General features: G+C 45.3%; 6 protein-coding genes across 8 annotated transcripts in view; 2 read left to right on the top strand and 4 right to left on the bottom strand.

Annotated features, from left to right (window-relative positions):
• The window catches only part of map4k5 (mitogen-activated protein kinase kinase kinase kinase 5), a gene marked incomplete at its 3' end in the record, with an annotated part of 98,060 nt that extends 41,757 nt beyond the window's left edge, over positions 1-56,303 (bottom strand). The window contains exons 1-14 of the mRNA XM_084181522.1: positions 55,953-56,303; positions 54,575-54,870; positions 48,866-48,923; positions 32,213-32,303; positions 20,167-20,231; positions 18,477-18,532; positions 18,048-18,095; positions 14,953-14,995; positions 14,770-14,842; positions 13,324-13,455; positions 12,536-12,598; positions 12,353-12,434; positions 11,368-11,484; positions 8,079-8,142 (exon numbers count right to left, since the gene is read on the bottom strand). Coding sequence (XP_084037648.1) covers positions 8,079-8,142; positions 11,368-11,484; positions 12,353-12,434; positions 12,536-12,598; positions 13,324-13,455; positions 14,770-14,842; positions 14,953-14,995; positions 18,048-18,095; positions 18,477-18,532; positions 20,167-20,231; positions 32,213-32,303; positions 48,866-48,923; positions 54,575-54,682 — 1,000 coding nt within the window. The 5' untranslated portion in view covers positions 54,683-54,870; positions 55,953-56,303. The remainder of the gene's footprint in view (positions 1-8,078; positions 8,143-11,367; positions 11,485-12,352; positions 12,435-12,535; positions 12,599-13,323; positions 13,456-14,769; positions 14,843-14,952; positions 14,996-18,047; positions 18,096-18,476; positions 18,533-20,166; positions 20,232-32,212; positions 32,304-48,865; positions 48,924-54,574; positions 54,871-55,952) is intronic.
• Positions 56,304-56,636: 333 nt separating this feature from the next.
• Positions 56,637-79,704, top strand: atl1 (atlastin GTPase 1; the record flags this gene model as incomplete). The annotated part of the gene is made up of 15 exons (XM_084181698.1): positions 56,637-56,670; positions 59,514-59,764; positions 60,302-60,436; positions 62,483-62,587; positions 62,873-62,923; positions 63,119-63,175; positions 68,797-68,889; positions 69,224-69,362; positions 69,797-69,924; positions 70,307-70,363; positions 72,410-72,481; positions 73,612-73,764; positions 74,815-75,093; positions 79,088-79,102; positions 79,579-79,704. The coding sequence occupies 15 exons, from the start codon at positions 56,637-56,639 to the stop codon at positions 79,702-79,704; spliced, it is 1,695 nt and encodes a 564-aa protein (XP_084037824.1).
• Positions 79,705-92,310: 12,606 nt separating this feature from the next.
• sav1 (salvador family WW domain containing protein 1) lies at positions 92,311-109,637 on the bottom strand (the record flags this gene model as incomplete). The annotated part of the gene is made up of 5 exons (XM_084181521.1): positions 109,155-109,637; positions 106,739-107,248; positions 95,552-95,822; positions 93,044-93,199; positions 92,311-92,539 (listed from the first exon to the last, which is right to left on the bottom strand). The coding sequence occupies exons 1-5, from the start codon at positions 109,246-109,248 to the stop codon at positions 92,311-92,313; spliced, it is 1,260 nt and encodes a 419-aa protein (XP_084037647.1). The 5' UTR covers positions 109,249-109,637.
• A 7,929-nt stretch (positions 109,638-117,566) lies between these two features.
• nin (ninein (GSK3B interacting protein)) lies at positions 117,567-181,678 on the bottom strand. The gene is made up of 31 exons (XM_084181845.1): positions 181,382-181,678; positions 170,938-171,147; positions 160,061-160,166; positions 157,887-158,038; positions 153,711-153,756; positions 152,700-152,875; positions 151,958-152,104; positions 151,468-151,626; positions 151,113-151,249; positions 148,289-148,429; positions 147,324-147,498; positions 142,991-143,101; positions 142,616-142,705; positions 140,151-140,289; positions 138,290-138,414; positions 137,529-137,621; positions 137,238-137,381; positions 135,804-136,951; positions 132,953-135,586; positions 131,902-132,000; positions 131,658-131,727; positions 127,815-128,003; positions 127,460-127,579; positions 126,968-127,081; positions 126,499-126,645; positions 125,344-125,523; positions 124,916-125,065; positions 123,927-124,019; positions 123,250-123,357; positions 118,952-119,071; positions 117,567-118,686 (listed from the first exon to the last, which is right to left on the bottom strand). Exons 2-31 carry the CDS (start codon positions 171,124-171,126, stop codon positions 118,471-118,473), a joined length of 7,518 nt encoding a protein of 2,505 aa, XP_084037971.1. The 5' UTR covers positions 171,127-171,147; positions 181,382-181,678; the 3' UTR covers positions 117,567-118,470.
• A 54-nt stretch (positions 181,679-181,732) lies between these two features.
• On the top strand, positions 181,733-206,604 carry LOC311145576 (lysophosphatidylserine lipase ABHD12-like). Of its 3 annotated transcripts, XM_084181847.1 has the most exons (14): positions 181,733-181,810; positions 182,275-182,421; positions 182,763-182,884; positions 183,116-183,221; positions 186,108-186,227; positions 186,696-186,726; positions 186,820-186,865; positions 188,810-188,939; positions 189,425-189,462; positions 192,966-193,111; positions 193,515-193,597; positions 199,772-199,850; positions 200,390-200,523; positions 206,131-206,598. In XM_084181847.1, the coding sequence occupies exons 2-14, from the start codon at positions 182,309-182,311 to the stop codon at positions 206,192-206,194; spliced, it is 1,212 nt and encodes a 403-aa protein (XP_084037973.1). In that variant the 5' UTR covers positions 181,733-181,810; positions 182,275-182,308; the 3' UTR covers positions 206,195-206,598. The 3 variants fall into 3 exon arrangements, with proteins under 3 accessions (XP_084037973.1, XP_084037972.1, XP_084037974.1); XM_084181846.1 differs by lacking the exon at positions 181,733-181,810 and having other exon boundaries at positions 182,239-182,421; positions 206,131-206,597; XM_084181848.1 differs by lacking the exons at positions 181,733-181,810; positions 199,772-199,850; positions 200,390-200,523 and having other exon boundaries at positions 182,239-182,421; positions 206,131-206,604.
• Positions 206,605-251,513: 44,909 nt separating this feature from the next.
• LOC311145286 (E3 ubiquitin-protein ligase TRIM9-like) overlaps positions 251,514-262,500 on the bottom strand; it is a gene marked incomplete at both ends in the record, with an annotated part of 46,978 nt that continues 35,991 nt past the window's right edge. Inside the window, 4 exons of the mRNA XM_084181520.1 lie at positions 251,514-251,591; positions 252,684-252,846; positions 254,691-254,994; positions 262,421-262,459. Of these exons, the coding sequence (XP_084037646.1) occupies positions 251,514-251,591; positions 252,684-252,846; positions 254,691-254,994; positions 262,421-262,459 (584 nt within the window). The remainder of the gene's footprint in view (positions 251,592-252,683; positions 252,847-254,690; positions 254,995-262,420; positions 262,460-262,500) is intronic.

Here is a 262,500-nt window from a genome sequence, read left to right as displayed (position 1 = left end):
AGGGTGGTTAGGGTAGCCAGGGTGGTTAGGGTAGCCAGGGTGGTTAGGGTAGCCAGGGTGGTTAGGGTAGCCAGGGTGGTTAGGGTAGCCAGGGTGGTTAGGGTAGCCAGGGTGGTTAGGGTAGCCAGGGTGGTTAGGGTAGCCAGGGTGGTTAGGGTAGCCAGGGCGGTTAGGGTAGCCAGGGTGGTTAGGGTAGCCAGGGCGGTTAGGGTAGCCAGGGTGGTTAGGGTAGCCAGGGCGGTTAGGGTAGCCAGGGTGGTTAGGGTAGCCAGGGCGGTTAGGGTAGCCAGGGTGGTTAGGGTAGCCAGGGTGGTTAGGGTAGCCAGGGTGGTTAGGGTGGCCAGGGTGGTTAGGGTAGCCAGGGTGGTTAGGGTAGCCAGGGTGGTTAGGGTGGTTAGGGTGGTTAGGGTAGCCAGGGTGGTTAGGGTAGCCAGGGTGGTTAGGGTGGCCAGGGTAGCCAGGGTGGTTAGGGTAGCCAGGGTAGCCAGGGTAGCCAGGGTGGTTAGGGTAGCCAGGGTGGTGGTTAGGGTGGCCAGGGTGGTTAGGGTAGCCAGGGTGGTTAGGGTAGCCAGGGCTCGAACACAGCCTTCCTGGAGATCCATCATTGTCATTGTCTGCTGCTTCATGGTGGAGTAGAAAGGTCAGATACAGCCGCCAGACAACGTCAACAACAACAGACAACGTCAACAACAGCAGACAACGTCAACAACAGCAGACAACGTCAACAACAGCAGACAACGTCAACAACAGCAGACAACGTCAACAACAGCAGACAACGTCAACAACAGCAGACAACGTCAACAACAGCAGACAACGTCAACAACAGCAGACAACGTCAACAACAGCAGAGTCAACAACAGCAGACAACGTCAACAGCAGACAACGTCAACAACAGCAGACAACGTCAACAACAGCAGACAACGTCAACAACAGCAGACAACGTCAACAACAACGTCAACAACAGCAGACAACGTCAACAACAGCAGACAACGTCAACAACAGCAGACAACGTCAACAACAGGTCAAACGCCATGCTCTACCAACTGAGCTACATCCCTGCCGGCCATTCCCTCCCCTACCCTGAACGACACTGGGCCAATTGTGCGCCGCGCCATGGGGTCTCCCGGTCACGGCCGGCTACGACAGAGCCTGGATACCTAGTCAGTTGAATGCATTCGACTGAAATGTGTCTTCCGCATTTAGCCCAACCCCTCTGAATCAGAAAGGTGCAGGGGGCTGACTTAAATCGACATCCACGTCATCGGCACCCAGGGAACAGTGGGTTAATTGCCTTGCTCAGGGGCAGAACTACAGATTTTTACCTTGTCAGCTAAATTAATAGTCTGAAGCATTGGCCATCTGCATGAACCCCATTGGACACAACATCTTGATTTAAATTGTTATTAATAACAATTTGAAAGTATTAATAATAGATTATTATTCACTCAAATTTAATTTAGGGTGTTTCTATTACAAAGTACACTACCGTTCAAAAGTTTGGGGTCACTGATCAGAAATACAGTGTAGACATTGTTAATGTTGTAAATGGCTATTGTAGCTGGAAACGGCTGATTTTTTATGGAATATCTACAGAGGCCCATTATCAGTCCTGTGTTCCAATGGCACGTTGTGTTTGCTAATCCAAGTTTATCATTTTAAAAGGCTAATTGATCAATAGAAAACCCTTTTGCAATGATGTTAGCACAGCTGAAAACTGTTGTGCTGATTAAAGAAGCAATAAAACTGGACTTCTAGTTGAGTATCTGGAGCATCAGCAATTGGGGGTTCGATTACAGAATCAAAGTGGCCAGAAACAAATAACTTTCTTCTGAAACTCGTCAGTCTTTTCTTGTTCTGAGAAATGAAGGCTATTCCATGGGAGAAATTGCCAAGAAACTGAAGATCTCGTACAATGCTGTGATCTCGTACAACGCTGGGCGGCAGGTAGCTTAGTGGTTAAGAGCGTTGTGCCAGTAACCGAAAGGTCGCTGGTTCTAATCCCCGAGCCGACTAGGTGAAAAATCTGTCGATGTGCCCTTGAGCAAGGCACTTAACCCTAATTGCTCCTGTAAGTCGCTCTGGATAAGAGCGTCTGCTAAATGACTTATTTATTTATTTATTTATTTTACTACTCCCTTCACAGAACAGCGCAAACTGGCTCTGACCAGAATAGAAAGAGGAGTGGGAGGCCCCGGTGCACAACTGAGCAAGAGGACAAATACATTAGAGTGTCTAGTTTGAGAAACAGACGCCTCACAGGTCCTCAACTGGCAGCTTCATTAAATAGTACCCGCAAAACACCAGTCTCAACGTCAACAGTGAAGAGGCGACTCTGGGATGCTGACCTTCTAGGCAGAGTTGCAAAGAAAAAGCCATATCTCAGACTGGCCAATAAATATAAAAGATTAAGATGGGCAAAAGAACACAGACACTGGACAGAGTAAGATTGGAAAAAAGTGTTATGGACAGACGAATCTAAGTTTGAGGTGTTCGGATCACAAAGAAGAACATTTGTGAGACGCAGACCAAATGAAAAGATGCTGGAGGAGTGCTTGATGCCATCTGTCAAGCATGGTGGAGGCAATGTGATGGTCTGGAGGTGCTTTGGTGGTGGTAAAGTGGGAGATTTGTACAGGGTAAAAGGGATCTTGAAGAAGGAAGGCTATCACTCCATTTTGCAACGCCATGCCATACCTGTGGATGGCGCTTGATTGGAGCCAATTTCCTCCTACAACAGGACAATGACCCAAAGCACAGCTCCAAACTATGCAATAACTATTTAGGGAAGAAGCAGTCAGCTGGTATTCTTTCTATAATGGAGTGGCCAGCACAGTCACCGGATCTCAACCCTATTGAGCTGTTGTGGGAGCAGCTTGACCGTATGGTACGTAAAAAGTGCCCATCAAGCCAATCCAACTTGTGGGAGGTGCTTCAGGAAGCATGGGGTGAAATCTCTTCAGATAACCTCAACAAATTGACAACTAGAATGCCAAAGGTCTGCAAGGCTGTAATTACTGCAAATGGAGGATTATTTGGCGAAAGCAAAGTTTGAAGGACACAATCATTATTTCTAACCTTGTCAATGACTACATTTCCTATGCATTTTGCTATATTTCCTATTCAAACTCATTTCATGTATGTTTTCATGGAAAACAAGGACATTTCTAAGTGACCCCAAACTTTTGAACGGTAGTGTATGTCATTGTCCCTTTAAGACGCCATTGCCCCTTTAAGAGCTCAATTGCACCTAAACCAAGCTTGAAACTGGTTTGTAATACAATTTTAGGAGTAGAGAAATACTGTAAACGTGGTAGCACTGGAAATTTGGGATCCCACTCTTTTTTAACAAAGGACAAAACTGCTTTCAAAAGTGTTTTTACCACGATTGCATTAAGTATTGTTGTGCATTGACTGCTTGTCAGAATACGTTTCCCTCCCTATGGCTCTCGCAACTTGAATGCGCCTCAATAGGAATATTTATCTCACATAGAACACACAACAACAAGCCGAATAGGTAAATAGGTCAACTATTCTACTATGGGGTTGTCTGGTTTAGTTGAATAACACCATTACATGACTAGGTAAATAGGTCAACTATTCTACTATGGGGTTGTCTGGTTTAGTTGAATAACACCATTACATGACTAGGTAAATAGGTCAACTATTCTACTATGGGGTTGTCTGGTTTAGTTTTAATAACACCATTACATGACTAGGTAAATAGGTCAACTATTCTACTATGGGGTTGTCTGGTTTAGTTTAATAACACCATTACATTACTAGGTAAATAGGTCAACTATTCTACTATGGGGTTGTCTGGTTTAGTTGAATAACACCATTACATGACTAGGTAAATAGGTCAACTATTCTACTATGGGGTTGTCTGGGTTAGTTTAATAACAACATTACATTGTAAAAATAGTAGCATCCATCCCTGAGTGAGTAGAGGCTTTGAATGACCTTGACAGCAGCTATAGTACATTTACATTTTAACATTTTAGTCATTTAGCAGACGCTCTTATCCAGAGCGACTTACAGCTAGTGAGTGCATACATTATTTTTATTTTATTTTTCATACTGGCCCCCAGTGGGAATCGAACCCACAACCCTGGCGTTGCAAACGCCATGCTCTACCAACTGAGCTACATCCCTGCCGGCCATTCCCCTCCCCTACCCTGGACGACGCTGGGCCAATTGTGCGCCGCCCAATGGGTCTCCCGGTCACGGCCGGCTACGACAGAGCCTGGATTCGAACCAGGATCTCTAGTGGCACAGCTAGCACTGCGATGAAGTGCCTTAGACCACTGCGCCACTCGGGAGGTTGGCTACACACTGCTGTCTGAGTTGAGCGATGCGGTGGTGCGCATTATAGACTGTTTAAGGAAGCTTTCACTGTTTAAGGAAGCTTTCACTGTTTAAGGGGGCTTTCATTGTTTAAGGGGGCTTTCACTGTTTAAGGGGGCTTTCACTGTTTAAGGGGGCTTTCACTGTTTAAGGAAGCTTTCACTGTTTAAGGGGGCTTTCACTGTTTAAGGGGGCTTTCACTGTTTAAGGGGGCTTTCACTGTTTAAGGGGGCTTTTTTGTGTGTGTGTTCTTTTCCCAAACTCTGGTGCGTTTACCCCCTTAGTTTGGTTCTTTTGGACGGGTGTGAACACTATCCACACTCGGGAAGCGCACTAACCAACGCACAGCGTTTACTAACCAACGCACAGCGGTTACTAACCAACGCACAGCGGTTACTAACCAACGCACAGCGTTTACTAACCAACGCACAGCGTTTACTAACCAACGCACAGCGTTTACTAACCAACGCACAGCGTTTACTAACCAACGCACAGCGTTTACTAACCAACGCACAGCGGTTACTAACCAACGCACAGCGGTTACTAACCAACGCACAGCGGTTACTAACCAACGCACAGCGGTTACTAACCAACGCACAGCGGTTACTAACCAACGCACAGCGGTTACTAACCAACGCACAGCGTTTACTAACCAACGCACAGCGGTTACTAACCAACGCACAGCGGTTACTAACCAACGCACAGCGTTTACTAACCAACGCACAGCGTTTACTAACCAACGCACAGCGGTCACTAACCAACGCACAGCGGTCACTAACCAACGCACAGCGTTCACTAACCAACGCACAGCGGTTACTAACCAACGCACAGCGGTTACTAACCAACGCACAGCGTTTACTAACCAACGCACAGCGTTTACTAACCAACGCACAGCGGTTACTAACCAACGCACAGCGGTTACTAACCAACGCACAGCGTTCACTAACCAACGCACAGCGTTCACTAACCAACGCACAGCGTTTACTAACCAACGCACAGCGGTTACTAACCAACGCACAGCGGTTACTAACCAACGCACAGCGTTTACTAACCAACGCACAGCGTTTACTAACCAACGCACAGCGTTTACTAACCAACGCACAGCGTTTACTAACCAACGCACAGCGGTTACTAACCAACGCACAGCGGTTACTAACCAACGCACAGCGGTTACTAACCAACGCACAGCGTTTACTAACCAACGCACAGCGTTTACTAACCAACGCACAGCGTTTACTAACCAACGCACAGCGTTTACTAACCAACGCACAGCGTTTACTAACCAACGCACAGCGTTTACTAACCAACGCACAGCGGTTACTAACCAACGCACAGCGGTTACTAACCAACGCACAGCGGTTACTAACCAACGCACAGCGGTTACTAACCAACGCACAGCGGTTACTAACCAACGCACAGCGGTTACTAACCAACGCACAGCGTTTACTAACCAACGCACAGCGTTTACTAACCAACGCACAGCGGTTACTAACCAACGCACAGCGTTTACTAACCAACGCACAGCGTTTACTAACCAACGCACAGCGGTTACTAACCAACGCACAGCGGTTACTAACCAACGCACAGCGGTTACTAACCAACGCACAGCGGTTACTAACCAACGCACAGCGTTTACTAACCAACGCACAGCGGTTACTAACCAACGCACAGCGGTTACTAACCAACGCACAGCGTTTACTAACCAACGCACAGCGGTTACTAACCAACGCACAGCGCTTACTAACCAACGCACAGCGGTTACTAACCAACGCACAGCGGTTACTAACCAACGCACAGCGGTTACTAACCAACGCACAGCGGTTACTAACCAACGCACAGCGGTTACTAACCAACGCACAGCGTTTACTAACCAACGCACAGCGGTTACTAACCAACGCACAGCGGTTACTAACCAACGCACAGCGTTTACTAACCAACGCACAGCGGTTACTAACCAACGCACAGCGGTTACTAACCAACGCACAGCGGTTACTAACCAACGCACAGCGGTTACTAACCAACGCACAGCGGTTACTAACCAACGCACAGCGGTTTTCAATTTGTTCCGTGGTGCAGTTGGCTGGAGGTGAGAACACAGTCCGGACCAAACACAGGAAGTGAGTTCCTCATCATTATTGGTCCGGACCAAACACAGGAAGAGAGTTCCTCATCATTATTGGTTGTTTTGACTGCGAGAAGCATCATAACTTCACATCTCTGAAACATTCTGTGTGTAGCAGTGCATTTATGAGCGCATTCGATGCAGATCATGGGAGACTGGGTTATAGTCCCACATGGCATATAGGCTACAGAATATAGACAGTCACATCTCAGAGCGGCTATTGCGCTGTTTGCTCCCACATGTTGTTGGAAGACCAAAGCGAAAGTACTATGACGATTCATGACGATCATAGATGAGCATTTTTGTCCAATAAATAAATGACTTGCATGGACACGTGGTTTTGTTCGGGAATTTTTGTTCGTTTGACATTTGGCAATGTGAAACTAACTGAACCAAATTTTTAAAAAATACAATGTAACAAATAATCAAACTTTGACTTCAACTATTGCTCAAAACCATGTGTGAAATTCAATTTATCTGAACATCGGAGTGTCGCAAACAATCATGCATGTCAGTTCAGCGCAACAAGAGAAAATAAAATATTTGAGAACACATTTATTTGGGAATATATTTCGTAGAACAGACATGCTTCTGAATTAGGCTTTGCCATCTCCAAACCTGCCCCCGCCCCAACAGATTTTTATGACGGAAATCCGTTGCAGTGTGTCTGGTGCAAAGGAACCCCACTCATCTGGCACGCCAGGCAGGTTCAAGCAAATGCTCAACACTATTTGAAAGATTTTGAATACTATTTGAACCCAGCATGTCCGCTGCTCTCAAACGGGTCCTGGCAGGATCAACACTATGGCCCGCCCTGCAGGAGAGACTGACCTGCTACTGGAGCACACAACCTCTGACAGGAAGACTGACAGACAGACCAGCCAATGGGAGAGCAGATTCAGAGCTCTGACTAATCCCACTGGTCGGCTAGGGACAAGAGGGTGGGTGTTCCTAGAAGGTGTCTAGCTACTGTGGGATGTTGACAGATAATCATTGGAGGAGGGGAGGAGAAAGGAGAGGAGGAGAGAGGAGGACAGAGGAGAGAGGAGAACAGAGGAGAGGAGGAGAGAGGAGGACAGAGGAGAGGAGAGAGGAGGACAGAGGAGAGGAGGCCAGAGGACAGAGGAGAGGAGGCCAGAGGAGAGGACAGAGTGGAGGGGAGGACAGAGTGGAGGGGAGGACAGAGTGGAGGGGAGGACAGAGTGGAGGGGAGGACAGAGTGGAGGGGAGGACAGAGGAGGGGAGGACAGAGGAGAGGAGGACAGAGGAGGGGGGGACAGAGGAGAGGAGGACAGAGTGGAGGGGAGGACAGAGTAGAGTGGAGGGGAGGACAGAGTGGAGGGGAGGACAGAGTGGAGGGGAGGACAGAGTGGAGGGGAGGACAGAGTGGAGGGGAGGACAGAGTGGAGGGGAGGACAGAGTGGAGGGGAGGACAGAGGAGGGGAGGACAGAGGAGGGGAGGACAGAGGAGGGGAGGACAGAGGAGAGGAGGACAGAGGAGGGGGGGACAGAGGAGAGGAGGACAGAGGGGAGGAGGACAGAGGGGAGGAGAGAAGAGAGCAGAGGGGAAGAAAGGAGGAGAGAGGAGAGGAGGAGGGCTGCTGTTACTTACAGCTGATCTCTGCTCTGGAGTGTTTGTTGGTGGAACGGATGGTGTGTCTCACTACTGAGAGAGGCTGAGGAGGGAGGGAGAGAGAGAGGGAAAGAAAGAGGGGGGGAGAAAGATAGAGCGCGAGCGATAGGAGAGAGAGGTGAAGAGAGAGGGGAAGAAGAGATAGGGGAGAGGGGGAGAAGAGAGAGGGGAGAGAGAGGGGGAGAAGAGAGAGTAGACAGACATCAAAATTAGATAAGTCTCAAAAGTCAAAAGTTTTAGAACACTTATTATAACCGGATAAGTGGGGTTTAATCTGTTTATTTAAATGCACAATAAATGGTATAATCATGTATACAAACCACTTTGTAAATTAAATGAACTATGTATGTTTTGTTACAGTTGTTTGTTGTTAGTGTTACCAGTTTATGTAACAGGCTGAAATTGAAATATTGTGTCCGAAGCTGTGTACTTAATTGTATATGAAGGACAACACATGCTACCTATGTGAATGGAATGAAGGGTATTTAAACTGCTGCAATAACAGAGTCTTGGCTAAAAAAGGCTCGATCCCAGATAAGGATATTGACATTGCTGATTACAACATCATCATTACAACGTACAGTAACAGTCAAACGTTTGGACAAACCTACTCATTCAAGGGTTTTTCTTAATTTTTTACTATTTTCTACATTGTAGAATAATAGTGAAGACATCAAAACTATGAAATAACACATATGGAATCATGTAGTAACCCAAAAAGTGTTAAACAAATGAAAATATATTTGATCCTGACTAGTCTCCCAGTCCCTGCCGCTGAAAAACATCCCCACAGCATGATGCTGCCACCACCATGCTTCACTGTAGGGATGGTGCCAGGTTTCCTCCAGGCGTGACGCTTGGCATTCAGGCCAGAAAGTTCAACCTTGGTTTCATCAGACCAGAGAATCTTGTTTCTCATGGTCAGAGTCCTTTAGGTGCCTTTTGGCAAACTCCAAGCAGGCTGTCATGTGCCTTTTACTGAGGAGTAGCTTCCGTCTGGCCACTCTACCATAAAGGCCTGATTGGGGGAGTGCTGTAGAGATGGTTGTCCTTCTGGAAGGTTCTCCTATCTCCACAGAGGAACTCTGGAGCTCTGTCAGAGTGACCATCGGGTTCTTGGTCACCTCCCTGACTAAGGCCCTTCTCCCCTGATTGCTCAGTTTGGCCAGCTCTAGGAAGAGTCTTGGTGGTTCCAAACTTCTTCCATTTAAGAATGATGGAGGCCACTGTGTTCTTGGGGACCTTCAATGCTGCAGAAATGTTTTGGTACCCTTCCCCAGATCTGTGCCTCGACACAATCCTGTCTCGGAGCTCTACGGACAATTCCTTCGACCTCATGGCTTGGTTTCTGCTCTGACATGCTCTACCAACTGAGCTACATGCACTGTCAACTGTGGGACCTTATATAGACAGGTGTGTGCCTTTCCAAATCATGTCCAATCAATTGAATTTACCACAGGTGGACTTCAATCAAGTTGTAGAAACATCAAGGATGATCAATGGAAACAAGATGCACCTGAGCTCAATTTCAAGTCTCATAGCAAAGGGTCTGAATACTTATGTAAATAAGGTATTTCTGTTTTTTATTTTTAATCAATTTGCAAACATTTCTAAAAAACTGTTTTTGCTTTTTCATTATGGGATGTTGTGTGTAGATTAAAAAGGAATTAAATAAAATATTTATGTTCTTTGTTTTTTTATAAATGTGCAAAACGTTTTTAAAAAAACTGTTTTTCGCTTTGTCATTATACATTTACATTTTCGTCATTTAGCAGACGCTCTTATCCAGAGCGACTTACAAAATTATGGGCTAGATTGTGTGTAGATTGATGAGGACAATTTTGTATTTTATCCATTTAAGATGAAGGCTGTAAACATAACAAAATGTGGAAAAAGTGAAGGGGTCTGAATACTTTCTGAATGCACTGGTAAATACATAACATGACACCACAGGTGTAAACAATTTCATAAAGGTGAGGACAGCAGTGCAGCAATGTGAAATGTGTTATTAGTTAAGGAGCCATGTTTCCCCTGACATGCACGGTCACATGATTACGTGCGCCCCAGTAGCTGGCTGTGTACCAAATTGCACCCTACTCCCCATCCACACGGCTCCCAGCCAGACGCCACGCACACTAGCATTTCTTCTCCAACATGAGTCTGGATTTGCTTTCCTCCCTGACGTCTTCTAGAATGAGAACACATTCTGATTGTTCCGATTGGTCCCAGAAACCGATGGGATGGGGCCAGAGCCGGCCTACAAGATTATGTTATAAACTTTGATACTCTGATTGGTTAAGAGACAATCCAATCGCCTGATGAATTTGTTTTGAACAACGCCCCTCATTTTGACGTCAGGACAAACGACTTCTAGGATAAGCAGTTTCATGTATGGAGTGATCGATAGAGCAGCGGAATTAAATTCAGGCAAATATAGTGGCCTAGGCCAAAAGTATTGAACAGGGGCCATTTGGGACACATCCGTTGTGTGTATATAAAAACTAGCACCGTCAAAATGAGAGAGAGCATGCTGGGTTATTCCAAGACAAGAAAGTGGGTTCTGCTGCCTTCCTCCATCAGTGAACAGAACAGTAGTGTTCTAATGAGGCCTGTAGTGGTGCGACCACCTCTCTCTCTCTCTGGCTGGATAACAAACAGATCTCACACATGTTGATACCAGTTAAAACACATGATAATGCAGAGAGGGAGAGGTAAGACAGGATGAAGAGAGAAGGGGCAGGAGGGAGAGGGAGGGAGGAGGGAGGAGGGGAGGAGCGGAGAGTGAGAGAAAGGAGAGGGATAGAGAGAAAGTTATAGGGATGCACTGTATATAGGGGAATAGGGAGACAGACAGGGCTGTGGTTAGTTTTAGCCCCAGCCAGACAGACAGTGCTGTGGTTAGTTTTAGCCCCAGCCAGACAGACAGGACTGTGGTTAGTTTTAGCCCCAGCCAGACAGACAGGGCTGTGGTTAGTTTAGCCCCAGCCAGACAGACAGGGCTGTGGTTAGTTTTAGCCCCAGCCAGACAGACAGGGATGTGGTTAGTTTTAGCCCCAGCCAGACAGACAGGACTGTGGTTAGTTTTAGCCCCAGCCAGACAGACAGGGCTGTGGTTAGTTTAGCCCCAGCCAGACAGACAGGGCTGTGGTTAGTTTTAGCCCCAGGCAGACAGACAGTGCTGTGGTTAGTTTTAGCCCCAGCCAGACAGACAGGGCTGTGGTTAGTTTTAGCCCCAGCCAGACAGACAGGGCTGTGATTAGTTATATACCTCCAGGTCATCGTCGTCCACCTCAGAGAAGTGTTGGTGGTTGTCTGGGTTGTTCATCTTGTCCAGCAGCTCCACAGCTACCCTCCTGGTCAACCCTGTCTGGCCTATAAACACATGCTGTAACACGGAGGGAGGGAGGGAGGGAGGGAGGGACGGACAGACAGAGACAGACGGACAGGAGGATAAACAGACGGACAGAGGGACAGACGGACAGAGGGACAGAGGGAGACAGACAGACAGAGGGAGACAGACAGACAGAGGGAGACAGACAGACAGAGGGAGACAGACAGACAGAGGGAGACAGACAGACAGAGGGAGACAGACAGACAGAGGGAGACAGACAGACAGAGGGAGACAGACAGACAGAGGGAGACAGACAGACAGAGGGAGACAGACAGACAGAGGGAGACAGACAGACAGAGGGAGACAGACAGAGGGACAGACAGACAGACAGACAGCGGGACGGACAGACAGACAGACAGCGGGACAGACAGACAGGGGGACAGACAGACAGAGGGACAGACAGACAGAGGGACAGACAGACAGGGGGACAGACAGACAGGGGGACAGACAGACAGGGGGACAGACAGGCTTTATTAGTGATCTAGTGACATCAAGAACACCAGATGGTCTGCACACTAATACTCCTAATAACAGATATTAACTAGTGACAACTATTAACAAACTGACATATTTTACCATGGAGTCCAGAAAAAAAAAGAGATGAAGAATTTCATTTTCACTATAATTAACACCTTGTACATCTCAGAGGAAGAGTCTTGTCAACCCTAATGATCCAGAACATTTGTAATTATTAACTCTAGAAAATGTATGCACTCACTAACTGTAAGTCGCTCTGGATAAGAGCGTCTGCTAAATGACTAAAAATGTAAAATGTAGATTAATTAGACTGTATAAGCTGGTTTCCCTGACACTATTCCTCGACCAAGAAGCACTTTCAAATGAGTACGTGTCAGTTAGTTACCGAAAGGAGCTTCTCTGCTGTCGGTCTCTTCTTCGGGTTCTTGGTCAGACAGACTTTAACGAAGTTATGGAAGGCTGTGGACCTGGAAGGGAAACTACCGTTACGGACTGCAGCAGTAAAACAGCAAACAGAAACAACGGGGTATAACCGCTCCGGGTCACAGGTGTCCTGTACTGTACTCACCATTTAGTTTTGTCTTTTAGCTTGGGAGGCTGAAAGCTGCTCTTTGACATGAAAAACAAGGCCCTGGAATAGAACACAACTGATATTAAATCATGTCATATAACATTCTCTTATTTTACCACTAGTGTGGTGAGACTTTCACACAATGTACTGGGGTGAGTTTCACAAAACCTTCCTACGCACTAAGACCATCTTAAGGCCAGTGGAAGGCATTAAGGCAATGGACTAACAATAATCTTAGTGCTACAAACATTTTGGGAAACTCGCCCCTGTCATTTTAATTGCATCAGATCAGAGAACAGCTTTAGTGATGAAAAGATCAGAGGCAACATTATCAGAATACAAAAAGCAGGAAGTAGATCAATCCAGCAGATTGTTAGATAAGTGGGGCAGAAACAGCAGTTGATTGGTGGATGACGTGTGTAAGGAAGTGGAGGGCAGGAGCAGCACTCATTGGCTGATATATGAGGAAGTGACCTAACGTAGCAGGCGTAAAGAGACGCCTGAGCGGAATCCCCTCTTCCGGAATCCCCTCTTCCGGATGTTGCCGTTTTGAAAACCGGCAACATCCGCTTTCTGCCAACACCTCAAAAGGGAGATGAGGAAGTGGAGCAGAAACATCCCTGATTGGTTGATATATACGAGGAAGTGGAGCAGAAACAGCCCTGATTGGCTGAGATACGAGGAAGTGGAGCAGAAACAGCACTGATTAATAGATGAGTGAGGAAGTGGATGGCAGAGACAGCCCAGATTGGCTGATAAGTGAGGAAGTGGATCAGGAGCAGTACCTCATTGGGTGCAGGTCAAACATAGGGGGCTGCAGCTCAGCCAGTTCTATTGCGGTGATGCCCACGGCCCAGATGTCACACAGCTGGTTGTATCCTCCGTTCTTCTCCACCGCTGCTACCTCCGGGGCCATCCTGGACAGAATAAAGACATATTACACATAGAAATAGAATTAATTCTAGTTTGGGGATATTACACATCTAGTCTTCCCGTTCCACGTCATCTCAATCCGCTACCTCAGGGGCCATACATCGGGTTAGGGCCGGGTAGGGCCTGTTTTCTCATCAATAACTAAAGGTTCGGGCAGGGCTTCACTAAATTGATCAGTAACATTTTGAAGCTCAGCCATTTCCTCGTGCTCTGCTGCACAGTACAGTCATATCTGACTAAGACCATAACATGGTGTCAGAAGCGCTTCAACCTCGTCCAATATAAAAACAGGAGAGATTACTTCACAGAAAATAATGATGTTCCTTGAGTTTTGTCAGAGTTTAGAGTGACTGAAAGTAGCTAACAGCTAACGGCTCTCTCATGTCTCTTCATTGAGCAGAGCAGCCCAAGTGGAGCCGTTGCTATGGATACTCACAGACTCAGAGCGCCACGAGCTCAGGCTCGGGTTTAAAATTCATACGGCTCTAGGGTTAGTTAATGTATTACACTGCTGCCCCCTGTGGGTTAGTTAATGTATTACACTGCTGCCCCCTGTGGGTTAGTTAATGTATTACACTGCTGCCCCCTGTGGGTTAGTTAACGTATTACACTGCTGCCCCCTGTGGGTTAGTTAACGTATTCCACTGCTGCCCCCTGTGGGTTAGTTAACGTATTACACTGCTGCCCCCTGTGGGTTAGTTAACGTATTACACTGCTGCCCCCTGTGGGTTAGTTAACGTATTCCACTGCTGCCCCCTGTGGGGTAGTTAACGTATTACACTGCTGCCCCCTGTGGGGTAGTTAACGTATTCCACTGCTGCCCCCTGTGGGGTAGTTAACGTATTCCATTGCTGCCCCCTGTGGGGTAGTTAACGTATTACACTGCTGCCCCCTGTGGGGTATTTAACGTATTCCACTGCTGCCCCCTGTGGGGTATTTAACGTATTCCACTGCTGCCCCCTATGGGTTATTTAACGTATTCCAATGCTGCCCCCTGTGGGGTATTTAACGTATTCCACTGCTGCCCCCTGTGGGGTATTTAACGTATTCCACTGCTGCCCCCTGTGGGGTAGTTAAAGTACTACAATGCTGCCCCCTGTGGGTTGGGGGGGGGTGATCCTCTAGTGAGGCATGGCCCTGAAGAGAAAGTTGCCTGAACAACAGCAATCTTTGAATAAACACTTTCAGGGGCTCTTTATGGAGAGAAAGTGTCGTCCCAAATGGCACCCTATAAAAGTAGTGAACTATAAAGGGAACAGGGTGCCATTCGGGACAAACGGTCTCAGAGGAGGACTCACCAGTAAGGGGTCCCGATGAAGGACTTCCTCTTGGCAATGGTGGCTGTTATTTTGGCTGCTACTCCAAAATCGGCTGGAATGAGAAGTGACAGGTCCTTTTCAGATGATATAAACAGACACACAGCTGAGGGTCACGAGGTTAGCCCTTTTATAGGCCGTCTTCATAGAGATCGAATAGCTCACCTAGTTTCACGTCCCCGCTGTCTGTCAGGAGGATATTAGCACCCTGGAGAAAAGAACCCAAACGTCGAGCCGTTAGTCTCTCAGCCGCACAGCAATGTGTTGATACTGCTTTACTCATCTCATATCTACATTACTGTATTCTATTCTACTGTATTTTAGTCAATTCTACTCCAACATTGCTCATCCTAATATTTATTTATTTCTTAATTCCATTCTTTCACTTTTAGATGTGTGTATTTTTGTGAATTGTTAGATACTACTGCATTGTTGGAGCTAGGAACGCAAGCGTTTCGCTACACCCGCAATAACATCTGCTAAACGTGTGTATGTGACAAATTAGATTTGATTTGATTTGAGGATATATAAAGTTCCATCACTCTTCAGAACTTAACAGCTGATCAAACATTTCCCCTTTCCACAAAATGATTATCATGAGTGTGTTATTTCATCTTCGACTGGTTGTGATAAAGTGATTGTAATTGTGTAGCTAGCAGGTATTGTATTTTCACTGTGGGGCAACACTATAGTGAGGGAGTTTGTATTGTGGTAGCGGGGTTGGCAGTTTATTGACAGCTGTGTCTGGTGGCATTCTGCAGTGAGAGAAAGAGGAGAGAGAGGAGGAGAGAGCGAGAGAGAGAGAGAGAGGGGGGGGAGGAGAGAGAGAAGAGAGACCAGAGAGAGAAGACGAGAGAGGAGGAGAGAGAAGAGAGAGAAGAGAGAGGAGGAGAGAGAGCAACAGAGCGCGAGAGAGAGAGAGAGGGAGGGAGGGAGGGAGGGAGAAAGAGATGGGTAGAGGAGAGCAGAGATGGTTTACTTGCTTTGGCAATGTAAAAAAATGTTTCCCATGATAATAAAGCCCTTTGAATTGAGAGAGCCAGAGAGAGAGAGAGACAGAGAGAGAGAGGGAGAGAGAGAGCCAGAGAGAGAGAGAGAGAGCCAGAGAGAGAGAGAGAGAGAGAGAGAGAGAGGAGAGAGAGGGAGAGGGAGAGAGAGAGCCAGAGAGAGAGAGAGCCAGAGAGAGAGGGGGGGGGGGGGGGGGGGGGGGTGACAGCAACACAATTAGACCCAACCAAATCATGACAAAACAAAAAGATAATTACTTGAAACATTGGAAAGAATTTACAAAAAAACTGAGCAAACTAGAATGCTATTTGGCCCTAAACAGAGAGTACACAGTGGCAGAATACCTGACCACTGTGACTGACCCAAAAATTAAGGACATCTTTGACTATGTACAGACTCAGTGAGCATAGCCTTGCTATTGAGAATGGCAGCCGTAGGCAGACCTGGCTCTCAAGAGAAGACAGGCTATGTGCACACTGCCCACAAAATGAGGTGGAAACTGAGCTGCACTTCCTAACCTCCTGCCAAATGTATGACCATATTAGAGACACATATTTCCCTCAGATTACACAGACCCACAAAGAATTCAAAAACAAACCCAATTTTGATAAACTCCCATATCTATTGGGTGAAATACCAGTGTGCCGTCACAGCTGCAAGATTTGTGACCTGTTGCCACAAGAAAAGGGCAACCAGTGAAGAACAAACACTATTGTAAATACAACCCATATTTATGTTTATTTATTTTCCCATTTGTACTTTAACTATTTGCACATTGTTACAACACTGTATATAGACATAATATGACATTTGAAATGTCTTTATTCTTTTGGAACTTCTGAGTAATGTTTACTGTTAATATTTATTTCACTTTTGTTTACTATCTACTTCACTTGCTTTGGCAACGTTAACATACGTTTCCCATGCCAATAAAGCCCTTAAATTGAATTGAGAGAGAGAGAGAGAGAGAGAGAGAGAGAGAGAGAGAGAGAGAGAGAGAGAGAGAGAGAGGACAGCAGAAACAGGAAACGACTCTCTGGGTATGGTGGTAAAGCTGAGATATGCTCTGCACCCAACCCTGACCCACTGATAACAACACAAGAGAACAGAACCTCTGCACCCAACCCTGACCCACTGATAACAACACAAGAGAACAGAACCTCTGGACTCAACCCTGACCCACTGATAACAACACAAGAGAACAGAACCTCTGGACTCAACCCTGACCCACTGATAACAACACAAGAGAACAGAACCTCTGCACCCAACCCTGACCCACTGATAACAACACAAGAGAACAGAACCTCTGGACTCAACCCTGACCCACTGATAACAACACAAGAGAACAGAACCTCTGCACCCAACCCTGACCCACTGATAACAACACAAGAGAACAGAACCTCTGCACCCAACCCTGACCCACTGATAACAACACAAGAGAACAGAACCTCTGCACCCAACCCTGACCCACTGATAACAACACAAGAGAACAGAACCATTACACTAGGGCTAGAGGCATGAACTGGGTCGTTGTCTGTAGGCCACAGAAACAGAAACAGTGTGTTTCTTATTGGACAAGTCCAGTTAATCCCTCCCTGTTTCAGTCTGTTTTCTTCCGTTTGGTGTCTAATAGTGCTGAGTGATTAGTGCGTTTTGAGTCCGGTTTGGTTTCTGTTCGATTCTTAAAAAATAATCTGTTTCTTTTGATTTCAGTTTTGAATGCTGTTAACACAGAATAAAACGATTAATATAAAAGTCCCATGATGGTAGTGACCATCATTTATTAACGTGACTTGAATAAAATATTTCAGTTGTTGTGTATATTACATTTGTTGACTTTATTATTTCATTCCAAGTCATCATCTCATCTCTATAGAGCTGCTGCCTACGCTGACTGACTAAAATCAGTCACATGCAACCGCAGTACACCACTACATACCCCCAAGCCAGCCAGCCAGCCAGCCAGCCAGCCAGCTAGCCAGCCAGCCAGCCAACCACTCTCTTCCTGTGGCTTTTACTCACTCTGCAGAGATGAAATACCACCATACTTCTCTGGTGCAGCGTCGACACAAGGGGGTAATATTGCAGACGACGTGTTTTTAACAATGTAATTCACACCTCAGTCTGCAGCGAAGAGGAAGGTGTGAGAGCGGTACTGCCAGACAAGGACTTCTTCCCCTTCATGATGAACTGGCAGAGACATTTAGTGGGCCAGTGTAAAGAAGAGAGAGGGAATATGTACGGTGCCATACCTTGATATCACGGTGCATCTTTCCCTTGCTGTGTAGGTATCCCAAACCCTGTGAATGAAAAGAGCCATGTGAGACTGGGTGGAATTGCTAACGTTGGCGACACCCAGAAGAGTAAAGTGAGAAGTTAGACACCAACTAGGGCTGGTTTCCTGGATCTAGATTAAATCTAGGCCTATTTCCGGCCTAAACAGCCCTTTAAATGGAGATACCATTGAGTACAGTTTTGTAGTCTTGGGGGCTTTATGTATCAAGCGTCGAGTAGGATCTAGGATCGGGTCCTCCCTGTCCATATAACCTCCTTCACTGTGATCTAAAAAGGCAAAACTCTGATCCTAAAAATCAGCACAGCTGCTCTGAGACGGCCGCAGAAGTAGGCCGAGTCGAGGTCCAGGAAACTGGCACCAAGAGGGTTGAACCATGTCTAATTACCTGTATGGTCTCTCTGCAGACGTAGGCGATCTGTATCTCTGACAAGGGACCCGTCACTGGGAAATGAAAACATGGTTATTCTGCTGCTGTCCTTTCTATAGTTAATTACACACTGTAAATACAAAAGTATGTGGACGACCCTTCAAATGAGTGGATTCGGATATTGTAGCCACACCCGTTGCTGACAGGTGTATAAAATCGAGCACACAGCCGTGCAATCTCCATAGACAAACATTGGCAGTAGAATGGCCTTACTGAAGAGCTCAGTGACTTTCAACGTGACACCGTCATAGGATGACACCTTTACAACAAGTCAGTTCGTAAAATGTCTGCCCTGCTAGAGCTGCCCCGGTCAACTGTAAGTGCTGTTATTGTGAAGTGGAAACGTCTAGGAGCAACAACGGCTCAGCCGCGAAGTGGTAGGCCACACAAGCTCACAGAACGGGACCGCCGAGTGCTGAAGAGCATAGCGTGTAAAAATAGTATGTCCGAGGTTGCAACACTCACTACCGAGTTCAAAAATGCCTCTGGAAGCAACGTCAGCACAATAACTGTTTGTCAGATGCTTCATGAAATGGGTTTAAATGGCTGAGCAGCCGCACACAAGCCTAAGATCCCCATGCGCAATGCCAAGCGTCGGCTGGAGAGGTGTAAAGCTCGCCGCCATTGGACTCTGGGGCAGTAGAAACGCGTTCTGTGGAGTGATGAATCACGCTTCACCATCTGGCAGTCTGACGGACAAATCTGGGTTTGGCGGATGCCAGGAGAACGCTACCTGCCCCAACTGTAAAGTTTGGTAGAGGAGGAATAATGGTCTGGGGCTGTTTTTCATGGTTCGGGCTAGGCCCCTTAGTTCCAGTGAAGGGAAATCTTAACGCTACAGCATACAATGACATTCTAGACAATTCTGTGCTTCCAACTTTGTGGCAACAGTTTGGGGAAAGGCCCTTTCCTGTTTCAGCATGACAATGCCCCCGTGCACAAAGCAAGGTCCATACAGAAATGGTTTGTCGAGATCAGTGTGGAGGAACTTGACTGGCCTGCAGAGAGCCCTGACCTCAACCCCAACGAACACCTTTGGGATGAATTGGAACGCCGACTGCGAGCCAGGCCTAATCGCCCAACATCAGTGCATGACCTCACTAATGCTCTTGTGGCTGAATGGAAGCAAGTCCCCGCAGCAATGTTCCAACATCTAGTGGAAAGCCTTCCCAGAAGAGTGGAGGCTGTTATAGCAGCAAAGGGGGGACCAACTCCATATTAATGCCCATAATTTTGAGATGTTCGACGAGCAGGTGTCCACATACTTTTGGTCATGTAGTGTATGTTTATTATAAGGGTCAGATTGATTACAGTTTACAGACAGAATCCTAGGCAACGGTGTGGTCATACAACAGGGGGAGGGATGAAACATGTCAACAATAAGAAGCCATAAGTTATGATGGCAATAACTCTGATGATGATATGAGAGAGAGAGAGAGAGAGAGAGAGACATCGGTTAAGAGCGTTGGGCCAGTAACCGAATACTTCCTGGTTCAGATCCCCGAGCCGACTTGGTGAAAAATCTGCAGATGTGCCCTTGAGCAAGGCACTTAACCCTAATCGCTCCTGTAAGTCGCTCTGAATAAGAGCGTCTGCTAAATTACTAAAAATGTTTTTAAAAATGAGAGATGTGAGCAGAACAACGCACCATGATATACGTCTTGTAGAGATCCTCCACCACAGTACTCCATACAGATCCACAGCTTCGCCCGGCTGATACAGGGAGGGAGAGGAGACAGTTAGGGAAGTGTTTACAATGACCTCAGCATAATAGTCTGTAGAACACAGAAACAAAGAACAGTGCATGCCTCTGATGATGCTAACCACATTGCTGCTAGCGCTAGTCATCTTTTACTATTCACTGAGCTGACTGTACATGTTGGCTACATTATAAATCCCTGCTGGCTGCCTGCTGTGATAAAGCATACGTCTCTCCTGACTAATCGACATATAAACCAGATCAGAAGCTCTTTAGTCCTGTTAAACCTGCTGGAGGTTCCAGTTCCTGGAAGTACAGGCCTGGGTCTATATATAAGTCTATGAGCAGGCCTGGGCCTATTTAAGTCTATGAGCAGGGCTGGGTCTATATAAGTCTATGAGCAGGGCTGGGTCTATATATAAGTCTATGAGCAGGCCTGGGCCTATATAAGTCTATGAGCAGGGCTGGGCCTATATAAGTCTATGAGCAGGGCTGGGTCTATATACAAGTCTATGAGCAGGCCTGGGCCTATATAAGTCTATGAGCAGGGCTGGGTCTATAAAAGTCTATGAGCAGGGCTGGGTCTATAAAAGTCTATGAGCAGGGCTGGGTCTATATAAGTCTATGAGCAGGGCTGGGTCTATATAAGTCTATGAGCAGGGCTGGGTCTATAAAAGTCTATGAGCAGGGCTGGGTCTATATAAGTCTATGAGCAGGGCTGGGTCTATATAAGTCTATGAGCAGGGCTGGGTATATATAAGTCTATGAGCAGGGCTGGGTCTATATAAGTCTATGAGCAGGGCTGGGTCTATATAAGTCTATGAGCAGGGCTGGGTCTATATAAGTCTATGAGCAGGGCTGGGTCTATATAAAAGTCTATGAGCAGGGCTGGGTCTATATAAGTCTATGAGCAGGGCTGGGTCTATATAAGTCTATGAGCAGGGCTGGGTCTATATAAGTCTATAAGCAGGGCTGGGTCTATATAAAAGTCTATGAGCAGGGCTGGGTCTATATATAAGTCTATGAGCAGGGCTGGGCCTATATAAGTCTATGAGCAGGGCTGGGTCTATATATAAGTATATGAGCAGGGCTGGGTCTATATAAGTCTATGAGCAGGGCTGGGTCTATATAAGTCTATGAGCAGGGCTGGGTCTATATAAGTCTATGAGCAGGGCTGGGTCTATATATAAGTCTATGAGCAGGGCTGGGTCTATATAAGTATATGAGCAGGGCAGGGCCTATAAGTCTATGAGCAGGGCTGGGTCTATATAAGTCTATGAGCAGGACTGGGTCTATATAAGTCTATGAGCAGGGCTGGGTCTATATAAGTCTATGAGCAGGGCTGGGTCTATATAAGTCTATGAGCAGGGCTGGGTCTATATAAGTCTATGAGCAGGGCTGGGTCTATATAAGTCTATGAGCAGGGCTGGGTCTATATAAGTCTATGAGCAGGGCTGGGTCTATATAAGTCTATGAGCAGGGCTGGGTCTATATAAGTCTATGAGCAGGGCTGGGTCTATATAAGTCTAAGTTAAATTAAACATAACGATGGTCATTATGGCCAAACAGTTCTATTTTTGTTTCATCAGACCAGAGGACATTTCTCCAAAAAGTACGATCTTTGTCCCCATGTGCAGTTGCAAACCGTAGTCTGGCTTTTTTATGGCGGTTTTGGAGCAGTGGCTTCTTCCTTGCTGAGCGGCCTTTCGATATAAGACTCGTTTTACTGTGGATATAGATACTTTTGTACCTGTTCCCTCCAGCATCTTCACAAGGTCCTTTGCTGTTGTTCTGGGATTGATTTGCACTTTTCGCACCAAAGTACGTTCATCTCTAGGAGACAGAACGCATCTCCTTCCTGACCGCTATGACGGCTGCGTGGTCCCATGGTGTTCATACTTGCGTACTATTGTTTGTACAGATGAACGTGGTACCTTCAGGCGTTTGGAAATTGCTCCCAAGGATGAACCAGACTTGTGGAGGTCTACAATTTATTTTCTGAGGTCTTGGCTGATTTCTTTTGATTTCCCCATGATGTCAAGCAAAGAGGAACTGAGTTTGAAGGTAGGCCTTGAAATACATCCACAGGTACACCCCCAATTGACTCAAATGATGTCAATTGGCCTATCAGAAGCTTCTAAAGCCATGACATCATTTTCTGGAATTTTCCAAGCTGTTTAAAGGCACAGTCAACTTAGTGTATGTAAACTTCTGACCCACTGGAATTGTGATACAGTGAATTATAAGTGAAATAATCTGTCTGTAAACAATTGTTGGAAAAATTACTTGCGTCATGCACAAAGTAGATGTCCTAACCGACTTACCAAAACTATAGTTTGTTAACAAGACATTTGTGGAGTGGTTGAAAAACTAGTTTTAATGACTCCAACTGGTTGAAAAACGAGTTTTAATGACTCCAACCTAAATATATGTAAACTTCAGACTTCAACTGTATATGTATATGAGCAGGGCTGGGCCTATATAAGTTTATGAGCAGGGCTGGGTCTATATAAGTCTATGAGCAGGGCTGGGTCTATATAAGTCTATGAGCAGGGCTGGGTCTATATATAAGTCTATGAGCAGGGCTGGGTCTATATAAGTCTATGAGCAGGGCTGGGTCTATATAAGTATATGAGCAGGGCTGGGCCTATATATAAGTCTATGAGCAAGGCTGGGTCTATATAAGTCTATGAGCAGGGCTGGGTCTATATAAGTCTATGAGCAGGGCTGGGTCTATATATAAGTCTATGAGCAGGGCTGGGTCTATATAAGTCTATGAGCAGGGCTGGGTCTATATATAAGTCTATGAGCAGGGCTGGGCCTATATAAGTCTATGAGCAGGGCTGGGCCTATATATAAGTCTATGAGCAGGGCTGGGTCTATATATAAGTCTATGAGCAGGGCTGGGTCTATATATAAGTCTATGAGCAGGGCTGGGTCTATATATAAGTCTATGAGCAGGGCTGGGTCTATATAAGTCTATGAGCAGGGCTGGGTCTATATAAGTCTATGAGCAGGGCTGGGTCTATATAAGTCTATGAGCAGGGCTGGGCCTATATAAGTCTATGAGCAGGGCTGGGTCTATATAAGTCTATGAGCAGGGCTGGGTCTATATAAGTCTATGAGCAGGGCTGGGTCTATATAAGTCTATGAGCAGGGCTGGGTCTATATAAGTCTATGAGCAGGGCTGGGTCTATATAAGTATATGAGCAGGGCTGGGCCTATATAAGTCTATGAGCAGGGCTGGGTCTATATAAGTCTATGAGCAGGGCTGGGTCTATATAAGTCTATGAGCAGGGCTGGGTCTATATAAGTCTATGAACAGGGCTGGGTCTATATAAGTCTATGAGCAGGGCTGGGCCTATATAAGTCTATGAGCAGGGCTGGGTCTATATATAAGTCTATGAGCAGGGCTGGGTCTATATAAGTCTACGAGCAGGGCTGGGTCTATATAAGTCTATGAGCAGGGCTGGGTCTATATAAGTCTATGAACAGGGCTGGGTCTATATAAGTCTATGAGCAGGGCTGGGTCTATATAAGTCTATGAGCAGGGCTGGGTCTATATAAGTCTATGAGCAGGGCTGGGTCTATATAAGTCTATGAGCAGGGCTGGGTCTATATAAGTCTATGAGCAGGGCTGGGTCTATATAAGTCTATGAGCAGGGCTGGGTCTATATAAGTCTATGAGCAGGGCTGGGTCTATATAAGTCTATGAACAGGGCCTATATACAGTGCATTCAGAAAGTATTCAGACCCCTTGACTTTTTGAACATTGTTAAGTTACAGCCTTATTCTAAAATGGATTGAATTGTTTTCTTCCCCTCATCAATCTACACACAATACCCCACAATAACAAAGCAACAATTTTTTTTAGGACATTTTGAAAATGTATAAAAAATGTATTAGAAAAATATCACATTTACATGAGTATTCAGACCCTTTACTCAGTACTTTGTTGAAGCACCTTTGGCAACGATTACAGCCTCAAGGCTTCTTGGGTATGACGCTACAAGCTTGGCACACCTATATTTGGGGAGTTTCTTCTCTGCAGGTCCTTTCAAGCTCTGTCAGGTTGGATAGGGAGCGTCGCTGCGCAGCTATTTTCAGGTCTCCAGATGTTTGATCGGGTTCAAGTCCGGGCTCTGGCTGGGCCACTCAAGGACATTCAGAGAATTGTCCCGAAGCCACTCATGCGTTGTCTTGGCTGTGTGCTTAGGGTCGTTGTCCTGTTGGAAGGTGAACCTTCGCCCCAGTCTGAGGTCCTGAGCTCTCTGGAGCAGGTTTTCATAAAGGACCTCTCAGTACTTTGCTCCGTTCATCTTTCCCTTGAGCCTGACTAGTCTCTCAGTCCCTGCCGCTGAAAAACATCCCCACAGCATGATGCTGCCACCACCATGCTACACCGTAGGGATGGTGCCAGGATTCCTCCAGACCGGACGCTTGGCAGTCAGGCCAAAGAGTTCAATCTTGGTTTCATCAGACCAGAGAATCTTGTTTGTCATGGTCTGAGAGTCCTTTAAGTGCCTTTTGACAAACTCCAAGCAGGCTGTCATGTACCTTTTACTAAGGAGTGGCTTCCGTCTGGCCACTCTACCATAAAGGCCTGATTGGTGAATTTCTACAGAGATGGTTGTCCTTCTGGAAGGTTCTCCCATCTCCACAGAGGAACTCTGGAGCTCTGTCAGAGTGACCATCGGGTTCTTGGTCACCTCCCTGACCAAGGCCCTTCTCCCCCGATTTCTCAGTTTGGCCGGGTGGCCAGCTCTAGGAAGAGTCTTGGTGGTTCCAAACTTCTTCCATTTAAGAGTGATGGAGGCCACTGTGTTCTTGGGGACCTTCAATGCTGCAGACATTGTTTGGTACCCTTCCACAGATCTGTGCCTCGACACAATCCTGTCTCGGAGCTCTACGGACAATTCCTTCGACCTCATGGCTTGGTTTCTGCTCTTTTTTAAAATGTATTTGTATTATTATTATTTTTTTAGTCATTTAGCAGATGCTCTTATCCAGAGCGACTTACAGTTAGTGAGTGCATACATTTTTCATACTGGCCCCCCGTGAGAAACGAACCCACAACCCTGGCGTTGCAAGCGCCATGCTTGTAGCCAACTGAGCTACATGCACTGTCAACTGTGGGACCTTATATAGACAGGTGTGTGTCTTTCCAAAATCATGTCCAATAAATTGAATTTACCACAGGTGGACTCCAATCAAGTTGTAGAAACATCTAAAGGATGATCAGTGGAAACATGATGCACCTGATCTCTATTTAGAGTCTCACAGCAAATGGTCTGAATACTTATGTAAATAAGGTATATCTGTTAAATATTTTTAACACATTTGCAACATTTCTAAAAACTATTTTTTTTGTTTTGTCATTATGGGGTATTGTGTGTAGATTTGTATTTAATCAATTTTAGAATAAGGCTGTAACGTAACAAAATGTGGAAAAAGGTAAGGGGTCTGAATACTTTCCGAAGGCAAGTCTATCATCAGGGATGGGCCTATATACGTTTATGAGCAGGACTGGCACTACTTGGCAGGGCTGGCAATACTTGGCAGGGCTGTGCTAAGGCCATTCAGAGGATAGTCTCCATTATATTGTAAACCACACATCCTGATATTTAGAACCTTGGGTGATCTGACCTTTACACTCTTTCATTACTCTGGTCTGGAAATATCAAGTACTCCCTCCTGACCCCACTCAGCTACAGACTATCCCCACTCAGCTACAGACTATCCCCTCCTGACCCCACTCAGCTACAGACTATCCCCTCCTGACCCCGCTCAGCTACAGACTATCCCCTCCTGACCCCACTCAGCTACAGACTATCCCCTCCTGACCCCACTCAGCTACAGACTATCCCCTCCTGACCCCACTCAGCTACAAACTATCCCCACTCAGCTACAGACTATCCCCACTCAGCTACAGACTATCCCCACTCAGCTACAGACTATCCCCTCCTGACCCCACTCAGCTACAAACTATCCCCTCCTGACCCCACTCAGCTACAGACTATCCCCACTCAGCTACAGACTATCCCCTCCTGACCCCACTCAGCTACAGACTATCCCCTCCTGACCCCACTCAGCTACAGACTATCCCCTCCTGACCCCACTCAGCTACAGACTATCCCCTCCTGACCCCACTCAGCTACAGACTATCCCCTCCTGACCCCACTCAGCTACAGACTATCCCCACTCAGCTACAGACTATCCCCTCCTGACCCCACTCAGCTACAAACTATCCCCTCCTGACCCCGCTCAGCTACAGACTATCCCCACTCAGCTACAGACTATCCCCTCCTGACCCCACTCAGCTACAGACTATCCCCTCCTGACCCCACTCAGCTACAGACTATCCCCTCCTGACCCCACTCAGCTACAGACTATCCCCTCCTGACCCCACTCAGCTACAGGACTATCCACTCCTGACCCCACTCAGCTACAGACTATCCCCTCCTGACCCCGCTCAGCTACAGACTATCCCCTCCTGACCCCACTCAGCTACAGACTATCCCCACTCAGCTAGACTATCCCCTCCTGACCCCACTCAGCTACAGACTATCCCCTCCTGACCCCACTCAGCTACAGTCTATCCCCACTCAGCTACAGACTATCCCCTCCTGACCCCACTCAGCTACAGACTATCCCCACTCAGCTACAGACTATCCCCTCCTGACCCCACTCAGCTACAGACTATCCCCTCCTGACCCCACTCAGCTACAGACTAACCCCTCCTGACCCCACTCAGCTACAGACTATCCACTCCTGACCCCACTCACCTACAGACTATCCCCACTCAGCTACAGACTATCCCCTCCTGACCCCACTCAGCTACAGACTATCCCCACTCAGCTAGAGACTATCCCCACTCAGCTACAGACTATCCCCTCCTGACCCCACTCAGCTACAGACTATCCCCTCCTGACCCCACTCAGCTACAGACTATCCCCACTCAGCTACAGACTATCCCCTCCTGACCCCACTCAGCTACAGACTATCCCCACTCAGCTACAGACTATCCCCACTCAGCTACAGACTATCCCCTCCTGACCCCGCTCAGCTACAGACTATCCCCTCCTGACCCCACTCAGCTACAGACTATCCCCTCCTGACCCCACTCAGCTAAAGACTATCCCCTCCTGACCCCACTCAGCTACAGACTATCCCCACTCAGCTACAGACTATCCCCTCCTGACCCCACTCAGCTACAGACTATCCCCACTCAGCTACAGACTATCCCCTCCTGACCCCACTCAGCTACAGACTATCCCCACTCAGCTACAGACTATCCCCTCCTGACCCCACTCAGCTACAGACTATCCCCTCCTGACCCCACTCAGCTACAGTCTATCCCCACTCAGCTACAGACTATCCCCACTGAGCTACAGACTATCCCCACTCAGCTACAGACTATCCCCACTCAGCTACAGACTATCCCCTCCTGACCCCACTCAGCTACAGACTATCCCCACTCAGCTACAGACTATCCCCTCCTGACCCCACTCAGCTACAGACTATCCCCACTCAGCTACAGACTATCCCCTCCTGACCCCACTCAGCTACAGACTATCCCCACTCAGCTACAGACTATCCCCTCCTGACCCCGCTCAGCTACAGACTATCCCCTCCTGACCCCACTCAGCTACAGACTATCCCCTCCTGACCCCACTCAGCTACAGACTATACCCACTCAGCTACAGACTATCCCCACTCAGCTACAGGACTATCCACTCCTGACCCCATTTAGCTACAGACTATCCCCTCCTGACCCCGCTCAGCTACAGACTATCCACTCCTGACCCCGCTCAGCTACAGACTATCCACTCCTGACCCCACTCAGCTACAGACTATCCCCTCCTGACCCCACTCAGCTACAGACTATCCCCACTCAGCTACAGACTATCCCCACTCAGCTACAGACTATCCCCTCCTGACCCCGCTCAGCTACAGACTATCCCCTCCTGACCCCACTCAGCTACAGACTATCCCCTCCTGACCCCACTCGGCTACAGACTATCCCCTCCTGACCCCACTCAGCTACAGACTATCCCCACTCAGCTACAGACTACCCCCTCCTGACCCCACTCAGCTACAGACTATCCCCTCCTGACCCCGCTCAGCTACAGACTATCCCCTCCTGACCCCACTCAGCTACAGACTATCCCCACTCAGCTACAGACTATCCCCTCCTGACCCCACTCAGCTACAGACTATCCCCTCCTGACCCCACTCAGCTACAGACTAACCCCACTCAGCTACAGACTATCCCCACTCAGCTACAGACTATCCCCAATCAGCTACAGACTATCCCCTCCTGACCCCACTCAGCTACAGACTATCCCCTCCTGACCCCACTCAGCTACAGACTATCCCCTCCTGACCCCACTCAGCTACAGGACTATCCCCTCCTGACCCCACTCAGCTACAGACTATCCCCTCCTGACCCCACTCAGCTACAGTCTATCCCCACTCAGCTACAGACTATCCCCTCCTGACCCCACTCAGCTACAGACTATCCCCTCCTGACCCCACTCAGCTACAGACTATCCCCTCCTGACCCCACTCAGCTACAGACTATCCCCTCCTGACCCCACTCAGCTACAGGACTATCCCCTCCTGACCCCACTCAGCTACAGGAGTATCCCCTCCTGACCCCACTCAGCTACAGACTATCCCCACTCAGCTACAGACTATCCCCTCCTGACCCCACTCAGCTACAGACTATCCCCACTCAGCTACAGACTATCCCCTCCTGACCCCACTCAGCTACAGACTATCCCCTCCTGACCCCACTCAGCTACAGACTATCCCCACTCAGCTACAGACTATCCCCACTCAGCTACAGACTATCCCCACTCAGCTACAGACTATCCCCACTCAGCTACAGACTATCCCCACTCAGCTACAGACTATCCCCACTCAGCTACAGACTATCCCCACTCAGCTACAGACTATCCCCACTCAGCTACAGACTATCCCCTCCTGACCCCACTCAGCTACAGGACTATCCCCTCCTGACCCCACTCAGCTACAGACTATCCCCTCCTGACCCCACTCAGCTACAGACTATCCCCACTCAGCTACAGACTATCCCCTCCTGACCCCACTCAGCTACAGACTATCCCCACTCAGCTACAGACTATCCCCTCCTGACCCCACTCAGCTACAGACTATCCCCACTCAGCTACAGACTATCCCCACTCAGCTACAGACTATCCCCACTCAGCTACAGACTATCCCCTCCTGACCCCACTCAGCTACAGACTATCCCCTCCTGACCCCACTCAGCTACAGACTATCCACTCCTGACCCCACTCAGCTACAGACTATCCCCTCCTGACCCCACTCAGCTACAGACTATCCCCTCCTGACCCCACTCAGCTACAGACTATCCCCTCCTGACCCCACTCAGCTACAGACTATCCCCTCCTGACCCCACTCAGCTACAGACTATCCCCTCCTGACCCCACTCAGCTACAGACTATCCCCACTCAGCTACAGACTATCCCCTCCTGACCCCACTCAGCTACAGACTATCCCCACTCAGCTACAGACTATCCCCTCCTGACCCCGCTCAGCTACAGACTATCCCCTCCTGACCCCACTCAGCTACAGACTATCCCCTCCTGACCCCACTCAGCTACAGACTATCCCCACTCAGCTACAGAATATCCCCTCCTGACCCCACTCAGCTACAGACTATCCCCTCCTGACCCCACTCAGCTACAGACTATCCCCACTCAGCTACAGACTATCCCCTCCTGACCCCACTCAGCTACAGACTATCCCCTCCTGACCCCACTCAGCTACAGGACTATCCCCTCCTGACCCCACTCAGCTACAGGACTATCCCCTCCTGACCCCACTCAGCTACAGGACTATCCCCTCCTGACCCCACTCAGCTACAGACTATCCCCACTCAGCTACAGACTATCCCCACTCAGCTACAGACTATCCCCTCCTGACCCCACTCAGCTACAGACTATCCCCTCCTGACCCCGCTCAGCTACAGACTATCCCCTCCTGACCCCACTCAGCTACAGACTATCCCCATTCAGCTACAGACTATCCCCTCCTGACCCCACTCAGCTACAGACTATCCCCTCCTGACCCCACTCACCTACAGACTATCCCCACTCAGCTACAGACTATCCCCACTCAGCTACAGACTATCCCCACTCAGCTACAGACTATCCCCACTCAGCTACAGACTATCCCCTCCTGACCCCACTCAGCTACAGACTATCCCCTCCTGACCCCACTCAGCTACAGACTATCCCCTCCTGACCCCACTCAGCTACAGGACTATCCCCACTCAGCTACAGACTATCCCCTCCTGACCCCACTCAGCTACAGACTATCCCCACTCAGCTACAGACTATCCCCTCCTGACCCCACTCAGCTACAGACTATCCCCTCCTGACCCCACTCAGCTACAGACTATCCCCACTCAGCTACAGACTATCCCCTCCTGACCCCACTCAGCTACAGACTATCCCCACTCAGCTACAGACTATCCCCTCCTGACCCCACTCAGCTACAGACTATCCCCTCCTGACCCCACTCAGCTACAGACTATCCCCTCCTGACCCCACTCAGCTACAGACTATCCCCACTCAGCTACAGACTATCCCCTCCTGACCCCACTCAGCTACAGACTATCCCCTCCTGACCCCACTCAGCTACAGACTATCCCCACTCAGCTACAGACTATCCCCACTCAGCTACAGACTATCCCCACTCAGCTACAGACTATCCCCTCCTGACCCCACTCAGCTACAGACTATCCCCACTCAGCTACAGACTATCCCCTCCTGACCCCACTCAGCTACAGACCAGCCCCTCCTCCCGCGGCTAGACTATCACCTCCTCCCGCGGCTAGACTATCACCTCCTCCCGCGGCTAGACTATCACCTCCTCCCGCGGCTAGACTATCACCTCCTCACGCGGCTAGACTATCACCTCCTCCCGCGGCTAGACTATCACCTCCTCCCGCGGCTAGACTATCACCTCCTCCCGCGGCTAGACTATCACCTCCTCCCGCGGCTAGACTATCACCTCCTCCCGCGGCTAGACTATCACCACCTCCCGCGGCTAGACTATCCCCTCCTCCCGCGGCTAGACTATCCCCTCCTCCCGCGGCTAGACTATCCCCTCCTCCCGCGGCTAGACTATCACCTCCTCCCGCGGCTAGACTATCCCCTCCTCCCACGGCTAGACTATCACCTCCTCCCGCGGCTAGACTATCCCCTCCTCCCACGGCTAGACTATCACCACCTCCCGCGGCTAGACTATCACCACCTCCCGCGGCTAGACTATCCCCTCCTCACGCGGCTAGACTATCACCTCCTCCCGCGGCTAGACTATCACCACCTCCCGCGGCTAGACTATCCCCTCCTCCCGCGGCTAGACTATCACCTCCTCCCGCGGCTAGACTATCACCTCCTCCCGCGGCTAGACTATCACCACCTCCCGCGGCTAGACTATCACCACCTCCCGCGGCTAGACTATCACCTCCTCCCGCGGCTAGACTATCCCCTCCTCCCGCGGCTAGACTATCACCACCTCCCGCGGCTAGACTATCACCACCTCACGCGGCTAGACTATCACCACCTCACGCGGCTAGACTATCACCACCTCCCGCGGCTAGACTATCACCTCCTCCCGCGGCTAGACTATCACCTCCTCCCGCGGCTAGACTATCACCACCTCCCGCGGCTAGACTATCACCACCTCCCGCGGCTAGACTATCACCTCCTCCCGCGGCTAGACTATCACCTCCTCCCGCGGCTAGACTATCACCACCTCACTCAGATACAGAGTGCTGGTAGGTATTGAGTGTGGTCTTGGCTCTTACCAGAGGTAGCACTGGGCCCTAGGGATCATTTGTAACATCCCGGGTATTGAGTGTTGTCTTGGCTCTTACCAGAGGTAGCACTGGGCCCTAGGGAATAGGGTGCCTGGTATTCAGTGTTGTCTTGGCTCTTACCAGAGGTAACTCCCGAAGTAGGCCACTATGTTGTGGTGCATGCATTCCTTCACCATGAAGATCTCCTGCTGGATGATGGAGAAGTCGTCCCCTGGAAGCAGAGAGACAGAAACACAGCCAAATCAGATGTAGAAACACAGCCAAATCAGATGTAGAAACACAGCCAAATCAGATGTAGAAACACAGCCAAATCAGATGTAGAAACACAGCCAAATCAGATGTGGTCCTCTGTAGCTCAATTGGTAGAGCATGGCGCTTGTAACGCCAGGGTAGTGGGTTGGATCCCCGGGACCACCCATACGTAAACATGTATGCGCACATGACTAAGTCGCTTTGGATAAAAGCGTCTGCTAAATGGCATATTATTATTATTTTATGTAGAAACACAGCCAAATCAGATGTAGAAACACACACAGAGACGAGAGAAAGAGAGACAGACACACACACAGAGAGTCACACACAGAGAGTCACACGCACACACACACACACACACACAACAATATTCCCCTTTGAGTAACGATAGGACTTGACAGAACTACAGCAACTACTATCAGACCATCACGGTATCCTTCTAGACTTCATATTGCAACAGTGACTACTATCAGACCATCACGGTATCCTTCTAGACTTCATATTGCAACAGTGACTACTATCAGACCATCACGGTATCCTTCTAGACTTCATATTGCAACAGTGACTACTATCAGACCATCACGGTATCCTTCTAGACTTCATATTGCAACAGTGACTACTATCAGACCAACACGGTATCCTTCTAGACTTCATATTGCAACAGTGACTACTATCAGACCATCACGGTATACTTCTAGACTTCATATTGCAACAGTGACTACTATCAGACCATCACGGTATCCTTCTAGACTTCATATTGCAACAGTGACTACTATCAGACCATCACGGTATACTTCTAGACTTCATATTGCAACAGTGACTACTATCAGACCATCACGGTATACTTCTAGACTTCATATTGCAACAGTGACTACTATCAGACCATGACGGTATACTTCTAGACTTCATATTGCAACAGTGACTACTATCAGACCATCACGGTATACTTCTAGACTTCATATTGCAACAGTGACTACTATCAGACCATCACGGTACACTTCTAGACTTCATATTGCAACAGTGACTACTATCAGACCATCACGGTATCCTTCTAGACTTCATATTGCAACAGTGACTACTATCAGACCATCACGGTATCCTTCTAGACTTCATATTGCAACAGTGACTACTATCAGACCATCACGGTATACTTCTAGACTTCATATTGCAACAGTGACTACTATCAGACCAACACGGTATCCTTCTAGACTTCATATTGCAACAGTGACTACTATCAGACCATCACGGTATACTTCTAGACTTCATATTGCAACAGTGACTACTATCAGACCATCACGGTACACTTCTAGACTTCATATTGCAACAGTGACTACTATCAGACCATCACGGTACACTTCTAGACTTCATATTGCAACAGTGACTACTATCAGACCATCACGGTATACTTCTAGACTTCATATTGCAACAGTGACTACTATCAGACCATCACGGTATACTTCTAGACTTCATATTGCAACAGTGACTACTATCAGACCAACACGGTATCCTTCTAGACTTCATATTGCAACAGTGACTACTATCAGACCATCACGGTATCCTTCTAGACTTCATATTGCAACAGTGACTACTATCAGACCATCACGGTACACTTCTAGACTTCATATTGCAACAGCAACTACTATCAGACCATCACGGTATCCTTCTAGACTTCATATTGCAACAGTGACTACTATCAGACCATCACGGTATCCTTCTAGACTTCATATTGCAACAGTGACTACTATCAGACCATCACGGTATACTTCTAGACTTCATATTGCAACAGTGACTACTATCACACCATCACGGTATACTTCTAGACTTCATATTTAGTGCAGGAAAAGTTAAACACGTTGGACTGGACAATCACAATATTTTACTTATCACTAAATCTTTCCGCTTGCTTTGCCATGCTCCAAACCACGGAGGATTTTACTCCACCATTTCAATATGGCCGGATGAATTAATACTTCTACAGTTTATATCATACCACAGCCACGCTGCATATGAACAAAATGAACTAAACGGTGTCCTATAAACTATTACGTCGTACGGGGTTCAGGTAGGTGGTATCTAGTGTAGACGGTCTGTGATTCGCTTGAATTCCTATTAAAGTACACACGCAGAGTGTTCAGCTAGCTACTAGCCGCTGTCGCTACCATAGCACCACCACTACCACCACTGTAACATCTAGACCAGGGTTGCCCAACCCTGTTCCTGGAGAGCTGCCCTCCTGTAGGTTTTTCGCCTCCAACCCCAGGTGTTACTAACCTGATTCATTTTATCAACCTGCTAAATTATTAGAATCAGGTGTGCTAGATTAGGGTTGGAGCAAAAACCTACAGGAGGGTAGCTCTCCAGGAACAGGGTTGGGCAGTCCTGGCTTAGATTGTTGACAACATGTAACCTATATTTAGTCTCCAATGTTTATTGAAAACAGAAATAAATGTGCAGAATGAGCACTCTAATACATCGCTACAGTTGTTGGTTAGCTAGCTAGCGAGTTTCAGCCATATTAGCATTGACGTGACATCAGTCAAAACACCTCAAAACAAGACATGGGATCAAGAACACAGGATAAAACTAGCTGAAACGAGCCGCCTGCGATTCCTCACATGGCAGCTTCTTGCTATTGTTGCTAGCTATCTGGCGTGTGCCTCGTTTTCGTAAAATGAATCAGGTTAGTAACACCTAGGGTTGGAGCAAAAACCTACAGGACGGTAGCTCTCCAGGAACAGGGTTGGGCAACCCTGGTCTAGACTGTGTATCGGTTGAGTTCTGTTGGACTTCATGCATCCCTTTCGGTATGAGGATGTAGGAGTCTAAAACTATGCACTGCAGCGACGCCATCTGCTCTCAATTCAGCAGCCAGTGAGACAGAGAGTGAGACAGATGTTGCATCTCAACTGGCACCCTATTCCCTATGTAGTGCACTACTTTTGGCCAGGTCCCATCGAGCTCTGGTCAAAAGTAGTGCACCATATAGGGAATAGGGTGGCATTTGTGACATAGCCAGAGACAGACCCAGGAAGGAGACAAAGAGAACGGGCCCTGGAACACATGACACAGGAGTCCGCTGGATATCAAATCAGGAGCTAGCTGCTTCCTCCTCACACTGCTAGGAGAGGAGCGTCAGCTGCAGCTCAAAAGCCATAGCATCTCATGCTCTCCATCTGTGTGTGTTTACTCTGCTAGGAGAGGACCGCCAGAGCTCTGGCTTCTAGACTAGAGAGCTGGGAGCACATCATCATGTACCAGGATTGGTTTTTTAAACATGGTGATGCTGCTGATTGAAGCTACCTGTACCTGCCATCTGCTGCAATCTAGAGCAAAACATTTAGAAAAAAATATCATAAGGTGGCAAAACGCATCTCACATACTTTATATATATATATATATATTATTTAGTATTTTTTCTTTACGTATATAGATTTATTTTTTTGTCATTTAGCAGACGCTCTTATCCAGAGCGACTTACAGGAGCAATTAGGGTTAAGTGCCTTGCTCAAGGGCATATCGACAGATTTTTCACCTAGTCGGCTCGGGGATTAGAACCAGCGACCGTTCGGTTACTAGCACAATACTCTTAACCACTAAGCTCCCTGCTAACAATGCAATGTAAGATGGAATAAAATTACGGAATTAAACGTTAGTGAAATGGAGAAGGAGTAGGCTACAAGGAGCAATGAACAGGTAGGCTGTTTTTATCTGAATGGGGTTGGGAAGAAAACGCTAAATGTGGCCTCAAATTAGCCTAGCTAGCTATAGCTGTCTAGGTTCTCTAGGTTCCTCCAGTCAAGACAGGCACTGTTCTATGGGATGATAAATACACTGAACAAAAATATAAATGCAACAATTTCAAAACTGTTACTGAGTTACAGTTCATATAAGGAAATCTGTCAATTGAAATAAATTGATTAGGGCCTCCCGTGTGGCGCAACGTTCTAAGGCACTGCATCGCAGCGCTTGAGGCGTCACTACAGACCCGGGTTCGATCCCAGGCTGTGTCACAACCGGCCGTGACCGGGAGTCCCATAGGGCGGCGCACAATTGGCCCAGCGTCGTCTGGGTTAGGGGAGGGTTTGGCCGGGGTGGCTTTACTTGGCTGATCGCGCTCTAGCGACTCCTTGTGGCGGGCCTTGTGGCGGGCCTGCAGGCTGACTTCGGTCGTCCGTTGAACGGTGTTTCCTCCGACACATTGGTGCAGCTGGCTTCGGGGTTAAGCAGGCGGGTGTTATGAAGCGCGGTTTGGCGGGTCATGTTTCACCTTCGCCTCTACCGAGCCCAGTGGGGAGTAGCAGCGATGAGACAAGATCGAAATTGGGGAGAAAAAGGGGGTAAAATTCCCCCCAAAATAATAAAAAATATATATATACAAAAAATAAAATCTATGGATTTTACGACTGTGAATACAGAAACTGATATTTTGGTCACCCAAAAAAGTTAGGGGCGTGGATCAGAAAACCAGTCAGCATCTGGTGAGACCACCATTTGCCTCATGCAGCGCGACACATCTCCTTCGCAAAGAGTTGATCAGGCTGTTGATTGTGGCCCTCTTCAATGGCTTCAAGTTTGTGGATATCGTTGAGAACTGGGAACACGCTCTAATACACGTCAATCCAGAGTAGGGCTGTCCCCGGCAAAAAAAAAAATCTTGGTCGACCAAGAGTCCTCTGTTCTTTCGACCAATCGATTGGTTGACATTTTATAAAACATTGTATTGTTCCATATATTGACACATCCTATGTATTTTTAAATCAAATCAACTATATTCACTGAGCTTCTCTGATGCTTTAAGCACACTGTTTGATTAAATAATTAAGACAAGAAACAAATGACTAGAGGGAGTCCGACCAGCAATTGAATTGATTGTGCCTGTCTCAGACTTGCTTCGCTTAGTAGAAAATAAATAAAAAGACAGCGAGTGACTGTGACTAGCACCCATTGTCTCTTTCTCTCTCCTCCCTGCTGCAGCGACCACCACAGAACATCAACAGTGTTTATCACGCTGTCTGTGTTGCTAAAGCTGCAACATACAGTGCCTTCGGAAAGTATTCAGACCGCTTGACTTTTTCCACATTTTGGTACGTTACAGCCTTATTCTAAAATGGATTAAATTACACATTTTTCTCAGCGATCTACACACAATACCCCATAATGAGAAAGCGAAAACATGTTTTTAGATTTTTTTTTCAAATGTGTTAAAAATACAAAACAGAAATATCTTATTTACGTAAGTATTCAGCCCCTGTGCTATGAGACTCGAAATTGAGCTCAGGTAAATCCTGTTTCCATTGATCATCCTTGAGATGTTTCTACAACTTGATTGGAGTCCACCTGTGGTAAATTCAATTGATTGGACATGATTTTGGAAAGACACACACCTGTCTATATAAGGTCCCACAGTTGACAGTGCATGTAGCTCAGTTGGCTACAAGCATGGTGCTTGCAACGCCAGGGTTGTGGGTTCGTTTCTCACGGGGGGCCAGTATGAAAAATGTATGCTTGTGGAAGGCTATCCAAAACGTTTGACCCAAGTTAAACAATTTAAAGGCAATGCTACCAAATACTAATTGAGTGTATGTAAACTTCTGATCCACTGGGAATGTGATGAAAGAAATAAAAGCTGAAATAAATCACTCTCTACTATTATTCGGACATTTCACATTCTTAAAATAAAGTGGTGATCCCCTAACTGATCTAAGACAGATCATTTTTACAAGGATTAAATGTCAGGAATTGTGAAACACTGAGTTGAAATGTATTTGGCTAAGGTGTATGTAAACTTCCGACTTCAACTGTACATTACCCGACCTCCCCCAGTAAAACTAATCCCGTCCCAATAGGGCACAATAAGGCCTGTCATATAGCATCATAATCACATCAATAAATTGGTTATAACAAACTCTGAACACCGTAACACGTGACAGCAAAATGGATGCAGAGGACGTGACAAATAAACTCGAAACGGGGGAATATTTACTGGTTGCTCAGGAGGTAAAGGGGAATGTTTACTGGTTGCTCAGGAGGTAAAGGGGAATGTTTACTGGTTGCTCAGGAGGTAAAGGGGAAGTCAGATGTGTGGAATAAATGTGACTTTGGTTCAGCAGAGACTAAGTCTACTAATGCTAGACCAAGCCTACTATTACTACTACTATATACTATCTCTGGCAATAGCACTGGTGGACATTCCTGCAGTCAGCATGCCAATTGCACACTTCCTCAAAATTTGAGACCTCTGTGGCAATGTCTTGTGTGACAAAACTGCCACTCTAAAATGTGCAGTATTGTCACACAAGACATTGCCACAGACGTCTCAAATTTTGAGGTGCACAAGGTGCACCTGTGTAATGATCATGCTGTTTAATCAGCTTCTTGATATGCCACACCTGTCAGGTGGATGGATTATCTTGGCAAATGAAAAATGCTCACTAACAGGGATTTAAACAAATTTGTGCACAACATTTCAGAGAAATAAGCTTTTTGTGCATATGGAACATTTATGGGATATTTTATTTTAGCTCGTGAAACATGGGACCAACACTTTACATGTTGCGTTTTTTTATTTTTGTTCAGTATAAGATTGTGGCTGCTACAAGTTAGCTAGTCTTGTCTGTAGCTTAGTAGAGTCTCTCTCTCTTTGCCTCCGCCTGCTCGCTCCCATCTCACCGGCACCTCAGCAGCTGCAGCAAATAGAGGGCCAGCCTCTCGCTCGCGCAGCAGTGCTCAAGTTAAAAACGTACAGGGTTAAAAAAAAATTACATATAAATTACACACAAAAACTGCCCTCAATAACATATTTCCACTATCCGGATATCCAACAAAAATTCATTATACTATTCTAATAGTAAAATGATTTCAAACCCCAATCCCTACTTTGGATATACAGTGGGGGAAAAAAAAGTATTTAGTCAGCCACCAATAGTGCATGTTCTCCCACTTAAAAAGATGAGAGAGGCCTGTAATTTTCATCATAGGTACACGTCAACTATGACAGACAAATTGAGAAAAAAAATCCTGAAAATTACATTGTAGGATTTTTAATGAATTTATTTGCAAATTATGGTGGAAAATAAGTATTTGGTCACCTACAAACAAGCAAGATTTCTGGGCCTATACTTTCAGTCTACCGTGTGAGCCTATCCTTTTAGTCTACCGTGTGGGCCTATCCTTTTAGTCTACCGTGTGAGCCTATCCTTTTAGTCTACCGTGTGAGCCTATCCTTTTAGTCTACCGTGTGAGCCTATCCTTTTAGTCTACCGTGTTAGCCTATCCTTTTAGTCTACCGTGTGAGCCTATCCTTTTAGTCTACCGTGTGAGCCTATCCTTTCAGTCTACCGTGTGAGCCTATCCTTTCAGTCTACCGTGTGAGCCTATCCTTTTAGTCTACCGTGTGAGCCTATCCTTTTAGTCTAGCGTGTGAGCCTATCCTTTTAGTCTAGCGTGTGAGCCTATCCTTTTAGTCTAGCGTGTGAGCCTATCCTTTTAGTCTACCGTGTGAGCCTATCCTTTTAGTCTACCGTGTGAGCCTATCCTTTTAGTCTAGCGTGTGAGCCTATCCTTTTAGTCTACCGTGTGAGCCTATCCTTTTAGTCTACCGTGTGAGCCTATCCTTTTAGTCTACCGTGTGAGCCTATCCTTATAGTCTACCGTGTTGGCCTATCCTTTTAGTCTACCGTGTGAGCCTATCCTTTTAGTCTACCGTGTGAGCCTATCCTTTTAGTCTACCGTGTGAGCCTATCCTTTCAGTCTACCGTGTGAGCCTATCCTTTTAGTCTAGCGTGTGTCTACCGTGTGAGCCTATCCTTTTAGTCTACCGTGTGAGCCTATCCTTTTAGTCTACCGTGTGAGCCTATCCTTTTAGTCTACCGTGTGAGCCTATCCTTTTAGTCTACCGTGTGAGCCTATCCTTTTAGTCTACCGTGTGAGCCTATCCTTTTAGTCTACCGTGTGAGCCTATCCTTTTAGTCTACCGTGTGAGCCTATCCTTTTAGTCTACCGTGTGAGCCTATCCTTTTAGTCTACCGTGTTGGCCTATCCTTTTAGTCTACCGTGTTGGCCTATCCTTTTAGTCTACCGTGTGAGCCTATCCTTTTAGTCTACCGTGTGAGCCTATCCTTTTAGTCTACCGTGTGAGCCTATCCTTTTAGTCTACCGTGTGAGCCTATCCTTTTAGTCTACCGTGTGAGCCTATCCTTTTAGTCTACCGTGTGAGCCTATCCTTTTAGTCTACCGTGTGAGCCTATCCTTTTAGTCTACCGTGTGAGCCTATCCTTTTAGTCTACCGTGTGAGCCTATCCTTTTAGTCTACCGTGTGAGCCTATCCTTTTAGTCTACCGTGTGAGCCTATCCTTTTAGTCTACCGTGTGAGCCTATCCTTTTAGTCTACCGTGTGAGCCTATCCTTTTAGTCTACCGTGTGAGCCTATCCTTTTAGTCTACCGTGTGAGCCTATCCTTTTAGTCTACCGTGTGAGCCTATCCTTTTAGTCTACCGTGTGAGCCTATCCTTTTAGTCTACCGTGTGAGCCTATCCTTTTAGTCTACCGTGTGAGCCTATCCTTTTAGTCTACCGTGTGAGCCTATCCTTTTAGTCTACCGTGTGAGCCTATCCTTTTAGTCTACCGTGTGAGCCTATCCTTTTAGTCTACCGTGTGAGCCTATCCTTTTAGTCTACCGTGTGAGCCTATCCTTTTAGTCTACCGTGTGAGCCTATCCTTTTAGTCTACCGTGTGAGCCTATCCTTTTAGTCTACCGTGTGAGCCTATCCTTTTAGTCTACCGTGTGAGCCTATCCTTTTAGTCTACCGTGTGAGCCTATCCTTTTAGTCTACCGTGTGAGCCTATCCTTTTAGTCTACCGTGTGAGCCTATCCTTTTAGTCTACCGTGTGAGCCTATCCTTTTAGTCTACCGTGTGAGCCTATCCTTTTAGTCTACCGTGTGAGCCTATCCTTTTAGTCTACCGTGTGAGCCTATCCTTTTAGTCTACCGTGTGAGCCTATCCTTTTAGTCTACCGTGTGAGCCTATCCTTTTAGTCTACCGTGTGAGCCTATCCTTTTAGTCTACCGTGTGAGCCTATCCTTTTAGTCTACCGTGTGAGCCTATCTCCGATCTACTACTGCAGAAGTGACACTTGGCCTTCATTCTCTATTCTGTCAGGGGAGAGGACAGGTCTAGCCTGGTCTGTTAGTGCTCTCTTGCCAACTCCATTTGCTGCTCATTGTCAAGCAAATGACAAGGAGTTGGCATGTTAGCACAAACAGACTGGAACTCAGGCTAGAAGAGGACAGGTCCACAGACAGGGTGGGACTCAGGCTAGAAGAGGACAGGTCCACAGACAGGGTGGGACTCAGGCTAGAAGAGGACAGGTCCAAAGACAGGGTGGGACTCAGGCTAGAAGAGGACAGGTCCACAGACAGGGTGGGACTCAGGCTAGAAGAGGACAGGTCCACAGACAGGGTGGCTTTGAAGGTGGCGAAGCTGAAGGGCTGGGGCCTGTATTAAAGTGTCTCAGAGAAGAAGTTCTGATCTTGGACCAGATCCCGGCTGTCCACATAAATCGTATTCATAATGATGTAAAAAGGCTGTACTGATCCTAGATCAGTACTCCTATGCTTTATGGATACAGCCCTGACGTTACAGTTGGGAATACAAGTAAAAAGGGGGCATTTTGAATATAAAAGGACGACTAGTGTGTATCATTAAAGAGAGTCTACTGAAGTGAAGACATCCTCCTGTGTGCTCTGTTGCCACGGCCTGCCTCACAAATGGCACCCTATTCCCTATTCAGAGCCCTTGGCAAAAGTAGTGCAGTATAAAAAGGGAATAAGGTAACACAGACCCGACCGACCAACCAGTGCTACTTCTCATATAGCCTACGGACCAGAGCACAAGACTGAAGCAACAGGAGCCAGGTGGCACTGGCCTGGCCACATAACCAACCACTAGCAATATTGTCCTTTAGCGTCAATAATACAAACCATTTAGATTAGGAGCATCGATCTCAGAGCCGTGAGAGAAGGGTAAAGCTGTGTATCGTTCTCAGAGCTGTGCGAGAAGGGTAAATCTGTGTGTGGCGTGAATGGCCCATCAGTGTTAGCTAGCTAGAGAAGAAAAACAAGCTTTAAATAGCTCTCTCTCTGAGAATTACCTGGCGTGGCGAAGCTCAATTTAACTCTAGCTTTAAATCCTCTTAGCGGTACTGTACTTCACGTCTCCACTGACACTAGACAGACAGACCAATCTCTTCCTACTTGTCTCTACTACTAGACAAACAGACAGACAGACAGACAGATCTGTACTACACTGCTCCATCCTCAAGACAAGAGGGGCTTCACAGTTCAGTGTTTTTACTGGCAGTAACTGAGGAATTCTAAAGAAACCAGTAACCTCATACATAACTGCTAGAAATAGGATACTGTAATAGCGCCGTTCATATAAAGCACTTCTGAGAATGCTTAATTTATAGAGGCGAGTCCATGGGCCTACAGAGATGTGAGAGCCTTATGTCAATACAAGAGCCTTTCTTATTGCCCAGAAGACAAGGGGTCAAGCTGACATAGTTAGACCAACTGTAAAATGTCTTGTTTTAACAGTGCAGAGACGACCTGTTGACGCTGCCATTTCAGATATGCAGCAAACAACAGGCCAGGGAACCACAAACGTTTCAGCAAGAGGACCATTTCAGCGAGTTATTGAGGCGCCGAAGAGTCCACCAAGGACAGCATTCCATATGGCACCCTACTCCCTAATATAGCAACTATTACCCATAAGGCACTGGTCAAAAGTAGTGCACTATAGAGAATAGGGGGGCAGTGAGACGCAGACACAAAGAGCGATCCACACAGAGAGCGACCCACAATGTTCTCATGTTGCTGGAAGCCTCAAATCTAGGCCACTTCCTGTCAGAATGAGCGCTTCCCTCGGAGATTGAGAAACCAGTGGTGCGTCTCAAACAGCACCTTATTCCCCATGGGCGCTCTGGTCAAAAGTAGTGTGCTATATTAGGGTAGGACTCAGACACCAGCTCCACACCAACCACAGGGCTTATAGGGACGCAGACACCAGTTCCACACCAACCACAGGGCTTATAGGGACGCAGACACCAGTTCCACACCAACCACAGGGCTTATAGGGACGCAGACACCAGTTCCACACCAACCACAGGGCTTATAGGGACACAAACACCAGCTCCACACCAACCACAGGGCTTATAGGGACGCAGACACCAGTTCCACACCAACCACAGGGCTTATAGGGACACAGACACCAGTTCCACCTCCGCACCAACCACAGGGCTTATAGGGACGCAGACACCAGTTCCACACCAACCACAGGGCTTATAGGGACACAGACACCAGTTCCACCTCCGCACCAACCACAGGGCTTATAGGGACGCAGTCACCAGTTCCACACCAACCACAGGGCTTATAGGGACACAGACACCAGTTCCACCTCCGCACCAACCACAGGGTTTATAGGGACGCAGACACCAGTTCCACACCAACCACAGGGCTTATAGGGACGCAGTCACCAGTTCCACACCAACCACAGGGCTTATAGGGACACAGACACCAGTTCCACCTCCGCACCAACCACAGGGTTTATAGGGACGCAGACACCAGTTCCGCCTCCACACCAACCACAGGGCTTATAGGGACACAAACACCAGTTCCACACCAACCACAGGGCTTATAGGGACGCAGACACCAGTTCCACACCAACCACAGGGCTTATAGGGACATAAACACCACCTCCACACCAACCACAGGGCTTATAGGGACACAAACACCACCTCCACACCAACCACAGGGCTTATAGGGACACAGACACCAGTTCCACACCAACCACAGGGCTTATAGGGACACAAACACCACCTCCACACCAACCACAGGGCTTATAGGGACGCAGACACCAGTTCCACACCAACCACAGGGCTTATAGGGACGCAGACACCAGCTCCACCTCCACACCAACCACAGGGCTTATAGGGACACAGACACCAGTTCCACCTCCGTACCAACCACAGGGCTTATAGGGACACAGACACCAGTTCCACCTCCGCACCAACCACAGGGCTTATAGGGACGCAGACACCAGTTCCACCTCCGCACCAACCACAGGGCTTATAGGGACGCAGACACCAGTTCCACACCAACCACAGGGCTTATAGGGACGCAGACACCAGTTCCACCTCCGCACCAACCACAGGGCTTATAGGGACGCAGACACCAGTTCCACCTCCGCACCAACCACAGGGCTTATAGGGACGCAGACACCAGTTCCACCTCCACACCAACCACAGGGCGTTTTAAGAGTATGAGACATGTTGTTCACACTTCTAGTCAGCGTAGCAAAAGACGTGAAATTGAGGAACACTAATAATAATAACTCATTTAACTTTTATAGCGCTTTTCAAAGAATCTCCAAGCACATTAAAAAGTAAAACAAACAAACCATTGAAATGATGGGAGATTGAAAGTCTCTAGTCGGCTTCAGATGAAGTTGAAGCAGTTTGGTCTGGAAAGGCAGTGTAGGTTGACTGACATCAGACAGTGATATCAAACATGGTCGTAATTCCAAGATGTTATCACAATAAAAAGGTCACCAGTCAAATCTAGAGCCCAACTGATTTATCGGTTCACCGTTATCGTCGGCCATTCCACCGATAAAAAGGATGAAGAAAGGGAATCTCATTCTGATCTGAACATAAGATCCCCTCAGTTACTGACATTCTCGTGATGTGTCATTATGGTCACAATGTAAGAAAACATTCTAAGCATATTTCTTGGACAATTGCGCTTTTGGATGGCAATTTTATGAGAAATTACACTTTTTAATTTCCCCACTGTGAAACAGTATAAAATCGGTAAGTTTTGTCCCTCCCAAAAAATCTGAATCGGACCCCCCAAAAAATAAATACATATTGGTTGGGCTCTAGTCAACTCACTCTCTACAAACATTCCAATGCCCACGGTGGTATTAAAGTAAATGGGCATTGAGACATTGAATATCATTCTGGTAATACTGAGTCATTACAAAAGGGACCCCAAGGGAGAGATTTATTTGGTCCTGGTACACACTACATGCCACATCTACATTACAGGGTGACTGTTCGCAAAGCCTTTGAGAAGGGTCTGTGTGTGTGTGTGTGTGTGTGTGTATGTCTGAGAGCCAGTCCACTCCCAAGCAGCTCCCACTCCCTCCCTCCCTCCCTCCATGCCTGCCTCCCTCCCTCCCGGTTTCTCCTTCCCTCTCTTTCCCTGTCCCTGCCTGTCCTGTCTTACCAGCACCGTCACTCCACCTAGACAAACCTGTTCCATCGCACCTGGTCACAGGTGTACAGGTGTTTACCCGACTGACTGACTGACTGACGCTCTGACTGACAAGATGGAGGACAGGAATAAGACAACTGAATCATGTTAAAACAAGATGTCTTGGCCTGTGTTGACACGTTTCTTAGCCTTTACCATTACCCCATGCCCCAAAGTGCAACTGATTAGACATTAGGTTCATGTTCTGATGAGTGTTCCAAAGTATCCCCTGGGAATATAGGCAATGTGGTGGGGGTGTTACTAGTACCCTAGGTTGAGAACCTCTCTTGGTCTCCTAATGGACCACGTAAAAGCTTCCACTTTTAGGTCTATGTTCGTATGAGTCTTCCAAGGCATCACATGAGATACAGTAAACTGAAGTGATACTAGCAAGAGCACTGTGCAAGGTTTTTTTTATTTTTTATTTTTAAAGATAGCAAATTATACCCACCCGCAACAAACCGACTCAGATATGCGAGTGCGTCTTCTACTTTGAACGAGGAACCACGTAAAAGCTTCCGCTACTGTGCAGCTGCTTCTTCACGTGACTTCTAGTAAACCTGATGTTTCCACACCACAAGACAACACACTGGAATGCCCTCGTTGTACTACACTATATCCTATGGCCAGGGCCCTGGTCAAAAGTAGTATACTATTTAAGGAATAGGCTGCCATTTGGGACGCATCCTCTCTAAGGATCTCTGTGACATTTAGTCACGGAAGGGTACAGAAGAGGCCCCCCTGTGTAGCTCAGTTGGTAGAGCGTGGCGCTTTCAACGCCAGGGTTGTGGGTTCGATTCCCACTGGGGGCCAGTATGAAAAATGTATGCACTCACTTAACTGTAAGTCGCTCTGGATAAGAGCTAAATGACTAAAATGTAAAATGTAAGAGTAAAGGATTTATGTTTCAGTTATTAAAAGACAGATCAACTCTATGGTTTTGAGCAACAGGGATTTTTTACTATGTGTTCAACCACTAAGCCTGAGTTAACATGTATTTAACATCTCACAAGATGCAGAGAAGCCATCCCCACAACACAAGTGCCTCATTTAAATGCAACCTTTATCTATATAGGTTGGTCTAAGGAAAGACTCTTCTTCAAGAGAGACCTGTCATCAACAGTTGTATGATGATGGGGGGAAAAACACTTAGCCTGGTCCCAGATCAGTTTGTGCTGTCTTGCCAACTCCTATGGTCAATGTCACACCAAGGCACACCAAGACGGCACAAACAGATGTGGGACCAGGCTCGGGGGAACCACCCAGTATGAACCTGCTTGTCTTCAATGACAGTAGGTTAATTAATCAGCTGGTGTTTGTCTGGGTGGCAGGCTGGAGGCACAAAGCCCCTCTGGTGGTAATCCTCCTAATCTGGATCACATAAGCATCACTGAGTCCCAAATGGCACCCTATTCCCTACCTTTGACTAGAGCCCCATGTGGCCTGGTCAAAAGTAGTGGACTATAGAAGGGAAAAGGGTTGCCATTTGGGACACAGACAGTGCATTCGGAAATGTCCACATTTTGTTATGTTACAGCCTTAATCTAAAATGGATTAAATAAATAAAAATCTTCCTCAATCTACAGAATACCCCATAATGACAAAGTGAAAACAGGTTTTTACAAATGTTTCTAAATAAAAAAAAAATACATAAAACAAACTGAAATAGCTTATTTACATTAGCATTCAAACCTGTTGCAATGAAACTCGAAATTGAGCTCAGGTGCATCCTGTTTCTATTGATCATCCTTGAGATCTTAACCTGTGCCCTGAACCCTCCCGATAAATACATATTTGGCAAGTGGCAAAACCCAGCTAGCACATAACGTTCTGAGAACCATATTTTTCTTTGAGTTTGGTGAGAGCCTGGTTGTCCTATGGATATTTTGCATACAACCTTCCCACAAGGTTCTGGGAATGGTGCAGGATACCCAGTTTCCTTGACTTTTTCCACATTTTGTTACGTTACAGCCTTATTCTAAAATGGATTAAATAAAACATTTCCTCAGCAATCTACACACAATACCCCATAATGACAAAGCGAAAAATTGTTTTTAGAAATTTTGGCAAATAAAAACCAGAAATACCTTATTTACATAAGTATTCAGACCCTTTGCTATGAGACTCGAAATTGAGCTCAGGTGCATCCTGTTTCCATTGATCATCCTTGAGATGTTTCTACAACTTGATAGGATTCCACCTGTGGTAAATTCAATTGATTGGACATGATTTGGAAAGACACACACCTGTCTATATAAAGGTCCCTCAGTTGACAGTGCATGTCAGAGCAAAAACCAAGCCATGAGGTCGAAGGAATTGTCCGTAGAGCTCCGATTCAGGATTGTGTCGAGGTACAGATCTGGGGAAGGGTACCAAACAAATGTATTCAGCATTGAAGGTCCCCAAGAACACAGTGGCCTCCATCATTCTTAAATGGAAGAAGTTTGGAACCACCAAGACTCTTCCTAGAGCTGGCCGCCCGGCCAAACTGAGCAATCGGGGGAGAAGGGCCTTGGAGGTGACCAAGAACCTAATGGTCCCTCTGACAGAGCTCCAAAGTTCCTCTGTGGAGATGGGAGAACCTTCCAGAAGGACAACCATCTCTGCAGCACTCCACCAATCAGGCCTTTATGGTAGAGTGGCCAGACGGAAGCCACTCCTCAGTAAAAGGCACATGACAGCTCGCTTGGAGTTTTCCAAAAGGCACCTAAAGGACTCTCGGACCATGAGAAACAAGATTCTCTGGTCTGATGAAACCAAGATTGAACTCTTTGGCCTGAATGCCAAGCGTCCGGTCTGGAGGAAGCCTGGCACCATCCCTTCGGTGAAGCATGGTGGTGGCAGCATCATGCTGTGGGGATGTTTTTCAGCGGCAGGGACTGGGAAACTTGTCAGGATCGAGGGAAAGATGTTTTTGCTTTGTCATTATGGGGTATTGTGTGTAGATTGATGAGGGGGGGGGGGGAACAATTTAATAAATTTTAGAATAAGGCTGTAACGTAACAAATGTGGAAAAAGTCAAGGGGTCTGAATTCTTTCCGAATGCACTGTAGTTTTTTGGTGGATATCCTGTAAACCACAAATAAATGTTCTTAAATAATTTTTATATTTGAGTATCTTTTAATCCTTTAGAGTTAATTACCACTCAAATTGAGTCATTTTCATGCACACAGTAAGTAGAGAGGTATTGTATAGTTAGATTAACTCACCTGGTTCCAGTTTAATAATCTTGACAGCGGCAAGCTCTCCCGTTTGGATGTTTCGAGCCTGAAAGAGAATAAAAGAGTGGGGACCGGGGAGCCAGTCATTGTTGGGGAGTGTAAAATAATTGCATAATATCATGAAACCCCTGTTATCAGATAGGCCTATATTGGGGGGCAGAATTCAAATTCAAACTGATTAAATGGTGTTACTGTTTATCCCTATCCATTAGTCACTAGTTAGTTCAGTTCATTGGGGCTGAGGTTCTTCATACTGGCCAAACCAGAGAGAGACACCACCAGACAGTCCAGCATTAGGTCATGATTCAGTGTTTCCATCTGGGCCGGAGGAAGTAGGTTGCCACCAGCCTCAAATCCATCTCAAGACGCTAGGCTAGGGTCTGTCTCCTAAGACGCTAGGCTAGGGTCTGTCTCCTAAGACGCTAGGCTAGGGTCTGTCTCCTAAGACGCTAGGCCTGGGTCAGTCTCCTAAGACGCTAGGCTAGGGTCTGTCTCCTAAGACGCTAGGCTAGGGTCTGTCTCCTAAGACGCTAGGCTAGGGTCTTAAGACGCTAGGCTAGGGTCTGTCTCCTAAGACGCTAGGCCTGGGTCTGTCTCCTAAGACGCTAGGCCTGGGTCTGTCTCCTAAGACGCTAGGCTAGGGTCTGTCTCCTAAGACGCTAGGCTAGGGTCTGTCTCCTAAGACGCTAGGCTAGGGTCTGTCTCCTAAGACGCTAGGCTAGGGTCTGTCTCCTAAGACGCTAGGCTAGGGTCTGTCTCCTAAGACGCTAGGCTAGGGTCTGTCTCCTAAGACGCTAGGCTAGGGTCTGTCTCCTAAGACGCTAGGCTAGGGTCTGTCTCCTAAGACGCTAGGCTAGGGTCTGTCTCCTAAGACGCTAGGCTAGGGTCTGTCTCCTAAGACGCTAGGCTAGGGTCTGTCTCCTAAGACGCTAGGCTAGGGTCTGACTCCTAAGACGCTAGGCTAGGGTCTGTCTCCTAAGACGCTAGGCTAGGGTCTGTCTCCTAAGACGCTAGGCTAGGGTCAGTCTCCTAAGACGCTAGGCCTGGGTCAGTCTCCTAAGACGCTAGGCCTGGGTCAGTCTCCTAAGACGCTAGGCTAGGGTCTGTCTCCTAAGACGCTAGGCTAGGGTCTGTCTCCTAAGACGCTAGGCTAGGGTCTGTCTCCTAAGACGCTAGGCTAGGGTCTGTCTCCTAAGACGCTAGGCCTGGGTCAGTCTCCTAAGACGCTAGGCTAGGGTCAGTCTCCTAAGACGCTAGGCTAGGGTCTGTCTCCTAAGACGCTAGGCTAGGGTCTGTCTCCTAAGACGCTAGGCTAGGGTCTGTCTCCTAAGACGCTAGGCTAGGGTCTGTCTCCTAAGACGCTAGGCTAGGGTCTGTCTCCTAAGACGCTAGGCTAGGGTCTGTCTCCTAAGACGCTAGGCTAGGGTCTGTCTCCTAAGACGCTAGGCTAGGGTCTGTCTCCTAAGACGCTAGGCTAGGGTATGTCTCCTAATGGCGTCCGCGTACATAGGTTCGGTTTGCTCCTAGAAGAACTCGGCTAGGCGAAGCGAACATCTGGGCTCGTACACTCCCTAAAAGACCTTCGCTTGAAAAACTTGAAGTAAAAGAAGCAATTTTATTGTCGTTTGTCCCTCGAGACACCGTAGCAACTTCATAGCTACTATTAGCCAGTAACACTTCCTCAAAATATTGATAATTAATTGAAGATAAAAAATAAAAAATCATTGACGTTTTATGCAGAATAGGTCTTAGTTGCGCAATCTAGCTAAGTTGTTTGGTGTAGAAACTTAAAGTGAAAGAATGTGCATGAAAACTAGTAGTGCACTGCATCCAGAAGGGGCTAGCTGAAAACTAGTAGTGCACTGCATCCAGAAGGGGCTAGCTGAAAACGAGTAGTGCACTGCATTCAGAAGGGGCTAGCTGAAAACTAGTAGTGCACTGCATCCAGAAGGGGCTAGCTGAAAACGAGTAGTGCACTGCATTCAGAAGGGGCTAGCTGAAAACTAGTAGTGCACTGCATTCAGAAGGGGCTAGCTGAAAACTAGTAGTGCACTGCATTCAGAAGGGGCTAGCTGAAAACTAGTAGTGCACTGCATTCAGAAGGGGCTAGCTGAAAACTAGTAGTGCACTGCATCCAGAAGGGGCTAGCTGAAAACTAGTAGTGCACTGCATTCAGAGGGGGCTAGCTGCTGCATACACTCTCCCTCGTGGATGGCAGAAAACACTTCGTTGAAGAATCCCGTCCATAGTTCCCACCCCTACAGTTGACCAATCACCGACGAAGGGGCGTAGACGTCAGCTACCGAATTTCGACTTGATTCAAGAAAAAGAATGTGCGCACGAACGGCCGGGAAAAAAAAAAAAACTTGCCGAACACCAAAACGAACTATAACGTCACTAGATTTCGGCATTAATACATGTGAACTGTTTCAAGGGGTTCATGCTAGCAGATACCCATAGACTTCCAGTCATTGCGCTAATGCTAGTTAGCATTGGCTCGCGAAACTACCTCTAACTAATCTGGCGGGCTAGTTGGGTACATTTTCTACAAACCTGGTCTGATATGGGCTAGCTTAATTTCCATCCCTGGATGAAACACGTCAAAACTGTTCATCAAAAGAGACAGACGAGCCGAGTAACAAAACAACCAATCAAACTCAACCCCCATGGGTTTACTTCCTGCTCCTCTCAGTTGCACAAATATCTCCAACCCATCTGTGCACTACAGCAGACCAAAGTCATTGTTTAGGGGAGGACTTTTAAAATCTGATGTATTTCCGCTGTCAGTGAGGCAAAGAACACTCCCATTCTTGGCACGTTTAGACAAGGACCTGATCGTATTTCACTCTGCCTGCCGTAGTCCTGGGCTGCATATCAAAAAATGGCACACTATTCCCTATTTAGGGCACTACTTTAGACCAGGGCACAGCACTAAATAGGGAATAGTGTGCCAGTCGGGACTCAACCGTGGGCATTGCATGTTCATGGCTCTCTCCCGGGGAAAATACCAGGCACTGCATTCCACCAGCGGCCTGCCTCGGCTGTCCGGCTGGGGTGGCCCTGTGTCTGGGGTGGGACTGGCCTGCCTCGGCTGTCCGGCTGGGGTGGCCCTGTGTCTGGGCTGGGACTGGCCTGCCTCGGCTGTCCGGCTGGGGTGGCCCTGTGTCTGGGCTGGGACTGGCCTGCCTCGGCTGTCCCTGTGTCTGGGCTGGGACTGGCCTGCCTCGGCTGTCCGGCTGGGGTGGCCCTGTGTCTGGGCTGGGACTGGCCTGCCTCGGCTGTCCGGCTGGGGTGGCCCTGTGTCTGGGCTGGGACTGGCCTGCCTCGGCTGTCCGGCTGGGGTGGCCCTGTGTCTGGGCTGGGACTGGCCTGCCACGGCTGTCCGGCTGGGGTGGCCCTGTGTCTGGGCTGGGACTGGCCTGCCTCGGCTGTCCGGCTGGGGTGGACCTGTGTCTGGGCTGGGACTGGCCTGCCACGGCTGTCCGGCTGGGGTGGCCCTGTGGCTGGGCTGGGACTGGCCTGCCTCGGCTGTCCGGCTGGGGTGGCCCTGTGTCTGGGCTGGGACTGGCCTGCCACGGATTGCTTTGTGAGGCGAAGGCTTGACAGACTGGCTGCTTCAACTATCACACACTGGAGCTAATTGGTAGTCTAGTCGTCCATTACAAATAGGTAAACAGAAACGTATGCAACTGTCTGCACAAACCTGATTTTCAACATGGGAACAGACAGGGAAATGTCTAGTTTGTTAGGCTCAAATCCAAATGAATTCAAACAAATTGTCCCTTTGTTGAGTAAATACACACTCCTCTCTCTCTCTCTCTCTCTCTCCTCATAACTCTGCCAGGAAAATGGGAAACTGGAGTTGGATCGTTCCTAGCTTTCCCTACCAATCCATCTAACTTCTACTTTAACCACATGTTCCATCAAAGAATAACAGAGGTGGGGGGGGGGTTGCAGTACAATGCTTTATTACATGGGGTATTTCCCAAATGGCACCCTATTCCCTATATAGTGCACTACTTTAGACCAGGGCACATAGGGCTCTGGTCAAAAATAGTGCACTATATAGGGAATATGGTGCCATTTGGGAGATAACCATGGGTTACTACAGGGTTACAGATGCATCCTATAATAAATAGTCTGGTGGTCCATACTGGGGAACTAAATACAACACAGGGTTACTATGAAAAATGACCTGACAAAGATCTGTTTTTTTGGCAGCGAATAACATCAGAAAGCCATTTCATTCCTCCTTCCCAGTTATAAGCAGGGTACTGTGTATCATCGCTATCGTAGAAGGATTCTGGTTCTGACTGTACATGAAGTACGTGGAACTGCTTGGCAATGTTCTGACAACCTCTGTAGCTCAGCTGGTAGAGCACGGCGCTTGTAACGCCAGGGTAGTGGGTTCGATCCCCGGGACCACCCATACACAAAAATGTATGCACGCATGACTGTCAGTCGCTTTGGATAAAAGCGTCTGCTAAATGGCATATTATTATTATTATTATTATTCAAAACATATGAAAGGATATTGGCTCAATCCATCTGTGTAGCTACTTGATGATATAAAAACAGGTGTAGACCTAGAATTTTTATCCACAATGTCGTCGCTACATCATTATGACTGAATCTGAAGCCGACCAGGGTTCCTCAACTGGTTTTATTTGGCCCCCCAAGTATTCTAAATAAAAAAGTTGGAGACAATTTTTGTGTGGAATTTTCATTGTTGGACATAAAAGACTTAAAAAAAAAAAAAAAAAAAAAAGGAAATCAGCTCCAAGTGATTTTAATTTAAGAAATCTGTTCCCAAGTATTCCCACGCATAATAGAGAGACACGTGATCATATACAAATGTAAGCAAGGTTTGAAATTACTATGTTTTAATCAAACATTATTTCTGTTTGGGCTTCTTGCGGTCAATTTGCAGTATACAAATTATTTATTATAATTATGTTCCGGCACCTCGACTATTCGCTCAAGAAAAAAATTGGCCCGTGGCTGAAACTAGTTGATGATCCCTGTGGTAACCTACTGCATACTACTGTATGTGGAACCCAAGGCAGTGGAGTGATATGGTGGGCAGATGCTAGACTCAGCACGAGTAAATGAAATCCTTTGTGGTAGGTGACTCACCACTCTAAATAAAGCCTCAACAAAACTTCACAAGACAGCTCCCTTCAAAACAGGCAAAAGTGAATTTACGAAAATGGATAACTAAGAGCTTGATAACGTATATAGGTATACGTTTCCTATTGACTTCAGGCTGCATTAACATGCCATGTAGATGAGCATTCACTTCAGTTTCCATTCAAAAACTCAAAATGCCCCTGTAACACCGCTGGCACACCGACAACAGCAAAGGTTCTGTGCTTTGCATCAAGGTGCTCAGTAGGCTATACAACATACACCATCGCAGAACTTCACTAACAATCTTGGATATAAAAGCGAAACACATTGAGAGAGAATTGAACTACGGGCCTAGGGGAGTGAAATCCAACCTTGACAACTTTCACGTCAGTAACTCTGGCCAGATTTCAATAGGAATTAGCTAGGGGATAGAATCACTCAAGCACAGGGATCTAGTGCTTCTCAACAGGTGTGTGTGCTTGTTTTGGTTAGATAAAGATCTAAATTCAGAACACCCAAATCTGATTCAGACTGTTTATTCAGTTTGATGGTAGCTTAAAAAAATACCTTGTATACGTCTCCATATGTGCCGCTCCCAACTCGTTGAATAAGCTCGAAATCCTGCTGTGGGTTTTTTCTTTGAATTTCTCCACTAGGTCTTGGAAAGATATCCATAGCAGCTAGGTAATTGGCTGGATAGCTTGTCAACACCTAGCTACTCCACTTTACATTTAGCTAGCTAGCTAGTTAGCTTGTGCAAATACACGTCACTATCATTCAGTGAGGAGTACTTCAAGTTGTGATAACTCGCTTCTCTAAAGCTGCAGAAGTGCTGCTTCCAAATCTGCCCTCCGGTCCATTTCCTGAAAGTGAGACAAAGAAGAAAATAAAAGTTAATGAGGAAACCTCTAGCTAATAGCCTGGTGCCTTGAACTGGACTGACCACCTGCACTGACTCTCTGCACCTTAGCACACATGCATGTGGTCCTATGTAGCTCAATTGGTAGAGCATGGCGCTTGTAATGCCAGGGTAGTGGGTTCGATCCCCGGGACCACCCATACGTAAAAATGTATGCACATGACTGTAAGTCGCTTTGGATAAAAGCGTCTGCTAAATGGCATATTATATTATATGCACTCACTCTCACACCTGCTGCTACCAGACTCTTATTTATTATTGCTAAATATTGCACAGTTTAAACTCTTACCCCCCAATCCCCCCCTTCCCCAAAACACGTGTAAATATTGGACTATAAATTGTGCCTTCCATTACTATACTTCTGCTATAATGTTAATTATACTCTGACATTTACTTTATGTTCGTATTCTTATATTTTACAATTTCTTATTGTTGTTGCATTGTCGAGAAGGTACATTTCGTTGGACGGTGTATAGTAAGTTATACCATGTGTATCCTGTACATACTACTAATAAAACTTGAAACGTTAAGGTAGCTAGACACCACAGATATAATTTCTGAACACAGACAGTCAAGAATCAACCTATTTGCTGGCCAGCCGGTTAGGTTGAGGCTAGCAAGCAAGCTAACGGTAACTAACTACGAAAAAGTCAGCAGATAAACAATATATTGATCATTGAATTTATATAACGTTATAGTTCAACAAAATTGCTAACCCTCTGTAACGCTAGAGTAAACCAAATTACCCGAGCGATATTAATCTGTTTTTCAGAACGTAACGTTAGCTAACTTTTGTTTTTCATCCTCTCCTTCTAATAAGGGACTAATTCAGACCTGGGACACCAGGTGAATGCAATTAACTACCAGGTACAAACAAACAAAAGTGTTTCTTCCTTCCACTCCAGGATCAGGAATTGGCAGCCCTGCTTAGAGCTACCGTTAGCTATCTAGTTAGCATCCCAAACTAACATTAGCTAGCTAACATTAAGCTAACCGTTAGATAATCCCAACGTCTGCTCCACTTACCATTTACTCCATATACGTTTGACATACGAAAGTGATATGTTCAATGTGGCAATAGTATGGTGTCAATTCCTTTTCATCCAAAAAGTAATGATTTGTTCCTCGGAGAAAGTGTAAACTTCTGCTTGCTGCTCACTCTACCTCAACAACGGCAAACGTAGCTTGGCTGGAACTCCAACCTCCCGTTCTCGACGTTTCCATGTCATTTCCTCCTGTTGACACACGAGCAGCTACTAACTACTGAACATGTACTTTATGTCACCCATGCGTTCAACTGTAAAGGCTAACTAGATTGCAAGAAAACCATAACAACTAGCATAATTGAATCGATCATAAAAAGCTATTGAAAGCATTGTTTTTATCAAGACGTAGTGACTGTCCCTCTGAGAACTGATGTGCAACTACCGCCACCTAGCGATGCAAACAAGCAAGCAACTGTAACGGAGAAGAAGAGTTAGTTAGCAGTATCCTTTATCTGAAACGTCCGTAAAAAACAAAACGAATAACATTGAAACAGCATCCCCTGGCGGCTGATACAAATACTGCACACCCAACTCCCGTCAGCTTCAGCATCCTCCCTTTTATGAGCATCCTCCTCCGTGACGGATTGAAGAGGTGCTCCCGTTGCTCCGGTGTCTACATGACAGCCGTTTAGGATTGCACGTACATTCAACAGAAAGGAACACCATGGCGAGAAACCGTAAAGACAGAGACAGCTGGGGTGAGTGGTTAATAATTATGAATATGACTAAATTGGTCATCTGTAGAAACACATACATAAGGGGTTCACTAGGCTATGGAGAGTCTCAGAAATGCAGCTGACGGGATGTTTGTGCATGAATCGTGATGTAGCAGTCGTTGTTGTCAGAACAAATCGTTATTATATATCTATTTCATTCTCAACCACCGCAGAAACGCTGGCCCCGCTGATAAACTAATGTAAACCCAAGCCAAGCGTCTCCTATATTCACTCTACAGGCCAGTGCGGCGTCTGTCTTGGCATCCCCATCCACGCACCCTTGGAATTATTCTGGCATAGAATAACGAAAGACAGCAGTACAAACACAGATCTAGAATTAACCAGTACTGGATCATTAAATACCTGTCAAGGCAATGCTACAGGCTATAGGGGGTATGGGTGGACCTGAAGCAAACAGATGGCATCGTCCTTACCATTACATTTCACTCACAGCTATCGACATGTATCTCTTTGTTTTTCTATTGGTGTTTTTCCTCATATCTGTTTGATAAACACCAACTGTGCCATGTATCATTTGGGGCCGTTATCACATAGTACAAATTAGCTTGTTACAACCATCATCATTAGACAGACTAAAAGCTGTCAGGTATTCAACATAATGTAGCTTATTATGATAGCTAAGATGACTGGTTTGGAAGCCATAGGGTGGCATGAAATGCTATTGCTTATTATCAAAGAGAACTGAGCAGTAATGAGCATTGACTCAGTTACATTAACACTAGAGTAGACCTAGACTCTTCTCTACTGATTCTGAAGCTGCTCTGAGGCAGGAGGAGCAAGGAGCAGCTAGTCTGGAGGTTGGTTGGGTGTGTTGGGTTTCTGTCCCAAATGACCCCCTATTTCCCTATGGGCCCTGGTCGACAGTAATGGACTACATAGGGAATAGGAAGCCATTTGGGACGTAGCATTTATGTGGAGAGAAAGACGTTTGTCTGTTAATTTAGGACAGGCGTCATTGCTTTTGCTTTGGCCTTTGTTAGTGAGAATAAATAAATGTCCCAGTCTAGTCCAGACCTGAGAAACATAGGAGGATAGGACTGTTTTAAATTATTAACTGTGTTCTGCACCCTTCATTCATTTTAATGCTTTAAAACAGTCCCTTCCTTTCCCGCCTACAGTATTAGTCCGTTTTAGCATTAATGAGTCTCCGTCCCAAATGGCACCCTATTCCCTATGTAGTGCACTACTTTTTTTTTTACCAGGGTCCATGGTGTTAGTATGTAACTACATAGGGAACAGGGTACCATTTGGGACCAGCCTTGCTATGTTTGTTATGTCACACGAATCTCTCATCTCTTACGTCATCTGATCTTACAAATGCAGAATTAGAGCTTGGAGTGGTTGTGGGTGATGATCAGATATCCTTAGAGATTTTGTCAGAGAGAGAGAGAGAGAGTAGGTGTTCTATCTATCAAGCCTTATCTGCGTTAGCAGCCAGCTAACCTGTTCATGCTAACCCAAGACATTACTTCAAGGAAAGAACATGATGAAATGTTGTCTACTGTCAACCAAACACACACCGATAGACAGCCACCAACACCATACCGTGACTCTATGCCCCTCTGTATTCTCCCTGTAAGTGCACTAGACTAGCTAGGATTTTGCGGCCTACACAACCACCAGGCCTCTGGAGACTGTGGAGAGGCAGGCAGATTGCAGGCAGACTGAGTCACTGCCTGCCCGGAAAGCTTCTCTATCTCTCTCTCCGTCTCTCTCTCTCTCTCTCTCTCTCTCTTCTTCTCTCTCTCTCTCTCTCTCTCTCTCTCTCTCTCTCACTCTCTCTCTCCTTCTCTCTCTCTCTCACTCTCTCTCTCCGTCTCTCTCTCTCTCTCTCTCTCTCTCTCTCTCTCTCTCTCTCTCTCTCTCTCTCTCTCTCTCTCTCTCTCTCTCTCTCCTCTCTCTCTCTCTCTCTCTCAAATGCACATGGGGTGCATCCCAAAATAGCACTCTATTCCCTCTGTAGTGCACTACTTTTGATTAGGGTTGCATCCCCCCTGGTCAAAAGTAGTGCACTATACTGTAGGGAATAGGGTGCCATTTGGGATGCAGTCCATGCTCTGTTCTGAAGTGAACCATTCATCTTTACTTGATTTAACATCTCAGCTACAGTATAGTTGGACCCTAAAAGGCACCCTATTCCCTATGTAGTGCACTACTTTTGACCAAGGCACATGGGGCTTTAGTCAAATGTAGTGCACGATGTAAGGAAGAGGGTGCCTTTTGGGAAACAGCGTATGGGATAAGATGGTATTGATCTGCTAACCACCGGACAGATAGCTATTATGGGATCAGCAAACCTCTTACACGGCCTGTCATTACTAAAGGTTATTGTCATTTCCGTATTTGAATTACATTCCCGTACAGTATACTGTGAATGGTGTATTGTGCGGGTGGTGTTTCCTGCTGTATATCAATTGAAATGAAATTAGACTATGTCTGTAAACTAGTTAAATTATCAATTTTGTGCGCTTTGATGGCATCCTCTTTGCAGCTTACTCTTTCCCTGTTTATAGGCTAGAAAGTCTGTCTCCATTTCCCATTTCCCCTCCGAGGAAGGCATTGGGTGCCTAATGTTGGTTCGTCAAAAGATAACTGGGGGGTATTATAGGGTGTGCAGTTATGCCAGAAATGGTACCCTGTTTCCCATAGTGCACAACTGTTGACCAGAGCGTCCCAAATAGCACCGCAGACAGCAGGGCTCTGGTCAACAGGGAATAGAGAGACATTTCAGACGCACTTGGGAGCATTACAACGTAGGATGTGCAATATTCTTTCATTTTTTACATTTTACCATCACGTGACAGGGTCCTTCACAGACAAAGCCACCTACGACTGGAGCTCAGAGGAGGAGGAGCCTGATGGAAGGGCGCGGCCCATCCAGGTGCTGGTTGTCAAGGACGACCATACCTTTGAGCTGGACGAGGCGGCGCTGAGCCGGATCCTATTGGCCGAAGAGGTCCAAAACAGGGAAGTGGTGGCCATATCTGTGGCCGGGGCGTTCCGCAAGGGAAAGTCCTTCCTCATGGACTTCATGCTGCGCTACATGTACAGCCATGTGAGTTCAAAGGTCATGCTTGTGTAAATGATGGGGGATTGGTAACCTCACTCCTCAGCTTGAAATGTCTCCACCCACGCCGCCAAATGACTAGCTTTTCGGTGGCGCAGTTGGCTAAGACGTTTGGGTGGTCACGTGTTTGTGGGATAGAGGTTCCAAGACCCAGTCCCAGTGTGAGCTGGTGATACAGGAAGTGGCATTGTTCAGCGAACAACAGTGACGTCATACTTGGCTTTTGGGACTGGCATGGGGTTCATGCCCCTTGACCCAGCTACGACCCATCTCTCTCAGCGTGAAAGAGACATGGCTGTAAACTTTGCATCAGTGTGCTGCGGTGACATAATGTGATGATTTAAGATTATTGGATGATGTGTGATTTAGGTTTTGGGGAGTATTGGTCTATTCTCAGAAGCATTAAACTGTGCTGTCATTCCCTGCGTTTTGTCTCTGAATTCACTCATCTGTATCTATATCATTGGCTGGCCTGTATCTACGTGTGGACTCATGCTGGGCTACATCTGTGTCCATACTCCCCAGGCGTCCGAGGAGTGGCTGGGGGAGGCAGAGGAACCTCTGACAGGATTCTCCTGGAGGGGTGGATCTGAGAGGGAGACCACAGGCATTCAGATCTGGAGCGAAGTCTTCCTGGTGGACAAGCCCGATGGACGCAAGGTACCAGAGCCTGACCTTTGACCTGTAGTCACTGTTTGGTTGCATCCAAAATGGCACCCTATTCTCTACGTAGTGCACTACTTTTGACCAGAGCGTAGTGCACTACTTTTGACCAGAGCGTAGTGCACTACTTTTGACCAGAGCGTAGTGCACTACTTTTTGACCAGAGCGTAGTGCACTACTTTTGACCAGAGCGTAGTGCACTACTTTTGACCAGAGCGTAGTGTACTACTTTTTGACCAGAGCGTAGTGCACTACTTTTTGACCAGAGCGTAGTGCACTACTTTTTGACCAGAACGTAGTGCACTACTTTTGACCAGAGCGTAGTGCACTACTTTTGACCAGAGCGTAGTGTACTACTTTTTGACCAGAGCGTAGTGCACTACTTTTGACCAGAGCGTAGTGCACTACTTTTGACCAGAGCGTAGTGCACTACTTTTGACCAGAGCGTAGTGCACTACTTTTTGACCAGAACGTAGTGCACTACTTTTTGACCAGAACGTAGTGCACTACTTTTTGACCAGAGCGTAGTGCACTACTTTTGACCAGAGCGTAGTGCACTACTTTTTGACCAGAGTGTAGTGCACTACTTTTTGACCAGAGCGTAGTGCACTACTTTTGACCAGAGCGTAGTGCACTACTTTTGACCAGAGCGTAGTGCACTACTTTTTGACCAGAACGTAGTGCACTACTTTTTGACCAGAGCGTAGTGCACTACTTTTGACCAGAGCGTAGTGCACTACTTTTTGACCAGAGCGTAGTGCACTACTTTTGACCAGAGCGTAGTGCACTACTTTTGACCAGAGAGTAGTGCACTACTTTTGACCAGAGCCCTATGGTTAGATTCTGTATGACGACTACATTTAAAAGGCCCAATCTGTGATTTTTACAGACGTTTTTCATCATCTAAATGTATCATACAGACCGTTGTATTACATTTACAGGTAACTGCCAAAATAAAGCAAACACTTGAGTAAATGAGGGTTCTGGCGGCTCTGTTATGGTGCAGGGTCCATTTTCCTGCCATGGTTTAGGTCCAATCAGCCCCTTAGAGGACAAGGTAAACAGCCAATAAATAGGCCTACACAGCCATTCTGAATGATCACCTTCAACCTATGGTGAATCATTTCTATCCTGATGGGAGTGGTCTCTTTCGGGACGACAATGCCCCCATCCACAGGGCACGAGTGGTTACTGAATGGTTTGATGAGCATGAAAAATAGGTAACCATATGCGATTCTGGAGCAGCGCGTGAGACAGCGTTTTCTACCACTATCAACAAAACACCAAATGATTGAATTTTTCATGGATGAATGTTGTCGCATCCCTCCAATAGAGTTTCACACACTTGTAGAATCTATGCCGAGGCACATTGAAGCTGTTCTGGCGGCTCGTGATGGCCCAACGCCCTGTTCTGGAGGCTCGTGATGGCCCAACGCCCTGTTCTGGCGGCTCGTGATGGCCCAACGCCTTATCAAGACACTTTATGTCGGTGTGTGTTCTTTATTTTGGCAGTTACCTGCACATACCAATTGATTCTTAAAGAATATCACTTATGAATTCCTCATGAGCGTAGTTAAACTGTAATAACATTAACACTGTTGAATGAAGAGGTATGCTCTCCTGTTAAACTGTAATAACATTAACACTGTTGAATGAAGAGATATGCTCTCCTGTTAAACTGTTGAATGAAGAGATATGCTCTCCTGTTAAACTGATGAATGAAGAGGTATGTTCTCCTGTTAAACTGATGAATGAAGAGGTATGTTCTCCTGTTAAACTGATGAATGAAGAGTTATGCTCTCCTGTGAATGAAGAGGTATGCTCTCCTGTGAATGAAGAGGTATGCTCTCCTGTGAATGAAGAGGTATGCTCTCCTGTGAATGAAGAGTTATGTTCTCCTGTTAAACTGTTGAATGAAGAGTTATGCTCTCCTGTGAATGAAGAGGTATGCTCTCCTGTGAATGAAGAGGTATGCTCTCCTGTGAATGAAGAGGTATGCTCTCCTGTGAATGAAGAGTTATGCTCTCCTGTCTCATCCCTCAGGTGGCAGTTCTACTGATGGATACTCAGGGAACGTTTGACAGCCAGTCAACGTTGAGGGATTCAGCCACTGTGTTCGCACTAAGCACTATGATCAGCTCCATGCAGGTACAATGGCTTTGGATCTAATAATAATAATAATATGCCATTTAGCAGACGCTTTTATCCAAAGCGACTTACAGTCATGTGTGCATACATTTTTTTTTTTTTACGTATGGGTGGTCGCGGGGATCGAACCCACTACCCTGGCGTTACAAGCGCCACGCTCTACCAATTGAGCTACAGAGGACCACTGTATTTGAACATAAACACAAGGGTAGATCTTCTGTGCCATCCAGGATTAGCTTTGTAGAAAATGTCATAACTTTCAAGCACTTGTATCTAATTTCGCAGGTGTACAACATCTCCCAGAATGTGCAGGAGGATGATCTTCAACACTTGCAGGTAAGTAGACGGATTGATTACATCACCTACAGTATCACTGAGGTCTTTTACTGCGGAGACACTCGGATAGACGATGACACCCAGAAATGAACTGTTTCTCTTAACATGTTAAATAAATTCACTTTACTTTAAATTCCTGATTGTGATCAATGTAGAATTGTTCTTTCTTGTCCTGTCTCTTCGTGGCGTTTGTAGCTCTTCACTGAGTATGGCAGACTTGCCATGGAGGAGACGTTCCTTAAACCATTCCAGGTAGGACATTTCCCGTCCTGTTATTCAGTTCTAGCCTTGTGCAAATACACCATAGACTTAGATAGACAGCTCTAGTGCCCCCCTCCATCTCTCCATCTCTCCATCTCTCCATCTCTCCATTTCTCCACTTCTCCATCTCTCTACCCCTCCATCTCTCTACCCCTCCATCTCTCCATCTCTCCACTCCTCCATCTCTCTACCCCTCCATCTCACCAACCCTCCATCCCTCCACCCCTTCATCTCTTCACCCCTTCATCTCTCCACTCCTCCATCTCGCCAACCCTCTATCCCTCCACCCCTTCATCTCTTCACCCCTTCATCTCTCCAATCCTCCATCTCTCTCTACCCCTCCATCTCTCCACCTCTCTACCCCTCCATCTCTCCAAAGCCTGTTTTAGCACGGGCAGCACCAAGACTTTCACCAGTTTGAAGTAATCAACTGAGTAGAACTTCCTATGGGTTAAGAAAGGATCACATCAGGAGGGATCAGCCAATGAATGTAACTCCTGCGTAAACATTCCATAACTGCAGGAGGAAGTAAATCACCAACCGTGGCTTTATACCTGTTCAGACAACACCCTCCAGGTGGCAGTATGCCCCTTTTCAGTTTGTTTACTGACTCGTACAAGTAGTAGAAGAAGAAATGGACTACTTTAAAATTGAGGGGGGAAAAAAACAATTGCGTTGCCAATGCTGTCACAGATGATCAAACAGATCCACTATCAATCAAACAGATGCAAAGAAAGGCCCTCTATCTACCTCTACCTCTATGAACCAGACTCAACGCTGTGCTCACATTTGTGAAAAAGATAAGGCTGGTTTAACAAGGCTACTTCAGTTTACCACAGCAGGAACTATAACTGTAACCTGTTACAGGCTGAATTCAAAATGGATTAAATCGTTTTTTTCTCCCCCTCCCCTCATCCATCTACACACAATACCCCATAATGACAAAGTTGAAACATGTTTTTAGAAACTTTTGCTAATTTATTGAAAATGAAATAAGGAAATATCTAATTTACAGTGCATCCGGAAAATATTCAGACCCCTTCCCTTTTTCCACATTTTGTTACGTTACAGCCTTATTCTAAAATGGATTTAAAAAAATTATACACATAATACCCCATAATGATGAAGCAAAAACAGGTTTTGAGAAATGTTTGCTAATGTATTGAAAATAAAAAACAGAATTACATAAGTATTCAGACCCTTTGCTATGAGACTCGAAATTGAGCTCAGGTGCATCCTGTTTCCATTGATCATCCTTGAGATGTTTCTACAACTTGATTGGAGTCCACCTGTGGTAAATTCAATTGATTGGACATGATTTGGAAAGGCACACACCTGTCTATATGAGGTCCCACAGTTGACAGTGCATGTCAGAGCAAAAACCAAGCCAATAGGTTGAAGGAATTGTCCGTAGAAATCCGAGACAGGATTGTGTCGAGGCACAGATCTGGGGAAGGGTACCACAACATTTCTGCAGCATTGAAGGTCCCCAAGAACACAGTGGCCTCCATCATTCTTAAATGGAAGAAGTTTGGAACCACCAAGACTCTTCCTAGAGCAAGACTCTTCCTAGAGTTGGCCGCCCGGCCAAACTGAGCAATCGTTGGGAGAAAGGCCTTGGTCAGGGAGGTGACCAAGAACCTGATGGTCACTCTGACAGAGCTCTAGAGTTCCTCTGTGGAGATGGGAGAACCTTGCAGAAGGACAACCATCTCTGCAGCACTCAACCAATCAGGCCTTTATGGTAGAGTGGCCAGATGGAAGCCACTCCTCAGTAAAAGGCACATGACAGCCCGCTTGGAGTTTTCCAAAAGGCACCTAAAGGACTCTCAGACCATAAGAAACAAGATTCTCTGGTTTGATGAAACCAAGATTGAACTCTTTGGCCTGAATGCCAAGTGTCACGTCTGGAGGAAGCCTGGCATCATCCCTACGGTGAAGCATGGGGGTGGCAGCATCATGCTGTGGGGATGGTTTTCAGCGGCAGGGACTGGGAGACTAGTCAGGATCGAGGGAAAGATGACCGGAGCAAAGAACAGAGATCCTTGATGAAAACCTTCTCTAGAGCGCTCAGGACCTCAGACTGGGTCGAAAGTTCACCTTCCAACAGGACAACGACCCTAAGCACACGGTCAACACAACGCAGGAGTGGCTTCGGGACAAGTCTCTGAATGTCCTTGAGTGGCCCAGCCAGAGCCCGGACATGAACCCAATCGAACACCTCTGGAGAGACTGTGCAGCTGTGCAGCGATACTCCTAATCCAACCTGCAGAGGATCTGCAGAGATGAATGGGAGAAACTACCCAAATACAGGTGTGCCAAGCTTGTAAAGTCATACCCAAGAAGACTCGAGGCTGTAATCGCTGCCAATGGTGCTTCAACAAAGTACTGAGTAAAGGGTCTGAATACTTATGTAGATGTAATATTTCCGTTTTTATTTTATTTTATAAATTTGCAAACATTTTCTAAAAAACAGTTTTTGCTTTGTTATTATGGTGTATTGTGTGTAGATTGATGTGGAATAAAAACAATTTAACCCATTTTAGAATAAGGCTGTAACATAACAAAAGGTCGAAAAAGTCAAAGGGTCTGAATACTTTCCGAATGCACTGTACATAAGTATTCACACCCCTCAGTCGATACATGTTAGAATTACAGGTGTGGGTATTTCTGGGTAAGTCTATAAGAGCTTTGCACACCTGTATTGAACAATATTTGCACATTATTCTTTTAAAAATTCTTCAAGCTCTGTCAAGTTGGTTGTTGATCATTGCTAGACAGACATTTTCAAGTCTTCCCATAGATTTTCAAGCCGATTTAAGTCAAAACTGTAACCAGGCCACTCAGGAATATTCAATGTCATCTTGGTAAGCAACTCCAGTGTATATTTGGCCTTGTGTTTTAGGTAATTGTCCTGCTGAAAGGTGAATTTGTCTCCCAGTGTCTGTTGGAATGCAGACTGAACCAGGTTTTCCTCTAGGATGTTGCCTGTGCTTAGCTCTATTCAGTTTATTTTTATCCTAAAAATCTCCCTAGTCCTTGCCGATGACAAGCATACCCATAACATGATGCAGCCACCATCATGCTTGAAAATATGAAGAGTGGTACTCAGTGATGTGTTGTGTTGGATTTGTCCGAAACATAACGCTTTGTATTCAAGACATAAAGTTAATTTATTTGCCAAATTTCTTGCAGTTTTACTTTAGTACCTTATTGCAAACAGGATGCATGTTTTGGAATATTTTTATTCTGTACAAGCTTCCTTCTTTTCACTCTGTCATTTAGGTTAGTATTGTGGCAACTGAGTTAGGAAGGACGCCTGTATCTTTGTAGTGACTGGGTGTATTGATACACCATCCAAAGTGTAATTAATAACTTCACCATGCTCAAAGGGATATTCAATGTCTGCTTTTTTGTTTTATTTTACCTATCTACCAATCGGTGCCCTACATTGTTCCCCACAGCATGAGGCATTGAAAAAGTATTTGTGGTTGAATTTGTGTTTGAAATTCACTGCTTGACTGATAGATCTTACAGATAATTGTATGCGTGGGGTACAGAGATGAGGTAGTCATTCAAAAATCATGTTAAACACTATTATTGCACACAGAGTGAGTCCATGCAACTGATTATGTGACTTGTTAAGCACATTTTTACTCCTGAACTTATTTAGGGTTGCCATAACAAAGGGGTTGAATACTTCTTGACTCAAGACATTTCAGCTTTTCATTTTTAATTAATGTGAAAAAACTTCTACAAACATAATTCCAAATAAAATCAAATAAAATGTTATTCGCCACATACACGTGTTTAGCAGATGTTATAGCGGGTGTAGCGAATTGACAGTGCAGTAATATCTAACAAGTAATATCTAACAATTTCACAACATATACCCAATACACACAAATCTAAGTAAGGAATGGAATTAAGAATATATACATATATGGACGCGCAATGACAGTGCGGCATGGACTAAGATACAGTAGAATAGTATAGAATACAGTATATACATATGAGATGAGTAATGCAAGATATGTCAACAATATTAAAGTGACTAGTGTTCCATTTCTTAAAGTGGCCAGTGATTTTAATAGGCAGCAGCAGCCTCTAATGTGCTAGTGATGGCTATTTAACAGTCTGATGGCCTGGAGATAGAAGCTGTTTTTCAGTCTCTCGGTCCCAGCTTTGATGCACCTGTACTGACCTCACCTTCTGGATGATAGTGGGGGGAACAGGCAGTGGCTCGGGTGGTTGATGTCCTTGATGATCTTTTTGGCCTTCCTGTGACATCGGGTACTGTAGGTGTCCTGGAGGGCGGGTAGTTTGCCCCCGGTAATGCGTTCGGCAGACCGCACCACCCTCTGGAGAGCCCTGCGGTTGCGGGCGGTGCCGTTGCCATACCAGGGGGTGATACAGCCCGACAGGATGCTCTCAATTGTGCATCTGTAAAAGTTTGTGAGTGTTTTAGGTGCCAAGCCTAATTTCTTCAGCCTCCTGAGTATGAAAATGTATGCACTCACTAACTGTAAGTCGCTCTGGATAAGAGCGTCTGCTAAATGACTAAAATGTAAATGTAAAAAAAGAGGCTCTGTTGCGCCTTCTTCGCCACACTGTCTGCGTGGGTACCATTTAAGTTTGTTAGTGATGTGTACACCGAGGAACCTGAAGCTTTCCACCTTCTCCACTGCGGTCCCGTCGATGTGGATAGGGGGGTGCACCCTCTGCTGTTTCCTGAAGTCCACGATCAGCTCCTTTGTTTTGTTGACGTTGAGGGAGAGGTTATTTTCCTGGCACCACACTCCCAGAGCCCTCACCTCCTCCCTGTAGGCTGTCTCGTCATTGTTGGTAATCAAGCCTACTACTGTTGTGTCGTCTGCAAACGTGATGTTTGAGTTGGAGGCGTGCTTGGCCACGCAGTCATGGGTGAACAGGGAGTACAGGAGGGGGCTGAGCACGCACCCTTGTTGGGCCCCAGTGTTGAGGGTCAGCGAAGTGGAGGTTTTGTTTCCTACCTTCACCACCTGGGGGCGGCCCGTCAGGAAGTCCAGGACCCAGTTGCACAGGGCGGGGTTCAGACCCAGGGCCTCGAGCTTAATGATGAGCTTGGAGGGTACTATGGTGTTGCTGCTATCTCCACTTTGACATTATGGGGTATTGTGTGTAGGTCAGTGACACAAAATCTCAATTTAATCAATTTTAAATTCAGGCTGTAACACTACAACATTTTTAAAAATTCAAGGGGTGCTTTCTGAAGGCGCTGTAGATGCTCTCGACTTTGGTAGCATTTTGCTTTGCACCTTCTTTCTTTTTTACTTTATTACATTAGACTCATAAGAACATAGACCTACATGTTTACATTTTAGTCATTTAGCAGATGCTCTTATCCAGAGCGACTTACAGTTAGTGAGTGCATATATATATATTATTTTTTTACATACTGGTCTCCCGTGGGAATCGAACCCACAACCCTGGCGTTGCAAGCGCCATGCTCTACCAACTGAGCTACACGGGACTCTCCGTTAGTCACCTCTACATACATTTTTGGAATACGTCAGCTCATACCTTTTACTTCCTACTGCATGGTAACTTAGTGAACCTGTGTGTTGTTTCAGTCCATGATATTCCTGGTCCGGGATTGGAGTTTCCCTTACGAGTTTGGCTACGGACAGGAAGGAGGCATGAAGTTCTTGGAGAAGAGGCTCAAGGTCAGAGGTTACAGATGTAACAATGATTATAGTGGTTCATCTAAAGATAGCAGCAACAACAACAACAACAGTTATATTAACAGTTTGTCATTAATTGAAAGTAAAAGGGGTGCTATTTATGCTACATGATCATGTAAGCTGTAATAATAATATAAGCTTTCATCCAAAGAAACGTACAGATCCCTGTGATCGCCCCCTTGACATCCAACTGTGGTTGTGTCTGTGGTTGTGACTCTGTCTGTGTTTGTGTCTGTCTGTGTCTGTGGTTGATGTGTGTCTGTGTCTGTGGTTGATGTGTGTCTGTGTCTGTGGTTGATGTGTGTCTGTGTTCTAGATCTCTGAGAACCAGCATGAGGAGCTGCAGAACGTTCGTAAACACATCCACTCCTGCTTCACCAATATCTCCTGCTTCCTGATGCCCCACCCCGGCCTCAAAGTGGCCACCAACCCCAACTTCGACGGCAGACTCAAAGGTAGACTACACCACGATCACCTAGTCTTAATACACATTCGTTTCCTACAAAATATACACTAACTGTCTGATCGAATTCCATATAATAGAAAAGGTCAGGAAGTTATCACACCATGACAAGAAGTGTGTTTTTGTATAGCCCTCCTCTTCGGCTAATGTTGCCTCTCCCTAAGTTGTGTGCAGAGGGTCGCTGGTTCACGCCCAGCTCGGGGCAGAACAGGGTCAGTAGCATCACATTTACATTTTACTCATTTAGCAGATGCTCTTATCCAGAGCGACTTACAGTTAGCGAGTGCATACATTTTTCATACTGGTTCCCCCGTGGGAATCGAACCCACAACCCTGGCGTTGCTTTGCAAGCGCCACGCTCTACCGACTGAGCTACACGGGACTACGGATACATAACGGCTCTTCTTCTCCCTGACCTGTGTTTAGAGATCGACCGCGAGTTCATCAACAACCTGCAGATCCTGGTCCCGTGGCTGCTGAGTCCCAAGAACCTGGATGTCAAGGAGATCAACGGCAGCAACATCACCTGCAGAGGCCTGCTGGAGTACTTCAAGGTCAGAGACAGAGATTTTGATCTTGATTTTTGATCAAAAGAGATGGCGTAACAATGAGCATCAACAAACGTTCACTTCGACTGCATGACCTATTAGCTCCACACAATTAAAAATAAAGTCTTCCTCAGTGAAAAGAGATGATATTGAAAAGCAACTTTGATGCTGTATGTACCTACATCTATATGATGCTGTATGTACCTACATCTATATGATGCTGTATGTACCTACATCTATATGATGCTGTATGTACCTACATCTATATGATGCTGTATGTACCTACATCTATATGATGCTGTATATACCTACATCTATATGATGCTGTATGTTTGAGTTTTGTTAAGAAACATGAAAATGTAGGTGACCTTATCTTTTTTTATTTCAGGCATACATCAAAATCTACCAGGGTGAGGAGCTGCCACACCCTAAGTCCATGCTGCAGGTACACAGTTACTTCCTTGTCTGGCAGCATTATGCATTTCAGTGGCCTTGAGGTTAGAGCGTCCTCCCTGAGATTGGAAAGTTGGGAGTACGGTCCTCGGCCGGGTCATACCAAAGACTGTACGGTCCCCGGCCGGGTCACACCAAAGACTGTACGGTCCTCGGCCGGGTCATACCAAAGACTGTACGGTCCCCGGCCGGGTCACACCAAAGACTGTACGGTCCCCGGCCGGGTCATACCAAAGACTGTACGGTCCCCGGCCGGGTCATACCAAAGACTGTAAAATGGGCCAAAATGCCTCTGCTTGGCACTTGTAGTTGTGGTCAGTAGTTGTGGTCAGTAGTTGTGTGGTTCAGTAGTTGTGTGGTTGTGGTCAGTCGTTTTGGTTGGTAGTGGTGGTCGGTAGTGGCCAGTAGTTGTGGTCAGTAGTTTTGGCAAGTTGTTGTGGTCAGTAGTTGTGTGGTTGTTGTCAGTAATTGTGGTTGTGGTCAGTAGTTGTGTGGTTCAGTAGTTGTGTGGTCAGTAATTGTTTGGTTTTGGTCAGTAGTTGTGTGGTTGTGGTCAGTACTTGTGTGGTTCAGTAGTTGTGTGGTCAGTACTTGTGTGGTTCAGTAGTTGTGTGGTCAGTTGTTGTGGTCACTAGTGAACTTCAAAACGTGATGTAGTTTTATTGGAATTTGCAGCTGTTGTTGGTAAGTAATGTATCTGCTAGTTTCTGACATGACTTACTGCATCTATAATGAAAGCAGTTGATGGTTACTAAAACAGCTTTATCTATTGATTGGTAGAAGCTATTCCTAATCTATTGTCAGATTGAAAAAGCAGTGGTAAAAATGTCAGTTGTTTATAAAAAGTTCCAAAAAATGTTGTTGATGCGGTTACTAAAACAGCTGTTACTTTTATCGGAATAAATATTTTTGTTCCAAATTCAGATTTGAAAAGCAGAGGAAGATTTTGTGTCAAAAGTTGCATTTGTTGCATTTACAGTGAATGGAATAATGGAAGTGATGATATCACAATGTGGCCTTTTAGAAATTTGGGGAAATCCCATGAAAGTGGATGGAGTACAAAAAGAAGGACAAAAAGTTTAATAGTTTAAAAAGTATAACATATATGCAAGCAGCCTAATGCAGATCAGGCTGCACGTTTTAAAGTGTGAATGGCGTTTCTATCTTATCTCCTCTTAAGAGGGGTACCATTCCAAATAATTATAATAATAAGTCTGAAATAATTCGTACAATATTTAAAATGTGGCTGCTGTCGCAAGCCACATAATCACAGAGTGTCACGCCCTGACCTTGAAAGCCTGTTATTCTTTAGTTAGGTTGGTCAGGGTGTGAATGCTAGAGGTTACCATGTGAATATCTAGGTATCTATGTGTAGATCTAGATTATATATTTCTATGTTTGGCCGGGTGTGGTTCCCAATCAGAGGCAGCTGTCGATCGTTGTCTCTGATTGGGGATCATAATTAGGTAGCCATTTTGCCTACCTACGTTGTGGGATCTTGACTCTTGTTTGTGTGTAGCCATTGTGAGCGTCACGTTACGTTGCTTTTGTTGTTTTGTCGGGTGTGAACTTAGTCAATAAACATGTATGCATTCCACGCTGCACCTTGGTCCAATCCTGTACTCGACGAACGTGACACAGAGTGAAAAGGAAGCAAGCCTGTACAGAATAAAAACATTCAAAAACTGCAAAAAAATGTGGCTAAGAAATTAACTTTATGTCCTGAATACAAAGTGTTATGTTTGGGGCAAATCCAACACAACACATTACTGAGTACCACTCTTCATATTTCCAAGCATGGTGGTGGCTGCATCATGTTATGGGTATACTTGTCATCGGCAAGGACTGGGGAGTTTTTTAGGATAAAAAGAAACGGAATAGAGCTAAGCACAGGCAAAAACAGGAGATGGACTCCTGCTCCAATGAGCCGTTTCCGGCTCACGCAAGCCAAGGCTTACCGCATTACAATGCATTATGACACGTACATTCCTGACGAAGATATAACATGTGTTCTGTTGTGTTTTGTTCTCTTCCTCAGGCGACAGCAGAGGCCAACAACCTGGCAGCAGTGGCAGCAGCCAGGGACCTGTACAACAAGAAGATGGAGCAGGTATGAAGGCACAGCTTATTCTGTTTCTCACTTACCTCCAATTAATAATAATAATAATAATAATAATAATATGCCATTTAGCAGACGCTTTTATCCAAAGCGACTTACAGTCATGCGTGCATAAATTTTTGTGTATGGGTGGTCCCGTGGATCGAACCCACTACCCTGGCGTTACAAGCGCTGTGCTCTACCAGCTGAGCTACAGAGGACCACAATTCTAATGCTGCTGCCTTCCTGAGACCTCCTGAGACCTACTGTTGTCCCTCCCGGATCCAGAAATGCTTTTGCTCCCCCCACCCCCCGGCCAATAGTCGTTCTCCTGAAGAGTGAATCCTCTTTTCCCCAAGCCGTTCCATGTATCTGATCTACTCCGGAGCCAGCACACCTGATTCAACTGGTCAACTAATCATCAACCCCTTGACTAGGTTAAACCCCTTGACTAGGTTAACCAGGTCAACTAATCATCAACCCCTTGACTAGGTTAAACCCCTTGACTAGGTTAAACCACTTGACTAGGTTAAACCACTTGACTAGGTTAAACCCCTTGACTAGGTTAAACCACTTGACTAGGTTAAACCCCTTGACTAGGTTAAACCCCTTGACTAGGTTAAACCACTTGACTAGGTTAAACCCCTTGACTAGGTTAAACCCCTTGACTAGGTTAACCCCCTTGACGAGGTTAACCAGGTCAGCTAGTTCAGGGCTACAACAATATTGTGAAACGTCCGGGGGTCCCCGAGGAGAGGTTTAAGAACCACTGCTCTATTTTTACACTATGGTGAAGGTATCTAATCCCCCCCCCTCTCCAGGTGTGTGAAGGTATCTAATCCCCCCCCCCCTCTCCAGGTGTGTGAAGGTATCTAATCCCCCCCCTCTCCAGGTGTGTGAAGGTATCTAATCCCCCCCCCCCTCTCCAGGTGTGTGAAGGTATCTAATCCCCCCCCTCTCCAGGTGTGTGAAGGTATCTAATCCCCCCCCCCTCTCCAGGTGTGTGAAGTTATCTAATCCCCCCCCTCTCCAGGTGTGTGAAGGTATCTAATCCCCCCCCCCCTCTCCAGGTGTGTGAAGGTATCTAATCCCCCCCCCCCCTCTCCAGGTGTGTGAAGGTATCTAATCCCCCCCCTCTCCAGGTGTGTGGTGGTGACCGGCCCTTCCTGGCCCCAGCAGAGCTCCAGGCCAGACAAAGTGACATCAGAGAAGAAGCCCTCCAGGTGTTCCGGGGGGTCAAGAAGATGGGAGGGGAGGAGTTCAGCCGACGCTACCTGCTACAACTAGAGGGAGAAGTATGTCACCCCGGTCTCCCGCTTGGGAAACCAACATCTTTCTTAACCATTAGCCCAATAGGAAATTCCCTCTTGGGTCGAGGGTCAGGTGACACTGATTTGAAGTCGCAAAGACGCAGGGCTACCGCATCACGTGAGTGTACGTCTGACTCACCTCTGCTTCATTCACCATTTCAAACAATCAACCTGAATACATAAACATTGAGGGGCAGTTTCCCGGACACAGATTAAGCCTAATCCTGGACTAAGGATTAGGCTTAATCTGTGCCCTGAACCCGCCCGATAAATACATATTTGGCAAGTGGCAAAACCCAGCTAGCACATAACGTTCTGAGAACCATATTTTTCTTTGAGTTTGGTGAGAGCCTGGTTGTCCTATGGATATTTTGCATACAACCTTCCCACAAGGTTCTGGGAATGGTGCAGAATGAAGAATTTGTATGAGTTTAAAAAAAACATTGCAAGCTAGCTCCATCCTGGTGGTGCAGAGGACTCATGGATAGAGAACAGATGATCATAGGTTTGAATCTCACTAACGCCGCGCCACAATAATAAATGTGTTTTAATGTTTTATCTGTGCTTGGAGTTTAAATCAGTTAACCTACGCTAGCAGTGTTAGTTAAATAATGTTCTGAGAACTTTTAATATCTTCAAATAACCTTTCATTTCCATTCTCAGAACGTTAATACAACCTCCCAGGAAAACTTTCAGGGAACCATAGTAAAACGTTCTCAGAACCTCTCTGCAACCTAAAAATGTACGTTCACAGAACAGGCTACATTTTCACTACCGTTCTCAGGATGTTTAAAAAATATTCAGTTTTACCGGTCAGGAAACGTATGGCTTCGTTCCCGGAACCAATTGGAAACCAAAAAAACGTATGTTCCCAGAACTTCCAAGGAACCAAATGTGCTAGTTGGGAAGTGGAACCAATCACCTAAACTAAGGTTGCTTTCCCAAAATTCCCAGGTTTTCCAGAAATCCTGCATATTCCCTGGAAATTTACTAGAATTTTGCAACCCTAAATAAACATAACCAACCCTGTTCTAGGTGGACGAGGTGTTCGTCCAGTACATCAAGCACAACGACTCCAAGAACATCTTCCACGCCGCCCGCACCCCGGCCACGCTGTTCGTGGTCATCTTCATCATGTACGTGGTGGCGGGCATCACGGGCTTCGTGGGGGTGGACATCATCGCCAGCGTGTGTAATATGATTCTGGGCCTGGCGCTGATCACCCTGTGTACCTGGGCTTACATCCGCTACTCTGGGGAGTACCGTGAGCTGGGCCAGGTCATCGACCAGGTGGCTGGAGCCCTCTGGGACCAGGTAAGTCCCCAGAACCTACTTTATATATAGCCAGGATGAGTAGCGTGAATTTGCGCCTAGACGCTGACCTTGGGTCAGTTTAGAATCCCCCCCTAATGGTTAAAGTTACGATTGGGGGAAAGAAAGCTGATTCCAAGATCTGCACCAAGGGGAAAGTTCAGTGTGTCACAGTGGATAAGGTGGCCATTTTAGGACATTGTCACCTCACTTCACCTCCTATTGAGTCGACCCAGAATGTTATTTCTGACCATGTACTCTACAACGTTATCTCATGGATGTAGCACCTTAACCCAATGAGTCCCACTATAACGCCGGTGCATTTTGGATTTCTAACCACTTTTAAACATGATGTGTTTGGGTTGTACCATTTGGATTCGTATATATATTCCTTCTGCATCCGTAGATACCAACCATTAGTCTGTGTGATTTAATGGTGGCTGAGCTAGAGCGGTTTTGTGAGACAAGGGCAGGACGCCCGAAAGGGCTCGAGGGGGCCTGGTCTTTTTGCAGAAACATCTGAATGGTTTGAGCTACAAATGATTATAAGCTTTCTATGACACTCACAGGCTACACAAGAGTCGTTAGAAGGTAAAGGGTTCTTCTACATAGAAGATCATAGGAAATCCCAGGACATAGTGTCTATAATACTGAGTCGTTAGAAGGTAAAGGGTTCTTCTACATAGAAGATCCTAGGAAATCCCAGGACATAGTGTCTATAATACTGTAAGGGCTTCTTCTACATAGAAGATCCTAGGAAATCCCAGGACATAGTGTCTATAATACTGTAAAGGCTTCTTCTACATAGAAAATCATAGGAAATCCCAGGACATAGTGACTATAATACTGAGTCGCTAGAAGGTAAAGGGTTCTTCTACATAGAAGATCATAGGAAATCCCAGGACATAGTGTCTATAATACTGAGTCGTTAGAAGGTAAAGGCTTCTTCTACATAGAAGATCATAGGAAATCCCAGGACATAGTGTCTATAATACTGTAAAGGCTTCTTCTACATAGAAGATCATAGGAAATCCCAGGACATAGTGTCTATAATACTGTAAAGGCTTCTTCTACATAGAAGATCATAGGAAATCCCAGGACATAGTGACTATAATACTGAGTCGTTAGAAGGTAAAGGGTTCTTCTACATAGAAGATCATAGGAAACCCCAGGACATAGTGTCTATAATACTGAGTCATTAGAAGGTAAAGGGTTCTTCTACATAGAAGATCATAGGAAACCCCAGGACATAGTGTCTATAATACTAAGTCATTAGAAGGTAAAGGGTTCTTCTACATAGAAGATCATAGGAAATCCCAGGACATAGTGTCTATAATACTGAGTCATTAGAAGGTAAAGGGTTCTTCTACATAGAAGATCATAGGAAACCCCAGGACATAGTGTCTATAATACTGAGTCATTAGAAGGTAAAGGGTTCTTCTACATAGAAGATCATAGGAAACCCCAGGACATAGTGTCTATAATACTGAGTCATTAGAAGGTAAAGGGTTCTTCTACATAGAAGATCATAGGAAATCCCAGGACATAGTGTCTATAATACTGAGTCATTAGAAGGTAAAGGGTTCTTCTACATAGAAGATCATAGGAAACCCCAGGACATAGTGTCTATAATACTGAGTCATTAGAAGGTAAAGGGTTCTTCTACATAGAAGATCATAGGAAATCCCAGGACATAGTGTCTATAATACTGTAAGGGCTTCTTCTACATAGAAGATCATAGGAAATCCCAGGACATAGTGTCTATAATACTGTAAGGGCTTCTTCTACATAGAAGATCATAGGAAATCCCAGGACATAGTGTCTATAATACTGTAAGGGGTTCTTCTACATAGAAGATCCCAGGAAATCCCAGGACATAGTGTCTATAATACTGAGTCGTTAGAAGGTAAGGGCTTCTTCTACATAGAAGATCCTAGTGTCTATAATACTGTAATAAGCTCATAGTTGCTGTCACAAACTCCCCACGGTGGTCACTGACTAGTTGGACATTCACTTCCCAGTGAGCAAACAATTTCTGTACTTACAGCATTCATATAAATTCATTTTTATCAGGTTTTTGCTTTGGCGGACCTTATTTTATTTTATTGACTCATGAATGCAACTCTTTTTATGTGAAATTGTTCTACTTGTAGCCCTGTTCGTCCTGGAAAGAAAATGGTAAAACACTTAATTGTGAGGCTAAATAAAAGGGCTGGACTTGCAGATAAATGAAAGTCAGATAAATGAAAAGCTGATTTTCTGCTGGGGTCTCGGGACAGATAGGGTTAAAGGACTCCTAGACCACAGGGAAACCTTTCCCTGAGACATGGCCGTAGACTCCAAAGAGGTGCCCAGCCATGTCTCAGGGCAAAGGAATACCCCAGTTTTACCTAGACCAGGGGTCTCCAACGGGTAGATAGCTACCAGTAGCTGGCAGACTACCTATGAGTAGCTCGCCAAACAATTCTGAAAGTACATCACGTGTTCCGCCGCAAACTGTCAAACAAATCTCACAAGTATCGGACACTGCAAGCTCCCAGCTACCATCTAATCAACGCAACTGTTATAGTGTGGACACTATATATAAACAATTACATTGAATATGGATTGTACATACCTGCAGTATAGTATGATTAATATTCATGTGTGCATGGTTATTATTGGCATTGGCATTGACCGTGACCTTTTCCCTTTGATGATGTCATCACCCAGAGTCGGATCTGTACAATGCGACTCTACCACATGTTGCGTGGGCTGTATCGTTTTGCTGTACCGTTTGTACATGGCTGTACACCTTTTATTTCTTAAGTTGAAAGTAAAGGAAAGTAATATTGAAATGCGTGTGGGCATTCCTTGTCAAGTTACTACAGCAACATTGACATTGTCCCACCCCTGGGTAGCCACTATTGGCTTAAAAAAGCCAAACCTAACACAATATCTGCCAATTAATTTCCAGCAATATTGCCCCTCTCTGTCTGTGTGGTGCAGGCGTTTGTCTATCTCTCAGTGTGTAGCCAGTTGATGTGATAACCGTCTTGTGGGTTGACAGAAATACTTCCCCCAACACCTTCTCAATTAAATGTTGACTGCAAAGTAGGTTTACCTGGCAGAAGTATCTATTATATTTTTATTTGCGAACTTTTCCATGGAATGAGCAGCAGCAGTACAGAACCATCACTGGACTGGCACATTCCTCACTCACTAGCTGTGCAATTAAAGGGCCAGATGCGCTATTAAAGGGCCAGATGCGCAATTAAAGGGCCAGATACGCAATTAAAGGGCCAGATGCGCTATTAAAGGGCCATATGCGCAATTAAAGGGCCAGATGCGCTATTAAAGGGCCAGATGCGCAATTAAAGGGCCAGATACGCAATTAAAGGGCCAGATGCACAATTAAAGGGCCAGATACGCAATTAAAGGGCCAGATGCACAATTAAAGGGCCAGATGGACAATTAAAGGGGAATTACACAGAACATCCCATTTTGTTGTTTCCCTAATGTAATTTTGAGAATGGAAAACAAAAACATCTAAAGTCAGGAAAAATTAAACGGAGAGAAAACAATTTGGGAAAATATTGTTTATGAACCATTATTTGACCAGGTCTATTGACAGAACACATAGTGCACTGCTTTCTCTCGTACACTAAGGACCCGGGGAAGAGTTGCAGGGGAGAGGAGAAGAATGGGCCTATTTGAAAGCTAGAAAAAAAATGAGTAGCTCGCGACGTTACATCTTTTTCAAAGTAGCTCTCATGCTAGAAAAGACCCCTGACCTAGAGTATAAAGACTTTATAGAGCATCCAAACCACTAGGTGGCGACATACACACATATGACTGTGTCGAACAATACAACGTCTGGAAATGATCACAATGTATAGCTTTTAGAGTTTGAGCTGAAGGAAACAAATATTTATAACATGTTCATATTTATATTAAATTTGATATTTGTATTATTTGTCTAAGACTGTCTTCTGTTTCGCTCCATGTTTTGCAACAGGGAAGCACCAATGAGGTAAGTGACACTGGGGGAGGAGTTGTCAGTATAAGCCTACTGTATGTTTTCCTGTCTATCTTGAGCATTCCAATAATGGTTAAAGTCCCAAATGCACCCTCTCTCTCTCCTGTTGTTCAGGCTCTGTATAGGTCTAAATTTGACCTAGGATGTACCCTTTCTGTATCTCGCCATATTGCACATTTGAAACCAATGAACTTTAGCATTCTGACAATGGTTAATTTGTAGAATTCTCCCCTCTTCTTTAGCCAGATAGTGACGACCCCTCTCCCCTCTCCTCTCCCCTCTTCTTCCCTGCTCTCCTCTCCTCTCCTCCCCTCTTCTTCCCTCCTCTCCTCTCCTCTCCTCTCCTCTCCTCTCCTTTCCTCTCCTCTCCTCTCCTCTCCTCTCCTCTTCTCTACCTCCTGTATTCTCTTCTCTTCTCTACTCTTCCTCCTGTATTCTCTTCTCTTCTCTTCTCTTATTCTCCTTTCCAGGCTCTATATAAGCTGTATACCGCTGCAGCCAGTCACAGGCACCTGTACCACCATGCGTTCCCTGGCCCCCAGGCTCCCGTAGAGGGGAGCGAGACCCCTGAGGAACCCACCAGGAAGAGGAACTGACCTGGCGACCTGATTGGCCAGAGCACAGCAGGGACTGCTGGGTACCTCTTAACTGACATGATGGATAGAGGGGGGGAGGGGGGAGGGGGGGAGGAAGAGGCATCCTCACCCGCTGGACACTCTTTTACTATGGTGTTGGCTGGAACAGTCCAGTGAAGCGTTCACTATTTTAAATCTAAATGTGGACAATGTAATGTCCCAGAGGTAGTGGCAGAATTTCCCTTTGAACTGGGGTGCCTGGTCTGTTGCCTTCAAAACAATGGGTATTTCACATATCATTGTCTTTCACAAACCACATTCAACCTTTTCTGTCTGTCTGTAAGTTAGACATCTGTAAATACACGCAGAACAGCAGGCAAGGAGGTGTACAGATCACACTACACACGCAAATTCCTATCAGCAATTTGTTTGGCCTGAGAGGTACAGTAAGTTACAGTTATCTGCTGATATCATTGTGTTAGGTGAGACAGCATGACGGCCGTCAGCACTGATAGTTCATGGCAACGCCATCGCCTCAGAATGTCATCTGTCGGAAGACAATGCTTCTGATTTTCACGAATACGAGTTTACCTGAGTATGCCATTGAGGAGAGGTTTAAATCAAGTTGACCTCTGACCTATAACAGAATGGTGGTCAATGGTACAGTACCAGTCAAAAGTTTGGACAGACCTACTCATTCAAGGTTTTTATTTTATTTAATTTTTTACTATTTTCTACATTGTAGAATAATAGTGAAGACATCAAAACTATGAAATAACACGTATGGAATCATGTAGTAACCAAAAAAGTATTACATAAATCAAAATATATTATATATTTCAGATTCTTCAAAGTAGCCACCCTTTGCCTTGATGACAGCTTTGCACACTCTTGGCATTCTCTCAACCAGCTTCATAAGGAATGCTTTTCCAACCGTCTTGAAGGAGTTCCCACATATGCTGAGCACTTGTTGGCTGCTTTTCCTTCACTCTGCGGTCCGTCTCATCCCAAACCATCTCAATTGGGTTGAGGTCGGGGGATTGTGGAGGCCAGGTCATCTGATGCAGCACTCCAACACTCTCCTTCTTGGTAAAATAGCCCTTACACAGCCTGGAGGTGTGTTTTGGGTCATTGTCCTGTTGAAAAACAAATGATAGTCCCACTAAGCGCAAACCAGATGGGATGGCGTATCGCTGCAGAATGCTGTGGTAGCCATGCTGGTTAAGTGTGCCTTGAATTCTAAATAAATCACAGTGTCACCAGCAAAGCACCCCCACACCATCACACCACCACCTCCGTTCACCTACTCTGCGTCTCATAAAGACCCAGCGGCTGGAACCAAAAATCTCAAATTTGGACTCATCAGACCAAAGGACAGATTTCCACCGGTCTAATGTCCATTGCTCGTGTTTCTTGGCCCAAGCAAGTCTCTTCGCCTTATTGGTGTCCTTTAGTAGTGGTTTCTTTGCAGCAATTCGACCACGAAGGCCTGATTCACGCAGAGGTTACCCTGGGTCTTCCTTTCCTGTGGCGGTCCTCATGAGAGCCAGTTTTCATCATAGCGCTTGATGGTTTTTACGACTGCACTTGATGAAACTTTTAAAGTTCTTGACATTTTTGACTGACCTTCATGTCCTAAACTAATGATGGACTGTCGTTTCTCTTTGCTTATTCGAGCTGTTCTTGCCATAATATGGACTTGGTCTTTTACCAAATAGGGCTATCTTCTGTATACCCCCCCTACCTTGTCACAACACAACTGATTGGCTCAAACGCATTAAGGAGGAAATAAATTCCACAAATTAACTTACTACATGATTCCATATGTGTTATTTCATAGTTTTGATGTCTTCACTATTATTCTACAACGTAGAAAATAGTAAAAAAAATAAAGAAAAACCCTTGAATGAGTAGGTGTGTCCAAACTTTTGACTGGTAGTGTATATTGATTTTCATGTTTTATCAGGTTAAGTTTCTTTAAGGTTTTTTTTTTTTTTTCCCCAGGGTCCATAGTGCTCTGGTTAAAGGTCATGTGCTATGTAGGGAGTAGGGTGCCATTTGTAGGGAGTAGGGTGCCATTTGTAGGGAGTAGGGTGCCATTTGTAGGGAGTAGGGTGCCATTTGGGATGCATGCGAAGTCTTTGTTTAAATATACATATTTTTGTCAGCATGGTAAATCGTCAGTGTCTACCCTTTTAGGCTCTCCCAAGCTTATCTTGAGTACCGGTATATTTCTTAACGATTTCACATCTTTAGGGCTTGTACTTGTCCTGGCACTTTGTTTGTTTGTTTTTGTAATATAGGTAACTGTGTGCCAATATCATGCAACTACCGTTTCATAGAGCTATAACAGCACTCTCATACCTACTACATAATGATGCCACTTGTTGGGCAAAATACAATCATCCATTCTCTATGGTCTATAAAATCAACCCCTCACACATGTTTTGGTTTGGGGAGGTGAGGTGAGGGGAGGGGAGGTGAGGGGAGGTGAGGGGAGGGGAGGTGAGGGGAGGGGAGGGGAGGGGAGGTGAGGGGAGGGGAGGGGAGGGGAGGTGAGGGGAGGGGAGGTGAGGGGAGGTGAGGTGAGCTGCCTGTGCTCCGTTAGTCTGTGTCATACACACAGAATGAAATATAATCAAATAGGGCCCTATTCAGACTTGAGATAAGTTGACTTAACATGGATTTAAGTTTTTTTATTTTTTATGCTGACTTAAGTCCATGTTCTCTGAATCGGGCCGATATAGCCTATGGTATCTCTATGGTCACACATTTAGACTGGAACAGAATTTACACATTTAGACTGGAACAGAATTTACACATTTAGACTGGAACAGAATTTACACATTTAGACTGGAACATAATTTACACATTTAGACTGGAACATAATTTACACATTTAGACTGGAACATAATTTACACATTTAGACTGGAACAGAATTTACACATTTAGACTGGAACAGAATTTACACATTTAGACTGGAACAGAATTTACACATTTAGACTGGAACAGAATTTACACATTTAGACTGGAACAGAATTTACACATTTAGACTGGAACAGAATTTACACATTTAGACTGGAACAGAATTTACACATTTAGACTGGAACAGAATTTACACATTTAGACTGGAACAGAATTTACACATTTAGACTGCCGGGGACGAGATCAAGAGTAAGTCATTGGACCGGTGAGTAGTTTGTGATGGGCTGGCTGGGTAGAGGTAGACCGAGAAATGTAGAACATTATAAACAGTTTCACTACAGTTGACTATATTATATTTATCTCTTTCACTTCGTACTAGTCTGCTTCTTGCACAGTTTGGTAAATAAATGCACTTCGAAACAGAAATGATGATCTTTTAAACTGGCGTGGCCTTTGGGAAACACGTGGGTGATAGTGAAGGCTGGGGGAATAGATGTTAGTAGATAGTGAGGGATGGGGGAATAGATGTTAGTAGATAGTGAGAGATGGGGGAAATAGATGTTAGTAGATAGTGAGGGATGGGGAATATATGTTAGTAGATAGTGAGGGATGGGGGGAATATATGTTAGTAGATAGTGAGGGATGGGGAATAGATGTTAGTAGATAGTGAGGGCTGGGGGAATAGATGTTAGTAGATAGTGAGGAATGGGGGGAATAGATGTTAGTAGATAGTGAGGGATGGGGAATAGATGTTAGTAGATAGTGAGGGCTGGGGGAAATAGATGTTAGTAGATAGTGAGGGATGGGGGAATAGATGTTAGTAGATAGTGAGGGATGGGGGAATAGATGTTAGTAGATAGTGAGGGCTGGGGAAATAGATGTTAGTCCATTCTACAGAAAGAAGAGTGAGACCATTCCCAGCTAGCACATAACGTTCTGAGAACCATCCCAGCTAGCACATAACGTTCTGAGAACCATCCCAGCTAGCACATAACGTTCTGAGAACCATACGTTTCTTAGAGCTTGGTGAGAACATCATTGTCTTGTCCTATGGTTATTTAGCATAAAACCTTCCCACAGTGTTCTGGGAATGGTGCAGGATATCCAGCTAGCACATAACGTTCCGAGAACCTTATGTTTCCTATGTGGGAATTTCATTACATCAGCATAACATTTTCTACAGGTTTCCTCATGGTTCTATGTTCTCAATATGTTCAGAGAACGTTAAGAAACAACGTTCTTCTGCGGGAATTTCAGTACTTCAGCATGGTCCTATTTAAAGTCATGTTCTCAGAACATTAAGAAAACTTTCCACAAAAAACACAATAAAACATTAGTAACGTTCAAAGTAACCTCCTGCCTAAATGACTACCGACCCGTAGCACTGACGTCTGTAGCCATGAAGTGCTTTGAAAGGCTGGTCATGGCTCACATCAACACCATTATCCCAGAAACCCTAGACCCACTCAATTTGCATACCGCCCCAACAGATCCACAGATGATGCAATCGCTATTGCACTCCACACTGCCCTTTCCCACCTGGACAAAAGGAACACCTACGTTAGAATGCTATTCATTGACTACAGCTCAGCGTTCAACACCATAATGCCCACAAAGCTCATCACTAAGCTAAGGACCCTGGGACTAAACACCTCCCTCTGCAACTGGATCCTGGACTTCCTGACGGGCCGCCCCCAGGTGGTAAGGGTAGGTAACACCACATCTGCCATGCTGATCCTCAACACGAGTGCCCCTCAGGGGTGCGTGCTCAATCCCCTCCTGTACTCCCTGTTCACCCATGACTGCATGGCCAGGCACGACTCCAACACCATCATTAAGTTTGCAGATGACACAACAGTGGTAGGCCTGATCACCGACAACGATGAGACAGCCTATAGGGAGGTGGTCAGAGACCTGGCAGTGTGGTGCCAGGACAACAACCTCTCCCTAAACGTGAGCAAGACAAAGGAGATGATCGTGGACTTCAGGAAAAGGAGGGCCGAACACGCCCCCATTCACATCGACGGGGCTGTAGTGGAGCAGGTCGAGACTTCCTTGGTGTCCACATCACCAACAAATCATGTTCCAAACACACCAAGACAGTCGTGAAGAGGGCACGACAAAGCCTATTCCCCCTCAGGAGACTGAAAAGATTTGGCATGGGTCCTCAGATCCTCAAAAAGTTATACAGCTGCACCATCGAGAGCATCCTGACTGGTTGCATCACTGCCTGGTATGGCAACTGCTCGGCCTTCGACTGCAAGGCACTACAGAGGGTAGTGCGTACAGCCCAGTACATCACTGGGGCCAAGCTTCCTGCCATCCAGGACCTCTATACCAGGCGGTGTCAGAGGAAGGCCCTAAAAATTGTCAAAGACTCCAGCCACCCTAGTCATAGACTGTTCTCTCTGCTACCGCACGGCAAGCGGTACCAGAGCACCAAGTCTAGGTCCAAAAGGCTTCTTAACAGCTTCTACCCCCAAGCCATAAGACTCCTGAACAGCTAATCAAATGGCAACTCAAATGACTATTTGCATTGTCCCCCCCCCCCCACCCCACCCCCTCTTAATACACTGCTGCTACTCTCTGTTTATTATCTATGCATAGTCACTTTAACTCTACATACATGTACATATTACCTCAATTACCTCGACTAACCTGTGCCCCCACACATTGACTCTGCACCGGTACCCCCCTGTATATAGCCTCCCTACTGTTATTTTACTGCTGCTCTTTAATTATTTGTTATGTTAATTTTTTAGTTATCTATTTTAACACTTATTTTTCTTAAAACTGCATTGTTGGTTAAGGGCTTGTAAGTAAGCATTTCACTGTAAGGTCTACACCTGTTGTATTCGGCGCATGTGACAAATAACATTTGATTTGATTTTGATCTGATTTGAGTGGCGCAGCGGTCTAAGGCATTGCATCGCAGTACTTGAGGCATCACTACAGACCCGGGTTCGATCCCAGGCTGTGTCGTGACCGGCAGTCCCACAGGGCGGCACACAATTGGCCCAGTACATTATAAGAATGTTATTTAAAAACATTCCATTCTCAGTGTCAACAAAACTCTCTCTATCTTGTTCAGGTGTGTTGGCCACGCCCACTAATTGGCCACACCTGATCTTAATGAGTGATTGTTTTTTTGAAATGTGGTCTGTTTGAATAGACTAAAATTAACAGCTTTGTATGAGTTTTAAAAAATGTGGCATGCTAGCTCCATCCTGGTGGTACAGTGGACAAATTCCATGGATAGAAAACAGAAAATCATAGGTTCAAATCTCACTGATGCCGTGCCACAATAATTAGCAAATTAATTTCCATGTGTCCTATCTGTGCTTGGAGTTTAAAACAGTTAACATTTTAGTCATTTAGCAGACACTCTTATCCAGAGCAATTAGGATGAAGTGCCTTGCTCAAGGGCACATCAACATATTTTTTCACCTAGTCGGCTCGGGGATTTGAACCAGCGACCTTTCGGTTACTGGCACAACGCTCTTAACCACTAAGCTACCTGCCGCCCTAGTTAACCTAAGTATTATTAAAAGTCTTATTGAAACATGTTCTCAGACCGTTATTTAATTACCTTCAAATAACCTATAATTTCCGTTCTCACAAGGTTAATAACAGGAAAACTTTCAGGGAACCATAGTAAAACGTTCTCAGAACCTCCCTGCACCATAAAAATGTACGTTCACAGAACAGGCAAAATGTCACTTCCGTTCTCAGAACATTTAAAAAAACGTTCAGTTTCACAGGTCATGAAACTTATGGGCTCATTCCCAGAACCAATGGGAAACCAAAAACGTAGGTTCCCACAACTTCCAAGGAACCAAATGTGCTAGCTGGGTTGTTGGTGGTTCACATTGAATGGTATAGCAGTGGATCATTCAGAATGAGTTCTAGAAGTACTGTACAGGTCATTAATCTGGGAAGCCCGGTTGAGAAATATCCCCCCCTTCTTACTAGGCTGGTCCCAGATCAGTTTGTGCTGTCTTGCCAACTCCTATGGTCATTATCATGCCACTGTGACAATGACCATAGGTGTCTATCTATCTATCTGTCTATGGTCCGTCTGTCCATCCTTCCATCCTTCCATCCATCCATCCATCCATCCATCTGGACTACTGCATGGTAAAGGAGGCCGCCCCAGATTGTTATACTACAACGCCGGATACTTTGATAAACAACCAGAAATAACTGTCGATTTTCTGATTCATTATTTAAGAAAGCTAAGGATATATGTGTTTTTTGGTTGTTGGGTCAATTAAACCATGCCCATTTCAAGCTTTTCTTTTAAGTTATTTCAGAATATTTAGGCGTTAGCTGGCCAACTCCTTGATTCTGCTGTGTAGTGTTCCCTTCTGAAAAGCCAAACTGTCTCCCAAACAGCTTGTACTTGTTAACCCAGTGGTTGTGTTATTGTTGGGAACGCTTTTTCGTGTTTGCAAACAATATGTCAGTGGGCTTGGTGGACTGTTACATTTGTAGATTGCGTTGTGTTAAATATGATGATAAAACAACTATCCATGTGTATTACTACAGTTGAAGGATCATCGATCAAAGTTATTGCATCCGCAAAATATAAACAGCTTATTTTATTTATTTGTTAAATTTTTTTGGGGGGTAATTTAGTTGTTTATGTAACCTGTAAGGTTGTTGTTATGGTTACGTGTAAAGCAGGATGTATATAAGGTCTGACCAAAGAGGTTTGTACTGTAACAATCTCCCAGAGAGAGCCATGAACACGCAAGCCCAGGGGCCAAGTCCCAAATAACACCCTATTCCCTTTATAGTGCACTACTTTTGACCAGGACCCATAAGCCCTGCCCTATAGGATTAGGGTGCCGTTTGGGATGCATTCAGACAAAAACACAGCAGCGGCAAAGTGGTTTCTTCCTCATGGTCTTCCACACTACAGTATAATGTAACACCATTCACTACAAGGCATCGTCATAATTTTTTTTTATTAAATGGGAGAAGAAAAAAAAAACATAACATCTCTGTTATCTTGAGCTTCAATGTACACAGTGACCGAATATTGAAAGGAGAACGTCAAACGTCCCGCTGCACATCTGGGCCGTGTTCATCAGGCACCAAACTGAAAATAAATGATTGAAACAGGAAGGAGAGGAACTACAACCTGCAACGGTCCAATAAGAAATGCTCATTGTAGTTTTCCGTTGCAAAACGTTACCGAGCACGACCCAGGTATTGACTTGTGAAAAACTAATAGATGTTGGTCAGGTTTAGTACGTGTATCTGGCAGAATGGTGTTACAAACAACTATGAAACCAGGATCATCTCCAAACCGGCTTCAATTATTTATTGATAGTTTACAAGAACAGAATAGTGAATGACTACATCCAATAAGAGGTTTGTGTGAGTCGTTTGAGGAGTAGCTACATGGTTTGGGGTTTTGAATGAAAACAGGCATCTCAACAGGCATCCCAACAGGCATCCCAACAGGCATCCCAACAGGCATCCCAACAGGCATCTCAACAGGCATCCCAACAGGCATCCCAACAGGCATCCCAACAGGCATCCCAACAGGCATCCAGCAACAGGCATCCAGCAACAGGCTTGAGAAAACCTTATTTTTTTTCCTTCACAGCAGACTTAGTGTTTGTCCTGCATCTCCACTCCATGAGGTTAAATACCAGCTGTATGATGACATCATTCTGAACAGATGGGTTAATAATAATAATAATAATATGCCATTTAGCAGACGCTTTTATCCAAAGCGACTTACAGTCATGTGCGCATACATTTTTACGTATGGGGGTGGTCCCGGGGATCGAACCCACTACCCTGGCGTTACAAGCGCTGTGCTCTACCAGCTGAGCTACAGAGGACCAGATGGGTTGTAGCTAGCTGTATGATGACATCATTCTGAACAGATGGGTTGTAGCTAGCTGTATCTTACATACAGTGAGGGGAAAAAAGTATTTGATCCCCTGCTGATTTTGTACGTTTGCCCACTGACAAAGACATGATCAGTCTATAATTTTAATGGTAGGTTTATTTGAACAGTGAGAGACAGAATAACAACAACAAAATCCAGAAAAACGCATGTCAAAAATGTTATAAAGTGATTTGCATTTTAATGAGGGAAATAAGTATTTGACCCCTCTGCAAAACATGACTTAGTACTTGGTGGCAAAACCCTTGTTGGCAATCACAGAGGTCAGACGTTTCTTGTAGTTGGCCACCAGGTTTGCAAACATCTCAGGAAGGATTTTGTCCCACTCCTCTTTGCAGATCTTCTCCAAGTCATTAAGGTTTTGAGGCTGACGTTTGGCAACTCGAACCTTCAGCTCCCTCCACAGATTTTCTATGGGATTAAGGTCTAGAGACTGGATAGGCCACTCCAGGACCTTAATGTGCTTCTTCTTGAGCCACTCCTTTGTTGCCTTGGCCGTGTGTTTTGGGTCATTGTCATGCTGGAATACCCATCCACGACCCATTTTCAATGCCCTGGCTGAGGGAAGGAGGTTCTCACCCAAGATTTGACGGTACATGGCCCCGTCTATCGTCCCTTTGATGCGGTGAAGTTGTCCTGTCCCCTTAGCAGAAAAACACCCCCAAAGCATAATGTTTCCACCTCCATGTTTGACGGTGGGGATGGTGTTCTTGGGGTCATCGGCAGCATTCCTCCTCCTCCAAACACGGCGAGTTGAGTTGATGCCAAAGAGCTCGATTTTGGTCTCATCTGACCACAACACTTTCACCCAGGCCATCTTGCATGGAGCTCCAGGCCGACGGAGATTGACAGGTCTTTTCTGTTTCTTCCATTTGCGAATAATCGCACCAACTGTTGTCACCTTCTCACCAAGCTGCTTGGCGATGGTCCTGTAGCCCATTCCAGCCTTGTGTAGGTCTACAATCTTGTCCCTGACATCCTTGGAGAGCTCTTTGGTCTTGGCCATGGTGGAGAGTTTGGAATCTGATTGATTGATTGCTTCTGTGGACAGGTGTCTTTTACACAGGTAACAAACTGAGATTAGGAGCACTCCCTTTAAGAGTGTGTTCCTAATCTCAGCTCGTTACCTGTATAAAAGACACCTGGGAGCCAGAAATCTTTCTGATTGAGAGGGGGTCAAATACTTATTTCCCTCATTAAAATGCAAATCAATTTATAACATTTTTGACATGCGTTCTTCTGGATTTTGTTGTTGTTATTCTGTCTCTCACTGTTCAAATAAACCTACCATTAAAATTATAGACTGATCATTTCTTTGTCAGTGGGCAAACGTACAAAATCGGCAGGGGATCAAATATTTTTTTCCCCTCACTGTAGCTTAGTAGCTACGGTCACACTCAGAACAGAGCTGAGACAATATCAATTTCAGTCCATTAAAAATAAGGCATTACAAAATCCACATCAAGAAAATAACCAGTTATCAGAGACTGCATCCCAAATGACACCCTATTCACTAGATAGTGCACTACATAGGGAATAGGGTGTAATTTGGGACGTAGCCGGAGTCCATCTACAAACAGAGGAAAGTGCACTTCAGTTGTTGTTTGGCAAAGATAAGGCATCTGAACCATTAGTGATATACAGGGCATTCAGAAAGTATTCAGACCCCTTCACTTTTTCCACCTTTTGTTAAGTTACAGTCTTATTCTAAAACTGATTGAATAAATGTGTAATGACAAAGTGAAAACCGGTTTTTAGAAATGTTTGCAAATTTATTAAAAATAAAAAACAGAAATATCTTATTTACATAAGTATTCAGACACTTTGCTATGAGACTCGGAATTGAGCTCAGGTGCATCCTGTTTCCACTGATCATCCTTGAGATGTTTCTACAACTTGATTGGAGTACACCTGTGGTAAATTCAATTGATTGGACATGATTTGGAAAGGCACACACCTGTCTATATAAGGTCCCACAGTTGACAGTGCATGTCAGAGCAAAAACAGAGCCATGAGGTCGAAGGAATTGTCCGTAGAGCTCCGAGACAGGATTGTGTCGAGGCACAGATCTGGGGAAGGGTACCAAAAAATGTCTGCAGCATTGAAGGTCCCCAAGAACACAATGGCCTCCATCATTCTTAAATTGAAGAAGTTTGGAACCACCAAGACTCTTCCTAGAGCTGGCCGCCCGGCCAAACGGAGCAATCACCTTCCAACAGGACAACGACCCTAAGCACACAGCCAAGACAACGCAGGAGTGGCTTCGGGACAAGTCTCAATGTCATTGAGTGACCAACAAAGTACTGAGTAAAGGGTCTGAATATTTGTGTAAATGTGATATTTCAGTTTTATATGTTTAAAAAAAAAAAGATTTGCAAACATTTCTAAATAACCTGTTTTTGCTTTGTCATAATGGGGTATTGTGTGTAGATTGATGAGGGGGAAAAAAACAATTTAACCAATTTTAGAATAAGGCTGTAACGTAACAAAATGTGGAAATTCAAGAGGTCTGAATACTTTCCTAATGCACTGTATATATATTTATAAAGTGTCCCAAATGCCACCCTGTCCCCTATTTTGGGCACTTATTTTGACCAGGGTCCAGAGTTTTTTTTTTACACAGATGAGAATAAAGGATATTCCTGATGTATAGTGATGCACAGAGCCACGAGTCGCTCAAATGAATGCATCAAATGTGATGCTTTATCCTACAGTTTCAGGTCTTTAAAATAAATACATTTTCCATATCAAAACTAAAATTATTGTGCAAGACAGTTACATGGTTTGGAGGATTGTCTTATAAAAGAAAGAAGTTTAAAAAAAAAACGTTTATTGTTAAAATAAAATCTGGTTTTAGGGGCGGGCTACAAATGCTAACAAAGAAATACAATTATGTACAACGATTATAAAAACATTTATGGAGCAGAATTAATCTGGAAACACGAGTTCATAAGGTGAAGCTGCCGCTCCTGTGTACAAGTGCCGCTCCTGTGATGAAAAGGCACAATCTGTAATCTTATAGTCACTTATGGACATTCGAACAAACAATGACAGGGCTTTAAGACCCTGTAATCCTCTTCAGGTCTTCCATAAAGCAACACAGGGGCAACACTGTAGCAAAACCCTTTTGAAACGGAAAACAAAATGTTTCTTATTGGACAAGTCCCGGTAGTCTCTCCCCGTTTCAGTCCGTTCTCCTCCATTTGTTGCCTAATGAACACAGACCCAGTTCTCAGAGGACATTTGCTGTAAAGCGACTTAAGCACAAACTCATTTCTCTCTTACCAGCTGGAGAACACATTTTTATTTTCTTTCTTCATTGGAGCAGTCACATGGTCTTGAATCATGTGCGTAGCCACATGATGCGTGCAGCATCTGGACATTTGGCTGATATATTGGGATCAACGGATGTTTGGTGAAGAGGCCGGCGGCGGCAATAAGGAGGTCAATCACAAAGAGATGAACCCTGACCAACCGTAACCTACTGGGGGTGGGACAGAAACCTCAAAAGGGGCGGAGTTCCTTGTTGTAGAAACCTCAGCCGGGGTGGAGCTTCTTACTGTAGTAACCTGAGGGCAGAGATCCCTTACCATAGAAACCTCAGAGGGGTGGAGCGCTAGAATGTAGCAGCCTCGGGGGGGGGGGGGCGGACAAAGTACAGACTGAACTTCATATGAACAGTGTATAATGACAATCCTTGAAGTACCGGGTCCAGCTAGCCACTGGCGCCATTCCGCTGTCCAGTCCAGTCCAGTCAGTTCAGGGTCGTATTAAAATCAGTTCACATGTTCCCTGTGAAGTACTAGCCCGGCTGCTGCTGGGCCTGAGGCGGACCACTGCTGCCTCGGTTTCCTGTGGTCCACCTCAGAGAGCAGGGCCTGGCGGTAGGCCTCGTAGGACTTGACGATGCGCTCCAGCTCCTTCATGAAGAGCAGTTTCAGCATGCCCTGGTACGTGTCCAGATCCACCAGCTGGAACAGATCCCATTTCAGGATGTGGTCATACCTGGAGCAGGAGGGGTCACAGAGGGGTCAGATATAAACAAACCTGGAGACACCTCGCCATTTCTGGAGACACGGCAGAGCTAGTGTAGCTAGCAAAAAATAGTGTAGATCTGTAAACTATTTTAGCTGGCTAGCTTAGCATCTTGGCTGAGGTAGCTTAGTGGTTAAGAGCGTTGTGCCAGTAACCGAAAGGTCGCTGGTTCTAATCCCCGAGCTGACTAGGTGAAATATCTGTCGATGTGCCCTTGAGCAAGGCACTTAACCCTAATTGCTCCTGTAAGTTGCTCTGGATAAGAGCGTCTGCTAAATGACCTATTTATTTATTTTATTTTATATACCGTTAATTAGCCATTGCAAATCTCTTCGCTAGAAACGCCACGCCGTCTCCAAAACGGCAAGGTGTCTCCAGTACCGGTTACCTTTTTGTACATTATGTTTCATCAATGAAAACCTCTTTGAAACTATGAGCCAGTCTCCGGAGGAACGCCAGGTACGCTCTACTCACCTGAGCGGGGCGCGGGCATACACCTGTAGCCAGTCAGGGATCTCTGCAGTGTGGTACGGGTTGGCCGGCACCAGCACTGGATGGTTCCTCTCTGCTGGGCGAGGCTGGTATACAACCGGAGGGGGCAGGGGAGGGGGCTGGTCATAACGGGGCACGCTGGAAATGGAAGAAAAGTCAAAATTAAAAAAAAATTGTTTTTAAATTGTATTCCCTTTTTAAAAAGGACTACAAATCCATTGTGTGTGTGTGTACAACTAGAGTGGGCAGGGGGTTGGGGCTGGTCATGGTGAGGAGCACTGGAATAGGAAGAGTGGGTTAGATCGTTACACTGAAGAAAAATATCAAAATGCAACATGCAGCAATTTCAAAGATTTGACTGAGTTACAGTTCATATAAGGAAATCAGTCATTAAATGAATTAGGCCCTAATCTATGGATTTCACATGACTGGGAATACAGCCATGCATCGGTTGGTCACATATACCTTTAAAAAAAAAAGGTAGGGGCGTGGATCAGAAAACCAGTCAGGATCTGGTGTGACCACCATTTGCCTCATGCAGCGCCACACATCTCCGCATAGAGTTGATCAGGCTGTTGATTGTGGCCTGTGGAATGTTGTCCTACTCCTCTTCAGTGGCTGTGCGAAATTGCTGGATATTGGCGGGAACCGGAACACGCCGTCGTACACGTCAATCCAGAGCTCAAATGGGTGACGTGTCTGGTGAGTATGAAGGCCATGGAAGAACTGGGACATTTTCAGCTTCCAGGAATTGTGTACAGATCCTTGCGACATGGGGCCGTGCATTATCATGCTGAAACATGAGGTGATGGTGGCGGATGAATGGCACGACAATGGGCCTCAGGATCTCGTCACGGTATCTCTGTGCGTTCAAATTGCCAATCAATAAAAATCTATTTTGTTTCATGTCCGTGTCCCAGGCCTGCCCGTACCATAACCCCACCGCCACCATGGGGCACTCTGTTCACAATGTTGACATCAGAAAACCGCTCGCCCACACCAAGCCATCTGCCCGGTACAGTTGAAACCGGGATTCATCCGTGAAGAACACACTTCTCCAGCGTGCCAGTGGCCATCGAAGGTGAGCATTTGCCCACTGATGCCGGTTACGATGCCGAACTACAGTCAGGTCAAGGCCCTGGTGAGGATGACGAGCACGCAGATGAGCTTCCCTGACGAGCACGCAGATGAGCTTCCCTGAGACGGTTTCTGACAGTTTGTGCAGAAATTCTTTGGATGTGGCAAACCCATAGTTTCATGAGCTGTCCGGGTGGCTGGTCTCAGACGATCCCGCAGGTGAAGAAGCAGGATGTGGAGGTCCTGGGCTGGCGTGGTTACACGTGGTCTGCGGTTGCGAGGCCAGCTGAACGTACTGCCAAATTCTCTAAAACAACGTTGGAGGCGGCTTATGGTAGAGAAATTAACATTCAATTATCTGGCAACAGCTCTGGTGGACATTCCTGCAGTCAGCATGCCAATTGCACGCTCCCCTCAAAACATGAGACATCTTTGGCATTGTGTTGTTTGACAAAACTGCACATTTTAGAGTGTGTGACCTTTTGTCTCCAGCACAAGGTGCACCTGTGTAATGATCATGCTGTTTAATCAGCTTCTTGATATGCCACACCTGTCAGGATTATCTTGGCAAAGGAGAAATGCTCACTAACAGGGCCATACACTAACAGGGCCATACACTAACAGGGCCATACATTTGAGAGAAATCAACTTTTATTGCGTATGGAAAACTTCTGGGATCTTTTAGTTCAGCTCATGAAACATGGGACCAACACTTCACATGTTGCGTTTATATATTTGTTCAGCTTAGTATTGGCAGAGGCTAGGAGTCAAGTTAAAATATCAGAATAAAATGATTGTTTTTAACAGATTCTCATTTTTAAAAAAAATTAATAAAAGACAATACCAAAGATGTGTGCGCGCGTGAGTGTTTCCCCTAGGTACAGATCTAGGTTAGGCGTCCCCTCCTCCAATCCTAACCTTAACCATTAGTGGTTGAAAATGCCAAACTGACACAAGATCAGCGTCTAAGGGTAACTTCATGTTACACCGCCTAACTTCATCTTACACCGCCTAACTTCATCTTACACCGCCTAACTTCATCTTACACCGCCTAACTTCATCTTACACCGCCTAACTTCATCTTACACCGCCTAACTTCATCTTACACCGCCTAACTTCATCTTACACCGCCTAACTTCATCTTACACCGCCTAACTTCATCTTACACCGCCTAACTTCATCTTACACCGCCTAACTTCATCTTACACCGCCTAACTTCATCTTACACCGCCTAACTTCATCTTACACCGCCTAACTTCATCTTACACCGCCTAACTTCATCTTACACCGCCTAACTTCATCTTACACCGCCTAACTTCATCTTACACCGCCTAACTTCATCTTACACCGCCTAACTTCATCTTACACCGCCTAACTTCATCTTACACCGCCTGTCTGTCTCTAAAATCCCACCTAGGAGCCCAGGGGTGTCTATACTGCGCCCTCTTGTTGATGTGGTCCACGTAGTAAGTCCCAAACTCAGCCGACTCCACCTTCTCCCAGCCAGGGGGCAGACCCTCTCTCTCCAGGGGGTGGGACCAGTGGGTGGTGTTGGTGTTGTGGTCGATGTAGTACTTCCTGCCTCGGATGGTCCAGTCTACCGTCCAACCACGGGGCAAAGGGATGTCCTCACCGCTCGGACTGGACAGGTTCCCCAGAGACTTGGCCTGCATCCGACCGATACCTGAGGAGAGGAGGAGAAAAAAAACAACCACTGTTAAGATACCTTAAACCTTCAGAGGATGGCTGGCCAAACATATGGGCTGACTCCCAAATTGCACCCTATTCCCTACATAGTGTGGTCCTCTGTAGCTCAATTGGTAGAGCATGGCGCTTGTAACGCCAGGGTAGTGGGTTCGATCCCCGGGACCATCCCATACGTAAAAATGTATGCACACATGACTGTAAGTCGCTTTGGATAAAAGCGTCTGCTAAATGGCATATTATATTATTATTATTATAGTGCACTACTTTCGACTAAAGCCCTATGGGGAACAGGGTGCCACCCTAAAGCTTCAGGTATCCTGTGGTAAAACCTGTTGCCAGGCCCTGGTACCGTCCTGTATCCTGTGGTAAAACCTGCTGCCAGGCCCTGGTACCGTCCTGTATCCTGTGGTAAAACCTGTTGCCAGGCCCTGGTACCGTCCTGTATCCTGTGGTAAAACCTGTTGCCAGGCCCTGGTACCGTCCTGTATCCTGTGGTAAAACCTGTTGCCAGGCCCTGGTACCGTCCTGTATCCTGTGGTAAAACCTGTTGCCAGGCCCTGGTACCGTCCTGTATCCTGTAGTAAAACCTGTTGCCAGGCCCTGGTACCGTCCTGTATCCTGTGGTAAAACCTGTTGCCAGGCCCTGGTACCGTCCTGTATCCTGTGGTAAAACCTGTTGCCAGGCCCTGGTACCGTCCTGTATCCTGTGGTAAAACCAAACTAGCATTACCATGCCATACCAGCAGGGGCACTGCCCTGTAACTGACCCTGTGCTGCTTTCAGCCTCTCATCTAGGGTCTGCGTCTGTCCGTTCTAGTCTATTCTTTTATATTATATACACTGTGCCTATTATATACAATCATGTCCTCCGGGGACAGTATATATTTATAGAGGAGGAATCATGTCCTCTGGGGACAGTATATATTTATAGAGGAGGAATCATGTCCTCCGGGGACAGTATATATTTATAGAGGAGGAACCATGTCCTCCGGGGACAGTATATATTTATAGAGGAACCATGTCCTCTGGGGACAGTATATACACTGCTCAAAAAAATAAAGGGAACACTAAACTAACACATCCTAGATCTGAATGAATGAAATAATCTTATTAAATACTTTTTTCTTTACATAGTTGAATGTGCTGACAACAAAATCACACAAAAATTATCAATGGAAATCAAATGTATCAACCCATGGAGGTCTGGATTTGGAGTCACCCTCAAATTTAAAGTGGAAAACCACACTACAGGCTGATCCAACTTTGATGTAATGTCCTTAAAACAAGTCAAAATGAGGCTCAGTAGTGTGTGTGGCCTCCACGTGCCTGTATGACCTCCCTACAACGCCTGGGCATGCTCCTGATGAGGTGGCGGATGGTCTCCTGAGGGATCTCCTCCCAGACCTGGACTAAAGCATCCGCCAACTCCTGGACAGTCTGTGGTGCAACGTGGCGTTGGTGGATGGAGCGAGACATGATGTCCCAGATGTGCTCAATTGGATTCAGGTCTGGGGAACGGGCGGGCCAGTCCATAGCATCAATGCCTTCCTCTTGCAGGAACTGCTGACACACTCCAGCCACATGAGGTCTAGCATTGTCTTGCATTAGGAGGAACCCAGGGCCAACCGCACCAGCATATGGTCTCACAAGGGGTCTGAGGATCTCATCTCGGTACCTAATGGCAGTCAGGCTACCTCTGGCGAGCACATGGAGGGCTGTGCGGCCCCCCAAAGAAATGCCACCCCACACCATGACTGACCCACCGCCAAACCGGTCATGCTGGAGGATGTTGCATGCAGCAGAACGTTCTCCATGGCGACTCCAGACTCTGTCACGTCTGTCACATGTGCTCAGTGTGAACCTGCTTTCATCTGTGAAGAGCACAGGGCGCCAGTGGCGAATTTGCCAATCTTGGTGTTCTCTGGCAAATGCCAAACGTCCTGCACGGTGTTGGGCTGTAAGCACAACCCCCACCTGTGGACGTCGGGCCCTCATACCACCCTCATGGAGTCTGTTTCTGACCGTTTGAGCAGACACATGCACATTTGTGGCCTGCTGGATGTCATTTTGCAGGGCTCTGGCAGTGCTCCTCCTGCTCCTCCTTGCACAAAGGCGGAGGTAGCAGTCCTGCTGCTGGGTCGTTGCCCTCCTACGGCCTCCTCCACGTCTCCTGATGTACTGGCCTGTCTCCTGGTAGCGCCTCCATGCTCTGGACACTACGCTGACAGACACAGCAAACCTTCTTGCCACAGCTCGCATTGATGTGCCATCCTGGATGAGCTGCACTACCTGAGCCACTTGTGTGGGTTGTAGACTCCGTCTCATGCTACCACTAGAGTGAAAGCACCGCCAGCATTCAAAAGTGACCAAAACATCAGCCAGGAAGCATAGGAACTGAGAAGTGGTCTGTGGTCACCACCTGCAAAACCAGTCCTTTATTGGGGGTGTCTTGATAATTGCCTATAATTTCCACCTGTTGTCTATTCCATTTGCACAACAGCATGTTACATTTATTGTCAATCAGTGTTGCTTCCTAAGTGGACAGTTTGATTTCACAGAAGTGTGATTGACTTGGAGTTACATTGTGTTGTTTAAGTGTTCCCTTTATTTTTTTGAGCAGTGTATTTAAAGAGGAGGAACCATGTCCTCCAGGGACAGTATATATTTATAGAGGAGGAATCATGTCCTCTGGGGACAGTATATATTTATAGAGGAGGAATCATGTCCTCCGGGGACAGTATATATTTATAGAGGAGGAATCATGTCCTCTGGGGACAGTATATATTTATAGAGGAGGAACCATGTCCTCTGGGGACAGTATATATTTATAGAGGAGGAATCATGTCCTCTGGGGACAGTATATATTTATAGAGGAGGAACAATGTCCTCTGGGGACAGTATATAATTATAGAGGAGGAATCATGTCCTCTGGGGACAGTATCCATTTATAGAGGAACCATGTCCTCTGGGGACAGTATATATTTATAGAGGAGGAACAATGTCCTCTGGGGACAGTATATATTTATAGAGGAGGAATCATGTCCTCTGGGGACAGTATATATTTATAGAGGAGGAACCATGTCCTCTGGGGACATTATATATTTATAGAGGAACCATGTCCTCCAGGGACAGTATATATTTATAGAGGAGGAATCATGTCCTCTGGGGACAGTATATATTTATAGAGGAGGAATCATGTCCTCTGGGGACAGTATATATTTATAGAGGAGGAACCAAGTCCTCTGGGGAAAGTATATAATTATAGAGGAGGAATCATGTCCTCTGGGGACAGTATCCATTTATAGAGGAAACATGTCCTCTGGGGACAGTATACATTTATAGAGGAGGAACAATGTCCTCTGGGAACAGTATATATTTATAGAGGAGGAATCATGTCCTCTGGGGACAGTATATATTTATAGAGGAGGAATCATGTCCTCTGGGGACAATATATAATTATAGAGGAGGAATCATGTCCTCTGGGGACAGTATATATTTATAGAGGAGGAATCATGTCCTCTGGGGACAGTATATATTTATAGAGGAGGAATCATGTCCTCTGGGGACAGTATATATTTATAGAAGAGGAATCATGTCCTCTGGGGACAGTATATATTTATAGAGGAGGAATCATGTCCTCTGGGGACAGTATATATTTATAGAGGAAACATGTCCTCTGGGGACAGTATACATTTATAGAGGAGGAATCATGTCCTCTGGGGACAGTATACATTTATAGAGGAGGAATCATGTCCTCTGGGGACAGTATACATTTATAGAGGAGGAATCATGTCCTCTGGGGACAGTATATATTTATAGAGGAGGAACCATGTCCTCTGGGGACAGTATATAATTATAGAGGAGGAATCATGTCCTCTGGGGACAGTATATATTTATAGAGGAGGAATCATGTCCTCTGGGGACAGTATATATTTATAGAGGAGGAATCATGTCCTCCGGGGACAGTATATATTTATAGAGGAGGAATCATGTCCTCTGGGGACAGTATCCATTTATAGAGGAAACATGTCCTCTGGGGACAGTATATATTTATAGAGGAGGAACCATGTCCTCTGGGGACAGTATATATTTATAGAGGAGGAATCATGTCCTCTGGGGACAGTATATATTTATAGAGGATGAATCATGTCCTCTGGGGACAGTATATATTTATAGAGGAGGAATCATGTCCTCTGGGGACAGTATATATTTATAGAGGAGGAATCATGTCCTCTGGGGACAGTATATATTTATAGAGGAGGAATCATGTCCTCTGGGGACAGTATATATTTATAGAGGAGGAATCATGTCCTCTGGGGACAGTATATATTTATAGAGGAAACATGTCCTCTGGGGACAGTATACATTTATAGAGGAGGAACAATGTCCTCTGGGGACAGTATATATTTATAGAGGAGGAACAATGTCCTCTGGGGACAGTATATATTTATAGCGGAGGAATCATGTCCTCTGGGGACAGTATCCATTTATAGAGGAAACATGTCCTCTGGGGACAGTATATATTTATAGAGGAGGAAAAATGTCCTCTGGGGACAGTATATATTTATAGAGGAGGAATCATGTCCTCTGGGGACAGTATATATTTATAGAGGAGGAATCATGTCCTCTGGGGACAGTATATATTTATAGAGGAGGAATCATGTCCTCTGGGGACAGTATATATTTATAGAGGAAACATGTCCTCTGGGGACAGTATATATTTATAGAGGAGGAATCATGTCCTCTGGGGACAGTATATATTTATAGAGGAGGAATCATGTCCTCCGGGGACAGTATATATTTATAGAGGAGGAATCATGTCCTCTGGGGACAGTATATATTTATAGAGGAGGAACCATGTCCTCCGGGGACAATATATATTTATAGAGGAGGAATCATGTCCTCTGGGGACAGTATATATTTATAGAGGAGGAACCATGTCCTCCGGGGACAGTATATATTTATAGAGGAGGAATCATGTCCTCTGGGGACAGTATATATTTATAGAGGAGGAACAATGTCCTCTGGGGACAGTATATATTTATAGAGGAGGAATCATGTCCTCCGGGGACAGTATATATTTATAGAGGAGGAACCATGTCCTCTGGGGACAGTATATATTTATAGAGGAGGAATCATGTCCTCCGGGGACAGTATATATTTATAGAGGAGGAACCATGTCCTCTGGGGACAGTATATATTTATAGAGGAGGAATCATGTCCTCTGGGGACAGTATATATTTATAGAGGAAACATGTCCACTACTACAGTGAGGGAAAAAAGTATTTGATCCCCTGCTGATTTTGTACGTTTGCCCACTGACAAAGACATGATCAGTCTATAATTTTAATGGTAGGTTTATTTGAACAGTGAGAGACAGAATAACAACAACAAAATCCAGAAAAACACATGTCAAAAATGTTATAAATTGATTTGCATTTTAATGAGGGAAATAAGTATTTGACCCCTCTGCAAAACATTACTTAGTATAATATAATAATAATACTAATAATAATATGCCATTTAGCAGACGCTTTTATCCAAAGCGACTTACAGTCGTGCGTGCATACATTTTTGTGTATGGGTGGTCCCGGGGATCGAACCCACTACCTTGGCGTTACAAGCGCCGTGCTCTACCAGCTGAGCTACAGAGGACCACAACTTTGTGGCAAAACCCTTGTTGGCAATCACAGAGGTCAGACGTTTCTTGTAGTTGGCCACCAGGTTTGCACACATCTCAGGGGGGATTTTGTTCCACTCCTCTTTGCAGATCTTCTCCAAGTCATTAAGGTTTCGAGGCTGGCGTTTGGCAACTTGAACCTTCAGCTCCCTCCACAGATTTTCTATGGGATTAAGGTCTGGAGACTGGCTAGGCCACTCCAGGACCTTAATGTGCTTCTTCTTGAGCCACTCCTTTGTTGCCTTGGCCGTGTGTTTTGGGTCATTGTCATGCTTGAATACCCATCCACGACCCATTTTCAATGCCCTGGCTGAGGGAAGGAGGTTCTCACCCAAGATTTGACGGTACATGGCCCCGTCCATCGTCCCTTTGATGCGGTGAAGTTGTCCTGTCCCCTTAGCAGAAAAACACCCCCTTAGCATAATGTTTCCACCTCCATGTTTGACGGTGGGGATGGTGTTCTTGGGGTCATAGGCAGCATTCCTCCTCTTCCAAACACGGCGAGTTGAGTTGATGCCAAAGAGCTCGATTTTGGTCTCATCTGACCACAACACTTTCACCCAGTTCTCCTCTGAATCATTCAGATGTTCATTGGCAAACTTCAGACGGGCCTGTATATGTGCTTTCTTGAGCAGGGGGACCTTGCGGGCGTTGCAGGATTTCAGTCCTTCACGGCGTAGTGTGTTACCAATTGTTTTCTTGGTGACTATGGTCCCAGCTGCCTTGAGATCATTGACAAGATCCTCCCGTGTAGTTCTGGGCTGATTCTTCACCGTTCTCATGATCATTGTAACTCCACGAGGTGAGATCTTGCATGGAGCCCCAGGCCGAGGGAGATTGACAGTTCTTTTGTGTTTCTTCCACTTGCAAATAATCGCACCAACTGTTGTCACCACCTTACCAAGCTGCTTGGCGATGGTGTTGTAGCCCATTCCATCCTTGTGTAGGTCTACAATCTTGTCCCTGACATCCTTGGAGAGCTCTTTGGTCTTGGCCATGGTGGAGAGTTTGGAATTTGATTGATTGATTGCTTCTGTGGACAGGTGTCTTTTATACAGGTAACAAACTGAGATTAGGAGCACTCCCTTTAAGAGTGTGCTCCTAATCTCAGCTCGTTACCTGTATAAAAGACACCTGGGAGCCAGAAATCTTTCTGATTGAGAGGGGGTCAAATGCTTATTTCCTTCATTAAAATGCAAATCAATTTATAACATTTTTGAAATGTGTTTTTCTGGATTTTGTTGTTGTTATTCTGTCTCTCACTGTTCAAATAAACCTACCATTAAAAATTATAGACTGATCATGTCTTTGTCAGTGGGCAAACGTACAAAATCGGCAGGGGATCAAATACTTTTTTCCCCTCACTGTATTTAAAAAAAAAAACATTCTGACACATCAACTGTACAAACACTGAAACACTGCGTTGCTGCTGATACTTTTTTAACAATACGGTCCTAGATTTCCTACTCCATATTCTGATTGTGACCCACCTCTCTTGATGGTAGGAAATGGGAGAGTAAATCTATTCATTGGACAGGAAGGCAGAGATCTGAGCTCAAATTCAAACAGAGCTTACATCTCATCTGTCCTTTCTCCTGAAGAGTGCACTCCTCTCCACACAATAAAAAGCATTGGATTGTTGTAAGCATAGGCCAGAGCCGTGTTTTCCCACCCCTGGGCCAGAGGGAGTTTCCTCCACCATAGTACTTATACATTACGAAAAATATGTGGACACCTGGCTCGCAGTCGGTGTTCCAATTCATCCCAAAGGTGTTCGATGGGGTTGAGGTCAGGGCTCTGTTCAGGCCAGTCAAGTTCTTCCACACTGATCTCGACAAACCATTTCTGTATGGACCTTGCTTTGTGCACGGGGGCATTGTCATGCTGAAACAGGAAAGGGCCTTCCCCCAACTGTTGCCACAAAGTTGGAAGCACAGAATCATCTAGAATGTCATTGTATGCTGTAACATTAAGATTTCCCTTCACTGGAACTAAGGGTCCTTGCCTAACCATGAAAAACAGCCCCAGACCATTATTCCTCCTCCACCAAACTTTACAGTTGGCACTATGCATTGGGGCAGGTAGCGTTCTCCTGGCATCCGCCAAACCCAGATTCGTCTGTCGGACTGCCAGATGGTGAAGGATGATTCATCACTCCAGAGAACGCGTTTCCACTGCTCCAGAGTCCAATGGAGGCAAGCTTTATACCACTCCAGCCGACGCTTGGCATTGCGCATGGTGATCTTAGGCTTGTGTGCGGCTGCTCGGCCATGGAAACCCATTTCATGAAGCTCCCGACGAACAGTTCTTGTGCTGACGTTGCTTCCAGAGTCAAGTTTGGAACTCTGTAGTGAGTGTTGCAACTGAGGACAGGCGATTTTTACACGCTTCAGCACTCGGTGGTCCCGTTCTGTGAGATTGTGTGGCCTACCACTTCACGGCTGAGCCGTTGTTGCTCCTAGACGTTTCCACGTCACAATAACAGCACTTACAGTTGACCGGGGCAGCTCTAGCAGGGCAGACATTTGACGAACTGACTTGTTGGAAAGGTGGCATCCTATGACGGTGCCACGTTGTAAGTCACTGAGCTCTTCAGTAAGGCCATTCTACTGCCAATGTTTGTCTATGGAGATTGCATGGCGGTGTGCCAGATTTTATACACTTGTCAGCAACGGGTATGGCTGAAATATCCAAATCCACTCATTTGAAGGGGTGTCCACATACTTTTGTATATATATAGTGTACCAGTTCTTTCCTTTTCAATCCATGAACGGGGAAAACCAACCCCTCACACCCAGCTACACTCAGTCAGCAGCAGGAACTCAGTCAGCAGCAGGAAGAAGCAGGAAACAGCAGGAGGAAGCAGCAGGAAGAAGCAGCAGGAAGCAGCAGCAGGAAGCAGCAGCAGGAAGCAGCAAGCTGGGCTCACTCAACAGGCTCCGTGTCTGAGCAGCAGATGTGGTATCAGAGCCCATATAGTCATGGTTTAAAGAGTTAGGCCTAGATTCAGCAAAGGAGTAATCAGTTGGGCTGATATCAAATTCACTTTTACAGCTCAAATTATAACAGTAAAGTCCCCTGTCCTGGGCATATAGAAAACACAACATGAGCAAGACAACTTCATCACAACGGCAGCTGGAATCTGATAGATTCTGCATGAAAGTGAGGGACAGTGAGGGACAGCAATAGGACTGGTGCGCCTAGCCCGCTGGTGAGTGCCTGCGTACCACACAAATATACACTCCTCTTCCTCCTCTCTTCCCTCCCCGCCCTCCTCCTTAAAAAAAAATATATAAAACACGTTTGGTAACAGAATGACGGTTTGTGCCGTTATTCTGTTACCAAACTTTGCATCTGCACTGTTCTTCCAAGTAAATGTGTTTTTTGTAAAATGTTATGAGTGAATTGTTCAAAGCGGTCATTGTGCATAGAGTTGTACGGCTTGTTCAATTTGAAAATCAAATGGATTTTGTTTGGCATACACTGTAAAGTGAAAGATCTCAGTATAATTCCGTTCATGTGGACCTTTATCCCAAGCGTCCCACCTGATGCACCAGACAGTGGGACTTTGCATCAAGACTCACATTCTAGAGTCTATTGTACTTCCTGAGTGGCGCAGTGGTCTAAGGCACTGCATCGCAGTGCTAACTGTGCCACTAGAGATCCTGGTTCGAATCCAGGCTCTGTCGCAGCCGGCCGCGACCGGGAGACTCATGGGCGGCGCACAATTGGCCCAGCGTCGTCCAGGGTAGGGGAGGGAATGGCCGGCAGGGGTGTAGCTCAGTTGATAGAGCATGGCGTTTGCAATGCCAGGGTTGTGGGTTTGATTCCCACGGGGGGCAAGTATAAAAATATATATATATGTATTCACTAACTGTAAGTCGCTCTGGATAAGAGCGTCTGCTAAATGACTAAAATGTAAATGTAAATGTATTGAAGTAGCGTGTGTGTAATGTGTTTAACACAGAGAAGACAACATATGACATGCACCAGTCTGGGGTTTAGTCATGCGACTTGGGGCGATCCCACTCCGTCTGCAAATTACTAGTTTGTAGCGAGACTATATTTGAAGATTTAAAAACAATGAGGTTTACTGAACCGGCACCACCCCTTTCGTTTAAGGCTCTATCCAAAAATATATATATAAAAAAAGCATCTGCTAGTTGAGCACCCGGAAACACGGTAGCAACAAAGACTTATTTTAACACCTGTTCCACTAGTTACACTATAGCTCCATGGTCAATGCATTCATACTCATACTGAAGAGTGGCAGTCCAGGAATGAACCCTAGAATATATAGCCTACTCACCGTATCCCCTTAAGCAAGGCTACATCCCTACCGGCACACTATTCCCTCTGTAGCCCACTACTTTTAACCAAGGCCCGTAGGGTCCACAAAGCCCAGGTGTAAAGCCTCACCAGTATCAGACCCTACACCCAAACAAGGGCACTACGTTCATCCACCTCTGGCCTGCTGGCCCCCCTACCTCTGGCCTGCTGGCCCCCCTACCTCTGGCCTGCTGGCCCCCCTACCTCTGGCCTGCTGGCTCCCCTACCTCTGGCCTGCTGGCTCCCCTACCTCTGGCCTGCTGGCCCCCCTACCTGGCCCCCCTACCTCTGGCCTGCTGGCCCCCCTACCTCTGGCCTGCTGGCCCCCCTACCTCTGGCCTGCTGGCCCCCCTACCTCTGGCCTGCTGGCCCCCCTACCTCTGCGGAAGCATAGTTCCCGCTCAGCCCAGTCAAAACTGTTCGCTGCTCTGGCACCCCAATGGTGGAACAAGCTCCCTCACGACGCCAGGACAGCGGAGTCACTCATCACCTTCCGGAGACACTTGAAACCCCACCTCTTTAAGGAATACCTGGGATAGGATAAAGTAATCCTTCTACCCCCCCCCCCCCCCAAAAAAAAAAAAACACATTGTAAAGTGGTTATCCCACTGGCTATAAGGTGAATGCACCAATTTGTAAGTCGCTCTGGATAAGAGCGTCTGCTAAATGACGTAAATGTAAATAGCATTATAACTCACATTCTACAGACATTCCAAGCCTCCGTCATCATTTTTTGTTCTTGCTGACTAAACTACCTTTTTTACTGAGTCATAGCTTTATCAGGCTTCCTTATAAGATATCGCATCAATATGAAATTGGTTTCAGCTTATTGACTATTATGACAACGGATTTTGACTTTAGAGTAAGACTTCTTTATGTTTCACCTGCTGGTTGTCTGTTGGGGGCCGGAGGAGTGTGTTGCTGCGGTGGTAGTCTTTGGAAGTTTGGATGTTCATTGTGTTCATAGTATCTATAGTCGTCATGGAGGCGGTCAGGGGCTCTGGGCTGCTGAGGCCGTCTCTGCTGCTGCTGCTGCTGGCTGTCGTAGTAAGGCTCCCGAGGCTGGGGGTAATAGTAGCGTCCAGCGTCCCCGTTCTCACCCATGGGGCTCACGTCTGTGAGGAAGGACTGCGAGGAGCCTCCGTACTCGTGGGGTAGGTCCCCCAGGCTGCGAGGTAGGTACGGAGGGGCTGACATCCGATGGCGTTCCCGCCGAGCCGCCTCGTGGGGTGGCCTCTGCACACGGTTGCGTAGGAAGCTCTTGTTGCGGGCCAACACAGGCTCAGGGCTGGGTCCCACGGGGTAGGATGAGTGCACTGGGCCAGGCTCTGGCGGAGGGACCTCGGTGCGTCTGGGGATAGTGGGTCCATGTCGGATGAATGAGGGCATGAGATCTGAAACAGGACCAACAGGTGTATGTTAATGTCAAGAACAGGGGGCTATTAACTATTTTCAAAAAGATGACTGACTAGTTATTCTACGAATCTGATCATTAATTTAAAAAATATATATTGCAACACACCTTCCAGGAATATGTCCACGTTCTCTACACATGAAAATAACACTGACTCTAATTAACTACATCTATTCTACAGGTCATTATAACTTAGCTAGGTAGTTAGCATGTAGCACAACAAACCGTATTTTGAAATGGAGTTGGCCATGCGCATGCTATGGACAGTTAGCGCATACAGAAAGTAAGTTAGTCAACACTCCAGCAGCATCTTTACATTGGTGGGTAACGAAACTGTACTGAAGCCTGTCACTTAACAAAATCAGCGGGGGAAATCCACATTGGATGAATGAATGGAGAGATACAGGGCGTTGAGAAGAAGGCTCAAGAGCCGCGTGTAACGCTATGGACCAGAGCTAGCTAGCTGCATAGCTCAACTTTGGCTAACGCTAGCAAGCTAGATGCTAGTTAGCCACGCAGAAGCCACAGTAAGTATTTGAGAGTATAATAAAGTTCACCAAACGTATTATGCTTGGGTATCATCATATGACCAAAAACGGCTACCACACCACCCGGTTCCTCAACCCTGCTGCCCCGGCTATCACCCGGTTCCTCAACACTGCTGCCCCGGCTACCACCCGGTTCCTCAACCCTGCTGCCCCGGCTACCACCCGGTTCCTCAACCCTGCTGCCCCGGCTACCACCCGGTTCCTCAACCCTGCTGCCCCGGCTATCACCCGGTTCCTCAACCCTGCTGCCCCGGCTACCACCCGGTTCCTCAACCCTGCTGCCCCGGCTACCACCCGGTTCCTCAACCCTGCTGCCCCGGCTACCACCCGGTTCCTCAACCCTGCTGCCCCGGCTACCACCCGGTTCCTCAACCCTGCTGCCCCGGCTATCACCCGGTTCCTCAACCCTGCTGCCCCGGCTACCACCCGGTTCCTCAACCCTGCTGCCCCGGCTACCACCCGGTTCCTCAACCCCGGTTCCTCAACCCTGCTGCCCCGGCTATCACCCGGTTCCTCAACCCTGCTGCCCCGGCTACCACCCGGTTCCTCAACCCTGCTGCCCCGGCTACCACCCCGGCTACCACCCGGTTCCTCAATCCTGCTGCCCCGGCTACCACACCACCCGGTTCCTCAACCCTGCTGCCCCGGCTATCACCCGGTTCCTCAACACTGCTGCCCCGGCTACCACCCGGTTCCTCAACCCTGCTGCCCCGGCTACCACCCGGTTCCTCAACCCTGCTGCCCCGGCTACCACCCGGTTCCTCAACCCTGCTGCCCCGGCTATCACCCGGTTCCTCAACCCTGCTGCCCCGGCTACCACCCGGTTCCTCAACCCTGCTGCCCCGGCTACCACCCGGTTCCTCAACCCTGCTGCCCCGGCTATCACCCGGTTCCTCAACCCTGCTGCCCCGGCTACCACCCGGTTCCTCAACCCTGCTGCCCCGGCTACCACCCGTTTACTCAACCTGCACCTTAGAGGCTGCTGCCCTTTACTATGTCCCATAGACATGGAATCACACTAGTCACTTTAATCATGTTTACATACTCTTTACTCATTTCATATGTATATAACGTTACTGTATTCTACTGTATTTTAGCCAATGCCATTCCGACATTGCTATTTATGTATTTCTTAATTCCATTCTTTTACTTTTATATTTGTTTGTATTGTTGTGAATTGTTAGATACTTCTACAATGTTGGAGCAAGGAACACAAGCATTTCGCTACACTCACAATAACATCTGCTAAATATGTGTACGTGACCGATAACATTTTATTTGATTTAGTTAGCTAAACTAGTTAGATAACCAACTAGCTAGCGAATTTAACCAACTTACTTCTCAGTAGTGGTGAGGTGTCCTTCTTGACGTATTTCCCGTGTACCTCGGCTGGTTTCGACGCCTCGTTTTTGCTTTTCTTTCTTGAAAGCATAACTCAAACAAAGGAGACATCAATGCAATGTCAGAAAGTCCTACAAAGTTCCCCAAAACTACCAGCGTCCCTTCCAATCTGCAGCGTGTACATTTTAGGTAGCTAGTTGATGCTGGCTACGGACTTTGATTAGTTAGCTTGGTAGCTAGCTAGCTTCACACTTGTTGCTATTTTACTGGCAATCTAGACAAAAGCCCAAACAGAACGGTTGCTTGTATCAACTAACGTTAGCCAGTTATGCTGAAGGAAACTATTTTCGCCCAGTTAAATCACAGTTTTTCTTCTCAAAGGCACTTGAAGTCAGCTGTTTTCCAGTGCGTTTATCCAGCACCCAGCCCGTCATCACATCACTTCACTAAACCTCTCAACGCCTCTAGAAGTCATTCTGCGGAGGGTTGTGGGATGTGAATGGTACATTTTCACATTTTGACCAAAGATTTTTTAAAATAAATTTACGAACTACTTACTAACTTCTTCCCCTTGTTCTGTGATTTGAAGCATTTCCAAATAAACCAGTGGTCCCGGGCAGCCCAAGAGCCCCTTCTCAAAGCCAGTTTTAAAGGGATTGCCCTGCTGAATACAACATCTAAAAATATCCAACCATATGAGACTAGGCTGTCATTCAAAGCTGGGACAAACAGTCACAGGGTCAAGACCCATGGGATTAGCATGGGAAGGTTGACGTGCCGTTTTCTTCTGCTTCCTGTCATTTCGGAGGGATTTGCCTCAAATGATACCCCTATTCTTTTTATAGTGCACTACTTTTGACTAGGACTCATAAGGCTCTGGTCAAAAGTAGTGCACTACAAAGGTTGCCATTTGGGAAAGACTTGAGATGCATTGAAACATAAGAAAGCCCCAAGGAATCCATACAGCTTTGACTCGTAGTAACCCGAGTGAGAATTGTGCTCTTGGTAACTAATGGTCGTAGCATAACCACAGGGTGATTCCCGAAACTGCGCTACATTAGACATGCAGTTAAGAGCGTCGGGCTTGTAACCGAAAGGTTGCTGGTTTGAATCCCTGAGCCGACTATGTGAAAAATCTGTAGATGTGCCCTTGAGCAAGGCACTTAACCCTAATAGCTCCTGTAAATCGCTCCGGATAAGAGTCTGCTAAATGATTAAAACGTCAATAGAGAATAGGGTACCATTTGGGAAGTACTTCACACTTGAATCCGAGTGCTGGGTGGGTCTGGGTTGGGCTCACTGACTGAACTGATTCAAATAAATCTGGTCCTACCTAGAAAGAGGAAATGCCGTTTGATTCCCAAGCTCTCACACATTTTACTGAGCATGATCTATGATTGAAATAGACTAGGTAAGAAGCATGTTCATAACATTGCTCGCATGTCCAAATAATGTCTCCATAAGTAATCTGACACGATGGCCAAGGTAGCTCGATGAGAACGGCTCACAGGAGCAGGAGTCCATCTCCTGTTTTTGTAGTATGAGACAGCATGATGTACAAGTACACCCCCTGGACATGACTCTAGTCCATCGCAGGGCCCTTGGCCCTAATCTACTGTACATTACATTTACATTTACGTCATTTAGCAGACGCTCTTATCCAGAGCGACTTACAAATTGGTGCATTCACCTTATAGCCAGTGGGATAACCACTTTACAATATGTTATTTTATTTTTTTGGGGGGGTGGGGTAAGGGGGGGTAGAAGGATTACTTTATCTCTGTATAAGAACAATACAACATCAACCGAACACTGGAATATAAAAAGGAGATCCACTCAAACCAAATAGCTTCCCTGTATTCACAAAATGCCTTTATTTCCTGTTACAATCTCAGTCGTACCCTCTCTAGTAGTACATCACTGTGTGTAGTGTTTTATTTATAACGTCACTTTGTGTGGTCCAATAGCAGCTATTGTTTGGAGCCACGTTTCTCTTCACACAATGTCAGGATTTCCATAAGACCTTGGGATGTTTCCAATATGGACCAATGGCAGCCGGGAACCCAGTCTCTGGTCCGTTCCTTTGAACCACCAGTACGGCACAGGGCAGCCGGGAACCCAGTCTCTGGTCCGTTCCTTTGAAACCACTAGCACGGCACAGGGCAGCCGGGAACCCAGTCTCTGGTCCGTTCCTTTGAAACCACTAGCACGGCACAGGGCAGCCGGGAACCCAGTCTCTGGTCCGTTCCTTTGAAACCACTAGTACGGCACAGGGCAGCCGGGAACCCAGTCTCTGGTCCGTTCCTTTGAAACCACTAGTACGGCACAGTTACAAATGAAAGGTCTGTTTCCCAAACGGCACCTTATTCCTGTGTAGTGCAGGTCTTTTGACTGGGGCCCATGGGGTACTGCACTATATAGGGAATACAGTGCATTTATTTTATTTTATTGAACCTTTATTTTGACAATGCTGAGACCAAGGTCTCTTTTCCAGATGAGCCTTGTAAAGCACCACAATACACATACAAATGCAATATACACATTAAATGTGTGCGGTTTTAGAGGCTCTCATTTTACATTGACATTGTAGTCATTTAGCAGACGCTCTTATCCAGAGCGACTTACAGTTAGTGAGTGCATACATTTTTCATACTGGCCCCCCGTGGGAATCGAACCCACAACCCTGGCGTTGCAAGCGCCACGCTCTACCAACTGAGCTACAGGGGGCCTACTCTTGGCCGAAGAGACAAAATGTTGCAGTTTTAAAGCTAATTTCCTGCAATTCTACACATTTTGCCATGGGGAAGAGAGAACATTTTACAGTTTCAAAGCTAATTTCCTGCAATTCTACACATATTGCCATGGGGCTGAGGGTAATTTGTCAGTTTTAAAGCAAATTTCCTTCAATTATAAACATTTTGCCATGGCTTATGCCTTGTATCTGAGTGACTCAAACATAACAAAATCAATGGGGGCCCCATGCCATGACACATTGGGAATTTTAGATTCTCCCTGACTGTCTAGTTTTTATTGTGGTGATTGTTAGTTCTCAAAGATGATCTTATTTAAAAATATATAGCTCCATTATCTTTTCTACATATTTTATATCTGGTTTCCATCATTTAAGTTAACACTGAAAACATTTGACCGTCTTCTATAGGACTTGTTCCTTAATTACTTTGTAATTCTTAATGTCTTAACTAACTTAGCAACATACTTTTTAAAAGATAGCTTTTCGTCAATCCAGACGCTCAGATATTTATAGGCGGGGATACGATCAATGAGGGCACCATCCAAAGTACATTTACATTTTAGTCATTTAGCAGACGCTCTTATCCAGAGCGACTTACAGTTAGTGAGTGCATACATTATTTATTTTTTCATACCCACAACCCTGGCATTGCAAACACCATGCTCTACCAACTGAGCTACATCCCTGCTGGCCATTCCCTCCACTACCCTGGACGACGCTGGGCCAATTGCGCGACGCCCCCGTGGGTCTCCCGGTCGCGGCCGGCTACGACAGAGCCTGTATACGAACCAGGATCTCTAGTGGCACAGCTAGCACTGCGATGCAGAGCCTTAGACCACTGCGCCACTCGGGGTCGTACGTATGCATAAATCAAAATATATATTTTGTGATTTGGAAAATAACATATGCTTGGTTTTACCCACTTTAAGTACCGATTTCAGTTCAAAAAAAGGCTTTCTGTAAGGCAATAAAGGAAGACTGAAGCTCTGACAGAGCCTGGTCAGCTGTGGGGGCAACAGACAGAGCCTGGTCAGCTGTGGGGGCAACAGACAGAGCCTGGTCAGCTGTGGGGGCAACAGACAGAGCCTGGTCAGCTGTGGGGGCAACAGACAGAGCCTGGTCAGCTGTGGGGGCAACAGACAGAGCCTGGACAGCTGTGGGGGCAACAGACAGAGCCTGGTCAGCTGTGGGGGCAACAGACAGAGCCTGGTCAGCTGTGGGGGCAATAGCATACACCACAGTGTCATCTGCATACAGGTGAATGTAAAACATTTATTTGATAGACTGACAATATTGTTCATGTAAATAGTGAAAAGAACCAGACCAAGAATTTATCCCTGTGGGACACCCTTTGTTACAATATATATACATATATATACAGAACCAGTCAAACGTTTGGACACACCTACTCATTCAAGGGTTTTTCTATATTTTTCAAACTTTCTACCTTGTAGAATAATAGTGAAGACATCAAAACTATGAAATAACACATATGGAATCATGTAGTAACCATAAAAGTGTTAAACAATATATTTTATATTTGAGATTCTTCAAAGTAGCCACCCTTTGCCTTGATGACAGCTTTGCACACTCTTGGCATTCTCGCAACTAGCTTCATGAGGTAGTCGCCTGGAATGCATTTCAATTAACAGGTGTGCCTTGTTAAAAGTTCATTTGTGGAATTTCTTTCCTTCTTAATGCGTTTGAGTCAATCAGTTGTGTTGTGACAAAGTAGGGCTGGTATACAGAAGATAGCCCTATTTGGTAAAAGACCAAGTCCATATTATGGCAAGAACAGCTCAAATAAGCAAAGAGAAACGACAGTCCATCATTACTTTAAGACATGAAGGTCAGTCAATACGGAACATTTCTAGAACTTTGAAAGTTTCTTCAAGTGCAGTTGCAAAAACCATCAAGCTTTTATGCAACTGGCTCTCATGAGGACCGCCACAGGAATGGAAGACCCAGAGTTACCTCTGCTGCAGAGGATAAGTTCATTAGAGTTAACTGCACCTCAGATTGCAGCCCAAATAAATGCTTCACAGAGTTCAAGTAACAGACATCTCAACATCAACTGTTCAGAGGAGACTGCGTGAATCAGGCCTTCATGGCCGAATTGCAGCAAAGAAACCACTACTAAAGGACACCAATAAGAAGAAGAGACTTGTTTGGGCCAAGAAACACGAGCAATGGACATTAGGACCGTTGGAAATCTGTCCTTTGGTCTGATGAGTCCAAATTTGAGATTTCTAGTTCCTACCGTCATGTCTTTGTGAAACGCAGAGTAGGTGAACGGATGATAGAGTAGGTGAACGGATGATCTCCGCATGTGTAGTTCCCAGCGTGAAGCATTGAGGAGGAGGTGTGATGGTGTGGGGGTGCTTTGCTGGTGACACTGTCAGTGATTTGTTTAGAATTCAAGGCACACTTAACCAGCATGGCTACCATAGCATTCTGCAGCGATACGCCATCCCATCTGGTTTGGGCTTAGTGGGACTATCATTTGTTTTTCAACAGGACAATGACCCAAAACACACCTCCAGGCTGTGTAAGGGCTATTTGACCAAGGAGAGTGATGGAGTGCTGCGTCAGATGACCTGGCCTCCACAATCACCCGACCTCAACCCAATTGAGATGGTTTGAGATGAGTTGGACCACAGATTGAAGGAAAAGCAGCCAACAAGTGGTCAGCATATGTGGGAACTCCTTCAAGACGGTTGGAAAAGCATTCCTTATGAAGCTGGTTGAGAGAATGCCAAGAGTGTGCAGAGCTGTCATCAAGGCAAAGGGTGGCTACTTTGAAGAATCTAAAATCTAAAATATATTTTGATTTGTTTAAAACTTTTTTGGCTACTACATGATTCCATATGTGTTATTTCATAGTTTTGATGTCTTCACTATTATTCTACAATTTAGAAAATAGTAAAAATAAAGAAAAACCCTTGAATGAGTAGGTGTGTCCAAACTTTCGACTGGTACTGTATATATATATATATATATATATATATATATATATATATGTGGTCCTCTGTAGCTCAATTGGCTATTTCAGCCACACCCGTTGATGACAGGTGTATAAAATCGAGCACACAGCCATGCAATCTCCATAGACAAACATTGGCAGTAGAATGGCTTTACTGAAGAGCTCAATGACTTTCAACGTGGCACCGTCATAGGATGCCACCTTTCCAACAAGTCAGTTTGTCAAATTTCTGCCCTGCTAGAGCTGCCCCGGTCAACTGTAAGTGTTGTTATTGTGAAGTGGAAACGTCTAGTGGAAAGCCTTCCCAGAACAGTGGAGGCTGTTATAGCAGCAAAGGGGGGGACCAACTCCATATTAATGCCCGTGATTTAGGAATGAGATGTTCGACGAGCATGTGTCCACATACATTTGGTCATGTAGCATATGTCCAGAAAACCTGATTTAACACCATCAGCAAATACACACTGTGTTCCAACCTTTAAATCCTTTTCAAACCAGCTACATGCAGCCTGTCCAGCCTCTGAATAAGTAATGAGTTATCCACAGTGTCGAAAGCTTTAGACAGGTCATTAAAAAAGGGCCGCACAGTGTTTCTTCTTACCCAAACAATTAAGAACATAATTTAAAACCAAATAAGTAGCAGAGATGGCATTATGACCTGGTCTGAAAACTGACTGGTATACATTTAGAAATACATTTCGAAGTTAAAAAGGATCTAATTTGAGTATTTGCCAATAATTTTTGCTAGGCAAGAGAGTTTGGAAATGGGGCGATAATTATTTAGGTCACACGGATCACCACCTTTGAGATGGGGAAGTTTATGGGCCTCCTTCCAGACCCTGGGGATGCTACCAGGAGGAGTATATGGGCCTCCTTCCAGACCCTGGGGATGCTACCAGGAGGAGTATATAGCCGGCTTCCAGACCCTGGGGATGCTACCAGGAGGAGAATATCGCCTCCTTCCAAACCCTGGGGATGCTACCAGAAATAATTGTAAGGTTAAAATATATGTTAAAGATTCCACAATCAGAGGAGCAGAAAGCTGCAGAAAGACAGGATCAAGCAAAACAGCCCCAGTGGATTTTCTTTTACATCAATCTTAAGCAGGGCGTATAGCACATCAGTAGAAAGTTGTCGAAATTAAAACAAAAGATTCACTAGGAGTTGAAAAGTTCACAGAACTTCCATCGAGCCAACTGGAGGCTGTGAGAGGGGCAGGCAGTCGACTGGCTGACCAGGGTCAGTTAAACCACAATTTCTTTCAAATAAAAAGTCTGGCACAACTTGCTTAGGCAGGGAAGGAGAGGAATCTCAACGCTTCAGTGCATTAACGGTTTTCCAAAATATTGACCGATCACCAGCAGTCTGAGATAGAACTTAGGAAGTAGCTAGATTTCTAGATTTAGCTTTCTTGATTGAGGAAGTGCATCTATTTCTCAATTGGGGGGGGGGGGTCTATATGGCCACATCTATAACCAAAAGCTGACATGTTTTTTTTTTTTTTGGGGGGGGGGGGGATATTTAGAGAACATGATGCCACAAGCGTTGATTTCACATACAGTACCAGTCAAAAGTTTGGACACACCTACTCATTTAATGGTTTTTCTTTATTTTTTTTACTATTTTCTACATTGTAGAATAATAGTGAAGACATCAAAACTATGAAATAACTCATATGGAACAAAAAAAGTGTTAAACAAATCAAAATATATTTTATATTTGAGATTCTTCAAAGTAGCCACCCTTTGCCTTGATGACAGCTTTGCACACTATTGGAATTCTCTCAACCAGCTTGACCTGGAATGTTTTTCCAACAGTCTTGAAGGAGTTCCCACATATGCTGAGCACTTATTGGCTGCTTTTCCTTCACTCTGCGGTCCGACTCATCCCAAACCATCTCAATTGTATTGACGTTGGGTGATTGTGGAGGCCAGGTCATCTGATGCAGCACTCCATCACTCTCCTTCCTTGGTCAGATAGCCCTTACACTGCCTGGAGGTGTGTTGGGTCATTGTCCTGTTGAAAAACAAATGATTTGAGCTGTTCTTGCAATAATATGGACTTGGTCTTTTACCAAATAGGGCTATCTTCTGCATACCCCCCTACCTTGTCACAACACAACTGATTGGCTCAAACGCATTAAGAAGGAAATAAATTCCACAAATTAACTTTTAACAAGGCACACCTGTTAATTGAAATGCATTCCAGGTAACTACCTCATGAAGCTGGTTGAGAGAATGCCAAGAGTGTGCAAAGCTGTCATCAAGGCAAAGGGTGGCTATTTTGAAGAATCTCAAATATAAAATATATTTGGATTTGTTTAACACTTTTTTGGTTACTACATGATTCCATATGTGTTATTTCATAGTTTTTATGTCTTCACTATTATTCTACAATGTAGAAAATAGTAAAAAAAAAAAAGAAAAACCCTTGAATGAGTAGGTTTGTCCAAACGTTTGACTGTTACTGTACGTTGTAATGATGATGTTGTAATCAGCAATGTCAATATCCTTATCTGGGATCGAGCCTTTTTTAGCCAAGACTCTGTTATTGCAGCAGTTTAAATACCCTTCATTCCATTCACATAGGTAGCATGTGTTGTCCTTCATATACAATTAAGTACACAGCTTCGGACACAATATTTCCATTTCAGCCTGTTACATAAACTGGTAACACTAACAACAAACAACTGTAACAAAACATACATAGTTCATTTAATTTACAAAGTGGTTTGTATACATGATTATACCATTTATTGTGCATTTAAATAAACAGATTAAACCCCCTTTATCCGGTTAATAATAACTGAAAAGTGACAGTATTGATCCCCAGTGTTGAACAGGGAGCTTAAAATATTGACGATCTCTCAGACAACCAAGTGCACCAGGGTTGGAATCAATTCCATTTCAATTCCAATCAATTCAGGAAGTACACCGACATTCCAATTCTCTTCAATGCTTTTCAATTAGGAAAATGTGGAATTGGAATTTGGTTTACTTTCTGAATTGACTGGAATTTAAAATGGAATTGACCCCAACCCTGAAGTGCACTTCGGTATCAGGAATGTTCTCTGGTACAGTGGTTTAGTGTCATGGTAAAAAAACTTTCATCATCAGTGACAACTTTTGTGATCAACTTAAAGCCATGCTCCGTTACTTTGGCGACTACTTTGGACATGGACAGTAGTCGTGGGGGTTGGGTATGGCAGTACCGCAGAGTTCCCCATGGACAGTAGTCGTGGGGGTTGGGTATGGCAGTACCGCAGAGTTCCCCATGGACAGTAGTCGTGGGGGTTGGGTATGGCAGTACCGCAGAGTTTCCCCAAGCCTCAAATGGAATGTTAGTGTAACACTGTAGTTCTGTCCAAAGAAATACATGGTTCCGTCCATGTTCAGCTCACACCTGCTAAATTAGGAACAGATAAAATAATAAATACAATAAAGATGTTTAGGGGCTCAGCTGTTAGTGGTAGGGCAAGTGGGGGGGGAAGAGGACTGAGGGTTAAGGGTGGAATATTAATGTAACACTCGAGTTCCATGTTCCGTCCAGCTACTGTGGTGAGGGGTGAAAGTGTAGTATTAGGAACAGGTGAAATGATAGGGCACGGGGGCTAGGGGTGAGGGGCTCAGGTCTCTGACTATCCTGTTGAGGCTGGAGACCTTCTCTTCCAGTAGGAAGTTCTTCTTCTCTGCTACTTTCTGTCTCTGCTCGGTCATCTCCAAGGCCTTCAGCAGCTGGGCGTTCTCCACGTACAGGTCCTTGATCAACGAATCAGCTTTACCGTTCTTGTGGAGCTAGAGACGGAACGGAGAGGGGGACGTGACCAATCTCGCCTTGTTACTGCATGTAGTCTATCCCTCTTTTTCAACACCATTATTTTCTTTGTCATCATCCAAGAGACGTGTGCTTGCTGTTAGCAACCATCACCAGTAAAACCAATACTTACAGCAAACTGATAAACATAGAAATAAGACTGTTGAAGAGACTCCAGAAACCATTTTTTGATATTGCAGCTGAACGTCAACATCAAAAGAGAAAATACAGCTATAACGCGTGTACCTGATCTTTGAGTTGGCAGACCTTCTCTTTGAGCAGCAGCTTGACGTTATGCAGCGACAGCTCGATCTCCCTCATACGTTCCTCCATCTTCATCATCATCATCATCGTCGCCCTCTCATCCTGGTGATGGAGAAGAGGTACACAGATGAGACAGGGTTTTAAAAAAAAATTAATCAAATGTAGAGAATAATCTATGGCCTTAAATCACTGTGTGTCATTTTACAGCAACTTGCTTGATATCCTTTAGTTCTGCCCCATGTTTTTGGGTTGAACCATCTTTGTGTATCATCTGGCAATGTTCAAAAGGAAAGAAAGGGGAAATACACTTGGTTTAATTACACAAGGAAATACTTTTAGAAGTACTATATGTCTGGCTGTATGAATTGCAACATACTCATAGCTGAGTAATATACTGTAAATACTCATAGCCGAGTAATATACTGTAAATACTCATAGCCGAGTAATATACTGTAAATACTCATAGCTGAGTAATATACTGTAAATACTCATAGCCGAGTAATATACTGTAAATACTCATAGCCGAGTAATATACTGTAAATACTCATAGCTGAGTAATATACTGTAAATACTCATAGCCGAGTAATATACTGTAAATACTCATAGCTGAGTAATATACTGTAAATACTCATAGCTGAGTAATATACTGTAAATACTCATAGCTGAGTAATATACTGTAAATACTCATAGCTGAGTAATATACTGTAAATACTCATAGCCGAGTAATATACTGTAAATACTCATAGCCGAGTAATATACTGTAAATACTCATAGCCGAGTAATATACTGTAAATACTCATAGCCGAGTAATATACTGTAAATACTCATAGCAAAATGATTGTGTTCTATGCGGTAATCTATTCTTACAATAAGAAAGATGTGTGTCGAGATTCCATCTGAGAGAGGACACCAGAGTATGTGGTAGCTTTAACGCCGAGGAAGAAGGCCATTGAACACAAAACTGATGAAACTAGATGCTTTATTTTCTCTTGATTCTTTTCCAGTGAAATACATTCTAGTGCATTTATTAAAAAGTGACATCACAGCTAAATAAATAAAATACATAAATAATAGATAAAAACGAATAAATAAATATACAATTATTTGATCCAAAAACTTAAATACAATCTACAAACAACATAAATCATAAATAAAATAATAATATACATAAAAAGTCAAAACACACTAGAGAATAAAAACTGTACTTCTAAAGACTCAGACCTCTTATCAGACCTTCTACAGTAAACAGGAAGCCACATTAACATAACAATACAACCAATGGAAGAACATGAATCAAAACAGTCGCAAAATTATAATGAACATGTGACCATTCGTTTTTACTATCAAACTATTGTAGAGTTTAATACTGTTGGTAACTAACTGGTACCGTTTACAATAAAACAACAGTTGTGAGAGGTGAACAGGTCAACCAACTAAAAAGGTTATTCAAATCTTTGTGACAAAGATACAAAAAAAAAAAAAAACTGGCAGTTGACATTTTGAAGCTTGTTGGTTTTAAGTGCAAAAAATATAAATATGCAGGTCATCTTGAAAAAAATAGGTCCAATAATACATTCTGTTGAAACTATGAATCTACTGCAATCAGAGTATATTTCATGGACCTTTGACTCCAGTAAATTCACCTAGAGCTCAAGTTGTTTCAGAAAGCCCTTTGATTTGAGGAACATAACAAGGGAACTACCCTGTTTTATTCTGGTACCGCCACCTAGTGGCAGCATAGCGTCGTTACACATTCATGCCCTTAAATGATGAACTGGTTCTAAAATCCCATTCAAATCACAGTTCATCTCCTATAAGGACAGAAAGAAGGTACCGTAACACTCTCCCAGAATTGTTCTTCTTCCAGTGATTCAAGCATAAGTGGGGCAGGGGGGAAGAGTTCAGGGGACAGGGAATGGAGACTTGGAGGATCGGTCGGGTGGGGCTGGGGTTAGTTGAGGTGAAGAGGACGGAGGGAGGGAAAGGTTTGGAGGACTGGGGGGACAGGTGAAGAGGACTGGGGGGGACAGGTGAAGAGGACTGGGGGGACAGGTGAAGAGGACTGGGGGGACAGGTGAAGAGGACTGGGGGGACAGGTGAAGAGGACTGGGGAAGAATTCAGGGAAGGGAGTGGAGTCTTGGAGGGTTGAGGCAGGGGTTAGGCGAGTCAGGCTGGGGGAAAGGTTTGGAGGACTGGGGGAAGGTTATGTTAGAAGTTGCTTGCTGTCTGTCAGAGTCCACCAATCCTCCGGTAGCTGTCTGCATGAGTGGCCCTCTGTTCTGGCATTGCAGCACCCTGGAGAGAGAAGGCAGGTACACTTCACCAGGGCTCAACCCCTCCATCCAGTCCTCTACTACTCTAATAACAACCTTCTAAAGGCAGGGCTACGCAATTAGCACAGCTTTAAATAGTCACCACTGTCTGGGACAACTGAAGAACTCAGTGCAATCTGAGAACTGGGCTAAATAGTTAGTCGGCTAGACTTTAGAAAACGAACTAAAATTGGTAGATAGCGTACAATTGTCCCAGGCTATTTTTTTACAGTGTAGCGTAGGACGAACCACCTCAAAATGTCAGAGCTAGGACATGACAGAGACTAGGCCTCCACCCCAGACTATAATCACCCCATGACAGAGACTAGGCCTCCATCCCAGACTATAATCACCCCATGACAGAGACTAGGCCTACTGCTATTCAGAGGATGGTTCTCCATCCCAGACTATGATCACCCCACACCATCACCCATCCCAGACTATAATCACCCCACACCATCACCCATCCCAGACTATAATCACCCCACACCATCACTCATCCCATGATCACCCCACACCATCACCCATCCCAGACTATAATCACCCCACACCATCACCCATCCCAGACTATAATCACCCCACACCATCACTCATTCCATGATCACCCCACACCATCACTCATCCCATGATCACCCCACACCATCACCCATCCCAGACTATAATCACCCATCCCAGACTATAATCACCCCACACCATCACCCATCCCAGACTATAATCACCCCACACCATCACTCATTCCATGATCACCCCACACCATCACTCATCCCATGATCACCCCACACCATCACCCATCCCAGACTATAATCACCCCACACCATCACTCCACCCAGACTATAATCACCCCACACCATCACCCATCCCAGACTATAATCACCCCACACCATCACCCATCCCAGACTATGATCACCCCACACCATCACCCAACCCAGACTATAATCACCCCACACCATCACCCATCCCAGACTATAATCACCCCACACCATCACCCATCCCAGACTATGATCACCCCACACCATCACCCAACCCAGACTATAATCACCCCACACCATCACCCATCCCAGACTATAATCACCCCACACCATCACCCATCCCAGACTATAATCACCCCACACCATCACCCATCCCAGACTATGACCACCATATCAGAGTGGAAAATGACAGACGTCGTAACAGTGAGCTCTACATCATAAAGAACACAGCACCCAGAAGGTACACACACACTCTACAAACACACACACACACACACACACACACACACACACACACACACACACACACTACACACTCGCTACAAACACACACACACACACACTACACACTCACTACAAACACACACGAGAGAGAACATGAACAGGGTAAGGTGGTGTCGTGATGAAACCAGGACAAAATGTTCCAGCTTCAGAAACCTAACCAAACCCAGAGTGCAAATAAAATATTGAATGGCATGGTAGAATGGAAGAGCCACATCAATTCACTTCTCTTTTCAAATATTTAAATTCCCCAAAGTGAAAATGTAAGATATTTTGTAAGGTGTTGGTGGTTTAGGTCCCGTCAGAGTGTATTCAAGGCAGATCAGAGGAGCCAGGTATTCAAGGCAGATCAGAGGAGCCAGGTGTTCCCATCAGAGTGTATTCAAGGCAGATCAGAGGAGCGAGGTATTCAAGGCAGATCAGAGGAGCGAGGTATTCAAGGCAGATCAGAGGAGCGAGGTATTCAAGGCAGATCAGAGGAGCCAGGTATTCAAGGCAGATCAGAGGAGCCAGGTATTCCCATAATCAACAGTAAAGTGTGAATGAGTGTACTGAGCTGCTGAACACAGTGAGAGTGAAGATCCTTTATACTAAGTGATAGACTGTAGATCACAAGATATGCCAACTGCATATTGATTCAAAGAGCAAGAAGGCCATATAGAATTAGGATTCAGTTATAGTTAGGAGGTTGTGATGGGTAACACTGGTCTCTCCTACCTGTACGTTCTCTGGGTTGAGGTCGTCCCCACGGTGTTGCTCTCTCCGCTCACCAGGCATCCTGCGAGGGGTCGGGGGCAGCAGACCACCCAGCTGGACCTGGAGGGCCTGGAGACACCAGACAGACAGTCAGGAGAGAGATGAGAGACACAGGGAGAGAAGAGAGAGAGAGACAGTCAGGAGAGACGAGAGAGAAGAGAGAGACAGTCAGGAGCGAGATGAGAGAGGAGAGATACAGGGAGAGAAGAGAGAGACAGTCAGGGGAGAGACGAGAGAGAAGAGAGAGACAGTCAGGAGCGAGATGAGAGACACAGGGAGAGAAGAGAGAGACAGTCAGGGGAGAGACGAGAGACACAGGGAGAGAGAGAGGGGACATAATGTAGGGTGGGAGGGAGAGATAGATGGATTAGATAGATAGATGGAGGTTGTGTCAAAGAGGACACAAGGGACATGAGTGTGAGGACAGGAGGAGCCAGGACAACTGTTGCTAGCCCAACTGATATAGTGTTTCTGGAAAATTGCTGGTGTTACATGAAAACAAACTCGTTTTATAGAACATGCTAGAAGAAGAAAGGAGACATTAAAAAGAGTCCAAGTGTTTGACAGGGAGAGGCAGATGTCGTGATGAGAGGAGAGCATGTCAGGGGGAAGTTAGGGAAGGTTGGTAGAGAACGGACCTCCAAAAGCCGGGCTTGTAGATGGTTCTGTTGGGTCTTCAGACCCTCGTTTTCCTGACGAAGACTCTCCAGCTCTCTCTGGACCTCACACACCTGACCACCACCACACACACAAGGCCATCAGAAAAAAGGGAAAGACACATTAAAATAACAAACTCATTGTCTAAAAGTAAGACAACTGCTTCAGAAATACATGTTGCTTGTGAATGATAGGTGGAAGTAAGCATTGCTGTGAGTTTGTTTCCGTATTTTCGACATTAGGTTTATCCTATTAATATAATCAAGGAAAAATTTGCTATCAATCAATCAATAAAAAAAAATGCATGTACTGTATGAAACGTATGAATTTAAATAAAACATGAAAAAAACAAATCAAGAAATCATAACAGTATAAGAGTATGCATAGATATGAGAAGTTGTTCTAAACAGCCTTGAGAACAGATCCTCCTGTTAGATGACCTTGTTCTAAACAGCCTTGAGAACAGATCCTCCTGTTAGATGACCTTGTTCTAAACAGCCTTGAGAACAGATCCTCCTGTTAGATGACCTTGTTCTAAACAGCTACGAGAACAGATCCTCCTGTTAGATGATCTTGTTCTAAACAGCTACGAGAACAGATCCTCCTGTTAGATGATCTTGTTCTAAACAGCCATGAGAACAGATCCTCCTGTTAGATGACCTTGTTCTAAACAGCCTTGAGAACAGATCCTCCTGTTAGATGACCTTGTTCTAAACAGCCTTGAGAACAGATCCTCCTGTTAGATGACCTTGTTCTAAACAGCTACGAGAACAGATCCTCCCTGTTAGATGACCTTGTTCTAAACAGCCACGAGAACAGATCCTCCCTGTTAGATGACCTTGTTCTAAACAGCTATGAGAACAGATCCTCCTGTTAGATGACCTTGTTCTAAACAGCTATGAGAACAGATCCTCCTGTTAGATGACCTTGTTCTAAACAGCCTTGAGAACAGATCCTCCTGTTAGATGACCTTGTTGTGAGCAGAGAGTAGCTCCTGGTGCGTCACGTCCAGCTCTCTCTTCATAGCAGTCTTCTCCTGCTCGACTGTCTTCACTACGGTGGACTGGCACTGCTGTCTCTGCTGCTTCACGGTTAAGATGGCTGCCTCCAGCTGACACGTCTGTGGATAGACAATACAGGGTTTCAAAAGGTATTCATATGCAGGGTGTAACTGTCCTAGAAATCTCTAGAACGTAAAAGAGACAAGTTTCCTGGACACAGATTAAGCCTAGTCCTCGACTGAAATCCATGCTCAACTCAGAATCTCCATTAAAAGAGCTCTGTGTCCGGGGGGAAACTGGCCCCTAGACCTTGAAAATTTGATTGGGTCTGTATTTGGTTGAATGAATTAGTTAAAAATGGTTCATTCCATCCATCCCATCCCTCCTGTCATCTCACCTTGTCCCTGGTGTGGTGGAGGTCACCCTTGGTGTTGTGGAGCTCCATGGTCAGCCTCTCGTTCTCCTGCCTCAGCAGCAGCTGTTCCTGCTCCACCAGCCTGGCCAGCTCGTCCCGGTACAGCTTCTTATGCTGGCTCTGGTACCCGCTGGAGTGCAGGGCCATCTCCAGAACCTGGTTCTGAGATAATAATAATATTTTATTTATTATTATATGTATTATTATTATTATTATTATTATTATTATTATTATTATTATTATTATTATTATTATGATGTTGTGCTGGCTTTGGTAGCCGCTGGAGTGCAGGGCCATCTCCAGAACCTGGTTCTGAGATAATAATATTATTATATTTATTATTATATGTATTATTATTATTATTATTATTATTATTATTATTATTATTATTATTATGTTGTGCTGGCTTTGGTAGCCGCTGGAGTGCAGGGCCATCTTCAGAACCTGGTTCTGATTAAGGAAGAAATAACCGGGCCGAGCCTTCTCGGCCCCTTTAGTAATAATTACATTTTTATATAACCTTTATTTAACCAATAAATCTCACTGAGGTCAAAACACCACGTCCCCCACAGGTAGACCTAGAAAGGACAAAGACCACAGCAGTTTCACTAGATCTAGTCATCTAGTCATTTCATTTTGTGATACAAATTGACATAAAGGGTCACTAGAGGAGAGATATAGGTGCCAATGTGGATCGTTGAATCACCTCAGGTCTATCCGGCTTGTATAATCAATCCTCTGTAGCTCAGCTGGTAGAGCACGGCGCTTGTAACGCCAAGGTAGTGGGTTCGATCCCCGGGACCACCCATACACAAAAAAATTTATGCACGCATGACTGTAAGTCGCTTTGGATAAAAGTGTCTGCTAAATGGCTTATTATTATTATTAATCACTCAATCAAAACTGTAGCTGAGTTAGCTTCCTGGTTTGGGTAAGGTGGATCGCTACAAGGTGTCTGGTTAAGGACGAGGTGTACATAACTTTAAAGAAATAACTTTAATGAACGTCACCACACCGACCAATTAACCACCCACCCAACGAACCAATTACCCACCTAAACAATCAACCAGCGAACCAACCACCCACCTAACCAACGAACGAACCAACCGATCAGCGTGTCATCATAGAAGGCCTTACCTTATCATTGGCATTCTGCAGCTGTTTGTGCAGTGACATCACTTCCTGTTTGAGGGCGTCCTTCTCCTGCTGTGACACGCGGAGGTCTGACTTGAGACGGGCGCTCTGGAGGTTGGCAGACTGAAGACTTTCCTCCAACACATGAGTCTGAAAGAGGAGAGAATACCTTGGTCATGAATAGGGTTGCAAAATGTAGGTAACTTTCCTTAAATTCCCCAGTATTATGCCCAAAGAAATAGATACTTTTGCATCATTCTAACAAATCAGAATGAATTCGAAAAAAAAACTTTATTGTCCACGTGATTCAATGTTGAAATTTGTCTTTGGCTCGACACACACGGAACAGACATTCTAAATGATGACGATTTAGAATGAAAGTGGTAACACGTTGAACTATGGATTATAACTGTGTCATAAAGTGGTTGACAAGGTAGCGTCAAAGGTTGCCAGACTCAACAGAGCATCTTACCCTCTCCTGAGACTTGGCTAGCTGGTTGCGTAGGCCCTGGGTTTGTTTCTCCAAAGCCTTGTTGTCCTGCAGGAGGTGGGAGAGCTGGCACTCCATAGCCCCCATCTTAGGCACCTACAGATGGACCCAGGGAAGAGGAGTATGGTTGTATGTACGGTATCACATTGCCCCTCGAGTTCAAACCCCCATCTGCGCCTTCATATTCCTTTACCTAGCCATCTCCCCCTCTTATTCGTAACTTTCTATCTCAATAAAAATACAAAAAATTCTAACTCTTTCAAATCAAACTTTATTTCTCACATGGGCCGAGTGCAACAGGTGTAGTAGACCTTACCATGAAAATGCTTACTTACAAGCCCTTAACCAACAACGCAGTTCTAGAAAGTAGGACAGGTGTTACACCTATAACCTCACACACTGCTAGTAAGTTCTACGACATTCGTATTGATATTCAAAACGTCCACGATGACGTTTGTCTGCTCGGTGACTCACCTTGTCATCTCGGCGGGTGTTGATTTGTAGCACCAGCTGGGCCTTGCCTTCCTCTAGCAGAGCAGTGCCCTCCACAGCGTTGGTCAGCTCCGCCTCCAGGGCAGACACACACACTGCCATCTGACACACAGCAGAACAAGTCATTAGCTACCCAATAGGAACCCAGTGCTTTTTTTCCCTCAATTTGTCCAATCCGCTCTCCTCGCATTGGACAAGAAGGCCAGAGAGCAGGGACCTTGAATCTTCTTGTCCAATGCCTGTTGAGGAAGAGGGCGAGGAGCCAAGAGCAAGGAATCAAACAAAGACTAATTACGAAAGAGCTCAAAAAGCCTCAAAAATGACTATGACAGTTTACCTTGTTCCTGTCATCCTCTGGCACAGTGTGTTGCTGGTCTCGGACAGCCTCCTGTCTCTCACTCTGTCTGAGCAGATCCCTCAGCTGCTGGCTCAAGCCCTCCACTCCTGCTGCATTCTGGGTGTTCTTCTCCGACAGCAGCCCGTTCTCATCCTCCAGCTGCTGACTGCGGAGACGCAGCTCAGAGATCTACAGGGGGGGGGGGGATGCCGATTTAGGTTATACAGCGCCCTCCACTAATATTGGCACCCTCCACTAATATTGGCACCCTTGGTTAATATGAGCAAAACGGGCTGTGACATTTTTTATTTATTTATTGTTCATCCTCTTGGTCTTTCATTCACAATATTCACAAAAATCTAACCTTTAATTAAAGTAAAATAATTGAAGAAAAAAATTCTTATCATAAAACAAATATTTTCTCAAATATATATGGGCCAAAATTATTGGCACTCCTTCATTCCATACTTTGTGCAACCTCCCTTTTCCAAGATAACAGCTCTGAGTCTCCTCCTATAACGCGTGATGAGGTTGGAGAACACATGGCAAGGGATCTGAGACCGTTCCTCCGTACAGAATCTCTCCATGATCCTTCAGACTCCCGAGGTCCACTCTTGTGGGACTCTCCTCCTCTTCAGCTCACCCCACAGGTTTTCTATGGGGTTTAGTCCAGGGGACTGGGATGGCCCTGGCAAAACCCTTGATTCTGATGTCAGAGAACCATTTTTGTGTTGATTTTGAGGTGTACTTTGGTTCACTGTCCTGCTGGAAGATCCAACCACGGCCCAGTTTAAGCTTCCTAGCAGAGGCTGTCAAGTTCTGATTCAATATCTGCTGGTACTTTATGGAGTCCATGATACATTTAAGCCATTTGGCAGATGCTCTTATCCAGAGTGACTTTACAGTTAGTGAGTGCATACATCATCATACTGATACCATGTATCCTAACAAGTTGTCCAGGGCCTTTGGAATAAAAACAGCCCCACAATATCAAAAGATCCACCACCATACTTTGGGGATGAGGTACTTTTCAGCATGGCTTTCTTTCTGTCTACGTCAAACCCACCTCTGGTGTTTGTTTCCAAAAAGCTCTATTTTGGTCTGATCTGACCATAGAACCCGGTCCCCCATTGAAAGTTCCAGTAACGTTTTGACAAAATGTAGGCGCTTGAGTTTGTTGTTTTGATGACAGCAAAGGCTTTTTTATGGCAACCCTCCCAAATAACTTGTGGTTTTGTAGGTGGCGTCTGATTGTAGTTTTGGAGACTTTCTCACCCCAAGACCCAACAACTAACGTCTGCAATTCTCCAGCTGTGATCCTAGGAGATTTTTTGGCCACTCTAACCTTCCTCTTCACTGTGCGTGGGGTCAATATAGGCACACGTCCTCTTCCAGGCCGATTGTTAACGTCTCCAGTTGCTTTAAACTTCTTAATTATCGCCCTGATAGTGGAAATGGGCATTTTCAACCGTTGAGCTATTTTCTTATAGCCATTTCCTGATTTGTGCAGCTCTACAACCTTTTGTCGCGCATCATTACTGTATTCTCGGGTCTTTCCCATAGCGATGGATGACTATGGTAACTTGGCCTGTGTGTCACCTCATATGTATATCCCAGTGAAACAGGAAGTCATGGCTTACCACTTAAGTGTTCCTAATCACTCAGGGTGAACTTAAAAACATAAAATATTAAAAGGTTAGATTTTTGTGAATATTTTTGAATGAAAGACCAAGAAGATGAAAAAGAAAGACTTTTTTTTTTTTTTTTCACAGCCCGTTTTGCTCATATTTACCAAGGGTGCCAATATTAGTGGAGGGTGCCAATATTAGTGGAGGGGCACTGTACTTATTACAACACAATAATACACCTTACTGAGGTGAAAGGTCAAGACTTGTTTTCTCACGTGGGTGCCTCTTACTGGATGTCATTGTGCTGGTTTACTTCCATTCAGAATATCTGCGTCAGACATGGCACCCTATTCCCTACGTAGTGCACTACTTTTGACCAGGGCCGGTGCCAAAAGTAGTGCACTATGTAGGGAATAGGGTGCCATGTCTGACACAGACAGAGTTATTAGATTTGCTCTTTATTGCTCGTTGCTCTACTACAGGTCTTTCTTGAAATCAGGCTACACAAGCTTTAGTAACAGCTGTCTTGTTGCATTGCACGGGTGGACATACAGCCACATACAGTGGGGGAAAAAAGTATTTAGTCAGCCACCAATTGTGCAAGTTCTCCCACTTAAAAAGATGAGAGAGGCCTGTAATTTTCATCATAGGGACACGTCAACTATGACAGACAAAATGAGCATTTTTTTCCAGAAAAATCACATTGTAGGATTTTTTATGAATTTATTTTCAAATTATGGTGGAAAATAAGTATTTGGTCAATAACAAAAGTTTCTCAATACTTTGTTATGTACCCTTTGTTGGCAATGACACAGGTCAAACGTTTTCTGTAAGTCTTCACAAGGTTTTCACACACTGTTGCTGGTATTTTGGCCCATTCCTCCATGCAGATCTCCTCTAGAGCAGTGATGTTTTGGGGCTGTCGCTGGGCAACACAGACTTTCAACTCCCTCCAAAGATTTTCTATGGGGTTGAGATCTGGAGACTGGCTAGGCCACTCCAGGACCTTGAAATGCTTCTTACGAAGCCACTCCTTCGTTGCCCGGGCGGTGTGTTTGGGATCATTGTCATGCTGAAAGACCCAGCCACGTTTCATCTTCAATGCCCTTGCTGATGGAAGGAGGTTTTCACTCAAAATCTCACGATACATGACCCCATTCATTCTTTCCTTTACACGGATCAGTCGTCCTGGTCCCTTTGCAGAAAAACAGCCCCAAAGCATGATGTTTCCACCCCCATGCTTCACAGTAGGTATGGTGTTCTTTGGATGCAACTCAGCATTCTTTGTCCTCCAAACACGACGAGTTGAGTTTTTACCAAAAAGTTATATTTTGGTTTCATCTGACCATATGACATTCTCCCAATCCTCTTCTGGATCATCCAAATGCACTATAGCACACTTCAGACGGGCCTTGACATGTACTGGCTTAAGCAGGGGGACACGTCTGGCACTGCAGGATTTGAGTCCCTGGCGGCGTAGTGTGTTACTGATGGTAGGCTTTGTTACTTTGGTCCCAGCTCTCTGCAGGTAATTCACTAGGTCCCCCCGTGTGGTTCTGGGATTTTTGCTCACCGTTCTTGTGATCATTTTGACCCCACGGGGTGAGATCTTACGTGGAGCCCCAGATCGAGGGAGATTATCAGTGGTCTTGTATGTCTTCCATTTCCTAATAATTGCTCCCACAGTTGATTTCTTCAAACCAAGCTGCTTACCTATTGCAGATTCAGTCTTCCCAGCCTGGTGCAGGTCTACAATTTTGTTTCTGGTGTCCTTTGACAGCTCTTTGGTTTTGGCCATAGTGGAGTTTGGAGTGTGACTGTTTGAGGTTGTGGACAGGTGTCTTTTATACTGATAACAAGTTCAAACTGGTGCCATTAATACAGGTAACGAGTGGAGGACAGAGGAGCCTCTTAAAGAAGAAGTTACAGGTCTGTGAGAGCCAGAAATCTTGCTTGTTTGTAGGTGACCAAATACTTATTTTCCACCATAATTTGCAAATAAATTCAGTAAAAATCCTACAATGTGATTTTCTGGATTTTTTTCTCTCAATGTGTCTGTCATAGTTGATGTGTACCTATGATGAAAATTACAGGCCTCTCTCATCTTTTTAAGTGGGAGAACTTGCACAATTGGTGGCTGACTAAATACTTTTTTCCCCCACCGTATAGAACCAAGTTACAGGGTCAAATTTGAGTTGGTTTACTCCAGTCTTACCTGTCTCTTGAAACTCTCTGCCTTCTTTTGTGCAGCAATCTTCTCCTTCCTGAAATGCTCCAGTTTCAAGCTAAGGTAGGGGAGAGGGAAGTGTTAATTCATATGACCCAACGACATGAAACCTATACCATACAGTAACACCACAGGAAATCCCAGGAAATGTTTGTGGGGTGGGGGCGGGCAAAATTGCTGGGACCGGGGCTGAATATGCTTCAATATTGTATATTGGCATAATGTTTCTTACAGTGTCTCCTCCTGGGTCTCTCTCAGGTCCTCTTCCTTCAGCATCGAGATCTTGTGTCTGAGTATGAGGTTCTCCTCTGCTAGACGACCTGCCTCATTCCTACAGAAGAAACCACGTCGGCAACAGAAGACCTCAGTCTCTATGCTAGCTGATTTAAAAAAAAACACAACCAGCACCACATTGTTCCTGTTTTGTAGTCATAATGTTTAAGAGTTTTGTTAAAAAACGTTGTTAATGCAGAGTAAATTAAGTAAATAAAAGTAAATTGAATAAAACCATGAATTGAGGTGTTCATAAAGCAGAAATCCATACATCAACGGAGGGCTCTAATAGTCCACAAACAGACAAACATGCACCAATGACAGGACAGTTGGCTGTTTCTATAGGAACAGGGTGGGATTGTACAGTGGCATGGCCACAACATGGCCTGTTGTTGTAGCTGTTGTTTCACATGCAAGTTTCTGAACTGGAAAGATGGATTACGTCACAGGATTGACATCGCAGAGCTACTTCAGAACATAGACGTCACAGCACTGCTACAGGGGGTTACATTAATAAGCCAGTGACATCACTACTTCTGGTGCCACAGGAAGTTGCATTAGCCAATGAAAGCACTACTTCTGGTGCTACAGGAAGTTGCATTAGCCAATGAAAGCACTACTTCTGGTGCCACAGGAAGTTGCATTAGCCAATGAAAGCACTACTTCTAGTGCCACAGGAAGTTGCATTAGCCAATGACAGCACTACTTCTGGTGCCACAGGAAGTTGCATTAGCCAATGAAAGCACTACTTCTAGTGCCACAGGAAGTTGCATTAGCCAATGAAAGCACTACTTCTGGTGCCACAGGAAGTTGCATTAGCCAATGACAGCACTACTTCTGGAGCCACAGGAAGTTGCATCAGCCAGTGACAGCACTACTTCTGGTGCTAGAGGAAGTTGCTGGAGGAAATTGCATTAATAAGCCAAGCACAATATGGCAGCAGGGATGGGATTAAGAAAGCAGCAGGTGCAAAGGGTTGGTAACGGGATCATACATCTCCTCCAAGTTACCTATGGGTCTGCATCCTCTCATGTATCCTCAGCGACTTGTCCTGCAGGTCCGTTAGGGCACTGCGGAGCTTGGCGTTCTGCTTCTCAAACTCCGTGCAGCAGTCCTCCAGCTCCGACACAGCCTGTATCTTAGCCTCCAGTTGGGAGTTCAGGTCCAGGAAGGACTCTTGTTCTTGTTCTGTGGTGGCGTCTTCCTCGGACTCGGCCTCCAGCTGCAGAGCCATGAGAATCTCATCCTGCCTCTCTAACTCGCTGACTAGATCAGTCAGCTTACAGTTCTCCTCTCTCATCCTGGTGATCTCGTCCACCAACGCTACTTGCTGATCCTGGAAGTCTTGGATGATGTGCATTTTGCTCTCGAGGCCCAGAACTCTCTTCTCCAGTCGACAGTTCTGTTCCTCCAGCTTGGCGTTTTCACAGATGCACTCCTCGTATCTGATCTGAAGCGCGGCCATATCCGAAGACATCACCTTGATCTCTTTGGCCTGAGCACTGAGGGTGTCGTTTTCCTCTAAAGATTGCTGATCGGAAGCTGTATTTCCACCGTTCTCTGCTGAAAGACTCTCCAGTGCGTCAGTCTTCTGCTGAAGCTCTGAGATCTTCTGCTGTAGCGCCAGGTTCTCCTCAGCGGCCGTGTCATACTGGCTCTGTAGCCGAGCCAGACGACTGGCCTCGCTCTGGAACTGACCGACTTGCTCCCGGAGCTCCGTGATCTCACAGGCGTCTCGCTCCTTCACTGCCTCTTCACACTTCTGCTGCAGCTGAGGAATCAGTTCCACAGCCTCTTTCTCAGTGTCATGACCTATCTCCTCTAGGGCTGAAGAGACAACCAGAGACACATAACCCTGTACTTCTTCATTGAACAGATGATTTTGAAGTTCCTCCTCTTCAGGCTTATCATCAAAACCAGTTTCTTCTACACCAGCATCATTCTGTTCCATTTGATCAGGGGAAGAGACTTCACACTTCATCTCAGAGAGACAGACATCTCCATCAACGTCGTCACTTTGAGGTTGCTCCTCTGGAATGGACAACGCTACCATGTCATCGTTAGTGTCTTCGTCCATGTTGTCCACAGCCTGACCTTGGAATTCAGGGGATTCCTCAACAAGTTCTTGGCATTCTTCTGGAATAGCAGCGACTTCACCGTTGCATGCCTCAACACTGATAATGTTTTCAGGACATACCTCAATGTCCTCAGAAGATTCAGGAGTCATCCCTCCCTCACTAGCGTCGCCATCTTGTGCTTGCTCCCCAACGGCAACAGATTCGACCACAGGGTTTAGGCCGTCGCCCACAGTAGTTTCATCATAACACGCCCCATCAAGATGAAGAGTTATGGTGTCTTCAGGACATTCCTGTAACCTATTTGGAGTTTCAGGGATCATCTCCACTTCGTCATCTTGTCCTTGTTCGCCAGAGGTGTCAGATGCCTCTACTAAGACATTCAGGTTGTCTGAGGTAACAGGTATTTCTTGATCACAGACTTCTGCAATTATGTTTTCAGAACTCTCCATCTCATGAGGTGATTCAGTAATAATCTCAACTTCATCGTTTGGTCCCTGCTCCACAGGAGCTACGTCAAGGCCTTCACAGTCCTCTGGAACAACGTCGTCACATGTCTCATCACTAACGGTAAGGTTTTCTGAACATACTTCTTGTTCTTCAAGAGCTGCAGCCTCTAGATGTTCCTCTCCTAGCAGTGGTAAATTTACTTCATTTGATTCGTCCATTTCTTTGTTCTCTGTTATGTCTGCAGATTCTAGAAGTTGGTTGAGCTCGTTCTCGATTTCCTGAATCCTAATACTAAGCTGGTCTCTCTCGGCCAGAAGCTCTCCTTTCTCATTGTCCTGCAGGTCAGAGGAAGGACGGCTCTCCTTCAGCTTCAGTTCCAGGTCTGAGACGTTCTCTTGCAGCTCCAGTCTCTCAAACTGAAAGTCCACCGCCACCTGTCTCAGGAGCTTCTCCAGTTCTTTGATCTTCAACTTCAGGTCATCACGTTCTGAGAGCAGCTCACACCTCTCCTCAAGATGCTTCTCAGCCATGGAGTGCCTTGCCTCTAATTCAGAAAGGCTTCCCTGAAGTTCTGCCCTCTCCTGCTTGAAGTCCTCCACTGCCTGGTTCAGCAGAAGCTCCATCTCCCGGGCTTTGTTCTCAGACTGGGCCAGAAGCTCGTCTTTCGTGTCCAGGTTCTCCTGCAGCCTATTGTGAAGATCGTTCAGCTGCCTACTCAGCTCGATCTCTTTGGTCTGGGCTAAACTGATGAAACTCTCCAGCTCCTTTTGGAGTTCCTGGTTCTTCGCGACCAATGCATCCATCTCTTCCTTATGGACACTCTCTAGCAGCTCCCTCTCTTTCACCAGGTCCTGGGTGATGGTCTCCCTCTCTTGTTCCATGGTTTCCTGCAGAACTCTCCTCTGCTCTTCAGCTTCCTGAAGGGCTTCCTCCGTCTCCTTGTCCCATTTGGTTTTCTGCTCAGCGTGGCTCTCGGTGAGTGCCTTCAGCTCGCTCTGATAGTGCGTCTCCAGGTTGGAAACGTCGGTCTGGAAGCGCTCTGCGACAGCGTCCTGGTCGCCTGAGAACCGGGCCTCCACCTCCCTGATTTTCTGGGAGAAGTGGCTCTCTAGTTCTTTCCTGTACATTGTTAATCAGCAAGAGTTATGGACCACAGTTCCCACACCCTCAGAAATACTCACCTAAATCTACTTTCTTAGCATAGCTGTAGTTACAATTCTCAAGTGGTTCACTACATTAAGTAAATATGGTTAAGGTTTTCATGGACAATGCTGGGACCATTTAAGAACAGAAATTTTACACATAAGCTGATTTCATTACAGTTAAGCAGTCTTACCTTTCCTCAGCGATATCCTCCCGCAGTTTATCCAGCAGACCGCTGAGCTGTTCCCTCTCCTCGCTGTGTTTGGCACTTAGTTCCTGCACAGCCTGTCTGTGGGCCTCCTCCAGGCACTCCTTCTCCTCCTCCATCATCTGCTCCAGCCTCTTCTCCAGCTCCTCCTTCTCCCCCGCCAGCCTCTCCCTGTCCTCCTGCAGCCGCTCCTGGAGCATCCCCTCATAGTCCTTCTCCAGCTGGAGTCTCTCCCTGTCCCAGTCCTCCCTGAGCCTCCTCTCCGTCTCCTCCTGCTGCTTCAGCTTCTCCTCTGCCAACCGGGTGAGGAGAGCCTCCTCCTGACACTCCTGGAGCTGAACTCGTTCCAGCTCCCACTGCTCGGCGAGACGGCTCTCCCTACCCTCCTGCTCCTCGACTAGACGTAACATCTCGTCCTCTAACATGGTCTGGAGCGACGCGTTACTCTGCTCATCCAGCTGAACCTTCTCCCTCTCCCACTCCTCTGACAGCCTCCTCTCCACCTCCTCTATCCTAGCCTTCACCGCCTCCTCGTGGCTCCGCTGTAACGCCACCTTCTCCCTCTCCCACTCCTCCGTTAGTCGCATCTCCGACTCCTCTATCCTAGCCTTCACCGCCTCCTCGTGGCTCCGCTGTAACGCCACCTTCTCCCTCTCCCACTCCTCCGTTAGTCGCATCTCCGACTCCTCTCGCTCTGCCTGGAACTTCAAACTCACCTCCTCTATCCTGGCCTTCACCGCCTCCTCGTGGCTCCGCTGTAACTCCGCCTTCTCCCTCTCCCACTCCTCTGACAGCCTCCTCTCCACCTCCTCTATCCTAGCCTTCACCGCCTCCTCGTGGCTCCGCTGTAACTCCACCTTCTCCCTCTCCCACTCCTCCGACAGCCTCCTCTCCACCTCCGCCCTCTCCTCCCGGAGCTTCCCTCGCTCTTCTTCCAGCCTGACCTGAAGGATCTTGTCGTGCTGCTCGTCCAGCTTGTTGAGTTCCAAGGCGTGAAGTTTCCTCAGTTCCCGCATCTCCGTGTCCACGCCCAGCTCGGCCTCCGCTTGTTGGGCCTCCAGGACTTTCAGCTGCTCCTCCAGGGCAGAAGCCTGGATGTGAGCCTCCAGGAGCTCCTGTCTCAGGCTGCTCACCTAATAGAATAATATATATATATATTTAATGTATTCTTTTATTCATTTATTATTTTATTCATTATTATTTTACCAGGTAAGTTGACTGAAAACACATTCTTATTTACAGCAACGACCTGGGGAATAGTTACATATATGCCATTTGGCAGATGCTTTTATAAAAAATAAAAAAAAAGGGACTTACTTCAGCGAGTGCATACACTTTCATACTGTTGGAATCGAACCCACGCCGCTGGCGTCGCTAGCTCCATGCCCTTACCAAATGAGCCACACAAAAGCCCCTCACCTCCTGCTCCTGCTGGTGCTCCAGCTCCTCCAGCACCCCTGCCTGTCTCTGCTCCAGACAGGCCCGCTCCTCCTCAGCATTCTCTACCTGGGCCTGGAGCTCCAGGGCTCGGTTCTGGATGCCGGACATCTCCCCTCGTAGTGCCTGGAGGAGGTTATTAAAGTGTATTGCGTCTTCAGGATGCCCAGCCCACATTACCTTATAAAACAGTGTATTCACGACTCAAAGATTGCATTTACAGTGTGTTATAAACTGCAGTAGCAAAATATACAATCATACGTGTGCACACACCTGGATCTCCTCCAGGTACTGCAGGGACAAGGCTGCCTTCTGGGCCTCCAGGTCTGCCTTCTGCTCCTCCACCTTCTGGTCAAACTCACTCACCTGCAATGACACGGGGAAAAGGAAATCTGGCTGTATCAGATCCGTCTCTGGGACAAAAAACATGGCACAGTGTGGTCTGTGAGGTCCAACGGTTAGAGCAGCGTGGGTTTGAATCCGACCCACAGCCCTTTGACCCCGTCCTCGTCTTCCTCTACTACAATACGACAGGAGTGGGACCGCCCCATCTAGCTACATCAAATCTCTGAGAAGGTAAACGCAGCACAGTGAAGTATGATGGGAGTGCTTTAGGAATACTGTTGAAACACTGCTAGATATCCAACTGCTAGATATCCAACTGCTAGATAACCAACTGCTAGATAACCAACTGCTAGATATCCAACTGCTAGATAACCAACTGCTAGATATCCAACTGCTAGATATCCAACTGCTAGATATCCAACTGCTAGATATCCAACTGCTAGATATCCAACTGCTAGATATCCAACTGCTAGATATCCAACTGCTAGATATCCAACTGCTAGATACAGGCCCTCCTGTAGCTCAGTTGGTAGAGCACGGCGCTTGCAACGCCAGGGTTGTGGGTTCGATTCCCACGGGGGGGGGGGCCAGTATGAAAAAAAATTGATGCACTCACTAACTGTAAGTCGCTCTGGATAAGAGCGTCTGCTAAATGACTAAAATGTAAATGTGAATATTAAATCTCTCACCTTGCTCTCCAGCTGAGCCTGTAGATCCTCCATCTCTCGGAGGTGCTTCTCTTTCAGCCGCTCCAGCATCATCTCTGCCTCCAGGCTCATGTTGAACAACGGCTGGCCCTCCTCCGAGCCCAGGCCTGGAGACGCTCAATAAATCAAACTTTATTTTATAAAGCCCTTTTTAAAAAATCAGCAGTTGTCACAAAGTCCTATACAGATTCCCAGCCTAAAACCCCAAAGAGCAGTCAATGCAGAAGCAGAATCACAGTGCCACCAGAGGTCTCTTCACAGTCCCCAAGTCCAGAACAGACTATGGGAGGTGCACAGTACTACATAGAGCCATGACTACATGGAACTCTATTCCACATCAGGTAACTGATGCAAGCAGTAGAATCAGATTTAGAAAACAGATAGAAATAAACCTTATGGAACAGCGGGGACTGTGAAGCAACACAAACATAGGCACAGACACATGCATACACACACACGTACACATGGATATTGTGTTGTATATATGTGGTAGTGGAGTATGGGCCTGAGGGCACACACTTAGTGTGTTGTGAATTCTGTAATTAAAGTATTGTAATGTTTTTAAAATTGTATAACTGCCTTAATTTTGCTGGACCCCAGGAAGAGTAGCTGCTGCCTTGGCAGGAACTAATGGGGATCCATAATAAATACAAATACAGTGGCTAGGAAAAATTCCCTTGAAGGCAGGAACCTAGGAAGAAACCTAGAGAGGAACCAGGCTCTGAGGGGTGGCCAGTCCTTTAGTGGCTGTACTGGGTAGAGAGGAACCAGGCTCTGAGGGGTGGCCAGTCCTCTACTGGCTGTACTGGGTAGACCAGAGGAACCAGGCTCTGAGGGGTGGCCAGTCCTCTACTGGCTGTACTGGGTAGAGAGGAACCAGGCTCTGAGGGGTGGCCAGTCCTCTACTGGCTGTACTGGGTAGAGAGGAACCAGGCTCAGAGGGGTGGCCAGTCCTCTACTGGCTGTACTGGGTAGACCAGAGGAACCAGGCTCTGAGGGGTGGCCAGTCCTCTACTGGCTGTACTGGGTAGACCAGAGGAACCAGGCTCTGAGGGGTGGCCAGTCCTCTACTGGCTGTACTGGGTAGAGAGGAACCAGGCTCTGAGGGGTGGCCAGTCCTCTTCTGGCTGTACTGGGTAGAGAGGAACCAGGCTCTGAGGGGTGGCCAGTCCTCTACTGGCTGTACTGGGTAGAGAGGAACCAGGCTCAGAGGGGTGGCCAGTCCTCTCCTGGCTGTACTGGGTAGAGAGGAACCAGGCTCAGAGGGGTGGCCAGTCCTCTCCTGGCTGTACTGGGTAGAGAGGAACCAGGCTCAGAGGGTGGCCAGTCCTCTACTGGCTGTACTGGAAGGATGACAGATGAGGATGGAGTCCAAGAACAACTAACAAGATAATGGTGTGCTCTCTGTCTCTCTCCTGTTCCTCAGCTAATCAATGTGCTTCTTTGACTAACTTGCAGTTGACCGGCCAGAATCACTGATCTACATATCACCTTGCATCCCAAATAACTACTCATTAAGTGATCAAGATTTAGCGATTCTCCATCTTGCCTTGCTCAAAACAGATCCCCCTTAAACACTGTATATTGGATGGCTTTCAGAGAGGATGGGATATGGGTGCGGGGATATGATAGTGGCTGTATTCTACTCCTTTTTTACAGTGATATTTACTGTCACAGGGTGACATTTGGAACGGAACCTACGTTGTGTTCTATTTCTGCCTCCGCATCGCTCTTTGGAGTTTTAGGCCGGGTATCGGTAAAGCCCTTTGTCAAAACTGCTGATGCGAAAAGGGCTTTATAAAATACATTTGATTAAATGTTTTTTTTTTGTATTTCTACGTACCTGGGTCTGACTCCACGCCAGGACTCTTGCTCTCCAGGTCCTCAGAGAGAGAGGGTTTGAGACAGGGCTGAGAGGTGCGGCCCAAGTTGTGGTACTCCTGAAGCTCTGCTTGAAGCTCATCGATGCGATCCTGCAGCGCCTGCCTCGCACACGTTCACCACCAATCAAAACAGAAATATTAGTATTTAAAAACAGAAATACCAGTATTTAAAACATGGCAATTTATCTTTGTAAGTGCACTCTGTCTGAAACGGTTAACAGGTGGTTACAGTTGGTTGATGGATTGATTGTTTTATTGATTGGTTGATTGATTGGTTCCAGTGAGAGCTATTACCTGGCACTGCACCGTGTGTGTGTGTGTGTTGTTTTTGCACTAACTCTTGCACTGGACTCTACCCACACACCCCACACACTCACTTACACCCCAACACACACGTATATTGATGCCACACACACAGACTGCTAAATAGCTAATCGGAGTCCTGGACTACCTGCAATGACACACACTACATACACACACACACACTACATACACACACACACACTACATACACACACACACTACATCCATACACACACACGCTGCTGCTCCTGTCTTATCTATCCTGTTGTCTAGTCACTTTACCCCTACCTACAGTGGGGGAAAAAAGTATTTAGTCAGCCACCAATTGTGCAAGTTCTCCCACTTAAAAAGATGCGAGAGGCCTGTAATTTTCATCATAGGTACACGTCAACTATGACAGACAAAATGAGAAGAAAAAAATCCAGAAAATCACATTGTAGGATTTTTTATGAATTTATTTGCAAATTATGGTGGAAAATAAGTATTTGGTCACCTACAAACAAGCAAGATTTCTGGCTCTCACAGACCTGTAACTTCTTATTTAAGAGGCTCCTCTGTCCTCCACTCGTTACCTGTATTAATGGCACCTGTTTGAACTTGTTATCAGTATAAAAGACACCTGTCCACAACCTCAAACAGTCACACTCCAAACTCCACTATGGCCAAGACCAAAGAGCTGTCAAAGGACACCAGAAACAAAATTGTAGACCTGCACCAGGCTGGGAAGACTGAATCTGCAATAGGTAAGCAGCTTGGTTTGAAGAAATCAACTGTGGGAGCAATTATTAGGAAATGGAAGACATACAAGACCACTGATAATCTCCCTCGATCTGGGGCTCCACGCAAGATCTCACCCCGTGGGGTCAAAATGATCACAAGAACGGTGAGCAAAAATCCCAGAACCACACGGGGGGACCTAGTGAATGACCTGCAGAGAGCTGGGACCAAAGTAACAAAGCCTACCATCAGTAACACACTACGCCGCCAGGGACTCAAATCCTGCAGTGCAAGACGTGTCCCCCTGCTTAAGCCAGTACATGTCCAGGCCCGTCTGAAGTTTGATAGAGTGCATTTGGATGATCCAAAAGAGGATTGGGAGAATTTCATATGGTCAGATGAAACCAAAATATAACTTTTTGGTAAAAACTCAACTCGTCGTGTTTGGAGGACAAAGAATGCTGAGTTGCATCCAAAGAACACCATACCTACTGTGAAGCATGGGGGTGGAAACATCATGCTTTGGGGCAGTTTTTCTGCAAAGGGACCAGGACGACTGATCCGTGTAAAGGAAAGAATGAATGGGGCCATGTATAGTGAGATTTTGAGTGAAAACCTCCTTCCATCAGCAAGGGCATTGAAGATAAAACGTGGCTGGGTCTTTCAGCCTGACAATGATCCCAAACACACCGCCCGGGCAACGAAGGAGTGGCTTCGTAAGAAGCATTTCAAGGTCCTGGAGTGGCCTAGCCAGTCTCCAGATCTCAACCCCATAGACAATTTTTGGAGGGAGTTGAAAGTCTGTGTTGCCCAGCGACAGCCCCAAAACATCACTGCTCTAGAGGAGATCTGCGTGGAGGAATGGGCCAAAATACCAGCAACAGTGTGTGAAAACCTTGTGAAGACTTACAGAAAACGTTTGACCTGTGTCATTGCCAACCAAGGGTATATAACAAAGTATTGAGAAACTTTTGTTATTGACCAAATACTTATTTTCCACCATAATTTGCAAATGAATTCATTAAAAATCCTACAATGTGATTTTCTGGATTTATTTTCCTCATTTTGTCTGTCATAGTTGACGTGTACCTATGATGAAAATTACAGGCCTCTCTCATCTTTTTAAATGGGAGAACTTGCACAATTGGTGGCTGACTAAATACTTTTTTCCCCCACTGTATATGTACATAGCTACCTCAAATACCTGGTACCCCTGCACATGGACTCGGTACCGGTACTCCCTGATAGACATGTTATTACCTGGTACCCCTGCACATGGACTCGGTATCAGTGTTATTTTTTTTACTCTTTATTGTTATTTTATCTTGAACTGCATTGTGGGTAAAGGACCCGTCAGTTAGCATTTCACTGTTAGTCTACGTCGGTTTCCAGTAAGCGTTCTTACCCGGCACTGTTCTTCATAGCTGCTGCGTAGCCGTCTGAGACGCTCCTCCTGAAGGAAGAACTCTGCACTGCCTGGGTCCAGGTCCCCAAACTGAGCAAACAGAACCAACACCAAGGGATTCTTAGGGACAGATCCTTGTACTTCAGATAGATCCTCATTCATATAGCCATAAGCCAGTACTGAATCTCTCAAGATAATTGCTGACGAACAGCAGTGTATAAGCACTGAATATGAAATGGAAACTCATGTGACATGAGATTACTTTGGACCACTCCGTATTACTCTTCAGAAGATGCTAGCCTGAAACGTTTTCTTTTAGACTTTTGTTAAGTGTGAAAGTTAATATCAATACTGTAGAAGAGAATGGTCTTTCACCTTTTCCTTCAGGATGTTATCCAGGTTCCTCTGCAGCTTGCTGACCTGGTTTTCTGCCTCCACCAGTTTCTCAGTGCTGTCCAGCAGCTCCATCTCCAGACGCCTACTTTCCTGAGGGTTGGAGTTAGAGGGTTAGAGTTAGAGTTGAGGGTTAGAGTTAGAGTTGAGGGTTAGAGTTAGAGTTAGAGTCGAGGGTTAGAGTTGAGGGTTAGAGTTGAGGGTTAGAGTTGAGGGTTAGAGTTAGAGTCGAGGGTTAGAGTTAGAGTCCAGGGTTAGAGTTAGAGTCGAGGGTTAGAGTTAGAGTCGAGGGTTAGAGTTGAGGGTTAGAGTTGAGGGTTAGAGTTAGAGTTGAGGGTTAGAGTTAGAGTTGAGGGTTAGAGTTAGAGTTGAGGGTTAGAGTTAGAGTTGAGGGTTAGCGTTAGAGTTGAGGGTTAGAGTTAGAGTTGAGGGTTATAGTTAGAGTTGAGGGTTAGAGTTAGAGTTGAGGGTTAGCGTTAGAGTTGAGGGTTAGCGTTAGAGTTGAGGGTTAGAGTTAGAGTTGAGGGTTATAGTTAGAGTTGAGGGTTAGAGTTAGAGTTGAGGGTTTGAGTTGAGGGTTAGAGTTAAAGTTGAGGGTTAGCGTTAGAGTCGAGGGTTAGAGTTGAGGGTTAGCGTTAGAGTTGAGGGTTAGAGTTAGAGTTGAGGGTTAGAGTTAGAGTTGAGGGTTAGCGTTAGAGTTGAGGGTTAGCGTTAGAGTTGAGGGTTAGCGTTAGAGTTGAGGGTTAGCGTTAGAGTTGAGGGTTAGCGTTAGAGTTGAGGGTTAGCGTTAGAGTTGAGGGTTAGAGTTAGAGTTGAGCGTTAGAGTTGAGGGTTAGAGTTAGAGTTGAGGGTTAGAGTTGAGGGTTAGAGTTAGAGTTGAGGGTTAGAGTTAGAGAGACAGATCACCAGTTTCTCAGTGCTTTTCAGCAGCTCTACACTGAGAACACCTTCCTAATATTGAGTTTGAGTTGCAACCCCCCCCCCCCCCCCCCCCCAGAACAGCCTCAATTCGTCGGGTCATGGACTCTACAAGGTGTCGAAAGCATTCCACAGGGATGCTGGCCCATGTTGACTCCAATGCTTCCCACAGGTGTGTCAAGTTGGCTGGATGTCCTTTGGGCGGTGGACCATTCTTGATACAAACGGGAAACTGTTGAGCGTGAAAAACTCAGCAGCGTGGCAGTTCTTGACACACTCAAACCGGTGCCCCTGGTACCTACTACCGTACCCCGTTCAAAGGCACTTAAATCTTTAGTTTTTTTCCATTCACCATCTGAATGGCACGTATACACAATCATGTCTTCTTCTTCTATGGTATAATGGTTTTCGCAACAATGAAAATGTGCATTCCGCCACCTACTGTGCGGGTGGATAATAAGGTTCCCCCCAAAAAGGAAAACATTTAATACCATACTAACTACCAAAAAATAAGTTCACCAACCAACTAGGGTGGCAGGTAGCTTAGTGGGTAAGAGCGTTGTGCCAGTAACCGAAAGGTCGCTGGTTCTAATCCCCGGGCCGACTAGGTGAAAACTCTGTCGATGTGCCCTTAAGCAAGGCACTTAACCCTAAATGCTCCTGTAAGTCGCTCTGGATAAGAGTGTCTGCTAAATGACTAAAATGTAAATGTAAATGTAAAATCAACCTGCTTTTCTGTAAAATTCTAATCAGGTCCAAACACATGCTCAGAAGCCTCCAGTGTGGGCGGGACATTTCCTAGCGACAAAAGTCCTTGTAGTGCTTCTGCCGTGCAGTCTTGGAGCCCCAAAAACATATCGGCTGCAGATATAATGATATCCAGCTTCTTTGACAGTTGGTGCTGTACAATTAATCACTGTGGCTATAAATGCCACAAAATCCACCTTCTTCACAATGAGTGTATCCAGATCACACGATTGACTGAAAACACTAGCAACTGGATGCAATGCGTCCACCGCCATATCTCCAACACTGTTGCCTCTTGCCCCTTTCGACTCTCTTCACCGCCTCCACATAGGAGATCCGCTGCTCAGCCCTGATCCTTGACACCTCGACCTCCTTCACCCTGACAGGGCACTCAGGGAAGTCCGGAGTATGATCCCCACTACAGCTGCAACATTTTCCATTCACAGATTCTTCAATATTATACTTCTCCCGTCTGCAAACATTTGACACGTCACCATATCCTTTACAATTTCCACACTGTAATGGTTTGGTCACAAATGCTCTCACCGCATACCTCACATATCCAAGCTTTACATATTCAGGTAGAGTCTCCTGAAACAACAACACTATCGACAGGCTTTTCTCCTTCTATTTACCATACGGGCAAATGTTTTTTTGTGTTTTTGTACTTTTACCCCCTTTTCGTGATATCCAAATTGGCGGTTACAGTCTTGTCCCATCGCTGCAACTCCCCTACGGACTCGGGAGAGGCGAAGGTCGAGAGCCACGCGTCCTCCGAAACACGACCCTGCCAAGACGCACTGGTTCTTGACACACTGCTTTCTTCACAGTCCTCGATATTACAAATGGATTTCCCAAATGACCGTCCTTGTCCAAAAAACGCAGTCCAATAAGGAATGCATTATGGGACCGGTCCTTGTCTTCTACTACAACTTTTGGTCGTTTTGCTCCATTCTTTGATTTCACTATTTTCCGTTCATTGTCACACACTTCACTTGCCGCACTTTCGGATTCAAGCACAGTCGCCATTTCCTCCCATTACGAGCCTCATGTCTCAATTCTCTCAAGGCTTAAAAATCCTTCTTCAACCTGTCTCCTCCCCTTCATCTACACTGATTGAAGTGGATTTAACAAGTGACATCAATAAGGGATCATAGCTTTCACCTGGATTCACCTGGTCAGTCTGTCCTGGAAAGAGCAGGTGTTCTTAATGTTTTGTCCAATCAGTGTATGTCCCGATGTCTACTCTCCTGAGCAGCTGTTCTATTGATTTAGACCAGGGGTGTCAAACGCATTCCATGGAGGGCCGAGTGTCTGTGTGGATTTTAGGTTTTTCCTTTCAATTAAGCCCTAGACAACCAGGTGAGGGGAGTTCCTTACTAAGCCCTGGACAACCAGGTGAGGGGAGTTCCTTACTAAGCCCTAGACAACCAGGTGAGGGGAGTTCCTTACTAAGACCTAGACAACCAGGTGAGGGGAGTTCCTTACTAAGACCTAGACAACCAGGTGAGGGGAGTTCCTTACTAAGCCCTAGACAACCAGGTGAGGGGAGTTCCTTACTAAGCCCTAGACAACCAGCTGAGGGGAGTTCCTTACTAAGCCCTGGACAACCAGGTGAGGGGAGTTCCTTATTAAGCCCTGGACAACCAGGTGAGGGGAGTTCTTTACTAATTAGTGACATTAATTCATCAATCAAGTACAAAGAGTTTGAATGAGTTTGACACGTGATTTAGAGCATCACTGCAATCTATTTGGCAACAGTGGAACTTTCTTTCCATTTGTTTCCCTGCTATTTAGAGGTACATCAAACAATATTCACAAACATACAGTTCCGATTGTAGTTGCTGTTACCTTGACAGCTAGTGAGAGGTGGTCTGTGTTGGGTTACCTTGACAGTGAGTGAGAGGTGGTCTGTGTTAGTTACCTTGACAGTTAGTGAGAGGTGGTCTGTGTTGGGTTACCTTGACAGTGAGTGAGAGGTGGTCTGTGTTAGTTACCTTGACAGTGAGTGAGAGGTGGTCTGTGTTAGTTACCTTGACAGCGAGTGAGAGGTGGTCTGCGTTAGTTACCTTGACAGTGAGTGAGAGATGGTCTGTGTTGGGTTACCTTGACAGTGAGTGAGAGGTGGTCTGTGTTGGGTTACCTTGACAGTGAGTGAGAGGTGTTCTGTGTTAGTTACCTTGACAGTGAGTGAGAGGTGTTCTGTGTTAGTTACCTTGACAGTGAGTGAGAGGTGGTCTGTGTTAGTTACCTTGACAGTGAGTGAGAGGTGGTCTGTGTTGGGTTACCTTGACAGTGAGTGAGAGGTGGTCTGTGTTAGTTACCTTGACAGTGAGTGAGAGGTGGTCTGTGTTAGTTACCTTGACAGTGAGTGAGAGGTGGTCTGTGTTGGGTTACCTTGACAGTGAGTGAGAGGTGGTCTGTGTTAGTTACCTTGACAGTGAGTTAGAGGTGGTCTGTGTTAGTTACCTTGACAGTGAGTGAGAGGTGGTCTGTGTTGGGTTACCTTGACAGTGAGTGAGAGGTGTTCTGTGTTAGTACCTTGACAGTGAGTGAGAGGTGGTCTGTGTTAGTTACCTTGACAGTGAGTGATAGGTGTTCTGTGTTAGTTACCTTGACAGTGAGTGAGAGGTGGTCTGTGTTGGGTTACCTTGACAGTGAGTGAGAGGTGGTCTCTGAGGAAGGTCTCGTCGTCTCTGATCTTCTCCATCTCTGCCTCCAGTTCCTCTCTCTGCAGACCAGCCTGCTGCTGTATCTGGTCCATCTCTCTAATGAGCTCCGACCTGACGGACACCAGCTTCTCCCTGTGTTCCTGCTCCAGCTTTCTACAATACACACACAGAGACAGAGGAGGCAATTATATTTCATTCAATTAAATGCAATTTATCCCCTCTATTTTTCCCCAGAGGTAATGGTTAGTTTACAACTAATATTCTCTACACAACAACAGTAAACAGACATCAATGTCTGGAGAGACAAGGTCATAGGCCCATAGAAGAGGAAGGTCATAGGCCCATAGAAGAGGAAGGTCATAGGCCCATAGAAGAGGAAGGTCATAGGCCCATAGAAGAGGAAGGTCATAGGCCCATAGAAGAGGAAGGTCATAGGCCCATAGAAGAGGAAGGTCATAGGCCCATAGAAGAGGAAGGTCATAGGCCCATAGAAGAGGAAGGTCATAGGCCCATAGAAGAGGAAGGTCATAGGCCCATAGAAGAGAAAGGTCATAGGCCCATAGAAGAGGAAGGTCATATGCCCATAGAAGAGGAAGGTCATAGGCCCAAAGAAGAGGAAGGTCATAGGCCCATAGAAGAGGAAGGTCATATGCCCATAGAAGAGGAAGGTCATAGGCCCAAAGAAGAGGAAGGTCATAGGCCCATAGAAGAGGAAGGTCATATGCCAATAGAAGAGGAAGGTGTGTGAATGTGTGTGTGGCGTGTTCCCTGAGGTTGAGGTCATTCATACGTCCGATGGCAGAGTGATGCTGTGTGTGTGTGTGTGTGTGTGTGTGTGTGTGTGTGTGTGTTACCTGAGGTTGAGGTCATTCATACGTCCGATGGCAGAGTGATGCTGTGTGTGTGTGTGTGTGTGTGTGTGTGTGTGTGTGTGGCGTGTTACCTGAGGTTGAGGTCATTCATGCGTTCGATGGCAGAGTGATGCTCGTCCACCTCAGTAGCCAGCTGGGTTTTTAACTTCTCCGCTTTCTCCAGGTCAGAACGAATCTTCACTTTCTCTCTGAGCTCCCGATCTACACGCTCACTGAAGAACCATGGAAGATAAATCAACCTCTGTGTAACCATAAACCCAGTGTTACATGATCATTGATCCTGAGGACTCTTTCTATCTGAGCTCCCGATCTACACGCTCACTGAAGTTAATCAAATATTTACATAACTGAAATACTATTATGAATGACATGCACTTATGAGACGGCTGTAGCAACTCTACGAAAAGAGAAAGAGGGTGTTAGGGTACAAAAAAAACACTAACTCCCTGGCCTTTCTTGAAGTAACACTTGCACTAGTCTTGTTCTACTAGCTCTGACTGCCTGAGATATGTGGTTGTCCCACCTAGCTATCTGAAGATGAATGCACCAACTGTAAGTCTCTCTGGATAAGAGCATCTGCTAAATTACTAAAATGCTGTAGATATGTGAGAGTGTATATGCATTCCACTAAGACTGTCAGCACCAGTGTAGGTTTCTACTCATACTTACAGTAGGTACTGATCTCAGCCTTAATGCTGGCCAGTAGGTACTGATCTCAGCCTTAATGCTGGCCAGTAGGTACTGATCTCAGCCTTAATGCTGGCCAGTAGGTACTGATCTCAGCCTTAATGCTGGCCAGTAGGAATCTGATCTCATCCTTAAAGCTGGCCAGTGGGTTTTGGATCTCAGCCTTAATGCTGGCCAGTGGGTTTTGGATCTCAGCCTTAAAGCTGGCCAGTAGGTTTCTCCTCATACTCACAGTAGGAATCTGATCTCAGCCTTAATGCTGGCGAGTAGGAATCTGATCTCAGCCTTAATGCTGGCGAGTAGGAATCTGATCTCAGCCTTAATGCTGGCCAGTAGGTACTGATCTCAGCCTTAATGCTGGCGAGTAGGAATCTGATCTCAGCCTTAATGCTGGCGAGTAGGAATCTGATCTCAGCCTTAATGCTGGCCAGTAGGTACTGATCTCAGCCTTAATGCTGGCGAGTAGGAATCTGATCTCAGCCTTAATGCTGGCGAGTAGGAATCTGATCTCAGCCTTAATGCTGGCCAGTAGGTACTGATCTCAGCCTTAATGCTGGCCAATGGGTTTCTCCTCATACTCACAGTAGGAATCTGATCTCAGCCTTAATGCTGGCCAGTAGGTACTGATCTCAACCTTAAAGCTGGCCAGTAGGTACTGATCTCAGCCTTAATGCTGGCCAGTAGGTACTGATCTCAGCCTTAAAGCTGGCCAGTAGGTTTCTCCTCATACTCACAGTAGGTACTGATCTCAGCCTTAAAGCTGGCCAGTAGGTACTGATCTCAGCCTTAATGATGGCCAGTAGGTACTGATCTCAGCCTTAATGCTGGCCAGTAGGTACTGATCTCAGCCTTAATGCTGGCCAGTAGGTACTGATCTCAGCCTTAAAGCTGGCCAGTAGGTACTGATCTCAGCCTTAAAGCTGGCCAGTAGGTACTGATCTCAGCCTTAAAGCTGGCCAGTAGGTACTGATCTCAGCCTTAAAGCTGGCCAGTAGGTACTGATCTAAGCCTTAAAGCTGGCCAGTAGGAGTCTGATCTCAGCCTTAAAGCTGGCCAGTAGGTACTGATCTCAGCCTTAATGCTGGCCAGTAGGTACTGATCTCAGCCTTAAAGCTGGCCAGTAGGTACTGATCTAAGCCTTAAAGCTGGCCAGTAGGAGTCTGATCTCAGCCTTAAAGCTGGCCAGTAGGTACTGATCTCAGCCTTAATGCTGGCCAGTAGGAGTCTGATCTCAGCCTTAAAGCTGGCCAGTAGGTACTGATCTCAGCCTTAATGCTGGCCAGTAGGTACTGATCTCAGCCTTAATGCTGGCCAGTAGGTACTGATCTCAGCCTTAAAGCTGGCCAGTAGGTATTGATCTCAGCCTTAATGCTGGCAAGGAGGTACTGATCTCAGCCTTAATGCTGGCCAGTAGGTACTGATCTCAGCCTTAAAGCTGGCCAGTAGGTACTGATCTCAGCCTTAAAGCTGGCCAGTAGGAGTCTGATCTCAGCCTTAAAGCTGGCCAGTAGGAGTCTGATCTCAGCCTTAAAGCTGGCCAGTAGGTACTGATCTCAGCCTTAATGCTGGCCAGTAGGTACTGATCTCAGCCTTAATGCTGGCAAGGAGGTACTGATCTCAGCCTTAATGCTGGCCAGTAGGTACTGATCTCAGCCTTAAAGCTGGCCAGTAGGAGTCTGATCTCAGCCTTAAAGCTGGCCAGTAGGTACTGATCTCAGCCTTAAAGCTGGCCAGTAGGTACTGATCTCAGCCTTAATGCTGGCAAGGAGGTACTGATCTCAGCCTTAATGCTGGCAAGGAGGTACTGATCTCAGCCTTAATGCTGGCAAGGAGGTACTGATCTCAGCCTTAATGCTGGCAAGGAGGTACTGATCTCAGCCTTAATGCTGGCCAGTAGGTACTGATCTCAGCCTTAAAGCTGGCCAGTAGGAGTCTGATCTCAGCCTTAAAGCTGGCCAGTAGGAGTCTGATCTCAGCCTTAAAGCTGGCCAGTAGGTACTGATCTCAGCCTTAAAGCTGGCCAGTAGGTACTGATCTCAGCCTTAAAGCTGGCCAGTAGGAGTCTGATCTCAGCCTTAAAGCTGGCCAGTAGGAGTCTGATCTCAGCCTTAAAGCTGGCCAGTAGGAATCTGATCTCAGCCTTAATGCTGGCCAGTAGGTACTGATCTCAGCCGTAATGCTGGCCAGTAGGTTTCTCCTCATACTCACAGTAGGTATCGGATCTCAGCCTTAAAGCTGGCCAGTGCAGCCCGGTGGATCCCGTTCTTGGTCATGAGGAGCTCGTTCTCCAGAGCCACAGTCAGCTCACCGAGGTTCACTTTGCCCTCCAGGTCAAAATCCAAGGCCTACAGCACAAACATAGACAGAGACACGTCAAAATCCAAGGCCTACAGCACAAACATAGACACGTCAAAATCCAAGGCCTACAGCACAAATATAGCCAGAGACACTTACACAGTGTCAACATTCTCAAGCCAACAAAATAAAAACACTGACTGAAGTGTCAAAAACATATGCCCCCCCCCACCCCACCCCCCTAGAATGAGAGGTAAGATGTTATCACCTGCAGTATCTCAGAGCTGTTCTCGATGCCCTCCTCCGTCCAGGCATCCAGGACGTCCTCAGCGGGGGTGGACCCTGTCCCATCGTCCAGAGTAGAGAACAGACGCATCCCGATGGTACTCGTCATAGCGCTTGTTCTACGGCCCGTCTCATCGAATGGCTGCAAGGAGAGATGGGGGACACCTCTTAAATATTACTAGATACTACAGCAAGATACTGTATGTGTACTTGTCACTGCATTGGTGTGTGGCAGTATCTATTTTAATTGTCTAATACATACATACATTCATTTGTTAGTTCATTCATTCAATAATTAATTCATTCATTTGTTAGTTCATTCATTCAATCCTTCATCCATCCATTTACTAATTCAAGAGTGACTCTTGAATTTTTTTAAAAAAATCAGGAGTTTGGAAAGAAACCACTAAAACGTGGTACAGATGTCTTGCTTTAACATGAGAACTAGACCTAAGATGGGGGTCTTACTGTACCTGTGAGGAGTGTAGTCTTTTGAGCTGTCTGTAAGGTGTGGAGGCAGAGGGGGTGGGGGGCTTGGCGTGGTTCAGAACCCAGGAAGCAAACGCCTGAACGCTCATTATCTCATTAACACTTAGAACCTGGAGGACATCCTCCGTCACCTGGAGACAACAACAATCAGAAACATTTCCCAGCATCCTACTCAGACTCTCAAACCTCCACTTGGGTTACGTCCACCCTATTCCCTGTCTAATTCACTACAGGAAATAGGGAGCCATTTCTTCCACGGTCCTAATTAGCTCCCTACCCCTCTCCTGGGCCCTAAACCCTTCCATGTTCGCAGATCTAAAAGGATATGGATAGGCATCAGCAGTGTAGTGGTGGATCTGTAAGGTCTGGATAGGCATCAGCAGTGTAGTGGTGGATCTGTAAGGTCTGGATAGGCATCAGCAGTGTAGTGGTGGATCTGTAAGGTCTGGATAGGCATCAGCAGTGTAGTGGTGGATCCGTAAGGTCTGGATAGGTATAAACAGTGTAGTGGTGGAGCTTCCACCGTATTGCTTCCAACTTACAGATCAGCAAACATGGAAGGGTTTGGGGGCCAAGGGGATGGGGTAAGGAGGAAACTGGGACCAGCTGATCCCAGATGGTCACCGACTGAACTTCGGTTGAATCCAAAATGGCACCCTATTCCACACATCTACTGTAATGCACTATAAAGATTAGGGTAGCATTTCAGACGATCTCTTTCCTCACCTCCAGCCCCAGGTGGTCACAGAGAGCCAGTAGCTCATGGTGGCTGGCACATCCATCCCAGGGCATAGCCAGCTCCTCGCAGGCCTCCCGAAACCTCTCCTCCAGGCGGTCTGAGAGGGGTGTGATAGAGCCCCGCGGGGTAGAGGGCTCATCAGGGTTCCACAGGTGCAGCTGGCCTACACACACACGCACGCACGCACACACACACAATGATAAGACTTGATTTAAGACCCTGGCTCCCTGAGCATAGGCGTTGAATGTCCTCCATCTCACTCCTATGATCAGGGTCAGTTCAAATTGATTGTTTTATATTTTCCCCTTTTTCTCCCCAATTTAGTGATATCCAATTGGTAGTTACAGTTTTGTCCCATCGCTGCAACTCCCCTACGGACTCGGGAGAGGCGAAGGTCGAGAGCCATGCGTCCTCCGAAACACGACCCTGCTTCTTGACACACTGCTCGCTTAACCCGGAAGCCAGCCGCACCAATGTGTCGGAGGAAACACCATCCAGCTTGCGACCAAAGTCAGCTTGCAGGCGCCCGCCTCGCCACAAGGATTTGCTGAAACGCGATGGGACAAGGAAATCCCGGCCGGCCAAACCCTCCCCTAACCCGGACGACGCTGGGCCAATTGTGTGCCGCCTCATGGGTCTCCCGGTCACGGCCGGCTGTGACACAGCCTGGGATCGAACCCGGGTCTGTAGTGACGCCTCAAGCACTGCAATGCAATGCCTTAGACCACTGCACCACTTGGGAGGCCTGGGGTCAGTTCTACTTGATAATGGAGTTTCAATTTACTTTCTAAATGCGAATGGAATTGACCCCAAAGCTGACTATGATGAATGGCTATCTAGTGGAAATGTTGGCTACAGCAGGTGTAAACAGTAGAGTGAAATGCTTACTTGCATGCTTTTCCTTAAATGTAGTAACTTTACAATAAATGCAGTAACTTTACAATGAATGCAGTAACTTTACAATGAATGCAGTAACTTTACAGTAACTTTACACCCACCTTCTGCCTCGTACTCTTCCGTTCCCCTTTCAAGAGCGTTCCAGCGCTGTGGAAGGAGGAAACAGATAACAACAACGTTAGTTTAAGTGAGTAAACCATCACTTCAAAAAAAAACACAGAGACGAGACAACCCACTTCCTCGTGTGCTAGTGAGCAGTCTCCAAAACGTCGTTGTTGCATCAACCGAGGTTGAGACTAGGTTGGGTTGGGTGGGGACAGCAGCAGGCAGGGTTTGTGTGTCCAACCAAACAGGACAACAGAGCTAATGTGACGGCACGGGCCCCTCTGAAGGTCAAAGGTGAAGCTAGAGATGGTAAACCAGAACAGAGAATTAAAAGAGAGAGAGACCGATCCAAAGCGGACTAAAACCCTCACATTCCTCTTACTATATTTCTCTCTCTCTCACCCTCTTTTTCACTCTTTTTCTTTTTTGCATTTTAAGGACAATTCTCAAAGTGAGCCTAAAAAAGTTAGATTTTGACTTGAACAATCTACATCATAGACATATGTATGCTGCATCACAAAATATATAAGGTCACTTTTTACAAACTAAAAGAGTGAAATTGGTTGTAATAATAAATATGGTAAATAGCAGAATAATAATTCCACAGTTCCCATATGTCTGAAGAGTGATTTCAGGAAGGTGGTTAGAGATCTATTGTGTTGTGGCAGTGTTCAGGCGTCTAAAGCCATCTATTGTCTGGGAAGGAAACACAGTGAAGGAATGAAGAACAGATGGGTCTCTGCTACTCTTTATTCCATCTCTGGGTGTATAGGCATCTGTGAGGGAGGGGTGGAGGGCTTAGCCCATTGTTCCACTGTCAGACACCAAAAAAAGCCCTTCCCAAATCAGGAAGAGCCCCCTGACCCTTCCTCATCTGCTGGTGCACCAGGCTGGAGGCTGGACATTGTTCAACGCAACCCACGGCAGCATCCCAAATGGCACCATATTCCCTATATAGTGCACTACTTTAGACCAGAGAATGGCACCCTATTCCCTATATAGTGCACTACTTTAGGGCTCTGGTCAAAAGTAGTGCACTGTATAGGATCAAAATTAGTGCACTATATAGGGAATTGGGTGCCATTACATTTACATTGGAGTAATTTAGCGGACACTCCTACGCAGAGCAACTTACAGGAGCAATTATGGTTAAGTGTCTTGCTCAAGGGCACAGACAGATTTTTCACCCAAGTCGACTCAGGATTCGAACCTTTCGGTTACTGTCCCAACGCTCTTAACCGCTAAGCTACCTGGGAAACAATCCAAGATGCCTGCCGCCCTGTAGGGAAACAATCCAAGATTAGTCGCTTCGTCCTTGTCAGTGTCTCACCCTGTTTGTCCTTGTCAGTGTCAACCAACCTCCATCTACAGAGAGTAGTCTCAATTTACCAACCTACATATACAGAGAGAGCAGCCTTGGTATGCAGTCTGCATACCATCATAAATATTTGGGGCATTTGCTATAGAGTGAAAATGTGAAAGTCACACTAATGCAGTAAAGGCCTACACAACAGACCAGAGATACACCACATGACCAAAAGTATGTGGACCCCTGCTCGTCGAACATCTCATTCCAAAATCATGGGCATTAATATGGAGTTGGTCCCCCGTTTGCTGCTATAACAGCCTCCACTCTTCTGGGAAGGCTTTCCACTAGATGTTGGAACATTGCTGCGGGGACTTGCTTCCATTCAGCCACAAGAGCATTAGTGAGGTCGGGAACTGATGTTGGGCGATTAGGCCTGGCTCGCAGTCGGCATTCCAATTCATCCTAAAGGTGTTTGATGGGGTTGAGGTCAGGGCTCTGTGCAGGCCAGTCAAGTTCTTCCACACCAATCTCGACAAACCATTTCTGTATGGACCTCGCTTTGTGCACGGGGGCATTGTCATGCTGAAACAGGAAAGGGCCTTCCCCAAAATCTTACCACAAAGTTGGAAGCACAAAATCGTCTAGAATGTCATTCTATGCTGTAGTGTTAAGATTTCCCTTCACTGGAACTAAGGGGCCTAGCCGAACCATAATAATAATAATAATAATAATAATAATATGCCATTTAGCAGACGCTTTTATCCAAAGCGACTTACAGTCATGTGTGCATACATTTTTATGTATGGGTGGTCCCGGGGATCGAACCCACTACCCTGGTGTTACAAGCGCCATGCTCTACCAATTGAGCTACAGAGGACCACAACCATGGAAAAAAGCCCCAGACTATTATTCCTCCTCAACCAAACTTTACAGTTGGCACTATGCATTGGGGCAGGTAGCGTTCTCCTGCCATCCGCCAAACCCAGATTTGTCTGTCGGACTGCCAGATGGTGAAGCGTGATTCATCACTCCAGAGAACGCGTTTCCACTGCTCCAGAGTCCAATGGTGGCGAGCTTTACACCACTCCAGCCGACGCTTGGCATTGCGCATGGTGATCTTAGGCTTGTGTGCGGCTGCTCGGCCATGGAAACCCCTTTCACGAAGCTCTCGACTAACAGTTATTGTGCTGACGTTGCTTCCAGAGGCAGTTTGGAACTCGGTAGTGAGTGTTGCAACCGAGGATTGACGATTTTTACACGCTACATGCTTCAGCAATCGCCGGTCCCGTTCTGTGAGCCGTTGTTGCTCCTAGACGTCTCCACTTCACAATAACAGCACTTACAGTTGACCAGGGCAGCTCTAGCAGGGTCTCTCCTCTCCTCCTTCCCCATGACTCTCTCTCTCTCTCCCTCTCGGTCTCTCCTCTCATGACTCTCTCTCCCCCTCTCTCCTCTCCAATGACTCTCTCTCCCATCTCTTTCTCTGTCCTCTCCCATGACTCTCTCTCTCTCCCTCCCTCTACTCTCCTCCATGATTCTCTCTCTCCCTCTCGGTCACTCCCCCACCCCTCCATCCCTGGCCTGTCTCAACATGAAGATGTGGCGTGGGATAAAACACTGTGGTTGCCTTGACCACCACAACACTGGCAGCATAGTGAACACACACACACACACACCACGGTTGAAAGTTCCCTGGTTCCTATGGTTAAAGTTCCCTGGTTCCTATGGTTAAAGTTCCCTGGTTCCTATGGTTAAAGTTCCCTGGTTCCTATGGTTCCTATTCAGTGTACACACACAGCATGATATTAGTCAATCATTGTCCTGATGCTATTGCTAACATAGCTGAATCAATCTGGTAGGTGTTGTCCTACAGTATCAGCAACGACAAAACAAGAGGTGCTATTTCTGCTCAAGTACAGTAACGGCTTACCAACACCACAACAACCTTGTATAATTGAACCTGGGTTGACTGTGCATTGATCATCTAAGTTCACTGGCATACGTTAGCATTGCTGTTATTAATATATAGGCAACTAGTAGATAGACATAGTTGAGAATAGCCAGAGTTGAGCCTTGTGAAGGCTCTGTGTTAGAGGTGTGTGTGTGTGTGTGTGTGTGTGTGTGTGTGTGTGTGTGTGTGTGTGTGTGTGTGTGTGTCCACATTTCATTTAAAGATCTGGCTTGCATAGCACTAAGCTGATTATCTAAGAATAACACCAACACGCTCCTATCAGCCTTCAACCTTCCTCCAGACTGCTGGGAAACACACAACATGCAAGGACAGAGAGAGACGAGGACAGAGAGAGAGAGAGACGAGGACAGAGAGAGAGAGAGACGAGGACAGAGAGAGAGAGAGACGAGGACAGAGAGAGAGAGAGACGAGGACAGAGAGAGACGATGACAGAGAGAGAGAGACCAGGACAGAGAGAGAGAGACCAGGAAAGAGAGAGAGAGACCAGGACAGAGAGAGAGAGACCAGGAAAGAGAGAGAGAGACCAGGACAGAGAGAGAGAGACCAGGAAAGAGAGAGAGAATGACAGCAGGTAGCCTTGTGATACAGGCAGTTCCTGGTACAGCGTCTGAGGGTGTCTGATGTACCTATAGTCCATAGTCAAAACGCTTGACATGTAGAAAGCAGAGAGGAGATCATGGAATATGCAGAACAATGTTACATCAACTGTATTTTAGTTGATAGGTTACATGTCTTTATCATTGTGTGTTTGCAGTAAAAGGACAACCGAAGCCCAACAACGATCTGACTGGTAGAACGTGGTGACACCGTATGTAATTAATAACATCAAGAGTTGAAACTGAGGTGACGAATATGAGTATATTCATCCATTCTCAGTAGGCAGGTGTTTACCTCACGTTTCCTGGGCACAGAAGAGTCTTCGTGATCTTCTGGGTCCTGCCCTGTAGCGTCTGAGAAGTCTGCGATGGTCTCTGTGAACTCCGGTGTAGAGTGTCGGCCATAGCGTTTACTACCCCGTACAAACTTAGCTTGGACTGGTGAGTCTGTGGAGAAGGAGAAGGTGATGAGAATTACATTAAATCCACGTCTAAACCTTAGCTATTGTCTCCGGTCACTACTTCTCCAAAAGGTTCATCATTTAATAAGCTACATTTTTCCTTTTAGGATGAATGAAAAACCTTGATCGGACACAGGTAGTCAATGTTTTCACTTCCATTCAGACACAGACTGTGACTCAGAACACATTAGCTCAACTGACAGGGATTTGAAGTGCAGTCATATTTAAGGTAGGGTGATTTCCTGGTCCTAAAAGTTAAACACTGACTCACCGCTCTCTAACTCTCTGGCACCGATTTAGTAATCCTTCTTAAGTAAGTCTTACCTGCCTCCTCTCTCTCTACCCTCTCTTTTGGTAACGTAATGCCAAGATAAGTGCAACGTAACTACAAAGCCCAAGTTCATTCACAGCCTCACCCGTCTCTTCCCCTCTACTCCTCCCTGGAGTCACCCTACTCCCATCTCCTTCACCCTGGAGTCACCCACCTCGCCCCTCCTCCGCCCTGGAGTCACCCTCCTCTCCCATGGACTCGGTCACACTGCCTGGCTAGATTTTCTGCCCTCCCCTCCCTCCCCCATCCTCCCTCGCCTCTCCCCTTGAGTCAACCACCCCCTCCACTCTGTCACACTGCCTGGCCTCCCCCTCCCCCCTCCTCTCCTCTCCCCTCCCTGTCACACTGCCTGGCCTCTCCCCCCTCCCTCCTCCCTCCCACTGCCTGGCCTCTCCCTCTCCCCATCCCTGGCCTCCCCCTCCCCCCTCCCTCCCTCCCTCCCTGTCACACTGCCTGGCCTCCCCCTCCCCCCATCCCTGGCCTCTCCCTCCCCCCATCCCTGGCCTCTCCCTCCCCCCATCCCTGGCCTCTCCCTCCCCCTCCCCCCTCTCCACTCTGTCACACTGCCTGGCCTCTCCCTCCCTCCCTCCCTCCCTCCCTCCCCCCCCCCTCCCACCTCCCTGGCAGGGCTGTAGTGGAGTTTCTCTGCCCTCACTGACACTCAGGTGGCTTAATACATCTGATCCGGTGAGAACCAGACTGTAAACACAGAACAGTCAGCACCGTTTGAACCCCGGAGTACAGCTTGTGTTACATCACAACCCAAACAGGGCACTTAAGGACTCTTCATTTAATACAATGCTTATTCAAGCGAGACAGAACAGATCCCTAAACTGTATGGTCATAGGAATCTAAATACACATGAAAGATAATACATTGATTCCATGTTCCGTAGCAGCAATGACAGCTCAAACAGCAGTTTCAGTCCGTTGGTCGTTTACGGCCCATGATGTATTTGGCTTTGTCCAAGTATGTTGGGTTTAATACAGACGCGGCATACAGCTCTATATTTGACATGGTTAGTATTGTACAGTGTTGTAGTACTCGGAGTCCGGGACTCGGACTTGAGTCACGATTTTCATGACTCATGACTTGACTTACTCAACCAGTGGTGATTCGGACTTGGACTCGACCACTTGTGACTTTATTGTCAGAAAATCTCTCGGTTGCATACTTCAACATGCTAGCTGAAGCAGCAGATGTTAGAGAACTGGATGATCTATTTAGCTTTACAACACTGTCATGAAATCTAGCTTTAAAAAAATGGTTAAACAACAACTTTTGGCACTGCGAAGAGACTCGTAACTCGAATATAAAAGGACTTCTTCAATGCATTGCTATTCATTCCAGAAATACAACTGCATCCATAGCCTAATTGGATTGGTATCGTCACTCCTCAGCTTGAAATGCCTCGTTTCTGAATCGTTCAGTGGGTTCTCTCTCTAACATATCATTAACTTTATATCCAAAAATGTAGGATTTCGTAACCTAATACATCCAATAATAAGCACCGAGCTCTGTTGACATAGCGGTGCAGGTTTCTCTTTAAAAGCTAAGGCATTGTCAAGAGGGAGGTCACACGTGCTTGGGAGACAGAGGACGCGAGATCAAGGACCAGTGAGGGTTTGCTATACCGTTGAACAAGAACAGCGACGTCTGTCACGAATCCTTCCTTACCTGGTGGTAGCAGAGTGGATGTTGTCTCCTGACTGTGTGCAGGTGTTGCTGCTACGTTGGTCGATAACACCAGAATCAGGGCATTCTTGAACTGGTCAAAATCAACCTGCAACACAAAATACAACATTTTTCATTGAGACATACAGTACACCAGTCAAACGTTTGGACACACCTACTCATTCAAGGGTTTTTCTTTATTTTTACTATTTTCTACATTGTAGAATAATAGTGAAGACATCAAAACTATGAAATAACACATATGGAATCATGTAGTAACCCAAAAAGTGTTAAACAAATCTAAATGTATTTTATATTTGAGATTCTTCAAAGTAGCCACCCTTTGCCTTGATGACAGCTTTGGTGGTGTAAGTATTTCTGAATGTTCTCTCGTAATAAAGACGCAAGGTGTTCAACAAGTAGGAAAGCCAAAACATCACTCAGATAATAAAATAAATAAAAAAATCGGTCATGACATTCCTAACAGTGAATTGCATTGAATCCTGTGAATGCAGGGTGGAGGAGGGGGGTGGCCCTGGATGACAGGGAAGGAGGACACACACAAACACTTCTGAAGCAGCAGCAGCTGGCCCTTGTCCAACAGTTATGGAGATTCTCTTTGTGTTCTGTTGCCAGGCGGATGACCGCTGGCTTAGGTGGGGGTTTCCTTTCTTGCTTTATTGTTGGTGGTAGTGGGGGGGGTACCCTGGTCCTTTATTGTTGAGTGGTACCCTGGTCCTTTATTGTTGAGGGGTACCCTGGTCCTTTATTGTTGAGGGGTACCCTGGTCCTTTATTGTTGAGGGGTACCCTGGTCCTTTATTGTTGAGGGGTACCCTGGTCCATTATTGTTGAGGGGTACCCTGGTCCTTTATTGTTGAGGGGTACCCTGGTCCTTTATTGTTGAGTGGTACCCTGGTCCTTTATTGTTGAGGGGTACCCTGGTCCTTTATTGTTGAGGGGTACCCTGGTCCTTTATTGTTGAGGGGTACCCTGGTCCTTTATTGTTGAGGGGTACCCTGGTCCTTTATTGATACTGTGAACCATCAGATCCTCCTCTCCACCCTCTCCGAGTTGGGCATCTCCGGCGCTGCTCACTCTTGGATTGCGTCCTACCTGACAGGTCGCTCCTACCAGGTGGCGTGGCGAGAATCTGTCTCTGCACCACGTGCTCTCACCACTGGTGTCCCCCAGGGCTCAGTTCTAGAACCTCTCCTATTCTCTCTATACACCAAGTCACTTGGCTCTGTCATATCCTCACATGGTCTCTCCTATCATTGCTACGCAGACAAAACACTATTAATTTTCTCCTTTCCCCCTTCTGATAACCAGGTGGCGAATCGCATCTCTGCATGTCTGGCAGACATATCAGTGTGGATGTCGGATCACCACCTCAAGCTGAACCTCGGCAAGACGGAGCTGCTCTTCCTCCCGGGGAAGGACTGCCCGCTCAATGATCTCGCCATCACGGTTGACAACTCCATTGTGTCCTCCTCCCAGAGTGCAAAGAACCTTGGCGTGAAAGCGGCACAGGTCCTAATCCAGGCACTTGTCATCTCCCGTCTGGATTACTGCAACTCGCTGTTGGCTGGGCTCCCTGCCTGTGCCATTAAACCCCTACAACTCATCCAGAACGCTGCAGCCCGTCTGGTGTTCAACCTTCCCAAGTTCTCTCATGTCACCCCGCTCCTCCGCACACTCCACTGGCTTCCAGTTGAGGCTCGCATCTACTGCAAGACCATGGTGCTTGCCTACGGAGCTGTGAGGGGAACGGCACCTCCTTACCTTCAGGCTCTGATCAGACCCTACACCCAAACGAGGGCATTGCGTTCATCCACCTCTGGCCTGCTAGCTCCCCTACCTCTACGGAAGCACAGTTCCCGCTCAGCCCAGTCAAAGCTATTCGCTGCTCTGGCACCCCAATGGTGGAACAAGCTCCCTCACAACGCCAGGACAGCGGAGTCACTGACCACCTTCCGGAGACACTTGAAACCCTACCTCTTTAAGGAATACCTGGAATAGTATAAAGTAATCCTTCTACCCCCACCCACCATAATTATTTTTTAAAGGTGGTTTTCCCACTGGCTATCATAAGTTGAATGCACCAATATGTAAGTCTCTCTGGATAAGAGCGTCTGCTAAATGATGTAAATGTAAATGTCCTTTATTGTTGAGTGGTACCCTGGTCCTATATTGATGGGGGGGGGGGGGGGGGGGGTACCCTGGTCCTATATTGATGGAGGGTACCCTGGTCCTATATTGATGGGGGGTAGCCTGGTCCTATACTGATGGAGGGTACCCTGGTCCTATATTGATGGGGGCGGGGGGGGGGGTACCCTGGTCCTATATTGATGGAGGGTACCCTGGTCCTATACTGATGGAGGGTACCCTGGTCCTATATTGATGGGGGCGGGGGGGGGGGGGTACCCTGGTCCTATATTGATGGGGGGTACCCTGGTCCTGTATTGATGGGGGGTAGCCTGGTCCTATATTGATGGAGGGTACCCTGGTCCTGTATTGATGGAGGGTAGCCTGGTCCTGTATTGATGGGGGGTACCCTGGTCCTATATTGATGGGGGGTACCCTGGTCCTATATTGATGGGGGCGGGGGGGGGGGGGGGGGGTACCCTGGTCCTATATTGATGGAGGGTACCCTGGTCCTATATTGATGGGGGGTACCCTGGTCCTATATTGATGGGGGGTAGCCTGGTCCTGTATTGATGGGGGGTAGCCTGGTCCTGTATTGTTGCGGGGTACCCTGGTCCATGGGTCGGCTTCAGTGCTTCCGCTAACACTTCCCCCTCCCCAGTCCCCACGTGTTTACCAGTGCACGGACAATGACCACCCTTCCATACATTTATCCTATTCCCTACAAAGAAACTCATATATGCCACATTTGGGAGGTGGTTATGAGTAGATGTTCAATCACTCCGGCAGACCACACATATGTTTTACTCATGTTCTAAGCTGTCTGAGTATTGGTCATCGTTTTTTTTAAATACTCTCACTAAAATTCAAGATATTGACCTGCAGCCTTGTCCTTTGATAGCTATATTTGGAGTTCCATCTTTCTTGCCTCACTAAAAGTAAAGCAGACGTGGTGGCGTTTGCTTCCCTCAAAGCCCGCCGGCAGATCTTGCTCAATTGGAAATCCCCAAAATCTCCCACTGTATCAGCCTGGTTGAAAGATCTAATGTATTTTCTACACTTAGAAAAAATTAAATACACTTTGATAGGTTGTACTGACAACTTTCTTGAGATGGCAGCCTTTAATTTCCTTTTTTGAACAGTTTCCTTCTATTGATCAGGAGTAAGAATTTTGGCCAACAGGGGATATGAGAGGGAAGGGATAGTATGTTGTGATCTTTTATATGTATTCTTGTGTATGTACACTACCAGTCAGAGGTTTGGACACACCTACTCATTCAAGCGTTTCTCTTTGTTTCTACATTGTAGAATAAAAGTGAAGACATCAAAACTATGACATAACACATATGGAATCATGTAGTAACCAAAAACGTGTTAAATCAAAATATATTTTATATTTGAGATTCTTCAAATAGCCACCCTTTGCCTTGATGACAGCTTTGCACACTCTTGGCATTCTCTCAACCAGCTTCATGAGGTAGTCATCTGGAATGCATTTCAATTAACAGGTGTGCCTCCTTAAAAAGTTAATTTGTGGAATTTCTTTCCTTCTTAATGCGTTTGAGCCAATCAGTTGTGTTGTGACAAGGTAGGGGGGTATACAGAAGATAGCCCTATTTGGTAAAAGACCAAGTCCATATTATGGCAAGAACATCTCAAATAAGCAAAGAGAAACGACAGTCCATCATTACTTTAAGACATGAAGGTCAGTCAATACGGACAATTTCAAGAACTTTGAAAGTTTCTTCAAGTGCAGTCGCAAAAAACATCAAGCGCAATGATGAAACTGGCTCTCATGAGGACCACCACAGGAATGGAAGACCCAGAGTTACCTCTGCTGCAGAGGATAAGTTCATTACAGTTACCAGCCTCAGAAATTGCAGCCCAAATAAATGCTTCACATAGTTCAAGTCACAGACACATCTCAACATCAACTGTTCAGAGCGGACTGTGTGAATCAGGCCTTCATGGTCGAATTGCTGCAAAGAAACCACTACTAAAGGACACCAATAAGAAGAAGAGACCTGCTTGGGCCAAGAAACACGAGCAATGGATATTAGACCGGTGGAAATGTGACTTTGGTCTGGAGTCCAAATTGGAGATTTTTGGTTCCAACCACCGTGTCTTTGTGAGACGCGGTGTGGGTGAACGGATTATCTCTGCATGTGTAGTTCCCACTGTAAAGCATGGAGGAGGAGGAGGTGTTATGGTGTGGGGGTGCTTTGCTGGTGACACTGTCTGTGATTTATTTAGAATTCAAGGCACACTTAACCAGCATGGCTACCACAGCATTCTGCAGCGATACGCAATCCCATCTGGTTTGGGCTTAGTGGGACTATCATTTGTTTTTCAACAGGACAATGACCCAACACACCTCCAGGCTGTGTAAGGGCTATTTTACCAAGGAGAGTGATGGAGTGCTGCATCAGATTACCTGGCCTCCACAATCCCCCGACCTCAACCCAATTGAGATGGTTTGGGATGAGTCGGACGGCAGAGTTTAGGAAAAGCAGCCAACAAGTGCTCAGCATATGTGGGAACTCCTTCAAGACTGTTGGAAAAGCATTCCAGGTGAAGCTGGTTGAGAGAATGCCAAGAGTGTTCAAAGCTGTCATCAAGGCAAAGGGCGGCTATTTGAAGAATCTCAAATATAAAATATATTTTGATTTGTTTAACACTTTTTTGGTTACTACATGATTCCATATGTGTTATTTCATAGTTTTGATGTCTTCACTATTATTCTACAATGTAGAAAACAGTAAAAATATAAAACAACTCTGGAATGAGTAGGTGTGTCCAAACTTTTGACTGGTAATGTATAGTGTATTATGACAACATTTTGTGACGTTTTTGTTCCGTTTTGGTCTTCGGCAAAGGTTTTTTCGGTAGCCGAAGTCTACGCCCCTTCGTCAGTGATTGGTCAACAGTAGGGATTCTTCATTGAAGTGTTTGTTGTCATTCAACAAGACTGATCGTTTCCATGCATCCATCTTAGTTAGATGTAAAATTGTTTGACTAAGATCTCCTCAACAAAAACGTCAAAATTAATGACCGATTTCTCGATGTGATGTTAGATTAATTCAGACTAATTTGAGGAAGTTTATACTGGCTACGGCGTCTCAAAAATGGACAAACAGTACTATTGCCGTTTTTTTTTCTCATTTTTCAAGCGAATGTCTTTTAAGGGAGTATGAGAGGGAGGGAGGGAGGGAGGTTCGCTGTGTTAGTCTAATAGCATGAGTCGACTTGGTATGGTTGGTTCCTCCCTCTCTCCCTCCCTCTCTCCCTCCCTCTCTCCCTCTCTCTCTCTCTCTCTCTCTCTCCCTCCCTCCCTCCCTCTCTCCCTCCCTCCCTCCCTCTCTCCCTCTCTCCCTCTCAGTCAGGGTTGCCAGGAATAGCAAACAATTTCAGTACAATCGCCACTCAAAACCTGGCACCAAGGTCTGAAAACTAGACCAAAACACATTTTCAGCAGCAAGAGAGGATTTGCCACATTTTTCCAATAGGCGTCTCCATAATGCCAATCTAAATGGTAACATTTCTTTACCTTGTTCTCTGCATTTCTCCCTTTGTTATTGGTTCATCACACCAAATGATTTAATCTAAACTATAGAAGTGATTGATAGTGAATGGTTAAGACATATGTTTTTCTCAGAAGACATTGTGAAATGGTGTTAACACAATGTTAAACATTGTGAAATAGTGTTAATATAAGTTAAAATTGATGTAAAATAATTGTATTTTCAACTGGAGTATAACATTTAAAAAAAAGAAGGCCCAACAGTTTGCTTTTTGGCTTATTTTATTTCATTACATTTTTACATTTAGGTGTGGCTGCAAGCAGCCTGATGTCCCAGTCACCCATCCTTCTGGAGCCAGATGGAAATCAATCATGAGTCCAGTATTTTAAGTTTTATTCTACTATTAATCAATCAATCATTACTATTATCATTTGATAGTCTAGTAGAGTTGCTTCTAAAAATGGCCAACATTGGAATAATATTTAAATCTTTTTTTGCATCTAGATGCTTTTTATAGTGGAGATCAACTTTATAAATGTCTTGCCAGGGTTGATGAGACTGTGGATTACGCAGTCAGATGGAACAGAGTAAAAAGGCATTCTAACGTCATAGATTTAGCCGGTGGTAACTGGAATGCGGTTTTAACCAATCAGTATTCAGGATTAGACCCACCCGTTGTATAAATGCTATTAACAGTAGCCTACTACTGAAATAGATAAATGCTGTCAACTGAGCCAGAAATTCACAAAATAAAAACTGCCAACATTGGAATAATATTTAAATCTATTTTGCATAAATGTAGCCTACATAAATAAATAGCCTACATGTAAAACTGTAGTCTAGGTTATATGCATATTGGCTACAGCGCCAGAATTTGGTCGCTAAATATAGGCTGTTTGACAATTATAATGTAGGATAATTAACATTAACGTCTAAAGTCTTGATTCTGTTGACATACTCGAGGCACAGTTCGTTCAGATCAAAAATGGCCACAAGAGCGTAGAGAAAATCCACCGCACATATCACCTTGCAATCACTAGCACACTAGAGGCTGCATGCTGCCTATTGAAATCACTAGCCACTTTAAGAAATGGAACACTAGTCACTTTAATAATGTTTACATATCTTGCATTGATTGGAATGGGTCTCTATATTAAAAAATTTATTTATGCATATCGGGTCCGGGTGGGAAAGCCCCAGGTCCATTTCGAAACGTGTCCAAGATCTCTTTAAAAAAATTTTTTATTTTATTTTATTTAACCTTTATTTAACCAGATAAGCCAGTTGAGAACAAGTTCTCATTTACAACTGCGACCTGGCCAAGATAAAGCAACTTGAGAGGCCTACTTAAAAGGCCCGCCATAACAATCCCTTTCACAAAAGGCAATGCCAGGAACATTGTGAATGATGTCACAGAAGCTAAACTTGGGCCACAAAAATAGGGTGCTTTTTAGTTTAGCATCTTTTACCAAATAAACAACAAAATGTACTACAGCAACTGTTGGCATTTCATTTTCCCGCTGTACCGTAACCGAACCATGACCCCAAAACCGCAATTCGTACCTGGCTTTGGTGAACCGTTACACCCCTAGTTATGAGTAATGTGGGCTTATTTTGGGGGAATCCATCCACCCACCCATACAAAGTAACTCATAGGCTATCTGCCACATTTTGGCGGTGGGCAGCTATGAGTGAATTAGAACCTACCATTAATAAAATTGGAGCAATAATCATGGAGTCCTATTTTATTTTGACCAGACATGGAGGATACACGATAACAAAAATACACTGAAACCCATGTCATTCCTATTTCAGCCCTAACAAAGCAAGGGGGGGGGGGCATGTTCCTCATCAAGCACCCTCTCAAACAGACCCACTTCAATTGTGAATGTTGATTAGCCTGGTTGTTATGACAACAGACACCTGGGATGAAAGCGGCCAATGATATGGTCTAACAAGAAGGCTAACAAAGCACCAGGAGACTGGTTCCCTGGCTGAATGGCTCCCTGGCTGAATGGCTCCCTGGCTGGCTCCCTGGCTGACTGGCTCCCTGGCTGACTGGCTCCCTGGCTGACTGGCTCCCTGGCTGACTGGCTCCCTGGCTGACTGGCTCCCTGGCTGACTGGCTCCCTGGCTGACTGGCTCCCTGGCTGACTGGCTCCCTGGCTGACTGGCTCCCTGGCTGACTAGCTCCCTGGCTGACTGGCTCCCTGGCTGACTGGCTGACTGGTTCCCTGGCTGACTAGCTCCCTGGCTGACTGGCTCCCTGGCTGACTGGCTCCCTGGCTGACTGGCTCCCTGGACTCAAGTGCCTGAAAAACCCACTCTATAGAGAGTCAGACCAGAGCCGCTCTCTGAATATAGGAGTAGAGCTCAGAGTGGAACCTGTATCTCACTAAACCCAGAGCCTGTATCCCACTAAACACAGAGCCTGTATCCCACTAAACACAGAGCCTGTATCCCACTAAACCCAGAGCCTGTATCCCACTAAACACAGAGCCTGTATCCCACTAAACACAGAGCCTGTATCCCACTTAACACAGAGCCTGTATCTCACTAAACACAGAGCCTGTATCCCACTAAACACAGAGCCTGTATCTCACTAAACACAGAGCCTGTATCCCACTTAACACAGAGCCTGTATCTCACTAAACACAGAGCCTGTATCCCACTAAACACAGAGCCTGTATCCCACTAAACCCAGAGCCTGTATCCCACTAAACACAGAGCCTGTATCTCACTAAACACAGAGCCTGTATCTCACTAAACCCAGAGCCTGTATCCCACTAAACCCAGAGCCTGTATCCCACTAAACACAGAGCCTGTATCTCACTACAAAAAGAGACAGGAGCTACATTAAACAACTTCAGCTCATATTGTAGTCTCATGTACTGTAGGCTGGTGATTCTACAGATTCTAATGTAAATAAACACTGTAGTGTTTCCAGAGTGGGTGAAAACACGCTTTGGCGATGAAATTTCACTACCTTATGTTTTAAAATATATTTTACCAAGACAAATATGATTATCCATGTTGTGAATCGTTCAGTGGGGTCATTCTCTAACACATCATTAACATTTAGGTAGGTTTCCATCCAATTGGAAACATATTTTCATGCGAATATTCTAAGATTCGCATAAAAACAATATGAGCATTTTCCCACCAGAGATGTGTTTCCATCAAATTGACTTGTTGCCGATAAAAAGGCTGTGCTTGATGAAATAGTGCACATAAAATTGTGGTTAAATTACCATGTACCAAATAAAAAATACAAGTTAAATGGATTTCCACCGCATTGGCCCTGTGTTGCTCAGTTGGAAGAGCATGGTGCTTGCAACGCCAGGGTTGTGTGTTCGATTCCCATGGGGGGGGGGCCAGTATGAAAAAAAAAATGTATGCACTCACTAACTGTAAGTCTCTCTGGATAAGAGCGTCTGCTAAATGACTAAAATGTCAACGTAAAATGATTTTCAACTCCACTGATGGTTTTCTCACAAAAAATATTCATATAGCGAGTGTGCCTACTCTGGTATTGGCAGCACTGTATCTGCACGCTGTTGACTAGAGCGCATGTATAGCCTACATGATGAGATTATTATGGACAAAAGGGGAGAGATTATTTTTGATTTGTCAAACGGCAGCCAAGCGTCGATCATCACGTCACCAGAACAAGACCCTCGATATTTATTGGAAAGGCGCATCAAGCTCATCACCGTGCACGTTCACCACCCTGTGAAGTTAACTTACTTCATTTGTAGCCCTAATAAACTGCATGCTTTCCCGACGAGTCGTAGTGGGAGGACCACACAACGTCATTGCGTGAAGTTTTTTACGTCAATTTGATGGTTATTATACAAATATTTCCACATAAAAGCGTTTTCCACCGACATTTCTCACATATTTCATTTAAAAACACAAAAAGATCCCACTTTATTGAGCGTATTTCGACATTTGGAAGGTTAACTGAAAAATGTACTTTACTCGCATGAAAAGGTTGGATGGATACCTGGTTATAATATCCAGAAAGTTGGATTTTGTAATCTAATGAATTCGATAATAAGCACTGAGCTCTGTCGACAGCTGTGCAGGTTTCTCGTTACAGCTTTTGAGGATTTTTACATTTTGTGGTCTTCGTTATGCGAAGTTTGTTTTCCGCGGGTCGCAAAAAAAAAGCTAAATTAGCGTGACACGAACTGAATTAAAACGTAAAAAGGCTTTGAAAATAAAAAGCTGGGTATATGCTCAGCGCTCCGATGACATTTCACAGGAGATACGCTTGTTTTTTTTGGGGGGGGGGGGGTGAGAAATCTTAGAAAAAGAACAGGAATAGAAAATCATATTGCACAAATAAGAAAATACTATATGTCATGTCTCAAAATCAATATCCATCTTACCTCTTATCTATTTTGTTTTATGTCCTGCGGATTGGAGAAAAATATGAATAATTCAATAGACAAGTGATCCTGTCAGGTATCCTTCATTCCCCCACAGAATCCAGCTCAGCTGGTAGAGCACGGCGCTTGTAACGCCAAGGTAGTGGGTTCAATCCCCGGGACCACCCATACACAAAAATGTATGCACGCATGACTGTAAGTCGCTTTGGATAAAAGCGTCTGCTAAATGGCATATTATTATTATTATGCAATTTTCCCCAATTTGTTTTACCACTTTCTTTCCTCTGGCCTCCATTGATTTAGTCACCCTAATTCTGGCCGTCCTACAAAAGGCTAGAAACTCCAATAACTGTTCAACGGATTAAGATAAAATACAAGAGGCTTGGACCATTGGTTTCCTCAGAGGATTATCTACACAATTAAACATATTATTTTACCCGTTGGTCAAAATACGCATTTTTTGATTGGACACCTTAAAAACGCGCACTACCTAACTCTCCAACCCAGGTTCATGCAACCACAGCATTACGCTAAAAGACAACCACAGAGTAGCCTATATCCTGAGGAGGGGGGTTTACCCTGCCAGTGAACTAACAACACCAGAGCTAACATTAACACTCATTTAACGCTGACCATATCGTGACCTGTAGCAGGGCCGTATTCATTAGTGCACACCATTTTGCAAAACGTAGCAAAAACGTTTTACAACAAAAAACAAAAAACAATTGTTTCTTATTAGACAAAGTTCTGGTAGTCCCTCCCTGTTTCAGTCCGTTCTCTCCTGACCCTAATGAACAGGCCCAGTGTGTAGGGCTTACCCTGCCAGTGAGTCTGTCCTGGTTCTGCAGCAGGGCATGGAGCAGGACGGGGGTGGAATCCTCCAGGTGCAGGGCCTGGCACAGGTCAGACAGCTCCTCGGGGCACAGCGACCCGGCGCCGCTGGCGTCGAAACTCTCAAACACCTCCTTCAGCCGCTCCTCGTACTGATCCTGCTGGCCGTCATCCATCCCATAGGACAGCACCCTGCCCTGGAGACAGAGTTAGCACAGTTATAGTACAGCACCCTGCCCTGGAGACAGAGTTAGCACAGTTATAGGACAGCACCCTGCCCTGGAGACAGAGTTAGCACAGTTATAGTACAGCACCCTGCCCTGAACACACACAGAGAGTGAGATATAGATCCCTCTCTCCCTCCCTCTATAGTGAGAGAGTTAGAGAGAGAGACAGATATACATAAAGAGAAAGAAAGAACCACATAATAATAACATACTCCATAGCACAGCACCCTGGACACACAGAGACAGGGTTAGGACAGACAGCACCCTGGACACACAGAGACAGGGTTAGGACAGACAGCACCCTGGACACACAGGCAGAGACAGGGTTAGGACAGACAGCACCCTGGACACACAGAGACAGGGTTAGGACAGACAGCACCCTGGATACACAGGCAGAGACAGGGTTAGGACAGACAGCACCCTGGACACACAGAGACAGGGTTAGGACAGACAGCACCCTGGATACACAGGCAGAGACAGGGTTAGGACAGACAGCACCCTGGACACACAGAGACAGGGTTAGGACAGACAGCACCCTGGACACACAGAGACAGGGTTAGGACAGACAGCACCCTGGACACACAGAGACAGGGTTAGGACAGACAGCACCCTGGACACACAGGCAGAGACAGGGTTAGGACAGACAGCACCCTGTCTTAGGGACACACAGACACAAGCAGAGACAGGGTTAGCGTAGTTATTTCATAGAACAGTACGCTGCCCTGGGGACAGAGAGACTGGTAACGACAGGGTTAACAGCACCCTGCCCTGCACACACAGGCAGCTACTACGATTATCCAGAGCACCTGTGGAATATATATATATATATATATATATATATATATATATATATATATATATATATATATATATATATATATATATATATATATATATATATATATATATATATATATATATATATATATATATATATATATATATATATATATATATATATATATATATATATATATCCTAAAAAACCTAGCCAAGACAATAATGAGTTCACATTCCAACACCAGTTTACACCTATAGCAAGACACTTACGACGAGGGTGGAAACATCCATAGTACGAGCAGCCTCACCAGCCTGTACCCACCACTGGGGGAGGTTGATCTACAGCCCACTACACACAAGCGTCATTCCCTAATCCAATCAGCCTTCCTGGATGATGAGACAGCCAGGGTTGCGTCCCAAATGACACCCTAATCCCTATTTAGCGCACTACTTTTGAGGGCTCTGGTTAAAAGTAGTGCGCTATATAGGGAATAGGGTGCCATTTGGGATGCATCCAGGTGGATACAGCGCATAGGCTTTACACAGCCCACAGCAGGGGCTTGGCCATGCCATTGGGATGCCTCATGTCACAACGAGATGCCATAAAGAACGAAGCATTACCTTTGACACATGATGGGATGCCGTTTGAAGCAAAGGAACTTACTTAATTTACAGAATATATTTGATGTGTATCTGCACAGTAGTAAAAGTTTATATCGAAGATAAACCTCACAACAGCTAAAATCATTGCTATTTAGCTCAGAGGTGATGGAAAAAAGAATATTGAGTAAATATACCAAAAAATACAAGCTTCAAGAGGAATAGGGGTAATACCCATACCATACTAACTAATCAACCAGTGATTTAGTCAGTGCATATAGACGGGTTAAACGTCACGAAAACGATGCACACGCCAGAAAGCTAGCAACAATAGCAAGAAGCTGCCATGTGGGGAATCGCAGGCGGCTCGTTTCAGCTAGTTTTATCCTGTTCTTGATCCCATGTCTTGTTTTGAGGTGTTTTGACTGATGTCAAGTCAATGCTAATATGGCTGAAATTCGCTAGCTAGCTAACCAACAACTGTAGCGATGTATTAGAGTGCTCATTCTGCACATTTCTGTTTTCAATAAACATTGGAGACGAAATATAGGTTACATGTTGTCAACAATCTAAGCCAGGACTGCCCAACCCTGTTCCTGGAGAGCCTCCGTCCTGTAGGTTTTTGGTCCAACCCTAATCTAGCACACCTGATTCTAATAATTAGCAGGTTGATAAGATGAATACGTCTCTCCGCCCTAACAATGGGAGTCTTTGTCCACAAAGCGGCATGGCGGGCTGTCTAGTTCCCACCTATCCTTTCTTCGGATTGGTGGACACATCTAATTATTGTAATCCTTTTTTGAATATTCGATGAGGGTTGTTGACGTCAACCTCCTGTATTCATTGGAGAGAGATTTTACGCCACTAGCCTCATGCCATGAATACTGTACGCATAGCCATCGAGACATTATTCTCCAAGTTGCCGGGATGTCACGTATCCTACTTATATCAGTACACTCATTACAACTTAAGCATTACCAAACTTCTATTAGATCAAATAAACCTCACGTAGCAAATAAGCCATTCATTTTTTTGTTGTTGACCAAATTCGACACCCTTTCATTGACCTCCATATAAAAACTCCTTGCTTTGTGTGTGAAGTCACCTGCTGGAGGGAGATAGATGTTCTGCTGAGTTGCGCCTCTCTCTTCCTCCTCCTCTCTGATTACAACAAAGACCCGCCCACCTGAGGATCTGTCTTTTCAGCTGTCTATTTCCCGTATTTGAGGGGTGCAAAATCCACTTGTCACTTAAATCTCGCTGGATTGATTGATTTCATTTTACTCCTGCGACTCTTTCATACTCTTGCTTGTGTCATTATTTCGATGACTGTTGCTACTTGTGCTAACAGCTAGTGACAGGATCAACGACAAAGACCGTCCCAGGCTCGTTGGGGGTTCGAGAGAGACATGGTCAGAATGTCCCAGGCTCGTTGGGGGTTCGAGAAAGACATGGTCAGAATGTCCCAGGCTCGTTGGGGGTTCGAGAGAGATGGTCAGAATGTCCCAGGCTCGTTGGGGGTTCGAGAGAGACATGGTCAGAATGTCCCAGGCTCGTTGGGGGTTCGAGAGAGATGGTCAGAATGTCCCAGGCTCATTGGGGGTTCGAGAAAGACATGGTCAGAATGTCCCAGGCTCGTTGGGGGTTCGAGAGAGACATGGTCAGAATGTCCCAGGCTCGTTGGGGGTTCGAGACAGAGATATGGTCAGAATGTCCCAGGCTCGTTGGGGGTTCAAGAGAGACATGGTCAGAATGTCCCAGGCTCGTTGGGGGTTCAAGAGAGAGATGGTCAGAATGTCCCAGGCTCATTGGGGGTTCGAGAAAGACATGGTCAGAATGTCCCAGGCTCGTTGGGGGTTCGAGAGAGACATGGTCAGAATGTCCCAGGCTCGTTGGGGGTTCGAGACAGAGATATGGTCAGAATGTCCCAGGCTCGTTGGGGGTTCAAGAGAGACATGGTCAGAATGTCCCAGGCTCGTTGGGGGTTCGAGAGAGACATGGTCAGAATGTCCCAGGCTCGTTGGGGGTTCGAGACAGAGATATGGTCAGAATGTCCCAGGCTCGTTGGGGGTTCAAGAGAGACATGGTCAGAATGTCCCAGGCTCGTTGGGGGTTCGAGAGAGACATGGTCAGAATGTCCCAGGCTCGTTGGGGGTTCGAGAGAGACATGGTCAGAATGTCCCAGGCTCGTTGGGGGTTCAAGAGAGACATGGTCAGAATGTCCCAGGCTCGTTGGGGGTTCGAGAGAGACATGGTCAGAATGTCCCAGGCTCATTGGGGGTTCAAGAGAGACATGGTCAGAATGTCCCAGGCTCGTTGGGGGTTCAAGAGAGACATGGTCAGAATGTCCCAGGCTCGTTGGGGGTTCGAGACAGAGATATGGTCAGAATGTCCCAGGCTCGTTGGGGGTTCAAGAGAGACATGGTCAGAATATCCCAGGCTCGTTGGGGGTTCGAGAGAGATGGTCAGAATGTCCCAGGCTCGTTGGGGGTTTGAGAGAGACATGGTCAGAATGTCCCAGGCTCATTGGGGGTTCGAGAGAGACATGGTCAGAATGTCCCAGGCTCATTGGGGGTTCGAGAGAGATGGTCAGAATGTCCCAGGCTCGTTGGGGGTTCAAGAGAGACATGGTCAGAATGTCCCAGGCTCGTTGGGGGTTCGAGAGAGACATGGTCAGAATGTCCCAGGCTCGTTGGGGGTTCGAGAGAGACATGGTCAGAATGTCCCAGGCTCGTTGGGGGTTCGAGAGAGACATGGTCAGAATGTCCCAGGCTCGTTGGGGGCAAGTCACCTTGGATAAAAGCGTCTGCTAAATAAAATGATTATTATATATTATATGATTAAAAATAATACCATGCATAAAACTTTGTGAGTCTTTCAAATGAGACAGAAACACTTCTACAGGCGTAGACTGGAGAGGGCTAAAGGCTCCACTAATCTGTCTTCATTTAGCCGGTTCCAGGCGGAGGAGTTGAGCGAGTGCAGGGAAGGGTCACGCAGGGCCACGTTCGGGGAAGGACAGACAGTCAAAACCCAACTCAGCTCTTTATGACATCACTGACCGGAGCAGCAACGGCTCCACCTGCACTCTGAGGTCAGTCGCCATAGGACACGTCCCAAACGGCGCCCTATTCATTGTAAATAAGAATGTTGTTCTTAACTGACTAGTTAAATAAAGGTAAAGTGGTCTAAGGCACTGCATCGCAGTGCTAACTGTGCCACTAGAGATCCTGGTTCGAATCCAGGCTCTGTCGCAGCCGGCCGCGACCGGGAGACTCATGGGTGGCGCACAATTGGCCCAGCGTCGTCCAGGGTAGGGGAGGGAATGGCCGGCAGGGATGTAGCTCAGTTGATAGAGCATGGCGTTTGCAACGCCAGGGTTGTGGGTTCGATTCCCATGGGGGGCCAGTATAAAAAAAATATGTATTCACTAACTGTAAGTCGCTCTGGATAAGAGCGTCTGCTAAAAATGACTAAAAAAAAAAAAAAAAAGGTAAAATATGCACTACTTTAGACCAGGGCCCACAGGGTATATGCAAAGTATTACATAGACTGGAAATAGTAACCTGGCTACTGGCTACACAAGGTTAGAGGGATTTCATTTCCTGATCTGTTATACTTTACTGACCTCCAATTGTCTGCAAAGTGTACCCATTATTACCCTAACCATAGTATACCCATTATTAACCTAACCATAGTGTACCCATTATTAACCTAACCATAGTATACCCATTATTAACCTAACCATAGTATACCCATTATTAACCTAACCATAGTATACCCATTATTAACCTAACCATAGTATACCCATTATTAACCTAACCATAGTATACCCATTATTAACCTAACCATATTATACCCATTATTAACCTAACCATAGTGTACCCATTATTAACCTAACCATAGTATACCCATTATTAACCTAACCATAGTATACCCATTATTAACCTTTAATATACCCATTATTAACCTAACCATAGTATACCCATTATTAACCTAACCATAGTGTACCCATTATTAACCTAACCATAGTATACCCATTATTAACCTAACCATAGTATACCCATTATTAACCTAACCATAGTATACCCATTATTAACCTAACCATAGTATACCCATTATTAACCTAACCATAGTATACCCATTATTAACCTAACCATATTATACCCATTATTAACCTAACCATAGTGTACCCATTATTAACCTAACCATAGTATACCCATTATTAACCTAACCATAGTATACCCATTATTAACCTTTAATATACCCATTATTAACCTAACCATAGTATACCCATTATTAACCTAACCATAGTATACCCATTATTAACCTAACCATAGTATACCCATTATTAACCTAACCATAGTATACCCATTATTAACCTAACCATAGTATACCCATTATTAACCTAACCATAGTATACCCATTATTAACCTAACCATAGTGTACCCATTATTAACCTAACCATATTATACCCATTATTACCCTAACCATAGTATACCCATTATTAACCTAACCATAGTGTACCCATTATTAACCATAGTATACCCATTATTAACCTAACCATAGTATACCCATTATTAACCTAACCATAGTATACCCATTATTAACCTTTAATATACCCATTATTAACCTAACCATAGTATACCCATTATTAACCTGGGGGCAAACAGTGGCGCTGTTTCACCTTTTTATGTGATTTCAGCTTTAATTATTGCATCTGGACTATTTAAATTTTTAAATTTTAAATTTTAGTCATTTAGCAGACGCTCTTATCCAGAGCGACTTACAGTTAGTGAATACATATATATATATATTTTTTATACTGGCCCCCCGTGGGAATCGAACCTACAACCCTGGCATTGCAAACGCCATGCTCTATCAACTGAGCTACATCCCTGCCGGCCATTCCCTCCCCTACCCTGGACGACGCTGGACCAATTGTGCGCCGCCCATGAGTCTCCCGGTCGCGGCCGGCTGCGACAGAGCCTGGACTATGCTGAGACCTAAGGTCAAGTTGACTGACACAACAATAAAATCAAAGTAAGATCAGTTAATATCATAGATACAGACACAGAGTATAAATCAAAAATCAGTTAATATCATAAAGATCAGTTAATATCATAGATACAGACACAGAGTATAATGTCACAAAATCTGAAGTTCATTTTAAAATGATGTCAATTTTGTTGGTGTTGCTGTCTTCTGTATTTTAGGAAGACTCCTAGTATCCAATCATTTTAGACAAAGAATAAAGGATACTTCCTCTGGACTGAACAAACTCTACCAGCAAGCAGTGACACCCCAGTGACACCCCAGTGACACCCCAGTGACACCCCAGTGACACCCCAGTATGTAAACACATAACCCTCACACTAGGGATGTGCACGATTATTCGTATATTCGTATATCCGAAACGGACGTTATTATTCGTATATTCGTATATCCGAAACGGACGTTATTATTCGTATATTCGTATATCCGAAACGGACGTTATTATTCGAATACCTGTGTGAGTATTCTTTTTTTTTTTTTTTCGCAAAAAAAGACATATAGGCCTATTTTAACACTGAAAAAGGCTTTTTCTAAATTAAATTAAAATATCCATGTGACATTGATATACTGTACCATGACATTTCAAATTATTAATTTAATAAAACAACAAACTTTTCAATTTCGTTTTGTCGTTTTAATGAGATGCGCCCCATATAAAAAAGAATGGTAGCCGTCCGTTAGCCTTCACGCGTGTAGCTTGTTGTTGCGGCAAAGAGGCTCAACGGAGTGAGAGTTCACCAGTGCAATGTAAGATGGAATAAAATTACGGAATTAAACGTTAGTGAAATGGAGAAGGAGTAGGCTACAAGGAGCAATGAACAGGTAGGCTGTTTTATCTGAATGGGGTTGGGGAGAAAACGCTAAATGTGGCCTCAAATTAGCCTAGCTAGCTATAGCTGTCTAGGTTCTCTAGGTTCCTCCAGTCAAGACAGGCACTGTTCTATGGGATGATAAATAAAGATTGTGGCTGCTACAAGTTAGCTAGTCTTGGCTGTAGCCGAGTAGTCTCTCTCTCTGCCTCCGCTCCCATCTCACCGGCACCTCCGCAGCTGCAGCAATCGAGCGCCAGCCTCTCGGGTTAAAAAAACGGAAGTAAAACAAAACATACATGTATTTCGAATATCCGACAAAAATTCATGATACTATTCAAATAGTGAACTTATTTCAAACCCCTCCCCCCCCCCCCATTCCTACACCACACACACGTATGTAAACACACTACTACCCCAGATAGAGATTAGTAGCTTTGGTACACCCCCCCCCCCCCCCCCACCACTTCCAGCTGCTTGTTGTCATAGTGATGTCATCATTGTCCTTCATAGAAGCCAGCATTAGCCAGGTGTCCCCTCCTCTTCCAGCTCCTCCAGCCAGATCTGAGAGTCCTTATTCAACTCAAGACAATGGGCTGTCCAAACCATACGGCCTGTCCCAAATGGCACCCTATTCCCCCCATACAGCACACTGCTTTTGACCAGGGCCCATAGGATGCAATTTGGGACGCGTCCATAATCATTTCTTTTTTCAGCTTCTGCATCTGCACATCTCAGCAGCTGATCTCATTCAAGTGAACCGTGATCGCTAGTTTAGCATCGTGGCCAGCGGATCACACATTAAATCCCCTACCCAGCTACCCTCATAAGATCACAGTAAAAACCCAAGACAAAGACCAGGGCGCGTATCCACAAAGCAACTCAGAGTAGTAGTGCTGATTTAGAATCTGTCCATATAAAATGTATTTATAATAATATATAAATAATATAATAATATTAAAAGTATTTATTATGATCTAAAAGGTCAAACTGATCCTGGATCAGCAGTCATTCTCTACAGGCCTTAATTTGACACGTTTTGATTTGATCATTTGTCTCGTAGGCTCTAAGCTGTCAGCAAAATAGACCTGCAGCTCCAAAAGGGATTGACCCCATACAGCGGGTCATTGGGACTGTAGATTGACAGCAGCTCCAAAAGGGTTTGACCCCATACAGCGGGTCATTGGGACTGTAGACTGACAGCTGTCCGTTACAGAATCAGGACCAAGGCAGAGTAGACTGGAGCAGGGGAATCAGAAGACGAGGTTAATCCGGACACCTGCTGCATCATATGTTTGGTCGTCCCACTCCCTGTAGGCCTACTGACTGAACTACTGACTGAGTTACTGACTGGGCTACTGACTGAAGTACTGACTGAACTACTGACTGAGTTACTGACTGGGCTACTGACTGAAGTACTGACTGAACTACTGACTGGGCTACTGACTGAGTTACTGAGTTACTGACTGGGCTACTGACTGGGCTACTGACTGAGTTACTGAGTTACTGACTGGGCTACTGACTGAAGTACTGACTGAAGTACTGACTGAAGTACTGACTGAAGTACTGACTGGACTACTGACTGAAGTACTGACTGAAGTACTGACTGGGCTACTGACTGGGCTACTGACTGAGTTACTGAGTTACTGACTGGGCTACTGACTGGGCTACTGACTGGGCTACTGACTGGGCTACTGACTGAAGTACTGACTGAACTACTGACTGGGCTACTGACTGGGCTACTGACTGAAGTACTGACTGAACTACTGACTGGGCTACTGACTGGGCTACTGACTGGGCTACTGACTGGGCTACTGACTGGGCTACTGACTGAACTACTGACTGAAGTACTGACTGAAGTACTGACTGAGTTACTGACCTACCAGAGATCCCTGTGATGGTTCAGAATCATCATGCCAGACAAAAACAGTGTCCCCAAATGGCACCCTATTCCCTATATAGTGCACTATTTTTGACCAGGGCCCATATGGATCTGGTCAAAAGTAGTGCGCTACATACCTAGTGAAAAGGGTGCCATTTGGGACACTGCCTAACATTTGCACATAAACTTATTTAACCATGTGCTGTTATTTTCGGTGTAGGTAGAAATGTGTCCATATATCTCATAAAAAAGGTTAACTAGTATTATTTCAATGTCAATGATTTACATTGTCACCTAGGCAGTCTTCATTAAACAACATCTGTGTGTTGAGTCAACAAGTACAACATGGCAACAGGTGCAACAAGCCGTCAGTACTATGCCAGTACAAACAAAAGATGCATAACGTAATGATTCGGAGGTAAATAACCATTTTAGAAATTACATTGCGTTTAATATATTTACAGCACTTCAATGGGAAAGTTCAACTGGGCTGGGAATGTTTACAAAACAAAACGTATTTATTGGCAATGACCATGCACCAATATAAAACTAAATTACAGGATGAAGCTAAATACTACTTATCTAACACTAATATTAGTAATCTGACAAATCCAAAGACGACTTTACTCTTCCCTGGGCAGCTAGCTAGGGACAAAGGACTCATATCCTAATAACCCAAGCACGGATTCAGATTTATCAACTTTTCTGCTTGTTACGTTGTAGCAACGTGATTGGAAAATAGATACATTGTAACGTGGCACTACTGGTGGTCCCTTGCAAACGTGTTCATATGGAACTTTCTCAAAGCATCACCATAGAAACAACGGCCTGGTATGTCGATGTCCAGGCAAGGAAAAACATTTAACAAGGGGTTGAAGAAAGCAAAAGTGAATCAGGCCGCTGCATGAAGAACACGTTGAAATGTCGTCGGCGGGGGCTCGGCAGGCTACAGAAGCTAAACTAGATTATTTCTCTTTATTAGCCTTTTGTGATCATTATAGCCTACAGGCCTGGTAGGCAATCAAGTAAGTTGACATACTAAATATATAAAAACAATTTACAGTTGCTACAGACTTACCCACAGAAACTCCACTGAGTCGAAGGCTGCCTATCCCTCTTCTCTGGTCGAATTTTAGGGAGACCGCTACAGAAGTTTCACAACGGTCCGTCCTTCCTTTAAAAAAAGAGGTTTTGATTTTCTCTCAAATAAACCCCTTCCGAAACTTGATGATTCAACTCCTTATTTGGGGCTAGCGTAACCAAGGTAGCCTACTATATTTTATACCTGTGTTGTCAAACGGTTTGTTCTCGTTCAGTAGTCTAAAATACCTTCTGAGTCAACTGCATCTCTCCTTTCGGATTTTGAAAAGCTCCTCAGAGAGGAAGGGGTGGTGACGCATTGAACAGCTCTCCAGTCGCACGGACGCGTTCATTGGCCCGCCGCTCCTCTTCAAGGCCCCCCGACCATTTTCACAGGCAAGGAAGGCAACAATTCATCTGTCTAGAAGTATGTGTTTAATATGCAACTAGGGCATCACATATTTTTTTATGGTAAAAATAAATAAATACACATATCAACCTTTGCAAATAATTGAATAGCTTAAACATGACAACTAAATAGGCCTACATTTTTAAATAAACAGTAAGTTTACTTTAGTTTTTGACGTGAGTGTCATCTAAACAGTGTAATATAAGTGAAATACAGTGACATGAATAGCTGTATCCCTTTATTTGACCTAATTATTAGGCCTCTTGACTTCCCTCTCCTCTGTAGCCTACTGTTGTCAAACAGCACTCATATCCCAATGTTTGTGTATGTGTGTTTATAGCCTAATCAACATGTTGACGTTTATTAGCCATTTGAGCCAATCAGCTTCCTATTGCACATAGATAACCCTTCACCTCATATTTCCCAATCCTCCATGTCATCAGGAAGTAAACCTACATGTTTCTCTCTACTATTTCTGGCAGTAAAAAGTCTCTGCAGTTTAGTTTACACTTCAAAATGAGGAAAACAGTTGATACAGACAATGAAACTAAGACCGTGGACAGCAAGGAAACCCCTGGGTCTGAAAAGAAGAAGTCCTACTGCAAATTGAATACTGTTACAAGTGAACGGTAAGTACTGTAGCCTTCAAGCTCAGAAGCCAGCCTCTAGGCCTGTAGTTTCACTTGTTTCAGTGTTGTCATAGCTAACTTTGTCCCCAGGCTCAATTGCAGAGGGAGCCAGCCGTCTGGTGGACTAGCTTATGTCATAGCCTAGATGTGTAATGTATTATAAGTTGTTATAATGCACAGCGCTAGGCTACTATTGTTTTGGCCTGTTATAAGGCCTATCTTGCATGTTCACACCATTCTCAACTGCATCATTCTACCCCCCCCCCCCCCCCTAAAGAAAGCCAGAGCGCCAAAGATACATTTCCATTTTGGACAATAAAGTTTGATTATCTTTGTTATAGTTCTCCGGGGTTGTCCACACTGAAGAAGGTGATCTTACTGCAGTGTACTGTCTACATCTCTCTGCCCGTAATCCTCTGCCTGTTTCCATGGATACTAGGCCATGTCGTCTGTTCCCACTGGTGTAAGTAGAGGAGTTCAGTCTAACCCTATTGAAAACTGACGTGATGAAATGACTTCAGATGACTGTTGCCGCTGCATGTGCTGCACACCATATCTATTGTAGATACAGCAAACTACTGTATGTTCTGTCATATATATATATAATATTATTGCACGGAATGATTTAGACAGGTGTGAACTGAATAAACTGGGTGATAACTTCCTTTTTGTTTTGTTTTGAAATCTGTACCAGTGAGGCTTCCGTACCTTGTGGACCTGGCTAGTCCAGTAGAGCTCTCCCTGAACCACACCCTAAACTTCTACCTCAGTCCAGAGGAGGGGATCTCACTGGGTGTATGGTAAATCGGTGTATACGTCCCAAATGGCACCCTATTCCCTACCTAGTGCACTGCTTTTGACCGGGACTAGTCAAGTGTTTTTCAATCATTGCATAGGGGTATACTACAAAGCATGATCGAGGAGTTAGCCAGCTAATTTTGATAAATAACCCAAAAAAATATCAACAGATTTTCAGGTTCATTAAGAAAACTCAACTTCAATATATGTTTTTGGTTGTTGAGTCAATTAGACCATGTCCATTTTAAGCTTTTCCTTTCAAGAAAACGAAAAGTTATTTCAGAATATTTAGGCAAGTCATCTGGCTAACTCAATGATTCTGCTTTGTAGTATAGCACCCATATGAAGGAGAGGAAACAAGGAGAGGAAACAAGGAGAGGAAACAAGGAGAGGAAACAAGGAGAGGAAACAAGGAGAGGAAACAAGGAGAGGAAACAAGGGAGGGGAAACAAGGATAATTAGACAATTGAGAAAAGAAGCCATGAGTTTCTATTTCTGTAGCCTGGTCCCAGATCACAAACAGATCTGGGAGCAGACTGGAAATGCCCATAAAGCACAAACAGATCTGGGACCAGGCTACTATTTCACCTCCTCCTTTGTTTGTTTGGGGTGAAGTTTCCCCTAGGAACAGATCTAGAATCAGCTTCCCCTTTCCCACTCCTAAACTTAACCCCCAGTAGGAAAAATGCAAAACTGACCCAAGATCTGTGTCTAGGGCAGGGGTCGGCAACAAGCGGCCCCGCGGGCAGAGTGATTTATTTTGGCCCCCCAAGGTTTTTTTATTTATTTTATTTTTTTAAAGACTCAAATCACCATTATGCTGAAAAGTAGTTAAATTACATTTAGGACATTTAGGAAATCTGTTCCCAAGTATTCCCACTAATAAAAAGAGACATACACTACATTACCAAAATATGTGGACACCTGCTTGTTGAACATCTAATTCCAAAATCATGGCCATTAATATGGAGTTGGTCCCCCCTTTGCTGCTATAACAGCCTCCACTCTTCTGGGAAGGCTTTCCACTAGATGTTTGAACATTGCTTGGGGGACTAGCCTCCATTCAGCCACAAGAGCATTAGTGAGGTCGGACACTGATGTTGGGCGATTAGGCCTGGCTCGCAGTCGGCATTCCACCCAAAGGTGTTTGATGGGGTTGAGGTCAGGGCTCTGTGCAGGCCAGTCAATCTCGACAAACCATTTCTGTATGGACCTCGCTTTGTGCACGGGGGCATTGTCATGCTGAAACAGGAAAGGCCCTTCCCCAAATTGTTGCCACAAAGTTGGAAGCACAGAATCGTCTAGAATGTTATTGTATGCTGTAGCGTTGAGATCCCTTCACTGGAACTAAGGGGCCTAGCCCGAACCATGAAAAACAGCCCCAGACCATTATTCCTCCTCCACCAAACTTTACAGTTGACACTATGCATTGGGGCATTTAGCGTTCTCCTGGCATCCGCCAAACCCAGATTAGTCCGTTGGACTGCCAGGTGGTGAAGCGTGATTCATCACTCCGGAGAACGCGTTTCCACTGCTCCAGAGTCCAATGGCGGCAAGCTTTACACCACTCCAGCCGACGCTTGGCATTGTGCATGGTGATCTTAGGCTTGTGTGCGGCTGCTCGGCCATTAAAACCCATTTCATGAAGCTCCCGACGAACAGTTCTAGCGCTGATGTTGCTTCCAGAGGCTGTTTGGAACTCAGTAGTGAGTGTTGCAATCGAGGACAGACGATTTGTACGCGCTACGCGCTACGCGCTTCAGCACTCGGCGGTCCCGTTTTGTGAGCTTGTGTGGCCTACCACTTCGCGGCTGAGCCGTTGTTGCTCCTAGACGTTTCCACTTCACAATAACAGCACTTACAGTTGACCAGGGCAGCTCTAGCAGGGCAGAAATTTCACAAATGGACTTGTTGGAAAGGTGGCATCCTATGACAGTGCCACGATGAAAGTCACTGAGCTCTTCAGTAGGGCCATTCTACTGTCAATGTTTGTCTGTGGAGATTGCATGGCTGTGTGCTCGAATTTATACACCTGTCAGCAATGGGTGTGGCTGAAATAGCCGAATCCACTAATTTGAAGGGGTGTCCTCATACTTTTGTATATATAGTGTACAGTGCCTTGCAAAAGTATTCACCCCCCTTGGCGTTTTTCCTATTGTGTTGCATTACAACCTGTAATTTAAATTGATTTTTATTTGGATTTCATGTAATGGACATACACAAAATAGTCCAAATTGGTGAAGTGAAATGAAAAAAATAACTTGGAAAACTGGTGCGTGCATATGTATTCACCCCCTTTGCTATGAACCCATCCAACTTGAAGGAGCTGGAGCAGTTTTGCCTTCAAGAATGGGCAAACATCCCAGTGGCTAGATGTGCCAAGCTTATAGAGACATACCCCAAGAGACTTGCAGCTGTAATTGCTGCAAAAGGTGGCTCTACAAAGTATTGCCTTTGGGGGGGAGGGGGGGGGGGGGTGAATAGTTATGCACGCTCAAGTTTTCAGTTTTTTTGTGTTATTTCTTGTTTGTTTCACAATTTTTTTTATTTTCCATCTTCAAAGTGGTAGGCATGTTGTGTAAATCAAATGATACAAACCCCCCAAAAATCCATTTTAATTCCAGGTTGTAAGGCAACAAAACAGGGGAAATGCCAAGGGGGGGTGAATACTTTCACAATCCACTGTATGTGATCGCGTCTCAATGCAATCAAGGTATGAAATGATTGTATTTGAAAAATTACAATCTATTTTTTGGGGCTTAGTTGTGGTCAATTTGCAGTGTAAAAATTATTATAATGATGTCGTCTTCGTCCCCGTCCCCCGCGGCTGAATCTAGTCGCCTAACTTCACCCTACACCTGTTTGTTTGTGCTGTCTCTGTCTCCTAGGCATACGGTTCCCGACAGCCAATGGCAGAAGGCCCAGGGGTCGGGCCCTGAGTGGTACAGTGAGACTCTGGGAGATGATTCTCCTGTTATCATTTATCTCCACGGTAACGTGGGCTCCAGGTGAGTCTAGTGTTGGGGTAGAGACCCTGTGTGCATCCCAAATGGCCCCCTACTCCCTGTATAGTGCACTACTTTTTGACCAGAGCCCTATGGGTGAGGGAGGTATGGGCCCTGGTCAAAAAGTAGTGCACTATACAGGGAATAGGGGTCCATTTGGGATGCACATCCTGGTAGACACTCCTAATGGATTCCAGTGGGTATTGTTACATCATCAGGGCCATGTTCATTAGGGAACACCGTGGCAACAAGTTTTGGAAATCGGAAAAAATGAGCGTTCTTATTGGAAAATAAAAACAGGTTGGCTTTCCCTGTTTCAGGACATTCTGAGTTCCGAGATTACGTGACATCCCTTGGTTTATTCCACAGATATACCATAGTCATCCCAGTGTTGTTTCAATGAATTAGAGGGAGCTTTTTTGTTTTTGTTTTAAGTTACTAATCTCTCAAACTGTCCTGTCATGTCCAAAGGGCCATACACCACAGGGTCGAACTTGTGAAGGTACTGTATGTTGTTCTAGTCTGAAATAATATATCTTTTTTTTATTACTGGTTAAAATAAAGGATTTCCTAACCAAGCCTGTCTATTTTCTAGATCCTAAGTGCAGCAGGCTATCATGTACTGTCACTGGACTACAGAGGTGAGCACAAATACAAGTGAATACACACACACAGTGCATTCGGAAAGTATTCAGACCCCTTGACTTTTTCCACATTTAGTTATGTTACAGCCTTATTCTAAAATGGATTAAATTACTTTTTTTCCTCATCAATTTACACACAATAACCCATAATGACAAAGCGAAAAAAGATTTTGAAATGTTTGCATATGTATAAAAATATTAAGAAAGAAAATACCTTATTTACATAAGTATTCAGACCCTTTGATATGAGACTTGAAATTGAGCTCAGGTGCATCCTGTTTCCATTGATCATCCTTGAGATGTTTCTACAACTTGATTGGACTCCACCTGTGGTAAATTCAATTGATTGGACATGATTTGGAAAGGCACACACCTGTCTATATAAGGTCCCACAGTTGACAGTGCATGTCAGAGCAAAAACCAAGCCATGAGGTCGAAGGAATTGTCCGTAGAAATCCAAGACAGGATTGTGTCGAGGCAAAGATCTGGGGAAGGGTACCAAACAATGTCTGCAGCATTGAAGGTCCCCAAGAACACAGTGGCCTCCATCATTCTTAAATGGAAGAAGTTTGGAAACACCAAGACTCTTCCTAGAGCTGGCCGCCCGGCCAAACTGAGCAATCGGGGGAGAAGGGCCTTGGTCAGGGAGGTGACCAAGAGCCCGATGGTCACTCTGACAGAGCTCTAGAGTTGCTCTGTGGAGATGGGAGAACCTTCCAAAAGGACAACCATCTCTGCAGCACTCCACCAATTAGGCCTTTTGGTAGAGTGGTCAGACGGAAGCCACTCCTCAGTAAAAGGAACATGACAGCCCGCTTGGAGTTTGCCAAAAGGCACCTAAAGCACTCTCAGACCATGACCTCTGGTCTGATGAAACCAAGATTGAACTCTTTGTCCTGAATGCCAAGCGTCACGTCTGGAGGAAACCTGGCACCATCCCTACGGTGAAGCATGGTGGTGGCAGCATCATGCTGTGGGGATGTTTTTCAGTGGCAGGGACTGGGAGACTAGTCAGGATCGAGGGAAAGAACTGAGCAAAGTACAGAGAGATCCTTGATGAAAACCTGCTCCAGAGCACTCAGGACCTCAGACGAAGGTTCACCTTCCAACAGGACAACGACCGTAAGTACACAGCCAAGACAACGCAGGAGTGGCTTCGGGACAAGTCTCTGAATGTCCTTGAGTGGCCCAGCCAGAGTCCGGACTTGAACCCGATCTAACATTTCTGGAGAGACCTGAAAATAGCTTTGCAGCAACACTCCCCATCCAACCTGACAGAGCTTGAGAGGATCTGCATAGAAGAATGGGAGAAACTCCCCAAATACAGGTGTGCCAAGCTTGTAGCGTCATACCCAAGAAGACTTGAGGCTGTAATCGCTGCCAAAGGTGATTCAACAAAGTACTGAGTAAAGGGTCTAAATACTTATGTAAATGTGATATTTCAATTTATTATTTTTAATAAATTTGCAAAAACGTCTAAACAACCAGTTTTTGCTTTGTCATTATGGGATGTTGTGTGTAGATTGATGAGGGGAAAAAATAATTTAATCCATTTTAGAATAAGGCTGTAACATAACAAAATGTGGAAAAAGTCAAGGGGTATATTGTCATATTTCCCTGGCCATTACAAAACTCAGATGTGTCAAATAATCCTGTAAGGTATGGGTCGCCAATGGTGATTTGACATGTAAATAAAATGCATTAATTAATTCATTATCCGAAATAGGACTTCATGTGGGTGCGTTATGTTGCTCTCTTAAGTCACTTTGTACCACGACGTCTGTAGTGCAGAGGCAAATATATTTAATATATTGCCATTCATTACATATTTTTTTGCATCAGATTGTAATGGTAGCAAAGTGGAAATATAGTCTACATAGGGTGGAAGCAGCCATAATGACGTCATGAATCAAAGGGCTGCTTTGTCACCTTCTCCCCCAGGTTTTGGGGATTCCAGTGGGGAGCCCAGTGAGGTAGGGATGACCTCTGACGCCATCTACCTGTACCAGTGGGTAAAGACACGCAGCAGGACCAGCGAGGTCTGTCTGTGGGGACATTCCCTGGGCACTGGGTGAGTGAGCGTCTCTTGGCATTTAGCATTTTAAAGATTAAGGGCCCAATCTCAAATGGACTCCTAAGACTTACGCATTTGCGGAGATCTGAGAGTATTTGACAGGTATAAGCAATATGGTAATAGCTCCACCTTGCCCTGTGATAGGCCGGGTAGAAGTTACACCATTGGTTATACTAATCACAATTCTCTAAGATCTCCACAAGGACATAGACCAGGGTTCTTCAATTCTGGTCCTGGAGGGCCGAAACACTTCTGTTTTTTATTTCTACCTGGTAGTTAATTGCACTCACCTGGTGTCCCAGGTCTGAATTAGCCCCTGATTAAAAGGAGAGGATGAAAAACAGAGGTGTTTCAGCCCTCCAGGACCGGAATTGAAGAACCCTGGCATAGGGTTTAGAGCTTAGCGGTCGATTTGAGATTCAGCCTGGGTTTCATTCTAGACTCTTTTCCCCAAAATGAAGATGTATGAACTCTCTATGCAGGGTGGCGACCAATGCTGCCGTGAAGATACAGGAGCAGGGTGAGTTACGCCCTCCAGCTCCAGACAGTTCCTACACCAATCAAATATGTTTTTAAATCCATGACAGGGAAAAGTGTGGAGAATCTGACATGTATTAGCTTGTCAGTGGTGATGAACAAAGTGAGAAGTCTTTAGATCCCCCTGGTGTTCAAAGTGGGAAGTCTTCTGATCCCCCTAGTGTTCAAAGTAGGAAGTCTTCTGATCCCCCTGGAGTTCAAAGTAGGAAGTCTTCTGATCCCCCTAGTGTTCAAAGTGAGAAGTCTTCAGATCCCCCTAGTGTTCAAAGTGAGAAGTATTCTGATCCCCCTGGTGTTCAAAGTAGGAAGTCTTTAGATCCCCCTAGTGTTCAAAGTGAGAAGTATTTAGATCACTGTAGTGTTCAAATACATAAGTATTTACATCCCCCTAGTGTTCAAAGGCGGAAGTCTTCAAAGCCCCCTGGTGTTCAAATGAGGAAGTCTTCAGAGCCCCCTGGTGTTCAAAGAAGAAAGTTTTCAGAGCACCCTAGTGTTCAAAGGCAGAAGTCTTCAGAGCCCCCTGGTGTTCAAAGGGAGAAGTCTTCTGATCCCCCTAGTGTTCAAAGTAAGAAGTCTTCAGATCCCCCTAGTGTTCAAAGTAGGAAGTCTTCTGATCCCCCTAGTGTTCAAAGTGGAAGTATTCTGATCCCCCTAGTGTTAAAAGTGGGAAGTCTTCTGATCCCCCTAGTGTTCAAAGTGGGAAGTATTCTGATCCCCCTAGTGTTCAAAGTAGGAAGTCTTCTGATCCCCCTAGTGTTCAAAGTGGGAAGTCTTCTGATCCCCCTAGTGTTCAAAGTAGGAAGTATTCTGATCCCCCTAGTGTTCAAAGTGGGAAGTCTTTAGATCCCCCTAGTGTTCAAAGTGGGAAGTCTTCTGATCCCCCTAGTGTTCAATGTGGGAAGTCTTCTGATCCCCCTAGTGTTCAAAGTGGGAAGTCTTCTGATCCCCCTAGTGTTCAAAGTGAGAAGTATTCTGATCCCCCTAGTGTTCAAAGTAGGAAGTCTTTAGATCCCCCTAGTGTTCAAAGTGAGAAGTCTTTAGATCACTGTAGTGTTCAAATACATAAGTATTTACATCCCCCTAGTGTTCAAAGGCGGAAGTCTTCAAAGCCCCCTGGTGTTCAAATGAGGAAGTCTTCAGAGCCACCTGGTGTTCAAAGAAGAAATTTTTCAGAGCACCCTAGTGTTCAAAGGCAGAAGTCTTCAGAGCCCCCTGGTGTTCAAAGGGAGAAGTCTTCTGATCCCCCTAGTGTTCAAAGTGAGAAGTCTTCTGATCCCCCTAGTCTTCAAAGTAGGAAGTCTTCTGATCCCCCTAGTGTTCAAAGTAGGAAGTCTTCTGATCCCCCCTAGTGTTCAAAGTGGGAAGTATTCTGATCCCCCTAGTGTTCAATGTGGGAAGTCTTCTGATCCCCCTAGTGTTCAAAGTGGGAAGTATTCTGATCCCCCTAGTGTTCAATGTGGGAAGTCTTCTGATCCCCCTAGTGTTCAAAGTGGGAAGTCTTCTGATCCCCCTAGTGTTCAAAGTGGGAAGTATTCTGATCCCCCTAGTGTTCAAAGTGGAAGTCTTCTGATCCCCCTAGTGTTCAAAGTGAGAAGTCTTCAGATCCCCCTAGTGTTCAATGTGGAAGTCTTCAGATCCCCTGGTGTTCAATGTGGGAAGTCTTCAGAGCCCCCTGGTGTTCAAAGGGAGAAGTCTTCTGATCCCCCTAGTGTTCAAAGTAGGAAGTCTTCTGATCCCCCTAGTGTTCAAAGTAGGAAGTATTCTGATCCCCCTAGTGTTCAAAGTATGAAGTATTCTGATCCCCCTAGTGTTCAAAGTAAAAAGTCTTCAGAGCCCCCTGGTGTTCAAAGGGAGAAGTTCATTTCAGCTAGTTCAGTCATACTCAATAGACAGACTGTGGGCCGGACCCAGAATGACGTCAATACCGACAAAAAACCTGCTGGAAATTAGCTTTTAAAACATTTAACATTTTTCTCTCTGCCAACAAGAGGGGTGTGAACAGTTGGGGTCGTGAGGTGGGGGTTTGTTACTACGCCGATAAATGACAATATCCAACCGGACCTTTGCCACCTAGGAAATATGTGTGACCGGACCTTCTCAAATAATATTTTAGTACCCCTGATCTAGTTAGTTTATTTACCTTGACAGCTAGCCATGCAATGATTTTCGATTTCACAATTTATTCATCTGAAGACTCAATTGTTATTTTTCCTGTTGTTTTCAACGTCAGTGACTGGTCTTGATAGCCTGCGTGCCAGTCTGGTTCTGCTGCCAACGTCAGTGACTGGTCTTGATAGCCTGCGTGCCAGTCTGTTTGCGCTGCCAACGTCAGTGACTGGTCTTGATAGCCTGCGTGCCAGTCTGTTTCTGCTGCCAACGTCAGTGACTGGTCTTGATAGCCTGCGTGCCAGTCTGTTTCTGCTGCCAACGTCAGTGACTGGTCTTGATAGCCTGCGTGCCAGTCTGTTTCTGCTGCCAACGTCAGTGACTGGTCTTGATAGCCTGCGTGCCAGTCTGGTTCTGCTGCCAACGTCAGTGACTGGTCTTGATAGCCTGCGTGCCAGTCTGGTTCTGCTGCCAACGTCAGTGACTGGTCTTGATAGCCTGCGTGCCAGTCTGGTTCTGCTGCCAACGTCAGTGACTGGTCTCAACTCAATCTCAACGTTCAGTATGCAGCTGGATTTTATGCAGGGGTCACCTGATAGAACCTCTATTAAAATGCATGAGCTGATGCACACACCACACAAATGTGTAGAGGTGCTGACTGACGGGGAATAAACTGTATAAAAGAAAGGAAGTCACACTCTACACATGCTCCAAACTATTTAAAGTGATGCTCCGGAACTTTAGGATAATTCCAGCCAGTAGTTTTGATAGTGGTGCTCACGAGCCAAACCGGGTCCCTGTTTTTTGTGTACTACGTCCTCCATTTCATATGTCATTTTACGTCCTACTTTTTGTTTTGCAATTTGTGTATATGTGTGTATATATATATATATATACACAAAATTATAGACTGATCATGTCTTTGTCAGTGGGCAAACGTACAAAATCAGCAGGGGATCAAATACTTTTTTCCCTCACTGTATATATATATATATATATATATATATATATATATATATATATATATATATATATATATATATATATATATATATATATATATATATATATAGTCTTGATCAAACCCCCTGGTCTGCCACGGTATATACAGTATATATATATATATATATATGTATATGTGTGTGTGTTACTCTGGATAAGAGCGTCTGCTAAATGACTAAAATGTAAAAATGTTACGAATTTGTTGTGCTTTAAAATCCCAGACTGCATCTTTAATGGGTAAACATAACCAACTTTTTGGCATGCAGTTCAAGCATTCATTATTTAACCCTAAAAGAAGTCACTGATTGAACATAACATTAATAATGGATCTATGACAAAAATGTTTGTCATGACATGTTTCCATGTTTGGCTTGACAGCGAAGGAGTTGGCAAGAGAAAGAGCACGTGATCTGAGGGACATAACACTAGCAGATCTGGAACCAAGCTATGCCGTTGATGGTGTGATCCTGGAGGCTCCGTACACCAACATGGAGGAGGAAGTAGCCAGCCATCCCCTCAGCATGGTGAGGCGTCTGTCTGCCTCTCACTCTGTCTGCCTGCCTGTCTGTCTCTCACTCTGTCTGTCTGCTTGCCTGCCTGTCTATGGCCTTGTGTACATTTACATTTTAGTCATTTAGCAGACGCTCTTATCCAGAGAGTGAGTGCATACATTATTTTTAATTTCTTTCATATTGGCTCCCCGTGGGAATCGAACCCACAACACTGGCGTTGCAAACGCCATGCTCTACCAACTGAGCTAACAGTGTGTTATTGCACTATGAAACCCCGAGATGGCTTCATTTCCCTGTTTCACAAGAATGTCTTAGCTGTCCATCCTTCCTGTATATTTTACCCATATTGCTCTACTCTAGGACTAGTTAAGCTCAAACTATTTCTGAACTGATATTGCTGTTCCCTTCTATTCAGCTGTATCAGTATCTTCCAGGTTTTGAGAGCATTCTTCATCACATCATGCAAAGGAACAACATGGTGTTCGCTAACGATGAAAAGTAAGTACTGCCTGTGTTACCATAACAACATAGGTAGATGCTATGAGGACGACTGTGTCCCAAATGGCACCCTATTCCTTATATAGTGCACTACTTTATAGTGCACTAATTTTGACCAAGGTCTATAGGGCTAGTGGAGGTAGTGCACTGCACTAAATAAAATAAAATAACATTTTATTGGTCACATGCGCTAAATACAACAGGTGTAGACCTCACAGTGGAATACTTAGGAGCCGTTAACCAACAATACAGAGTTAAAAGTAGGACAAATATTTGCTAAATAAAAAAGGAAATAGTAACTCAATAAAAACAATAATGAGGCTATATACAGGAAGTAGCAGTACTGAGTCAATGTGGAGGGGTACCAGTACTGAGTCAGTGTGGAGGGGTACCAGTACTGAGTCAGTGTGCAGGGGTACCAGTACTGAGTCAGTGTGGAGGGGTAGCAGTACTGAGTCAATGTGGAGGGGTACCAGTACTGAGTCAGTGTCCAGGTGTACCAGTACTGAGTCAGTGTGCAGGGGTACCAGTACCAGGGGTACCAGTACCAGGGGTACCAGTACTGAGTCAGTGTGCAGGGGTACCAGTACTGAGTCAGTGTGCAGGGGTACCAGTACTGAGTCAGTGTGCAGGGGTACCAGTACTGAGTCAGTGTGCAGGGGTACCAGTACTGAGTCAGTGTGCAGGGGTACCAGTACTGAGTCAGTGTGCAGGGGTACCAGTACTGAGTCAATGTGCAGGGGTACCAGTACTGAGTCAGTGTGCAGGGGTACCAGTACTGAGTCAATGTGCAGGGGTACCAGTACTGAGTCAGTGTGGAGGGGTACCAGTACTGAGTCAGTGTGCAGGGGTACCAGTACTGAGTCAATGTGCAGGGGTACCAGTACTGAGTCAGTGTGCAGGGGTACCAGTACTGAGTCAATGTGCAGGGGTACCAGTACTGAGTCAGTGTGGAGGGGTATCAGTACTGAGTCAGTGTGCAGGGGTACCAGTACCAGGGGTACCAGTACTGAGTCAGTGTGCAGGGGTACCAGTACTGAGTCAGTGTGGAGGGGTATCAGTACTGAGTCAGTGTGCAGGGGTACCAGTACTGAGTCAGTGTCCAGGGGTACCAGTACTGAGTCAGTGTGCAGGGGTACCAGTACTGAGTCAATGTGCAGGGGTACCAGTACTGAGTCAATGTGCAGGGGTACCAGTACTGAGTCAGTGTGCAGGGGTACCAGTACTGAGTCAGTGTGGAGGGGTACCAGTACTGAGTCAATGTGGAGGGGTACCAGTACTGAGTCAGTGTGCAGGGGTACCAGTACTGAGTCAGTGTGGAGGGGTACCAGTACTGAGTCAGTGTCCAGGGGTACCAGTACTGAGTCAGTGTCCAGGGGTACGAGGTAGTTGAGGTGATACAGTGTGTACATGTGGGTAAAAAGGGACTAGTCAATCAGGATAGATAATAAACAGAGTAGCAGCAGCGTATGGGAAGTGTGAAAGTGTCTGTGTGTGTGTGGCGTCAATATGCATGTGTGTTGTGTGTGTGTGTGTGTGTGAGTGAGTGAGTGTTGGAGTGTGTTGGAGTGTCAGTGTAGTATGTGGGAGTGTGTGGGTAGAGTCCAGGGAGTGTGTGGGTAGAGTCCAGGGAGTGTGTGGGTAGAGTCCAGGGAGTGTGTGGGTAGAGTCCAGGGAGTGTGTGGGTAGAGTCCAGGGAGTGTGTGGGTAGAGTCCAGGGAGTGTGTGGGTAGAGTCCAGGGAGTGTGTGGGTAGAGTCCAGGGAGTGTGTGGGTAGAGTCCAGGGAGTGTGTGGGTAGAGTCCAGGGAGTGTGTGGGTAGAGTCCAGTGAGTGTGTGGGTAGAGTCCAGGGAGTGTGTGGGTAGAGTCCAGTGAGTGTGTGGGTAGAGTCCAGGGAGTGTGTGGGTAGAGTCCAGGGAGTGTGTGGGTAGAGTCCAGGGAGTGTGTGGGTAGAGTCCAGTGAGTGTGTGGGTAGAGTCCAGTGAGTGTGTGGGTAGAGTCCAGGGAGTGTGAGGGTAGAGTCCAGGGAGTGTGTGGGTAGAGTCCAGGGAGTGTGTGGGTAGAGTCCAGGGAGTGTGTGGGTAGAGTCCAGTGAGTGTGTGGGTAGAGTCCAGGGAGTGTGTGGGTAAAGTCCAGAGAGTGTGTGGGTAGAGTCCAGGGAGTGTGTGGGTAGAGTCCAGGGAGTGTGTGGGTAGAGTCCAGGGAGTGTGTGGGTAGAGTCCAGGGAGTGTGTGGGTAGAGTCTAGGGAGTGTGTGGGTAGAGTCCAGGGAGTGTGTGGGTAGAGTCCAGGGAGTGTGTGGGTAGAGTCCAGGGAGTGTGTGGGTAGAGTCCAGGGAGTGTGTGGGTAGAGTCCAGGGAGTGTGTGGGTAGAGTCCAGTGAGTGTGTGGGTAGAGTCCAGGGAGTGTGTGGGTAGAGTCCAGTGAGTGTGTGGGTAGAGTCCAGGGAGTGTGTGGGTAGAGTCCAGGGAGTGTGTGGGTAGAGTCCAGGGAGTGTGTGGGTAGAGTCCAGTGAGTGTGTGGGTAGAGTCCAGTGAGTGTGTGGGTAGAGTCCAGGGAGTGTGAGGGTAGAGTCCAGGGAGTGTGTGGGTAGAGTCCAGGGAGTGTGTGGGTAGAGTCCAGGGAGTGTGTGGGTAGAGTCCAGTGAGTGTGTGGGTAGAGTCCAGGGAGTGTGTGGGTAAAGTCCAGAGAGTGTGTGGGTAGAGTCCAGGGAGTGTGTGGGTAGAGTCCAGGGAGTGTGTGGGTAGAGTCCAGGGAGTGTGTGGGTAGAGTCCAGGGAGTGTGTGGGTAGAGTCTAGGGAGTGTGTGGGTAGAGTCCAGGGAGTGTGTGGGTAGAGTCCAGGGAGTGTGTGGGTAGAGTCCAGGGAGTGTGTGGGTAGAGTCCAGGGAGTGTGTGGGTAGAGTCCAGGGAGTGTGTGGGTAGAGTCCAGTGAGCGTGTGGGTAGAGTCCAGGGAGTGTGTGGGTAGAGTCCAGGGAGTGTGTGGGTAGAGTCCAGGGAGTGTGTGGGTAGAGTCCAGGGAGTGTGTGGGTAGAGTCCAGGGAGTGTGTGGGTAGAGTCCAGGGAGTGTGTGGGTAGAGTCCAGTGAGTGTGTGGGTAGAGTCCAGGGAGTGTGTGGGTAGAGTCCAGGGAGTGTGTGGGTAGAGTCCAGGGAGTGTGTGGGTAGAGTCCAGGGAGTGTGTGGGTAGAGTCCAGGGAGTGTGTGGGTAGAGTCCAGGGAGTGTGTGGGTAGAGTCCAGGGAGTGTGTGGGTAGAGTCTAGTGAGTGTGTGGGTAGAGTCCAGGGAGTGTGTGGGTAGAGTCCAGGGAGTGTGTGGGTAGAGTCCAGGGAGTGTGTGGGTAGAGTCCAGTGAGCGTGTGGGTAGAGTCCAGGGAGCGTGTGGGTAGAGTCCAGGGAGCGTGTGGGTAGAGTCCAGGGAGTGTGTGGGTAGAGTCCAGGGAGTGTGTGGGTAGAGTCCAGTGAGTGTGTGGGTAGAGTCCAGGGAGTGTGAGGGTAGAGTCCAGGGAGTGTGTGGGTAGAGTCCAGGGAGTGTGTGGGTAGAGTCCAGGGAGTGTGTGGGTAGAGTCCAGGGAGTGTGTGGGTAGAGTCCAGGGAGTGTGTGGGTAGAGTCCAGGGAGTGTGAGGGTAGAGTCCAGGGAGTGTGAGGGTAGAGTCCAGGGAGTGTGTGGGTAGAGTCCAGGGAGTGTGTGGGTAGAGTCCAGGGAGTGTGTGGGTAGAGTCCAGGGAGTGTGTGGGTAGAGTCCAGGGAGTGTGTGGGTAGGGTCCAGGGAGTGTGTGGGTAGAGTCCAGGGAGTGTGTGGGTAGAGTCCAGTGAAAAACAATTAAGATAAATAAATAATAAAGGGGGTCAATGTAAATAGTCCAGGTGGCCATTTGATTAACTATTCAGCAGTCTTATGGCTTGGGGGATAGAAGCTGTTCAGGAGCCTTTTGGTCCCAGACTTGGCGCTCCGGTACCGCTTGCCGTGCGGTAGCAGAGAGAACAGTCTAGGACTAGTGTGGCTGGAGTCTGAACATTTTGAGGGCCTTTCTCTGACACCACCTGGTATAGAGGTCCTGGATGGTAGGAAGCTTGGCCCCAGTGACGTACTGGGCCATACGGACTACCCTCTGTAGTGCCTTGCGGTTGGATGCCGAGCAGTTGCCATACCAAGCGGTGATGCAACCAGTCAGGATGCTCTCAACGGTGCAGCTGTATAACTTTTTGAGGATCTGAGTTCCCATGTCTAATCTTTTCAGCCTCCAGAGGGGGAATAGGTGTTGTCGTGCCCTCTTCACGACTGTGTTGGTGTGTTTGGACCATGATAGGTTCTTAGTCAGCTTCCTATTTCGCAACAAAGCCTCCTTCACTCATGCTGCCAAACATGCCCTCGTAAAACTGACTATCCTACCGATCCTTGACTTCGGCGATGTCATTTACAAAATAGCTTCCAACACTCTACTCAGCAAATTGGATGTAGTCTATCACAGTGCCCTCCGTTTTGTCACCAAAGCCCCATATACTACCCACCATTGTGACCTGTACGCTCTCGTTGGCTGGCCCTCACTACATATTCGTCGCCAAACCCACTGGCTCCAGGTCATCTATAAATCACTTCTAGGCAAATCCCCGCCTTATCTTAGCTCCCTGGTCACCATAGCAACACCCACCCGTAGTCTGCGCTCCAGCAGGTATATCTCACTGGTCATCCCCAAAGCCAACACCTCCTTTGGCCGCCATTCCTTCCAGCTCTCTGCTGCCAATGACTGGAACGAACTGCAAAAATCTCTGAAGCTGGAGACTCTTATCTCCCTCACTAACTTTAAGCATCAGTTGTCAGAGCAGCTTACCGATCACTGCGCCTGTACACAGCCCATCTGTAATTAGCCCACCCAACTACCTCATCCCCATATTGTTATTTATTTTGCTCATTTGCACCCCAGTATCTCTATTTGCACATCATCTTCTGCACATCTATCACTCCAGTGTTAATACTAAATTATAATTGTAATTATTTTGCACTATGGCCTATTTATTGCCTTACCTCCATAACTTACTACATTTGCACACACTGTATATAGATTTTCTATTGTGTTATTGACTGTACGTTTTGTTTACCCCATATGTAACTCTGTGTTGTTGTTTTTATCACACTGCTTTGCTTTATCTTGGCCAGGTCGCAGTTGTAAATGAGAACTTGTTCTCAACTGGCTTACCTGGTTAAATAAAGGTGAAATAAAATAAATAAATAAGAAGAAAAAAATGTGTGATGTGGACACTGAGGCACTTGAAGCGCTCGGCCCTCCGTATCCTGTAGTCTACCATCAGCTTCTTTGTCTATATAGGGAATAGGGTGCCGTTTGGAATGCAGCCTGGTAGGGTGCCGTTTGGAATGCAGCCTGGTAGGGTGCCGTTTGGAATGCAGCCTGGTAGGGTGCGGTTTGGAATGCAGCCTGGTAGGGTGCGGTTTGGAATGCAGCCTGGTAGGGTGCCGTTTGGAATGCAGCCTGGTAGGGTGCGGTTTGGAATGCAGCCTGGTAGGGTGCCGTTTGGAATGCAGCCTGGTAGGGTGCGGTTTGGAATGCAGCCTGGTAGGGTGCCGTTTGGAATGCAGCCTGGTAGGGTGCCGTTTGGAATGCAGCCTGGTAGGGTGCCGTTTGGAATGCAGCCTGGTAGGGTGCCGTTTGGAATGCAACCTGGTAGGGTGCCGTTTGGAATGCAGCCTGGTAGGGTGCCGTTTGGAATGCAGCCTGGTAGGGTGCCGTTTGGAATGCAGCCTGGTAGGGTGCCGTTTGGAATGCAGCCTGGTAGGGTGCCGTTTGGAATGCAGCCTGGTAGGGTGCCGTTTGGAATGCAGCCTGGTAGGGTGTCCCGTTTGGAATGCAGCCTGGTAGGGTGCTGTTTGGAATGCAGCCTGGTAGGGTGTCCCGTTTGGAATGCAGCCTGGTAGGGTGCCGTTTGGAATGCAGCCTGGTAAGGTGCCGTTTGGAATGCAGCCTGGTAGGGTGCCGTTTGGAATGCAGCCTGGTAAGGTGCCGTTTGGAATGCAGCCTGGTAGGGTGCCGTTTGGAATGCAGCCTGGTAGGGTGCCGTTTGGAATGCAGCCTGGTAGGGTGCTGTTTGGAATGCAGCCTGGTAGCTCTGAATCCTCTAAACTAGAAACTACTGACGTTGGATAATTGTTTGTTTTTATGCAGTTTAAAGACCTTGACCACACGTGTCCTTTTCCTACACGCTGAGGATGACAATGTGGTTCCTTTTTACATGGGCCAGAAGGTATGTACATGCTGATCTTGTAGAAGTTAAGCACATTTGTGATTTAGGGAAAGTTGTGAGGTTGTTAAATCCAACTTACACATTGATGTGTGTACTGTTACTATACTGTAGTAGAATGAGCTAGAATTAATGTGTGTGTGTGTGTGTGTGTGTGTGTGTGTGTGTGTGTGTGTGTGTGTGTGTGTGTCTGTGTGTGTGTGTGTGTGTGTGTGTGTGTGTCTGTGTGTGTGTGTGTGTGTGTGTGTGTGTGTCTGTGTCTGTGTGTGTCTGTGTGTGTGTGTCTGTGTCTGTGTGTGTGTGTGTGTGTGTGTGTGTCTGTGTGTCTGTCTGTGTGTGTGTGTGTGTGTGTGTGTGTGTGTGTGTGTGTGTGTGTGTGTGTGTGTGTGTGTGTGTGTCTGTGTGTCTGTGTGTGTGTGTGTGTGTGTGTGTCTGTGTGTGTGTGTGTGTGTGTGTGTGTGTGTGTGTGTGTGTGTGTCTGTGTGTGTGTGTGTGTGTGTATATGTGTGTGTGTGTGTGTGTGTGTGTGTATTTCTTCCCAGCTGTACCAGATTGCACTTCAAGCCCATCGACAACGGGATGCAGAGGACCAGGTGCACATGGTGTCCTACAGTGAATCCTTAGGATACTCACACAACTATATCTATCTGGATCCCAACCTGCCCAGTGTGGTTGGGTAAGTTATATATCCAACATCCCAACCTGGCCAGTGTGGTTGGGTAAGTTATATATCCAACATCCCAACCTGCCCAGTGTGGTTGGGTAAGTTATATATCCAACATCCCAACCTGCCCAGTGTGGTTGGGTAAGTTATATATCCAACATCCCAACCTGGCCAGTGTGGTTGGGTAAGTTATATATCCAACATCCCAACCTGCCCAGTGTGGTTGGGTAAGTTATATATCCAACATCCCAACCTGGCCAGTGTGGTTGGGTAAGTTATATATCCAACATCCCAACCTGCCCAGTGTGGTTGGGTAAGTTATATATCCAACATCCCAACCTGCCCAGTGTGGTTGGGTAAGTTATATATCCAACATCCCAACCTGCCCAGTGTGGTTGGGTAAGTTATATATCCAACATCCCAACCTGCCCAGTGTGGTTGGGTAAGTTATATATCCAACATCCCAACCTGGCAAGTTACAGTTGAAGTTGGAAGTTTACAAACACCTTAGCCAAATACATTTAAACTCAGTTTTTCACGATTCCTGACATTTAATCCTAGTAAAAATTCCCTGTCTTAGGTCAGTTAGGATCACCACTTTATTTTAAGAATGTGAAATGTCAGAATAATAGTAGAGAGAATGATTTATTTCAGTTTTAATTTATTTCATCACATTCCCAGTGGGTCAGAAGTTTACATACACTCAATTAGTATTTGGTAGCATTGCCTTTAAATTGTTTAACTTGGGTCAAACGTTTCGGGTAGCCTTCCACAAGCTTCCCACAATAAGTTGGGTGAATTTTGGCCTATTCCTCCTGACAGAGCTGGTGTAACTGAGTCAGGTTTGTAGGCCTCCTTGCTCGCACACAGCTTTTCAGTTCTGCCCACACATTTTCTACAGGATTGAGGTCAGGGCTTTGTGATGGCCACTCCAATACCTTGACTTTGTTGTCCTTAAGCCATTTTGCCACAACTTTGGAAGTATGCTTGGGGTCATTGTCCATTTGGAAGACCCATTTGCGACCAAGCTTTAACTTCCTGTCTGATGTCTTGAGATGTTGCTTCAATATATCCACATAATTTTCCTTCCTCATGATGCCATCTATTTTGTGAAGTGCACCAGTCCCTCCTGCAGCAAAGCACCCCCACAGCATGATGCTGCCACCCCCGTGCTTCACGGTTGGGATGGTGTTCTTCGGCTTGCAAGTAACCCCCTTTTTCCTCCAAACATAATGATGGTCATTATGGCCAAACAGTTATATTTTTGTTTCATCAGACCAGAGGACATTTCTCCAAAAAGTACGATCTTTGTCCCCATGTGCAGTTGCAAACCGTAGTCTGGCTTTTTTTATGGCGGTTTTGGAGCAGTGGCTTCTTCCTTGCTGAGAGGCCTTTCAGGTTACAGTGGGGAAAAAAAGTATTTAGTCAGCCACCAATTATGCAAGTTCTCCCACTTAAAAAGATGAGAGAGGCCTGTAATTTTCATCATAGGTACACATCAACTATAACAGACAAAATGAGGAAAATAAATCCAGAAAATCACATTGTAGGATTTTTAATGAATTTATTTGCAAATTATGGTGGAAAATAAGTATTTGGTCAATAACAAAAGTTTCTCAATACTTTGTTATATACCCTTTGTTGGCAATGACACAGGTCAAACGTTTTCTGTAACTCTTCACAAGGTTTTCACACACTGTTGCTGTTATTTTGGCCCATTCCTCCATGCAGATCTCCTGTCGCTGGGCAACACGGACTTTCAACTCCCTCCAAAGATTTTCTATGGGGTTGAGATCTGGAGACTGGCTAGGCCACTCCAGGACCTTGAAATGCTTCTTACGAAGCCACTCCTTCGTTGCCCGGGCGGTGTGTTTGGGATCATTGTCATGCTGAAAGACCCAGCCACGTTTCATCTTCAATGTCCTTGCTGATGGAAGGAGGTTTTCACTCAAAATCACACGATACATGGCCCCATTCATTCTTTCCTTTACACGGATCAGTCGTCCTGGTCCCTTTGCAGAAAAACAGCCCCAAAGCATGATGTTTCCACCCCCATGCTTCACAGTAGGTATGGTGTTCTTTGGATGCAACTCAGCATTCTTTGTCCTCCAAACACGACAAGTTCTATTTTGGTTTCATCTGACCATATGACATATGACATTCTCCCAATCCTCTTCTGGATCATCCAAATGCACTCTAGCAAACTTCAGACGGGCCTGGACATGTACTGGCTTAAGCAGGGGGACACGTCTGGCACTGCAGGATTTGAGTCCCTGGCGGCGTAGTGTGTTACTGATGGTAGGCTTTGTTACTTTGGTCCCAGCTCTCTGCAGGTCATTCACTAGGTCCCCCCGTGTGGTTCTGGGATTTTTGCTCACCGTTCTTGTGATCATTTTGACCCCACAGGGTGAGATCTTGCGTGGAGCCCCAGATCGAGGGAGATTATCAGTGGTCTTGTATGTCTTCCATTTCCTAATAATTGCTCCCACAGTTGATTTCTTCAAACCAAGCTGCTTACCTATTGCAGATTCAGTCTTCCCAGCCTGGTGCAGGTCTACAATTTTGTTTCTGGTGTCCTTTGACAGCTCTTTGGTCTTGGCCATAGTGGAGTTTGGAGTGTGACTGTTTGAGGTTGTGGACAGGTGTCTTTTATACTGATAACAAGTTCAAACAGGTGCCATTAATACAGGTAACAAGTGGAGGACAGAGGAGCCTCTTAAAGAAGAAGTTACAGGTCTGTGAGAGCCAGAAATCTTGCTTGTTTGTAGGTGACCAAATACTTATTTTCCACCATAATTTGCAAATAAATTCATTAAAAATCCTACAATGTGATTCTCTGGATTTTTTTTTCTCAATTTGTCTGTCATAGTTGACGTGTACCTATGATGAAAATTACAGGCCTCTCTCATCTTTTTAAGTGGGAGAACTTGCACAATTGGTGGCTGACTAAATACTTTTTTTCCCCACTGTATGTCGATATAGGACTCGTTTTACTGTGGATATAGATACTTTTGTGTCGGTTTCCTCCAGCATCTTCACAAGGTCCTTTGCTGTTGTTCTGGGATTGATGTGCACTTTTCGCACCAAAGTACGTTCATCTCTAGGAGACAGAACGCGTCTCCTTCCTGAGCGGTATGATGGATGCGTGGTCCCATGGTGTTTATACTTGAGGGCTATTGTTTGTACAGATGAATGTGGTACCTTCAGGCGTTTGGAAATTGCTCCGAAGGATGAACCAGACTTGTGGAGGTCTACAATTTCTTTCCTGAGGTCTTGGCTGATTTCTTTTGATTTTCCCATGATGTCAAGCAAAGAGGCACTGAGTTTGAAGGTAGGCCTTGAAATACATCCACAGGTACACCTCCAATTGACTCAAAGTATGTCAATTAGCCTATCAGAAGTTTATAAAGCCATGACATCATTTTCTGGAATTTTCCAAGCTGTTTAAAGGCACAGTCAAATTAGTGTATGTAAACTTTTGACCCACTGGAATTGTGATACAGTGAATTATAAGTGAAATAATCCATCTGTAAACAATTGTTGGAAAAATTACTTGTGTCATGCACAAAGTAGATGTCCTAACCGACTTGCCAAAACTATAGTTTGTTAACAAGAAATTGTGGAGGTGTTGAAAAACAAGTTTAATGACTCCAACCTGAGTGTATGTAAACTTCCGACTTCAACTGTATATATCCACCATCCCAACCTGGCCAGTGTGGTTGGGTAAATTAGATATCCACCATCCCAACCTGGCCAGTGTGGTTGGGTAAATTAGATATCCACCATCCCAACCTGGCCAGTGTGGTTGGGTAAATTAAATATCCACCATCCCAACCTGGACAGTGTGGTTGGGTAAATTAAATATCCACCATCCCAACCTGCCCAGTGTGGTTGGGTAAATTAAATATCCACCATCCCAACCTGCCCAGTGTGGTTGGGTAAATTAGATATCCACCATCCCAACCTGGCCAGTGTGGTTGGGTAAATTAAATATCCACCATCCCAACCTGGCCAGTGTGGTTGGGTAGATTAAATATCCACCATCCCAACCTGGCCAGTGTGCTTGGGTAAATTAGATATCCACCATCCCAACCTGGCCAGTGTGGTTGGGTAAATTAGATATCCACCATCCCAACCTGGCCAGTGTGGTTGGGTAAATTAGATATCCACCATCCCAACCTGGCCAGTGTGGTTGGGTAAATTAGATATCCACCATCCCAACCTGGCCAGTGTGGTTGGGTAAATTAGATATCCACCATCCCAACCTGGCCAGTGTGGTTGGGTAAATTAAATACCCACCATCCCAACCTGGCCAGTGTGGTTGGGTAAATTAGATATCCATAATGCCAACCTGGCCAGTGTGGTTGGGTAAATTAGATATCCATAATGCCAACCTGGCCAGTGTGGTTGGGTAAATTAGATATCCACCATCCCAACCTGGCCAGTGTGGTTGGGTAAATTAGATATCCATAATGCCAACCTGGCCAGTGTGGTTGGGTAAATTAGATATCCACCATCCCAACCTGGCCAGTGTGGTTGGGTAAATTAGATATCCATAATGCCAACCTGGCCAGTGTGGTTGGGTAAATTAGATATCCACCATTGCCAATAATGGACACAACATGTGTTGATCCAAAGTTCAGCAAGTAGAAATACAATGGGTGTGTACATCCCAAATGGCATCCTAGTCAGAGTGGACAAAACATTAAGAACACCTGCTCTTTCCATGACAGACTGACCAGGTGAATCCAGGTGAAAGCTATGATCCCTTATTGATGTCACTTGTTAAATCCACTTCAAATCAGTGTAGATGAAGGGGAGGAGACAGGTCCTGGTCCTCTGTAGCTCAGCTGGTAGAGCACGGCGCTTGTAACGCCAAGGTAGTGGGTTCGATCCCCGGGACCACCCATACACAAAAATGTATGCACGCACGACTGTATGTCGCTTTGGATAAAAGCGTCTGCTAAATGGCATATTAAAATTAAATTTAAAGAAGGATTTATAAACCTTGAGACATGGATTGTGTGTGTGTGCCATTCAGAGGGTGAGTGGGCAAGACAGATTTACTGTAAGTGCCTTTGAACGGGGTACGGTAGTAGGTGCCAGTCACACACCGGTTTGAGTTAGTTAAGCTGTTGGGTTTTTCACGCTCAACAGTTTCCCGTGTGTATAAAGAAAGGTCCACCACCCAAAGGACATCCAGCCAACTTAACACACAACTGTGGGAAGCATTGGAGTCAACATGGGCCAGCATCCCTGTGGAGCGCTTTCGACACCTTGTAGAGTCCATGACCCGATGAATTGAGACGGTTCTGAGGGCAATGGGGGACAACTCAATAAAAGGAAGGTGTTCCTAATGTTTTGAACACTGCGTGTAGTGCTATGGGCCCTGGTCAACAGTAATGCACTATAAAGGGTATAGGGTGCCATTTGGGACTCAACCATTTGGGACTCAACCATTTGGGACTCAACCTTTTGGGACTCAACCTTTTGGGACTCAACCTTTTGGGACCTCACACAAGTTATTTATATGAGATTAACAAGGATGGGGTCAGGTTCAGAATTAGGGATAGTCACGGTCTTGAAAATGATTTGGGTTTCATGTGCCTTTCTCCACAGGCGGTTTCTACAAAGAAAGAATAACAGCTATTACCCTGACAACATCCGGCGAGTCGGCGACTAAGCGTAACAACATTTCAGGGGTTAGAGCTGCCCACTGAACAATGAAACGTCCACGTGTCCATATTTCTGTGTCAGTTTGTGTATTGCACTAGTCTCTCATAGTTGTCAGTGTCTGTATTCATTTGAATAACATTTTTTTTTTTAAACAACATCAGATCAGACACGATTAAATGTATTTTGATGTAACACAGAATATGGGAGAAATAAGGGTCGTAATAATGAACATGAATAATATGCAACCCCTTGATAAAATATGAGCCAGTTCTGTTAAGAATGGACCACTCACGGGTAGCTGACAAACGGGTTGTTTCCCAAATGGCACCCCTATTCACTTTATAGTGCACTACCTTTGAACAAGGCCAATAGCGCTCTGGTCTACAGTAGTGCACTATATAGGGGATAGGGGTGCCATTTGGGACATACCCAGGGTAAGACCTTGTATTTAGAAGGTGTTTTCAGAAATACTGGGAAAAATAGATCATTTTGTTTGTTGATTCTGAAGGTATGTAGCAGACTGTTATTTGTGGATTCTGAAGGTATGTAGCAGAATTATTTAGCATCAGTTGGCTTTACAAACAGAGCTCAGTTTGAACTAAAGGGGCAATCTGGGATTTTACTTGTTTCAAAACATGGTTAAAACATTTCAAATCTCACAGATGGACTTGCCTCCATAGCTCTGTTTATACATTTGGGATTGGCCATCCCTCAACTGTTTACCAAAAGTGGCGTGGTGACTGCTTTGTTGTTGTCTGAATCCCAGATTGGCCCTTTAAAAGAACACCAGGCGCTTCTGGGTGACGTTACCCTGGAAACACATCTTGGATCCACTTCCCCTTAACCATTAGTGGGGAAAATGCAAAACTGACCCAAGATCAGCATCTAGGGGCAATTTCACCCTACTCCACACCAGGCAGCCTCACCCTACACCACACCAGGCACCACACCCCCCCCAACGAGCCCCGGTCTCCTCCAGGGCCAATTTCACCCTACACCACACCAGGCACACGCCCCGCCCCCAACGAGCCCCGGTCTCCTCCAGGGCCAATTTCACCCTACACCACACCAGGCACACGCCCCGCCCCCAACGAGCCCCGGTCTCCTCCAGGGCCAATTTCACCCTACACCACACCAGGCACACGCCACGCCCCCAACCCCAACGAGCCCCGGTCTCACTTCTACACCACACCAGGCACACGCCCCGCCCCCCCCCCCAACGAGCCCCGGTCTCCTCCAGGGCCAATTTCACCCTACACCGCACCAGGCACACGCCCCGCCCCCCCCCAACGAGCCCCGGTCTCCTCCAGGCAGCCTCACTTCTCCGTCAGCACCCTGGCACCCGGTCTCCTCCAGGGCCATGCGGGGCTCGTTGGGGGGGGGGGCGGGATCTTCAGATGGGTAGGCTCCACCCCCCACACCTCCGTGGCATAGTCTAGATGGTCGCTAGAGAACATTCCGGACGCAGCGATATTCTTGATCACCGTCTGCGTCCACTCCTTCGAATTCTATAAGAAAAAAAAAAATAACATGAATAATATACTGTATATAATCAGATAATACAATATGATCATTTATAATATATATTAATATGATAATATATATTACTATGATAATATATATTAATAAGTATAGTGTACTTACACTTTGGTCACTTAACGTAAGTGCATCCAGTTAAGGAAGGTAAGACAACCACATATCCAAGATAGGGGAGACGATCACATTCAGAAAATATTCTGTATCCACATTTTGTTACGTTACAGCCTTATTCTAAAATGGATTAAATAAAAACATGTCCTCATTAATCTACACACAATACCCCATAATGACAAAGTGAAAACAGAACTACCTTATTTACATAAGCATTCAGACCATTTGCTATGAGACTCGAAATTGAGCTCCGGTGTATCTTGTTTCCATTGATCATCCTTGAGATGTTTCTACAACTTGATTGGAGTCCACCTGTGGTAAATTCAATTGATTGGACATGATTTGGAAAGGCACACACCTGTCTATATAAGGTCCCACAGTTGACAGTGCATGTCATAGCAGAAACCAAGCCATGAGGTCGAAGGAATTGTCCGTAGAGCTCCGAGACAAGATTGTGTCGACGCACAGATCTGGGGAAAGATACCAAAACATTTCTGCAGCATTGAAGGTCCCCAAGAACACAGTGGCCTCCATCATTCTTAAAATGGAAGAAGTTTGGAACCACCAAGACTCTTCCTAGATCTGGCCGCCCGGCCAAACTGAGCAATCGGGGAGAAGGGCCTTGGTCAGGGAGGTGACCAAGAACTCAATGGTCACTTACAGAGCTCCAGAGTTCCTCTGGGAAGATGGGAGAACCTTCCAGAAGGACAACCATCTTTGCAGCACTCTACCAATTAGGCCTTTTGGTAGAGTGGTCAGACGGAAGCCACTCCTCAGTAAAATATTCTCTGGTCCGATGAAACCAAGATTGAACTCTTTGGCCTGAATGCCAAGCGTCACGTCTGGAGGAAACCTGGCATCATCCCTATGGTGGAGCATGGTGGTGGCAACATCATGCTGTGGGGATGTTTTTCAGCAGCAGGGACTGGGAGACTAGTCAGGATCGAGGGAAAGATGAACAGAGCAAAGTACAGAGAGATCCTTGATGAAAACCTGCTCCAGAGTGCTCACCTTCCAACAGGACGACGACCCTAAGCACACAGCCAAGACAACGCAGGAGTGGCTTCGGGACAAGTCTCTGAATGTCCTTGAGTGGCCCAGCCAGAGCCCGGACTTGAACCCGATCTAACATCTCTGGAGAGACCTGAAAATAGCTTTGCAGCGATGGTCCCCATCCAACCTGATAGAACTTGAGGATCTGCAGAGAAGAATGGGAGAAACTCCCCAAATACAGGTGTGCCAAGCTTGTAGCATCATACCAAAGAAGACCCGAGGCTGTAATCGCTGCCAAAGTGCTTCAACAAAGTACTGAGTAAAGGGTCTGAATACTTATGTAAATGTGATATTTCAGTTTTACATGTTTTAATGAATTTGCTAAAATTTCCAAAAACCAGTTTTTGCTTTATCATTATGGGGTATTGTGTGTAGATTGATGAGGGGAAAAAACGATTTAATCAGTTTTAGAATAAGGCTGTAACATCACAAAATGTGGATAAAGTCGAGGGGTCTGAATACTTTCTGAATGCACTGCATATACACAAAAGTATGTGTCATACTGGCCCCCCGTGGGAATCGAACCCACAACCCTGGCGTTGCAAGCGCCATGCTCTACCAACTGAGCTACAGGGGGCCTCACTACCGAGTTCCAGACGGTCTCTGGAAGCAACGTCACCACAAGAACTGTCGGGAGCTTAATAAAATGGGTTTCCATGGCCGAGCAGCCGCACACAAGCCTAAGATCACCATGCGCAACGCCAAGCGTCGGCTGGAGTAGTGTAAAGCTCGCCACCATTGGACTCTGGAGCAGTGGAAACTAATTTTCTGGAGTGATGAATCACGCTTCACCATCTGGCAGTCTGATGGACGAATCTGGGTTTGGCGGATGCCAGGATAACTCTACCTGCCCCAATGCATAGTGCCAACTGTAAAGTTTGGTGGAGGAGGAGTAATGGTCTGGGGCTGTTTTTCATGGTTCGGGCTAGGCCCCTTAGTTCCAGTGAAGGGTAATCTTAACGCTACAGCAGGGTTCTTCAATTCCGGTCCTGGAGGGCCGAAACACCTCTGTTTTTCATCCTCTCCTTCTAATCAGGGGCTAATTCAGACCTGGGACACCAGGTGAGTGCAATTAACTACCAGGTAGAAATAAAAAACAGAAGTGTTTCGGCCCTCCAGGACCGGAATTGAAGAACCCTGCGCTACAGCATACAATGACATTCTAGACGATTCTGTGCTTCCAACTTTGTGGCAACAGTTTGGGGAAGGCCCTTTCCTGTTTCAGCATGACAATGCCCCCGTGCACAAACCAAGGTCCGTACAGAAATGGTTTGTTGAGATCGGTGTGGAAGAACTTGACTGGCCTGCACAGAGCCCTGACCTCAACCCCATCAAACACCTTTGGGATTAATTGGAACGCCGACTGCGAGCCAGGCCTAATCGCCCCCAACATCAGTTCCCGACCTCACCAACGCTCGTGGCTGAATGGAAGCAAGTCCCCGCAGCAATGTTCCAACATCTAGTGGAAAGCCTTCCCAGAAGAGTGGAGGCTGTTATAGCAGCAAAGGGGGGACCAACTCCATATTAAATGCCCATGATTTTGGAATGAGATATTCAACGAGCATATCCAAGGTAGGTAAGACCACCATCCAAGGTAGGTAAGACCACCAGATATCAGTAGTTGAAAGTAAACCTTCAGTACACACTTAGCAGACACTTTTGTCCAAACCAACTTACAGTACAGTGAGTGCATAAACGTTTTGTATGGTGATCCCTGTGGGAATTGAACTCACAACTTTGGTCTTACTTACTGAGCCATAAAGGTTCACTATGGAATTGTATTGTGCACTGGCTCCATTGTTATCTTTGACCCAGGGTTTGGGGTCAATTTCATTTAAATTCCAGTCAGTTCAGGAAGTATTCTGAAATTCCAACTCCAATTCTCTTCAATGCACTTTCTGAATTGAAATGGAATTGAACCCGGTATGATCCATATCCACATTATTAGCTAGAGGTACAATGATGATCACCAGATATAGTTGTTATTAGCTAGAGGTACATGGGGGATAATGATGATTACCTGATATAGTTGTTATTAGCTAGAGGTACATGGGGGATAATGATGATTACCTGATATAGTTGTTATTAGCTAGAGGTACATGGGGGATAATGATGATTACCTGATATAGTTGTTATTAGCTAGAGGTACATGGGGGATAATGATGATCACCTGATATAGTTGTTATTAGCTAGAGGTACATGGGGGATAATGATGATTACCTGATATAGTTGTTATTAGCTAGAGGTACATGGGGGATAATGATGAATACCTGATATAGTTGTTATTAGCTAGAGGTACATGGGGGATAATGATGATTACCTGATATAGTTGTTATTAGCTAGAGGTACATGGGGGATAATGATGATTACCTGATATAGTTGTTATTAGCTAGAGGTACATGGGGGATAATGATGATTACCTGATATAGTTGTTATTAGCTAGAGGTACATGGGGGATAATGATGATTACCTGATATAGTTGTTATTAGCTAGAGGTACATGGGGGATAATGATGATTACCTGATATAGTTGTTATTAGCTAGAGGTACATGGGGGATAATGATGATTACCTGATATAGTTGTTATTAGCTAGAGGTACATGGGGGATAATGATGATTCCCTGATATAGTTGTTATTAGCTAGAGGTACATGGGGGATAATGATGATTACCTGATATAGTTGTTATTAGCTAGAGGTACATGGGGGATAATGATTACCTGATATAGTTGTTATTAGCTAGAGGTACATGGGGGATAATGATGATTACCTGATATAGTTGTTATTAGCTAGAGGTACATGGGGGATAATGATGATTACCTGATATAGTTGTTATTAGCTAGAGGTACATGGGGGATAATAATGATGATTATGATGATTCCCTGATATAGTTGTTATTAGCTAGAGGTACATGGGGGATAATGATGATTAGCGGATATATATATATATACACACTGAACAAAAATATAAACGCAACATGTAAAGTGTTGGTCCCATGTTTCATGAGCTGAAATAAAAGATCCCAGAAATGTTCCATACGCACAAAAAGTGTATTTCTCTAAAATGTTGAGCACAAATTTGTTTACATCCCTGTTAGTGAGCATTTCTCCTTTGCCAAGACAATCCATCCACCTGACAGGTGTGGCATATCAAGAAGCTGATTAAACAGCATGATCATTACAAAGGTGCACCTTGTGCTGGGGACAATAAAAGGCTGCTCTAAAATGTGCAGTTTTGTCACACAATGCCACAGGTGTCTCAAGTTTTGGGGGAGCGTGCAATTGGCATGCTGACTGCAGGAATGTCCACCAGATAATTGATAGTTCATTTCTCCATCATAAGTCGCCGCCAAGGTCGTTTTAGAGAATTTGGCAGTACGTCCAACCGGCCTCACAACCGCAGACCACGTGTAACCACGCCAGGACCTCCACATCCGGCTTCTTCACCTGTGGGATCGTCTGAGACCCTCGCCCGGACAGCTGATGAAACTGAGGAGTATTTCTGTCTGTAATAAAGCCCTTTTGTGGGGGAAAAACTCATTCTGATTGGCTGGGCCTGGCTCCCCAGTGGGTGGGCCTATGCCCTCCCAGGCCCAACCATGGCTGTGCCCCTGCCCAGTAATGTGAAATCCATAGATTAGGGCCTAATGAATTTATTTCAATTGACTGATTTCCTCATATGAACTGTAACTAGTTGTAAAATCATTGAAGTTGTTGCATGTTGCATTAATATTTTTGTTCAGGATAGTTCATATTAGCTAGAGGTACATGGGGGATAATAATGATGATTATGATGATTACCTGATATAGTTGTTATTAAATAGAGGTACATGGGGGATAATAATGATGATTATGATGATTACCTGATATAGTTGTTATTAGCTAGAGGTACATGGGGGATAATGATGATTACCGGATATAGTTGTTATTAGCTAGAGGTACACGGGGGATAATAATGATCACCTGATATAGTTGTTATTAGCTAGAGGTACACGGGGGATAATGATGATTACCTGATATAGTTGTTATTAGCTAGAGGTACATGGGGGATAATGATGATTACCTGATATAGTTGTTATTAGCTAGAGATACATGGGGGATAATGATGATTACCTGATATAGTTGTTATTAGCTAGAGGTACATGGGGGATAATGATGATCACCTGATATAGTTGTTATTAGCTAGAGGTATATGGGGGATAATGATGATCACCAGATATAGTTGTTATTAGCTAGAGATACATGGGGGATAATGATGATTACCTGATATAGTTGTTATTAGCTAGAGGTACATGGGGGATAATGATGATTACCTGATATAGTTGTTATTAGCTAGAGGTACATGGGGGATAATGATGATTACCTGATATAGTTGTTATTAGCTAGAGGTACATGGGGGATAATGATGATTACCTGATATAGTTGTTAGCTTGAGGTACATGGGGGATAATGATGATTACCTGATTTAGTTGTTATTAGCTAGAGGTACATGGGGGATAATGATGATTACCTGATATAGTTGTTATTAGCTAGAGGTACATGGGGGATAATAATGATGATTATGATGATTACCTGATATAGTTGTTATTAGCTAGAGGTACATGGGGGATAATGATGATTACCTGATATAGTTGTTATTAGCTAGAGATACATGGGGGATAATGATGATTACCTGATATAGTTGTTATTAGCTAGAGATACATGGGGGATAATGATGATTACCTGATATAGTTGTTATTAGCTAGAGATACATGGGGGATAATGATGATTACCTGATATAGTTGTTATTAGCTAGAGGTACACGGGGGATAATGATGATTCCCTGATATAGTTGTTATTAGCTAGAGGTACATGGGGGATAATGATGATCACCTGATATAGTTGTTATTAGCTAGAGGTACATGGGGGATAATGATGATCACCTGATATAGTTGTTATTAGCTAGAGGTACATGGGGGATAATGATGATTACCTGATATAGTTGTTATTAGCTAGAGGTACATGGGGGATAATGATGATTACCTGATATAGTTGTTATTAGCTAGAGGTACATGGGGGATAATGATGATCACCTGATATAGTTGTTATTAGCTAGAGGTACATGGGGGATAATGATGATTACCTGATATAGTTGTTATTAGCTAGAGGTACATGGGGGATAATGATGATCACCTGATATAGTTGTTATTAGCTAGAGGTACATGGGGGATAATGATGATCACCAGATATAGTTGTTATTAGCTAGAGATACATGGGGGATAATGATGATTACCTGATATAGTTGTTATTAGCTAGAGGTACATGGGGGATAATGATGATTACCTGATATAGTTGTTATTAGCTAGAGATACATGGGGGATAATGATGATTACCTGATATAGTTGTTATTAGCTAGAGGTACATGGGGGATAATGATGATTACCTGATATAGTTGTTATTAGCTAGAGGTACATGGGGGATAATGATGATTCCCTGATATAGTTGTTATTAGCTAGAGGTACATGGGGGATAATGATGATTAGCGGATATATATATATATACACACTGAACAAAAATATAAACGCAACATGTAAAGTGTTGGTCCCATGTTTCATGAGCTGAAATAAAAGATCCCAGAAATGTTCCATACGCACAAAAAGTGTATTTCTCTAAAATGTTGAGCACAAATTTGTTTACATCCCTGTTAGTGAGCATTTCTCCTTTGCCAAGACAATCCATCCACCTGACAGGTGTGGCATATCAAGAAGCTGATTAAACAGCATGATCATTACAAAGGTGCACCTTGTGCTGGGGACAATAAAAGGCTGCTCTAAAATGTGCAGTTTTGTCACACAATGCCACAGGTGTCTCAAGTTTTGGGGGAGCGTGCAATTGGCATGCTGACTGCAGGAATGTCCACCAGATAATTGATAGTTCATTTCTCCATCATAAGTCGCCGCCAAGGTCGTTTTAGAGAATTTGGCAGTACGTCCAACCGGCCTCACAACCGCAGACCACGTGTAACCACGCCAGGACCTCCACATCCGGCTTCTTCACCTGTGGGATCGTCTGAGACCCTCGCCCGGACAGCTGATGAAACTGAGGAGTATTTCTGTCTGTAATAAAGCCCTTTTGTGGGGGAAAAACTCATTCTGATTGGCTGGGCCTGGCTCCCCAGTGGGTGGGCCTATGCCCTCCCAGGCCCAACCATGGCTGTGCCCCTGCCCAGTAATGTGAAATCCATAGATTAGGGCCTAATTAATTTATTTCAATTGACTGATTTCCTCATATGAACTGTAACTAGTTGTAAAATCATTGAAGTTGTTGCATGTTGCATTAATATTTTTGTTCAGGATAGTTCATATTAGCTAGAGGTACATGGGGGATAATAATGATGATTATGATGATTACCTGATATAGTTGTTATTAGCTAGAGGTACATGGGGGATAATGATGATTACCGGATATAGTTGTTATTAGCTAGAGGTACACGGGGGATAATAATGATCACCTGATATAGTTGTTATTAGCTAGAGGTACACGGGGGATAATGATGATTACCTGATATAGTTGTTATTAGCTAGAGGTACATGGGGGATAATGATGATTACCTGATATAGTTGTTATTAGCTAGAGATACATGGGGGATAATGATGATTACCTGATATAGTTGTTATTAGCTAGAGGTACATGGGGGATAATGATGATCACCTGATATAGTTGTTATTAGCTAGAGGTATATGGGGGATAATGATGATCACCAGATATAGTTGTTATTAGCTAGAGATACATGGGGGATAATGATGATTACCTGATATAGTTGTTATTAGCTAGAGGTACATGGGGGATAATGATGATTACCTGATATAGTTGTTATTAGCTAGAGGTACATGGGGGATAATGATGATTACCTGATATAGTTGTTATTAGCTAGAGGTACATGGGGGATAATGATGATTACCTGATATAGTTGTTAGCTTGAGGTACATGGGGGATAATGATGATTACCTGATTTAGTTGTTATTAGCTAGAGGTACATGGGGGATAATGATGATTACCTGATATAGTTGTTATTAGCTAGAGGTACATGGGGGATAATAATGATGATTATGATGATTACCTGATATAGTTGTTATTAGCTAGAGGTACATGGGGGATAATGATGATTACCTGATATAGTTGTTATTAGCTAGAGGTACATGGGGGATAATGATGATCACCTGATATAGTTGTTATTAGCTAGAGGTACATGGGGGATAATGATGATTACCTGATATAGTTGTTATTAGCTAGAGGTACATGGGGGATAATGATGATTACCTGATATAGTTGTTATTAGCTAGAGGTACATGGGGGATAATGATGATCACCTGATATAGTTGTTATTAGCTAGAGGTACATGGGGGATAATGATGATTACCTGATATAGTTGTTATTAGCTAGAGGTACATGGGGGATAATGATGATCACCTGATATAGTTGTTATTAGCTAGAGGTACATGGGGGATAATGATGATCACCAGATATAGTTGTTATTAGCTAGAGATACATGGGGGATAATGATGATTACCTGATATAGTTGTTATTAGCTAGAGGTACATGGGGGATAATGATGATTACCTGATATAGTTGTTATTAGCTAGAGATACATGGGGGATAATGATGATTACCTGATTTAGTTGTTATTAGCTAGAGGTACATGGGGGATAATGATGATTACCTGATATAGTTGTTATTAGCTAGAGGTACATGGGGGATAATGATGATTACCTGATATAGTTGTTATTAGCTAGAGGTACATGGGGGATAATGATGATTCCCTGATATAGTTGTTATTAGCTAGAGGTACATGGGGGATAATGATGATTAGCGGATATATATATATATACACACTGAACAAAAATATAAACGCAACATGTAAAGTGTTGGTCCCATGTTTCATGAGCTGAAATAAAAGATCCCAGAAATGTTCCATACGCACAAAAAGTGTATTTCTCTAAAATGTTGAGCACAAATTTGTTTACATCCCTGTTAGTGAGCATTTCTCCTTTGCCAAGACAATCCATCCACCTGACAGGTGTGGCATATCAAGAAGCTGATTAAACAGCATGATCATTACAAAGGTGCACCTTGTGCTGGGGACAATAAAAGGCTGCTCTAAAATGTGCAGTTTTGTCACACAATGCCACAGGTGTCTCAAGTTTTGGGGGAGCGTGCAATTGGCATGCTGACTGCAGGAATGTCCACCAGATAATTGATAGTTCATTTCTCCATCATAAGTCGCCGCCAAGGTCGTTTTAGAGAATTTGGCAGTACGTCCAACCGGCCTCACAACCGCAGACCACGTGTAACCACGCCAGGACCTCCACATCCGGCTTCTTCACCTGTGGGATCGTCTGAGACCCTCGCCCGGACAGCTGATGAAACTGAGGAGTATTTCTGTCTGTAATAAAGCCCTTTTGTGGGGGAAAAACTCATTCTGATTGGCTGGGCCTGGCTCCCCAGTGGGTGGGCCTATGCCCTCCCAGGCCCAACCATGGCTGTGCCCCTGCCCAGTAATGTGAAATCCATAGATTAGGGCCTAATGAATTTATTTCAATTGACTGATTTCCTCATATGAACTGTAACTAGTTGTAAAATCATTGAAGTTGTTGCATGTTGCATTAATATTTTTGTTCAGGATAGTTCATATTAGCTAGAGGTACATGGGGGATAATAATGATGATTATGATGATTACCTGATATAGTTGTTATTAGCTAGAGGTACATGGGGGATAATAATGATGATTATGATGATTACCTGATATAGTTGTTATTAGCTAGAGGTACATGGGGGATAATGATGATTACCGGATATAGTTGTTATTAGCTAGAGGTACACGGGGGATAATAATGATCACCTGATATAGTTGTTATTAGCTAGAGGTACATGGGGGATAATGATGATTACCTGATATAGTTGTTATTAGCTAGAGGTACACGGGGGATAATGATGATTACCTGATATAGTTGTTATTAGCTAGAGGTACATGGGGGATAATGATGATTACCTGATATAGTTGTTATTAGCTAGAGATACATGGGGGATAATGATGATTACCTGATATAGTTGTTATTAGCTAGAGGTACATGGGGGATAATGATGATCACCTGATATAGTTGTTATTAGCTAGAGGTACATGGGGGATAATGATGATTACCTGATATAGTTGTTATTAGCTAGAGGTACATGGGGGATAATGATGATTACCTGATATAGTTGTTATTAGCTAGAGGTACATGGGGGATAATGATGATTACCTGATATAGTTGTTAGCTTGAGGTACATGGGGGATAATGATGATTACCTGATTTAGTTGTTATTAGCTAGAGGTACATGGGGGATAATGATGATTACCTGATATAGTTGTTATTAGCTAGAGGTACATGGGGGATAATAATGATGATTATGATGATTACCTGATATAGTTGTTATTAGCTAGAGGTACATGGGGGATAATGATGATTACCTGATATAGTTGTTATTAGCTAGAGATACATGGGGGATAATGATGATTCCCTGATATAGTTGTTATTAGCTAGAGGTACATGGGGGATAATGATGATCACCTGATATAGTTGTTATTAGCTAGAGGTACATGGGGGATAATGATGATTACCTGATATAGTTGTTATTAGCTAGAGGTACATGGGGGATAATGATGATTACCTGATATAGTTGTTATTAGCTAGAGGTACATGGGGGATAATGATGATCACCTGATATAGTTGTTATTAGCTAGAGGTACATGGGGGATAATGATGATTACCTGATATAGTTGTTATTAGCTAGAGGTACATGGGGGATAATGATGATCACCTGATATAGTTGTTATTAGCTAGAGGTACATGGGGGATAATGATGATCACCAGATATAGTTGTTATTAGCTAGAGATACATGGGGGATAATGATGATTACCTGATATAGTTGTTATTAGCTAGAGGTACATGGGGGATAATGATGATTACCTGATATAGTTGTTATTAGCTAGAGATACATGGGGGATAATGATGATTACCTGATATAGTTGTTATTAGCTAGAGGTACATGGGGGATAATGATGATTACCTGATATAGTTGTTATTAGCTAGAGGTACATGGGGGATAATGATGATTCCCTGATATAGTTGTTATTAGCTAGAGGTACATGGGGGATAATGATGATTAGCGGATATATATATATATACACACTGAACAAAAATATAAACGCAACATGTAAAGTGTTGGTCCCATGTTTCATGAGCTGAAATAAAAGATCCCAGAAATGTTCCATACGCACAAAAAGTGTATTTCTCTAAAATGTTGAGCACAAATTTGTTTACATCCCTGTTAGTGAGCATTTCTCCTTTGCCAAGACAATCCATCCACCTGACAGGTGTGGCATATCAAGAAGCTGATTAAACAGCATGATCATTACAAAGGTGCACCTTGTGCTGGGGACAATAAAAGGCTGCTCTAAAATGTGCAGTTTTGTCACACAATGCCACAGGTGTCTCAAGTTTTGGGGGAGCGTGCAATTGGCATGCTGACTGCAGGAATGTCCACCAGATAATTGATAGTTCATTTCTCCATCATAAGTCGCCGCCAAGGTCGTTTTAGAGAATTTGGCAGTACGTCCAACCGGCCTCACAACCGCAGACCACGTGTAACCACGCCAGGACCTCCACATCCGGCTTCTTCACCTGTGGGATCGTCTGAGACCCTCGCCCGGACAGCTGATGAAACTGAGGAGTATTTCTGTCTGTAATAAAGCCCTTTTGTGGGGGAAAAACTCATTCTGATTGGCTGGGCCTGGCTCCCCAGTGGGTGGGCCTATGCCCTCCCAGGCCCAACCATGGCTGTGCCCCTGCCCAGTAATGTGAAATCCATAGATTAGGGCCTAATGAATTTATTTCAATTGACTGATTTCCTCATATGAACTGTAACTAGTTGTAAAATCATTGAAGTTGTTGCATGTTGCATTAATATTTTTGTTCAGGATAGTTCATATTAGCTAGAGGTACATGGGGGATAATAATGATGATTATGATGATTACCTGATATAGTTGTTATTAGCTAGAGGTACATGGGGGATAATAATGATGATTATGATGATTACCTGATATAGTTGTTATTAGCTAGAGGTACATGGGGGATAATGATGATTACCGGATATAGTTGTTATTAGCTAGAGGTACACGGGGGATAATAATGATCACCTGATATAGTTGTTATTAGCTAGAGGTACACGGGGGATAATGATGATTACCTGATATAGTTGTTATTAGCTAGAGGTACATGGGGGATAATGATGATTACCTGATATAGTTGTTATTAGCTAGAGATACATGGGGGATAATGATGATTACCTGATATAGTTGTTATTAGCTAGAGGTACATGGGGGATAATGATGATCACCTGATATAGTTGTTATTAGCTAGAGGTACATGGGGGATAATGATGATCACCAGATATAGTTGTTATTAGCTAGAGATACATGGGGGATAATGATGATTACCTGATATAGTTGTTATTAGCTAGAGGTACATGGGGGATAATGATGATTACCTGATATAGTTGTTATTAGCTAGAGGTACATGGGGGATAATGATGATTACCTGATATAGTTGTTATTAGCTAGAGGTACATGGGGGATAATGATGATTACCTGATATAGTTGTTAGCTTGAGGTACATGGGGGATAATGATGATTACCTGATTTAGTTGTTATTAGCTAGAGGTACATGGGGGATAATGATGATTACCTGATATAGTTGTTATTAGCTAGAGGTACATGGGGGATAATAATGATGATTATGATGATTACCTGATATAGTTGTTATTAGCTAGAGGTACATGGGGGATAATGATGATTACCTGATATAGTTGTTATTAGCTAGAGGTACATGGGGGATAATGATGATCACCTGATATAGTTGTTATTAGCTAGAGGTACATGGGGGATAATGATGATTACCTGATATAGTTGTTATTAGCTAGAGGTACATGGGGGATAATGATGATTACCTGATATAGTTGTTATTAGCTAGAGGTACATGGGGGATAATGATGATCACCTGATATAGTTGTTATTAGCTAGAGGTACATGGGGGATAATGATGATTACCTGATATAGTTGTTATTAGCTAGAGGTACATGGGGGATAATGATGATTACCGGATATAGTTGTTATTAGCTAGAGGTACACGGGGGATAATAATGATCACCTGATATAGTTGTTATTAGCTAGAGGTACACGGGGGATAATGATGATTACCTGATATAGTTGTTATTAGCTAGAGGTACATGGGGGATAATGATGATTACCTGATATAGTTGTTATTAGCTAGAGATACATGGGGGATAATGATGATTACCTGATATAGTTGTTATTAGCTAGAGGTACATGGGGGATAATGATGATCACCTGATATAGTTGTTATTAGCTAGAGGTACATGGGGGATAATGATGATCACCAGATATAGTTGTTATTAGCTAGAGATACATGGGGGATAATGATGATTACCTGATATAGTTGTTATTAGCTAGAGGTACATGGGGGATAATGATGATTACCTGATATAGTTGTTATTAGCTAGAGGTACATGGGGGATAATGATGATTACCTGATATAGTTGTTATTAGCTAGAGGTACATGGGGGATAATGATGATTACCTGATATAGTTGTTAGCTTGAGGTACATGGGGGATAATGATGATTACCTGATTTAGTTGTTATTAGCTAGAGGTACATGGGGGATAATGATGATTACCTGATATAGTTGTTATTAGCTAGAGGTACATGGGGGATAATAATGATGATTATGATGATTACCTGATATAGTTGTTATTAGCTAGAGGTACATGGGGGATAATGATGATTACCTGATATAGTTGTTATTAGCTAGAGGTACATGGGGGATAATGATGATCACCTGATATAGTTGTTATTAGCTAGAGGTACATGGGGGATAATGATGATTACCTGATATAGTTGTTATTAGCTAGAGGTACATGGGGGATAATGATGATTACCTGATATAGTTGTTATTAGCTAGAGGTACATGGGGGATAATGATGATCACCTGATATAGTTGTTATTAGCTAGAGGTACATGGGGGATAATGATGATTACCTGATATAGTTGTTATTAGCTAGAGGTACATGGGGGATAATGATGATCACCTGATATAGTTGTTATTAGCTAGAGGTACATGGGGGATAATGATGATCACCAGATATAGTTGTTATTAGCTAGAGATACATGGGGGATAATGATGATTACCTGATATAGTTGTTATTAGCTAGAGGTACATGGGGGATAATGATGATTACCTGATATAGTTGTTATTAGCTAGAGATACATGGGGGATAATGATGATTACCTGATTTAGTTGTTATTAGCTAGAGGTACATGGGGGATAATGATGATTACCTGATATAGTTGTTATTAGCTAGAGGTACATGGGGGATAATGATGATTACCTGATATAGTTGTTATTAGCTAGAGGTACATGGGGGATAATGATGATTCCCTGATATAGTTGTTATTAGCTAGAGGTACATGGGGGATAATGATGATTAGCGGATATATATATATATACACACTGAACAAAAATATAAACGCAACATGTAAAGTGTTGGTCCCATGTTTCATGAGCTGAAATAAAAGATCCCAGAAATGTTCCATACGCACAAAAAGTGTATTTCTCTAAAATGTTGAGCACAAATTTGTTTACATCCCTGTTAGTGAGCATTTCTCCTTTGCCAAGACAATCCATCCACCTGACAGGTGTGGCATATCAAGAAGCTGATTAAACAGCATGATCATTACAAAGGTGCACCTTGTGCTGGGGACAATAAAAGGCTGCTCTAAAATGTGCAGTTTTGTCACACAATGCCACAGGTGTCTCAAGTTTTGGGGGAGCGTGCAATTGGCATGCTGACTGCAGGAATGTCCACCAGATAATTGATAGTTCATTTCTCCATCATAAGTCGCCGCCAAGGTCGTTTTAGAGAATTTGGCAGTACGTCCAACCGGCCTCACAACCGCAGACCACGTGTAACCACGCCAGGACCTCCACATCCGGCTTCTTCACCTGTGGGATCGTCTGAGACCCTCGCCCGGACAGCTGATGAAACTGAGGAGTATTTCTGTCTGTAATAAAGCCCTTTTGTGGGGGAAAAACTCATTCTGATTGGCTGGGCCTGGCTCCCCAGTGGGTGGGCCTATGCCCTCCCAGGCCCAACCATGGCTGTGCCCCTGCCCAGTAATGTGAAATCCATAGATTAGGGCCTAATGAATTTATTTCAATTGAATGATTTCCTCATATGAACTGTAACTAGTTGTAAAATCATTGAAGTTGTTGCATGTTGCATTAATATTTTTGTTCAGGATAGTTCATATTAGCTAGAGGTACATGGGGGATAATAATGATGATTATGATGATTACCTGATATAGTTGTTATTAGCTAGAGGTACATGGGGGATAATAATGATGATTATGATGATTACCTGATATAGTTGTTATTAGCTAGAGGTACATGGGGGATAATGATGATTACCGGATATAGTTGTTATTAGCTAGAGGTACACGGGGGATAATGATGATTACCTGATATAGTTGTTATTAGCTAGAGATACATGGGGGATAATGATGATTACCTGATATAGTTGTTATTAGCTAGAGGTACATGGGGGATAATGATGATCACCTGATATAGTTGTTATTAGCTAGAGGTACATGGGGGATAATGATGATTACCTGATATAGTTGTTATTAGCTAGAGATACATGGGGGATAATGATGATTACCTGATATAGTTGTTATTAGCTAGAGGTACATGGGGGATAATGATGATCACCTGATATAGTTGTTATTAGCTAGAGGTACATGGGGGATAATGATGATTACCTGATATAGTTGTTATTAGCTAGAGATACATGGGGGATAATGATGATTACCTGATATAGTTGTTATTAGCTAGAGGTACATGGGGGATAATGATGATCACCTGATATAGTTGTTATTAGCTAGAGGTACATGGGGGATAATGATGATCACCAGATATAGTTGTTATTAGCTAGAGATACATGGGGGATAATGATGATTACCTGATATAGTTGTTATTAGCTAGAGGTACATGGGGGATAATGATGATTACCTGATATAGTTGTTATTAGCTAGAGGTACATGGGGGATAATGATGATTACCTGATATAGTTGTTATTAGCTAGAGGTACATGGGGGATAATGATGATTACCTGATATAGTTGTTAGCTTGAGGTACATGGGGGATAATGATGATTACCTGATTTAGTTGTTATTAGCTAGAGGTACATGGGGGATAATGATGATTACCTGATATAGTTGTTATTAGCTAGAGGTACATGGGGGATAATAATGATGATTATGATGATTACCTGATATAGTTGTTATTAGCTAGAGGTACATGGGGGATAATGATGATTACCTGATATAGTTGTTATTAGCTAGAGGTACATGGGGGATAATGATGATCACCTGATATAGTTGTTATTAGCTAGAGGTACATGGGGGATAATGATGATTACCTGATATAGTTGTTATTAGCTAGAGGTACATGGGGGATAATGATGATTACCTGATATAGTTGTTATTAGCTAGAGGTACATGGGGGATAATGATGATCACCTGATATAGTTGTTATTAGCTAGAGGTACATGGGGGATAATGATGATTACCTGATATAGTTGTTATTAGCTAGAGGTACATGGGGGATAATGATGATTACCGGATATAGTTGTTATTAGCTAGAGGTACACGGGGGATAATAATGATCACCTGATATAGTTGTTATTAGCTAGAGGTACACGGGGGATAATGATGATTACCTGATATAGTTGTTATTAGCTAGAGGTACATGGGGGATAATGATGATTACCTGATATAGTTGTTATTAGCTAGAGATACATGGGGGATAATGATGATTACCTGATATAGTTGTTATTAGCTAGAGGTACATGGGGGATAATGATGATCACCTGATATAGTTGTTATTAGCTAGAGGTACATGGGGGATAATGATGATCACCAGATATAGTTGTTATTAGCTAGAGATACATGGGGGATAATGATGATTACCTGATATAGTTGTTATTAGCTAGAGGTACATGGGGGATAATGATGATTACCTGATATAGTTGTTATTAGCTAGAGGTACATGGGGGATAATGATGATTACCTGATATAGTTGTTATTAGCTAGAGGTACATGGGGGATAATGATGATTACCTGATATAGTTGTTAGCTTGAGGTACATGGGGGATAATGATGATTACCTGATTTAGTTGTTATTAGCTAGAGGTACATGGGGGATAATGATGATTACCTGATATAGTTGTTATTAGCTAGAGGTACATGGGGGATAATAATGATGATTATGATGATTACCTGATATAGTTGTTATTAGCTAGAGGTACATGGGGGATAATGATGATTACCTGATATAGTTGTTATTAGCTAGAGGTACATGGGGGATAATGATGATCACCTGATATAGTTGTTATTAGCTAGAGGTACATGGGGGATAATGATGATTACCTGATATAGTTGTTATTAGCTAGAGGTACATGGGGGATAATGATGATTACCTGATATAGTTGTTATTAGCTAGAGGTACATGGGGGATAATGATGATCACCTGATATAGTTGTTATTAGCTAGAGGTACATGGGGGATAATGATGATTACCTGATATAGTTGTTATTAGCTAGAGGTACATGGGGGATAATGATGATCACCTGATATAGTTGTTATTAGCTAGAGGTACATGGGGGATAATGATGATCACCAGATATAGTTGTTATTAGCTAGAGATACATGGGGGATAATGATGATTACCTGATATAGTTGTTATTAGCTAGAGGTACATGGGGGATAATGATGATTACCTGATATAGTTGTTATTAGCTAGAGATACATGGGGGATAATGATGATTACCTGATTTAGTTGTTATTAGCTAGAGGTACATGGGGGATAATGATGATTACCTGATATAGTTGTTATTAGCTAGAGGTACATGGGGGATAATGATGATTACCTGATATAGTTGTTATTAGCTAGAGGTACATGGGGGATAATGATGATTCCCTGATATAGTTGTTATTAGCTAGAGGTACATGGGGGATAATGATGATTAGCGGATATATATATATATACACACTGAACAAAAATATAAACGCAACATGTAAAGTGTTGGTCCCATGTTTCATGAGCTGAAATAAAAGATCCCAGAAATGTTCCATACGCACAAAAAGTGTATTTCTCTAAAATGTTGAGCACAAATTTGTTTACATCCCTGTTAGTGAGCATTTCTCCTTTGCCAAGACAATCCATCCACCTGACAGGTGTGGCATATCAAGAAGCTGATTAAACAGCATGATCATTACAAAGGTGCACCTTGTGCTGGGGACAATAAAAGGCTGCTCTAAAATGTGCAGTTTTGTCACACAATGCCACAGGTGTCTCAAGTTTTGGGGGAGCGTGCAATTGGCATGCTGACTGCAGGAATGTCCACCAGATAATTGATAGTTCATTTCTCCATCATAAGTCGCCGCCAAGGTCGTTTTAGAGAATTTGGCAGTACGTCCAACCGGCCTCACAACCGCAGACCACGTGTAACCACGCCAGGACCTCCACATCCGGCTTCTTCACCTGTGGGATCGTCTGAGACCCTCGCCCGGACAGCTGATGAAACTGAGGAGTATTTCTGTCTGTAATAAAGCCCTTTTGTGGGGGAAAAACTCATTCTGATTGGCTGGGCCTGGCTCCCCAGTGGGTGGGCCTATGCCCTCCCAGGCCCAACCATGGCTGTGCCCCTGCCCAGTAATGTGAAATCCATAGATTAGGGCCTAATGAATTTATTTCAATTGACTGATTTCCTCATATGAACTGTAACTAGTTGTAAAATCATTGAAGTTGTTGCATGTTGCATTAATATTTTTGTTCAGGATAGTTCATATTAGCTAGAGGTACATGGGGGATAATAATGATGATTATGATGATTACCTGATATAGTTGTTATTAGCTAGAGGTACATGGGGGATAATAATGATGATTATGATGATTACCTGATATAGTTGTTATTAGCTAGAGGTACATGGGGGATAATGATGATTACCGGATATAGTTGTTATTAGCTAGAGGTACACGGGGGATAATAATGATCACCTGATATAGTTGTTATTAGCTAGAGGTACACGGGGGATAATGATGATTACCTGATATAGTTGTTATTAGCTAGAGGTACATGGGGGATAATGATGATTACCTGATATAGTTGTTATTAGCTAGAGGTACATGGGGGATAATGATGATTACCTGATATAGTTGTTATTAGCTAGAGGTACATGGGGGATAATGATGATTACCTGATATAGTTGTTATTAGCTAGAGGTACATGGGGGATAATGATGATTACCTGATATAGTTGTTATTAGCTAGAGATACATGGGGGATAATGATGATTACCTGATATAGTTGTTATTAGCTAGAGGTACATGGGGGATAATGATGATCACCTGATATAGTTGTTATTAGCTAGAGGTACATGGGGGATAATGATGATCACCAGATATAGTTGTTATTAGCTAGAGATACATGGGGGATAATGATGATTACCTGATATAGTTGTTATTAGCTAGAGGTACATGGGGGATAATGATGATTACCTGATATAGTTGTTATTAGCTAGAGGTACATGGGGGATAATGATGATTACCTGATATAGTTGTTATTAGCTAGAGGTACATGGGGGATAATGATGATTACCTGATATAGTTGTTAGCTTGAGGTACATGGGGGATAATGATGATTACCTGATTTAGTTGTTATTAGCTAGAGGTACATGGGGGATAATGATGATTACCTGATATAGTTGTTATTAGCTAGAGGTACATGGGGGATAATAATGATGATTATGATGATTACCTGATATAGTTGTTATTAGCTAGAGGTACATGGGGGATAATGATGATTACCTGATATAGTTGTTATTAGCTAGAGATACATGGGGGATAATGATGATTCCCTGATATAGTTGTTATTAGCTAGAGGTACATGGGGGATAATGATGATCACCTGATATAGTTGTTATTAGCTAGAGGTACATGGGGGATAATGATGATTACCTGATATAGTTGTTATTAGCTAGAGGTACATGGGGGATAATGATGATTACCTGATATAGTTGTTATTAGCTAGAGGTACATGGGGGATAATGATGATCACCTGATATAGTTGTTATTAGCTAGAGGTACATGGGGGATAATGATGATTACCTGATATAGTTGTTATTAGCTAGAGGTACATGGGGGATAATGATGATCACCTGATATAGTTGTTATTAGCTAGAGGTACATGGGGGATAATGATGATCACCAGATATAGTTGTTATTAGCTAGAGATACATGGGGGATAATGATGATTACCTGATATAGTTGTTATTAGCTAGAGGTACATGGGGGATAATGATGATTACCTGATATAGTTGTTATTAGCTAGAGATACATGGGGGATAATGATGATTCCCTGATATAGTTGTTATTAGCTAGAGGTACATGGGGGATAATGATGATTACCTGATATAGTTGTTATTAGCTAGAGGTACATGGGGGATAATGATGATTACCTGATATAGTTGTTATTAGCTAGAGGTACATGGGGGATAATAATGATGATTATGATGATTCCCTGATATAGTTGTTATTAGCTAGAGGTACATGGGGGATAATGATGATTAGCGGATATATATATATATACACACTGAACAAAAATATAAACGCAACATGTAAAGTGTTGGTCCCATGTTTCATGAGCTGAAATAAAAGATCCCAGAAATGTTCCATACGCACAAAAAGTGTATTTCTCTAAAATGTTGAGCACAAATTTGTTTACATCCCTGTTAGTGAGCATTTCTCCTTTGCCAAGACAATCCATCCACCTGACAGGTGTGGCATATCAAGAAGCTGATTAAACAGCATGATCATTACAAAGGTGCACCTTGTGCTGGGGACAATAAAAGGCTGCTCTAAAATGTGCAGTTTTGTCACACAATGCCACAGGTGTCTCAAGTTTTGGGGGAGCGTGCAATTGGCATGCTGACTGCAGGAATGTCCACCAGATAATTGATAGTTCATTTCTCCATCATAAGTCGCCGCCAAGGTCGTTTTAGAGAATTTGGCAGTACGTCCAACCGGCCTCACAACCGCAGACCACGTGTAACCACGCCAGGACCTCCACATCCGGCTTCTTCACCTGTGGGATCGTCTGAGACCCTCGCCCGGACAGCTGATGAAACTGAGGAGTATTTCTGTCTGTAATAAAGCCCTTTTGTGGGGGAAAAACTCATTCTGATTGGCTGGGCCTGGCTCCCCAGTGGGTGGGCCTATGCCCTCCCAGGCCCAACCATGGCTGTGCCCCTGCCCAGTAATGTGAAATCCATAGATTAGGGCCTAATGAATTTATTTCAATTGACTGATTTCCTCATATGAACTGTAACTAGTTGTAAAATCATTGAAGTTGTTGCATGTTGCATTAATATTTTTGTTCAGGATAGTTCATATTAGCTAGAGGTACATGGGGGATAATAATGATGATTATGATGATTACCTGATATAGTTGTTATTAGCTAGAGGTACATGGGGGATAATAATGATGATTATGATGATTACCTGATATAGTTGTTATTAGCTAGAGGTACATGGGGGATAATGATGATTACCGGATATAGTTGTTATTAGCTAGAGGTACACGGGGGATAATAATGATCACCTGATATAGTTGTTATTAGCTAGAGGTACACGGGGGATAATGATGATTACCTGATATAGTTGTTATTAGCTAGAGGTACATGGGGGATAATGATGATTACCTGATATAGTTGTTATTAGCTAGAGATACATGGGGGATAATGATGATTACCTGATATAGTTGTTATTAGCTAGAGGTACATGGGGGATAATGATGATCACCTGATATAGTTGTTATTAGCTAGAGGTACATGGGGGATAATGATGATCACCAGATATAGTTGTTATTAGCTAGAGATACATGGGGGATAATGATGATTACCTGATATAGTTGTTATTAGCTAGAGGTACATGGGGGATAATGATGATTACCTGATATAGTTGTTATTAGCTAGAGGTACATGGGGGATAATGATGATTACCTGATATAGTTGTTATTAGCTAGAGGTACATGGGGGATAATGATGATTACCTGATATAGTTGTTAGCTTGAGGTACATGGGGGATAATGATGATTACCTGATTTAGTTGTTATTAGCTAGAGGTACATGGGGGATAATGATGATTACCTGATATAGTTGTTATTAGCTAGAGGTACATGGGGGATAATAATGATGATTATGATGATTACCTGATATAGTTGTTATTAGCTAGAGGTACATGGGGGATAATGATGATTACCTGATATAGTTGTTATTAGCTAGAGGTACATGGGGGATAATGATGATCACCTGATATAGTTGTTATTAGCTAGAGGTACATGGGGGATAATGATGATTACCTGATATAGTTGTTATTAGCTAGAGGTACATGGGGGATAATGATGATTACCTGATATAGTTGTTATTAGCTAGAGGTACATGGGGGATAATGATGATCACCTGATATAGTTGTTATTAGCTAGAGGTACATGGGGGATAATGATGATTACCTGATATAGTTGTTATTAGCTAGAGGTACATGGGGGATAATGATGATTACCTGATATAGTTGTTATTAGCTAGAGGTACATGGGGGATAATGATGATTACCTGATATAGTTGTTAGCTTGAGGTACATGGGGGATAATGATGATTACCTGATTTAGTTGTTATTAGCTAGAGGTACATGGGGGATAATGATGATTACCTGATATAGTTGTTATTAGCTAGAGGTACATGGGGGATAATAATGATGATTATGATGATTACCTGATATAGTTGTTATTAGCTAGAGGTACATGGGGGATAATGATGATTACCTGATATAGTTGTTATTAGCTAGAGATACATGGGGGATAATGATGATTCCCTGATATAGTTGTTATTAGCTAGAGGTACATGGGGGATAATGATGATCACCTGATATAGTTGTTATTAGCTAGAGGTACATGGGGGATAATGATGATTACCTGATATAGTTGTTATTAGCTAGAGGTACATGGGGGATAATGATGATTACCTGATATAGTTGTTATTAGCTAGAGGTACATGGGGGATAATGATGATCACCTGATATAGTTGTTATTAGCTAGAGGTACATGGGGGATAATGATGATTACCTGATATAGTTGTTATTAGCTAGAGGTACATGGGGGATAATGATGATCACCTGATATAGTTGTTATTAGCTAGAGGTACATGGGGGATAATGATGATCACCAGATATAGTTGTTATTAGCTAGAGATACATGGGGGATAATGATGATTACCTGATATAGTTGTTATTAGCTAGAGGTACATGGGGGATAATGATGATTACCTGATATAGTTGTTATTAGCTAGAGATACATGGGGGATAATGATGATTACCTGATATAGTTGTTATTAGCTAGAGGTACATGGGGGATAATGATGATTACCTGATATAGTTGTTATTAGCTAGAGGTACATGGGGGATAATGATGATTCCCTGATATAGTTGTTATTAGCTAGAGGTACATGGGGGATAATGATGATTAGCGGATATATATATATATACACACTGAACAAAAATATAAACGCAACATGTAAAGTGTTGGTCCCATGTTTCATGAGCTGAAATAAAAGATCCCAGAAATGTTCCATACGCACAAAAAGTGTATTTCTCTAAAATGTTGAGCACAAATTTGTTTACATCCCTGTTAGTGAGCATTTCTCCTTTGCCAAGACAATCCATCCACCTGACAGGTGTGGCATATCAAGAAGCTGATTAAACAGCATGATCATTACAAAGGTGCACCTTGTGCTGGGGACAATAAAAGGCTGCTCTAAAATGTGCAGTTTTGTCACACAATGCCACAGGTGTCTCAAGTTTTGGGGGAGCGTGCAATTGGCATGCTGACTGCAGGAATGTCCACCAGATAATTGATAGTTCATTTCTCCATCATAAGTCGCCGCCAAGGTCGTTTTAGAGAATTTGGCAGTACGTCCAACCGGCCTCACAACCGCAGACCACGTGTAACCACGCCAGGACCTCCACATCCGGCTTCTTCACCTGTGGGATCGTCTGAGACCCTCGCCCGGACAGCTGATGAAACTGAGGAGTATTTCTGTCTGTAATAAAGCCCTTTTGTGGGGGAAAAACTCATTCTGATTGGCTGGGCCTGGCTCCCCAGTGGGTGGGCCTATGCCCTCCCAGGCCCAACCATGGCTGTGCCCCTGCCCAGTAATGTGAAATCCATAGATTAGGGCCTAATGAATTTATTTCAATTGACTGATTTCCTCATATGAACTGTAACTAGTTGTAAAATCATTGAAGTTGTTGCATGTTGCATTAATATTTTTGTTCAGGATAGTTCATATTAGCTAGAGGTACATGGGGGATAATAATGATGATTATGATGATTACCTGATATAGTTGTTATTAGCTAGAGGTACATGGGGGATAATGATGATTACCTGATATAGTTGTTGTTAGCTAGAGGTACATGGGGGATAATGATGATTACCTGATATAGTTGTTATTAGCTAGAGGTACATGGGGGATAATGATGATTACCTGATATAGTTGTTATTAGCTAGAGGTACATGGGGGATAATGATGATTACCTGATATAGTTGTTATTAGCTAGAGGTACATGGGGGATAATGATGATTACCTGATATAGTTGTTATTAGCTAGAGGTACATGGGGAATAATGATGATTCCCTGATATAGTTGTTATTAGCTAGAGGTACATGGGGGATAATGATGATTACCTGATATAGTTGTTATTAGCTAGAGGTACATGGGGGATAATGATGATTACCTGATATAGTTGTTATTAGCTAGAGATACATGGGGGATAATGATGATTACCTGATATAGTTGTTATTAGCTAGAGGTACACGGGGGATAATGATGATTACCTGATATAGTTGTTATCAGCTAGAGGTACATGGGGGATAATGATGATTCCCTGATATAGTTGTTATTAGCTAGAGGTACATGGGGGATAATGATGATCACCTGATATAGTTGTTATTAGCTAGAGGTACATGGGGGATAATGATGATTACCTGATATAGTTGTTATTAGCTAGAGGTACATGGGGGATAATGATGATTACCTGATATAGTTGTTATTAGCTAGAGGTACATGGGGGATAATGATGATCACCTGATATAGTTGTTATTAGCTAGAGGTACATGGGGGATAATGATGATTACCTGATATAGTTGTTATTAGCTAGAGGTACATGGGGGATAATGATGATCACCTGATATAGTTGTTATTAGCTAGAGGTACATGGGGGATAATGATGATCACCAGATATAGTTGTTATTAGCTAGAGATACATGGGGGATAATGATGATTACCTGATATAGTTGTTATTAGCTAGAGGTACATGGGGGATAATGATGATTACCTGATATAGTTGTTATTAGCTAGAGATACATGGGGGATAATGATGATTCCCTGATATAGTTGTTATTAGCTAGAGGTACATGGGGGATAATGATGATTACCTGATATAGTTGTTATTAGCTAGAGGTACATGGGGGAATAATGATGATTACCTGATATAGTTGTTATTAGCTAGAGGTACATGGGGGATAATGATGATTACCTGATATAGTTGTTATTAGCTAGAGGTACATGGGGGATAATGATGATTCCCTGATATAGTTGTTATAGCTAGAGGTACATGGGGGATAATGATGATTACCTGATATAGTTGTTATTAGCTAGAGGTACATGGGGGATAATGATGATTACCTGATATAGTTGTTATTAGCTAGAGGTACATGGGGGATAATGATGATTACCTGATATAGTTGTTATTAGCTAGAGGTACATGGGGGATAATGATGATTACCTGATATAGTTGTTATTAGCTAGAGGTACATGGGGGATAATGATGATTACCTGATATAGTTGTTATTAGCTAGAGGTACATGGGGGATAATGATGATTACCTGATATAGTTGTTATTAGCTAGAGGTACATGGGGGATAATGATGATTACCTGATATAGTTATTAGCTAGAGGTACATGGGGGATAATGATGATCACCTGATTTAGTTGTTATTAGCTAGAGGTACATGGGGGATAATGATGATTACCTGATATAGTTGTTATTAGCTAGAGGTACATGGGGGATAATGATGATTACCTGATTTAGTTGTTATTAGCTAGAGGTACATGGGGGATAATGATGATTAGGGATATAGTTGTTATTAGCTAGAGGTACATGGGGGATAATGATGATTACCTGATATAGTTATTAGCTAGAGGTACATGGGGGATAATGATGATTACCTGATATAGTTGTTATTAGCTAGAGGTACATGGGGGATAATGATGATTACCTGATTTAGTTGTTATTAGCTAGAGGTACATGGGGGATAATGATGATTACCTGATTTAGTTGTTATTAGCTAGAGGTACATGGGGGATAATGATGATTACCTGATATAGTTGTTATTAGCTAGAGGTACATGGGGGATAATGATGATTACCTGATATAGTTGTTATTAGCTAGAGGTACATGGGGGATAATGATGATTACCTGATATAGTTGTTATTAGCTAGAGGTACATGGGGGATAATGATGATTACCTGATATAGTTGGCTGACTTTCTCCTGGCTCTTTATGTAATCCTCATAGTCTGCAAACACCTTTTACATTTACGTCATTTAGCAGACGCTCTTATCCAGAGCGACTTACAGTTAGTGAATACATTTTTATTTTATTTTATTATACTGGCCCCCTGTGGGAATCAAACCCACAACCCTGGCGTTGCAAACGCCATGCTCTATCAACTGAGCTACATCCCTGCCGGCCATTCCCTCCCCTACCCTGGACGACGCTGGGCCAATTGTGCGCCGCCCATGAGTCTCCCGGTCGCGGCCGGCTGCGACAGAGCCTGGATTCGAACCAGGATCTCTAGTGGCACAGTTAGCACTGCGATGCATTGCCTTAGACCACTGCGCCACTCAGGAGACCTTGAAGCTGAATAGACAGTCAATGCCAAGACTTGCACACACACACCCACCCACACACACACACACACCTACACACAAGCAGACAGTAAAGTAACTGTACCTACCGGTCGTGGTTGAAGAGCACATTGGTGACGTCTTTGAAGAGCTCTGGTTGTTTGGGGCTGAAGAATCCTCTCTGAATCTGGTCAGTGGCCTGCTTCCGTTCCAGGATCTTCTTGTAATGTGTCATGGCATCGTAGCTTAGAGGAGAGAACAGAGTAGCAACATTTCTCACAACAGACGTAATTGACAGTCATTTTACTAAGACCTGGAATAATAAGTCACACACTTAAAACACTGCAATTGCAGATTTACTGTACATAAACTTTATTTTTTATAAAGTAAACAATGCTAAAATTAACTTTTAAAAAGTCAGTGAAGTTTCGCGTCACCCAACTTTACGGTATCGTTGATCATCATGCAACATTGGATAACATGGAACCCATAAACATAGAACTGTATTAGATTGTACCGCTGTGGAAAACTCTACCCCACTATGCCAAAGTGTGTGTGTCTGTGTGTTACCCCCTCCATTTCCATCTGTGTGTCTGTGTGTTACCCCCTCTATTTCCATCTGTGTGTCTGTGTGTTACCCCTCCATTTCCATCTGTGTGTCTGTGTGTTACCCCTCCATTTCCATCTGTGTGTCTGTGTGTTACCCCCTCTATTTCCATCTGTGTGTCTGTGTGTTACCCCCTCTATTTCCATCTGTGTGTCTGTGTGTTACCCCCTCTATTTCCATCTGTGTGTCTGTGTGTTACCCCCTCTATTTCCATATGTGTGTCTGTGTGTTACCCCCTCTATTTCCATCTGTGTGTCTGTGTGTTACCCCCTCTATTTCCGTCTGTGTGTCTGTGTGTTACCCCCTCTATTTCCATCTGTGTGTCTGTGTGTTACCCCCTCTATTTCCGTCTGTGTGTCTGTGTGTTACCCCCTCTATTTCCATATGTGTGTCTGTGTGTTACCCCCTCTATTTCCATCTGTGTGTCTGTGTGTTACCCCCTCTATTTCCATCTGTGTGTCTGTGTGTTACCCCCTCTATTTCCGTCTGTGTGTTACCCCCTCTATTTCCATCTGTGTGTCTGTGTGTTACCCCCTCTACGTCCATCTCTGCCACGTCCTCCAACCTCACGCCGAAGATGAACGTGTTCTCCTCTCCAGCCTCCTCGGCCATCTCTGCTCCGTCCATGGTGCCGATGGTAAGCGCTCCGTTCAGCATGAACTTCATGTTCCCAGTGCCTGACGCCTCCGTGCCAGCTGTGGAGATCTGCTCGGACAGGTCGGTGGCTGGGATTACTGTAGGGGGAAATAGTGACAGAAAAACTGATATCTCTAATACACGATACATGTATTTGTCTATGTCCCAGATGGCACCCTATTCCCTATGTAGTGCACTACTTCCCATAGGACTCCAGTCAAAGGTAGTGCACCATATAGGGAATAGGGTGCCATTTGGGATGCACTTAGAGATACATCTCTAATTCCTTTAACAAGGATAATGATGATACTTTCTCACTGAAAGAAAGTTCTGGGGGGAGTCATTAGGAGATGATGCTAAGCCATTATATAGGGGATCTTAAGAAGTCTTATGAAGCATTACAACTGCTTCATAATGCATTATACATGTCTGCTTTAAGTAAAGTGCTACCATAACCTTTCTCAGCCAGAGAGACCCTGTAGTGGGTAGTGGCCCTGTAGGGTACCCTGTAGGGTAGTGGGTTCGATCCCCGGGACCACCCATACGTAAAAATGTATGCACACATGACTGTAAGTCGCTTTGGATAAAAGCGTCTGCTAAATGGCATATTATATTATAGTTCTCCAGGTAGATATATAGTAGATAGATATATAGATAGATATATACAGTGAGGGAAAAAAGTATTTGATCCCCTGCTGATTTTGTACGTTTGCCCACTGACAAAGAAATGATCAGTCTATAATTTTAATGGTAGGTTTATTTGAACAGTGAGAGACAGAATAACAACAAAAAAATCCAGAAAAACGCATGTCAAAAATGTTATAAATTGATTTGCATTTTAATGAGGGAAATAAGTATTTGACCCCATCTCAATCAGAAAGATTTCTGGCTCCCAGGTGTCTTTTATACAGGTAACGAGCTGAGATTAGGAGCACACTCTTAAAGGGAGTGCTCCTAATCTCAGCTTGTTACCTGTATAAAAGACACCTGTCCACAGAAGCAATCAATCAATCAGATTCCAAACTCTCCACCATGGCCAAGACCAAAGAGCTCTCCAAGGATGTCAGGGACAAGATTGTAGACCTACACAAGGCTGGAATGGGCTACAAGACCATCGCCAAGCAGCTTGGTGAGAAGGTGACAACAGTTGGTGCGATTATTCGCAAATGGAAGAAACACAAAATAACTGTCAATCTCCCTCGGCCTGGGGCTCCATGCAAGATCTCACCTCGTGGAGTTGCAATGATCATGAGAATGGTGAGGAATCAGCCCAGAACTACACGGGAGGATCTTGTCAATGATCTCAAGGCAGCTGGGACCATAGTCACCAAGAAAACAATTGGTAACACACTACGCCGTGAAGGACTGAAGTCCTGCAACACCCGCAAGGTCCCCCTGCTCAAGAAAGCACATATACAGGGCCGTCTGAAGTTTGCCAATGAACATCTGAATGATTCAGAGGAGAACTGGGTGAAAGTGTTGTGGTCAGATGAGACCAAAATCAAGCTCTTTGGCATCAACTCAACTCGCCGTGTTTGGAGGAGGAGAAATGCTGCCTATGACCCCAAGAACACCATCCCCACCGTCCATCATGGAGGTGGAAACATTATGCTTTGGGGGTGTTTTTCTGCTAAGGGGACAGGACAACTTCACCGCATCAAAGGGACGATGGACGGGGCCTTGTACCGTCAAATCTTGGGTGAGAACATCCTTCCCTCAGCCAGGGCATTGAAAATGGGTCGTGGATGGGTATTCCAGCATGACAATGACCCAAAACACACAGCCAAGGCAACAAAGGAGTGGCTCAAGAAGAAGCACATTAAGGTCCTGTAGTGGCCTAGCCAGTCTCCAGACCTTAATCCCATAGAAAATCTGTGGAGGGAGCTGAAGGTTCGAGTTGCCAAACGTCAGCCTAGAAACCTTAATGACTTGGAGAAGATCTGCAAAGAGGAGTGGGACAAAATCCCTCCTGTGATGTGTGCAAACTTGGTGGCCAACTACAAGAAACGTCTGACCTCTGTGATTGCCAACAAGGGTTTTGCCACCAAGTACTAAGTAATGTTTTGCAGAGGGGTCAAATACTTATTTCCTATATTAAAATGCAAATCAATTTATAACATTTTTGACATGCGTTTTTCTGGATTTTTTTGTTGTTATTCTGTCTCTCACTGTTCAAATAAACCTACCATTAAAATTATAGACTGATCATGTCTTTGTCAGTGGGCAAACATACAAAATCAGCAGGGGATCAAATACTATTTTTCCCCTCACTGTAGTAGATAGTACCTCTCTCAGCCAGAGAGACTCTGTAGTTCTCAAGGTAGATGACCTTCAGCTTTGCTGCCCACCACAGGGTCTTTGTTGACCACTTCTCCGACGGCCGTGATCAGCTTGATGATCATCTTGGCCATGTGATATCCTGGGGGCAGCCTGTAGGGGGAGACGAGGCTCTCAATGGTGAACGTGGCTAAAGACTTCAGATATGTTGTCATTGTTTTAGCCCTATCCACTGAGATTTTTAAACGACGGTGTGCGCGATATGGTTCAATGTGCCAATAAGTCAACACGATCTACTTTTTCTCGTTTTTTCAAATTGCCGGTGTCTTGAAGCTAAAATTGGGATCACGTATACTCAGCAAATGACCATACAATTTTTTTTTTTTAAGAGTAACGGAGAGCCATGTACAATACGGATAACTTAGCAAAACGAGGAATGTGTGATAAGTACATGGGGGCCGCCATCTTTATGAACCTCCGCTACTCAGCTTTTCTCCAGTTTCCTTTGTTGCGTCCCAAATGGCACCCTATACTTATTCTTATATAGGGCACTACTTTTGACCAGGACCCATAGGGCTCTGGTGAAACTTAGTGCACTATTGGGGAATAGGGTTCCATTTCAGACACAGCCCTTGCGTCCTCTCTCCTTGCGTCCTCTCTCCTTGCGTCCTCTCTCCTTGCCTCCTTCTCAAAAACCAATCTGAAAAGAAGAAGATCTCCTCCAATTCTTTTTGAAAAAGGACGCGAGGGGAGGGGACGTGAGGAATCATGGGAAGACTCATTGAGAAAGAGACTTACGCTATTCATGAAATGGGTTGAGTTGAGTGAGTCACATACAGTGGGGAGAACAAGTATTTGATACACTGCCGATTTTGCAGGTTTTCCTACTTACAAAGTATGTAGAGGTCTGTAATTTTTATCATAGGTACACTTCAACTGTGAGAGACGCAATCTAAAACAAAAATCCAGAAAATCACATTGTATGATTTTTAAGTAATTCATTTGCATTTTATTGCATGACATAAGTATTTGATACATCAGAAAAGCAGAACTTAATATTTGGTACAGAAACCTTTGTTTGCAATTACAGAGATCATACGTTTCCTGTAGGTCTTGACCAGGTTTGCACACACTGCAGCAGGGATTTTGGCCCACTCCTCCATACAGACCTTCTCCAGATCCTTCAGGTTTCGGGGCTGTCGCTGGGCAATACGGACTTTCAGCTCCCTCCAAAGATGTTCTATTGGGTTCAGGTCTGGAGACTGGCTAGGCCACTCCAGGACCTTGAGATGCTTCTTACGGAGCCACTCCTTAGTTGCCCTGGCTGTGTGTTTTGGGTCGTTGTCATGCTGGAAGACCCAGCCACGACCCATCTTCAATGCTCTTACTGAGGGAAGGAGGTTGTTGGCCAAGATCTCGCGATACATGGCCTCATCCATCCTCCCCTCAATACGGTGCAGTCGTCCTGTCCCCTTTGCAGAAAAGCATCCCCAAAGAATGATGTTTCCACTTCCATGCTTCACGGTTGGGATGGTGTTCTTGGGGTTGTACTCATCCTTCTTCTTCCTCCAAACACGGCGAGTGGAGTTTAGACCAAAAAGCTCTATTTTTGTCTCATCAGACCACATGACCTTCTCCCATTCCTCCTCTGGATCATCCAGATGGTCATTGGCAAACTTCAGACGGGCCTGGACATGCGCTGGCTTGAGCAGGGGGACCTTGCGTGCACTGCAGGATTTTAATCCATGACGGCGTAGTGTGTTATAATGGTTTTCTTTGAGACTGTGGTCACAGCTCTCTTCAGGTCATTGACCAGGTCCTGCCGTGTAGTTCTGTGCTGATCCCTCACCTTCCTCATGATCATTGATGCTCCACAAAATGAGATCTTGCATGGAGCCCCAGACCGAGGGTGATTGACCGTCATCTTGAACTTCTTCCATTTTCTAATAATTGCGCCAACAGTTGTTGCCTTCTCACCAAGCTGCTTGCCTATTGTCCTGTAGCCCATCCCAGCCTTGTGCAGGTCTACAATTTTATCCCTGATGTCCTTACACAGCTCTCTGTTCTTGGCCATTGTGGAGAGGTTGGAGTCTGTTTGATTGAGTGTGTGGACAGGTGTCTTTTATACAGGTAACGAGTTCAAACAGGTGCAGTTAATACAGGTAATGAGTGGAGAACAGGAGGGCTTCTTAAAGAAAAACTAACAGGTCTGTGAGAGCCGGAATTCTTACTGGTTGGTAGATGATCAAATACTTATGTCATACAATAAAATGCAAATTAATCATACAATGTGATTTTCTGGATTTTTGTTTTAGATTCCGTCTCTCACAGTTGAAGTGTACCTATGATAAAAATTACAGACCTCTACATGCTTTGTAAGTAGGAAAACCTGCAAAATCGGTAGTGTATCAAATACTTGTTCTCCCCACTGTACATACCTTACCACCAATGATCACAGTCGGGGGAACAAAAGGTGCTTTTGGGTTCTTCTTGATGCCTTCAAGATAACAAAACAAAATATTACTTACATTTTAGTTTCATATGTTACGTTTCGTATGGTATGTATTAATTTGTGGATGTCCATCACCCATTTCGTATGATATGTTACGAATTACAATTCGTATTATACACTGAACAAAAAATATAAATGCAACATGTAAAGTGTTGGTCCCATGTTTCATAGCTGAAATAAAAAAAATCCCAGAAATGTTCCATTCGCACAAAAAGCTTGCGCACAAATGTGTTTACATCCCTGTTCGTGAGCATTTCTCAAAGATAATCCAGCCACCTGACAGTTGTGGCATATCAAGAAGCTGATTAAACAGCATGATCATTACACAGGTGCACCTTGTGCTGGGGCCAATAAAAGGCCACTTTAAAATATGCAGTTTTGTCACAACGTCGTTTTAGAGAATTTGGCAGTACGTCCAACCGGCCTCACAACCGCTGACCACGTGTAACCACGCCAGCCCAGGACCTCCATATCCAGCTACTTCACCTGCGGGATCGTCTGAAGGAGGGTGTGGGGGGTGCTGAGGAATATTTCTGTCTGTAATAAAGCCCTTTTGTGGGGAAAAGCTCATTCTGATTGGCTGGGCCTGGCTTCCCAGTGGGTGGGCCTGGCTGCCAAGTGGGTGGGCCTATGCCCTCCAAGGCCCACCCATGGCAGCGCCCCTGCCCAGTCATGTGAAATCCATAGATTAGGGCCTAATGGATTTATTTCAATTGACTGATTTCCTTTTATGATCTGTAACTCAGTAAAATCTTTAAAATTGTTGCATGTTGCGTTTATATTTTTGTTCAGTATATGTTTCGAATTTGCAAAACGTACAATATGTTACTAATTTGCAAACGTTTTATATGTTATGAATATGCTAAACGCAGAATGTTACGAATTAGCAAAACGTAGAATATGTTACGAATTCTAACTAGGTGGCTAGCTAGCTTGCTAACGTTAGCTAGGCTATGGGTTAAGGTTAGGGTTAAGTTTAGGAGTTAGGTTAAAGGGTTAAGGTTAGGGGAAAGGTCAGCTAAAAGGGTTAAGGTTAGGGTTAACTAACATGCTAAGTAGTTGCAAAGTAGTTGAAAAGTTGCTAATTAGCATGCACCACGACCAACCACCCTACTTTCGTTTTTCCCTTAAGTAACCATCTGTTTTATGTAACCATACCAAACTAATATATAATAACTGGATTATCTCGGGTTTACGTACAGAATAATACGAAATGCTCTGAGACCAGGTTGCCTGTCCATGCCATCTCCTTCATTATTGAATACAATCTTTATAAACACGGACTATTAAAACGATAATGCAACTAAGAATGAGTCATGAAAGAACTACAGCAGTTTCGTGGTAAGGCTAAATAGTGAGCGCAAACTAATGAAGATGATGATGATGACGATGAAAATCATTTTTAAAAAGAGGGGCGGGGCTCTGACCAGCGGACCAAATGAGGACAAGACAGACAGGTAGCCAGGATAATTCTCCACGCAAATTGGTGCATGATATTTGGAAAGGGAAATAACTATGAAACACACAACTTTACCTTGGGGTCGGTCTCATAGTAAAACTGTTTGGTTCTGATCCATCTTCCCACCAGGTGATCTCGAACCGTGTGCGCGAGGGCGAGAAGTAATAATCCCGCGGCGTCGCTACGTTCCTGTCCTTGACCAAAGTGAAGTGGAGGTGTCGGTGAAAACCTTTCTTCAACTCAGCGACATTCTCGACACCGACTATTCCTCTGATACTGATCTGTTTACGCTTCTCCTGGTCCGTTAGAGGCGCCGCCATGCCGCTGAACAAAACTGCCGCTGTCTGTATTCAACTTTAAGTGACAAAGTGAAGTCTAGGTAGCATCAGTCTCCTCCTCTCTGTCCTCTCTAAGGTCCATTGGTGCATGCAGGCGGAGGTGTGTGGCTGACCAGCCTCTTGCGGATCATGCCATAGCACAGCACAGAGAAAATATTTGAGGAAGGCAAAATGTTTTTGGACACCTATAATTTATTGAATATTCACAGATACAGAAAACACAAAGAGATCAGTAATAGTAACACTTCGAATAATAATAATTTCAACATTTGTCTTTATTGACATATACACTGAGTGTAAAAAAAAACATTATGGACACCTTCCTAATATTGAGTTGTTGACTCCAACGCTTCCCACAGTTGGTGTCAAAATTGGCTGGATGTCCTTTGGGTGGTGGACCATTCTTTTTGTCACACATGGGAAACTGTTGAGCGGGAAAACCCCAGCAGCGCTGCCGTTTTGTACACTCAGTGTCCTGTATCTACATGTATAAGTAAGTAGGCGAGGCTATGTAAATTACAACAATGTTTAAGGACATTCCGCCATTTTATATAATCTGCCAAGCAGACCGTTAATTTATCACTTTGGATTTTAAAAGCGCTCTGCACGCACAGCGTAGGGTAGCCTATAACTCTATACTGTATATTGAAATAAACTGCCAATGTCGTCGCCCAGCGACTGTATGCAAATTTCTAGAATGATAAATTAGGACAGTAAAAGAAAGGTGTGTTGTTGGGACTACGGATACACTTTGTTTTTATACACCACCGTACTTTGCTCAAATGTGCATTTCTTTAAACTCATCATCTCTTGGGTAGGCACCTTTATGACTCAAATGATTAGACACCTTCGTCTACAGCTGGTTTAGATAAAAATTTAAATGCGTATGGATAAATAACACCAATGGTTCAAAATCAACCTTCATTAAAAAATGATCTAAATCAAGTTGATGCTTACCGACAGTATCTACAAAGTGCATTTGGTTGAATCAAATATCAATATTTCAGTCTTAAAATTGTATAACAACAAGCTTACAAAAAGAGGGCTGAATGAAAATCGAATTTGTATGCTGGAAGAGTTATGAAACATTGGGATAATTACCATCTTTGTCTTTATTTGGCCTGGATCCTAGATGAGACCCCCCCCCCCCTTCCCCTCTCCTCTCTGTCTCTCTCTCTGACCCTCTCTCTTTCTCTGTCCATAGGCCTGTGAGGATCTTTTGGGCAGAGTGCAGCTGCGGTAAAGAGTCTGTCTAGTTGTCTCCATAATGACTCAACAAAAGAGGCAGACAGAAAAACCACTAAGTGTTTAGAGAGTTGGCAATGGCATTAATGAAGATTTAACTCAGTCACGGAGCAAGACCAGGCGGCGCATGTTGTGGTCCTCTGTAGCTCAGCATGTTACCTCTCTATAGGTCTGGAGATGCATTGTGCTAACCCCTTTATAGCCTAACCCTAGTAGTCATGGTTACCCTACCCTATGTCATGGTTACACTAGGCCTACTGCTCCAGTAGTCATGGTTACACTAGGCCTACTGCTCCAGTAGTCATGGTTACACTAGGCCTACTGCTCCAGTAGTCATGGTTACACTAGGCCTACTGCTCCAGCAGTCATGGTTACACTAGGCCTACTGCTCCAGCAGTCATGGTTACACTAGGCCTACCCTATGTCATGGTTACACTAGGCCTACTGCTCCAGTAGTCATGGTTACACTAGGTCTACTGCTCCAGTAGTCATGGTTACACTAGGCCTACTGCTCCAGTAGTCATGGTTACACTAGGCCTACTGCTCCAGTAGTCATGGTTGCACTAGGCCTACCCTATGTCATGGTTACACTAGGCCTACTGCTCCAGTAGTCGTGGTTACACTAGGCCTACTGCTCCAGTAGTCGTGGTTACACTAGGTCTACTGCTCCAGTAGTCATGGTTACACTAGGCCTACTGCTCCAGTAGTCATGGTTTCCCTAGGCCTACCCTATGTCATGGTTACACTAGGCCTACTGCTCCAGTAGTCATGGTTACACTAGGCCTACTGCTCCAGTAGTCATGGTTACACTAGGCCTACTGCTCCAGTAGTCATGGTTAAACGAGGCCAACTGCTCCATTAGTCATGGTTACACTAGGCCTACTGCTCCAGTAGGCATGGTTACACTAGGCCTACTGATCCAGTAGTCATGGTTACACTAGGCCTACTGCTCCAGTAGTCATGGTTACACTAGGCCTACCCTATGTCATGGTTACACTAGGCCTACTGCTCCAGTAGTCATGGTTACACTAGGCCTACTGCTCCAGTAGTCGTGGTTACACTAGGCCTACTGCTCCAGTAGTCATGGTTACCCTAGGCCTACCCTATGTCATTGTTACCCTAGGCCTACCCTATGTCATGGTTACACTAGGCCTACTGCTCCAGTAGTCATGGTTACACTAGGCCTACTGCTCCAGTAGTCATGGTTACACTAGGCCTACTGCTCCAGTAGTCATGGTTACACTAGGCCTACTACTCCAGTAGTCATGGTTACACTAGGCCTACTGCTCCAGTAGGCATGGTTACACTAGGCCTACTGCTCCAGTAGTCATGGTTACACTAGGCCTACTGCTCCAGTAGTCATGGTTACACTAGGCCTACTGCTCCAGTAGTCATGGTACATTTACATTTACATTTTAGGCATTTAGCAGACGCTCTTAACCAGAGCGACTTACAGTTAGTGAATACATATTTTATTTTTTTATACTTGCCCCCCGTGGGAATCAAACCCACAACCCTGGCATTGCAAACGCCATGCTCTATCAACTGAGCTACATCCCTGCCGGCCATTCCCTCCCCTACCCTGGACGACGCTGGGCCAATTGTGCGCCGCCCATGAGTCTCCCGGTCGCGGCCGGCTGCGACAGAGCCTGGATTCGAACCAGGATCTCTACACTAGGCCTACTGCTCCAGTAGTCATGGTTACACTAGGCCTACTGCTCCAGTAGTCATGGTTACACTAGGCCTACTACTCCAGTAGTCATGGTTACACTAGGCCTACTGCTCCAGTAGTCGTGGTTACACTAGCCTACTGCTCCAGTAGTCTTGGTTACACTAGGTCTACTGCTCCAGTAGTCGTGGTTACACTAGGCCTACTGCTCCAGTAGTCGTGGTTACACTAGGCCTACTGCTCCAGTAGTCATGGTTAAACGAGGTCTACTGCTCCAGTAGTCATGGTTACACTAGGCCTACTGCTCCATTAGTCATGGTTACACTAGATCTACTACTCCAGTAGTCATGGTTACACTAGGCCTACTGCTCCAGTAGTCATGGTTAAAGGTCTACTGCTCCAGTAGTCATGGTTACACTAGGCCTACTGCTCCAGTAGTCATGGTTACACTAGTCCTACCCTATGTCATGGTTACACTAGGTCTACTGCTCCAGTAGTCATGGTTAAAGGTCTACTGCTCCAGTAGTCATGGTTACACTAGGCCTACTACTCCAGTAGTCATGGTTACACTAGGCCTACCCTATGTCATGGTTACACTAGGTCTACTGCTCCAGTAGTCATGGTTAAACAAGGTCTACTGCTCCAGTAGTCATGGTTACACTAGGCCTACTGCTCCAGTAGTCATGGTTACACTAGGCCTACTGCTCCAGTAGTCATGATTACACTAGGCCTACTGCTCCAATAGTCATGGTTAAATCAGGTCTACTGCTCCAGTAGTCATGGTTACACTAGGCCTACTACTCCAGTTGTCATGGTTACACTAGGCCTACTACTCCAGTAGTCATGGTTACACCAGGTCTACTACTCCAGTAGTCATGGTTACACTAGGCCTACTGCTCCGGTAGCTTTGTTCAGAGTCATGGTTAAATGTGGGCCTTCCACTCAGTCATGCAACAAGACCATGTAGCCAATATAGCCTTTACACTGCTGCTGTAGCATTACATTATTCATTACACTGAATAAAATACATTTCCATAGGCCTACCAACACCCAAAATAACCAACACCCAAAATAACCAACACCCAAAATAACCAACACCCAAAATAACCAACACCCAAAATAACCAACACCCAAAATAACCAACACCCAAAATAACCAACACCCAAAATAACCAACACCCAAAATAAAAACATTGGAAGATGGATGATGACTGGATCCAAACCACCCTGTAGTAGGCTTTGTATGATTCCTAACGACATCAAATGGATATGCTTACAAAGAGGATGCCTCAAGACATCAATGCAGCATCCTCTTACCATGGCTCTGGAATTCTCTTGAAAATACTGTAGTTAGCCCACAGGGATTTTAAAAGGATCACTTGAAAGTATCCTTTACCAATATGAAATCCCAGAGCATACTGTAAGTCAGGGTGAATGACAGGTGTCACTAATGTGATTATATGTCCCAAATGGCACCCTATTCCCTATATAGTGCACTACTTTAGACCACAGCTCTATGGGCCCTGGTGGTCAAAAGTAGTGCACTAAATAGGGAATAGGGTGTCATTTGGGACGCGAAAAAGCTGCGTGCTGAGGTAAAGACTATAGTAGGTTTATCAAGAGTTGTTCTGGGTATAACGGAACACCCGTGAAGCTCTGACAAGGCAGAGCATGTTTAAATCCTGTCTTTGTCTTTTTTTTATTTAAAAAGGTTTTGTAGCCCATCAACCCATTAGCGCTAGCCTGGGTGCCAGTTTGTTTACTTTGTGCTCCGTGCCACTCCTTGTCAAGCTAAAAACGTGTTGACTAAAGAGCGGAATGATAGCAGAAACAGAATGGTACCCAGGCTATACTAGGGCATGATCTCTATATTTCCTGTACAGTTTGACAGCAGCCAGCACACGTCACACTACTATACAGCTTTTAATGACACGAAACAGCACTTCATGGGATAGCCCCCTTCGTTATTAAATTCATATTAAAGTTAGAAATAAGGAACAACAATGTCACGTGGAAAATCCCCAACGAAGACGCTCTCCGTCTAAACACCACTAATAACATCGATAACTAATAACGTGAATAACTAATAACATCAATAACTAAAAAAACATCTACATCCATCTCCTTCACGTAAGAAAATGTTAATGAATGATAGTACAAAAACTATTAGTAGCACCTTATTAAAAAATATCCTGTAATGTAGGAGTGAAACATCAAGCATTTTCATTGTTGTTTGTCACCATCATCATCATTTACATTTACATTTTTAGTCATTTTAGCAGACGCTCTTATCCAGAGCGACTTACAGGAGCAATTAGGGTTAAGTGCCTTGCTCAAGGGCACATCGACAGATTTTTCACCTAGTCGGCTCGGAGATTAGAACCAGCGACCCCTTTCGGTTACTGGCACAACGCTCTTAACCACTAAGCTACCTGCCGCCCCCATCATCATCACCACCCCCATCATCATCACCACCCCCATCCTACTGGTCATACTCATAGCAATAGCAGAATAAAACTGTATTAATAACAATAATAATAATAGATCTGCTTCAATTATACCGCCTCTTGCCAGTTGCCAGTGGATACGTCCCAAAGGGTACCCTATTCCCTATATAGCTCACTACTTTTGACCAGAGGCCCTATGGGCCCTATATAGTCAATAGGGTACTGTTTAGGACATAACCATAGACCACACTGCACATATATTCAGCGCTTAGAAACATCATTGACAGCTGCGCTGTGGTGAAAAAAAACAGAGGGTTGCGCACGTCCCAAATAACACCCTATTCCCTATGTACAGTAGTTCACAGTAGGGCACCATATAAGGAATGGGGGGTGCCATTTTTTGGACGCCCAATAGGATCAATAAATAAAAGGCCTGTTTAGTTCCAGTAGCAGGATAGAATAAGTGGACTGTAATTAGTTGTGTTACTAACTACGGACAAGGTTCAGGTTCACACAAGCAAAGCCACTGGTAGCGTCTCATTTACAGAACACAATAGCAACGCAGTCCAATGGGTTCAGTCACAAATGGCACCCTATTCCCTATGTAGTACACTACTTTTCACCAGAGCCCTACGGGTCAGTTTGAGAGCAGCAAACATCTATGGGCCCTGGTCAAAAGAAGTGCACTATATATAGAGACTAGGGTGCCATTTGGGATGCAAGACATTGCTTTCTGTCAGGGGATCACTGCATCCTTCACCGTCAGCCTTCTACAGGTAGATTGAGTTTAGTGGCCTCTTCTGTCCTCTTCTGCTCCCCCTGGCTGTCATAAAGGGTAATTCACCAATGTGCGTTTCTTCAGTCTCTTGAATGTACTGTGTGTGTGTGTGTGTGTGTGTGTGTGTGAGTGTATGTTTGGTGGGACAGAAATGCTTCAAGGATTCTGATGAAATTATGGTGTGGAGAAGTGGTACCATGTTTGCTGTTGCGGGAGGTGTGTGTGTGTGTGTGTGTGTGTGTGTGTGTGTGTGTGTGTGGCAGTAGAATAGCAGTAGAACATCACTGCTTCTCCATGGCAACATTTAGAGACCACCGAGTTATTACCATGACCCGCAGATACAAGACAGGGTTGTTATGGTGGATACAACGCAGGGTTGTTATGGTGGATACAACGCAGGGTTGTTATGGTGGATACAACGCAGGGTTGTTATGGTGGATACAACGCAGGGTTGTTATGGTGGATACATGGGAGTGTTGTTATGGTGGATACAATGCAGAGTTGTTATGGTGGATACAAGCTTGGGTTGTTATGGTGGATACAACGCAGGGTTGTTATGGTGGATACAACGCAGGGTTGTTATGGTGGATACATAGCATGGTTGTTGTGGTGGATACATGGCAGTGTTGTTATGGTGGATACAATGCAGAGTTGTTATGGTGGATACAAGCTTGGGTTGTTATGGTGGATACATGGCAGGGTTGTTATGGTGGATACATGGCATGGTTGTTATGGTGGATACAACGCAGGGTTGTTATGGTGGATACAAGCTTGGGTTGTTATGGTGGATACATGGCATGGTTGTTATGGTGGATACATGGCAGTGTTGTTATGGTGGATACAACGCAGAGTTGTTATGGTGGATACAAGGCATGGTTGTTATGGTGGATACAACGCAGGGTTGTTATGGTGGATACATGGCAGGGTTGTTATGGTGGATACATGGCATGGTTGTTATGGTGGATACATGGCAGGGTTGTTATGGTGGATACATGGCATGGTTGTTATGGTGGATACATGGCATGGTTGTTATGGTGGATACATTACATGGTTGTTATGGTGGATACATGACATGGTTGTTATGGTGGATACATGGCAGGGTTGTTATGGTGGATACATGACATGGTTGTTATGGTGGATACACAGGGTTGGGATTAATTCCATTTCAAATCCAGTCAATTCAGAAAGTACACTGAAATGTCAATTCCAACTCTCTTCAACAAGGACACTTTGGAATTTAATTTAGGTTTACTTTCTGAATTGACTGGAATTTATATGAAATTGACCCAAACCCTGATCGTCCCTGTAAGTCTATGATAACATTGTTGTCCTCTACAGAGTTCTAGAACCAGAACTAAAAGGGCAGGGTTCTAGAGTCTGGTGATGAATAGTAGTCTTCTTTGATTGGTTAGATGGATGAAGCTGGTTCACTTTAACCCAATCATAATATTTTACATGTTAAGACAGGACAGTAAGCTCAGAGTTCCATTTCCAGGTGAGAGTTCCAGGTGTCCATGGTTACGGAGCAGTATGTACATGTATGGCTGAGTATCCATGGTTATGGAGCAGTCTGTAGTATGTACATGTATGGCTGAGTATCCATGGTTATGGAGCAGTCTGTATGTACATGTATGGCTGAGTATCCATGGTTACGGAGCAGTATGTACATGTATGGCTGAGTATCCATGGTTACGGAGCAGTCTGTATGTACATGTATGGCTGAGTATCCATGGTTACGGAGCAGTATGTACATGTATGGCTGAGTATCCATGGTTACGGAGCAGTATGTACATGTATGGCTGAGTATCCATGGTTACGGAGCAGTATGTACATGTATGGCTGAGTATCCATGGTTACGGAGCAGTATGTACATGTATGGCTGAGTATCCATGGTTACGGAGCAGTATGTATGTATGTACATGTATGGGTGAGTATCCATGGTTACGGAGCAGTATGTACATGTATGGCTGAGTATTGAGAGTCTTGTACTGTACAGTCAAGGCTATGGGTCCGGACCGTCTGGTGATCTGTAGAGGTCAGGGGTCAGGAGCATTGTCAGTCGACGTCACTCCAATCCAACACTAGTCCCACGACCGACAGGCGATGTAAGACTATGCGGCTGGTTGGCTGGTCTATAGAGGCGAAGGATTGGGGACACGTTGTTGTGTACATGGCTGTGAGTTAAATTATCCCTCTACGGTACATCTGAAATTCCACCCTATTCGTATGTAATGCAATACTTTTGGCACAAGTCTGGCCAAAAATAGTTCCAAATATAGGGAATAGGGTGCAATTTGGGACGTAACCCTAGAGAGCCCAGAAATTGAGCAGCCTGGTGCCCGTTCTGAGTACCAAATGGCACCCTATTCCATATATAGTCCCTATGGGCCATGGTTAAAAGTAGTGCACTATATAGGGAATAGGGTGCCATTTGGCATGCAGACCCTTGTCTTATCTTGCTTCACTGCTGTGCTGAGTCAACTCCTTAACACACTGAGCCGGACAGGTCTGCTTCCCCCGGAGTGTAGAAGTCAGGAATGGGCAGGCCAGTGTGCAGGGTCACCTACAGAACACAGGACAAACATCATCATCATCATCATCATCATCATCACCATCATTATCCTCCTCTTCCTCTTCCTCCTCCTACTCCTCCTCATCATCATCATGTCCTAGCAGCAAAAAGGTGTATTTCACCAAGCAGATAGAACTAGCTGTAGAAAGATGTAATTGCAGGTATTGACCACCGGGTGGAACTGTTGAGCTAAATGAGAACTAGACAGCTATTACATTTACATTTTAGTCATTTAGCAGACGCTCTTATCCAGAGCGACTTACAGATAGTGAATACATTTTTTTATTAATTTTTTTATACTGGCCCCCCGTGGGAATCGAACCCACAACCCTGGCGTTGCAAACGCCATGCTCTACCAATTGAGGTACATCCCTGCCGGCCATTCCCTCCCCTACCCTGGATGATGCTGAGCCAATTGTGCGCCGCCCATGAGTCTCCCGGTCGCGGCCGGCTGCGACAGAGCCTGGATTCGAACCAGGATCTCTAGTGGCACAGCTAGCACTGCGATGCAGTGCCTTAGACCACTGCGCCACTCAGGAGTACAATCACGTCACCACTGCTGGTGTCAGCAAACACTCCATTACACAGTCATCAATACAAATAAATATAGATGAAGAAGCTGTCTAGAGGCAGGGATAATTTCATACATATTCGTAGACGCTATTGTGTAGCTTCTTCAGACTTTTCTCTGCTCCGGAGATGCTACGCAGCTTGGTATAAAAGTTGTTTTCCACGTTGGGGCTACCTGGTTATTGTAACAATTATTTTTTTTTACATTGGTGCTACCTGATTGGTATTAAACAGTGTTTCTAATGTATGTTGTGGCGACATTACCTCGACATTAGAACAGCGTTTATATGTTGTGGCGACATTAGAACAGCGTTTCTACTTTTGGGCTACCTGGTTGGTATTAAACAGTGTTTCTAATGTATGTTGTGGCGACATTACCTCGACATTAGAACAGCGTTTATATGTTGTGGCGACATTAGAACAGCGTTTCTACTTTTGGGCTACCTGGTTGGTAATGGTGTAGCGCTGTTTCTACGTTGGGGCTGTAACGTTTCTACGTTGTTTCTAGGTTACCTGTACGTTGCGGTTGAGGCTGACAGAAGGGTAGTAGAGTCCCTCGATGCCTTCGAAGGCCACAGGACCCTGCTGTTCATCGTTGATGAGGAAGATGAGGATCCCTCTGGTGAAGTCTAACAACACTCCTACTGTGGCCCCTTTACTGACGCCCCCGTCCGTCCTGAAGAGACGCACAGAAACACAGAGGGAGAAGATCAAACACACACACTATGCACTGAGCAAGAATACATACACACATAGACCTACACACATAGACCTACACACATAGACCTACACACATAGACCTACACATAAAATGCACTCCGTATATTGTACAGATCCAGCAACACGTTTCCTTACTATCGTATTTAATATTTCACATGTTAAGTATGTAGAAGCAAGACACTGATTCACATGTAAAACACATAGTACCTCCCATTGAGAGACATGGAGACCCAGTGGCTATGTTGTCGCTCCATTTCTATTAATAATATGCCATTTAGCAGACGCTTTTATCCAAAGCGACTTACTGTCATGCGTGCATACATTTTTTTGTGTATGGGTGGTCCCGGGGATCGAACCCACTACCTTGGCGTTACAAGCGCCGTGCTCTACCAGCTGAGCTACAGAGGACGTACCTATTTCTATTACCTGTTGGTGTGTGAGTTGTTGTGTACCAGGAGACGTACCTGTTGGTGTGTGAGTTGTTGTGTGTACCAGGTGACGTACCTGTTGGTGTGTGAGTTGTTGTGTGTACCAGGTGACGTACCTGTTGGTGTGTGAGTTGTTGTGTGTACCAGGTGACATACCTGTTGGTGTGTGAGTTGTTGTGTGTACCAGGAGACGTACCTGTTGGTGTGTGAGTTGTTGTGTACCAGGAGACGTACCTGTTGGTGTGTGAGTTGTTGTGTGTACCAGGAGACGTACCTGTTGGTGTGAGTTGTGTATGTACCAGGTGATGTGAGAGGATGTACCTATTAGTGTGTGAGTTGTTGTGTACCAGGTGATGTACCTGTTGGTGTGTGAGTTGTTGTGTGTACCAGGTGACGTCCCTGTTGGTGTGTGAGTTGTTGTGTACCAGGTGACGTACCTGTTGGTATGTGAGTTGTTGTGTGTACCAGGTGACGTACCTGTTGGTGTGTGAGTTGTTGTGTGTACCAGGTGACGTACCTGTTGGTGTGTGAGTTGTTGTGTGTACCAGGTGACGTACCTGTTGGTGTGTGAGTTGTTGTGTGTACCAGGTGACGTACCTGTTGGTGTGTGAGTTGTTGTGTACCAGGTGACGTACCTGTTCATGTGTGAGTTGTGTATGTACCAGGTGATGTGAGAGGATGTACCTATTAGTGTGTGAGTTGTTGTGTACCAGGTGACGTACCTGTTGGTGTGTGAGTTGTTGTGTGTACCAGGTGACGTCCCTGTTGGTGTGTGAGTTGTTGTGTGTACCAGGTGACGTACCTGTTGGTGTGAGTTGTGTATGTACCAGGTGATGTGAGAGGATGTACCTATTAGTGTGTGAGATGTTGTGTACCAGGTGACGTACCTGTTGGTGTGTGAGTTGTTGTGTGTACCAGGTGACATACCTGTTGGTGTGTGAGTTGTGTATGTACCAGGTGATGTGAGAGGATGTACCTATTAGTGTGTGAGTTGTTATGTACCAGGTGACGTACCTGTTGGTGTGTGAGTTGTGTGTGTACCAGGTGATGTAAGAGGATGTACCTATTAGTGTGTGAGTTGTTGTGTACCAGGTGACGTACCTGTTGGTGTGTGATTTGTGTGTATGTACCAGGTGATGTGAGAGGATGTACCTATTAGTGTGTGAGTTGTTGTGTACCAGGTGACGTACCTGTTGGTGTGTGAGTTGTGTGTGTACCAGGTGATGTACCTGTTGGTTTGTTCTGTTGTGTACCAGGTGACGTACCTGTTGGTTTGTTCTGTTGTGTACCAGGTGACGTACCTGTTGGTTTGTTCTGTTGTGTACCAGGTGACGTACCTGTTGGTGTGTGAGTTGTGTACCAGGTGACGTACCTGTTGGTGTGTGAGTTGTTGTGCATGAACCAGGAGCGGTTGTTGTCCACATACATGGCCCAGGCCTGGTCGTCCTTTCCCAGCATCACATCCTTCAGCACGTCACCCCGGGCAACCCCGAACGCAGGGTCCGGGTGGTTGTCATAGCGATCCACCGTGATCTCCCAGTAGTGCACACCGCGGGAGAAGCCGGAGTTACCCATGACCACCCTGTCGTCGTAGCTGTTGCACGTCACCGTCAGGTTGTCGTTGGAGAGGATGATGTCAGGGTGGGCTGACGTGGGGTCAAAGGTGAACCAGGCAACTGTAGAATGTATGCACACACACACACACACACACACACACACACACACACACACACACACACACACGTTCTCCCATCATAAGGTATCGTCAGTATGAGCATAGTGAAAACATGGAACAGAGGACATGAGGCTAGCTAGAATGTGCTCTGGTCTGAGGTGGGTGACTCTATGTTACTGGTGACTATGATGTAGCCAGAGGGGTACACTACAAAGCAGGGTCAATGAGCTACCCAGCTAACTTTGATAAACATCCAGAAATAACTGTTCATTTTCTGGTTCATTAAGAAAGCTAGTCACACGCAGTAGATATGTGTTTTTGGTCGTTGAGTCAATTAGACCATGCCCATTTCAAGGTTATCTGTCACGGTTTCGGCCGAGGCTGCCTCTCTCCCTTGTTCGGGCAGGCTTCGGCGTTCGTTGTCTCCGGAGTACTAGCTGCCACCGTTGTATGTTTCATGTTCGTTTGCTTTTGTCTGAGTGTTGTCACACCTGTTTTCAGTTAGTGTCATTAGTGTCCTATTTAGTTCCCGTTGTGTGTGTCAGGTGTTGTGTATTATTGTTTGTTGTCAGACGTGTTTTCGCTCGGTTGAGCTCTCTCCACTGCGCTGGAGTTATCGCACCTGTTTGTGCGCTGTTTTTTTCCATTTCGCCTTCGTGCGTATTTCGCCTTCGGGCAAGTGTTGTCCGTTTGCCGTGTTTCGGCTCAATACAAGTCTATTGGATTATCAGTCTGCGTCCTGCATTTGATTCCGCCACTGCACCTACAGCACGCCTTGACAGAATATTACACCACCTATGGAATCAGCAGGAGCCGCAGCAGCCCAGGCGACTCTGGAGGACAGGGTCCGGGAGCAAGGGGCCAGATCCTGCAGATGGGGACCGCACTGCAGGAGGTGATCACCACCATCCGAGGCTGGGGGACGCCTCCACCGCCACCCTCCGTTCCAGCACCATCGGCCAGTCAGCCTAGTCCCGCACCAGAACCCCGAGGAGTCCGACTCTCGCTCCCGAGGGCTTACGAGGGGACCGCGTCCGGGTGCCAGGGTTTCCTTCTCCAGGTGGAGCTGTACCTGGCCACCGTGCATCCGGCGCCCTCGGGACATGAGAGCGTGTCCGCCCTGATCTCCTGCCTGTCCGGGAAGGCGTTGGAATGGGCCAACGCGGAGTGGAGGAGGATCGACGCGGACACCATCACGTACAACGAGTTCTCCCGCCGCTTCAAGGCGGTGTTTGACCATCCCCCGGAGGGGAAAGCGGCAGGGGAGCGTCTGGTCTTCCTCCGGCAGGGGAGGAGGAGTGCTCAGGAGTTCGCCCTCGAATTCCGTACTCTAGCGGCAGATGCAGGGTGGAATGATCGGGCCCTCGTCGATCACTACAGGTGTAGTCTGCGAGAGGACGTCCGTCGGGAGCTGGCCTGTAGGGACACCAGCCTCACGTTCGACCAGTTGGTCGACATGTCCATCAGGCTGGATAACCTGCTAGCTACCCGCGGGCGTTCCGAGGGGGGTCCGTCCATTTCACCCTCCAGCGCTTCCGAGCCGTGCCCCATGGAGCTCGGGGGCGCTGGCGCTAGAGAGAGGAGGGGTCGGCTTACTAGGGGGTCCATCCCTTGCACCAACTGTGGTCGGGGAGGACACACCGCGGCTAGGTGCTGGGGATGGCCTCCTAGGGGAGAGGACGACAGGTCCCGCACTGGGGATTCCTTCCAGGTGAGTAGGCGCCCCACTCACCCAGAGCTCTCTATTGCACATTTTTGTATGCCTGTGCGTTTTCCACAGGTAGCACCTCATTCCCAGCATAAGGCGCTGGTAGATTCAGGCGCGGCTGGGAATTTTATTGATAAAAAGTTTTGTTTAGCGTTAGGGATTCCCCTTATTCCTGTTGATGTTCCTTTCCCCGTTCATGCCCTAGATAGCCGTCCGTTGGGTACGGGCTTGATCAGGGAGGTCACGGCGCCACTTAGGATGTGTGCGCAGGGGGGTCATCAGGAGATGATTCAGCTATTCCTGATTGACTCTCCTGCGTATCCGGTGGTGCTGGGCATGCCCTGGTTGAGTACCCATAACCCATCCATTTCGTGGCAGGAGAGGGCTCTGATGGAGTGGTCTGCTCAGTGTGTGGGTAGATGTTTGGGCGTTTCCGTAGGGGCTACCTCGGTGGAGAGTCCAAACCAGGTGCCCGCATTGCACGTTCCCCCTGAGTATGGGGATTTGGCTATTGCGTTTAGTAAGGCGAGGGCGACGCAGTTGCCGCCCCATAGGCAGGGAGATTGTGTGATAGACCTCCAGGCAGGAGCTGCGCTCCCACGGAGCCATGTGTATCCTCTGTCTCAAGAGGAGAAGAAAGCTATGGAGACTTACATAGACGAATCTCTGAGACAAGGATACATACGGCCTTCCACTTCCCCTGCGTCCTCAAGTTTCTTTTTTGTGAAGAAAAAGGGTGGTGGTTTGCGCCCGTGCATCGATTACCGTGGTCTCAATCAGATTACGGTGAAGTACAGTTATCCACTCCCGCTGATTGCGACCATGACTGAGTCGTTGCATGGGGCGCGTTTCTTCACTAAATTAGATCTCAGGAGCGCGTACAACTTGGTGCGCATCAGGGAGGGCGATGAATGGAAGACAGCCTTTAGTACCACCTCGGGCCATTACGAGTATCTGGTCATGCCATACGGGTTGATGAACGCTCCGTCAGTTTTCCAATCTTTCGTGGATGAGATCTTCAGGGACATGCAGGGGCAGGGGGTGGTGGTGTACATTGATGACATTCTCGTGTACTCGCCTACCTGAGTCGAGCATGTGGCCCTGGTGCGCAGAGTGTTGCGGAGGCTGGTGGAGCACGACCTGTATGTCAAGGCAGAGAAGTGTCTGTTTTTCCAGGAGTCGGTCTCCTTTTTGGGGTATCAGTTGTCTGCGTCAGGGGTGAAGATGGAGGTAGACCGGGTGTCGGCCGTGCGTAATTGGCAAACACCAACCACTGTGAAGGAGGTGCAGCAGTTTTTGGGGTTTGCGAATTACTACCGGAGGTTTATCCGGGGTTTTGGACAGGTGGCAGCTCCCATCACGTCTCTTTTGAAGGGGGGTCCGGTGCGTCTGCAGTGGTCGGCCGAGGCGGACAGGGCGTTTGGGAGGCTGAAGGACCTGTTTACCTCGACCCCGGTGCTGGCGCATCCGGATCCCTCTTTGCCGTTCCAGGTAGAGGTGGACGCGTCAGAGACCGGTCTAGGAGCCGTGCTTTCACAACGGTCTGGCGCGCCACCTAAACTCCGCCCCTGTGCTTTTTATTCTAAGAAGCTCAGTCCGGCGGAGCGGAACTATGACGTAGGGGACAGGGAGCTGTTAGCCGTGGTACAGGCCCTAAAGGTGTGGAGGCACTGGCTTGAGGGGGCTCAACACCCTTTCCTCATTTTGACGGACCACCGTAACCTGGAGTACATCCGGGCGGCGAGGAGATGGAATATGTTCTTGACCAGGTTTACTTTTAAGATCACGTACATCCCTGGGTCACAGAATGGTAAGGCAGATGCGCTGTCTCGGCGGTATGACACGGAGGAGAGGTCCGTGGAGCCCACTCCCATACTGCCGGAGTCGTGTCTGGTGGCACCGGTAGTGTGGGAGGTCGATGCTGAACTCGAGCGGGCGTTACGCACCGACCCTAGTCCACCACAGTGCCCGGAGGGTCGGAAGTACGTTCCGCTCGAGGTTCGGGATCGATTGATCTATTGGGCTCACACGTCACCCTCCTCTGGACATCCGGGTATCGGCCGGACAGTGCACTGTCTTAGTGCCAAGTACTGGTGGCCCACGTTGGCAAGGGATGTGAGGGTTTATGTTTCCTCCTGCTCGGTGTGCGCCCAGTGTAAGGCGCCTAGACATCTGCCTAGGGGTAAGTTACTACCCCTGCCCGTGCCACAACGACCATGGTCCCACCTCTCGGTGGACTTCCTTACTGACCTTCCTCCTTCACAGGGGAATACCACGATACTGGTCGTTGTGGACCGGTTTTCTAAGGCCTGTCGTTTGCTCCCCATGCCGGGCCTTCCTACCGCCCTGCAAACTGCCGAAGCCCTATTCACCCATGTGTTCCGGCACTACGGGGTACCCGAGGATATTGTGTCTGATCGGGGTCCCCAATTTACCTCCAGAGTCTGGAGGGCCTTTATGGAGCGGTTGGGGGTCTCGGTGAGCCTCACCTCGGGTTACCACCCGGAGAGTAATGGGCAGGTGGAACGTGTAAACCAGGATGTGGGCAGGTTTCTTAGAACATACTACCAGGACCGGCCGGAGGAGTGGGCAAGGTACGTTCCCTGGGCCGAAATGGCCCAGAATTCCCTACGCCATTCCTCCACTAACCTAACCCCTTTTCAATGTGTGTTAGGTTACCAGCCGGTTCTGGCACCCTGGCAGCAGAGCCAGATCGAGGCTCCTGCGGTGGATGAGTGGGCGAGGCGCTCGGAGGAGACATGGAACGCTGCACACGTCCACCTGCAGCGGGCCCTCCGACGTCATAAGGCGAGCGCTGATCTCCACCGCAGTGAGGGACCGGTGTACGCACCTGGTGATCGAGTCTGGCTCTCTACCAGGAACCTGCCCCTCCGCCTGCCCTGTCGGAAACTGGTTCGGCGGTTTGTAGGGCCATTTAAAGTCCTGGGAAGGTTGAACGAGGTGTGTTATAGATTACAGCTACCTGTTGAATATAAAAGTATTAACCCCTCGTTCCATGTGTCCCTTCTCAGGCCGGTGGTAGCTGGCCCACTCCAAGACAGTGAGATCAGGGAGACTCCTCCGCCCCCATTGAACATCGAGGGGGCACCGGCGTACTCCGTGAGGTCCATCTTGGATTCGAGACGTCGGATGGGGGGTCTCCAGTATCTAGTGGAGTGGGAGGGGTACGGTCCGGAGGAGCGGTGCTGGGTGCCGAGGGGAGACATTTTGGACCCGTCTCTCCTGACGGAATTCCATCGTGGGCACCCGACGCGCCCGGCTCCGCGTCCTCCGGGTCGTCCCCGAGGCCGGAGTCAGCGCACGTCTGGAGCCGCGCGTCAAGGGGGGGGTACTGTCACGGTTTCGGCCGAGGCTGCCTCTCTCCCTTGTTCGGGCAGGCTTCGGCGTTCGTTGTCTCCGGAGTACTAGCTGCCACTGTTGTATGTTTCATGTTCGTTTGCTTTTGTCTGAGTGTTGTCACACCTGTTTTCAGTTAGTGTCATTAGTGTCCTATTTAGTTCCCGTTGTGTGTGTCAGGTGTTGTGTATTATTGTTTGTTGTCAGACGTGTTTTCGCTCGGTTGAGCTCTCTCCACTGCGCTGGAGTTATCGCACCTGTTTGTGCGCTGTTTTTTTCCATTTCGCCTTCGTGCGTATTTCGCCTTCGGGCAAGTGTTGTCCGTTTGCCGTGTTTCGGCTCAATACAAGTCTATTGGATTATCAGTCTGCGTCCTGCATTTGATTCCGCCACTGCACCTACAGCACGCCTTGACATTATCTTTCTAAAAACTAAAACGTTTTCAGAATATTCATGGCAAGTTAGCTGGCTAACTCCTTGAATCCTGCTTTGTAGTAAAGTATTTTGGTCCCAAATCTGGCATGACAACAACCATAGGAGTTGGCCAAACAGAAAGATTTGATCTAGGACCAGGCAACAGTAGTATGATGTTTCATCAAGACCAACATGAAGACAAACATTTAACACTTGAGTGCTGAATCTTAGAGAGTTACCAGAATGTATGACTTCTATCCTGACTGATCCTCTATAGCAGGGTTTCCCAAACTCAGGCCTGGGCCCCCCCCTGGGTGCACGTTTTGGTTTTTGCCCTAGCACTACACAGCCGATTCAAATAATCAAAGCTTGATGATGGGTTGGTTCCTGGAGAGCTACCCTCCCCTAGGTTTTCACTCCAACCCCAGTTGTAATTAACCCGATTCAGCTTATCAAACAGCTTATTATTAGAATCAGGTGCGCTAGGTTATAAGGGTTGGAGTGAAAACCTCCAGGACTCCGAGCTCCAGGAAGAGGGTTGGAGTGAAAACCTACAGGACTCCTAGCTCCAGGAAGAGGGTTGGAGTGAAAACCTACAGGACTCCTAGCTCCAGGAAGAGGGTTGGAGTGAAAACCTCCAGGACTCCTAGCTCCAGGAAGAGGGTTGGAGTGAAAACCTACAGGACTCCTAGCTCCAGGAAGAGGGTTGGAGTGAAAACCTACAGGACTCCTAGCTCCAGGAAGAGGGTTGGAGTGAACCTACAGGACTCCTAGCTCCAGGAAGAGGGTTGGAGTGAAAACCTACAGGACTCCTAGCTCCAGGAAGAGGGTTGGAGTGAAAACCTACAGGACTCCGAGCTCCAGGAAGAGGGTTGGAGTGAAAACCTCCAGGACTCCGAGCCCCAGGAACAGGGTTGGAGTGAAAACCTACAGGACTCCTAGCTCCAGGAAGAGGGTTGGAGTGAAAACCTCCAGGACTCCTAGCTCCAGGAAGAGGGTTGGAGTGAAAACCTCCAGGACTCCTAGCTCCAGGAAGAGGGTTGGAGTGAAAACCTACAGGACTCCTAGCTCCAGGAAGAGGGTTGGAGTGAAGACCTACAGGACTCCTAGCTCCAGGAAGAGGGTTGGAGTGAAAACCTACAGGACTCCTAGCTCCAGGAAGAGGGTTGGAGTGAAAACCTACAGGACTCCGAGCTCCAGGAAGAGGGTTGGAGTGAAAACCTACAGGACTCCGAGCTCCAGGAAGAGGGTTGGAGTGAAAACCTCCAGGACTCCTAGCTCCAGGAAGAGGGTTGGAGTGAAAACCTCCAGGACTCCTAGCTCCAGGAAGAGGGTTGGAGTGAAAACCTCCAGGACTCCTAGCTCCAGGAAGAGGGTTGGAGTGAAAACCTACAGGACTCCGAGCTCCAGGAAGAGGGTTGGAGTGAAAACCTACAGGACTCCTAGCCCCAGGAAGAGGGTTGGAGTGAAAACCTCCAGGATTCCTAGCTCCAGGAAGAGGGTTGAAGAGCCCTGCTGTAGATAGTATACAGAGCTGGTATTCAAATCACATATCTCTGACACAAACTGTCAAATACACTATTATTGCACTTACATTACAAATACTACAAATACAATACTACATTGGACACTCAAGGAAAGGGCAGTTGCTATCTCTGTGGGTACTCCATGTAATGAGATTTGATACAGTTACCATGGTAATTGGAACATAATGGCAGTGTTCCCATAGGAACATAATTTGAGTCAAAAATGTGTTGATTGGAGGTTCACAGTGAAACCTGAATAACTGAAGCCCGCATTGGACAGCAAATTGCCCACCCCTTGGTTATCAAATCAATGATTGGTTGCTGTGATGACATTTGCAATGATCAGGTTAGGGGTGGAGCTGAGTGGAGTGCAGGGGACATTCAGCAATGGGAGGGTTAAAGAGTGTGTGACCCATCCATACCTGTGGGTAGTGTTTGCATATCACATGGGGATTGTCCAGCTGCAATGTGAAATGCATAGAGAGAGGGAGAAGAAGGGGGG

The sequence above is a fragment of the Coregonus lavaretus genome (genome assembly GCF_964263955.1).
Source record: "Coregonus lavaretus genome assembly, chromosome: 18".
In the NCBI taxonomy this organism is placed as follows: domain Eukaryota; kingdom Metazoa; phylum Chordata; class Actinopteri; order Salmoniformes; family Salmonidae; genus Coregonus; species Coregonus lavaretus.
This window is presented reverse-complemented; position numbering and strand designations above follow the sequence as displayed.

Bases quoted from the DNA above. Each gene is read 5' to 3' on its own strand.
- nin (XM_084181845.1), bottom strand. From the start codon at position 171,126: ATGGATGACGGCCAGCAGGATCAGTACGAGGAGCGGCTGAAGGAGGTG. The intron at 137,382-137,528 runs GTGTGTGCACAC...AACCTCCTCCAG, and splicing joins AGTACCTGGAGGAGATCCAG to GCACTACGAGGGGAGATGTC. The intron at 124,020-124,915 runs GTCATCTAACAG...GGTGGTGGTCAG, and splicing joins TACTCTCTGCTCACAACAAG to GTGTGTGAGGTCCAGAGAGA.
- LOC311145576 (XM_084181846.1), top strand. From the start codon at position 182,249: ATGTTTCTCTCTACTATTTCTGGCAGTAAAAAGTCTCTGCAGTTTAGT. The intron at 189,463-192,965 runs GTGAGTTACGCC...TTGGCTTGACAG, and splicing joins CGTGAAGATACAGGAGCAGG to CGAAGGAGTTGGCAAGAGAA. The intron at 193,598-199,771 runs GTAAGTACTGCC...GTTTTTATGCAG, and splicing joins GTGTTCGCTAACGATGAAAA to TTTAAAGACCTTGACCACAC.